We start from the raw sequence: 281,403 nt of genomic DNA, 5'->3' as shown, positions 1-281,403 counted from the left end.
ACCCTCCCCACTCCCACCTACCCACCCCCGGCCCACATGAAGAACGGAGTCCAATTTCAGGAAAGAAATCGGTAGACAAAAAGGCGTGAACTGAGCGATCACAGTGAGAACACACGTTGTCCTGGATTCATTCGTTCCTCACGTATGTACTCAGGAGCTGTCATGTTTACAGACAAAGCACGTAAACACATCAACGAGATGCCCTTGGGTGGCAGCCAGGGGCACAAGGAAAATAAAGCAGCTAATGTGAGAGAGAGAGGCTGGGGTTTGGATTGGGAGAAATGTTTGCTTCCTTCTTTACACTCGTTGCGTTGTCCAAGTTTGACACAGTGAGAATGTCTTCACTTTGTAATCACAACAAAATTATAAAAGGTGCTTTCAGAAGGGGAAAAACCACTCTCCACTTATGGGGAAGTTACTGGAGAAGGAAAATATGCCCCAAGTCAGTGAAAACGTGGGCCGTGGGCTCCTCTTCCTTCCGTCTTCCCCCCTGTGTCCCGTCGTCACCGTGCTGTGCTGCTGATGAACCCGCTGTGCGCAGGGAGCCGCTGTCCTCTGCGGGGGTGTTTATCCTCCTGCCTGTTTAACCAGCGCAAAAGCAGCTCCCTTGGGCCATGATCAAAACATGAGTTCATCGCGTTCGCTTCCCCTGGGACGGCAGCCTGGCCCTGCCTGGATCAGCGTGTCTCCCTCTCCAGGGAATGTACTGAGACCCTAGACTGTGTCTTTGGCTAATCAGCCAGAGGGAGCCCACCTGGGACCCCTGTCCCCTGAACCTTTTCTCAGCTTCCTCAAGTCACCAGCAGTGGGCGGCTTTCAGGAGGCTGTGGGGCCTGCTTTTCAGAGGTGAGAGGAAACCACGGCTAGCCGATCCTCTCTCCAGGGTCAGTCCCCTTACATGGACTTCCCAGGTACCCAAGTTGCCCATTAAATGGGCATCTTGCTGCAGAACTTCGGCACAAACCTCAGAATGGCTTAGCATGTGGAAAGAAGGACTCCAACTTCTTTCCATGTGTGATGGTTTTGAGCTGTATGTACCCAGAAAAACATAAATCAAACCCACTCCTGTGAGTGTGAACCCATTTTAAGTAAGATCTTTTTGATGAAGCTATTTAAGTCTTCAATTGAATCCACTGAAGACTCATTCAGGATGGATTTTAATCCTCTTACTGGAGTCCTTTATGATAGAATGAAATTCAGACAAGAGAAAAAGCCACAGAAGCAAGAAGCTGAAGCAAACCCGAAGGGAAGAGAGAGACCAGTAGATGCCACCGTGTATCTTGCCATGATGACGCCTGGTTTGGACATTTTCTCGGCCTCAAACAGTAAGCTAACACATTCCCACTCTCCAAGCCACCCATTTCATGGTATCTGCTTTAAGTAACCTAAACTAAAACACGGGGGTACCAGAGGCACCGTTTCCAGGATGAACAAGCAGAGGCCAGTGGCTGTGCTCTCCAGCTGGGGCCGGCGGGAGGGCAGGGTTTCCAGCAAAGGGCAGCTGCGGGGCAGGGCTTGAGGCGCCTCTGGGACAGAAGCAGCCGGAAGCATACAGTTCCAGGGCAGGGGGCCAGGAGCGAGAACTGAATCCAAAGCAAAGTTCGGGCAAGAAGTGGAGCCTGTGGAGGTCCCTGGGCTGGTGCAGGGGCAGGAAGCCCGTTCTGGAGATGTGCCCGGTCAGCGCGAGGAGGGAGAGCACCCACGGGCCCCCAGCCCCTCTGACGGCGCCCCGCGCAGCCCACCCACCTTGTGCCACGTTGTGGGTGTCATTTCAGTCAAGGAAGGGCTAGCAAGTTTGGGAGGAGGCAGGTCTGAGGAAAATTGAAAGGGCCGGCTACTTAAAAGCTCTGCAAAGGTCCGGCTACATTGCAAATAGCACTTAGTTGAGCCCTTTTATTATAAAGTGACTGTTCTGTATATTAAAAACAAATTCCTTCTTAAAAGCCTGGAAGAAAAAATCCTCAGATAATAACATCGATTGCTTGGGCTAATGGATTATGGGGATATTTTTCCTCTCTCATACATTCCTATTTTTAAAAATTAAATTATAAATTATAAAAGCAATACAGAAAGAAAGGCTTGGGTGAGGATCCGAAGATACGAGGTATATGGAATAAAACTGAAAGGCTGCCTTCCCCTCCCAGCCCACACCACATGCCATGGGGGAGCACTGATATCAGCCTGGCATGTAAGATTTGTGTTGCTTTTCTATTAAAAATAATAACGTAAAGAATGATTATCCTGTGGCCAGGGAGCACAGAAAGTTCCTGTGGATGGGGGTGGGTCTAGGGAATCTGACAAGGCCGTCTGAGTCGGGGCGAGCCTTGCACCATCAGGAGGTTCTGGAACGTTCTGGAATGCTGGCCCGGCGCCACGGCCCTCAGCTGGCTGCACTCCTTGACCAGCGTCCCCTCTCACCCAGAACACTTCGCTGACAGTCAGCTAAACAAGGGAATCCTTGTTAAACCTTTTCCTTGAGGAACCTAGAATTCAAATCAAATGAACTTCGCAGAAGAAAGCCTTCCATCCAGGGGAAGACAAGCAGAGGCGCTTTGGAGACCCGGGGGCAAACTGAGGCAGGAGTGTGGGCTGGTCAGCCCCTGGCCTCTGGCTCCCAGCTCTGACCTGTGCCTCCCCCTTTGCCCCCAGCAGGCAAGTGCAGGGGGCAGAGGGGGCTTCCGGCTGAGAAGTCGCCTAGGCTGCTGCTCCCTGGAGCCCGGAAGGGAGGAAGGAGTCCAGACTCGCATCCACCGTTCCCCCCGCCCCCCCACAGTCTGGCCTGGGCAGCCTCAGGGCCGCCAGGCTCCAGCCTCCTGGCTCTGGGGGCTGCCCTGTCCCCACTGCCCCAGCACCTTGCTCTCCCTGAGCGCTGCGGGCACCGTGGCGACCTGGGCAGCGCACCGTGGAGAGGCGAGGTGGCTGCCCCTTTCCCTGGCGAGGGGGAGCAGTGGAGCCCGGTGGGGTCTAGACAGCAGCAGCTCCTGAGGCACCTTAAGAATCTGCTCCACTAGAGCTGAAGCCCCGTTTTTAAATTACGGCCAGGAAAAAAAGTGGAGGAAAAAAATGCCCAGCAATGGGAAGATAGATAAGTAAATAAGTAAGCCATGGTTTATACGTATTATACAGCCATTAAAAAAGGATGTTTAGGGGAGCGGATGTAGTTTACTTGGTTGAACCCCTGCTTCCCATGTAGGAGATCCTGGGTTTGATCCCCAGTACCTCCTAAAAACAAACAAATAATAAAAACCAACTCTTTCCGGGAAGTGGATGTATCTCAATGGTCGAGCACCTGCTTCCCATGTCCGAGGTCCTGGGTTCAATCCCTGGTATCTCCTAAAAAAAAAGATGTTTATTCAAAATAATGTCCTTAAGGTTTATCCATGCTGTCTCATCTTGGGTTAACTAATTCAGACACAAAAGGACAAACATTGAATGATCTCACTGATAGGAAATAATTAGAATAAGCAAATTTATTTTTTAAAAAAAGGATATTTAGGGGATGTGGCTCAAGCAATTAAGTGCTTGAACATGGGAAGTCCCAGGTTCAGTTCCTGGTACCTCCTAAAGAAGACAAACAACAAGAAAACAACAACAACAAATAAAACAAACAAAAACTGAGCAGATGGGCAAAGGCAATGAGCGGACAACGAGCAAAACAATAAGCAACAAGCAAAAACAAAAAAGCAGGGAGAGGATGTGGCTCGAGCAGTTGAGCACCTGCCTCCCACATGAGAGGTCCTGGGTTTGCTTCCCAGTGCCTCCTAGAGAAAAAATAGTAGACAGTGAGCAAAACAAACAGAAAACACGAGCAAACAGACAAGGGAGCCATCTGTGAAATAAATAAAAATAAATAAATAAATCTTTTTTTTTAAAAAAGTTTGTAATAACATAAGAAAGTGCTTGAGTCAGCAAATCTAAAGTAGGTTTGGAAGAAAATGCCCCTAAAGGAAGGGCCTGGCCATCCATTCAATTTAGGAAGTCCTGCACACACTGCCCTCTCTGGAAGATGGGTACACTTTGCATATTAAAGGCTCTGAGAAGTCTTAGAGTCAAAAGATCTGTTGGCTTTCTCTGTGAGACACCTAGGTTCAGTGTGCTGTCTGTGTGCGGACAGCGCTCTTTTTTGTAGTGCTCCTTTTCCCTTGTCACCCTGCTTCGTCCCTCTGCTGGGCTGCTGGCTGTGTGTCCAGCAGATGACTGGCTCCCTGCCCTTCCCAAGGCCTCAGGAGCTCCTTGACATGGGGCCTGCATTTCCCACCCCTCCTGTCCCTGGCTTGCCACCCAGTGGCCTGGCACACGGGAGTTTTCAGTAAGAGCCTGAAGTAGAGCCCTTGTTTCCAGTTGAGTTACTGATGATGTGACTTTCCCTCCTTCTTTAAATGACGTAGATCATAGGAAAGGAGCAAACAGGCACCCCCAGCCCCATGATTAACCTACCTGGGCAGGAGCTGGGGGCACTACCTGGCCCTCCTGACAGTGCACTTTCCCACCTGGACCCTGGCCCACACCAGCCGTGGATCTGGTTCTGACCCAGCACCTGCCCCCATTGCACGACTGGGCAGTTGCTTCAGGACTCTTCCTCGGGGCGAGCCTTCCTGATTCCATGGTCTGAGGTGCCCCCATCACGTCCTGTCACGCCCCTTGCTAACCCCATGGGGATCAAGGAGGTATGTGTTTAATCTCTCCAGACACTAGACTATACCTTCCCTGAGGGCAGGCACCAGCTGAGGCTGTCCATCTTAGTATACCCAGCACCCTGCGCAGTGCCCAGCACCGAGTGGGTATTCAACAAACGTCTGTTCAATGAATGAGCCATAACTTGATGCTTCACTACTTCAATTTCTTAGTAACTTGATATTTCATATCTTAAATTAGCCCCTCTGTGAACTAACTTTCTCATCTGTAAAACGGTAGAGTCGAGGAAGGAAATGGAATTAGTTACAGAGAAGCGCTGAGCTCTTAGGTGACATCAAACAACAGGAGTTCCTGTCCCGCTCGTGCAGGTCCTGGTGATCGTGGGAGTGGGGGCTTCGCTTCCCCCCTCATCCGGGACAGGTTGACAGCATCTCTGCCATTGTCAACAAGTGGCTTCCAGGGCTGCCCCGGGCGTTGACATCCACCTGGCAGATGGGCGAGACCGGAAGGATCACGTGGGAGGTTTTGAGGGCCAGGTTTGGAGGTATGACGTCACTTCATCACTTTCAATTGGCTACATTGAATTAGGCCACACCTAACAGCAAGGCACACTGGGAAATGAAAAGGAAAATGGTTTTAATGAAAGCTGGCCAGTTTCTGCCACAGAAACGAATATACTGAGTGGTTTTAGAGCAGGGGTCAGCAAACTACAGCTCATGGGCCAAAGGTAGTCACTACCTGTTTTGGGGAAATAAAGCTGTACAGGAACCCAGCCACACTCATTCATTTCTATGTGCCCGTGGCTGCTTTTGTGCTACAGAGGCACAGTTAAGTTGTTGGCACAGTTAAGTTGTTAACATCCGAGACCAGATGGCCTGCAAAGCCTAAAATATTTATTATGTGGCCCTTTATGGAAAAAAGTTTGCCAACCCCTAGTTTAGAGAATTTCTCAAAAAGTTCTGTTTATGATTACTTCACCTTGGGAGATGAGAAAAGGAGAAAAGTGCCAAGCCTGACAGTGTATGGGAAATACTGTTTCAAAGCAAGAACAAAAGCAGCCTTGGGCTCATCGATAGTGGCTAACTGTAATTAATAATGGTGACGATGATCTCGAGCACAGCGATGATAATGCTGGCTTCAGGTTGTTCATCTTAGCCCTTTATTTTAATAAGGACGATAAAAGCAGTTGAGAGATAAGAAATAAACAGCCCCTTCTGATGGGCAGCTGGCTGAGAGGGGTCGGGCCCTGGCCCTGGAGAGGCAGGCTCCACTCACTGCAGGAACCAGGGAGCACAGATCCTGGCCGCGGGTCGGGCCCCCCGCGCGGGGCTGGTCCTCACCTCCCGTCCACTCCCTGCTCCCGGCTTACCCTCCGGAGTGTCGAATGGCACGATGCCCTCTGCACACACCTTGCGATTCCACACTTCTGGGTTCCCCGGCGAGCGCTCCCCCGTTCTCCAGGGTCGGCTCCTCCGGGGCCTGCCGCCCCGCTCCTCTGAGCTGCTTCCTGCCTGCTCTGTGTACCCCCTGCTTCCGTGGTCTACTCTGCATGTCTCTCTCCCCTCCCAGGCGGTGAGAAACTTGAGAGCCGAGGCAGTGCGTGCCTGCTCATGCCCCTATAACTTGGAAAAACTTTTGGTATAGAGTAATTGTGGCTCGATAATATTTTGAAATAGTCACCGTTTTAATTTTCTTTTTCTGTATTTCCTCAACTCCTCCGTTCCTCCTCTGTTCACGTCCCTTACCGCAGAGTAAGAAAACCCAGCAAAAGCAGGAGATGAGAGGAGTCAGGGCTTGAGTTTCAAAAGCCTGATCTTTCGGGAGACAGAGAAAGAACTAGGGCTTAAGCAAAAGGCTTAGGAGAGCAAGTAAGACGACTCAGAGCAAGCTACCTCCAGCTGCTCTGACGATGAGGAACGAGGACCCGCGGGTGGGTCCCTGGGAAGGGCCCCTGCTCCCCCTCTTTCCCCCAGGTTGACTGGGTGCGGTGGTGGCGGTGGTCCTGAGGGTCCGGACAAAGCAACCTCAGACCAGTTCATAGGATCCGAGAGCAGAGGGTGTCTGATCTCCCTTCTCTGGTTGAGCTGTAGAAAGGAGACCGTGACCCCAGAGGTGACGTGACGTGACGGATCTGGGCAGGTAGCACCTGGAACAGCCTGACAGAGTTTCTGCAGCTCAGCCTGGCAAATGTAGCTCCTTGGCATCCGTTCTCACTTCCTTGCTAATAACACCCTGATTTTATTTGGGGCAGCAATGAGCCCAGCTAAAAGGACTGTATTTCCCATCTTCCTTTGCAACTTGGAGTGGTCATGCAACACGGCTGGGGTGAAAGAATGTAAAGCAGAAATCACTAGATGGGTATCTCAGGAAAGCTCTTTAAAGGGAACCTACCCTGCTTTCACATACCCTTTTTGCTCTTCCCCCTTTCCTCTTTCTCACTACCTGAAATAGCTGGAGCTGTGGCAGCCAATCTGAGGCCATGAGGTAAAATGCATGACAAAAGCCCCAGGCAAGATGATAAAGCAAGAAGACTGAAGGCACCTGGGACATGGATGATGACATCATTGAGCCATCGTGCCTCCCTGGACTGCCTACCTCTAGACTTCTTATTAAATGAAGAAACAATAATGCTTCTTGGTGTACACCAGTTTGAAAGGCCTTTGTTATGCCCAGCCAAACACATTTCCTAATGGATCCAGCGAAGAAGCACCTCAGTTATCCATGAGCGTATGAAAGAGGCAGAGGAGCAGCTCCCTGAGAGCTGGAGCTGAAGGAGGGAGAACCGCAGGTTGACTCAGTGGCAGGACTTCAGCCAATGGAATGAGGAGACCAGGCTGTTGCCACCCCTGGCCTCAACCGTAGCCCCAGGTAAGCCCCGGGAAGGGACAAAGAACTCTTAACTGACTGAGCTTACGCGTCTGCCGCCAGCACAATGGGCACAAAGTAGAAATTAAGTTCACCTTTAGAAAAAAGGAGCTAGTCCTGAGATGTGTGCCTCTACAACAGCCTTCTCCAAACATGTGTTCAGTGGAACTGTTGAGCAGAACCGAGCCCAAGGGCGGGCCGGGACGCCTGTGCCTGCAGGCCTGCCCCCACGTCACGGCCTGCACTGCCTTTCCCAGCCTGCTTTGCGGCCCCCGAGACTGTAGTTTAGAAGAGTCAGATCGTGCAGGGAAAACAATCACTGGAGGAATCTCTCGATGTCCTCTCCTCTCCACCCACCCCCCACCCCACCTCCCACTCCACCCACAAAGGCCGCAGGTGGGGCACCATCCACTCCGCCCCGGCACCCAGAGTCCCACTCCCCTGAAGCCCTGGCCCCACCGCCGCCCCAGCCGGCCCAGCCGGCCCATCCATCATGGTCCATCATGCAGGGCGCACCTCCTTCCCAGCTGGAACCCTCAGGCATTTATTACAAATAACACCGATACCCACCGCTGTGTTTACTGAGCCTGTGCTGTGGGTCAGGACTGTGCTAGACTCTCGTGCAAGACTCAGCGTACCTTAGGTGGCTGTCCCCATCTCACCCAGGAGAAAGTGGAGACAGAGAGGCTGAAGGACTCAGCCTTTGAACTCAGACTGTCCAGGGTCCAGGACAACCTGAAGCAGGTCAAGGCCAGCTCCAGGGGGCTGGGGAGCCCGGTCCTGTTAGGTGGAGCTGGGTGCTGGGAGGCTCCTGGGCCTGCCCTATGCACAGGAGAGCTTGAGATTCAGCTTCCGGGCTGAAGCCCATTAAGCAAAGAGAAGTAAAGCCTGAGGGCGAGGTGGGGCGGCCGGGGGATGCCTCCACTTTCAACCCTCCCTGCTTCCTTCCCTGGATGAATTATTCATCCCCCGGGCCAGGCAGCCGATCAATAATGCAGGAGGCAGAAGCCGCTGCCTTCCAGCTGACCCTCCCAGCTCCCCCAGACAGGTCGCTCCGCAGCCCGCCCCAGGGGGACCGGGTGGCAGGGCCACCGAGAAGGCGGCACAGCTCGTACCTGCTCAGGCCGCACCCACCCCGCCTCTGGAATCCAGTAGCCCCCAGCTCACCAGACTGGGTGCCGGTGCTGCGTGCACCCCAGGAATCTGTCTGCCCTTAGGGGCACCTTTCCTCTGCGGCTTTGCAATCAGCACTCAGGCACCATACACCTGGGCTGGCCCGGGAAGGGGTGCAGGAGCCATCGCAGAGCCCCAGGGTCCTCTCCTGCTCTCCTTCCTCCCGGCCCCCGAGTCTGGGGCGAGTCTCAGGAGCAGCCAGGCCGTGGGTTTGGTTGGACTTCCCGTCTGAGCAGCTCTAAGGCATCCGCTGCGCTTTCCTCCCCCCCGGCAGCTTCCCGCAGGTCCGAGCTGAGGGGGGGCGCCTTGAAGCTCCATGCCCACCCTGACCCCCTGACACCGCCCACCCCCCCACAGGCCACAGCCTCCCTGGCGAACACCCTGGGAGGCGAGGTGCAGGCTGCTTCTGCTGACACCCCAAACTTAGCTGCTGTCTCTCTTGTCCCACTCTTGCTTCTCAGCTTTGCCCAGATTTTCTCCGTTTTTACAATTCTTGTAGTAAGAAGCAAAGAAAAACGATCGTTCGTTTTAGGGGGGGGATAAAGGACCCACTGCAGAAGGCACAGTCCGAGGTGGCCTCCCCCCATGCACACACTTTTCTGAGGCTGCAGCAGCACTGGCCCACCCATCTGAGAGCCTCTGGAACTTTAAAGTATATCCGGTCAGGTGCAGCCTGAGACTGCGTTTCTCACGTGCCCAGGGTGCTGGCTATGCAAATGGTCCAAAGTGAGCTTCTGGAGTCTAGACCAGCGGTTCCCAGCCGACACTGACCATTGGATTGCCTGGGAGAATAAGGTGCAGTGAATCATGCATTTTTTTGGAGTTACCTAGGATTGAACTCAGGACCTCGTACATGGGAAGCAGGAGCTCAACCACGGAGCTACCTCCGCTCCCCAGGAAGCTTTTAAAAATCCAGATGCCCAGGCTGTGCCCCATACCAAGTAAGCCTGATTCCCTAGAGGTGGAACCCAGACATCAGTATCCTGAAAGCTCCCAGGTGCTTCCCATAGGCAGCCAGGATGGAGAATCCTGCTCTGGACCAGCCTTCTCCATGAGGACACTGAGGCCCAGGGAGGACAAGCCTGCTCAAGGTCATGGGTCAGAGAGTGGGGACGCAGGCTAGGGGAGAGCAGAGCCACCTGGAAGCGCCCGGAACCTCCCAGAAGCTGGGATGAGCAGCGGCCAGGCTGTGCCCCCGGGACCTTTCATCAGCACCCTCAGGTTTACAGCTCTCTCTGCTCACCAGGCCCCTCACTCCCACCCACCCCCGAGCCTCCAACATCCCCGGGGCCTGTGCAGAGCAGATTATAATCCCATTTTACAGATGGGTGCAGAGACAGGTGCCCTGTCCGGAAGCCGTCATCTGTCATTGGAAGCCCCCTGCGTGGTGGGAGCTCCAGCGTTTCCTTCACTGATTCTAAGGCACATGCCCCCCTCCTTTCACTCCCCATTTTAAAGCTTCGGAAATTGGTTTGTGCATGACAGCCGATACCAAAAGAAACTTGCTAAACGCTAAGGAGATGCGGGTGTCATCCACCGCGCCTGCGTGAAGGAGGGGCTCGTTCTGAGCGTGGTCAGTCGGGAGCTTTACACCGGCTGCGTTTCATCTAGCTTTTCATCCCCGAGTAATATTTAAAATGCTTCTGGGAAAGATCATGACGAAGCAGCACTGAAACAGAAAGCCGCGTGGAAATAAGCCAGTCCCCTGTTAGCAGTGTGATTACAGGGCACAGAAGTCGCCGGCCCCCTTGGAGGAGCTCGCCGGCTTCCCAAGGCCAGGGAGGCTCCTGCCACCAGGACACGCGTCTTCAAGGATGATCCTGCCCTCGGGTCCTGACTGCAGAACCCGGGCCGAGTCCCCTGGACCCTCCGTAAAGCGGGAGGGTGCCCCATGGAGCCGTCGGGTTAAACGAGATGGTTGGTGTGCAGCGCCGAGCCCTGTGCCTGGCAGAGAGGAAGCACTCCCTCGCCCCGCCCCGCGCACGCGCACCGCCCGGTGACGCTCAGGGCCCAGAGCCGGCCTGACCCGAGGCTCGGGAGGGATGCGTCTTCCTGCGCTGCCCCTGACCTCCTGGGACAGCCGCCCAGGCTGTGGGCGTGACAAGAAGGGCGTGAGTGAAGAAGCACCCGGAGGGATCCGCAGGCTAGGGCAGGTGCAGCCGGGCAGAGGCCCGCCCTGCTCTTGCCCCCTGCTCCACCCCGGACCCACTGGCTCATCCACCTCCCACCCCCCCCAGCAAACTCTCACCTTCCTCCCACTGAGCTTTCCTCTTAGGTCAAAGGCCAACCCTCCGGGAAGTCTGCCCTTGTTCATCTTTGTGTTTCCAAAGGCCAGCACGGGGCCTGGCTCAGTAGTAGGTAGTTAACAGAAGTTGAGGGAAGGAGGTGGGAGTGGCCGGACAGGGAGGCTTTGGGGGATTTTGGGTCTACCCAGGTGATCCCTCTCCTGTCCCTCCATGGGTGGCTAAGCCAGAGCCCTAGGGTCGGAATAGGTACAGTGCGGGGTCCTCTAGGGCAGTTGTTTACTGATTCTCCCACAAACCCTTATGAGCGAGGAACTGAATATTCAGATGAGCAATGACCAGGACCTACCAGCCTCAGCAGCCAGTTCAGGAAGCCAAACCACAATCTCTGTAACAATCCGCCCAAAATAACCAGGACTTGGTTAATAGCCAACAGCTCCCCTAATTTTTGTCCAACTTAAGACCAACCAGAGAAAGCCAAATGCACTCCCCTACCCACTCACAAGAGGCCCTGCTTCTAGTTAGCCCACCTCCCGCTTCCCCTCCAGCAGCATCTGACCAGGGCAAACCCCCAAGCCTGCCCTCTGCTCCGCTGCCTCGCTCTACCGCCGCCTGCTTTTGAGTCTCGGCCAAATGCAAGTGCTGGTGGCTGCCTGCCTTGCCAGGGCCAGCGCGGTACAGATGGCCTCTGCTTGTTCTCCCTGGGATGACCTTCATTTGTTTCCACAGCAGCGTGTAAAACATGCACCTGTGAGCGCAGAGGCCAGGCAGCAGGGCATTCCGGCCTCCGCGTGTCTTTTGTCCCGATCACGAGCTGGGCTGGCCCTCAGTCTCCGCACAGCTCCTCTCGGGATGCTCCCAGCCACGCGGGGAGGCTCATGAGCACTCGCCCCTGTTCAGATTTGGCTAAGCAGCCGCCCCAAGGGGCCTCGCCCATCTGGTCTCTCCCTGATGAACTCTGCCCTGCAGTCTCTCCTCCTGTGACCTGCTGCCCTCCCCCTCCGCTTGCTCCTGATTATGTCGAAGCAGAGCCTCCCAGCAGGCCCCGCCTCGCCCCAGGTGGAATTCCCTCCCTCCCTGCCAGCTGCCCAGCCTGGTGGCTCTGCCTTGGCCCCCAGGTGCCCACCAGCGCCCCCCACCTGAGGCCCCTGCCACCTGCCCCAGCTAAGCAACCCCTGCCTGCTTCGCGCTGCAGCCTGGGAAGTGGATCTCCCTCCCCACCACACTCCTGCTCTCTCACTCCAGCCGTGGACCTTTTCCTTTCGGGGCAGCAAAGCATGGTGGAAAGAAACCAACTCTGGGGTAAGACAGGAGATCAGGCCTGTTCCCCATCTATTAAGTACCTTCTGTGTGCCGGGCATGGTGTGCCCTTGGACACACCATGAACCTCTCTGAGCCTCAGTTTACCAATCTGAACCCAGGGATCAAGATACCAGTAACCCCATAAATCACCACATGGATACACCAATGAACGTGCCAGGCAGACTGCAAGTGTTGATTTCCCGCCCACTTCTCCCCATGCCTGTGATCTTTGTTCAGAGGCAGAAAGAGCTCAGGGCCGATGGGGCAGCCACGCTCTCAGCCAGAAAGGACGAAAGACTCGCGCAGGAGGATGGCTCAAGTTAGCCATGCTGCCCCAGTGTGTCAGCTTCTGGTGCCCAGCCCCCAGCCCTGGGGACCAGCAGGCTGAGTGGATGCCCCCCACCTCCCTCAGTTGGGGTGAGGGTCCCCTTGACCCCAGCAGTACAGACACTCAGGCCCAGGTGAGCGTGTATGTTCAGCTTTATTTCTTTCCATGCCAAGAAATACAGAGGCGTCACCTGGTGGGGGAGGGGGCTGCCTCAAAGGCCCAGGCCAGGTGCTGCTGGGCCCTGCAGCGGGGCCCACAGGGCCGCTTTTCCTTCCAGTTTCAGCGAGGCCTGGGGGTGCCAGGCTGCCTGCGGGCAGGGGCTGCGGGAGGCCCTCCCGCACGGTCTCCTGAGACTTTTCCACCTGGGCCCCAGCCTTCCTCCTGCCCTGTGCCCGCTCTGCTGGAGGGGGCTCTGCTCCCTGCGCACACCTTGGAGGCCCCTGAGCTGCTTCCCGGGACCACTGAGAAACTCAAGCCGCTCTTGCCTGAACGGAAGAAGGTTCCAGCTGTGCCTGCTCCTGGAGGTGACTGCTTTCCCTCTCCCCTTCGCTGCTCCTAAACAGGGCCTTCGAATGTTCTGGGTTTTGTGCGTGAACGAATGTGGACCATGTGAAAGTGCATGGTCATGTCTGTGTGTGCGTGGGCACGGGGACAGGCAAGGCCTGGGTGTGTGTGGCTCCCAGGTGCACAGAGCCCCACCTCTGCCCTCGGTTTCCCCACCTGCTTCGTTTCTCTCTCCCTGGGTGGCTGAGCCTCCCGTCAGCAGTGGTGGTTGGAGCTGGGGACCCCTGGGGCCTGCCGGCAGAATGCCAGCTCAGGACCCCTCCTTCCAGAGCCACTGCCTGAGAAGGGCCCGTTCCACAGACCTCTCTTCTCCCCTGGCCTGCCCTGAGTTCACAAGGGGCAAAAGGACCCCGGACTCATTCTTCCCCGACAAACAGACGCATTTCTGTTTTGGCCCCAAAGCTCCCATGAAGTCAATCCAATGGGCGCCTGCGTCGGGGCTGGGACAGGTGAGCACCTATTCCCCAGGGGGAGTGGCTGGAGGACTGATGCAGGAACGCCAGCTCCAAGGGCTCCGCCAGTGCCCTCCCAGCGGCCGCCTGGAGCCCTGTGCTCACAGGCTCCTTCCCAAGGGCCTCTGAGGGGGTGGGGAGCTGGGCCAAGGGCAGGGGAGCCCACCTCAGGCCAGTGTGGCTGTGACCGGGGACTGGCCTCCCGTGTGGGCAGTGACCCTAGCAGCAGGTGGGGCCTAGGAGGGCAGGAAAAGTGGGCGCATCATTCTCTGAGGATCTGGGGGTTGAAGCCGAGGGGAGGCAGGGGAGCAGAGGCCGCGGGGCCTCTGCCAGTCGGGCTCCGGGGCGAGTCCCTGGGGCCGAGCACCACGGGGGAGGCGCAGAGGCCTGTCGGCCCCTTTAGACGCCCGCAGGTCCTGCCAGTGTCCTGAGTCTGCGACGGAGAGGCCAAGGCACCCAGCCGCTGCCCTCGGGAGCAGGAGAGCATCGACCCAGGACCCCACTCTCCCTCAGACTGGACCTGCCCTTGTCTGAAGACCCCGCAGACCTGGGGAGCAGTAAACCGTCATAAAAGCCCCCCAGCCCATTCGCCCTTCAGCAGCAGGAGCCCCCCTCACAGCCTGGGAGTCCCCGGGGAGCTCCTGCAGCAGTGGGGACGCAAAGCCTCCTCCAGAGAAAGCCTCTGCTGCTCCCGAGGGGGGGAGGCCAGAGCGGGGCACCCAGAGCACCCCAGGGGCTGGAGCCGGGAGCCCGAGCCCCACTGACCCGCTCCAAGAGGGGATCCAAGCTTGGTCCCCAGGCCTGCTCAGGAAGCCCAGGCCCAGGAGAAGTGGGAGGGCGCCGCGGGCTGCAGCGCAGACAGGGAGCCCGAGAGAGACTGCGCTGGGAGCCACGCGGGACCGAGAGCCGGCACAGCGGCTCCTGAGGCCGAGGAGTGTGCGGGGAGGTCCTCCGTCTCACTCCCTCCGCCGCCTTCACGGGCCTGCATTCCTCTCCGTACCTCTTCCCGGGGCAGCAGCACCCAGCAAGCAGCTGGGGGGCACGCGCTGAGCGGCAGGCAGTCTTGAACTTGGGGCGCAGGCTGGGGAGGCAGGGGCTTGTGGCACGAGGCATGCAGATTGTGTCGTCGTCGTCATCCCCCCGCCCCCGCTCAAGAAAAATACAAAAGAAGCAGTCCCAGGCAGGGAGTCCCCTGCTGCTCTCCCCGCAGTAGTTTCTCTTGTTAGTGTCGCTGGTTTCTTCTCATCTGGCAGTTTACGCTACTTGGGAGACCCCAAGAAATTGTGGGCATGAGAAACAAGCTAGAACACTGGGGTCAAAATGCCAGGGAGGGTCCAGAACATGTCCCACATTACCCACTAAGTAAATTTCAATTCCTTCCCCCCTCCCTCCCTTCCTTCCTCTGGGTTTTCCCATTTGATCCAGGATGACAATGGGACAACTTGGGACTTCCTGTCTGAGTTTGTGCTTTCAGAGTCTAGGGCACAGCAGGTGCTTGGCAGTCACTATCCGGAGCTTGGGGAGCTCCAGCCCGTCTTTGTGTGGTATGTGAAGGTGTATGCTCGGAGCTCTCCATCCGCTGGGGCCTGCCTTTGCTAGGACAGCTCTCTGGTTAATTTGAATTCTTCTGAACTGTAAAGAAAAGAGTATTTATGGGGAGTGGATGTGGCTCAAGCAGTTGAGCTCCCACCTACCACACAGGAGGGCCCTGGTTCAGTTTCCAGTCCCTCCTAGAAAAGACAGCAAGCAAGACGGTGAGCTGACATGTCAGGCGGGCTTGGCAAGCTGATGCAACAAGATGACACAACAAGAGACACAGGAGAAAAAACAATGAGACAGCAAAGCCGGGCGTGGAGGTGGCTCAAGAAATTATGGGAAGCGGACATGGCTCAACTGATACAGCATCTGCCTACCATATGGAGAGTCCAGGATTTGATACCCAGGGCCTCCCGGCCCATGTGGTGAGTTGGCCCACACTCAGAGCCACCATGCGCAAGGAGTGCCACGCCATGCATGGGGGTGCCCCATGCACAAGGAGTGCCACGCCATGCATGGGGGTGCTCCATGCACAAGGAGTGCCACGCCATGCATGGGGGTGCCCCATGCGCAAGGAGTGTGCCCTGCAAGGAGAGCCACCCAGCGTAAAAAGAAAACAGATTAGATGCCTCCCTCCCATATCAGAGGTCCCAGGTTCAGTTTCCAGTGCCTCCTAAAGAAACAAGGAAGATGAACAGACACAGCAAGTGCAAACAATGAGGCAGTGGCGAAAGAAATAAATATTTTTTTAAAAGAGAGAAATATCATTTAAAAAAAAACAAACAACAAGCAAAACAAATGAAAAAACCAACTCAGGGGAGTGGATGTGGCTCAGTGGTTGAGCACCCGCATACAAGGTCCCTGGCTCAATCCCTGGCCCCCTGGTACATCCAAAAAAAAAAAAGAGTAGTTACGACAGCACAGCATTCCGAACAATGGGTCCACTGTCATTGAGTCTCTTTTTCTGAGGATCTGGGTTTTTGTTTCCGAATGGGAAATGGTAACGGGTAAGGTATAGGGTTACAACCTCCTTGGTTTGGAGCTCTTGGTAGAACTGAGTCCCTGCCAGTGAGAGGACCACGGCCCCAGTGATTGGTCAGGGGTGGGCATGTGACCCTAACAGGGCCAATCAGAATCAGTTCTGGGACTTTTGCTGTCACCCCTGGGGAAGAGGCATTTTGTCCCCTGCTGTGTTACTAACTCTGGGGAGCTGCTGGTGCCATCTTGCCATCTTAAGAGGAGAGCCTGCCTGGGCATGAAGCCAACAGAGGAACACAGGACTAAGCGTGAGACAGCTTCCTGTTAATATAGTTTGAGCACCTGGATGTGGCCAGGGCTGTAGATACAACAGTCTGTGCTTTAATTTCTTTAGGGAAAGCTAACCAACTCCCTTTGCCAATTTACATTCAGTAGTTGTCACTTGCCACCAAAAGAGTCCTGTCTAATGAGCATCAGCAGCACAAAGGAAACTAAGGCATGGGAAAGTAGTACTGAGGGGTGTGCCCTGGGCTTCTGGGCTCGGGCTCTCATGAAACTGAATGTTTATCAGATGCACTGATGGAGGAAGCTCAGGACAAGTGAGGGTATGGGCTCCGATTCACCAGCCAGAAGGTGGAGGACCTGGACTTTGAACCCAGGCAGCTGATCACACACCTGAGCGCACCCCTCTTGGAAGTGGCCAGGGCCGCCATCCCACGACTGAATCCCAGGCCTCCTTCCCCACGTTGAGAGCTCCGTCTTCTAGACCAGTGCCTCCCAAATTTTAATTAAGGGCCTGGGAATCGTATTAAAATGCAGATACTGATTCAGGAGGTCTTGGGTGTGACCTGTGAGTGTACATTTCCGACAAGGTCCCAGGTGAGGCTGCTGGTCCCTGGACACACTTGGGTAGCAGGGTCTTTAGGGGAGGAGCTTAGGATGGTCATTGCAAGAGAGAAGAGGTGCCTGGGGCCCTCGCAATGCGAGTGTGAAGGGGAAGGAAATGGACGACTCTGACCTGCACGGCCCCTAAGTCGGCACGGGCTTTGGGAGCAGCTGAGCCGCCTTTGAGGATGGCTCCTCTGCTTGCATAACCCCACGGGGCCACGGCGGGCTGCTCGCAGCAGCGCCACCATCTGCCTCAGGAGGGAGGCCGGTGTGTCAAGCCCAGTTTACAAGCAGACTCACGCCCGTTAGCTCAAGGGATGCCCACGGAGGCCTCTTCCGGCCATTTGATAACCCTGAAAGCACCAAGTCTCAGCCAGAGAGCGGCAGCGGCCCGGCCCCCAGGGCTCCAGAGCCGTGCTCCCCGGCCTGTGCTCCTTCCACACCCTTTCCTAGTCCTCCCCTCCAGGCGTAAGACAAATCAGAACAGCCACCCCCTGCGGCTGGTCACTTTTCTGGGGCGAGGGGATGAGGCCGAGGCCCCACCTGCTCTCCCCCTTCCTCCCGCCACCCCTGGTGGCTCCGCTGCGGGCGGCGGGGGCCTCACCTGTGAAGTTGACGGTCACGGCCACGACGATGATGACGATCCCCAGGATGATGAAGGTGATGCTGAGCAGCCGGGCCAGGCGGCCCAGCCTCCGGGCCCCGTCCAGGTCCCCCTGCTGCACGCTCCCTCGTGACTGTGGGGACAGGAAGGCAGAGACCCCTGGAAGCTCGTCCGCCAGCCCAGCAGGCCTCAGCAGCCCTGCAGGAGACCCCCTTGCTGCTCGCTCCACTGCGGCCTACACCCCAGCTGACGCCCAAGGGGAAGAGCTTGTCCTGAGGAAATGGTCCGGACCCGAAATGGCCCAGACATCTTGGGGGGTGCCCAAACCAAGCCTGCTCCTCACCGGCCAGACGCAGCTGGAAGCAGAACCAAGCAACACAAGGCACGTTCTCCCAGGGCAGGTGACGGGGGCAGAGTGGCAGTGGTGGGTGGGACAGTGGACACTGAGGGCCGGGGGTGGGGGGCGAGGCCAGGCCATGCCGAGCTGTCAGGAGCAGCTCACCCCAAAGCTCGATTCCGTGGTTGCGCCGGGATCCTGAGGCAGCCCCTGTGGCTCTTTCTGTGGCCTCCTCTTCCTCTGTCGGCCTCCTCTTGCCACCAGGGAACTCAAAGTCAGTGACCCTCCCTTCCCCCATTTAGCACCTGGAGCACATCCTCCGCCCCAAGAAGCTGAGGAGCGCGTGGGGCTGTGCCGGACGGCTGGGCATCGGGTGTAGCCACTTACAGTGTTTTGGGGGGTCCTCTTTTCTGTTACTGACTCTGCCCCACTACTTATGAGCTCTTCTTTTCTTGGACCTATTTAATCTGGTGAAATCGGATCAGGGAGGAAGAGTCCAAGGATAGAAAAGATCCTGGGAGAGGACCCCGGGTGATGAGGAAGAAGTGTGTCCCACGGCAGGCCTCGGGCCCCCTGCCTGCGGGGCGCAGCGCTCGGCCTGCTGGAGGGGCTAGCCCATGACCTCCCGGCTTGCTCCAGCCCCAGAATTCTGTTTCTTCTCGGACTTCTTGGCCTGGCCCCCGCCTCCCTAGAACTGGCACGGGCAGGAGTTCACCACGGTGTGACTGCTTCTGAGGTCTTGGGCCAGTCATTCAGCTCTTTGGTTTTCTGGTTATTTGAGGCCCTCGAGTTCTGCATGGAAATGTGGTCAGGTACCTTGATGATGACGACGATGATGATGATTTCTTGGGCCCTTACTCTGTGCCAGGCACTTTGCTACACATGTTACCTAAATGATCGCATTTAGCCTCAGAATCATCCCCAGGTTCTGTCTCTTCACCTCTAAGAATTCTAACTGTGCCCCCTCCTGCCCCACCCCGCGGTTCTCTTCCAAGCTACTTCCAGCACAGCGCCACTTGCCGTCACATGGCGACTTTAAATCCGCTTTGTCCCAAACCATGGCTTCCTTCTTCCCGGATCCGCTCCCTGTCTTGTTCCTCCTCCCACTTGCCCAAGCCCCGGTAATTGGCAACATCCTGAGTCCTTCCTCTCAGTCACAGCTCCTCTCCCCACACACCCGCTCATGAGTTTCCTCTTTCGGTCAATTCCTGTTCTGTTCTCCCCCGCATCACCGCTCTGGAAGGTCCCAGGTTCCGAGCTCCCTTCTTCTCCACGCTGCTCTCCACACGACCATTTAACTCCACAGACGCTGATGCCATGCTCTGTGCAAGGTGATCCCAGTTCCTATCCTCGTGGAGCTCACAGCCTGCCGGGGAGCTGACCTCCATGGAGGTCACACAAATAAAGGTAAATTCCAACTGGGGGTAGTATTACAAAGGAGAGGTACGTGGTCCTGAGAGCTATGAAAGGAAAGAGTCGGGGAAGACTTCTCAGAGAAAGGACATTTGAGTTGAGATGTGAAGGATGAGTAAGAATTAAATACATTTTTTAAAAAAGCAGACTAATACTCCAGATAGCAGTGCAAAGGCCCTGTGGTGGGTCTGCATGGCAAATGTGTAGATGCTCAATAAGTAGTTGTTGGCTAATGAAGTAGGAGGGACTGGACGAAGGCCAGCGTGGCTGGGGCTGAGAGAGCAAGGAAGACGAGGCTACAGAGGTGGGCAGGGCTCCACCAACACGAGAAGGAGGCTGGTCTTCATCCCAGAAGCTGTGGGAGCCAGTGAAGGATGCAGAGCCAGGGACAGGGGAATGATGTGATTGCATGCAGGCTGCAGTGTGGGGCTCAGAGGGGAGGCAGAGAGGCAGGGAGGGAGCTATTGCAAAGGTTCAGCAAGATGACGGTGGCCGAGGCTCCTGCTCACTGTCCACGGGAAAAGTCCAAACTCAGGTTAGCTTTACATTTTCTGATTGTATCCTTCACTCTTCCCTTCCACAACTGCTATGCTCCAGCCAATCTGAGCCCGAAGCCCTGTCTCTCCTTTGCCCAGCGCCACCAGGCTGGTCATCTCGGTCACACATGTTCCTGAGAGCCTGAGAGACGCCGTTGAAGGAGATGAACTGGGACTGGTGGATGGAACAGAGCGGCCTGGTTTACATGCACTGTCTGATGTGCACTGCCCTGGGAGCCTCAGTTTTATGATCTGTAAAATGGAGGGGAAATCTCTACTTCCGGGGTAGACGCCTAAATCGTGGCCAGCTATCCCACAAATCCTGCTCGGACACGGCCCTCCTGCTCCTGGGATGGCAGCCTAGAGTGCAGAGAGCACAGGCGTTGGCGTCCCCACCCCAGCTGCGCGGCAGGCAGCTCAGGCAAACCACTGAACCTCTCCAAGCCTCAGCTCTCGCTCCAGGAAATGGGGACAGCAGGCCCATCCCGCAGGACGTCGAACGTGAGGGTCCTGGCCCACCGCCGGCGCTCAGGATGGGCCTTCCTTTCTTTCTGTGAGTCAGCTGCCGGCTTTTCTCCATCCCATCAAGTGGCGTCATCTTCCCATAGACAGAAGGCTGGGCTAATCGCAGTAACGACGGGACTACAGTGAATTAATAGACCAATTGTGATTGCAACCGTGAGGAGAAAAATGAGCTGGGGTTACTCTCGGTGAGGACGCACTGGGGAGGGGGTGAGAGGGCATGAGGGAAGACGCTGGGAGAGTGGCCAGAGGCTGGGCCACCAGAGGAGGGTGACAGCAGAGCTCCTCGGAAGAGCGCTCAGTCCCCCCTGCCAGGTGGGGCCCAGCCCCCCGCCGAGGGGAGCTGACAAGAATCACAGGGACTGGTCAACTGTTAGTCTCTCCACTGGCACCCGACATCGCCTGGCAGCGCAAGGCAGAGGGCGCGCTCCTCCACGCCCCTTCGCGCCCCCTCAGCTCCCACGCCGGTCCCCCGCCGCCCTGTTCACAGATCTGAACCTGCCTCCAGTGAGGGCCCACGTCCTTGCTTCCACTCCGAGGCCCGACACGTGAACGACTCTGGGCCTGGGCACCCAGCAAGCAGAAGGGCCTCTGGGTGCGGGTTAACCCTTCAGTCGCTGAAGAGTGAGGGGGCAGTGGCAGTGGGGGGGGGGGTGACCCCAGGAGCAGGTCAGGGCAGCCGCAGTGGTGGGTGGGAGGCGCTGGGAGGGCTTCGGGGGCCTGAGGCAGCACGTTCCGAATATTTTAAGCCTGGCCTGCGTGCCAGCTGACTGTCGGCCCTGGCTGGGGCTCAGCACATTTGCTGAGTGAACGGACGAATGCTTAAGAGAATGAAAGTATGGCGAAATGTGCTGAGCTTACAGAACATGGGTCAATAATTCGATTGTCAAAACTCCCCCAGAAAGAAAGGGTTGCAGCCACCCTGAATCTCCACAGCTCTCCCACCTGTTGTAGGAGCAGCTCAGAGACTTTCGCCACAACCAGACGGGGCTGCCCACCTCCCCCTGGTGATGTAACGAGGGTGAGACTCCCTTATCCACAAACTGGTTAAAGTGGGAACCGCCTGTCCACCGAGAGTCGCTCTTTCTCCTGACATTGCAGATGTTCATGTAGTATTAATTAGAACAGCCGCCACTTCCACTGAATAAAGCACTACGTCCCAGACTCTGTGCTAAGTGCTTTCACACACACTAGCTCCCTTACGCCTCCCAGCAGCCCAACGAGGTAAATAGTTTTATAACCCATTCTATAAACAAGGAAACTGAAGTCCAGGAAGGAGGTTGAGTGATTGGGACAAGGTCGCACGGGACAGGTGTGTCCACGCTCCTTTTGTCGCTGCTGCTGACCGCAGACCCTGGCTGCCTGGGGCCCGGCTCCCTCGGCGGCAGGGAGGCCCGCGGGCACCGAGAAACATGGGCGTTTCTCAGCCTGGCCTGGGAGCAGAGGGGAGGAAGCCAGCCTTGCTCCGGGCAGCCCAGGAGGCTCACGGGAGGCCGCGGTGCCGAGCAGGACTGGATGCACACACCTGTGGTCACAGCGCCGCAGGTAGAGCTAAGTCAGCGCAGTCTGATGGAGCTAGTGGGGCAGGAAAGAGGGAGGGCACACAGCGGGGCTCCCCACCCCATCAGCAAGACTCTCAGCGGTCACTTAATAGCTATTCCTTTGTAATAGCACCTACTGCGTCCTGGACATTGTTCTCCAGCACCTTGTGTGGCGCCTCTCACCTGCCCCGCCCCCAGCTCTATAATGTAGACGTCGTGCTTACACCCATTTTGCAGATGGGAACACTGGAGAAAAGCTAGGGTCGAGGGACCTGCCCAAGGCCGCTCGATACCCTGTACTTGTGTCTAGCAGGGCACCTCTCCGTGTGTCGTAAGGACCTGTTTACAGGTTGATGTCCCCGCTGGCCTGGAGGCTCCTGGGATTAGCTGTGGTGTCTGGTTTAGCCCCATATCCCCTCACGGCCTGGGGGCCCCTACACTAGGACTCAAGAAGCTTCAAAGGCCCTAGAGATGCCCTGGGGTGGGGTCAGTGGTCTCTCAGGCTTGGGTCCAGTTCCTTTGGACAAAGACACTCCTGTCCAGTCCACGTCCCGGCACCCCCATCAGATTCTACCCACGCTTTCTCCCAGGCTCTGTGTGGCTTCTCTCCCCGCAGCCTGTCTCCCCTCCTGGGGCTTTCTCTGTAACCAAGAGCCGCCGGCTGCACCCCAGGGCCTGGCTCTGATCCCACCCTGACCCACCGAGCACAATGACAGCTCAGGAAGCTGCCTGTGAGCCCCCCCAAGTCCCTCAGACCTCAGGCCACTCCCAATGCCCCCAGAGTCCTGGGCGGAGGAACTGGATTTGATGGAGGTCAGGGAAGGCTCCTCTGGTTGGTGACTGGGCATCAGTGAAAGGGAAATTCAGGACGACATATGGACTTTCTCAGGACAGTGGGGGGTGGAGACCCCAGGAGACAGCTCTGCTCCAGGGTGAGGGGGTGTGGGCGCGGGCAGTAGGTGACTCAGCAGCAGGGCCACCGTAGAGGGAAGCCGAACCGCCGAACCGCCCGTCCTCTAGCCCTGACTTCTAGCTCCTAACCTCATTCTGGAAACCTCTGTACGCCCAGTCTCCTCTCTCTCTCCTGGACCTTAAGCGTCACTTGCCAAGTTCTACCAACATTTTCTGTGGGATCTTCTATCAGCAACTCGACTTAACTAACTTGCTTGGGGGACACCCTAAAGCAATCTATTCACAACCCTGCAGCACCACAGCACGAGAGTGTGAGCAGTGGGAGTCTAGCCCACTGCCCCTCCTTGCCTCCACCAGCCGTGCCCTCTGACAACCATATTTTTCACCCATGGTCCAGGCCTCCTGCCAGGCACACAGACGCGGAAATAAGATCTAGAGGCTCCAGTGAGAACTCCCACTCCAGCGGAGCAGCCTGCAAACTCCCCCTCTCACATGCCCCCGGGGAGAGCCGGGCCCCAGGGCCCTCGGTGTGTGGCAGGGAAGCCGCCGCTGGCTCCTGGAAACCAGAGCTGGCAAAGGCTATTAGAAAGCCCACGTGGCCTGGCATGGGGGGAGGCTGGCCCTGCTCCTGGGAACACGGGACCCTGGGACCCCACGCCGGCGGCCAACTCTGCTGATACGAAGCCCCGCTCAGGGATGACTCCCCAGGACAACCCCTCCCAAAGGCAAGACCCCCAACTCGGCACCCCGAAGCCTCGGGCTGGGACTGGCGCCCTCCCCCCTCCCCGTTTCAGGCCTGTCTTCCCGGCAGGACTTAGCTCCAGGCGCTCCCTGAACTCTCCCCAACAGGGGCACGTGCAAAGCCAACCTGTGAATCCCAGGAGCAGAGAAGAAAGAGCACAGCAAACAGAGGCTCTCCCGGTGCCCGGCCCCTTCTCCAAAGGGAAGCCACGCGCCAGCTGGGAAAGGGCGTCTTCCTCCAAGCCCGCCGCTGCCAGCTCTTCCCTGCAGACCTGAGGCAGGGGGACGGCTGCCACCTCCTGCACCCAGGACCTGTCCCTGGGACAAAGAGCAGTACTTACCATGATAGAGAAGATGAGGGGGATGAGGTTGAGGGGCCAGACGGGGCAGAAGCAAGAGGCGATGGCGAGGATGAGGTAATCTTTGGGGACCTCTCGGTCATGGGCGTAGGAGGCGGTGACGATGGAGGATGCCCGCCTCGAGCTGGCCCGCGAGGAGGACCGGGAGAGCGGGGCCTCCAGGTGCCCCTCGGATATCACCTTGAAGGGCAGGCTGTGGCCATTCTGCTCCAGGTCCAGGGCCCCCGAGAGGGACTTGGACAGCTTCAGTGTCTTGTCATCCTTGCACTCCACCTTGGTGAGAAGCGTCTCCATCTCTGGCAGGTCCAGGGGTGAGGCGGTGCCTGGCTCCCTTGCCAGGGGAAACTGAGTCTCCACGGAGTCGGCCATGTCGACCTGGGCCTTGGGTTGCTCCAGCTCCAGGCTGGGACAAGAGGCCCCAAAGGGACCTCAATGTACCTTCCATCCCCAGCCCAGACTGCGGGCCTAGGGGTGTCACCTAGGGAGCGAAGGCCAGCTGGAGCCTGGGGAGGTGAGAGTGGGCTTCCCAAAGCAAGCCGGGGCTGGAGGCTGGGGCCTGCCCCCTGTGCCCTTTCCTGGGAAGCTGGAGCCTTCCGGTCTGTTCAAGTTTGAGGCCAACTTTGCTGGTTCTGCTGGCGGCACGGATGGGCGGGGAATCAACGGGAAGCTTAGAGAGCAGAGAGCAGAGCTCCTCTTCCAAGTGAGGCTTGGGCTAAGTCAGGGAGGCTGTGTGTGCGCGGGTGTGTGAGTGCAAGCGCCACACGGCCTCCCTCCCCCTCTGCCCCTCCTACCCGCCTCCTCGGAGATGCTTTCCTTTCCAATTCCCCTCTCCCCAGAGAACCTCCCCAGCAGCATTCTGCCTCTGGCCCAGCCCTGCCCAGCTCTGCCCAGCCCAGCCCAGGGGGACCTGAGCCGGGCTTCTGTTTCCCCTGCAGCTCCAGGGCCTGCTCCTTGGGGCTGGTGGCTCTGGGTGGGAAAAAGACAAAGTGGGCCGCGAGGGGTGTGCCTTGGTTCTGCCCCATCGAGCCCTCTTCGTAGGAGCAGCTCATGCTTCCTCCTCTCTGGTGGGTCCCGCTGGGCCCTGGACTATCCGTCCCACCCTGACTCCCACCCCCGGTCCCCGGAGGCTCCGGGAGGGCAGGGACGACGTGTGCGGCGGGTGGTCATCGAGGCTCTCTGCCTGGCCTGGCAGGGGGGACCGCTGACTGGGTTTCCAAGCCGCTCACCAGATGGAGAGGGATGAGGAAGACGGGGTGTAAGGCAGGAGGGGCCCGGCCCCACCCAGGACCCATCAAAGCATCCCTGGTGCTGACGGGCAGGTGGGCAAAGTTCTGCCTGTTGGGGAGCTGCTCAGAGGAGGTGCCAGCTGGGGGGACCTCGGTTCTGCCGCAGCCTGAGGCTCTCTGGCTTTGTTCTCAGGTTGCCTCTCTCTGCATCTCTCTCTATCCTCTATCCTCTGCATCTCGTTCTGTGTCCCTGATCTCTCTCCTTACCTTGTTTTACAAAAGGAGGTTCGAGGGCGTGTGTGTGTTGGAGGGGGTTGTAAATGATTTAACATCCTTGGGTCATGTATGACATGGAATGGGAAGTTAGAAATGAAAGGGCCTCAAAAGTTGTGTAGTTCATAGGTAAGATAAAATTTACCATTTTTACCATTTTTAAATGTGCATTTCTTTGGCATTAATTACATTCACAGTGTTTTGCAACCATCGCCATTATCCATTACTGAAACCTTTTTTCCTAAAGATTTATTTATTTATTTCTCGCCCCTTCCCCCCCCCGCACCCCGGTTGTCTGTTCTCTGTGTCTATTTGCTGCGTCTTCTTTGTCTGCTTCTGTTGTTGTCAGCAGCATGGGAATCTGTGCTTCTTTTTGTTGCATCATTTTGTGTGTCAGCTCTCCGTGTGTGTGGCACCATTCCTGGACAGGCTGCACTTTCTTTCGCGCTGGGCGGCTCTCCTTGCAGGTTACACTCCTTGCACGTGGGCTCCCCTACGCGGGGGACACCCCTGCATGGCAGGGCACTCCTTGCGTGCATCAGCACTGTGGGCCAGCTCTACCTGGGTCAAGGAGGCCCAGGGTTTGAACCGCGGACCTCCCATGTGGTAGACTGACGCCCTAACCACTGGGCCAAGTCCGCCGCCTAAAACCTTTCCATTACCCAAAAAAGGAGCTCTGCCCTGATTAAGCACTGAAGCCCCATCACCTTTAATCTACTTTGTCTCTATGAATTTGCTGATTCCAGATATTTCATTTAAGTGGACTCATACAATGGGTGTCCTCCTGTGTCTGGCCTCTTTCATTTAGCATGTCTTCAGGTTCATCCGTGTTGTGGCATGTATCGAAACTTCGCTCTCTTTGATGGCTGAATAGTGTTCCATTCTATGGAGAGATCACATTTTCTTTATCCATTCATCACTTGAGGCTTGGGTGGCTTCCACCTTTGGGCTATTGTGAATGAGGCCGCTAGAGGTTCTGGGGTACAGATCTCTGCCGGAGCCTCTGTTTTCATCCCTTTGGGGTATGTGTATACACCAAGGACTAAAATGCTGGGTCACAAGGTAATTCTGTTTTACTTTTTAGGAACCGCCAAACTGTTTTCAACTGTGGCTGCAACATTTTACATTCCCATCAGCAATGTGCAAGGGTTCTAATCTCCATATCCTCACTAACACTTGCTATTTTACCTATTTATATATGCAGTCCCAGTCGGTGTGGAGTGGTATTCTCATTGTAGGTTGGATTTGCATCTTCTCAGTGTCTAATGATGTTGAGTATTTTGCATTGTGCTCAGTGGCCATTTCTCTCTCTCCTTTGGGGAAATGTTTCTTCAAGTCCTTTGCTCATTTTTAAAAATTGGGTTATCTTTCTGTTGTTGATTTGTAGGATATTTTCATTTTTGTAAAATCAAAACCTTTGATTTTTTTATTTTACAGATTAGAAAACCAAGGTCCAGAATGGAAAGAGACACCCATTTCAATCTCCAGACACTGATCCCTGGCCCAGGTCTGGGGACTAGTTTGGAGCCAAGTGAGCCACTGTGGCAGAAAGACAGGGCTCTGTTTACACGCTCCCTGGTTTCAGAAGTGCTGTCCAACAAGGTGGGTGCTGTCCAACAAGACAGTGGCGGAGGGGTGTGGCCAGGCAGACCGCGGAGGGAAGGAAGTGGGGAGCGGAGAAGAGCCACGGGCTGGCAAGCAAATTAAGTTTCTGAAATAGTTGGTGGTTTGGGGGCACATTTTTAGTTTTGATAAATTTGGCTATATTAAAATTAAGAATTTTTGCTTGCTAAAGGAAACCCATTGTTTTATCGGGTTTTTTTTGGTTTGTTTTGCTTTTTTTTTTTAAGATTTATTTATTTCCTCCCCCTCCCTTCCTCCCACTCTGCTCTATTTGCTGTCTGTGTTGTCTTCTCTTCTCATTTTCTCTCCTTTAGGATTCAATAGGATTTGATCCTGGCGACCTCTGATGTGGAGAGAGGTTCCCTGTCATCTGCGCCACCTCAGGTCTGGTTTCTGCTGTGTTTCACCTTGACTCTCCCCTTGTCTCTCTTCTGATGTGTCATTGTCTTGCTGCATGACTCACTTGCACGGGGCACTGGCTCACCACGTGGGCACTGGCTTGCCATACAGGCACGCTTTCTTTCTTTTCACCAGAAGGCCCCAGAAATCGAACCCAGGTCCTCCCATATGGTAGGCGGAAGCTACATCACTTGAGCCACATCCGCTTCCCTGTTTTGCTTTTTTTTTTCCAAAATGCAGGCTTCCAGGCCAGGGAGATTGAGGCGGGGAGAACAATTTCCTCCTCCTCTCAGCCTCAGATTATAGCCCCTTCCCCACCAGTGCTGAGTTTCAGAAGTTTCCAGAAATGTGCTACTACCCTTATAAATGGGAACGCTCCTCCAGAAGCAGGCCGGTTGGGTCTCTGAGACCCCTGGACATTCAGTCAGGGTCCAGCTTGGGCAGAATTCCATGTTCCCACCAGAGGAGGCCCCTTGGTAGACTCGGACCTTCCACAGGACCTACTGCTGCTCTGTCCAATTCCATAGGTCCTGGGAGCCACAAGCCACACATGGCCATTGAGCACTTGAAATATGGCTAGTTCAAATGGAGATGAGCGCTAAGAATAAAATACACACCTGGTTCCCACTTCCTGGTGGTCCTGTACCCCAGCCCCTCACCATATGTTTTCATCCCCCCCCACTTTGAGGCTCTTTGCTTGCTGTTTGCTTTCTGTTCCATTCGCCGTGCATTCTTCTGTGTCTGTATTTATTTATTTTATTTATTTATTCCCCGCCACCCCCCGCAGCTTGCTTGCTGTCTGCTCTCTGTGTCCATTCACTGCGCGTTCTGTGTTTTGTTTTGTTTTTGGCTTGTCTCCCTTTTTGTTGCATCACTTTGCTGAGTCAGCACTCCACAGCACTTGCAGGCTAGTGGCTCTCCGCAGCACGTGGGCAAGCCTGCCTTCATAAGGAGGCCCCGGGACACGAACCCAGGGCCTCCCATATGGTAGACGGGAGCCCAATTGATTGAGCCACAGCCGCTTTCCTCACCATATGGTTTTCAGTTCTGTGGATTTAATGAAAACTTGACTGGTTTCTTGGTTAAAAAAAAAAAAGAAAGAAAGAAAAGAATAAAATACACACTGGATTTCCAAGATTAGTACCAAAAAAAAAAAGTATATTAATGCTTTTTTAAAGGCTTACATTTTTTTAAAGATTTATTTTTATTTATTTCTCCACACCCACCTGCCCCATTCTCCCCAGTTGTCTGCTCTCTCTGTCCATTCTCTGTGTGTTCTTCTGTGTCTGCTTATATTCTCAGTAGGCGGCTCTGGGAACCAATCCTGGGAACTTCCAGAGTGGGAGAGAGGTGATTACGCTCTTGCACCACCTCAGCTCAGCTCCCCTGTTCTGCTACATCTTATTTTCTCTCCTCTGTACCTTTTGTTGCGTCATCTTGCTGCGCCAGCTCTCCGCATCAGCCAGCACTCCTGCATGGGGCCCCATTCCCTCGTGGGCCGGCACTCTGCATGGGCCAACTCGCCGCGTAGGACAGCCCGCCTTCACCAGGAAGCCCTGGGCATTGAATCCTGGACCTCCTATATGGTAGATGGGAGCCCAGTTGGTTGTGCCATATCCGTTTCCTTGGAGTACATATTAAAATAATATTTTGGATATATTAGGCTAAATAAAACATTATTAAAGTTAATTTGGGAAGCAGACTTGGCCCAATGGATAGGGTGTCTGCCTACCACATGGGAGGTCCGCGGTTCAAACCCCAGGCCTCCTTGACCCGTGTGGAGCTGGCCCATGCGCAGTGCTGATGCGCGCAGGGAGTGCTGTGCCACGCAGGGGTGTCCCCCCATGTACATGTACGGGAGCCCCACGTGCAAGGAGTGTGTCCGGTAAGGAGAGCTGCCCAGCGTGAAAAGAAAGTGCAGCCTGCCCAGGAATGGCGCTGCCCACACTTCCCGTGCCGCTGACAACAACAGAAACGGACAAAGAAACAAGACGCAGCAAACAGACACCGAGAACAGAAAACCGGGGGAGGGAGTGAAATTAAATAAATAAATAAATCTTTAAAAAAAAAAAGATATTTCAGACTTAAAAATTCAAAGAGAAAGGAAAAATCAAGTGAGTCCCAGCGCGGCCCATGGCAGCCATGTTGACTGAATGGGCAGGTATGCAAGGACTTGGGGACCCAGATTTGCTCTGCACTGTGGGAAGCTAAGTTTGCAGAGCCATTTAATGGCACTGATGGTGGTGATGAATGGGTTGCAGGGATGGGAGCAGGGTGGGGAGGGAACCAGGCGTAGAGGCAGGGAGAAGGGACAGCATGCAGGTGCCAGGGCTAGTGGGCCCCACTGGGCTCCAGTCCGCAGCTGTCCCAGATGGGTTCCCATTTAGGTCTTTTAATGGAGACCCATGCACCTTATTCATCATGCAAATTTGAATGATGAATAAGTTTGGTCTGCACAGTGTTGACTCAACGTGAGTTTTTTAAAAATCGATTTTCACATAAAAATTGGGTTTTCAGACTTAACGTGAAGATCTGGGAAGCCTGGGCCCATTTCCTGTAGAAGAACAAACAGCTGGACCAGCTGCAGCCTGCCTGGCAGGGTCTGACTTGTGGGCCCCGGTCCAGCCACACAAATGTCTCTCTTCCTGCTGCCTGGCTGACTGGCCAAGGCTGCTCTCTAGTGTGCATGCAGAGAACTAAAGAAGGTCACTCCTGGCTTTCTCCCTTCTGCTCTGGGCTGTGTGCACCTGGAAGGGGCAGGTGTACCCCCCAGGCCCCTGGCCCAGCAGTCCTGGCTCACAGTAAAGGCTGGATAAGCGAGAAGAGGATAAAGGTATTAAGTGTGTGTCCAGGGTGTGTCCACGCCCACTCCATTTTCACCTCTGCCCCCAACCCCTGTGCAGTCTGAAGCGTGAAGTATGCTGAGGGCCGGGCAAATGAGAAGAGGACCAAGGCTCAAAGCGGTTCCATGGCTTGCCCAAGGTCACTCGGCTGGCAAGACAAGCGCTTTGGGATCCCTCCCCTGAAGGCACAGATCTGCTCACTGGCAGCCGCGCCACCCCAGGCTGAGCGCTGCCGGGCAAGAACCCTCGGATCCTCTTTCCAACCTGCGCTTGGGAAAGCAGGGCTTGCTGGTCATTTTACCATGTTTCCTGAAAATCTGAGGCCACAGCAAAGACAAGCATCATCCAGGCAAGCCTGTCATAAGATCATAACGATTGACACACAAAACAATGGGCTGAACACCTAACCATCAGACACTGGATGCTACGAATGAATGCTAATGGTCACGGCCACCCTGCGGTGGAATCATTATCCATGGCAGAGGTGAGGAGCTAGCGGCTCAGAGGGGTCGAGGGGCACGACTAGTCACCCAACTAGAAAGTGGCAGAGCAGGGACTGGACCCCAGACTGGTCTACATCTTCCTCCTGCCAGGCAGTGGCACTGCCTCTCGTTGAGAGAAAAGGCTTGTTGGGCAGGGCTGGGGCCAGAGCCGCATGACCCCTCTGGCCCAGAGCTGAAGCCTTCCTGGGGTCTGCGGCAGCCCCCTGTCCTGGCCGTGAACCTGAGAGCTCCAGAGCTCGTGGGCCGGACAGAGGAGGCCAAGGGTGTGGTCAGTGACAGCTCTTGCACCTGCTCTGGGAAACCCTCACTCCCTACAGCTTCGGCAAGGACTCCCATTCTGAGCTGGCTGTGGGTAACCCCTCTCTCCAGCTGGCAAGACCCCCGTTCTCTGAGACCAGAAAGCACTCGCCTTCCCCTGATAGACAGGGTCCTCACACCAGCCAGCAGTGCCTGCTACAGCAGCCCTGTCAGCCTGCCCGAGGCCAGACCCCCACTCAGGGACGTCCCTCTTAGAGGCAGGGGTGCTCTCCATCTCTGAGGGGGGCGGGAGCACCTGGATGTGCCTCGGCCGCCTTGGCCGGAGCCCCTCTCCCTTCACCCTCCTCCCCGTAATCTTTCCTGGATCCCAAGCCTGCCCTCCCCACAGCAGCCCTGGCCGCACTGGCCCCCTCTCCTGGGGAGCACCATCCTCCAGCGCTCAGGGTACAGGCAGGACTCGCTGGAACCCAGGCTCTGGCCCTGCCTCGGCTTTCCCTGCAGCCTCCTGTGCTCCCTGTAGACAGCAGCTCTGCAGGGAGACCCAGAGTGAGGCCGACCACATCGTTAGCCTGCTGCCCGCTCATACCCCCTCTCCAGATTATGTCCTCTCCCACTCCCAGGGGCACAGGGAGCAGTGTCACCTCTGGGTGTCTCTTTCCTTGTGCCCCTCACAGCGCTCAGCCGCACCTGTGGCCTTGCCATGAACCCACGCCCCCAGGTACCTACCTGTGGTTTTAGGCCCTGACTCAGTGTTTTAGAGGGGGCTGCCAGGTCTCGAACCCCCCAGGCCTTCCTGCCACCCTGGGCCACTGGGCCCAGAGGAGCATGGTAGCAGACAGAGGTGACCATGATTCCTTTTTATTTGGCTGCTTCTGAGTGTCTGACCCAGATCAGGGACCTGGGGCAGCTCAAGCAAGGGAAGGAAACCAGGCACCGTGCCCTCCAGCCGCACCAGATGCCCACCCAACTCCCACCAAAAGTCTCCCATTCTCCTAAAGGCAGGAAGAGAAAACAGGGCTCGGGCACAGGAATGCAAAGGCCATTTTCCAGAGAAGTCCAATGAGTCCAAATATCAGAGCCAGGCAGGATCCTGCTCCTTCCTCCCAGCTGCCACCCCCGCTGGCATGTGGGGGTGCCGCCCCAGTCCTGGAGTTTCTTCCACTCTCAAAGCCACCTCCTTTTCTCCTCCGGCCTGGGCCGGGCTGTTCAGTTCTCCTCTGCCCTCGATGGTTTAACAGTTGTCACTTTTGCAGTCATCCTGCTACCCCTCCCAGCCGGGTCTCCCTCTAGTTGTCCCGGGTTCCTTGGTGCCTGGTCAGGAGTGCTGGTAGCCCAGCCCTGAGCCCGCTCGCAGGTAGCTCCGCGGCCAGGGAAGCGGCCCCGCACCGGGAGCCCCAGGACCTCGGCGCCAGCTTCCCCCGAAGGCCTGGGTCAGGTCGGGAGCCTCGGCCGCTGCCCTGGGCCTGGCCAGGTGAATGTGCGGGGAGCATGAGGCGCAGCGCGGCGCAGGTGGCGCCAAGGCGCAGACGGTGTCGCGGCGCGCGAAGCTGGGCCCGGGCGGGCTGGACTCAGCGTCCGCTGGGCCCCCGGCGCGCGCGGCCTGGCCGTGGCACTCCAGGTGTCCGCAGGGCCAGCGGGGCGCGGGGCTGGCGCGCAGGACGAGGGAGAGCGCCGAGATACGGTGGATGGCCCTGCGCAGCGTGGCGATCTTGGAGAGCCTCTTGCCGCCCAGGTCGTGCCGCAGCGCCCGGCGCAGCGCGTTAAAAGCCTCGTTGTAGTCCAGGATGCGCTTGCGCTCCCGCACGTTGGCAGCCATGCGCCGTGCCTTGGACCGCACCGGCCGCGCTCGCTTCCTGCCCGCCGCCTCCTCGGCCTCGGCCAGGCTGCGGGAGGCGCTGTTGTGCCTCAGCACCCCAAAATCCCTCCCGGCCTCCAGGCAAGAGCTCTCCAAGTCCTCCGCGGGGCCGTCGGCCCCCTTCGGGCCCCTGAGGCCTGCTCCTGGCGCGCCTCGGAGCATGGCCTTCTGCCCGGCCCCTGGGCTGGCTCACCGCGCACCCTGCCAGCCTCGGCTCCTCAGGCTGGACCCGGGCCGGCCCTCTCTAGCCGGCCTTTATGGCACCGCGTGGCTCCCCGCCCTCCCCATCCATCTCTCTCCCTCCTCCTGCTTTATTACCTGCCTCCAGGTAAATTGGCGAGGGAGGAACCTAGAGGAAGGAAGCAAGCAAGGAAGGAAGCGTGCAGATTCTTGCAGCTGGGACCAGACCCGCGGTCCCGCCACGCCCAGGGCAGCACTCCAGCCTCCACAGAGAACTCGTTCTGCCTCACTCCAGGCCTTTCTGGGGTGACTGGGTTCCACATTCTTCCTCCTGACCCTAGGTAGAGTGAGTGCCCTCCGGGCCAGGGGGCTGATGATAGGCCTCCAAACGTGTTGTGATGGCCGGCTGGGTGTGTTTCAAGAACCCGGAAATTCTTGTTAAGTCGTGTCGGCAGCTCGGGGAGGAGGGAGGTCACAGAGCTGTCTCTGAGAAAAGCAGGACTGTTCCAGGAGGGCTGATAGGGGCAGATCCTACAGGTGACACAGCTGGGCCCTGCAGGTAAGAAGGACCTTGAGCCCGGGGGTTTACAGCTACCAGTGAGGCTGGGAAGCCTCATTGGGTTTTGAATGGGCCTTACTCTCCCCCACCTCCATTTGGCTCCCCTTCTGCAGGCAGAGCCCAGCTGAGGCAGCAGCAGCGGAAGATGTAAAGGATTGCCTTTTGCCCTCGGCTCCCCTTTGGTACCCATCAGGGCATCTCTAGGGGTCCAGGGCCCCCAGACAGCCCAGTCTTCTGACACGGCATTGCACTGTTACAAACGCAGTGTATCACACCCTCCTTCCCCAGTTTTGAATTTTAATCAGGGTCTCAGAAAAAGAACAAAAGAGTAAGAGCCCTCAGTGATGGAATTTCAGGCATCAGCAGGTGAGTTATTTGAAGCACCTTAAGGTCACTCTCATTCCCGGCCACTATCCAAATAACTCCAAAATGTCAAGACCTGTTGTGGCATCAGCCAGGATGGGTGCTTATCCTTTTTTTCTGAAAAGCATACAAATAGCCCCATTATTTCAAACTGTGAATTTCTTCATGGAGGCAAAGAACAGGGTTCTGGGAAACAGAATATATGCATTTCTTTGTGATTATTTATTTGACAGTCCATCTTGCCCACTAGATTGTAAGCATCTTCAGGACATTTGTATTTCCAAATCTGCAACATACGATAAATGAAAATGAAAGCATCTAGCACGGAAGACTTTTCCCTCTCCATTCACTCCATTTCTCCCTTCCCCACAACACACCCCCACACAAGCACACACATGTACACTTCACACAGGGTTCTGCACACATAAATTGTGAGTCACACGTGATTAAGCACTCATCCAGCTCAAGTGACAGATGTCAGTCTACCCCTCCTGGTCCCAGAGCAGGGGGCAAGGGATCAAACCAAAGCCCAGACAGTCTGGTTCCTGCCCCATGGCCCCCTCTGTCCTTGTTAGTCCCTCAATACCACTCGAGAGAGAGTTGGGTCACTGGCCTGCTCAAGGCAGTGGGGCTCAGGCCTGGCCTAGTCTGTCCAAAAGTTCTGGCCCCTGGACACGAAGAAGGGCCTTTGAGCTCCAGCAGGACCAGGTGAGAATGGCAGTTTCATCCCCTGTCCCCAAAGGCTCCTTTCTAAACAGCCTCCATCCAGGGTGCAGTTGGACACACTGAGCACCTCCTACGAGTAGGAGAGTGGAAATTCCACTGGACTGGGGGTCAGGAGACCTAGTCCTAGTTCTGCCACCAGCTTGCTATGTGACCTCGTGCCAATCACGTCCTCCTCTCTGCACCTCAGTTTCCTTTTCTTTGCAAGGAAGCACATCCTCACTGTGAAAACATGCAGACAGTACCAGCTACACAATTTGCAGGGCCCAGTGTGAAATGAATATGTGGGGCCCCTTTTTCAGAATTATTAAGAATTTTAAGGTGGTGATGGCAGAGCAGTAAGCCAAGCCTAGGGCCCTTCTAGGCACCCCATGCCACTGCCCAGGTCATGAGCCCAGGAAGCCAGCCCTGAGCATAAGACGGTGGCGAGCTGGTAAGAAGCACAAGCTTTGGATCTAAACTCACCTGGGTACCTGATTTTGCCATTTTCAAAGACATGACCTTGGAAAAATCTCAGAGGACTCAATGAGATGGAACCCAGTAGAGCATGGGCCTCAAAAACCCTGCATCTGGTTATCTCGAGGCGACTGTGACCCCTTGCCTGGGTGTGACCATTAACAGGTGCCCCCTCACCTGTGGTGTTCCCCAGAAGCCCATGACCCATGATCAGGAGGAAATCAATGGGCAAATCCAGAGTGCCCCACCCCTGCACCTCCAGGGAAGGACAGAAGTGACCTTCCCCAGGGATCTCTAGGACAGTCACCTGGAGGGGAGAACCTGCCCGGGCCATGCAGGAGCTGAGGGGACCTGCCAGTCAGGTGATAAACACGCTTCAACTGCTTCCAGGGCCTCCCCTTCCTCCAGTGACTCAGCGTTACAAGAACTCTCAGTCCCACTGTGGACAGGACGCTGCTTAGTAATAATTAATAATAACAATAATAATCTTAATAATATTGGCACTGACTTCCATAGAGTACTTATCATTGGGCAGGCATTGTACTAAGTGCTTTCAAAATACATTATCTTAGCCTCACAACATCCTATAAGGAAGGCCCTATTATCACACCCATTTTACAGATTGGAAACTGAGACTCAGGGAGAATTAAATAACTCACCCCAAGTCAAAGAGCTGAGCCATGGCTGAGCCAGGATTTCAGATCAGGCAGTGTGGATCCTATTGAAACACAAAGCTTTTAGCCGCTGAACCTGTGTTCCTGGTTCAGGACCCCCACTCCCTACCCCACTGCCTGTAGCTATTAGTAATCTGCCCTTTGAAACAAAAGCCATTAAAATTTTAAATAATTTCAACCAAATATAAATAAATAATAATAAATAAGTGCTGATATGGTAAAAACCTGGAAAGCATGAGTGGGGAGGTACCCCAAATGGAGAGAGATAAGGAAAAGAGACTCGGGGCTGGAAACCAGGAGAGGGCTGGACCAATCGCCTGCCTGCTGGCGCTGAGATTTGCCACATTGAGTTTCCTTGGCTAATTCTAACTCTGAGCCACCCTAGGTGAACTGATGGATGCTGGGGTCCCAGGGAGAGCGCCCGAGAGCAGAAGTGCCAGGCCCAGTGCCCACCAGCTGCTGCAGGTAAGGGAGGGCCCAGTGAGCCAGGAGTAGCCTGCGGGGATTCAGGATCAGCCTACCACTCCCTGCATATGTCTCCTGGGACCAGCCAGGCCTCTGCCTGCCAGTTTCAGCAGGAAGAGTTCTGGGTTGAGCTCAGGTGGCCTGCGGTGGGGTCACCAGCCTCGGCGGCTTGCTAATCTTTCCTCCTCCATGGAGCCTGCCCTGAGCCCTCCCCCACAGGGCTCCTCTTCTGCATTTCTCAACTCCATCCTAGAGTTTAGCAGATCATCTTGTACTTTTATGTCCATGTAACAGCTTCCTCCACTCGACCAGGAGTGCTGGGTCCACATCTGGGCACTTCTATGTTCCCACTTCCTAGCACAATGCCTGGCGCAGACTAAGGGCAAGGAAATATTTGCTGAATGTGGAGTAAACAGTGCCACCCTGATATTAAGATATGCATGAAATTCTGGAAATTCCACAGTGGTCTCATAGAGCAAGGTGTACATTCAAATCCAGCACTTCCTGAGCACCTACTAAATGCCAAGCCCAGAGCTGCGGGCTTTCCCACAAACATGGGTGTCAATATGAGGAAGACTTCCAGAGGACCGGCATTAAAAGAGAAGCCAGCAACCTTGCAGCCCCAGAAAATGCTTTGGAAGTGCCCGCCCGCCTCCATCGCCTGGAGACAAGTTGGTAGTTGTCATAAAGCAGTGGTTCTCAAAGAGTGGCAGTAGTAGCAAGAGCACCCAGACATTTTCATAGCATTGCAAGTTCTTGGCCCTGTCCTAGATCCATGAATCAAAATCTGCCTTAAAGGCTAAGTGGTCTGAACTCTCAGAAAGATACCCATTTTTTCTTCCAGAATCTGGCATAAATTTTAGCTTGCATAAGAATCACTGTTCGTCGTTATATACATAATGCCTTGTGTACTGCACGTTAGGCGCAGTGTAAAGGTTTTTCGAGGATGATTTTGACCAGACACAATTTTCTTTTGCACATTAACTTTTAGAACATCCCCACCTCTGCCCTGGAAGGAAAATTCAACAGAACCATGGATTCAAAAAGGGGAAACAGAACAGAGAATCGCTAAGGGCACGGGGGAACATGTCTCTGCTGAGCCACCAACACAAAGCCTCACAGGGACATTAAGATGAGGCCAATAAAAGCAAAGAAAATGCACAGATGCCACAAGTCCGCGCGCGGCGACAGCGCGGGCCCCCCCAGGCCCGCTGGGCCGCTGCGCTGCGCGGGGAGCGCGCGGCGCGACTTCAAAGGCCGGCGGCGCGGCGAGCTCCTTCCGCGGCAGCTGCAGCTGCGGCGGGTCCCCCCGGCCCCGCGGCCGCCTCCGCCCACGCCCGGGAGCCCCGCCGCTCGCGCCGGGAGGAGGGGGAGGAGGGGGAGGCGGGGGGCCCGGTGATTTAGGGCCGGGCGGTTCCGCCCGCAGCCGGGAAGGTGCCTATTACCGCCCGGCTGGGCCTGGATTTCAGAGATTTCAGAAATTCCTGCTCTTCCTCCGGCAGTTCCGGCGTCGCTCCCCCGAGGGAGGGCAGGACTCCCACCACGCCGACAAGGCCGGGGCCGGAGCGACGGGCTGTCCGGGGGCGCCCACGGGTGCTGAGACCTCCGCCGGCGCCAGAGGGCCCGCCGTCCCCTCTCAGCAGCCTGCGTTTCCACCTGGAGCCGGGCTTGCTGTCGCGCAATGGCGAGGGCTTCGGGATCGGGCAGATTTGGGCTCAGTTTCAGGGTCTGCCCTTCATTCACTCATTCGTTCATTCGTTCATTCATTCATTCATTTCATTCAACAAGTATTTCTTGAGCGCCTGTGGCTCTAGGCCCTCTGATAGAGCAGTCACAAACCCTTCAGCATGGGTGTTAAACATTCCAGTGGGGAAAGCAAATAATGCAAGTAAGTAAATGGTGTATAGTAAAGAAGCACTATTAGAAGTATATTAGAAGGTGACAAACGCTGTGGAGAAAAATAATACCGGGGGAGACAGAAAGCGTGAGGGGGGCATGGAAAGGGCAGCGGCGCCGTGGAGAAGGCCCACCTGAAAAGGTGACATTTTGACGGAGACAAAGTCACTGTGGCTGTTCTGGAGAAGAGGGAGCGGCATGTGCAAAGAGGGGTGCCTGGCGATTCCAGGAAAGCAAGGCGGGCAGGGTGAGAGGCCGGCTTAGGAGGGGACTTCTAGGCTGCCACCCCGCCTGCCGCTCTCACCTGTCTGCAGATGAGAAGCCATTACATCTTTATTTCCTTCCCCCACTAACCGATCTTTAAAAACAAAAGCGAAAGCCTCGCATTGTCTTCCTCTGTGGGCTGGGTGAGGACCCCTCACCTCCCCCCTCTCGAGGCAAAGTCCCTCTCCTTCCTCCTGCCTTAGTGGACTTCCTCCCAACACAGGGATCTTCATCTTCCAGGGCCACTGTCATGCAGTACCACAGACTGGGTGGCTTAAAACAGCAGAAACTGTGTCGCACGGTTCTGAAAGCTAGCAATCCAAAATCAGCATCACCAGACCGAAATCAAGTGGTTTCCATCCCGTAAGCCTGTGGGGAGAATCCTTCCTTGCCCCTTCTAGCTTCGGTGGGTGCTGGCAATCTTTGGCGTGCATTGGCTTGTAGATGCATATCTCCAATTTTAGCCTTGTATGTTGGAACCCACTCAACCACTGAGCCACATCGGCTCCCCTGAGTTGTTTTTTGTTTGTTTGTTTGTTTGTTTGTTGTTTGTTGCTTTTTAGGAGGCACCTGGGACCAAACCTGGAAACTTCCATATAGGAAGCAGGTGCTCAACTGCTTGAGCCACATCTGCTCTGTCTGCGTCTCTTTTCTTCCTCTTCTAAGGTATCAGTCAAATTGGAGTAAAGGCTCACCCTACCTACTCTAGTATGACTTCATCTTAGCTAAATTATATCTGCAATGACCCTATTTTCAAATGACGTCATTCTGAGATACTGGGGGCTGGAGCTTAAACATATCTTTTGGGGGGACATTATCCATTCCATAACACCAGGTATCCCTGCGTGTGCTGAGGGGGTCGTGCCCTCCTCTTTTCTCCTCACCTGCCTCTACTCCATTTCTTCTGGGGTCCATGCCCCATAAAATGTCCCTCAATTTTTCAGCTTTCCCTCTCCACTGGCTCCTTCCGTGGAAATACAAATGTGCTTAGGTTGCTTGCTCTAAATGTCTTTCTCTGCATCCTGGAATTGATGTCTTCCCTCCTTTTTTTAATCTCCCAGCCCCTTGAAAGAGAAATCAGCACTTCCTGCCTCCACTATCACCCCTCGTAAGTCTGGCTCTTGCCATCCCCTACCTCCCAGTCCACTGAAACCACTTCTTTCATTCATCCCTCTGTGACCTGTGCCAATTAAATTAAACATTTATTGAGCATCTTCTATTGTTTTCCAGGCTCAATGACAGACAAAACTGGCATGGTCTCTACCCTCATGGAGCTTGCCATCTAGTAAAGAAGGCTAGCATGTAAACAAACAATTTCAAAAGCATGAAATAAAAGGATATGCAAGGTTCGGAAGTGGTGCCGAGGATAGGGTAAGAACTTTCCTGAGGGATCAGGAAAGGCTTTACAGCAGAGGCAATTAATGCCTGAACTGGATTTCAGAGGAGTGTGCCCAGAAAACAAGGAGTGGAAGGTTGAGGAAAGAGCATGTGTCGACGCCTGAAGTATAAACCATCATACATGATGAGAAAAAGAGAGTCATTTGACTTTGCCAAACCATGAAATGTGAGACCAGAGAGAGGAGGCTGGGGATTTTCAGGGGTCTTGCAAAAAGGCTTGGTTTTGTCCTGCAGGTAACTGGGTACCATGAAAGGGTATTAAGCTGACAAGTGACATGGTCATATTTGAATGGTAGCTAGAGCTCCTTTGAACAGTGAAGAATGGATCCAAGGCAAACACCAGAGAGGAGGCGACCTGGGCTACACAGGTGGCTCTGAGGGTAGAGAAGAGGGTGTTTCAACACCTGTCTGGAAAGCAGAATTGGCAGGTGATGGTGACCAACTGGCTGATTTATAGCAGATGAGGAAACAGGAGGGGTCATCACTTCCACCTTCTCTTCAGAAACCTGGGGTGTGTGGTTTCTGAGCAACCCCTGGTGATGGGCTCCCTGAATTAGGTAGGGTTCAAGTGTGGGCAGGGAGTCCAGGAGAAGGCCCTCGATGGCCTCTTGACCTCCTCTTCCCGAGGGTTGGTGGTGAATGTCTTCTGCTGCTGGCTCTGCAGCATGGGGACAGCCTTCCTAGCTGAAGGTGGGGGCATCTCTGCAGTGGCGCTCTGGGTGAGAGAGATTCCTGGGGGCTAGAAGAGACAGGAGTCAGGCACTGGACTCCTTGACTTGAATCTGGAGCACATTTTCCAAAGAAACAGTGAGAGTGGAAGGACTGCATTGCCAGGGTCCTCCAGTGTCTTGTGGGGGTCCTGCCACCCAGTTACCTGGAATGACTATGAGTTTCCCAAACTTATTTCTCCAGCCTTTCTTGTCCTGTGAACTACCCCAGAGCTGCCCAATGACTTCTTCCACTTAACTGAACAAAGTTGGATTTTGTTATTATAATCAAGTATCCTAGAGGGTAAGCAGCCATCCTCTTCCCCCTTTCCTACTCCCAAGCTAATCCCTGTACCTGCCACTTACCAACTTTGAGACCTGGGACAGGTGCTTTAACCTCTCTAGGATCGGTTTTCTCATCTGTAAAATGGAGATAATAATGGTAACTGACTACGGGGGAAGCTGAGAGAATTAACTTTCACCATGAACCTGGAACCCTTAGCACGGTGCCTGCAATAGTAAGTTCTTAATAATATTTACTTGTCATTGTTACCCTCTTTCTGGAAGACTTAAAACCCCAGGGGTATTTTCCCTGAGGCTCACACACACATTTGGTCCTCTTCCCTGCCCCACTCCCAGCCCAAAGAGCAACAGCTTTCAATCTAGCACTTTCTGACTGCCTGCTTCCTCTTTGATCTAAAGCCAGAGTATATCTTGGACCTTCTCCTGCACTCACCTCTACCGTGCCTGTACCACACAATAGCAGAATGGTGGTTTGGACTCTGGAATAAGACCATCATTTATTAGCTGTGTAGCCTCAGGCAAGATGCTTAGCCTCTCTTAAATCTCAGTTTCCTTGTCTGTAAAGTGGGATGGGGGGATTGCAATAGTACTGCTTCGTCTGAGTTTTGAGGTTTAAATAAAACAGTGCATGCTGAGCCCTCAACACAGGGCCCCGCTCCTCCTAAGATGGGCTGAGAACATTAACTTTCTCCTTTTCCTGCCCCTTGTCTCCTCTCCCCAGCCAGCCTGGCCTCTGCAGGTGTAAATCATCCAGATAACCAGTGGCAGCCTCCTCCCTCCCACACTGCCACCAAACTCCTCAGCATGTCCACCCACTAATGACCTGGTGATTGTCTTCTCATTAAAGACATGACAAAGAGGCCCCTGTGCTTTGAGCCAAGGTCTAATCAGCTTTAGATCTGCCCCAGGGTCAGGTGGGGGGAGGGGTGCGATCCCAGGTCCCAGGGGTGACTTGATGTGGATGGAGGACTCTGCCACCCCACGCCGGCTGCGCAGGGCCGGGAATTCTCAGTACAGGGCCCGGCTGTTGGAGGGTGGAGCTGAGGGCCATGTGTGGTCTCTAGGAGCCATCTCTACCAGCCTGAGCTTCAGTTTGTTCATCTGTCAAGCAGGAATAACAAATAAGTATACCTACCATGTAGAACTGGTTCCAGGATAAAATGAGATGAGTCAAATGCAAATTTCTAGTGCTTTGTAGGTATCAATAAAGTCAATAAATGGTAGCCATTTTTATAGAAATTATTGTCATTATTATTGTTATTCCTGGGACCCACGTGCCAATTTTTCCAACTCTTTTTGTCTCCAGTGATTTGTAATGCCGCAGCTCTCTAATGTCACCTCCAGCCAGTTTGATTAATTCCTTTCTGGTTGGGCAGTCCCTCCACCTCCTTGCTGATTTGCAGAATTATCTTGGGTGTTCTTGGCTCTTTACACTTCCATGAGAATTCTAGAATCCTTTTGTCTAATTCTATAACTATTCCTCTGTGATTCTTTCAACTCTGCCCTCTTCAGTGTATGTTTCTTTCTCAGGAAGGCTTTCCTCATGGTGGCAAAATGGCTGCAGGAGTTCTAGGATTCACAGGCATATGTCATATGTGCAAAAGGGGAGAGAACCACCCAGCTAAATTGCTCATAAATTCCTGATCCGTAGAAACCATGAACTAATATTGTTGTTTTAAACAAACAAGCTTTGAGGAAATTTGTTTCACAGCAAGAGATAATGAATACAAAAGTTGGATGTCATTCCCCAGCCTTTCCGGCAGTTTCTGAGTTCTCCTGTGCAATGTGATGTGGGCCACTTCCAGGCCTGCCCATAGTAACTTCCGGTGTGCAGTTCCCATGCCTCTTTCCCTTTCTGCTTGCTCAAATGGAGACGACTCCACTACAGCCACGGGAGTCACAAACTGAAGGTGACAGAGCCACATAGGAAGGGAGGTGCCTGGAGAAGAGCTGCCCGGGAAAACCACCTGGCCCGGACCACTCCCACTGGATGATTATGTGAGCAAGCAACTTTTTTGTTTAAGCCACTGAGACTGGGGGATTTATGTACCTAACATCACCTTAACTAATAAACTTCCAAACAGAGCTTTACAGATGATTTTTTTTAAATTTTATTATTTTATTTTATTTTTTTATTTATTCCTCCCGCCCTCATTGTTTTGTGTTCATGGTCTGCTCTCTGTGTCTGCTTGGTGTATTTATTTTTCTCTTTTAGGAGGAACTGGGAACCGAACTTGGGGCCTCCCATGTGGGAAGGAGGTGCCTAATCACTTGAGCCACCTCTGTTCCCTGTTTGTTATGTCTCTTATTGTGTTTCCTCACAGTGTCTCTTGGTTGTGTCATCTCACTGCCTCACCTTGTGTCGGCTCGCTGCTCCAGCCCGTCGCATCAGTTCTCTGTCTTGCTTGTCTTCTTTGGGAGGCACCAGGAACCGAACCTGGAAACCCCCCATGTGGTAGGTGGGAGCGCAGCTGCTTAGGTCACATCTGCTTCCCTACAGATAATTTTTAAAGCACTTCATAAGCTTCATTTTATTTTGATCCTCAAAACTCCTTGAGGTAGGCAGAGTTTCTCTTTTGCCGAAGTGGAGAACTGAGGCTCAGAGAGCTAGATGACAGCAAAGAGGCAGGAATCATCTAGTGGGGGAAAAAATGAAGCGTTGGGGATGGCTGGGCAGGGCTGTAGGTCCTGGATCCACTACTTACTAGCCCATGTAACCTTGGACAAGTCACGTAATTGCTTTTTGCTTTGGTTTCTTCTTCTGCCAAACGGGAACCATAACGGCTAACTTGCGAGGCTGTTTGGGGAAGTTCATGAGCTTATATATGCAAGATTCCTGGCATCGAATAGGTATTCAATAAGTATTTGATGAATGAATTAATAAAGTGTTTAGCACAGCTTGGAGCAGTGAGTCAATAGATGCTAGTGATTGCTATTCGTATGTTTATAATTTATTTAAATATAAAGACATTACAGTTTATGGCTATCAAGATTGTTATTTGAACAAGACCCTCAGAATCTGGGAGCTTCTCTGGTCTCCCGGGCACCCTCCCCTCTAGCTCCCCGAGACTCGGGGGCCGCGGGGCGGGAGATCCGGAGCTCGACGTGGCCTGTAATTACCCCGCCCCGGGGGCGGGCTGAGCCGCGGCCCCGCCCCCTGTCCCGGGGGCTTCCTGCGCCGCCCCCGCGCCGCTCTCCACAAGGGGACGGGAGGGCGGGGAGCCCGGTGGGCGCGGAGATTTATCGCGCTCTGTGAGAAGCAGATTTACGAGCCGAGCCTGGGCCCTGTCGCGGGGCGCGCGGGGCGGAAATCCTGGTGTTGGTCCCGCCGGAAGTGGGGCTGGTGCGGGGGCCGGGGCGCCCCCACCGCCACCTCCAGTTTTGCAGAGTCAGGCTCCGGGTCCTCACTGATTCTTCACGATATCCCCACGGGGATCTTTTGTCCCATTGATCAGATGAGAAAACTAAGTCTCGGAAAGGAGAAGTCGGTTCCCCGACTGCAGAGCGTCGGTCCTGTCTGAGTCCGTCCTCCGTCACTTCCGGGCGGTGGTCTGGGCTTTTGCTCCGCTCTGGCTTAGCATGCCCCCGTGCGAGGAAGGGTCGGGGACGGGCGCAGGGAGGCAGCCCTTTGTCCTAGGTATTGCCCTGCCGGGTTTACAGATGTGGAAACGGGGCCTCCCAGGGGCTAAGCAGCTCATGGAGAGTCACGCAGGTTAGGGCTGGGGGGCAGATGAGGCGGAGGCACGACGGGACGACGCGAGCTCCCCGCCTCCCAGGGACTCCCGGTTTCAGCCAGGAGAGGCGCGTTGGCTGCAGGGATGTGTCCACCGATGAAGAGGCCCCAGGCAGGCCGAGCCAGGTCTCCTCGCGGGAAGATGCCTGACAGCCTCTGGTGAGGTACCAGCCTCCTCTGGTGGGATATGAAACCTGACACAGCCACCCCCACTCCCCTACTCCCCGCCCCTGCCCGGCAGTCAGCAGTGGCCCAGCTCCCCTCAAAACTCACACGGGGAGGACCGAGTGCAGCCCTCGTGTCAGGGACCTCAGGACATCAAAGAAGGATCTTTAGATGAATTTTGAGCCGGAGAGACTCAGGCTCAAATCCAGGCCCCACCTCTGACCATCTGGGTAACCTCAGGCAAGTTACTTAAACTCTCTGAGCCTGTTTCTTCATATGAAAAATTAGAGTTAAAAACACACAGGGGAGAAGCAGATTTGGCTCAACTGATAGAGCATCCACCTACTATATGGGAGGCCCAGGGTTCAAACCCAGGGCCTCCTGACCTGTGTGGTGAGCTGGCCCACTCGCAGTGCTGCTGGGGGCAAGGAGTGCCCTGTGCCACACAGGGGTGCCCCCCCCCCACCGGGGAGCCCCATGCGCAAGCAGAGCCGCCCTGCATGAAAAAAGCACAGCCTGCCCAGGAGTGGCACCACACACACACACAGAACTCATGCAGCAAGATGATGCAACAAAAAGAGACACAGATTCCTGTGCTGCTGACAAGAATAAAAGCAGACACAACACACAGCGAATGGACACAGAGAGCAGACAAGGGGTGGGGGGGAACGGGAGAAAAATAAATAAAAGGCAAAAAAATTTTAAAAAACCACACAGGGTGTGATGAAATATGGAGGGCAAGGTTGGGGTTTTGTTTATTTTTGTTAGAGTGAGTGACAACAGTCTACAACTGGGTGAACGTGGGGTGGAATTTAATAATTTCACAGACTTTGAGAATGTCAGAACTGGAAGAATTCATCTTGGTCCTGGGTTCTGATCCTGAGCTATCTTCAGCTGTGTCTGTTGGGAGGATAGGGTGTGTGTGTGGGGGGGGCGTCTTCCCAAATTCCATTCATCAGTATTTTTGGAGCATCTACTATGTTTTAGGCATTTTTCTAGTCCATGGCAATAAACAAAAGACAAAAACAAAAAAAACACAGTTTACATTCTAGTGGGTGGAGATGGACAAATAAATTAGTAAATTATGTATTGTATGTCTAAAATGGTATATCTGTAGGCTCTTATCAGATTGTCAGGGAAATCCATGACCTAAAAAGTTAAGAATCATTAATCTAGTGCAACTCTCAGAGAGGTGAAGTAACTTGCCCCAAATCATAGGACCAGGCAGGGGCAGTCAGGACTTGAATCAGAATCTCCCACAGCTCTGTGTCCCTCTGTCCACTGCACTGTTTACCCCAAAGGGCAGCTGAGCTCAGGCCCGCCAGGTGCTCTGTGTGTCCTGTGGGCTCCTGTTTTGTTGTTGGCTTCCTCATGGAGCCAAGTGCCAGGGCTCACCTACACCCCACCCAGTCCTGGCACTTCACTCTTAGCAAGGACCCACCCTCTCTGTCTACAATGAAAGCAGAAGTCATGGGGCAGGGGCCTGGGGAGTCCCCAGGTCCAGTCCCTCCCCGCCTTGTAGCACTTCTATGGCCAACTCCCCTTTGCTTTTTTTTTTTTTAAGATTTATTTTTTATTTATTTCTATCCCCCCAGTTGTCTGCTCTCTGTGTCCATTCACTCTGTGTTCTTCTGTGTCTACTTGGATTCTTGTCAGCAGCAAGAGAATCTGTGTCTCTTTTTGTTGGGTCATCTTGCTGCGTCAGCTCTCCATGTGTGCAGCGCCATACCTGGGCAGGCTGCGCTTTCTTTGCGCAGGGTGGCTCTCCTTACAGGGCTCCCCTACATGGGGGACACCCCTGCGTGGCAGGGCACTCCTTGCATGCATCAGCCCTGCAGGTGGGCGAGCTCACCACACAGGTCAGGAGGCCCTGGGTTTGAACCCTGGATCTCCCCTGTGGTAGGCAGATGCTCTATCCATTGAGCCAAATCTCCTTCCATCCCCTTTGCTTTTGTGTCAGAGTAAGAAGCTGCCTTCCCTCTGCCCAGGGCCAGCCCTTTGGCCACTTGGACAAACTCACTCCATCAGTTAATCTTCCACTACCACAAATCAGCTTCCCTGCCCTGGCTCCTTCCTTTCAGCCCAAAAACATGCTGCTGTTTTGTATATTGCTGCTTAACAAATGGCTCCACTTTGTGGCTTAAAACACCACTTGGATTATTTCTCATGATTCTGTGGGTTCATTGGGCAGTTCTCCTGAACCACGCCATGCTGAGTGGGGTCACTCATGTCACTTCATTCATGTGGAAGCTTGTCTGAAGCTGGAATATTCAAGAAAGCTTCTCTCTCCATGTGGGGTCTCATGCTCTGGGGCTCTCCCACATGGGCAGTCTCTCAGGAGGATAGCCTGGACTTCCTGACAGCATGGTCTCTGGGTTCCAAGAGGGAGAAGGAAGAAGCTGCCAGTTCTCTCAAGCACTCAGTTTAGAAGACCCAGAATGTCATTTCTGCCAATTCTGCCGGTCAAAGCAAGTCACGTAGGGATTACACTTCCAAGGGGAGGGAAAACAGACGTCACCTCTTGGTAGGAGGAGTGGCACGTGTATACATGGGTGAGAGGTGTTACTATCTAGTCCCGAATGTAAGAAAACCTTCCCTACATCCTGCTTCACCCTAGAAATCCCTTTGCTACCCCATTCCCCCCACACGCATTCATTCAACCCATAATAATCTGGCTCAGCTCTCTGCACTCCCCTGAAACTGCGCTCACCAGTGACCTCCCAACTAGCTGCTATAATGTCCACCTTCAGTTCTCACCGTCCTTGTTCTACCATGACCTCTGAAATGGCTGGCATGCCCTCCTTCCAGAAACTGGGCCCCTTGCTTTGTGGCATATCCCTTTTTGGGGTTTCTTCTCACTCCTTTTCTGTCTCTTCTATTAGTTCCTCTTTTTCCAACAACCCTTTAAATGTCAAATCCCTATTTCCATAGATAGTATTTGATCCAAAATTTGAAATTTAAAGTTTCTTTTAAAAAAATAATTTAAAATTTCCTTTTAGATGCATAAAAGGGTAGAAAAAGATGAGTTATATCCCTAAGATGTTATTAGGAGTTATTTCTGAGCAATGGAATTATGCTTTCAGCTTTTGTTAGAGGTTTTAGTTTTATCCCGTTATATGTATTTTCTATTTTTCCATAATATAAATAAAATTTAAATACTTATTTTTAATTTAAAAATTAAATGAAATTCCAGTTTTAAAAAACTCTACTTCCAGCTGCAAGCTCTCTCAAAAGTTTCAGACCCATGTTTTTTTTTTAATTCATTTTTTAATATTACATTAAAAAAATATGAGGACCCCATGTACTCCCCACCCCAGACCCATGTTTCTAACTTCCAGAAGATTGTTCTACAGATATCCCAACTGAAATCCAAAATTCTTCTCTCTCTCCCCATCTTGGCGAAACAAGAAAACCTTCATTTACCCAGTTGCTCCAGCCAAATAACCAGGAACCATCCTACACTTATGCCCAATCTGACTGTCCACCTAACTTCTCAGTTTACATCCTGGCGTGCTCTCCAATCTGTCCCCTCCTCTTACCTTCCACTGCCGTTACCTTGTTCAGGCCAAGTGGTAGAGGGATCTCCCAACTGCTCTACTAGTCTCATTGCCTCAGTCTGTCCACCCATCCCCTCTCCCTCCTCCACTCCAGTCTCCACCTAGCTGCCCGGGACACCGCCAATCTCCCCTCCCTGCCATGTGGGCAGTGCCAACTGCAGCCTTTCACCAAGTATGCTCGAAGGATGTTAACTGGTGTGAGGAAGGAAAAAAAAGTCATTAGACAAATTTAGGGAATGCTAGGTGAACAAAAGCAAACAGGATTCTTTGCTGACTCCTTAGATTCACCAGTGTGCTCACAGGCCCAGGAAAGGTCTTCGGCTTTTCCGAATTTCCCTGACACAGGACCCTTTCCCCCCACAGCTTCTCCCAGGAAGGGCGTGCCAGCACACACACCCGTCAGAGGACCGGGAATGGGTTGAAATCAGACAGGCTTGCCGCTTCGCGAGGGGCGCGGCACTTCCGGCTCTGAGATCGCTGAGTAACCTCTTTAACCCGAGACTCCGTTTATTCGTCTGCAAAATGGAGGTGATAATAACGACAACCTCAGAAGTGGCTGTGAGCCTTAAATGAGACCGCGCTTGGAGCGCCCCTGCCGCGGAGGAGGAGCTCAGGCGCGGCGCGCTCTGGTCTGTTCCACCATCTCTTCCTCCAGGAGGTCTCAGGACTGAGGCGAGTCAGAGAAAGTAGCGCTCAGAAGCATAATTACATTCTTTCTTTTCCAAGGTGTTCCTTTGGTCTGTTTCAGAGTTTCTCATCCTTCCCACATGGTTCACTCAGAAAAGAACTTTTTTACTCTTAGCATCGAAGAAGAAAACATTGGGAGATGTAGGCGTGGCGCGTAGGAAAGAGAAAGAAGCTGTTGGGCGGTGTCCCCGCGCCCTCTGCTGGGAGAACGTGGAGCTGCATGGGGAAGTTCCCCTTGGCCTCCGCCTCCGCTCCAGGTTCAGGCCGGCTGTTTGCTCTCTGGGGCTGCCAGCAGCACAAAGGGATGTTTTATTCTCCTCTTATCTGTGAGGTGACAGATGGCTCTTTTCTTACCCTGGCCAGCTTCTTTCTAAACTCCCCTCAGGGCCTCTCATTCTCCACTTCTTACCCCACAATTTTTCCACAGGCCCCTCTCACAGCAGACAACCCACCCACACGTCCTGCCTCACGGAGGAAACATTGAGGCCCTCAGATGTGAACCCTCAACTGCCTGCCCCTAGGCCCATAGAAATACCTCTCTACCCACCTTGGCCTCCTGCCCTCCAGCCTTCTGCAGCTAGCCCCTCTGGCTGGGGCTGCGATGCCCTCCCTTCCCATCTCCTATAGAACCTGGACTTTGTTTCACCAGCGATTCTCTCTCTTTCCAATATTTTAAACGCCTTCCTTTCTTCTTTGGCTTTAGGCACATCATAATTCTATCAAGCCTTGTTCATTGATGTTTATTGCAGCATGTTTAAACAGCAAAAAGTTGAAAACAACCTAAATGTCCATCAGTTGGGGAATGACTGAATGAATGATGGTGTAACCATTATAAGGAATAGCTTGTAGCTCCTCCCACCCACTTTATTTTAATGAGATAGATCGTCACATACATACATGGCAAAATATAATGATTAAGTTCGCAGGCTCCGTAGGCCAGCTGTCTGAGTTCAAAAACTCGTGCTATGGCCTTGATTGAGCAAGTTACTTAATGTCTCTGAGCCTCAGTTTCCTTATCCATAAGATGGTGATTACAAGAGAATCTGTCTTATAGGATTGTTGTGAGGATTAAATAATACATGTAGAGTGCTCAGAACTATGCCTGGCACACGATGAGCTTCAACACTTGCTATTAATAGATATTATTAAGGAAAGAGCTCCCAAACATTGTGCTGAGAGAAAAAAGCAAATTGCAGAAAAATACATAGAGCATTTATTATATGTACACAAAATGTTAGAGCCAATCAAGTCTTTTCCCTATGGAGAAGAAAATTCCCTTTGTCCTACATCCCCTGCCATGCTTCTAGAAGAAATAGTTTCTGTTTATACTTCTTTATCCCAGGGACTGTGGATTGTGGGATAGTAATGATAGGAAAAATAGATTAACATTTATTAATTCAACCCATATGCTAAACTCATTTCATGGGTCCTTTCTTTTATTTTTCCCAAAAAATTTTACAGATAGAGTAAGCGAGCTGAAGGAGGTTAAGTTCAGAGCTAGGAAGCAAGCAAAGGAGCCAGGATGCAAATCTCTTGGAGATTTGGACCCGAAGGGTATCGGGAATGAAAAAAAGAGAAAAGGGGGAAGGAAACAAAGAGCAAGAACGAGCGACAGAAAAAGAACAAGAGAGCTGGGATCAGGGGGTCTGCGAGTAGAGACTCCTCAGACAACTTTATTGTTTACAAGGGGCTCTCTATATACCCCAGTCTATGTGACAACAAGCAGGAACACATAGCCTACATAACAGGAAGCAACATGTAGCCTAAGTGACAGCAAGCAGCAACATGCATTAACTATCAGCATTACCCATAGTCTAAGGAATTTTAAAAAATCTTATCTCAAGGTATGAAGTCTAAGTGTTCTGTTCACTACAAAAGGTATGTGCTCATCTTTTCTTTCAGCCTTTAACAGTTTCATCCCATTTGCGGGGAACTCTTAATTACTGCCTTCCTTAGGTTGCAAGCGTAGCCATGGAGACAGCACTAGCATGGACACAGCACGTCTCTCCTTGTGAGGCCACTGTGCCTCAGTTTCCAACAGAAATCCAAGCAGTTGGAGCTCCCATAATCCTTCACCCAGATTCGCCAACATTTTAAAAAAATATTTATTGTGGTAACATTTATACAACACAAAAAATCCACTTTCATGTGTACAATCCAGTGGTACTAATTACATTCACAATATTGTGCTACCATCATCACTATCCATTATGAAAAATCTTCATCTACACAGAAACTCTGTACTGATTAAGCAAGAACTGTATTCCCTCTACCTGACAGCCTCTGATAACTGCTAATCTATTTCTGTCTCTATGAATTTGCTTATTCTGGGTATTTCATGAGTGAAATCATACCATATTTGTCCTTTTGTGTCTGGCTTATTTCACTCAATAGGATGTCTTCAAGGTCCACCCGTGTCACGTGTATCACAGTTTCATTCCTTTTTATGGCTGAATAATTTTCCATTATATGTATATACCACATTTTGTTTTTTCATTCATCTGTTGAGGGACACAGGTTGCTTCCACCATTTATTGTGAATAATGCCACTATGAACATTGATTCAGATCCTGTTTTCCGTTCTTTGGGTATACACCTAGAAGTGGATTCCTATGGTAGTTCTATGTTTAACTTTCTGAGGAACTGCCGTACACTTTTCTACAATGGCTAAAGCCTTTTACATTCCCACTAGCAATGCATGAGGGTTCCTATTTCTCTGCATCCTTACTAGTGCTTATTTTCCATTTTTTAATAATATCCATCCAAGTGGGTGTGAAGTGGTATCTCACTGTGGTTTTGATTTGCATTTCCCTTATGACTAATGATGTTGAATATCTTTTCATGTGCTTATTGGCCATCCATTTATCTTCTTGAAAGAACTATCTGTTCAAGTCCTTTGCCCATTTTTAAATTAGGTTATGTGGCAGTTTGGTATTGTTTATAAATTCCACAAATAGGTATTGGATTGTGTTTGTAAACTAGTTTCTGTTCCTCTGGGCATATCAGATTGTATTAGGCTCAGAGGTTTCACTTTTACTTTATCAAATCAAGACTAGAGCTTTTATTTGACCATGTCTTTAGGACAGCTTGGTTTGAGTCCCTGCCTACAGCTAGCCTACAGCTGTGGGCTATATAAATGGATGCTCAATCAAAGACAGGGGAGTAAATACATGGAGAAGGAGAACACAGAGAAGCAGATACACAAGTAAAGAGAGAAGGCTCCATTAGACCTGAGAGAGGAGCCAGGAAGAAAGATGAGCCTAATAGTCTACAGCTGACCTTGTGAAGAGACCAGAGCAGCTGAGCCTGGAGAGAAAGAAACCCCAGGGAGAGAGACAAGCCTTATACCAGCCTACAGCTGAGATTGGAAGAAGCTGTGGCCACAGGGCCTTAAGAGAAGGAGGAAGGGGAAAATGGACTTTGGCCCAGTGGTTAGGGCGTCCGTCTACCATATGGGAGGTCCGTGGTTCAAACCCCGGGCCTCCTTGACCCGTGTGGAGCTGGCCATGCGCAGTGCTGATGCGCGCAAGGAGTGCCCTGCCACGCAGGGGTGTCCCCCGCGTGGGGCCCCACGCGCAAGGAGTGCGCCTGTGAGGAGAGCCGCCCAGCGTGAAAAGAAAGAGCAGCCTGCCCAGGAATGGCGCCGCCCACACTTCCCGTGCCGCTGACGACAACAGAAGCGGACAAAGAAACAAGACGCAGCAAATAGACACCAAGAACAGACAACCAGGGGAGGGGGGGAAATTAAATAAATAAATAAATCTTTAAAAAAAAAAAAAAAAAGAGGAGGAAGGCTGAACCCTCGAAGACATCACCCACCATCTTGCTTCAACATGTGGCTGATGACTTTGGGTAAGAAAGTAACTCTTATGGTACCTTGAGTTGGGCTCTTTAGGGCCTTGTGACCGTAAGCTTTTACTCCAAATAAATACCCTTTATAAAAGCCAATAGAGTTCCGGTATTTTGCATCAGTACCCCTTTGGCTGACTAATACAGGTTGTTTGTCTTTTTGTAGTTGAATTGTATGTAGGAGTTCTTTATATATTCTGGATATTATGCCTTTATCAAATATATAATTTCCAAATATTTTCTCCCATTCTTTAGGTTGTCTTTTTACTTTCTTGAAAATGTCCTTTGATGCACAGAGTTTTTTTTATTTTGATGAAGTCCAATTTATCTAATTTTTTCTTTTATTGCTTATGGTTTTGCTGTCATATCTAAGAATCAGTTGCCAAATACAAAGTCCTGAAGATTTTTCCCTATGTTTTCTTTTAGAGCTTTATGGGTTTAGTTCCTATATTTAGATCATTGATCCATTTTGAGTTAATTTTTATATATGGTATAAGGTAAAGGTCCAATTTCATTCTACTGCATATAGATATCCGGTTTCCCCAGCAACATTTGTTGAAGAGGCTATTCTTTCACCACCAGATTCACCAATTTTTAATGTTTTATCTCATTTGCTTTATCATTCATTTTCTCTTTTCTTCATTTTTTTCTGGAAATTTTGAGGAAAAGCCACAGACATCATGCTCCTTTTGCCCTTAAAGACTTCGGTGTGTGCTTCCCAAGAACAAAGACGTTCTCTTTCGTAATCTAATACAAACTGTCAAAATAATCAATATTATTATCTAAACCACAGTCTATATTCAAATTCCATCCAGTTGTCCCCCTAATGTCCTTTTTTTTTAAGATTTAATTTATTTCTCTCCCCTTCTCCGCCCCCCCCCCCAAGTTGTCTGCTCTCTCTGTCCATTCCCTGTGTGTTCTTCTGTGACCTTGTCATTGGCACCAGGAATCTGTGTTTCTTTTTGTTGTGTCAGCTCTCAATGTGTGCGGCACCATTCCTGGGCAGGCTGCACTTTCTTTTGCACTGGGCGGCTCTCCTTACGGGGTGCACTCCTTGCGCGTGAGGCTCCCCTACGGGGGGGAACACCCCTGTGTGGAAGGGCACTCCTTGTGCGCCTCAGCACTGTGCATGGGCCAGCTCCACACGGGTCAAGGAGGCCCGGGGTTTGAACCATGGACCTCCCATGTGGTAGGAGGACGCCCTATCCATTGGGCCAAGTCTGCTTCCCCTTAATGTCTTTTACATAATTTTTTTTCCATCTGGTCCAGGATCTCGTATAGGATAAAGCACTGCATTTAGTTGTCATGTCTCTTTTGTCTCCTTTAATTGAGGACAGCCTTTCTTTGTCAGCCTGTCTTTGTCACAGGCCACTCTCCCAATCTCCACGCCACAGTGGTGAAGCTTAGCACAGGGGAAATGGTGGCTCAACTACGGAAATTCTCAGAGCAATGGTTATTTCAGGTGAGCAAATAAAAACATGTCAAAGACCCATGTGCTAAAGGAAAATAAAATATGCCGCCCATGTGTATGACGATGAGGAGGATGGATATGATCAGAGACATCAACCTACCTCCACGATGGTAGATGTGGGGAAGTTTTGGCTGGTTGGTGAAGCATGCCAAGGCGGGGTGGCCCGCTGGGGGCGCGGGGGGAATCAAGGCTTCATTCGTCTCCAGCAGGGTGGGTGCAGGGCTGCATGGCCACTCTAACGCCCCAGACAGCTGCAGGGTGAAGGAGCCGGGGGAGCCCACGAGAAAGACGGGGTGAAGACCCGTGGAGGAAATGCTGCTCCAAACTGCCCCCTGCAGCCCTCAGGAGCTGGTTCCTGGGCTGAAGATTTCTGATTGATTTTCTGGCTTCCATTCCCCCTTCTCCCACCGGAATGACCTTAACTTTTTGCTGGAGACTCACTGCCCCTTGGCATCTTGCAGTCTAGGCCGGGCAACCCCCTGAAAGGCCTGGAGGACACAGAGGTGGGGAAAAGCATTCCTGACAAAGGGAAAGGCATATGCAAAATGTTATCGTAGAGGCTGTGTACTGTCCTCCTGAGCACGAGGACAGGAATTCAAGGAAGACTGTCTATGGAAGGGGCACCCAAAGTGGCTCTTTAAGGATGAGAAGGGGTTGGCAGGTGGAGAAGGGCAGGGAGGGCACTCCAGATAGAGAACAGCCTAAGCAAAGGCACCAAGCTGTAGAATAGTACAGTGCACTGTGCAGGGTAAAAACTTAGCAGGGCAGTGTTCTGGAATGAAAAGTTCAAGGCCAGGAGCATCAGAAGACGAGGCTACACATCTCATATTCCAGGCCAACCAGTTTGGCCTTTATCCTATGGGATGGTGGGGGTGGGGGGTGGAGGGTTAGGCGTTAAAGACTTTTAAGCAGAGAAGTAAGCTGATCAGATTTTAATTTTAGAAAGAGCACTCTAGAAGTTGTGCTGGGTGTGGTCTAAGAGGAGTGGAGGAGACTGGGCTAGGCAGACTAGAGACAAAGGCACCAGCTGCAGTCCAGGTGAGAGGGAGCGGATAGTGGCGCCCTGAATTAGGAGTGGAGTGGTAGTATGGCTGGAGAAGAGAGAGTAGATCTTTAAAGAGACAGATCTTGGGGCTTGCTTGGATGTAAAGAATGGGGAAAGGGAAAAGTCTAGAATGACCCCAAGGTGTCTGGCTTGAGCAACTTGAGTAGTTAGTGAAGAAATTACCTAAAATAGACAACCCTGGAGGAAAGTAAGTATTGGGAAGAAGAAAAAGAGTTCAGTTTCAGAAAAGTTGAGTTTGGGGTGATTGTGGGACATCCCTGTGGAGAGATTCACAACAAGCAGAGGCATATGCAGGCATGAAGCTCAGTAGAGAGGTTAGAGCTGCAAGACATAGGTTAGATTGTCATCAGCAGATGCTGGTAGCTGTAAAAACCAGAGGAGTTGTGTGAGAAGAGCCGTGGGTGTTGGACAGATCATTAAGAACATTGAAGTAGTAGGTGATGAAGAGGAGTCCCTCAAAGACCTGATAGGGAGCCAATGTGGTTCAAGCTGCTAGTCACATGCCTCCCACATGGGAGGGCCCAATTAGGTTCCACATGCCTTTAAAAATAGATGAGCAAGACAGTGAGCTGATGCGACAGGCTGACGTGATGGGCTGGCCAGTGAGCTGATGCAATGAGGAGACACAAGAAGAGACACAACAAGCAGGGAGTGGATGTGGCTCAAGCAGTTGGGTACCTCCCTCCCATGTGGGAGGTCCTGGGTTCACTTTTCCTTGTCTCATAAAAAAAGAAGATGAGCAGAAAGCACACCAATGGACAGACACAGAGAGCAAACAACACGGTGTGTGTGTGTGGGGGGGGGGTGTAAATAAATAAATAAATCTTTAAAAAACAATGGCTAAAGAAGGCGAGAGAGGTAGGAGGGAAACCACAAGAGATGGTTCGTGGAAACCACTGAGTAGAAAATTTCAAGGAAGCCATGGTCATGAGCCAAAGGCTCTGGAGAAGTCAAGCAAGATGATTAACCAGGGGGGGTCCAGCTGGTTAACAAAGTACTTTCAGGATACAAGGAAGAGACTTGGTTTACCTTAGGACAATGGTTCTCAGACTAGAGAAAGCATCAGAATCACCTGGGGAGCTTAACGCAGCTGGGTCTGTTCCTAGAGTTTCTGATTCAATAAGTCTGGGGTGGGGCCAGAGAAAGGGCATTACTAAGTTCCCAGGAGATGCTGATGCAGCAGTCTGGGTTTAACACTTGGAGAACCACTTCCTTAGGCATTGGGAGGTTAATATAACCATGGGAAGGGAGCAGCGGCAGCAGGGGCATCTTTTCGGCAGTCGTACCATGACTCCGGGACCAGGGAGAACAAGAACAATGCCAGAACCAACGCTGGCATTCCAGACCTGGAGGACACTCTAGTAGAAACACTTGCTCAAAAAGGCAACTGAGGGGAAGCGGACTTGGCCCAGTGGTTAGGGCGTCCGTCTACCACATGGGAGGTCTGCGGTTCAAACCCCGGGCCTCCTTGACCCGTGTGGAGCTGGCCCATGCACAGTGCTGATATGTGCAAGGAGTGCCCTGCCACGCAGTGGTGTTCCCCACATAGGGGAGCCCCACACACAAGGAGTGCGCCCCGTAAGGAGAGCCACCCAGCGTGAAAGAAAGTGCAGCCTGCCCAGGAATGGTGCCGCACACACGGAGAGCTGACACAAGATGACACAACAAAAAGAAACACAGATTCCCATGCCGCTGACAACAACAGAAGCGGACAAAGAAGAACATGCAGCAAATGGACACAGAGAACAGACAACTGGGGGGGGGAAGGGAGGGGGGAGGAGGGGGGAGGGGGAGGGGGGGAGGGGGAGGGGGAGGGGGGGAGGGGGGAGGGGGAGGGGGAGGGGGGAGGGGGAGGGGGGAGGGGGAGGGGGGAGGGGGGAGGGGGGAGGGGGGAGGGGGGAGGGGGGAGGGGGGAGGGGGAGGGGGAGGGGGGAGGGGGAGGGGGGAGGGGGAGGGGGAGGGGGAGGGGGGAGGGGGAAAAACCTGCTCCCACATATAAGACAAGGCTTGGGAGAGAAAACTTGCATTACTCTTACAAAGGGTAATTTGACAAGAGCTATAAAAATGATACGTGTATATTCCCTTGGACCCAGCATTCCCACTTTCAGGAATTTATTCTACAGACAGATCGCACACATGCAAAATGACATCTTCCCCTGTCATCCATGAAAGCATTGTTTTTAAAAGCAAAAGATTGGAATCCACCTAAATACCCATTAATACAGGACTGTTTAAATAAATGTTGGTACATCCATACCATAGAATACTTTAAAAAAGAACGAGGGCTGAACCAACAAGAAATGCTCTCTGAGGCACTTTTTAAGTAAAAAAAAAAGCAAGATGCAGAGCAGGGCATGTGGTATGCTCCCTTTTGTGTAAAGGGAGCGGGGGAATAAAACTATATATTAGTATATACTTGGCACTTACATTAAGAAATTCTTGAAGGCTACACTAAAAATTAATGTGTGGCTCAGAGGCAGAAGTGGGTGGAAATTGGATGATGAACAGGGGTGGGAGATAGGCATTTTACTGAACACTCACTTGTTTTTTAAATATTTGGGCCACATAACAATTTTTAATTATTTTTAAGAATTGAATGCAGTTTCTTGAGTGTCAGTGCCTGGATTTGAGTCTGCTCCTTACCGCAGCTTCGTAACACATGGCAAGTTGATATACTTGCTCAGACTCTGTTTTCCCATCTCTAAAGTGGGGGTGCCAATAGTACCTACATTGTAAGACTGCTGAAAAGATTTATTAAGAGAGCACCTGGCGCTCAGTAAGCACACGTGCGCGCGCACACACACACACCCATCATGGGAGACTGATCATTCTTCTATCCAGCCTATCCATGGTCACTTTGGGCTTGGGCCCCAATCCCTGGACCAATCCCTTGGTGCTAGAACAGGCCAGTCACATAGCATAAGGCGGGGCAAGAACCTTCCCCCTAAAAGCAGCAGCTTTCCTCAGAGAAGGGCTGTGGGTGTGGCAGGCACTTAGAACCTGTTTGGTTTTTGCAGGACAGTTGGTTAGGAAGGGAGGAGAGACAGGGAGAGCCTGGGAGGAAATCAGGAACAAGGGATACAGACCTATTGCTTTAGGGTTGTTGGCAGGATTCATCGGATCACCCCATGTCCAGTGCTTAGAAAAGTGCTGGGTGCATTGTAAGCACTCAGCACGTGGCAGGGGTGAGAAGGATGATGATGATGGCTGTTAGACCGGAGGGTTAGTTGAGGCTGCAGAACAGGTACAGTTGAATGACAGGAAGAAGGATAAAAAAAGGACAGGAATCATGTTCAAGAAGGGGGTTCTTGGGATTTAAGGTGGCAAAATTGGAGCAGTTCTTGGAGACATAACAGCCTAGGCTGGACCCTGGGAGTGTGACATGGATACACCTAGAAGCTCCTTCCTCCTTGAGCTGCCGACAGGTTCAGAGTATCCAACCGCCTTCTTCTCCTGGGATCTCACCCAGGACCCATGCTTCTTGCGCCAGCTCCACAGGAAACCCTTTGCCACTCCCTGGTGCCCTTTCAGAGAGGACCCACCTCTCCTCTCCCATGACTCCAGGAAGGGGCCAGTGCTTGAGCATGAGTGCCCCCGGCTGGCTCGAGCTCGAGCTGCGGGGGAGGTCCCAGAATGCCAGCCTAATTTTAGCTTGGCACAGATGCCCGATTCCCAGTTAAGGGAGGGGAGCGTGGTGGGTAGGAAGCCATCTCGCTTTCATCGTTTATTGTTTTATTAACCACTTAGGATGCCGGATGCAGTGGGCATCTAGTTTCATTGCTAGTTTTCCTTTGCATGTTTCCTTCCCTCTCCTTACTTCAGAAACAACATCCCCCTCTTCCCCCTTCCCCAGGGACAAGAGAGTTTAGGGGGAAAATGAAATTGACCAAGTGACAATGAATGAGGACAAGGAAGGGATAAATATTCCATCCTGCTCCATCAGCAGTGGGAGTGGGTCCAAAAAAACACTTAGCCTCATAAATTGCTCACTTAGCCTCCCTGTAGTGAGTTTGCTCCAAATGGCTTCGAAAACTATTGCTGCTAATCAAAGACAGCAGGCCGGTTCCTGGAAAGGGGCCAGCTCAGGCCCAGCAGGAGTCTGAATTGCTCCTGGATTCATTATCTTTATCTGGTCCAACATTTTAGCGGTAGGTTTTTTGTTTGGTTTCAAAGTGAGATGGTTAGGTCATTATTTGTTAAATTATAGCTTTTAATTAGTGGATCTATTAAAATGAAAAGCCTGAGAGAAGCACACATGCCTTTAAGTTTTTGTTTAGAATTTATAATAATCGCTGTTTGGAAAAGATTAGCTGGGGGAGGGGTGTGTGTTAAAGTCTTTCTTTTAAGAAAATCCTCAAATTATATGCTTTTGGGGGAGGGGACAAGAGGCCACTTCGCCAGAGGGAGACCTCACAGGTGACGTTTTCTGCATGATAACGCCCGCCTAGGGCCCCTGTATTTGCACAAAAAGGGGGAGTCAGGTGTTCGATACTGATGCATGTGGCTTCTCCTCAGCCTGGGCCCAGGACGGGGATGTTGAGGCACCCAAGGCTTAGCGACTTGGCCAGCAGAAAACGTTGCGGACGCCCTGGCTCCAGTTTTGTTTACTCTTCACTCCTTCCTGATTCCTCCGGAAGCTGGAAAGATGGGGGCCCTGGGATCAGCCTTGGTAGATTTTGCCCCTTGGGGACCTGGTTCCTGCTTTTCGGAGAGGAACGAGAACGGACGGGTCTTCTCCAGGTGGGCTCTAAGCGGCCTCGCTCCACCTGCCCGCCCGGCTGGGGCGATGCTGCGCTCGCGGCAGAGCGGCCTGAGTCCTGCAGGGGGCGCAGCGCCGCCTGCCTTGGCGGCTTCGCCGTCCCTCAGGAAACCACACCTCCACCATCTGCGCCAGCCGGTCGCTTTTCTTTCAGTCTCGGTGTTGGTTTTCCCTCTCGGGTTGCAGATAACAATCTCTGCACGTTGGGTCTCCGGCTGTGAGCGGCTGTCAACGCGGGCGCCCCAGCTTTCTTCATCTTTTCACACCTAAGCGGGTATCGCTGCTCGCTGCCCAGGGGCCCGGGCAGCGAGCGGCCACCTGGAGTCTGAGCCATTTCCCCCAGGACTCCCGGCCCTGACGGTCCTCCTTCCCTCTGCTCTGTGCTCCGCAGGCCCCACCGCCCGTCAGTCCCCCGCCAGCCCTTACCACTGCCTCTCTGACTTCCTGTGGCGTTTGGACTTCTCTGGTCAAAAAAATAAAAAACTCCATGAGGGCGCGGGCTGGGTTTGCTCTCTCTGATCTGTTAACCAGCATCCGGCACAGGGCCGGACACAGATACACAATAAGTATTAAATGAATGAATAATTAAATTCGTGTAAACTGTTATTTTAATTATTTCATTCTTTCATGCACTGTGTGTAGTCTTTGCCAGGGAATGGGGAATCAGAGATTTAACCCCACACACACATGCCCCCCACATACGCACAATCACTGCAGTCTGGAGAAAGAGACCGTGAAACTGGACAATTAGAATTTCTAGCTTTCCCTAGTTGTGACCTCCTAACTTCATTTCACTGACAATAGCAGCCAGAGAGAAAACACCAGTCACAGAGGGTGGCGGGGGTGGGGGGGGCATACTGGCTTGACTGAGGGTATCCTTCTAAAATTCAACCCCTTCTTATCTTGGAAGTGAACTTGACTCTCTTTCCCAGGGTTGGAGGGTGCAGGTGGGGACAGGTTTTAATTCAGATATCCACAATCTCCTATTACTTTGAAGCCCTAAATTTCACCTTATATCCCATAAGTCCTATGAAACCAGATCATCTCATAAGGTTAGCTTTGCATCAAGGACTGGGTGATTTTTCCCTTCAGGAGAAAGATGAGGAAACAATCCATTAATAAATAATACCTTGTCCTAAAAAAGTTTGGGGGTTTTGCTCTTCTGTTTTTATTGCTGTTTTGATTTTACTTGAGCATTGTTGGGGATGAAATTATGTCCCCCACAAAAGGCATATTCAGGCGTCAACCCCTAGTCCTGTGTGTGAACCCATTTGTAAATAGGACCCTTGACGATGCTATTGAATTTTGCCATGAGGACACACTGAAGAAACTGCATTTCCAGAGAGATATATCAGGCAGGATTAAAAATATAGACACTTCCAAGGGACTCATGCTAGACCTACCAATGGAGCTTGCTGGTGCCCAGATAGACAGAGGGGCCCCTGGGAATCTCCAGCCCCACTCTTTTATCCAAATGGGTGATTCCAACATGCGCATGACACCACAAGACCAAGTGGATCAAGCCTTCCATCCCAGATTTCAGGACTTCTGATGACCAGAACAGCCCCCAGGGAATCCCCAGCCTCACCCTTTTGTCAATATGGGTGATTCCAGCTATGAACTTGATACCACCGAATCCAGCTGATCCCATACCTGTGGTGAACAGAATGTCCCTTGAGACTCCCCAGCCAGACCCTTTTATCACTGTGGGTGATTCAAGCACACACTTGGTACCTCAGGATCAAGCCAATTCCTCTGTCTGGGGAAGCCTGATGATCATACCTTATTCTCCCATAAACAACATGAAGAGTTGGAGGCTCTACTCAGGGAGACCATGTTTCCAGATAAAACCATCCAGAAGGAACTGGCTTTGAGACTCAACATAGATGAATCAAGAGTGAAGGTTTGGTTCAGGAACTGGGGATTCAAATTGCGGAAAGAGCAGCAACGACAGCAATCATTAAAGAATCCAAGCCAGCTCCTTCCAGCCAAGGAGAATGTGCTCCTTCATCCAGAGCAAGCACCAGTCCTTGTTCTTTTTTTCCTATGGTTTCACATGCCTACAACTCCCTTCTACCTCAGCCATTAGGCACTTCCATCTGGGCATGGGACTGTCTTCCCTGAGAATCCCACAAGTAAACATCCAAATAAAATAGCCACAGTCGCAAAGTCTTGTGGCCACAGTTCCTGCTTTGTTCTCTGATGATTGTGACATATCCCAAATCATGGCATTGTACAGTTTGCCTGATGGTGAGATACCCAGCTCTTCCTTCAGCTGTCTATATCATATCTCTCATCCAAAAGACCTCAGCCAGAAGAACAGGGTGACACTCTCAGCAACCTTGCTGGTCCAGCTATAGGTCTATCTCCAGGGAGAACCTGGTCCAGTATGAGAAGCCAAGGCTTTGATGCCTACTGTGTGAGGTACAGCATGGAATTCCAGTACCCTCCAGTATGGTGGACTATGGATATCTATATCAGAGTACTAATGAATACCAGCCCTTACAGAAGTAGTTTCTTCCCATCTCTTGCACATACCTCTTTTCTTTCCTTTGTCTATTTTTTAAACTCTGACATCTGGGTAAGTGTCACTTTGATTTCCATGAAAATCTCATAAAAACTAGAAATTTTCTAATATAGCTCAGTACCACATAATCAGCCCCCACCAGTCTCCCTGGGGAAAGGCATTCCTGGTCTCTCAAGTGGCCAATGAGACTCTGAAATGTCCTCTTCCAAAATAATATCTTGGGAAGTGGATTTGGCTCAACTGATAGAGCATCTGCCTACCACAGGGGAGTTCCAGGGTTCAAACCCAGGGTCTCCTGACCCATGTGATGAGCTGGCCCACGTGCAGTGCTAATGTGTGCAAGGAGTTCCATGCCACACAGTGGTGTCCCCCGCGTAGGGGAGCCCCACGTGCAAGGAGTGCACCCGGTAAGGAGAGCCTCCCAACGTGAAAAAAAAAAGCACAGCCTGCCCAGGAGTGGCGCTGCACACACAGAGAGCTGACGCAGCAAGATGACGCAACAAAAAGAGACACAGATTCCTGGTGCCACTCACAAGAATGCAAGCGGAACAGAAGTAAGAAACTGGAAGTCAACAGAACCTGGAGGAGAAAGGAGAGTATGTTGCCAGGTGAAAGAAAACCCAAGGAAAGCAAGGCAGCCAGCAGCCAGCCCCAGAATGCCGCAGTCTTCAAGGACAAAGCATTGCCTTTGTGAGGCCTCGGTTTTGTACGTCTAGCCTCAAAGCCATGAGTCAAGAAATTCCTGTTGTTTAAACAAGCCCACTATTTGGTACTTGTTTCAGCAGCTAGGAAACTAAAACAAAAGTATAGATTTGATTCCCCACTTCCCCATCTTGCTTTCATCTTTATTTTGAATTATCATACTTATCCTCAAGAGTAATCAAAATGATGAGGCCCTCTCCCTGCGAAGAGGAATAGCGTAGATAAGAAGCCTAGAAACAGTACTTATTTTCTGATGAGCAAATGTCAAATTTCATAGGAGATTAACTTTGAGGATGGGAGGGAGGGTGATTATATGACCTGAAGCAATGAGACTTATCACCCAAGTTCTGGCAGCAAGGAAGAAAGAGTAAATGTTTGGGAAGTGATTCAATGCACAGATTTTGTTCTATGAAAAAGACTAGAACATGAAATGAGTAAAAGAAAAGGATTTAAGGCTTTACCCTAGCAACAACAAAAACAATTTTGTAAGTAAATCTTCATAATTTAATGGTATTGAAAATATACTAGAACTAAATGTTCATTTTCTGTTTTGTTTTTTTCACCACACAATTGCTCCAGCTACAGCTGTGTGCACTGGTGTGGATCAAATACTGTCTGTCATTTAGATTACACTTCTCCCTTCCATAGCCCCCAGCAAGAGTCCCAATGACTACAATTAAAACCACTGCATTAAATGGTTTTACAGGGGAATTCTGCAAAAAAATTTTTTACCATATTTTCCCTAAAGAGAAGATAGTCCAAGTGCTGTTTAAACTGTTACAGACTAGAAAAAGAAGGAAATTTTTTAAAAACTTTTAAAAATATGAGTACAAGGCTGATCCCAAACCCAGTATAGACTACACTAAAATATAAATATAGATTGTTTCTCACAAATTAATATGAATGCAAAAGCTTATTTGCAAAATTGGTAAGCAGAATATAATGTATTAAAATTAATATATCATGACCAAGTGAGGTTTATGCCAGGAATTCAAGGATGGTTCAATATGTGGAAAACTAAAACTATAACCCAGAACTTCCTCTTCTGGTAGTAATGGGCTAGGTAATTTGGAACAATTATCCCATGAAGAAAAATTTTAAATATGGACAAAATTAACAAAAATATTTTTTAAAGCCAATTAACAAAGGGATCAACTATAGATGAGATCTGGGAGAGGGTGAGAATGGAGATAGGTAAGCAAAGCACTTGGGGTCATTTTTTCCAGGAACATTTTCTGAGAATCTAAGATATGCTTTTGGCAGTCCTATAGGGATAGAGAACAGAAGATGAAATCCAGAGTCCACCAAGGATAGGTATTCTGGTAAACTACTCCATCCCAAAACTTTGAGTTGGGACTCTGAAGTGCTAAGAGTATGGATAACCCTGACATAAACTAGCCTTCCCTCTGGCAGCATCTGGCTTCCAGTGTGGTCCAGAAAATCTCAAGCCTAGGATTTGGTGTAATGAGGTCTAGGATACTTGGAAGAGGCAAAAGAAAATCCCCTCTAGAGGAAGTTAACATCATCCTGGGTCTTGAGTTATTTCTACAAATAAATTTTTTAACTTTTTTATTTGAAATGCTTTCAAACTTAATAGTTACAAAAATAACACAAACTCCATACAGAAAACCCCAACATATCCCTATTCCCCCATATTTCAATTTTTACATTTTGCCATATTTTCCATATCATTTTATCTACCTACCTATCTATCATCTATCATTCATCCATCTTTCTATTTATCAATTCATTTTCTGAACATTTGAATATAGGTTTCACAAATCATGCTCCTTGAATACTTTTAGTACTGCCATGTACTTTTCCTATGAAAAAGGATATTCACTTGTATAACTACTTTAAGTGCAGTTATAAAGTTTACAGTCTATATTCCAGTTATTTTGTATTTCCCAATAATGTCACTTTGAGCCTTTTCCCATGCTAGATCCAATCTAGGATCATGTATTACATTTAATTGTCTCTGTAGTTACTCTTCCTTCTTTTTTTTTATGCTTGTAACATATATGCAACATAAACTCTTCCATTTCAACCCCTCTCAAGCATACCATTCAATGGGATTAATCATTTATACAATATTGCAATACCTTCACCACTTCCCATTACTAAAACTTTCCCATCTCCCCAAACAGAAACCCTATAACCATTATGCATTAACTTTCTATTTCTTCTGCTCCCCACCTCTGGCAACCTGTACTCTAATTTCTATCTCCATGAGCTTGCATATTCTCTCATATTTCCTTTGTAGTTACTGTGAGCTTAAATTTAACACCCTAAATCTATGACAATCTCATTTGCTTTGATACCAATTTAGCTTCAAAAGTATATATAGGGAAGCAGATGTGGCTCAAGTGATAAGACCTCTGCCTACCATATGGGAGGACCCAGGTTCAATCCCTGGGACCTCCTGGTGAAAAAGAAGAGAAGGCGTGCCTGCGCAGTGAGCCAGTGCCCACACAGTGAGCCGAGTGCCTGTGTGGTGAGCCAAGTGCCCACATGAGTGCTCACATGGTGAACCAGTGCCTGCACAATGAACCAATGCCCATGCAAGTAAGTCATGCAGCAAGATGATGACACAACAAAAGAAAATGAAGGGGAGAGTCAAGGTGAAGCACAGCAGAGATCAGGAACCGAGGTGGTGCAATTGACAGGGAACCTCTCTCCACATCAAAGGTCCCTAGGATTGAATCCCTCGGAATCCTAGAGGAGAAAGATGGGAAGACAAAAAAGAGAAATAGATACAGAATATCACACAGCAAATGGACACAGACAGCAAAAACAGCAGGGCAGGGGAGAGAGAGGGGAAAATAAATAAATCTTTAAAAAAGAAAGTATATACAAGCTGTTTCAATACTCCTCCATCCCCCCACCTTAATGTAGTTCTTATACAATTACATATGTATACATTATGAGTCCCAAACCACTGATTCATCATTACATTTTATACATTTGCTTTTTAGATCCTGAAGGAAGTAAAAAGTGGAGTTACAAACCAAAAATACAGTAGTATTAGCATTTATATTTACTCATGTCATTGTCCTTACTGTAAATCTTTATCTCTTCATGCAGCTTTGATCTGTTCTCTATTGCTCTTTCCACTCAACTTGCAGCACTTTCTTTAGCAGCCCTTGTAGGGCTGGTCTAGTGGTGATGAACTCCCATAGCCGTTGTTTCCCTGGGAATGTCTTAATCCCTCCCACATTTTTTTTGAGGTACCAGGGCCAGGGATTGAACCCATGCCTGCTTCCCCTCATATGTGGGAAGTAGGTATTCAATTGTTTGAGCCACATCCACTGCCCCTCCCTCATTTTTTAAAAAATTCATAATATTTAAAATAGTCCTTTATTGTCTTTTTTCCTTTTTTGTTTTTTAAAGATATTTAGATTACATAAAATATAAGGATTTCCATATGCCCCACTCCCCACACTACCCACATTTACCCACATTAACAACATCCTTCATTAGTGTGGTACATTCATTGCAATTGATGAACACGTTTTAGAGCATTGCCACTAAGCATGGATTATAGTTTACATTGTAGTTTACACTCTCTCCCACACAATTCTGTAGGTTATGGCAAGATATATAATGGCCTGTATCTGTCATTGCAATGTCATTCAGAACAATTCCCAAGTCCTGAAAATGCCCGCATAGTACTCCTGTTTTCCCTCTCCTTGACCTCAGAAACTTCAGTGACCACTGACTCCATATCAATGATATAAGTTCCTCCATTGCTAGACTCACAATAAGTCTATAGTACAATACCAGTAAGTCCACTCTAATCCATTGCTCATTCCCTAATCCTGAGGATTCTGGGATGGTGATGCCCACTCCACCTCTAATTGAGAGGGGACTTAAGTCTCATATAACTAATGGATGGGACTTTCTTTCTTTTTTTAAATTATTTATTTTTAAAAATTACATTAAAAAAATATGAGGTCCCATTCAACCCCACCGCCCCCACCCCCCACTCCCCCCACAGCAACACTCTCTCCCATCATCGTGACACATCCATTGCACCTGGTAAGTACATCTCTGAGTATCACTGCACCCCTAGTCAATGGTCCACATCATAGCCCACACTCTCCCACGTTCCATCCAGTGGGCCCTGGGGGGATCTACAATGTCCCATAATTGTCCATGAAGCACCACCCAGGACATCTCCTCATCCCGAAAACGCCTCCACATCTCATCTCTGGATGGGACTTTCTTGCTTGCAGCTGTAGATTCTCTTGGTTCCTTGGTATGGTAGTTGTCCATTATCACCTGATTGTTAGTTGTCCTGGGTAAGTCCAATGAACAGGAGAGTAGGTGTTGCAACTCTGTTGAGGCTCAGGGCTTAGCTGCTACATAGACAGCCCAAAGATTCAAGTCTCTTGGATGTACACCTACCAACTCCAGCAGCAACTATAGGTTCAAATAGAAGGGACAGAAGAGCCATATGTAGGAAAACCACAATTGAGTCCAATTCTGTCACACTGGGAAGCATAAACCCCAAAGTAGGGCCCACTGGCAAGGCACCAAACTGATGAGCTATTTGCCCTGACCATAGTGCCTGGGTGTCTCCAGAGCCCTCAGGAGCCCTACTCTTTGGGGTAGTGTCTAATTTGGCAGTCAATGAGATTCTGCTGAGAGATGCATAAGCATAACCTCTGGAATGACGTCCTGACTCACTTTCAAGTCTCTTAGCCATACAAACTCATTTGTCTTTACCTTTCCACCTTTTGATCAAGGTCTTTATCCAGTTGCATCTCTAGTTGGTGCTTGGTAGTAATCCCTTGGTGCCAGGGAGGCTGATCCCTGGGAGACATGTCCCATGCTGGGGGGGAAGTTATTGTATTTATATGCTGAGTTTGGCTTAGAGAGAGGCCACATTTGAGCAACAAGGAGACTCTCAGGAGCAAACACTTAGGCACCCTCTAACACTAGGCTAAGTTTCAATTTCAAGAGTAAAGGTTCATAAGCACAGTCACCAATATCAAGGGACCATCAACAGACCATCCTTGTTCAATAGCCATTGCCTATATACTTGGGGGATTCTTGCTGTTCCATTAGAGAATGTGGCAGAGCTCCCCATGATGGGAATTTAATACTTGGGGTTATTGTGTGAATCTCCACCCACTGTGACAATGCCCCATGAACATTTGAACACATTTATATGCCTTATATGTATGTCCAAGTGAACCTGCTCCCATGTATCCCCTATCACTGACACCCTGAACAAATGGGTCCTCTCCTGCCACAGTTGTAACTCTCCTGTGATCCAAAATTTCTTCAAAAATGAAGCCAATAAAATAGCCAAATACTATTAATAAGAAAATGAAATAATAATGATAGTTTTTAAAAACAGGAAATAAAATATATAAAAAATGAAAAAATTTAAAATTTGGAATAATAAAAATATAATGAAAAAATATTTAAAAATTTTTTTTGACATTTTGCCCTTCATCACTGTAAGATCTGTTGTCCTGTACATACAGTGGCATTTTCTTCCATTTATTCCCCCAAAGTCTTACTTTTTTCACTTTGTGTTCAAAGAAGTTTTAGGTCACAGCAAAGTCTCGTACAGAATATAGGGGACTCCCATATATCCAACATCCTCCCCCGTTTCCCCCTTCCTTTATTAATAACGTTTCATATGTGGATGGTACATTTGTAACAACTGGTGTACAAATACTGAAACATAGCTACCAACCACGGTCAATGGTTTACATTACGGTTTACATTTTGGACCATACACTTTCATAAATTTTGATGAAACTTAACATGGTCTGTATCCATCATTGCAAGATCAGGTAGAACACTTCCATTGCCCTCAAAATGCCACCTGTTCCATCTATTCTATTCTTCCCTCCCCCTACCCTCTTTTTTGAAAGACAGTTTTGCTGGACACAGAATTTTTGATTGGCAGTTTTTTGCTTTCAGCACTTTAAGTGTGTCATCCCTCTACAGTTTCTGATGAGAAATTGGCACATACTCCTATTGAGGCTTCCTTGTACATGACCTATTGCTTCTCTTTTGTGGTTTTCAGAATTCCCTCTTTATCTTTGGCATTTGATAGGTTGATTATAGCTTGGTGGGTTTATCCTAATTAGGATTCATTGAGCATCTATCTGTGAGGGCTAGTTTACTGTGTCAACTTTGGCTAATGGCAACCAACCGAATGCTGTGGGTACACCTGAGTCTCATCCAATCAGTTGAAGCTTTAAGAACAAAGTCATTGTTTCCTAGAGAAGAAATTATGCCTCAAGACTGCAACCTAGGCGGTGGACTTGGCCCAGTGGTTGGGGTGTCCGTCTACCACATGTGAGGTCCGCGGTTCAAACCCTGGGCCTCCTTGACCCGTGTGGAGCTGGCCCACGTGCAGTGCTGATGTGCGCAAGGAGTGCCCTGCCACGCAGGGGTGTCCCCTGCGCAGGAGAGCCCCACGCACAAGGAGTGCGCCCCGTAGGGAGAGCTGCCCTGCATGAAAGAAAGTGCAGCCTGCCCAGGAATGGTGCCACACACATGGAGAACTGCCACAACAAAATGACGCAACAAAAAGAAACATATTCCTGTGCCGCTGACAACAACAGAAGTGGGCAAAGAAACAAGATGCAGCAAATAGACACAGAGAACAGACAACCGGAGTGGGGGGTAAGGGGAGAGAAATAAATAAATAAATAAATCTTAAAAAAAAAAAAAAAAAGACTGCAACCTAGAAATCCTGCCTGGGTTTTCAGCCTGCCATCCTACCCTATAAATTTAGAACTCAAGATTTCAGGATCAACCATCGCCTGAGCTTCCAGCCTGCCTGCCCACACTACAGATTTTGGACTTGCCAGACCCCAAAATTGTGTGAACCAATTCTTTAAAATAAATCTCAGTATTTATATACATATACCCTATTGGTTTGGGTTCCCTGGAGAACTTTGGCTGTTAAACTCTCTACTATTTATTTCAGCTTTGTTTGTTTATTTATTTGTTTTAGTATCCTCACTAGAGTAGAAGCTACACAAGGGCAGAGATTTTCCCTCCGTTTAATTCATAACTAAATCCCTAGTGCTTAGAATAGTACCTAGCACAGAAAGAGCACTCAATAAAATACTTGTTGAAAAATTGAATTGAATGAGTGGACAGACAGACCAATGGAAAAATAGGAAGTTTTCCCAGCTCATTTAGTATTTCATTCAGATAAAATTCAAAATCACTGGAGGAATAGATTAACCTTTTCAATATGTAGTATTGGACCACTAGGTCACTGTTATATAACAAAATTGGACTTATACATCATACTGCATATCAGGATAAATTCCAACTGGATCAAAGTTTGAAATGAAAAAAAAAGAAACCAGGAAAATAATAGAAAAAAATGAGAATTATTTTATAACTTCATAGTGAGTAAGGCCTTTCTTATATCATAAAATCCAAAAGCCACTTAAAGAAAAAAAAGATTGATAACGTAAGGAAAATCAAACAACAAATGACAAACTTGGAAAAATATTTTCATTTCATACCACAGGCAAAGAGTTAATTCCCCTAATATTTAAAGAGGTTCTACAAATTGAGAAGATAGGCCCACGAGAAAATTGGGCCAAAAATACGAACAGATGGTCCACAGAAAAGAAAATACAAATGACTCTTATTATAAAAAGATGCTCAACCTCAGTCATACTTAAATAAATGCAAATTAAAACTACATTGAGATATCCTTTTTCATTCATTATATAGTAAAAATCCAAAAATTTGATATCCCATTGAGTGCATAAAGGGAACAAGTACGCTGATACATTGCTGGTAGGAGGGTAAACGGACACCCCAAATGGAAGGCAATATGTCAGTAGTTATCGAAATTAAATTTTCTATTTGGAGCACTGGGAATGTTTTGGCAATTGATGGTGGTGATGGTAGCACAATAATGTGAATGTAATTAACAGCACTGAGATACATATATCCAAATATGGTTAAAATGGGGGTAATAGGTTGTATATATGGAACTAGAATAAAGATTGTTTAAAAAATCCATGGAACTGCACAACACAGTGAACCCTAAATTAAACCATGGACAATAGTTAATATTACAATTCTTAAAAATGTGCTTTCAACTATTGTAACAAATGCACCACACCAATGCAAGGTGTTAGTGATAGGGTAGTATATGGGAATCCTGTATTTTATGCATGATTGTGCTATAAACCCTCAATTTCTCTGATAACGAAAAAAAATTTTTAACTAATAGTAATAACTGTAACAAGAAAAAAAATACAAATGAATATACCTTTTGATTCAGAAATCCCATTCTGGTAAAATTTACCTTACACATGTACAAAATGGCATAATACCAGGTTACCCATTACAATTATATAATAGCAAAAGATTAGAAACAAGAAAATGTGCAAAAATAAAGGATTAATTAAATAAATATGGTATTTCCATATGTTGGATCACTATACAGCTATATAAAGAACATACACAGGCGGCGGACTTGGCCCAGTGGTTAGGGCGTCCGTCTACCACATGGGAAGTCCGCGGTTCAAACCCCGGGCCTCCTTGACCCGTGTGGAGCTGGTCATGCGCAGTGCTGATGCACGCAAGGAGTGCCGTGCCACGCAAGGGTGACCCCCGCGTGGGGGAGCCCCACGCGCAAGGAGTGCGCCCGTGAGGAGAGCCGCCCAGCGTGAAAGAAAGTGCAGCCTGCCCAGGAATGGTGCCGCACACACGGAGAGCTGACGCAGCAAGATGACGCAACAAAAAGAAACACAGATTCCTGTGCCGCTGACAACAACAGAAGCAGACAAAGAACACGCAGCGAATAGACACAGAGAACAGACAGTGGGGGGGGGGAGGAAGGGGAGAGAAATAAATAAATAAATAAATCTTTAAAAAAAAACAAGAAGAACATACAGAAACTCCTTGTGTGTTTTATGGAAAGGTCAGCAAAATATATTGCAACAAAAAAGGTAAGGTGCAGAACAATGTGCTATTATTTGAGTAAAAAAGGGGGAGAGGGAAAAAGAACATATATCCATAATATCTTTTTTTTAGGAGGTACCAGGGATTGATCCCAGGACCTCATGCATGGGAAGCAGGCGCTCAACCACTGAGCTACATCTGCTCCCCTTATAGTGTCATGCATATATGTAAAAATATTCTCTGGAAGGATAGCCAAGAAACTGAAACCAGAGGTTACCTGTTGGGGAATATGGGGACCGAGTGCGTAGGGAACAGGTGTGGGAGTAAAATACCTCTTAAGACAGTTTTTCATGTTAGAACAATGTGGATGTCTTATCTATTGCGCCCTGGGGTGTAACTGTCACTGTCAGATGGTCTCGCCTAACCCACCTTTAAAGCCACTGATGGGCCATATTTCCCAGCAACGAGGAGGTGTTGCCCCAACCAGACTCTCTTGTGGCCAAAGGCATTGATTTTTGAATTACCAGCTGGGCTTGGGATGGGGCTGGGTGGTTTCTTAGACAAAATCCTACTTAGATTTCACCCCTAACTTTGGCTTATAACCAACTGAGCTAACCCAGAGCAGTACTCCTCAAAGATCATGGACCAATGTGAAAAAACCTGACTGCAAGGAAAATCTGGAGGAAGGTTAAAATATGAACAATTAAATAATGTAAGATAGCTAAGCACCATGTAGGAATAAATGCAGCCAACCAAAACGGTGAAAGTGGTAACGTGAGGGCGCCCAATAGCCACATGCTTTAATAGTGCACTTTTATCCCCATAAAAGATCCACTGTCGTGTTTGTAGCTCGTGGCAGGCACAGTCTTCATCTAGAGTCCAAGGGATTTCAAAGGATGCCTGGCACCCTCCCGCCCCGGTCCACACAGGAAGGACAGATGGTCTGTGATGTGCACCTGCTGATAAGGGAAATTTTAACCAGAGCCCTATCTCTTAATATCACAGCTTCTTGACACTCAACAAAAGTGACCCCTGGGGACACTAATGTACCCATTGGTTAACAAAGGCTGCAATTTGCTGATTGCCTTTGAGCAGGGGCACCCTAAATGACATAAAAAATGTGCCAGGCATCTCTGAATTAGTGAAATAAGCGCTCTGCCCTGCTCACTTCTGTGCCATTAGCTTTTTCTCACCCTGAAAGGCGAGTGAGTGGCTGTTTTCAAGATTGCTTCCTCTACTTCAAAAAATCTCAAACCCCACTGAGCTTTCTCACTTTCAGACACACTTTGGCAACCGAGAAAGGCCCATTAGCCTCGGGTACCAGGCAGATGGCAGTGTGGAGCTGCCCATCATCTCACGAAAGCCACTGCAAAGAGTGTGTGCAAAAACAGCCTCCTCTGCCTAGAAGGGGAACAATCAGGATGGAGTAGTGAACTCTCGGGAATAGGAGAGCTCTTTGAGGTCCCTTATTCAATGCAGAGCTGGCATTTTTTTTGCCATGCTCTAGTCTCCTTCCAAAGTCACCCTGATTTTTCATGGGGGACGTAAGTCTTCCCTGACTCTCAGTTAGGTGGTTTAGGTACAAACGAACCCACTTCTAATTCCAGGGATGGGTCCTGATTGGCTTAAGACAATATCCCAAACGCTTGACGCAGTGATTGACTTAGGATGGCAGCTTAAGCCAATCAGAGCCATTAGGATGTGAGGAAATGTTTTCTGGGGTTTCTTGGAAAGAAAAATCCCCTTTTTCCCTGGGAGCTACCGGTGAGTGAATATTAGGAAGGATGTATCCTAAGGAGTTCCTGGCAGCCCTCTTGCAACCATGAGTGAGAGCCTACCTGATATTTAAACCAGTGCTGAGGAAGATGAGACAAAAGCTAACAGAGAGAAGTTGGGTCCTGGGCATATTGATTGAATTTAGCTCAATCTGTGCCTGAAGTTAGTCCTATCTCTGAGCTGTTCAGTTATGTGACAGCCAAAAACTAAGCTTCATTTTTAAAGTCAGTTTGAGCTGGGGTTTTGGTTAATTGCAACATAACATCGTCCAGCCAATTCGATTTTCCATAATGAATGCTGCAATAAACATACATCCTCCAGTGAGAGAAAATTGTTAGCTGCTTCCATGACGTTGCTAAGAATTCAGCAGCAGATAAGGGTAGGAGAATGGAGAGCGTGTAAGGAAGAAGGAGGGAGTTTGGTGTCCACCCAGGGATGGGGGAAGTCCTCACTAAAGACCACTGTTCCTTAAGGGCCGTCCCCCCAAATATTTGTGAAGGAAGCCAAAGTTGTCCTGGTCTGATCTCCCTGCTATTCCCATTTCCTATCTATAAAATGAGGATGTTGGATTTGGTGAGCTCCGAGGCCCCTCTAGCTCCAGCATTCTACACTTCTGTAGAAAGAGTTTTGCAGCTTCCCATGCCTGAGTTCAAATCCTGACAGCATCAGCCATGCAACGGTGGTCAAGTTACTTAACTCCTAAGCCTCATTTTCCTCAGCTCTGCAGTAGGGACAATGATCAAGATGTCTACACAGAGTATTTTTTTTGTGTGAGGTCAAATGAGATGCCATCATAGAAAGGTGCTAACGCAGTGCCTGGCAGGTGGTACGTGCTCCATAAACGTTAGCTCTCCCCAACCCATCCTACCGCCTTTCTCTGGAAACGAAGAACACAGGTCAGTCAGCAGCCTAATCTCCTGCCAGGGAGCCAAGTCCAGCCAGGCGCCTGCTTTTGTAAATGAAATTTTATTGGAATACAGCCACACCCTCTCGTTTATGTACTGTCCGTGGCTTCTTTCTATAGCCCACAAAACCAAAAATATTTACTATCTGGCCCTGTGTGGGAAACTCTTCTTGACAAGGCTGTGAACTAGTTGAAGGAGTTTGAAGTATTAGGCAGCAGGTAGGGAAAATATCGGGAAGCTGTGAAGGAACTTCTTGATGCTGGCAGGAAGCATGGGGGGCTGGATGCTTGAAGGTAGTGGCCAGCTTCAGAGGAGAAAATCCCCGTGATGTAGCCATAGGCTGTCCGGGATTTGAACATTCTGTGATGGTTAGATTTGTGTGTCAACTTGGCCGGGTAATGGTGCCCTGTTGTTTGGTCAAGCAAGCACTGGCCTAAATGTTACTGTGAGGATATTTCATGGACTTAAATCATCACTCAGTTGATTGCATCTATGGCTGATTGCATCTACAATCAACTGAGGAGACTGCCATCAATAATGAGAGACACGTCATCTAATAGTTGGAGGCCTTAAAAGGAAAAGTGATAGTTTCAGCAGTGAGAAGAGAGGATTTCCGTCTCTACTTCAGCCAGTCAGCCTCTCCTGGGGAATTCATAGAAAACATGATCGGAGTTCCCACTTTGCAGCCTGCCCTACAGGATTTGGACTTGTGCACCCCCACAGTCACATGAGACGATTTTATAAAACCTCATAATATTTACAGATATCTCCTGCCGTTGGTTCTGTTTCCCTAGAGAACCCTAACACGTCTTCCCCAGCACTGAAGGAGAGGGGCCAGCCTTCCAAAAGGGAGGCGATGCTTCAAGGAAATTAGCAGAGATTTATTATTTTTATTAGTACAAAAAATTAAAATAAAAAGTGAATGCTGCAGTGGAGCTCATGTTCTTTTCTGGAAGAATTTCCTTCTTGCTGGTGCAGTATTTGGGTGGGCATGGCATCCAGAAGGGATTTGACCATGGCATGGCTAGGTAGCCCCAACAATGACCACCTGAAATTTAGCTGGATGCCCCAAGAAGACCTGACCCACTGACCAGAGCTATTTATGCTTTTCTCTGCACACATAACTGCCAGAGCAAATAATGCTCCACAGATTTACATGTTATTTTCTATTGCTACAACCTGTAATAACTCACCGTGACTCTTCACGCAGATCAAGTGCAATTGGCACCGCTCTGAGCTGTATGGTCTTCTCTATGTAAGGTATAATCACTGGTAACTAAGCTTTCTTCCCCAAACGGTAGCATGAGATACACATGCCACTAAACAGTATGGTTTTTTTTCTTAGCCAGACTCACTTTATTGGGGTATATCTTGGGACTCAGTTCTGGACCTGAATGAAAAATCCCTCTGAGTAATTTTTAGCCTTTTCTCTGTGGAGAAGCTCAGCTCTCTGTATCGTGTGTTTTCTTCCCAGAATTCAGGGCTGAGGACCGCCGCTCCTCCCCCCAAACCCCACCCCCCCACCCCCTGCCCCGACCCGGCTGGAGAATAGTGTTGCAAAGCTGGCTGAGTTTCCCGTCACACCTCTCCTTTTCTCTCTCTCGGACACATTTAGACAGGGATACATATAAGGGTGTCAGCTGATGTTTATGGCTACTCTGAGTGTTTTTCATGTGTTAACCTTTCAACCCTTATCACTATCTTATGAATTGGCTAATATTGTGATCCCTGTTTTATAGATGAGGAAACTGAGGCACAAAAGGTTAAGTAACACATACGACACCACGTAAGCTAGTAAGCAGCCAGGGTGATACCCAAGCTCAGGCGCTCTGGCTCATAGCCACCATGTTTGCGCGTCTCTCAAGACATGACACACACGCACACATGCACACACACACTCACACACCTGCCCTGACCTCTGGCAGGTGGCCCTGAGCTGCTGGAGGGAGGTCAGGAGGGCACACCTGGGCTTCTGGAGTGTTGGGAATTGCCTCTCTTGGACTTCAGGATGCCCTTTCCTTCTGGGCTCTGCCCCTGCCCAGGGCGCCTGAGCTTACCTGAAGGCAGGTCGCACCCTCTGTGCGACAGTCACACAGCCTGCCCCGCCCCTAACCCCAGTCCCACCGGGATCCGGGCAGGGCCACTTTAACTCTTCCTACCCTTTGGCACTACCTGTGCTTAGGAGCTAGTTAGCTCACTGGGGGTGAGGACCCTGCCAATGACATCAGAGAGGTTTGCTGGTGTGGTCTGGGACCACCCACCACCAGTGCCACCCAGGAACCCAGCAGGGAGAAAGTGGAGAGCTATAAGGGAAGAATGGCCTCACCTCAACCAGGAACGCCCAGTGCATGGAGATGGAAGGGGTTATGAACCTGGAAGGGACTGCAAATAACTTACTCCAACTTCCCCATTATCCAGGTGAGGAAACTGCGGGCTGGAGAGGTGACGTGGTTTCTGCAGGACACTCGGCTGGCTCAGGGCAGCATGCCCCATGTCCTGCCCCAGCTCCGCTTCCACATCTGTGGTAAAGCACATGGCTGTGACCGGCAGCTGCCTCCAGCACTAGGTGAGGGGGATAGGATTTGGATTTCCTCGCTCCTAGTGTGGTTCTTTTTAGGTCCACTGACACTGGGCAATGACTGATGGTTTTCATTTTGTTTCATTCACGGAATGCCAAAGCCTATAGGACAGTGTTCATGCCCCAGAGGGGTGGTACACAAGATGACTTCAGGGGGTAGCCAAAGATTTTTATAATTTTAAGAGGAATATATTTATGTTAATGTGCACCAGGAATTTTGTAAGTAGATACCAAATCCACTGAAGTTTGGTATGTTTCTATTTGATTGTATAGGAGGAGGCTCAGTAAATAAAAATTAAATTCAGGAAGCGAATGTGACTCAAGCAGTTGAGAGCCTGCTTCCCATATGGGAGGTCCCGGGTTCAGTTCCCAGTGCCTCCTAAAAACAAACAGCGAGCCAACAAATGAAAAACCAAGTCAGGGGAGCCAATGTGGCTCAGCGGTTGAGCGCAGGCTTCCCCCACATGAGGTCCTGGTTTCAATAACCAGCCCCAGTATCTAAAAAAAAAATCAGTAAATAAAGCATGGAGACATGTGGATTGGAAAAAAAAATACTATGCAAAATACTGACGTTTGTGAAATGTTGCTCTGGAGAGTACCAACAATTGGGGGAAGAGGCTTAAACCAGGACTTGCCTATATTGAGAAGACACATCCTCATCCTCAGCCTCATTAATTACCAAAGAAATGCAAAATAAAACTACAAGATACAACTGGAGAGCAGATATGGCTCAAGCAGTTGAGTGCCTGCTTCCCACATACAAGGTCCCAGGTTCAATCTCTGGTACCTCCTAAAAATCAAAAAGGAAAAGATACAATTTTTCATCTTTCAGACTGGTAAAAATTATAAAGTTTGTTCTTACTTCAACATCTGTGTCCATGGACTGTGCTAATTCTGTCTGCGTTATTCTAAATGACAAGCAAATAACTTACAGATTCCAGGAGGCTGTTGTGAGAGAGAGCAAGTCGGTGTATAGAGGATAGGGGCTTGAAGGACACTCAAATGTGAGATTATTGAGATTAAGTAAAAATTCTGCTGTTCTCAATGTTATCAGTTGGACACTTTCCTATGAACTCATGATGTAGTTTATCATATATGTGTGTGTGTCCACTGAAAAGGCCTGTAAATAATGTCCAATCCAATAGAAATGAACACCTCTAGTGCCCTAAATGAAATCTTTAAATGCCATTACCCACTAAAAGGAGAATCCTTGGAGAAATGGTTGTTTTTCTATCTGAAAAGGAAGTATATAAGATAGACCTTGGGAAGTGGACTTGGCCAGTTGTTAGGGCATCCGCCTACCACATGGGAGGTCCGTGGTTCAAACCCCGGGCCTCCTTGACTCGTGTGGAGCTGGCCCATGCACAGTGCTGATGCGCGCAAGGAGTGCCCTGCCACGCAAGGGTGTCCCCCGCGTAGGGGAGCCCCACGCGCAAGGAGTGTGCCCCATAAGGAGAGCCGCCCAGGGCGAAAGGCTGTTCAGTCTGCCCAAGAATGGCGCTGCCCACAGGGAGATCTGACGCAAGATGGCACAGCAAAAAGAAACACAGATTCCCGTGCCGTTGACAACTACAGAAACGGACAAAGAAGAACACACAGCAAATGGACACAGAGAACAGAAAACTGGGGCCGGGGGGAAGGGGAGAGAAATAAATAAAATAAATCTTTGGGGAAACGGACTTGGCCCAGTGGTTAGGGCGTCCGTCTACCACATGGGAGGTCCGCGGTTCTAACCCCGGGCCTCCTTGACCCGTGTGGAGCTGGCCCATGCGCAGTGCTGATGCGCGCAAGGAGTGCCCTGCCACGCAGGGGTGTCCCCCGCATAGGGGAGCCCCACCTGCAAGGAGTGCGCCCTGTAAGGAGAGCCGCCCAGCGCGAAAGAAAGAGCAGCCTGCCCAGGAATGGCGCCGCCCACACTTCCCCTGCCGCTGAGGACAACAGAAGCGGACAAAGAAACAAGACACAGCAAATAGACACAGAGAACAGACAACTGGGGGAGGGGGGGAATTAAATAAATAAATAAATCTTAAAAAAATAAAAATAAAATAAATCTTTAAAAAAAAAAAGAAACAGATTCCTGGTGTCGCTGATAAGGGTAGAAGCAGTCACAGAACACACAGTGAATGGACACAGAGAGCAGACAACTGGGGGGGGGAGGGGAGAGAAATAAATAAAAAAATAAACATAAATATTTTTTAAAAAGATATTAAAAAAAAAGATAGACCTGGAACATCTTGTCAAACCAGAAATCAATCAAGCTATCAAAGACCACTAGATGTCAAAAGTCCTTGAGAGCCAGTTTGAAAAGGCTTCAGTAAGGATATTGACTACAGTGGATTAAAACATGTAAATATATTTAAATCCCAAAATCTATCATTATACTAAAAACAATTCAAAACAAACCAAAATTCATTGATTACCTTTCAAGGATTCTATTAAACCAACTCATTTTTAAAAATTTTAAATGACAGTAAAGCATCAAGCATTTATCATGTGTTCCCTACATGAACTGTATACCTCTGAGTAATCAAATAGTTGACAAGGGAGGTTTCTCTTTATAGACACTTTCCAGCTAGTAAATGAAGAAGGAATGATGGAAAAACACCATTTTGCAATGATCATCAATGTCTGCTAATAAGACAAAGAGAAACACGCTAGACATAGTGTACCTTTGATGAAAGAAATAACTCCACCATCCTCCCAAAATTAAATCTGATCAAGACCCTAGATCTGACTGCCAATTCACAGGAGGAACATGTTAAGTGATACCACAAAGTTACAATCGGCAAAATGCAAGCTGTGGGAAACTGCAAGACAAACAAACAGATTTCTTCAATAAGTAAATTACAAGGACAAATAGAGAGAGAACATATAAATTAAAAAAAGACTTAAGAGATTTATAGACTATAATCTCCGGAATTTTTTGAATCCTGATTCAAATAATCTGCTAATAAAATTATGAGTCAATGGGGAAATGAAAAGACATATTTGATGACATTAAGGATTTATTGTTAATTTATTTGAGGTGTCATCCTGGGGTTGTGGTTATGTTTTTTAAAATTCTTTATTAGAAATGCACACTGAAATGTTTACAGATGCAATGTCCAAAGGAAGTGGAGAAGAGAGTAAGGGAATAGACGAAACAAGATTGGCCATGACTTCAAGCTGGGTGGTAGGCACATGGGGGCTCCTTATAATCTTCCCTCTGTTTTTTTTTTAACAAACTCTTATTTATTTATTTTATTTATTTCTCTCCCCTTCCCCGCCCCTCCCCCATTGTCTGCTCTCTGTGTCCATTCACTATGTGTGTTCTTCTGTGTCCGCTTGTATTTCTGTCAGCGACACCTTCCCTCTACTTATATACGTGAAATTTTCTACAACAACCATTTGTTAAATGTTGACAACCTCCAGTTGTGGCAAAGGGAAATGATCTCTCTAGCATGCTGTTCATGGGAGTCCAAATCGGTGCAGCTTTTTTGGAGGGCAATTTAGCAGTATTTTTTCAAGTGCCAAGGGTACATATCCTTTGACCCAGGAATTCACTTATGGGAATGTAATCTAAAGATATGTTTACAGATATGCAACATTGTTAGTAATAGCAGGAAACACAAAGAACTACAAACTCTAACAATAGTGGATTTTTAAATAGATCATGGAACTCTCTTCAATGGGATGCCATGAAGCTATTAAAAAGAATGAGGAATGGGAAGTGGCTGTGACTCCATCAGTTGGGCTCCTGCCTACCCTTTGAGAGGCCCTGGGTTGGCGTCCTGGGGCCTCCTTGTGAAGGCAGGTTCGCCTGCACACACGGAGCGCCGCCAGGCCCGCAAGCGCTGCAGAGAGCTGACTCAGCAAGGTGACGCAACAACAACAACAACAACAAACAACACAGAAGAGTGCGCAGCAAGTGGACACAGAGAGCAGACAGCAAGCAAGCTGCAAGGGTAGGGGAAATAAAATAAATAAATGCAGAAGAACGCACAGTGAATGGACACAGAGAGCAGACAACACGCAAAAAGCCACAAGGGGGGGAATTAAAAAAAAAAAAGAATGAGGAAGATCCACATATATTGTCATAGAAAGATCACCAAGATCTATCAATGAGATTTTTTAAAAAATAAAGCAAGTTCCAGTTTATTAGGCAGAGCATGCTTCTATTATTTTAAGACAGACAAAACAAAAACTATTCTTAATTCTTTTTTTCCATCCATCTAGTATTTATTAGGCACCTACTGTGTCCTGGGTGCTGTGCTATGTATATGTATAAATGAAAATACACTTTCAAAGCTCCAGATGGGAACCCACCAAGAGAGAAGAGCTGAACTGGGGAAAGACTTTCATTTGTTATTTTATATATTTCTGCATTCTTCAGACTTTCTTTAACAGGCACATATTACTTTTATAATTTAAAAAGTACCCACCCCGGCGGTGGACTTGGCCCAGTGGATAGGGCATCCGTCTACCACATGGGAGGTCCGTGGTTCAAACCCCGGGCCTCCTTGACCCATGTGCAGCTGGCCCATGCGCAGTGCTGATGCGCCCAAGGAGTGCCGTGTCACGCAGGGGTGTCCCCCGCATAGGGGAGCCCCACACGCAAGGAGTGCGCCCCGTAAGGAGAGCCGCCCAGCGTGAAAGAAAGTGCAGCCTGCCCAGGAACGGTGCCGCCCACACGGAGAGTTGACACAGCAAGATGACACAACAAAAAGAGACACAGATTCCCATGTCGCTGACAACAGAAGCAGACAAAGAAGAGGCAGCAAACAGACACAGAGAACAGACAACCAGGGTGGGGGGGGGGAAGGGGAGAGAAATAAAAATAAATAAATAAATCTTTAAAAAACAACAACAAAATGCTATTGCGTTAGTTAAGTGAAAGCGAGGGAGGAGGAAAAGATACTATACTTAAAAAAAAAAGTACCCACCCCATCCTGTTTCACAACTTTAAAGTCTTGTGATTGTTAGACAGCCCCTTAATGTTTATTGATGAAGAAACCTGAGCCAGCCCCGCCCCAATTACTCATTAGCATAAACCTGCTAAACCTGTATACTTTAAAACTATCAGAATTCCTGCAGTTCCTGGAGACAGACTTTCAGCCCTTTAGGCCATCTGTTCTTGCTAAGTGCCGGCAATAAACTTTTTTTCTCTCTGAAACTCCAGTATCTCAGTACATAGGTCAAGAACTCCTTCTGCTCAGTGTCAGTTAGAACACCCAGAGGGAGCCCATGGGCACCTGATAAACACCAAAATGTGAGGCAGCAGCAGATGCAGCTCAAGTGGTAGAGCACCTCCTTCCCATGCAGAAGGTACAGACGAGAAAACCAGCTCTCACTGGGGAGCGGCTGTAGCGCAGTGCTTGAGCGCCTGCTTCTCACGTATGAGGTCCTGGGTTCAAAGCCCTTACCTCCTTCAAAAAGAAAAAGTTAGGTTAAGTGTTGTCCTGGATATGGCAAAGAGCTGTGTGAAATGACAGCTACCCGCGGAAGTGAGGTGGATATTTCAGAGCAAGAAAGCCAAGTCCAGCGCAGTGAGAAATGAGCATTTATTTAGGGGGCTTATGTGGGGTCCCCACCCTCGGTGGTGGGAGGAGCTACAGCATTTTCCAAGCTCGATGCACGTCTGTGCAGGTGGGGAAGGCACGTGAGGGGCCGCAGGGCTTGTAAAGAATGTGATGCTACAAGATTTACTGACCAGTCACCAGTTCACAACCAGACCTGCCTTTTAACTATTTAGGGGTGGAATGTTGCTGCAAGCGGAGGGGAAAGAACTGGAAAGGTTGAGGGAGAAAATACAGTCAGTCATATAATAGTCATCACACAAATCTTACAGTCTTTCCACCACCTCCTCCGCTTGAAGCCGTGAGTGTGGAGCGGGGGATTTGTAAAATGGTGTTACTGCGATACAAGGCTGTACAAGACAAGCAGTGTCTACTAGTCCTTATAGGAGGTCATGGGCTCTGGAAGTTGCCACTGAGGGCGGCTCTTATTTGTAGTCTTTAGCCAATTACTTCAAAGATAATTGGATGACTCCAATTACTCAAAAACAAGGGAAAGGTATACCAGGGAAGACCAGAGCTGCTGGATGCTCACAGGAATCGGCTCGCCCAGCAGTCTGATCATGGGGTGTTGCCACAGTGGCCCCAGTCAAGGAAGACGTTAGAGGAAGCCCTGTGCAGCAGGAGGAGAAGCCTATGGGCATAAGCACAGATGTTCAGTGGGTACCTGGAGCAGGAGGTGAAATAACAGTGGAACTTTCTCCCACAGGCCCCAGGACATTTGCTGAGAGTGGGTGGGATCTGGGCTCACGATACCACACATCCTGACCCTCCATAAAGCAGGCCGTGTGCTAATTGTGTTTCTTTAGGTTCTACTCACCTCACTCTGGCAGTCACTGTTGTGGTGTGTCTTCCGGGCAGCTGACATACTGTCAAGAAGGCTGGCTCCCCCGGCCTGTCGCAGCACCCCTCCGGCCTGTCAACAGGGCCAGCCTGGAGGCAGTGTCCCCTGTGGAGCTGAGGAGTCCAAGCTCCATCCACTGTAAAGCCACAGGAGCCTTCTTCAGCAGCAGCGGGTTTGCCTCCACTTCGGGGGCATGGCCAGGCGATGTGGCAGATACTTTGTTTTAGGGGCCGTAGTAACTGGCCATGCCAATAACTCACATGGAGAGACCCCATGGGCCGTAGCTGAATCTGTCTAAATGCACAAATCTATTTGTCTGCCCCTTAAGGGCATGTTGGTTTTGTGCACTTGCCCACTGCTGTCAGACACCAAACGCGGTCGGAGCTGGAAACAGACCTCACAGTCTTATATCTGATGTACCAGATCAGAATATTTACTGGGTGCCTAGCGTGCCAGCCAGCCGCCACCCCATGGCAGCTCCTCTAAGGCCGTTCTTTTTGTGTAGCCATAGGGCTGCTTCTCCAGAGCCTTTAGAGCTGGCTAACTTTAGCTCTGAGTTCCAGGTGTCACACAGGTTCTTAAAAATTCTGGGAGCTACTAAGTTATGCACAAAGGGTAAAGCATCTCAGGATTTAGAAATAGCGATAAAATCCAAGCCAGGAATAAATGTGGCTGCTGCAAGAGTTCGCAGTCTAGCCCTAATTTCTTTATGAGTATTTTAAATGAAGCTGTGTCTAGAGATCATTATCTACAGACTATAGCAGAAGTTTTGTTTCATTTTATTTTTACACTTTTACCAAAATTTTGTTACTCAATGGGTATTTTACTTCAGATTATAATGAACAACTTCTACATGGTTCACTGAATATTGTAAACAATATTCACAAATAAACTTCAGCAGTACAGGGAAGAAAAGCTATTTTCCCAATTATTAAATGAAATAAATAAATAGAATGGAATCAAGATGATCTTCCCCCTACCTCTACCTTAATATGCATATTGAAGTGGCCTCTGGCAGGTTTCTCTGTATGGAGTTACTTTTCGTTACCAGTATGAACTCACAGATTTCTACCTCACGATGACTTCCTGAAACCAGCCATTTTATTGAAATCCTTCAGTCTAGAAAATGCTTTTACAAACTTCCTACAACCTGTGACTTCCTATAACCATCCGTAACCACATAGACTAGTTACTTCACCCCAAATTTCTCCTTTAAATAAGCTCATTAAATTGCCTTCCGCAACAGAAGAAATTTACTTCCACAAACCCTCTACGTTTCATATCCATTCAGGTCTTGTCCTATTTATACTTCCCCTCCTGAAAATCAGCCATTTTAACTTAAGACAAAGACATGCTCCTTTAAACAAGCTTATCAAAGTTTAGTCAGCATTGACTATAAATTCATTCCCACAAACCTTTTATTTATTTCCTTACCCATTTAAGTCTCATCTCACATCCCTCCCCGTTTGTGCAAAACTAGTCATTTCACTTTAGGACAGAACTACATTCTCTTCCTTAACTTAATTCATTGGACACAAACTTATAATTTTCATCATTTTACAGATCTAATAAATATTATGCTAATGTGTTTAATTAGTCCCTGTATAAACCTAGGGAGATTATACCCAAGTTGAATAAAATTGAAACAATTACAGTTTATGCAAGAAGTGTTTGTTTTTTTTTTCTCTTCCTCCATGAGGGCTAAAAACTCTTTTCCATAATATTCTAAAATTGTGAACAACCTCAGAAGGAAATTGACTATCAGGCTCTGGCATATATATTTTAAATTGTTTAATGTGCTTCAATCATAATTCAGAAAAATCTTTCTAAAGCTTTTTCTTTACTTACCGAAATTGGCCATTAAATTATTACTTTCTTCCCGAGGCTGTTAAAATTTTTTTAAATTGGGGAATTACAGGACAAACTATGCAAAACAAAGCTTATTCTGTAAGATTCTCTGTCTCTATCATTCTTCATTTCCAGGTCTAGTAGACAGTATTCTAAGCTAAACTCACTTTCCCCCCATCTTATCATACCTAGCCCTTCCCCTGTAACTTCCTCATACATTCCCTGCAGTTTTAGTGAGAGCCTTGAATTCAGTCAAGGTTAGAAGGCACTGGGGGTCAGGGTAGGTCCAGGAACCTAGGAAAACCTTTTTTCTTACAATGGTTTCTCTATTCAGATTTCCATATGACCTTTTCATCTTGCTCAGCTTTTCTAATTTGAGGTTCTAGGAGCACTCATTTACATATATATGCATGCTAATTTAATTTTTTAGCAATTTGAATAGAGCCTCTTAGGAATTTTCATTTGTTAATTTGACATTACCATCTGGAGGTATGAAAATATACATTTAACAAACAGACACAAATAGAGAGTTAAACACACAAATAGAAACATAAAACTCACAAATTTGACTCATAATCCTCACTCTTTTGGTAGGGTTTTTCTTCGGGTTTTCCATCATTCCACACCTCCAGTTTTTAGGTCTTTTTAAGATCTCCGCTTTGATCAGTGTTGCCTGCACACACAGTTTGTTCTTAGAAACACTTTTATATTAAAAATTGGAGAAAAAGTTACCGGGGCATTATTTCGTTAACAGGTTTTAGCAAGGCACGTGTATTCAGAAGGCTATGCTTTAACTGTTTTGGTTTTAATGCAGCAGTAAGCCCCCGCTCCAGGCCCTTTTTCATTCCAGGGTTCCGGAGGGCTAGGGCACAGCTGTCCTTGGGGCTTTCTCATTTCTTAAGAATGTCTCCCGTCCCGGGGGTCTCCCCTTTTTGTTCTAACCCTGCTTTAACTTTGGCAGTGCTTTGGCAGTGCCGTCCGCCTTTTTTTTTCTTTTTGGGAAGCACTTCTAATTCATGGTTTCACAACTCAGACAGAGGAGTGGCTAAGACGTCAGAAGGGCACTTAAATCATTTCAACCAGGAATACTTAACAAAGAGAAATATCTTGAAATCATGGGTGTTCTACCGTCTGCCTTTTTTTTTTTTCCCCGTCTGCCTTTTGAACCACCTGCTTTTCTCATCCTAGCCTTTAAGGAAAGCTGAGAGACTCTTCCTCAGCTCCTGCACTACTTCACTTATTCCTTGTAAATTTCAGTTCCCAATTGGGGTTGGAGCTTTTGTATCTCTTTTGAGTCTCCTCTATAGAGTGGGATACATTTTCCCAGTTATATAAACCTAACATGGGGAATGGGGTAAGGATATGTACAAGCTCTTTGTCTATTTTTGGAGATGTTTCCCAGAGTAGAAATTTTGTTGTTCATCCGTCTTGGCCGAATTGACATACAGAATTCTTCTCTACAGATCCATACTCCAGCCATTTTCCTGTTTCAATCTGCAGATTTCTCTTCTTTCTCACACAGTCGGCTGTAGCTGGCCGTACTGCCCCTAACAAAAGGCCAGCCAATGGGGCAGCGCACCTGCCAGCTTTACAAAACTTCACAATCTTTTCTTCTTGCCATATACTCTTCAGTCCTCTTTTTTTTTTTTGGGGGGGGGTGCCATCCCCATACTCACGTGGAGGTCGGCATTTGGGAAACTGCTCCCCACATAGGGCTAGAGGCCACCCCAGGATTTCCCTGTGGATTCCCCACCATTGGCTCACACTTTAGTCTGGCAGATTCTGCTGACCATGCCAATTGTCCCAAGTATGGTGAACAGCTGTGTAAAATGACAGCTTCCCGCCAAACTGGGGTGGATACAGACCAAAGAAAGATTCGGACAGGACAGCTTGGTGAGTAACGAGCATTTACCAGGGGGCTTATGTGCAGTCCTCATCCTCAGCAGTGGGAGGAGAGGCAGCATTTTCCAGGCTTAATCGTCTGTGCTCACGGCAAAACCAGAGGGGTCTTTTCTAATGCATGTCTACGAGCAGATGAGGAAGACATGTGAGGGCAGCAGGACTTTTAAAGAATGTAGTGCTACAAGATTTACTCATCAGTCAGTTCACAACCAGTTTTAGAAACTTGCCCTTTTTTTTTAAGTAAATTTTATTTTAACTTCAAAAAATAAAATAATAGCAGAGTAGGTGTGTAGCTCAGGGTTAAGTGTATGTATGAGGTCCCGGGTTCAATCCCCAGGACCTCCAAAATGTTAAAAAATAAAATAAAATAAAATAAATACAGGCTAAATGCAGCTTAACAAATATGGGAGCATTACTTTTTATTTTCTTTTTTTAAAAAGATTTATTTATTTATTCTTTTTATTTATCCCACCTCCCACCCACCCCCACTCCCCACACCCAGATGGTTCTTTCACCTGTCTACTCATTGTTTGCTCACTTTCTTCAGAATGCATCAAGAACTGAACCCAGAGCCTTCCATGGGGTAGGCTGGCGCCCAACCAGTTGAGCCATATCCAATGCTTCTTTTTTTTTTTTTTTAATGAATGAATGGTTTATGCCTTTTTTTTTTTTTTTAAAGATTTATTTATTTTATTTAATTTTCCCCCCTCCCCTGGTTGTCTGTTCTTGGTGTCTGTTTGCTGCGTCTTGTTTCTTTGTCCGCTTCTGTTGTCGTCAGCGGCACGGAAAGTGTGGGCGGCGCCATTCCTGGGCAGGCTGCACCTTCCCTTCATGCTGGGCGGCTCCTCACGGGCGCACTCCTTGCACGTGGGGCTCCCCTACGCGGGGGACACCCCTGCGTGGCACGGCACTCCCTGCGCGCATCAGCACCGCGCATGGCCAGCTCCACACGGGTCAAGGAGGCCCGGGGCTTGAACCGTGGACCTCCCATGTGGTAGACGGACGCCCCAACCACTGGGCCAAAGTCCGTTTCCCTCCAATGCTTCTTGAAAGCATTACTTTTTAAAAATTCTGTCCAAGTACATTTATTTCATTTAATCCTAAAAACAAACACAATTGTTTCTCCAGTATTCATAAAGATACATAAATGAGCACAGATTGGTTAAATGACATGATCAAGGATTTCTTATTAATGAAGAAAATGAAAGAAAAAAATGCTTACTCATCTTCACGTCTCATAAAACTAAACCCCATGTTCTTTTTTGTTTTATCTTTAGCATTGATATAGCGCCTCCTTTACCTTGGCTACATAAACATTACAATATAACTGTTAACTATAGTCTACAAGTTTCATTAGTTGTATTTTGCCCATGTATCACCATATTGTTATCACCTGGTAGTAGAACATTCTTGTTTTTATATTATTAACTACAATCCGCATCTACCAACAAAATCACTATGTTAATCAGTCCTTAGAGTATCCTCCAGTTGTCTTTCAATTAATACTAACCTCCCTAGACTATCCCTTTCATCCACAACCCCATTTGTAAATCAGTAGTGTTTTTCTCATTCTAATATGCTACCATAAATTCTAGCCATTATCACATATTACAGTTGACCATATTAAACATTCCACTTAAATTCAGTGTCAGCTCTCCTTTCTCAACCCATATTCTGTCTCCTACTAACTTAAACTTTACAGTTTAACTGTATACATTTACTTATTTAGTTAATATCAGTGAGACCAGACAATATTTGTCCTTTTGTGTCTAACACTTCATTCAACATAATGTCCTCAAGGCTCATCCATGTTGTCATGTTTTTCCCCTGTTCATTTCTTTGTACAACTGAATAGTATTTTATCATATGTGTATACCACATTTTGTTTACCCGTTCGTTGGTTGAGTGCACTTAGGTTGTTTCCATCTTTTTAGCTATTGTAAATAATGCTGCTATAAACATTGGTATGCAAATATCTGTTCACATTTTTGCTTTCAGTTCTTCTGACGATATTGCTAGTAGCAGGACTGTGGCTCACAAGGCAGTTCTATATTTAGCTTCCTGAGGAAATTCCAAACCATCTTCCACAGAGGCTGCACCATTTTATACTCTCACCAACAGTAGAGGAGTGTTCCTATTTCTCCATGTCCTCTCTAGTTATTGTAATTTTCTGTTTTTCAAAAAATAATAGTCATTTCATGTGATGTGAGATGACATCTCACTGAGTTTTGATCTGCATTTGCCTAATAGCTGGTGATGTTGAACATCTTTTCATTTGTCTTTGGCCATTTGTTTTTCCACTTCAGAAAAATGTCTATTCAATTCTTTTGCCCATTTTTTAATTGGGTTGCTTGTCGTTTCGTTGTTAAGTTGTATTATCTTGTTATATAACATGGAGATCAATCCCTTATTATACAGTGGTTTCTGGAGATTTTTTCCCATTGAGTTGACTGTCTTTTTACCATATTAAATTGTTTAAAATACAAAAGTGTTTCATTTTGAGGCAGTCCCATTTATCTATTTTTTTGTTGTTGCTTATGCTTTGGGTATAAGAGCCAACACAAGATTGTGAAGATATTTCCTTACATTTTCCTCTAGGCATTTTATGGCTCTCGCTTTTATATTTAGGTCCTTGAATAATTTTGAATTAATTTTTGTGTAAGGTATGAGATAGGGGTCCTCTTTCCTTTACATATGATATCTAGTTTTCCCAGCACCATTTTGTTGAATGGCTGCTCTGACCCAGTTGGGTGGATTTGACAGCCTTGTCAAAAATCATTTGACCATAAATGTGAGGGTCTATTTCCAAACTTTTCATTCGATTTAATAATTGGCTTTTCCAGTTCTGCAAAGAAGGCTACTGGGATTGCGTTGTATCATAGATCCACATTTTAATGGTCAATTGATTTTTGACAAAGTTGCCAAAGTAATTCAGTGGGGAAAATATAGTCTTTCTACTAAATGGTGCTGCAACAACTGTACATCCACATGGAAAATATATATATGATCTCGACCTTTGCTCTGCACCATACACTAAAATGAACTTACAATGGATAATAGACCTAAACATAAGACCCAAAGCTATTAAACTTCTAGAAGAAAACATAAGATAAAATCTTCATGATGTTAAGATAGTCACAGATTTCTTAGTAGGACACAAAAGTGCAAATTATTTAAAAATTAATAATATACACTTTAACTGAATAAAAAATATTCACTGCTCAAAAGTCATAGTTAAAATGAAAAGTCAGGGAAGCAGATGTGGCTCAAGCGATTGGGCTCCTGTCTACCATATGGGAGGTCCAGGGTTCAATTCCTGGGGTCTCCTGGTGAAGGCAAACTGGTCTGCATGGCAAGCTGGCCTGAGCAGAAAGCTGGCGCAGCAAGATGACACCACAAAAAGACACAGAGGAGAGACAATAAGAGAAACAGCAGACCAGGGAGCTGAGGTGGCTCAAGAGACTGAGCCCCTCTCTTCCATTACAGATGGTGCCAGGATCAGTTCCCGGTACCACCTAAAGAGAAGACAAGCAGACACAGAAGAACACACAGTGAATGGACACAGAGAGCAGGTGAGGAGGTGGGGAGAAATAAATAAAATAAATGTTAAAAAAAAAAAAGGAAAAGGCAAGCCATAGACTAGGAGAAAATTTTCTGCAAAATATATATCTGACAAAGGGCTTAAATAAAGAATATAACGAATACCTATGATTCAATTATAAGATGAAGAACTCCATGAAAGATGGACAAAAGATTTGACCAGACACTTCACAAAAGATGATATACAAATGGGCAATGAGCACATGAAAAGATGCTCAAACTACTAGTCATCAGGGATATGCAATTTAAAACCACAGCCAGAAACTACTACACAATCGCTAGAATGGTTAAAATAAAAACCAGACAACAGTAAGTGTTGATGAGTATGTCGAACAACAGAATTCTCATACATTGCTGAGGGTAATGGAAAATGGTACCACCTATTTGGAAAACATTGTGACAAAGGCAAAACTACAGTGCCAGGAATTTTAGAAAACTGTAGTTGTCTGGGGCTGGGAGTCAGGGAAAGGGATTGGTTGCAAAAGGACAAAGAGGAAACTTTTTTTTAGAATTAAAAAATTTTTTTATTGTTCCTCTCCCCCACCCCTGCCCTGCTGCTTTTTTGCTGTCTGTATTCATTCGCTGTGTGATCTTCTGTATCTATTTCTGTTTTTGCCTTCTCTTCTCATCTTTCTCCTTAGGATTCACTAGGATTCGATCCTGGGGACCTCTGACAGGCAGAGAGGTTCCCTGTCAATTGCACCACCTCAGTTCCTGGTCTCTGCTTCACTTTACCTTGATTCTCCCCTTCATCTCTCTTTTGTTGTGTCGTCATCTTGCTGCGTGACTCACTTGCATGGCCACTGGCTCACCGCGTGGGCACTTGGCTTACTGCACAGGTACTCGGCTCACCACGTGGGCACTTGTGCAGGCACTTGGCTCACCACGTGGACAGTTGGCTCACCATGCAGGCAATTGGCTTGCCATGTGGGCATTCGCATGGGCACTCAGCTCACCATGCGGGCACTGGCTCACCACACAGGCATGCTTTCTCTTCTTCTTTTTCACCAGGAGGCCCCAGGGATTGAACCTGGGTCCTCCCATATGGTAGGTGGAAGTCTTATCACTTGAGCCACATCCGCTTCCCCAAAGAGGATACATTGATGGAACTATTCTATATCTTCATTATTGTGGAGATTACACAGCTGTATGCAATTATAAAAATCCATCTATGTACACTTAAAACAAGGGAATTTTATTGTAGTATACTGTACTAAAGCTAAAATTTTAAATACTGGGACGTGGACTTGGCCCAATGGATAGGGCATCGCCTACCACATGGGAGGTCTGTGGTTCAAACCCTGGGCCTCCCTGACCCGTGTGAAGCTGGCTCACACGCAGTGATGATGCGCGCAAGGAGTGCCCTGTCACGCAGGGGTGTCCCCCGTGTAGGGGATGCGCGCAAGGAGTGCACCCCCTAAGGAGAGTCGCCCAGCACGAAAGAAAGTGCAGCCTGCCCAAGAATGGCACTGCACACACGGACAGCTGACACAACAAGATGACACAACAAAAAGAAACACAGATTCCTGGTGCCGCTGATAAGGATAGAAGTGGACGCAGAAGAACACACAGTGAATGAACACAGAGAGCAGACAACTGGGGAGCAGGGGGGAGAGAAATAAATAAAAATAATAAATCTTAAAAAAAAAAAATCTATCCCCAAGATTCTGAGTGAAATGGCATTGGAGAGAGTCCAGGACCAGATATTTTTAATACCTCCCCAGGTTATTCTAATTTGCAGCCAGGAAAACACCTGCATTAGAGGAAGCAAGCCAGGTAGAACAGTTATCATAGGCAAGGGACTTTTCCCCCTATTTATACCTTTACCACTCAAAAATGCAGATCCCACTCCAGCCCAGCTCCTTCCAGGTACCCTCCTGCTCTGGCTACACTCTGCTTCCAGTCTCCTTCTCCATCCAAACTCAGTCCCGTCATACTAACCTCAGATGCAACCTATGAAGAAAGGAGGGCAGCAAGGCAGTTCACATGAACGGTGACTGACTGATTGCCAGGCTTGTATTTCCATAGACGCTGCTTGTTAATCCAAAGGGTGATTTTAAAGGTGGCGTTCCTGGCAGCATGACCTTCAGAGGTGTCTTCCCCCTCCGCCTTTGGGCCATGGTGCTTCTGCTTAAGACGTCATGAAGGCAAGTGGTTATGGCTCAAGCGATTGGGCTCCCATTACTATTGGGAAGTCCAGGGTTTGATTCCCGGGGCTTCCTGGTGAAGGCGAGCTGGCCTGAGCAGCGAGCTGGGCCGAGCAGAGAGCTGGCCCATGTGGAGTGCTGGTCCGAGTGGAGCTCTGGCCTGTGTAGGAGTGCTGGTCCGAGCGGAGAGCTGGAGCGGCAAGATGACTCTACAAATAGAGGCACAGAGAAGAGACAATAAGAGACACAGCAGACTAGGGAGCTGAGGTGGTGCATGAGATTGAGCATCTCTCTCCCACTCTGGAAAGTCCCAGGATCAGTTCCCGGTGCTGCCTAAAGAGAAGACAAGCAGACACAGAAGAACACACGGTGAATGGAAACAGAGAGCAGACAACAGGGGCAGGGGGTAGAAGATGGCATGAAGCCCAAAGAGCCCAGGTGGAGTACTAATCATTCATTCATTCATTCATTCAGCAGACATGTACAGGCACAGACTCTGTTTGGCACCATGTTTGGTACTAGGGCAGTTGGAGGAACGAGAGGTGCTAACAGGCTACTCAAGGAGAGGTGGAGGGAAGCGGACTTGGCCCAGTGGTTAGGGCGTCCGTCTACCATACAGGAGGTCCGTGGTTCAAACCCCGGGCCTCCTTGACCCGTGTGGAGCTGAACCATGCGCAGTGCTGATGCACGCAGGGAGTGCCCTGCCACGCAGGGGTGTCCCCCGCATAGGGGAGCCCCACGCACAAGGAGCGCGCCCCGTAAGGAGAGCAGCCCAGCGCAAAAGAAAGTGCAGCCTGCCCAGGAATGGTGCCGCACACAAGGAGAGCTGACACAACAAGATGATGCAACAAAAAGAAACGCAGATTCCCGTGTCACTGACAACAACAGAAGCAGACAAAAAAAAGAACACGCAGCAAAATGGACACAGAGAACAGATAACTGGGGCAGGAGGGAGGGAAGAGGAGAGAAATAAAATAAAAAATAAATCTCTAAAAAAAAAAAGGAGAGGTGGAATTAATTACCGTGCAAGTCCCTCTTCGGAGTTAGGGCTAACTGGGCCACCTGGTGAAGGGAAGGCTGCAGAGACAAAGTCACCGGTGAGCTGTGGGATAGGGAGAGAGTGACAGATGAAAAAGCGTCTCACCCTTCCCAGGAGAGGGAAGCCTTGCGAAGGAAGGCGTGAGAGACCCAGGAATAACAGGGAGGTGGTGTGGGGTGTCAGAGAGGGGCTGGGGGGCCAGGCAGGGGAAAGAAGAGACTTGGACAAGGACCTGGTGCAGGGTTTTACGAGCGGTCATCCCAGGAAGCGGGTGTGGGGGAGAGGGAGATGAAGAAGGGAAAGCTCCTGGAGGGCTCACTGCTGGATGTTGGTAGGTGTCCACCAGGAGCAACGCAATGGGCTCCCTCCTGCTGGAGACCATCTCGGAACAAGGCCTCAGAACCGCCCTGCAGAGACAGGAGCCTGGGGCATTTATCCACCAACCGCTTTTCCACTGGCCATGAGGTGCCCCTGGGAAGGTTAACCTCCTCTTTGGAAGCTTCCATCTGGGCTGCCCTGGAGAACCTTCTACTTTGAAAAAAATCTCAAGGCAGTGAAGAGTAGTGAGGGTAGGTGAGACCCTGGCAGCCCACAGGAACTGCCCATGGCAGTGGCAGCAGAAATTCATAATAGGACAACGGGAGTAGGCAAGGGACACAAAAGGCAACTGCTATAGAGGATGACTCAGGTTAGAGGGCTGAATGGGTGTAGCCACTGGAAGAAATTCAGGAAATGGGGATGGAAAAGTAGATTGAGGTCAGAAGATCCGTTGGGGGAGGGTCTGATATGCCAGGCTACAACGTTTAAACTTTATTTGCCATGCCCTTACACATAGTAGGTGCTCAGCAATACTGAATGAACTGAATGTCAACGACTTAGGCACCTGGGCCAAGCCCTGCAGAGCAGCTGGGCTTTGGAATCCAGACCAGCTGTGTGAACTTTAACCTCTCTGACCTTCTGTTTCTTCCTCTCTGAAGTGGAGAGAATGATATCCTCTTCACAGGGTAGTTGTGAGGAATTAGAGGAGATGAAAGATGTTAAGGCAGCTAGAAGTGTGGGCTCAATAAGTGTCAGACACCCTATCCCTGGCCCGATGATGACCCAAAACTAAGTAATAAAGCTGAGCCATCTACCCGCTACAGACAAGGCAGGCTGCTCCTGGGATCTGCTTACAGAAGATGTACGCTGGCATTTCCAGCTATATTGGTCCTCATGGAAAAAATTAGTGGTGTCGGGAGCAAATTCCTTGGACCAAAAGGGAGTCATCCCACTGCCTTAATTAAAGGACAGAGTTGAAGCTATCCTCCCAGGGAAATTTCAAATTCAGAAATTGATGCTTATAGTAACTTATTATTTCTTTGTTTTATTTGAGCATTTAAATATGCATGTAAAAACACCTTCCAATCAATAGGCTGTTGAGTGTGGTCGTCTATCCCTGCTGCGCTGCCTTTTCTCTCCTGCTCTGGAATCTTGACAGATGCCAAGATTCTTGTGGACGCGGTTTGAAGAAACGCCCTTGCTCTGGCAGGCTGAGAGCCTCTCAGTAGACAAAAGAGATTGTCGCAGTTCCTGGGTAGTCTCTTCAACATAAGAAGCTAAGGTGGGAGAGAATGCGGGTTGAGGAACTAGGTAAAGGAGTGAGAAAGTCACCCAAATTGGAGGAGACTCAGTGAGTGTATTTTAAAATTTATCCATTCCCCCAAGGCGGTCCAGCACTGACACACACTGTGATGATTCATACTAGTGGCACACCAAATAAAACTTTAAAAACACAGTAAAAGGGACATTGGGAAATTAATAAAGAGAGTCTGGCAAGGACAGAAATTCTGGAATTGAGAAGCTTCTGTGGGAAGCACATCTGCTCCCAGGAAAGAGTGATTCACAACTGGACGTGCCCAGCTGGGCTGGCAAGGTGGGAGTTCACTCATCTGTCTTTCATTCATTCATTTCTTTCAATCAACAGCTATCTCCACATCACACGTTGTAGAAGAAGTAGCAGGAATAAAAAAATATATATAGAAAAGACCCCGTTCGTTCCTGCCCTTGAGGGGTTCTGAGAGTAAGAGAAACAAAAGGCTTCACTAATAACTATAAAAGAAGGTGGGACAAAAAAAAAAAAAAAAAAAAAAAAAGGTGGGACAAGGGCAAAGATAAAGGCATGTCCGAGATCACTGGTGACATAGAGATGAGGGGAAGGGATCAGGAAAAGCCTCTTTTTTTTCTGTTTGTGTCTCTTGTTGTATCAGCTTGCCATGCCTGCGGGTCATGCCAGCTCCCTGTCTTGCTCGGTTTTGTTTATTTTTTTGCTTTTTTTTCCTTTAGGAGGCACTGGGAATTTCTGCTCCCTGCTTTGCTGTGTATCTCTCATTATGTTTTTCTTCTTGTGTCTCTTGTTGCATCATCTTGTTGTGTCAGCTTGCCACGCCTACCCCTCATGCCAGCTTGCTGTCTTCTTTAGGAGGCACAGGAACTGAATCACAGACCTCCCTTGTGGTAGGCAGGAGCTCAGTGGCCTGAGCCACATCTGCTTCCCAGGAAAGGTTTCTTAGAGGTGGAGATCCTTTAGCTGGAGTTCCCCAGGCAGCAATGAGTGTGTGTGTGCGTGTGTGTGAGACAGGAGTTCGAAGGAAGAGGAAGATGCACGCGTAAAGAGCAGGATTTCTCCGTGCACAGGATCAAGTTGGTAAGGGAGGGAGGCAGAGAGCTGGGTGGAGACCTCACTGTCATGCGCAGGAGTCTGGACTCCATCCTGTAGGCAATGGGGAGCCCCTGAGGGCTTGTGAGCAAAAGCCTGGCTCTATCTCATTTGAGGTGAAGAAATCTCTTCCTGGTGGCCTTGTGGAACAGATTGAAAGGGATTGAAAAGTGGGAGCAGGAATGGCCATTTCCACGGTTCGAGTGTGGCCGTTGGCTGGAGGGAGAGGGTGGCTGAGCCTAGCTCCAACCCCCAAGGGCAGCGAAGAATTTCCGAGCCAGCAGTCACTTAGCCTCTTGTATCAGTGGGCATCCTCGAAATGAAGGAAACATGAATCATTGATAAAGACCCTGCCAGGCAAGCACGAGACAATTTATCAGGGCCTCTCTCCGCAGGCAGTGGGACACCACCAAAGACACTGCGGGAGAGGAAAGGGAAAGTGCGGTGCAACCAAATGTGGAGGAAAGCGGGCAGTGGAAGCCCCGGCCCACCCCCCACCGCGCCTCACCAGCTCCTTTCTTTTCCCCTTTGGGGGAGGGGGTGCCTGGAGTGACAAGGAGGAAGTTGAGCAGAGGGACCTTCTGGAGGCCCACTAGAGTCCTCTACTAGGCCTAGGCCTCTCCAGTCATGGTTTAATTCAGCCACTCGGCAGGACCCTCAGCGCTGAAGTCACCAGAGTCTCCAGCGAGCCCCTTGTCGCTGTCACCTTTGCCTGTTCTATTGGCACTGGAGAGAACCCTTAAAGTGACTCAAAACATGGAGGTTTGACTCCAGTTTTGGATGAAACTGCTCTGTGACCTTGGACATGTCAATCCAGGGCGCTTTATAAATCCCCACGGCGAGCAGCCCCGCCGGGTGGCAAGCAGCGCCCGCGGATGCTCGCGCTGGCCGCCGCGCCCCCTCGCCTTTCCCCCACCTTTTCCTTCTCGGGCCAAGGCGCCGCGCTGACTCCGGGATGGCGAGGCTGCGGTGCGGGGCGGCTGCGGGTGCCTGGAGGCCAGGGCGCCCCCGCGCGCTCCCTCGCCCGGCCTCCCGCCTGTCGCGGGCCGCGCGGCCCCGCGCTCGGGTGCAGGGAGCCGGCGCGGGCGGCGCGCGGGGGCGCTGCGCAGGAGGACGCTGCGGGAAAGTGCGAGCCCGGACCGCCGCAGTCAGCTCCGGGTGTCCCCGGCGCCTCGCGGCTGGGCAGCACCGCAGGCCCGCGCGCCTCGGCCCTCTCCCGGCCGCCCGCTGCCCGCTCCGCCCCGCGGCGCGCCCGCGGGGCCCGGCGCCGCCGACTCTCCGTCCCCCGCCGCGGCTGTCCCGGGGCCCGAGCCCACGAGGCGCCCGGCTCCGCGCGTCCCGCCCCGGGCGGGTCCAGGCCCCCGGGCGCCCGCCCCCGCTGCGGGTGGCCGCCTACGTCAGAGAGGCGAAACCCAGAAGAAGCAGAAGGGGGAAAAAAAAGGCACGAGGGCGGAAGGGGAAAAACTTTATTTTTTCTCTTTTTCTTTTCTGGGGCTGAAGTGAAGGGCAGGCGACTGCGCCATCGCGGGCTTCCGGGAGAGCCAGGAGCGACTCCAGTCCGCGGCGGCGCGGAGGACCCGGGCCCGGGTGGCCCGACGGCGCGCCCGGCATGTGGGACCCGCAGGAGTTTGAGCGCCACTGGCAGGCCGAGTTCCCCGGGGAGAAGGCCCCGGTCATGCGGCTGGACTCGGTGCTGGATATGGAGCGCGAGCTGGAGCGCTGCAAACTCAACCAGAAGCGGCTGCAACAGGTGCTGGCGGAGGAGAAGTTCAAAGTCTTCTACCTGCAGGCGGCCCTGGCCGGCGAGAAGCGGGACCCGGGCTCTGGGCACCAGGAGGACGGAGACGGCGGCAGCGGGGGGGCCTCCTCCGAGGAGACGGCGCCGACAGGGTCAGAGCGAGCCCCGCCACCGCGCGCGGACGAGGGCGCAGTGGGTGGTGGCGGAGACTCCCCAGGCCTCCCGCGCCCCGACGCGGAGGTGGCGGCGAAGGCCGAGTCTCCACCCTGCGTGGGCCTGGACCTTCCCACCTTGCCCGGGCGGGCAGGGGAAGGGGGCGCAGTTCTCAGCTTGACCGCCGCCATCCACCAGCAGCTGCTGCAGCCTCGCCTCCTCTTCAGGCTCCGGGAGGACTGTGCGCCCTCCGGCCACGACGGCACGGTTCCCAGCGCCCCTGCAGAGGAGCCGTCCTCGGCGCCTGGCGCGGGCCGGGGCTCCGAGGAGGGCGAGCCGGACGGCTCGGGCGCGGACGATGGGGGCGATAGCAGTGACCACGACTTTGAGATGGTGGATTTGAACGAGAAATTCGTCTTCGGTCACTTGCTCATGGCCCCCTGCCGCTTTGGGACCCGCGATGAGGCCGAGAAGCCCGCGCGGGCGTGCAGCCCCCACCGCTGGATGCATCTGATCCCCGGGGGGCGGCGGCGGCAGCAGCGCGGGAGCCGGGACCTGGAGCCGCTGGAGGCTGAGGGCAAGGACGCGCCGGGTTCGCCCCTGCCTTCCGATGAGCACCCCGGGCGCGGCGCCCGCGAGCATCTGCCCCCCTGGAGGCGCAAGAGGTTTCTGCCGGTGCGAGAGCGGGACTCGCCCTGCCACAGCTCGCCCGAGAGGGGCAGCGACGGCAGCCACAACAGCTCAGACCACGAGGACGTCTCCTCTGCAGGTAGGCGCACCCCTCTAGATCCCTGCCCGGCGCCTCCCCGCCGCCTGCACTCCTCGCTGGCAGACCTTGGTGGGTCCTGCTTAACCTCGGGTGCCTGGGAAGAGAAGTGAGGTTTGTTGACCTGTTGGCCTTGAAGCCACTTGTGGAACTTCAAAAGACAGTGCAAAGTAGTTTTGGGTGAAACCGGCAATGTGCTCAGGGGTGGCAGTGCCAGGGGGGTGGTGGAATGGTGGCCTTCCCAGACCGCCAAAGAATCTCTCGCCTCAGGCCTCAACCCTTCTGCTCTATTGCAACATCGCCTCCCTCCTCCCCCTTCCAGTCAGAGCCCCAGATTGTTTCCTCACACACCAAAGTGGCTCCCCATTTCCCCTCCCCCCACACCCCCCATTCCGTGGTGTAGAAGCCTAGGTCTTCCGTTTAATTTTCTGCATCTCCTGCTCTGGCCAAATCGAACCAGCCTCTCACTCCCGGGAAGGAGCACAATCCTCACTGCCCCCTTGCAGCCTCTCTGCCTTCCTCAAAGGCTGTACAGCATCTGTCAGCTTCCTAGAGGCGGAGCAGAGAGGGAAGGGCTCAGAATCAGCTGGTTTCACCCAGCTGGCACAGTGCCCGGAGATCAGAGCTAGTCCAGGGCCTTCGTTTGATAAAGGAGCAAACTGAAGCGCACCAAGATGAAACGCCTGTGGCGCTGAGCGGAGACACGCGCCCAGGCCTCCTGTCACCGGTTGTTTCCCCCGCGACTGCTCTCTCCTGAGGACAGGGCCTGGCTGCAGTCATCTTTGGTACCTGGCATAGTGCCTTGCATAGTGCTCGATAAATGTTCTTTGAGTGAATGGGTGATTATACTGGATTTCATGTCTCCCAGCCACCTGGCTCCTCATAGGTCAGGGACCCATGGGGCCAAGAGAAAAGGGCAGGAAAGGAAGTGAGGTGGCCTGTGACTGTCCCCTCAGCCACAGGGAAAGCATAAATTGATGGCCGCTTGGGTCAAGCTACTACCAGTAACTTAAGATGCCTTCCTGACCAGTGAGGAGGGGGGGAACCCACTGATGCTGGGATTGTTCCAAAATCTCCATTATTAGATCTTATCTAGGTGAGTTTGCATTTGAATGAAAAACTGTCCACTTTGCTAAAAGCACATTTGGAAGATCCATCAAGTTGTCTGTTTTGATCAATTACACTTATTCATTAGCAGAGATTGGCTTCTTTTCCCATAGGTAATGCACTTACCGCCCATGCTAGTGACATTTTTATGTGCCCCTTTAACTTGGAGGAAGAGTCTGAAAATTTCACGTGGTGCCAAGTTCCAAAGGCCCTCAATGGAGGCCACCTAAGTGGTCCCAGCTCTGCCGAGCGGGCTCCAATCCCATCTCCCCCCAGACCCACATCAGTCACCACCCTACAAGGTGTGCCCAATGCATAGAGTTTCCCCAGGCAGCTTTTTTTCACTTCTGTGAGCTGGCTCTTGTCTCTCTAAGGACATGCTAGCACTTGGGGCACCTTGATGCAAATCAGGAATCTGCCCTCCCTCTGCACCAACAAGTTGTCAAAGATGGGCCTTCTTGGGTAAACCAATGAAAAAGAGCCTCCCTTTCCCCTGGACTCAAGACTTCAGCCAGGGCAGACAGCTGACACTTGCAGCTTTGGCCAGCAGTGCCTCGGCTGTAGTTCTGTCCCCATTCCTGCCCCTTCTGTAGGGCAAGCGTGTGTGGGGAAGCCCTGCACAGCTACATGTGGGGACCCTGCCTTCGGTCTCCAAAACCTGCCATAGTGAGTGAATCATGGGTGGGTGCACACACATACACACGTGTGTACAGTGCCCATGTGCACACACATGCTTCACAAACATAAACACATGCATACATGTATATGTGTGTGAGTGCACAGCCCAGGAGGAAGAGCCTCAGAACACCCAGGGAGACCCTAGAGGGTGGTGACTGGGTAGGGCATACACACTGGGTGGCCACCCATGGAAATCAGCATTATGGGGAGTGATAGCAACATGAGGCCTTCCGTGAACACCCTACTTAAAAATCTCAATATCACCCTCTACATCCTCTCTAGCTCCCTTCCCTACTTAATTTTTCTCGGCAACACCCACTAATCATCCTCTTGGATGCTATGATATTTCATGTGGCTCTTATTCAGCATCTGTTTCTCCCCAGTAAAATGCAAGCTCCACGAGGGCAGGGATTGTTGTCTCTTATTCACTGGCATAGCCCCAAAGCCTAGAAGAGTGCCTAACACACAGTAGGTGTTCCATAAATACTGGCTGAATGAGCCATTTAAAAAAAAAATGTAATGGAATAAAAAACATCAGGGTGCATTATACATGGTATAGTGAGTTTTATTCTATCTAAAAACGTTGTTTTAATTACATATAAATGTGTATATATATATTGGGCTGTGATATAGAATGTAGTTTTTGTGATGGGTTGGTCAAAAAGGTTTGGAAACACTGGCTAAGAGCATGGACTCTGAAGCTAGTCTGCTTGTGTGACCTTAGGAGAAGTTATTTGAGCTTTCTGTGTCTCAGTTTCCTTATCTGTAAAATGGGACTGATAAAAACTTGCTTACATCATAGCCTTGATCTGAGGAATGAATGGGTTAGTTTTTCTACAGGGCTTTGAACGAGTCCAGGCACATGGTAAGAGCTCATTAGAGTTAGCTATCATCATCTCCATCACCACCACTACATGTTGTTTTTCTTTGAGTTGACTCTTCAAAGCTTCCCACTCCCAGATCATTTTGGATCATAGACGGTTTGGGTCTCCATGATGCATGTGCTTTTTCCAGCGTGGCTCTGCCTCTTTCTAGAACCTTCCAGGCCCCAGGGCAGGTCTGGGGCAAAGTGGTCATCTTGGCTCGTGAGGCTCTGGCTGGCTTGGTCCTCATGTTATTTGCCCTCTGCCAGCAATCATATTTATTATCTGTATTCAGAGACCCTCAACCGAGGGTCAGTTTTTCTGGGTAGTCCAGGCTGTGTGCTTTTCCCTGGGTTTCAAGGAGACTTGTGAGGTCTTGTATAAAAAGGCCCCAGAGCAGGTGTTTCCTTCTTTGGAAAAGGACTGTTTTCTCTTCAGTCAGGTCCCCATACCAAGGACACTTATTTAAACCTTCAGTGACATTCGTGAGCTGAGAATGGGGAGGCATCTTAGAAGGTATCTGTCCCAGGCCCTCTCTCACACGTGAGGAGCCTGAGTGACATAGCTGCCTTAGGGTCACACTCCTGTGATCTAAAAGGCACTTTTCGATGGTATCCGAAAGCCTCTTCTTTCCTGGAATTTTTAACAGAGAATGCTAGACATGTAAGTCCAGTGAAAGTCAGTGATGGGGGAAGCAGATGTGGCTCAAGCAGTTGAGCTCCCGCCTCCCACAAGGGAGGTCCCGGGTTTGGTTTCCGGTGCCTCCCGAAAAAACAAAAACGAACATCAAACAAAACAAAAAAGCCAACTCAGGAAAGCCGATGTGGCTCAGTGGTCAAGGGCCAGTTTCCCATATTTGAGGTCCTGGGGTCAATCCCCGGCCCCCAGTACCAAAAAAAAAAAGCGAACAGCAGACCATCTCATTTAGCCTCCCAGCCATCTCAGTGGGTAGAAACCATTAGTCCTATTTTATAGGTGAAGCTGCTACGGCTTAGAGAGGTAAAGCAACTTACCCCCCAGTCACACTATTAGCACATGGTGGAGTCGGTATTAAAATCTGGTCTGTCTGCAAAGTAACATTCTAACCCCCCAGCCTGTCATGCCATCCTCAAGCAGCGGTGGGATTCCAGATTTCTCGACTTGGGAAGCCCTGCCTCTCTAACTTTGGATTCTGCCAGGCTGCCTGACGGAGACTTTTGATTTTTCACCCTCATGGGAAATGCATTTCCTACTTAGGTACTCATGTTACCTAATTCACTTGTTATGTGCTGGGTTTTCTCCCTTTCCCATTAGTGAGTGAGTGATTGTTGCTCCAGGAAGAATTCCTTGTGTTCAGTGGACGTGTCTGCATAATGTTAAGTGTTGAATTTTCAGCCTTAGCTGTGACGGAGTAATTTTTTTCTAATCCTTTGTAAAAAGATTTTTAAAAACTATTTGAAACACAGGAACTGGTGGTTTGCTGTGATTCATTTATAGCCAGAATTGGCATTGCATCACTGTTTGCTTGGCTCTTAAAGCTTGCCTCTCTCTGGCCTGCACCCCAACCACCTTAGTGCCATCTCCACCTCAGGGTCACTGCACTGGCCAGCAAGAGGGTGGTGGGTGGGTTAGTAAAACAGTTCCTTCCTCCAGTAAAAGTAATAAATGCAGCCAAGCCTGAAAACTTTCCTAATCATCTGGTCTGTTTTTCTTCTGGTTAAGAGACTGATCATAAAGCATTTGACTCCGTATTTGGCTCTGGATCTTTATGTTTTAAAGTCTGAATCTTCATACATTTTCTTGGTTTTGAAATAATAGTATACCCACTTTCCTCGCGTGAAAAATGAGTAGCTATCATTATTAGTAATAGTAACTATCCCACCCACCCACCTCACCTTCCGGCTTGCGAGGTTGTAAGGATTGTGTTGGGCAAATGATTACCCTCTCTGCAAAATGGAGCTGATAATAGTAGGACTAATTCGTAGTGTAGTTGTGAAGCTCACATGAGATAGTGTGTGTCAAGTGCGCAGCCCAGGGCTGGGCACGGAACTGTTTCATGAATCTTAGATGGTATTATTATAGTTACTCTTCTAAGTTCAGGAATTTTCAGTTCGCTGAATCAGGTCCCTGCTCGTACTGGCATCTCTTCATGTAATGAAGCTCCCAAGGCCTCTTTTGCTACTTTCTTACCCCCTTCACAGGTGCAGAGGTGTTTTGCTGCTTGCGAGAGTTGAGCTCTCTTGGTCCTTTGTGGCCCCTGGTCCTTCCCCAACTAAGTGCTGACTCCCCTGCCATCTGCAGAGCCGTCACCCGGCTTCTTACTTCCCACTCTGCGCCCAGTACTTTCAGCCAGTGCCCTTTCCTCTCTGTAATTTCTCGTGCTCCTCCTGGCATTTGAGGTGCTCTGCCACCTCCGTGTCCTCATCCCAAAGCTGACCCTTTCCTGAAGAACTGGCTTTTTCTATGGAACCCTGTGTTGGTTACGATTTGGGCTTGTTGTATATTTATCAAAACCCAGACAAGCAGCTTTAAAAGGTGTTTATTTCTCTGTCATGTAAAAGAATTCCGGAGGTGAGTAGTCCAGGGCGAGTCCGGTGACTCTGTGATCAGGCTTCTGTTGACTTTCTGCAAGTTTGCCTCGTGGTCCAAATTCATAGTTCAGGCAAGAAATAGGAGAAAGGGAGGATGGCACAGGGCCAAGCAACAGCTGTTGGTCTGCCTTTTATGACATTTTCCTGGGAGTCCCTCTTGACAATTCTGTTTATATCTTATTAGTTACCTCTAGCTATAAAGGAGGCTGGGAAATATAGTGCTGTAGTTCGACTATAGCCACCTCCAGTACAATAGGGGCTCTATTTCAAGGGAAAATGGAAGAATTGATACTGGGTAGGCAACTAGCAGCCTCTGGCACAAGCTTTTCCAACTACTCCAACCCATCTTGTGGTTCTTAGAGTGAGCCTCGCATCCCCACAATTGTCTTATTATTGTGCCGTCTATTATTTCATTGATCCAAAGAACAAATAACGATTGAACCACTGCTCTGTGCAAGGCACGATGCCTTTTATATGTTTACTGTGAAGCATTGCTCTCAAGCTAAGAGGTTAGCTGGCTCCTTGAGAGCAGGGCCCGTGGCTGATGCTTCTTTTTCTCTCTCACAACAATCTCTTTCACACACATGGCAAGCACCTGCTAAGTACTTGGCTGATTATGGAATAGTCCCAAATGAGAAGCTCAATGAAAAAATGAAGCCCCTGTCTTGGCACTATATGCTAGAAATTTCTGGTTGTATAAGGTTTGTATTTGGTTCATTCTGGTTTTGAGGAACTGACAAGGAGGGTGGGGTCTAAAACATAGGGGCTTTGTTGTACCCACAGGGATCTGTCCAGGTGGGGCAGATTTGGCTATTTTGGAAACTGGACTCTGTTTGTATAGCACCCTGGGATGATGGGCAGAAATCTTTGTTCCCACCCTCCCCACCCCGACTTTCTGTGTAGCTCTGTTTACACAACGTGACTCTCTTGTTATTTCTGCTCCACTAGCTGCAGAGTAGATCTGCAGTCTTTCTGCAGTGAGCGTCTGCTTCAGCCCAGGAAGCATCTGCTCCTTGCTGGAGTCTGCCCGAGACAATACTGCCTGAAAGGAGATTGCCTAGAGCTTATGTCACATCTTGCAGCTGCTGGGAAAATGAATTTTAAAAATTTTATTGGTACTTAAAAGGAAAGGAACTAGCATATATTTGGCATCTACTGCATGCAAGGCACTGCACTGTGTTGCCTATTTTATCACATTTAATGTTCAGAACTGCCCTGCGAAGTGAGGCTCTGACTACTTAACATACAAGTGTGAGTTCACTGAGTGCTAACTGGTAGGGTTACAATTGGTTGATTTTTAAAATGGAGATATAATTCACGTTCTAGAAAATTCACCCTTTTAAAGAGTATATTCATGGTTCTTAGTATTTTCACAAAGTTGGGCCACCATTGCTGCTCTAATTCCAGGTTATTTTCATCAGGTGGGATATTTTTGAGTCTAGGCCTCTCTACTACCATGCCCATTCGATTTTCTAATTTGCCCCATGCAGTGATTTAAAATAGCTGACCAGGGGAGTGGATGTGGCTCAAGCAATTGAGCCTGTGCTTATCACATGGGAGGTTCCAGGTTCGATTCCCGGAGTCTCCTAAAAACAAACAAACAACAAACAAACAAATGAAAAAACCAACTTGGGTGCCATTGTGGCTCAGGTTGAGTGCTAGCTTCCTGCATACAAAGTCTCGGGCTTACCCCCAGCCCTGGTACCATTAAAAATAAGTAAGTAAGTAAACAAATACAACTAGCTAAGCTGATTTGGGGCACGTCAGGGCTGGTTTGGACGAGGTGTGTACGTGAAAGGGCCTTCAGCGCCATTGGTGGTTCTCCCATCACTGTGCTGCTCCAGGTCCCCCTTTGACTTGCTTGGGGGTGGGGGGCGGGGGCTGGCCTTAATTCCTCTGGACCCCAACCCACCCTGTGAACTCTTTAAGCAGCAAATGTTTTAGGCCAGCTGTGATCTGGCCCCACCCTATCTGCCCCCTACTCCGGGCATATGACTTTAATTCCAGCATTAACGAACTGCTTGTAGTTTTCAAACACACCTCATGCACTCTCTTCTGCACACACTATTCCCTCTCTCTGGGATGCCCCACTTGCCCATATGACAAACTCCTGTTAACCCTTCAGGTCTCGGTAGGCGGCTTCCTCCTCCGTGAAGCCTTCCTAGGTAGACTTAGGGGCTAGATCTCAATTAGGGGTGCGTTGAGCTGCAAATAACAGAAAACCCCACCACGATGGCCACCCAGAGATGCCCATGTCCGAATCCCCAGAAACTTTGAAAACGTGACCTCAGATGGCAAAACGGACTTTGCAGTGTGCTTATGAGATGGGGAGTCTCCTGGATCATGCAGGTGGCCCCAGTGTTATCACAAGGGTCTTAAAAGTGGAAGAGGGAAGGAGGAGAGGCGGTCACAGCGCTGTCATGTGAGAAGGACTCGACAGCTGTCACTGGCTGGGAAGATGGGGGGGGCCGTGGACCAAGGCGTGGGGGCAGCCTCTAGAAGCTGGAACAGGCAAGGAAACGGTTCTCCCCTGGAAGCTCCAGAAGGGACACTGCCTTCCTGACATTTCCATTTTAGTTGAGAGAGACCTATTTCGGACTTCTGACCTACAGAACAGTTAGGTCATAAATCTGTTGTTTTTTTATTTCATTTTTATTTTTTAAATAAAATGTTATTGAAGTATATCATTCACACATTAACATACATAAACAATAAGCATATAGTAAAAGTTGTGAACTTACTAAACAAACATGCATATCACCGTACATGGCTCCCATATGTCACCCCCCCACCAACACTGTGCATTGTTGTGAAACATTCGTTACCACTATGAAAGAGCATCGTCAAAATATTACTACTAACTATAGACTCTAGCTTACATTTGGTATATTTTTCCCCCAACCCACCCAGTTTTTAGCACCTCGCGAGAGAACCTTCCTATATTTGTCCTGTTAACCACAGTCCATTTTCCACCACGGGAGTCACTGTGTTATACAGCCCCATGTTTGTTGATTTTTCAAAGATTTATTTTTTAAATTTATTTCTCTCCCCCCCCATTTGTCTGCTCTTTCTGTCCATTCACTGTGTGTTCTTCTGTGACCGCTTCTATCCTTATCAGCGGCACAGGAATCTATGTTTCTTTTTGTTACATCATCTTGTTGTGTCAGCTCTCCGTGTGTGTGGCGCCATTCCTGGGCAGGCTGCACTTTCTTTTGCGCTGGGCATTTCTCCTTACGGGGCGCACTCCTTGCGCGTGGGGCTCCCCTACGCGGGGGACACCCCTGCATGGCACAGCCCTCCTCTCCTTGTGCGCATCAGCACTGCGCATGGGCCAGCTCCACACGGGTCAAGGAGGCCCGGGGTTTGAATCGCAGACCTTCCGTGTGGTAGGCAGACGCCCTAACCACTGGGCCAAATCTGCTTCCCTGGCCCCATGTTTTATACAATCCATTCAAAGTGGCTCTCATTTTCACCACAGAGTTGGCTGTCTTCACCTCAGTCAATTTTAGAACGTTTTCATTACTCCAAAAGGAAAAAATTCCATACCCCCTTTTATTCCCCATAGTTGTCTCTTAGAATTAATATAATATCTTCTTTGCCATTGTTGCAAAAATGGTACAATATTACTGTTAACTATTGCCCATAAGTTATATTAGTTATAATTTTCCTGTGTATCAACGTATTTGTAACACTTTGTAAAAGAAGAACATTCTTAATATTTATACCATTAACCACAAGCTCCATCCTGTGTTGTTTGAAGACACTAAGTTTGTGGTAATTTGTCTTGCTTATTCTCTCATGGTTTAAAAAGAAAAAGAAAATAAGAAACCTGCTCAATCACCAGGTATGTGCTGGTATTTCAGAGAAAGAAGAGTAAAGGGCTGAAATGGGTGTGCCGGCTGTTTGTCCTTCTTAAAAAACTTTTCCAGAAGCCCCACCTAGTGACTTCTATTTCTATGCTCCTGGTCAGGACTGGGCTACGTGGCCATCTTAGCTGCAAGGAGGGCAATCAGGAATTTTAGCTCTTCAGCCTCTTCAGGAAGGTATATTTAGGGAGAAGGGGACAATGAATGGCTTTTAGAAAACCAGTCCTGTGTCTACCCCTTGACCTTTCCCTGAACTTTGTACTGTCTTAAAAATGTGTTTGCCTCACTATTTCCCCACTGAACTTTAAGCCTGTTTTTTTTTTAATTAATTTTTTAAATTTTTAATGAAGTTTTAGATTACACAAATGTTACATAAAATATATAGGGGTTTTCCATATGCCCAACTCCCCCTGACACACATTTTCCCACATTAACAAAATCCTTCATTAGTGTGGTACATTTGTTACAATTGATGAACACATAATTGAAGCATTACTACTAACCATGGACTATAGTTTACATTATAGTTTACATTCTGTCCTGCCCAATTTTGTAGGTTATGACAATATATAATGGCCTGTATCCATCATTGCAATGATATGCAGGACAATTCCAATGTCCTGAAAATGCCGCCTTATTACACCTATTTTTCCCTCTCCCATCCCTCAGAACCTCTTGTGGCCACTGCATTTATATCAATGATAAAAGTTTTTCCATTGCTAGAATAATAAGTCTGTAGTAGAATAGTAATAAATCTCCTTTAGTCCATTGTTCATTCCTGAATCTTGAGGATTTGTGGATGGTGATGGCCATTAGCAGGGGGCAAGATGGATGATTCTATCTTGCTTGCAGTTGCAGATACTCTCCATTCCTTGGGATGGGCATCGTCCATCATCGTCCTTTTGTTTGTTGTCAGAGTCTCTGCTCACGTGTAGAGAGGTGGGCCGGCCTCCCTTCTCTGTACCTCTAGAGCACCTGAAATTCAGGATACCTTCCTTACAGGAACTTTTATTTACTGTCTCAGCCATGAGGTTTCTACTAAAGAGTGGCTACTGGCAGATCCTGGGGTCCTGCAACAAGGGGAGGCAAAATGGCTGCCTTTCGTTCGGGTCTCTGCCTTCTCTTCTGCGTTGCTTTCTCTGAGTTCAGGAGTGGCGATCAAGCACATGGCATGGCTCACCTCTTCTGCTTTGAGCTGCTCCCTGGGTCTAGCCTCTCAGGGCCTCTTTTTTGTGTCTCTGAGCTCTCTAAGTCTGTTTTAGTTTCCCAGGCTGCTTAAAGCAAATGCCACGAAATGGTTCAGCTTGAACAATGGGAATTTATTAGCCTACAGTTTTGAGGCTGAGAAAATGTCCAAATCAAGGCAGCATCAAGGCGATGCTTTCTTTCTGAAGACCAGCTGCCGGCGAGCCTTGGCTCCTCTGTCAGGTGACAAGGCACACGGCAGTGTCTGCTGGTCTCCCCCTTCTCTTCTGGGTCTCATTGATTTCAGCCTCTTCCTTCCATGGCCTTCTCTCTTTCTGTATTCATTCCATTTATAAAGTCTCCAGTAAAGGATTAAGACCCATCCTGAATAAGGTGGGTCACATCTTACCTTATCAAAAGGTCCTACTTACAATAGGTCCACACCCACAGGAATGGATGAAACTTAAGGACATGTTTTTCTGGGGTTACAAACAGCTTCAAACCACCACAAAGCGCTTGGGGTGTTTGGTATTGGAGGGCCCTACCTCCTTTAATTCTCTTTGTTGGACAAATAAGAGAATGTATGTTTTAAGGTGAGGGTTTTGTGGGATTTGGAATACATGGGCAGAATTTTGGTCTCTAAACATTAGAGGTCTTTTTATTGTTTTTTATTTTTTTGAACTAGTAGGAGTGATTGATGAACCACGCTCTAGAGCTGCCAATTCTCAAGGGCTCATGATGACTTTTTCTTTCTGAAGCCTTTTTCAAACTTCACATGCTCTCCAGGAGATTTTGATGTGCACTCCTAGCTTACCACCAAGTCCGCCTGCCACCGGCTGGGAATTCATGCCATGCTGTGCCCTTCTTCCTGGTGGGAATGTGTTGTTTCCTGAAGGTGGGCAATGCAGAAAAAGCTGATCCTCCAAACCTGGCCAAATAGGCCCTCCCCAACTAAGGGAGACCTGTACGGGTCATGAGGACCATAAACCAAATCTTCTGGTCCCCCCTTGCTGTCTGCACACAAGGTAGATAGGATTCCTCTCCCGACTCCCTTGTAATTGGATGGGGCCATTTGCCAAGTTCTGGCCAGTTATCTGAATGGAGGTGATGTATGCAGCCTCTGTACCAGAGCATCTAATGCTGCTGTGAGGCCCTCGGAGCTCTGCTGCTGCACCCAGGGCTCAAGGTGGTGGCTGCTCTGTCCTCCTGGCTCCAGGAGGGAGGCCTGTGTGGAGTTGAGCTCCCAGGCAGCCCTCAATGGACAAATAATGTGAGTGCGAAATAAACATTTATATTGAGCCACCAAATTTTGAGTGCTTTTTGTTACCACAGCATTACCTACTTTATTCTGATTTACACAGATTTACTGATATTTCATGCAGAAGAATGACTCTTCTGAGCCTCAGAAATCAAGATATTTTCCCCAAACCCTTGAAATTCCTTGCTTACTAAGTGCAAGTGGTAGTCATAGCTGTTTGTGGGTTTATGTGAGGGGGTGGACCTCAAAAAAGGGACAATGTCAGAAATGGCTAAATTGTTTCATTTGGTGATATCCTGACACACAACTACCCATGGCAACTAAAAATCAGGACCCAACGATGAAACTGGACACACATATCAATCTTGATGTTTGTGCAAAGCACCCTGTCAAGACAGTACTGCATGGTCCATTGCTCGAGGTGTATATAACAAAATCAGCAATTACTACCAGTGCAGTGGATACTAGAATTAAAAAGCATAGGCTTTCGGCTTGGGGGAGGCCAGGGTGCAGCTTTCTTGGTCGACCTGCATCTGGGTTCATCCAACACCAGCTGTCTCCGCCATGCCCCCCAAGTTCAACCCCAACGAGATAGAAGACATGTACCTGAGGTGCACCAGTGGAGAAGTCGGTGACACGTCTGTTCTGGCCCTCAAGATCAGCCCCCCTCGGTCTGTCTCCAAAAAAGGTTGGTGATGAGATTGCCAAGGCAAATGGTGACTGGAAAGGTCTAAGGATTACAGTGAAGCTGACCATTCAGATTGAGGGGGTCCCTTCTGCCTCTGCCCTGATCATCAAGGCCCTTGAGGAACCACCCAGAGACGGAAGAAACAGAAAAACATTAAGCACAGTGGAAATACCACTTCTGATGAGATCGTCAATATTACCCGGCAGATGCGGCACTGAGCCTTAGCCAGAGAACTTTCTGGAACCATTACAAAGATTCTGGGGACTGCCCAGTCTGTGGGCTGCAATTCAGGTGGCCGCCGCCCTCATGACATCATAGATGGCATCAGCAGTGGTGCAGTGGGATGCCCAGATGGTTAAGAACTACAAAGGAAAACATTTCAATAAAGGATCATTTGACAGCCAAAAAAAAAAATAGCGTAGAAACCTATTTTGTCCTTTATGTCATTGATCTAGGAGTATATAAACTCTGTTTTTGAGGCTGGAAGGCCTAAATATCTGCTTGTCCATCTCTCTGAGAAATATGATTTCTCTGGGGATTTTGCATATTTGGAATGTGCAGGATACTCAGAAAAGTTCCAGAAGTACCATCAATTTGTAATTTGGGAACACTGGACTATGCATGAGATAATTTTGCCAGGTGAAGAACAGTAGTCTTTACGCTCTCTCTTTTTTAAAAAAATCTTTGCAGTCTGCTCTAGCACCTCTTAAATCCTTACAGAAAGGAAAGGAAAGGAGAGGGGAGGGGAGGGGAGGGAAGAGGGATGGAAAAGAGAGATGGGGGAGAAAGGGAGGGAAAGAGGGAGAGGGGAAGAAGGGAGGGAGAAAGGAAGTCGGAAAGAAAGAAAAAGGAAGTGAGGGAGGGAGGAGGGAGGAAAGAGAGAAAAAGAAAGAAAAGAAGGGAGGGAGGGAGGAAGGAAGGAAGTCACAGAACAAAAATTGGGGATCAGTTAAATTATGGTACATCCACAAGATCACAAGATGGAAAACCATGCTCTATGGTAATAGAGCAATTAATGCCCTGAGAAAATGTTTTTTTTTTTAAGATTTATTTTTCATTTATTTCTCTCCCTTTCCTCACCTGCCCCCCAGTTGTCTGCTTTCTGTGTCCATTTGCTGTGTGTTCTTCTGTGTCCGCTTGTACTCTTGTCAACGGCACTGGGAATCTGTGTCTTGTTTTGTTGTGTCATCTTGCTGTGTCAGTTCTCCATGTGTGCGGCGCCACTCCTGGGCAGGCTGCACTTTTATTGCGCTGGGCGGCTCTCCTTACGGGGCACACTCCTTGCACGTGGGGCTCCCCTACTCAGGGAACACCCCTGCGCGCTATGGCAATCCTTGTGTGTATCAGTACGGTGCGTGGGCCAACTCATCACACAGGTCAGGAGGCCCTGGGTTTGAACCTTGGACCTCCCACATGGTAGGCAGATGCCCTATCCATTGGGCCAAATCTGCTTCCCTGAGAAAATGTTTTGATATATTATTAAGAGAAAATATGTCCAGCTTGGTTCTGTTGTGTTTCCAAGCCATATGCATATACGCGTGTATGCAAAGAGGGCAGATGGTAGGTGAGAACAGCCACTACCTCTCGGAGGTAAGATTGTGGGTGGTTGTCATTATTTTCTTCATGCTTTTCTGTTTTTAATATATTTCATTATTGAAAATGCATTCAGGGAAGCAGATGTGGCTCACATGATAGAGCTTCCCCCTACCATATGGGAGGACCTGGGTTCGATCTCTGGGGCCTCCTGGTGAGAAAGAAGAAGCGAAAGTGTGTCTGTGCGGTGAGCCAGTGCCCACGTGAGTGCCCGCGTGGTGAGCCAGTGCCCCACACAAGTGAGCGTGTGGCAAGAAGATGAGGCATCAGAAAGAGAGACAAGGGGAGAGTCAAGGTGAAGCACAGCAGAGACCAGGAACTGAGGTGGCGCAATTGACAGGGAACCTCTCTCCCCATCAGAGGTCTCCAGGATCAAATCCTGGCAAATTCTAGAGGAGAGAAAATGAGAAGAGAAGATAACACAGACAGTAAGAACAGTAGGGCAAGAGGAGGGGAAGGAGGAGATTAAATAAATAAATCTTTTTTTTTTTTTTAATGCATTCAGAGAAGAACTGTTACTTCCAAAAGAAACCAGTCACCTACCTGAACAATTCACTTACCAGCCACTCAGAGGAGCGGTGGGAGGGGAGCATTGTCGTTACTGGAGTAGTAGTAGTAATAGTAATAGTAATAGTAACAGTTAACATCTGAGGGCCTATGATATGCCAGGCATTATTCTAAACACTTTATGGGGATTCTCACACTTAATTCCTACGGTAACCTGGGAGAGAGGTACTTTTATTAATCTTGTGCTTCAGATAAAGAAACTGAAGCCCAGAGAGGTTTGCTGGCTTGCCCGAGGTTACCCAGCTAGTGAGTGGCAGAGCTGGGTATAAATTCAGGCCATCCTTCCTCTCAACATAAATACCGTAGACAAATAAATCAGTCTCCAAGTTTCCCCTTTACCTTTTCGTTTACAAAAATATTTTAGGTGGGAAAGGTGAGAGATTGGCACTGTATCTTTCCTGGGTCAAAGACCTCTTTGAAAATTTGATGAAGCTATGGACTCTCCTCCCAAATGCACTTACTCATAGAATTAATTTCTTTTAGTTATTTGTTTATTCATTTATAAAATACATATTCAAAGTAAAATTTAAAATAATAAGAAAGGACAAGCAAAATCCACCCTCCCCACATCCTGTCTCCATTCCCACCTCTGGACAGGTTACCCCTGTTTGACACCTTACATATCTTCCAGAAATTTTCCATCCATGCATGAGCATACATAGGTGATTGTTTTGTATACAAATCATGCAATGCATATTGTTCTGCCACTTGCTTTTATTTAACAATATTTCCTGCACACCTTTAATATCCAGATGAATGTACAACCTTGTTTAGTGGCTGCATGGTATCCCATCCTAATTACCGTAATTTATATAACTAGGCTGCTATTAGCATACATTTAAACGTTTCATATCTTTTAATGTTACAAATGATGGAATGTATCACCTACGTGCTGGTGACTCAATTATAACATTTTGGATAGAATTTCAAGCGGTTCACATCCATCAAGGTACTTCCGTCCTGCTGTCTCCTAGATTGGAGAAGATTGCTCCCTGGGTTCTGGACCGGGCTGGATGCCTAACTGGGCACACACCTGGGCTCAGCCAGCACGTTTATTAGGTGTCGTACATGTATCCCACACATACTGCCCTGAATTCTCAGTGTGGTCCCAGGGGGCTGTTATTCCCATTCTACACGCCCACGTCTGGCGACATGGAGCCACTGGCCCAGTCACACAGCTAATAAAGGACAGAGCCACGCTGGAGCCCTGCTCTTTCTGAGGCCAAGTTTGTGCTCCGTCTACTCCATCTCACCATTAACTCCAGCCTCTGGGGTTAAAATAAGGGAATCGGACTAGTTGGTTTTCCCGCCCTAAGTTTTATGAACCCTGGTAGGTTAGTTTAGATGGGTCTCTGTGTCATGTAATAGTTAAGAGCCTGGATTTGAATCAACAGAATCTGGGTTTGGATGCCGGCTGTGGCCCCCTTGTATGCACCGTTAACTAAAGTACTCGCCTCTTTATGAGCCTATTTTCTTATCTTACCTAGTTTTTGTGAAGATTAAATGAAATAATATATCGCAAACATGTAGCACGGGGTCTGCCATACATAGTATGCTCTGCAAAATGCAAATAGCCATGAGTATGATGGTCCAAAGCATTCCCTTTAGGACCGTATCGCCTGGGTTTGAATCCCAGCTGTGCCACTTCACTGCTGTGTGACCTTGAGCAAGTTCCTTAACCTTTTTTATGTCTCAGTTTCCACATCTGTAGACTGGAGGTGGTATGATAATAATATGATAACTGCACTTAATTAAGCTGGCATGAAAAGAGGTCAGCGCATATCAAAGCCCTTAGGATGGCGCCTGGCACATAAGAAGCATGTGTTGGCTAATTTCGTTTTTATTATCATCATCACCATCATTAGTTTGGTCGTGTGCGTTGCCGAGATAGACTGTAAGGGTGGCAATGGTTTCTTGCTCTTCTTGTTGTCTCGTCATACTGAAAGCTGAGGCTTCCTGAAATCAATCAGTTGAATAATCCAAGAGCTGGAGCAGGGGCGCATCCAATTACAGAAGCCTCCCAGCTGCAGCCCGGGAGGAAGGTGAGGCTCCTGGGGCTGGGGTCCTGTTACCGAGGAAGCCGAGCTTTGGATGCAGCTGCCTTGCCTTCAGTTTGGCTGCGTAATTGCGCCTTTCCGTTTTATTTTAAAGCATCTTGAGGAATTCAGAGCCCACTCCCGCTGGCAGCGAGTGGAGTCGGGTCTCTAATGAGCCTGGCTGACTCCTACAGCCCACTGAGGCCGGGCAGGGAGCACAACCCCAGGCCCGTGCCGGCGTCCTCAGGCTCCCTTTGAGCACAGGCCAGTCGTGGGACTTCATTAAGGGGCTGCCTGGGCACCCCCAGGCTCCCACTGCCTGTCATTGTCTCAGAAGGGCACGGCGTTCCCAGACGGGCTCGTTGGTAACCTTTGTGGGCCGGCAGGGAGGAAACAGAATTATTCATAGTTATTCAAATCAGGGGGCCTGAAGGAGCTGCGTTTGCCATGGCAGCTCCTCTCCTGGCCAGCAGTCTCAGCTCCTTGGAACATGGCAGGTTTATTCTTGGCTGTAACAAATGTCAACATTTCAGGTAAATTTCTTTCCGATCCATCCAACAGCGAATGCAGTCGTTTGCGCTGGGCAAGCTTGCTTCCCAGGGTCACGCCTCGCCCAGGCTCCTGCCCTCCTGTGGTCTTGCCTTCCTCATCCTCTGCTTGCAGCGGGCATTAAAAAACAAAAAGTAAAGAAGACATGCTTGCCTTTTTTTTTTTTTAATAAGGTGGTACCAGGGATCAAACCTGCGACCTCATGTGGGGAAGGCAGGCGCTCAACCACTGTGCTACAGCCACTCCCCAAGGATTCAGGTTTTTGTTGTTGTTTTAGAAGGTATCAGGGATTGAACTCGCAACCTCATATGTAGAGAGGGAGGCACTCAACCATTGAGCTACATCCACTTCCCACACTTGCTTTTTAAGCCAGCCTAGAGGTGACACCCATTTCTTCCGCTCCAATTCCGTTGGCAAGGACTTGGCACATGACCCCTCTTGGAGGCAGGGGACCTGGTCAGTGCAGCCCCGCCTGCCCAGCGGCTTCGCCGCAGCGTCTCCTCTGGGGACGGAGTGGGGCAGGGATCTCTGGTGGAGGCTTAGCTGTCTTTGCCACCACATCTTATTAACCCCCAAATCACCATCTCCCCAGGCCTGTTTTCTTGTTGCTACTTTAGCCTGTGAACTGTTTCCAGGGGTGACTGCTTTGATTTTGGTTTTGTTTGTTTGCATGGGGAGATAATTTAAAAAAACCACTTTATTGTTCATTTCATGTTTTAAATTCTTATATATCATAAAAGCATGATTTAAGATATCAAAATTAGATTTAGACAATATTATTTCCTCTGAATTTTTTTTTTGGAGAGAAATACAACTTGGCCGTCACGCTGACGTACATTGAAATAGCTGCCAAATTAGGAAAAAGATATTTACCATCAGAATTTTGATATTCATATCTTAAACCCCTCCTTTTTAAATTCCTTTAAATTGCTACAAGATTAACTGTAGACATTTAACATTTAACCTCTTTAAGGTAGGACATTTAAACTTATAAAGCAAGAATTTACATATTTTGCTATGTCCCCAATGTAGCAGTTATTCAGGGGAAAATACGTATATATAGGCATAATACAATAAAATATACTAGTCTTATAGATTCAGAAAATTGACGGAAGCAAAAATGAATTTTCAGTTTAGAATGGAGGGTCCTAATCTTTGGGCTTAAGCGGGGGATCTTATGCTGCATTTCACAGCTTTTCAAAATAGCGTGTCTCAGGCTGCCTTGTTATTAACCATTTTGCTTCTTTGAGCCACAGGCCTGTCATCTTCGGAGGAGTGCGATCAGTGTGGGGTTATGATGGTAGCCGTGCGATTTGCGCACAGTGAGAAGCTGGCACAAAAGAACTCCTGGTAAATTAGGACAATGGCCTTCTGCAACCTCAAGTCAGACTAAATAACGTCTGCTCAGTCACCCAAGACAGGGTCACCGTTCTGCTCTAGAGGCCCCTTAGCTTGTTATTTGGATCCCCAAATTATAGTCTTTACGTGACACAAACGCAGGCTCAGTGTTTGGGAGGAAAACCCAAAATCTGCAGTTTCATGTGGGGCCTCTTCCTGGTCCCATTTCCCAGCCCAAGCTGACGCTCACCCCAAGCACATTCCAAATCAAGAGGTTTCAGAAATGGGGAAGTAGAAATGGCCAGTTTTCCCTTGGTTCTGGGCTGCAGTTTATTTAGTGTCTTGGAGAAAGATCTGCGATGGGCCAATCCGTGGGCCTGCGCTTGTGTTCAGGTGGGTTGACTCTACCAGCTGAGTACTCAAGGACTGGCTGGGGGATTTCACACTCCCTTGTTGGTTAGCAAAAGGGTAGAAATCTCTTCTGAGTCCAGAATCCCATTCCCAGAGCCGGCTCGTCCCCTAGTACCTTTCTTTATACCTCAGTTTAACATCTGCCTCTTATTGTGGGCATTTAGATGTTACCCCCTTCCCCATGAGGCTCGCTGAAGGCTGGGACTGGCTGATGGTGGTTTAGGGTGCATGTCCTGGAGCCAGACTGCCTGGGTTTAAACCCCTGTTCAACCCTTTTCTAGCTTTAGGTCTGAGACGCTATCTCACCTCTATGCCTCGGTTTTCTCATCTGTAAAATGGGTGTGTTAGTAGCATTTACCTCCTGGAATGTTGCGAGGATTAAATGAAGTCATCCACGTTAAGCGTGTAGCGGCGTGCCTGGCACTTGGCGGGCACTCAGTAATGATGGCTCTTATTACTAGTCGCCTCTGCTTTCCTTGTGGGTCAGCCACAGTGCCTTAGGTATCCTATCTCTTTGATAAATGTTCACTGATTTACCTGAAAGAATGATTGAGGAAATTTCTAAACGATTATTCTTCTACTTCCGGAATAATCTAGAAAAACAAAACAAAACAACTGATTGCAAGTCAGAATCTTCTGAGGGAACATTGTAAATGACAGATTCTGGGACCCCAGCCCCACAGAAGCAGAATCCCAGAGGGTCTGGGCAACAAGGTGCTCCGCAGCCAGCCCAGCACCCGGGAGCTGGGCAAGCCTGCCAAGTGCTGGGTGTAAGGTGGGCAGTTTAAATAGACCCCTTTCTGCCTAGAGAGCCCCAAAGGTTGACATCATAAGGAAGCAAATTTTTTTAAAACCCCACTTTACTTAAGAACTTAAGGTGTTTCTAAGCAAACAGGGAGGGAAAAGCCCTTTTGAGTTTCCGGGTGAGTAGATAAGGAGTTGCCAGAGTTGAAGTAACCCTTTTGGCTTAGGAGCGGGAAGACGGAGAGGAAGCCAGCGAAAGGTGACCTTTGGCTCGAGAGCAAACACAACAGCAGAGAGCGGAGTGGTTCTTGGGCCATAGTACAGAGAAATCCTTTGAGATCTGCTATTTCAAAAATCCGTTGTGGTTGCTGCCTTCAGATAATCATCATGGTGTTTGCCGGTGTCGGACTGGGGCTCGAGCTCCAGGGAAGGAAGGCCCCTGGGTGGGTTCAGATCTTTCTACCCAGGTGACAGTCAATGGCCCAGAGTCCCCACACCGTTGGGCTGAGCTGCTACCTCTCCGAATTCCATTCCTCTCTGCCTCCACTTTCTCCTACTCTCAGAGTTCAGCCTTCATTAGTTTTAATGGCGGTGGCAGGAGAAATGTGTGTGTGTGTGTGCTTTCTTTGGGAGCAGAGATCACCGAGGAGTTAAGACCATAGCTTTGCCACAATCCTTGAATTTGCTGAGTTTGTAAATAGTAAGACAACCCTGCTGGTCGTTGATAAACTGAACTCTTTCCGGTATTTTCAAAAAGTCACTGTGGAGAGCATATATTACTTACACCCTCCAAACTGATCAATGAAAAAGGTCAACCAAATACCTATCCTGTAATTCTCAATGTTTATGGACTATCTAAATCACTGAGTATTAGAAGGTTAAAAGAGAAGAGTGTGGATTATTAAACATCACCCACTTTAAAGCAGCCTTATATGCCTGATTTTATGACCATGAGGGATAAATTCCAGGCTACCATAAACTCCTTCTATCCAGGAGAAAGAGGTGCAGGTGCCATTAAAGCAGACTTTATTGTCACCTGAATTATGCCAGGAGAAATGTCTCAGAACTCTCCTCCAAGAGCCTTCAGTCTAACTATGGAGCTGTGCGAGTAAACAGGCATTTACTGTGAAAGTGTATGTCCAACAGAGACCCATGCTAAGGGTTTGTCATCTTTAACTTGGTTGCAAGACACAAAGTAGGCCTTTAAAAACTGTTGGCAACCCAGTGCGTGGTTTACTTTATTCCCTGGGTTCTCTATATAAACAGTTTTCAAAATATGATTGGGTTAAGAACAATTTGTTATAAAAATTCTGTTTGCAAATTAAACTGTAAAAGTATCCAGAGACTCAAAAAGCAATGATTTGTGATAATTTGATAGGAAGAAGTGACATGTTTTATGCCCAGAGCCCTATTCATCTAAGGAAATCTCATATACAATAATTGAATTCATTAACATGAATCTGGAGTATTCACACCATTGTAGCATGGCAGCATATTTTCTTTCATTTTTGACCCCAGATGTCCTTAAGCTCAGTTGTTTGCTCTCTGGTTTTCATTCTTTAGCAAAGCCCTGAAGAAAAAATTTGAAAGTGAGGTCTTCCGGAAATCATGTATGGCAGAGACGATGGGAACAAGAAAGTTGAGCTTTTTGCCACTGAGAAACTTTAGCATTCAGTTAATATAATTCCATTCCCAATAAATGGGTATTCTTTTCAGACAACCATTCTCAAGTATACCTTAAAGGAATGTCTTGTCATTCAAAGTATTTATGATCATTATAGACTTCATAGGATTGACAGAAAGTACTCAAAAAGGAGTGCGAGTAAAGGAAATGACTGAAGTACTAAACCCAGTAAAAACTTCTGTAAGTGGGACTAAATATGACTCACATTCCTTATTGACTTAAAGCATTTGTTATGAAGAATGAAGTGCAGGGATAATGATACATTCCCACTTGGTCAACCTGGGACCGGCTTCATTCTCTTAGTATATTCAGCAATGACTCAAGCACTGGGCTGCTGCCATTCCCTGGTTGCCATTTTTTAATTGTCATGAGCCAAACATTACTTCTGTATGATTGATCCATTTATTTTAAGGGCTGCCTTTAATTTTCATCTTTCCTTTCTTGCTGCTACTCATTTATACCTACAGTCATGAGAAAACAAAATCTGGCCACATTTTTGGTAGAAAGAGTTCACATTAAAAGTGAACATTGTGATTTTTTTCTGATTGGCAAAAGAATTTGGCCTGGAATAATGCCACCAGAGACTGCGTGGAAATTACCCTTTCTAAGGTGCCATCCTTATGAGCCAAGAACTTATTGTCTAAAATTGAAATTTCAACTTGAGGGAATAACATGTAATATAACTTGAAATAAAGTAACCATATGAAGAAGATAACTATTATAACTGATTACATTATGAATGGGGTAAATTTGTTAAATGAGTAACTTTGATAAAGTTTTCTTGCACAGGCAAAATATTAATCACTAGATTTCTACATAGTGATCTGCTTTTACTTTGTAATTTTTAGCCCTCAAAAGATTTTTTTTTCTTTGTAAAAATAAAGTCCATCCTTACACTTAATAACAACAACAACAACAAACTGTTGGCAACCACTGCTGATGAAACTATTAATACCTTTTCAAACACCAGATGGTAACACCCTTTGGTGGCCCATCAGGAGGTGCACAGGTGATGGCACCTGCTCCACCGTCCTGCGTGCAGATGCTTTGCATTTTTTATTTCTTCAGCTCCAAGGCCCACACTCCTTCCAGCAGAAAGTGCAGCAGCTTTCTCTTGAAGCTATCCCTTTCAGAGTCACAACGGGGGCAGTGGTCAGCACAGTGATACCCACATTGGCAGAGAATTCATGTCTCATTAGCAGCAGGGATTTCTCACTGTCACAGGTGTGGCGGTCAGATTGGTCCTGCACAGCTCAGTAGATGACCTGATACATGAGCCCGCACAGGCCGCCGTTGTTCTTGGAGAGAGGAAGATGCCAATCCTTTAGTACTAATTTCCACTGAGGACATCTCACACGTGGGAGTCCTGAGTTGCCACTCCTGATATCCACTTCCTTCATATCACTGAAAGAGCTGCCTCCCGGGTGTCAGCCTGCTCAGGAAGGCCGTGCAGGACAAATTCTAGCATCCACCACGAGTTCCTGTCCATCCCCAGACCCATCTGGGGGACTGGCGGCTTCTCTTTTTAAACCCACAGTACTCGGCAGGTCTGCTTATACCCTCTTTCCTGGACAGTAGCAGCAAGGCCATCTTTGATGTCAGCGACTCCACGGTGGACCTTCTAAGAGAGGCTCCTGGGAAATTACAAGGTTGTAAGGTCTGCGATTCCAGGAGCACTTTTGGCAATTTTCTTGCTAGAGAAGAGGAAAATCTGACAATATGGTCACTGGCAGAGTATCCCAGTTTTTGCTATTACAAACAATACTGTGGGAAGCGGATGTGGTTCAAGCAATTGGGCTCCCGTCTACCATATAGGAGGTCCACGGTTTGATGCCCAGGGCCTCCTGGTGAAGGCAAGCTGGCCCACATGGAGTGCTGGTCCAAGTGGAGTGCTGGCCCATGCAGAAAGCTGGTGCAGCAATATGATGCAACAAAAATAAACACAGAGGAGAGAAAATAAGGGCGAGGGCAGACCAGGGAGCTGAGGTGGCACAAGGGAATGACCATCTCTCTCCCACTCCGGAAGATCTTGGGAATGGTTCCCGGAGCCGCCTAATGAGAACACAAGCAGACACAGAAGAACACACAGCGAATGGACACAGAGAGCAGAAAATGGAGGGAGGGGGGAGAAATAAATAAATACATCTTTAAAAAACAAAACAAAAATACTGCAATGAAGAACCACATGTAATACATGATCCAGGTACACACATTCAAATATTTCTCTAGAGAATATCTGGACACAGAATCACAAAGTTTAAAAATATGTGCATTTTAAATATGAATTCATATTGTCAAATATCTTCCAAAAAAGCTGTTCTAGTTTACATCTGCACCACACTTTTTAAGAGAATCCATTGATACTCTCACAACATTGGCTAGTTTTCATTTGTGCCAATCTAATGGTCACAAAATGGCATTGTATATACATATGATCCTGAAGGACAAACAAGGTTATGTTTGTGTGTTCTTTAGCTACTGGTGTTTCTTCTTCTCTGTAATATCCTTTGCCCACCTTTTAGATTTAAAATGAACATGCTTAATGCTTCCCCATTGAATCATATGCTAATTATAGATTTGCTTAATCATGTTAAGGACATTTCATTTTCTTTTGATTTCTAGCTTCCAGGAGTATTTTTTCTGCCCTTTTTAATCAGGAATGGATGTTAACTTTTTTCCCAGTCATTTTTTATTTTTTATTTTTTAAATTTTATTTAAATTTTGGGACTTGTTAACTTTTAACAAATGTTTTCCCTAGGTATATAGAGATGATCATATACTTTTTTTCTTCCTTAGTCTAATAATACAATGAGATACATAAATAGATTTTCTAATGCTAAGCTAGGTTTATATTCCTGGGATAGCCCCTATCTGGCCATGATATACAGGGCCATAGGCTGCTCAATTGTGCACTAAACAACCCATACACGTGGCAGCAAGCTGTGCCATTTACAACCTGTACAACTGTGCATAGTGGCCCTGAGTTGTACTATTTTTAAAAAATTGCTAGATTCAATGTTAATTGCAATTAAGGGAAGCGGACTTGGCCCAGTGGTTAGGGCGTCTGTCTACCACATGGGAGGTCTGCGGTTCAAACCCTGGGCCTCCTTGACCCGTGTGGAGCTGGCCCATGCACAGTGCTGACGTGCACAAGGAGTGCCCTGCTACGCAGGGGTGTCCCCCACGTAGGGAGCCCCACGCGCAAAGAGTGCACCCCGTAAGGAGAGCCTCCCAGTGTGAAAGAAAGTGCAGCCTGCCTAAGAATGGCGCCACCCACACGAGAGCTGACACAAGATGACACAACAAAAGTAAACACAGATTCCCGTGCCGCTGATAACAACAGAAGTGGACAAAGAAGACGCAGCAAATAGACACAGAGAACAGACAACTGGGGGGTGGAGGGATGGGAGAGAAATAAATAAATAAATCTTTTTAAAAAATGTTAATTGCAATTAAGATTCATTGCATACATGTTTTTTTTTTTTAAAGATTTTTTATTTATTTCTCTTCCCTTCCACCGCCCCCCTGCCCCAGGTTGTCTGCTCTTTGTGTCCATTTACTGTGTGTTCTTCTGTGTCTGCTTGTATTCTTGTCAGTGGCACCCGAAATCTGTGTCTCGTTTTGTTGCACCATCTTGCTGCGTCAGCTCTCCGTGTGTATGGCGCCATTCTTGGGTAGATTGCATTTTTTTCGTGCTGGGCAGCTCTCCTTATGGGGTGCACTCCTTGCACATGGGGCTCCCCTATGTGGGGGACACCCCTGCTAGGCAGGGCACTCCTTGCACGCATCAGCACTGTGCATGGGCCAGCTCGTCAGACGGGTCAGGAGGCCCTGGGTTTGAACCTTGGACCTCCCATGTGGTAAGCAGACATCCTAACCATTAGGACGAATCCTCTTCCCCATCCATGTTCTTAGGAAAAACTGACCTACAGTTGTCTTTCCTTTTGCCGGCCTTATCCAGTTTTAGTGTCAGGATTATACAGTGTCATGAGATTAGCTGGCTAGCTTCCCATCTGTTTCTATGCCCTGAATCAGTTTATATATAAACACGGGCATTTTCTGTTTGTAAAGGCTTGGAAGTCTTTGCCTTTATAACCAGCTGCACTGGCAACAGTGTTATCCTTGGTGTATTATGGGCTGTGATTTCTTCCTTCAGTCTCACCCCATCTGCCCCCATCTTTCAAGAATTCTTTTGAATTCCTGGTCCTTGAGAAGAGCCTGCCTCATTTTCCCGAGGTCGTGTGTGTTTTTATATATATATATATATATATAATTTCTAGGAAATTGGGTTAAGAGGAAGAGATATATGGCAAGTCTATTATAATGATGTAATAATAATAAAATATCTTCATGTACTCAGTCTTCCACCTTCCACCAGAAGCCCCAAATGAAAATTAAGCTAGAATGAAGATCTCAAACTTTTAGGAACTCAGCATCTAAGAGTCTACCCTGAAGCAGGTCCTGTACTAAGTACCTGTAACACATTAATACATTTTCCGTGTAAAAGAGTCAAACAGTACTTAATAACTTGGAGTAAAACATACCAGTTCCTGTCTCCTCTTCTCAGAAGGAACCTGCAGCCAGTAGTTGCTTGTATATTGTTTATGCACACTTACAGCAAGTACTCGTATCTAATTCGTGCATTGTGCCATTTCTTCTCGCAGCAACCATAAGAGATCAGTATTTTTAACCCATTTCAAGGATGAGAAAAGTGAGGCCTAGAAAGTTTGGGTACCGTTATCAGTTTGAACTCATTTTTCTCATTTTTCAAAGAGCCAATGCCTATTTTTTCAGGAGACCTAGGCATCACTCTTGAAAAAAATAAAGGAATGAGCCTTGCTCGGTGGAGTATTCCTTACTAACCCAGAATGGCCTGAGCGAGTCCCGAGGAAGGCTTGGGTGGAGCTGAGAAACCCGCCTTCTCTGCTCGCTACCTGCCTTTCAGCAGCTGTCCTTTCAGCGTCCTGGGTGGGGCAAGTCTTCGCCTGATCATCTTAATTCCAGGTGATCTCCTGGATTTCAGAGCTTCCTTTTTTGTTGGGGCGTTCTAAGCCCTATGAAAAGGTATCTCTCAATGCCGCCAGGTGAAGTTTGCAGGTGCTAGCGTTTCTGACCGTCTGCTTGGGGGCCTCGGGGGGTAATCAGGAGACCCTGGCGGGGCTTCTGCGGGGAGGGGCTGCGGGAGGAGCCGGGAGCGAGTGAGCGCGCCGCGCGCCTCGGGTACGCGGTCCTGTGCTCTCGGGCTCCTCTTTGATCCAGGAGTTTTCCCAGTGGTCCGGGCAACAGCTCGCGTCGGGCAGCATTCACCGAGGCCAGGAAACGGAAACCCTTTGAGCTATTTGTTTATTTTAAAGCCAGAACAAAGGGTTGGAGCTGGTTTCCCCTCCGTGCCGGTGCCTCCCGAAACGCCGGCCGCTTCCTGCTGGTCCCTTGGAGGAGGCGCGGCGGGCCCGGACGCACGCGCGCGCCCTGGCCAGTCCCTTCCCCACGGCGTTGGGGGAGCCTGGTCCGAGCCGAGCGTGCCGTCGGGCCCGCGGAGACTGCGGCCGCTGCCTTCCTGCGCCGGGCGGGGAAACCAGGCCCCGGGCCGGGAATTCATTTGCATCGCAATAAGTGCGCAAACCTCAGAAACCCCGGCCGCCGCCCCCGCAGGGCCGAGCTGCAGCGGACCGCGACGGCGGCTGCCGAGCCGCGGGGTTAGGCCTGCGCGCAGGCGGAGGCGGCGCGGGCTGCCCGCGAGCTGCGCACACGCGCTCCATTGCGCTTGAACTGCCGCAGCGCCCGCCGCGCGACAGGCGCCCGCGGCCCGCCCCCCGCCTGCGGGGGCGCCCCCGGGGTCGGCAGCCCCAGGTGGGGGGCCCTCGCCGGCCTCAGCGGTTCTCACGAACTAGGGGAGAACCGTGGGGGGCGGGCGGGCAGCGCCGGCTCTCCCGCGTCCTCAGGCGGCTGACGCCTCTCCTGGAAAGGACGGGGCCGCCCTCCTTCCCGCCCGCCGTCCGCGCCGCGGTGTTGCTAAGCCCCGAGCTGGGCAGCCTGTCGTCTGCGTCTGCGGACGAGGAATGGGTGATCTGAATCATGCCGATCATCGAAGTTCATGCCACGTGTACCAAGGGCTACTAGGGGAGACGTGCAGAGGGCGCGCCGTGGCCCGGGGAAGTGCCCCCAGGTGTGAGCGTGGTCGTGCCGGGCACGTATGTGAAGAATATATGAGAAGGCAGCAAGGAAACCCACTGGATTTGCCATTTAGACCGAGTGGTCAGGGGAGATGGTGTAGCTTAGTGGTTGAGCGCAGGCTTCCTACACACAAGGTCCCAGGTTCAATCCCCAGCCCCAGTACATTAAAAAAAAACAAAAGAACAAAAAACGAATGATCACACTGAAGTCCAAGATGAGTAACAGAGACTGACGTGAGAAATAGTCTTAACACCAGGTATGGGACTCTAGTGTAGCTGGGGTCTCTTACTATAAAGAGGCCTTTCTGGATAGCAGCATGTCCCTGTCGTGATACTCAGATGTTCCTAAAGTTATTTGTATATATAGTGTGTATAGACACAAATTTCCAATTTTAAGGAAAAAAAAATTCTTGGTCCAACATTTTTAATTAGTGTTGACTCTGAATAATCCAAGGTTTGTCATTTTAATGTAACTATTACCCATATATCATTTTTTTATTTGAACACTCCTTAATACAGTCTGCAGACTCTACTGTGATGTCCTAGAGAAAGTTCAGTTTATTGGGAAAGTTTATACTGCACTCTACTTTTCAGCTTTCCTCGTCCTTGAACTCTCTCAAGGACCTTTAGCAAACTAGAGATTCCTGCCTCTTTCACAAAACAACCCTGAATTTAGGATGAGGGGATTATGTCTTTCTAGATGTATCTTCTTTTTCTTATTCTAGATGCTATGGAATAGCAAAGTGTGGAGGGGACACACTTAGAAGGAACTGGGTGACTGTTTTTAAAATGCTAATGCTTTAACTCTGCAAAGATCATGAGACACCCACAGAAAACAAAGGGTGTGGTTTGGCTTTGGTGACCTCAGCACAGCTCACCATAGCTCTTCCCTGGGGTTGCTGTCATGTTTTCAGAGGGCCTATCCCACTTGCTCCCTTGTTGGTTTGTTTCATTGTGGTAACATATATAAAACACATTTCTCATTTTAGTCATTTTTAAGTGTACAATTCAGTGGCATTTGCTGCATTTGCAATTTAGTGCAACCATCACCACCATCTATTACACTACTAAAACTTTTAGGTCACCCTAAACAGAAACTCTATACCCAATAAACAACAGTGCCCCATTACCCTTCCCCTCCCCGGTAACCTCCAGTCTACTTTCTGTCTCCATGCATTTTCACTTTGCCTCGTTTTTATCCCCAGGAGAGAAGTGTAAAGAGTGTTTTTGCAAAGCTCAGCCAATGTAATAACTGCCAGCATTGCTTCGAAGTAGCAGGTACTCCGCTGGCTGCCACAGCCAGCGCTCATTTAATCCTCTCAGCCATCACAGCTGAGGAAGTTACCATTATTAGTATTATTTTCCATTGTCAAAATGAAAGAAACGCAGGTTCACAGGGGTTAAGTGTCACTTACGGACACCAGATCTTGAACTCGTCAGTTCTCTCAGAACCTACATCTTGACCTTAACCGTTATGCCCTGCACAGTCCAGAAACTGGCCCTATGAAGCTATTGCTGATGTGAATGGCTTTGAGAGAGAGGGTGTTACATGCAGAAGACTGAAGCCCCTGGCAGCAGTGCCCAGGGGATTAGCAGGTGCCACTGGGCACCTGGATGGAAGGATGGGCCAGCCCAGGCAGCGAGCATTAGAGAAAAACAGCTCCTGGGTTGGCAGTTCTGCTTTTGCAAAAGTAGCTATCAGTCTGCACCTTGGCACCTGCCAGCTCCTGAGCTGGGAAACAGGAACCTTTTGACAAGATTGGCTTAATCGGATGTCTGGCCCAAGCCCTAGCATTCTCCTCTGGGCTATCGATTCTGCTTTATGAGAAGCGTGCCCTAAGTCCCACTGCCTGAGTGAGCAGGTGAATTCACCTGGACATTACCTCCTCTTGCTTGCTCGGAGGGCCAGATTGTTGCCGAGGGAGGAGGTTTCCCTGAGATTATCTGGGGTGGGTGGGAGTGCCTACCTGTAAAGCCTGAAGGCACCCTTGGAGGGTTTGCTGGAAGTAGAAGGTCATCTCTCCCCAGCCCTCTCCCAGAGGCAGGAATGAGTGCGCCTGGAACAGGTCTCGGCCTCGGGGCAGCTGCATAGTTCCTGGGGCAGTGGGATTCCCCATCCCCCTCACCGGCTAACACACCTGTTGAATGTTTACCCCAATGTCCTATGCAAATACTGTTGCTTCCTACATGTGCCACGGTGCAGAAACGTTTGGAAAGCACTTCCCCTCCTGTTGTCCTGAGACTGGGGTGGCAAACCCAGCCCTCCACTCGCCCCGTTCCTGTCAGGGATTGGGCTTTGGCAGGGAATCCAAACCCAACTTTCTCATTTCAGTTCTGCCAAGCACCTCTCTCCCCTTTTTCTCTTCATTTTCCTTTGCTGAAGGGCTGGGGTCACTCATCCATTGCCCCCCACTCTGCCGCAGATGGGTAGCCCTGGCCTACCCCAAGATTTCCATATAACTATGCAAAGACCCTGATGGTGTGCATGCCAAAAAAGGGCTGGAGGAAACATAGTAAAATAAAGTGCTAAGTGGGTGCTTGCATTTATGGGTCACTTTTTAGTGTCTAAAACACTTTTTATTGTGGCTTTATTGCTTTTATAACAGTATCTGGAATGAACTTATGGTGAAAAACAAAACCCAACAGCCTATATACTGTACATCTTCCATGCAGTCTTTGGATGACACATGAAATGCATACAAAGGAGCAGATGACAGGGTGCTAGTTGCGGTGTGGCTTTGGAGCCAGCAGTTGGGGTGTTTGTAGCAGGACCTTTGCATGGTCCATCTTCCCGACCTCCTGTAGATCTGGAGAGAAGTTTTGTTTTCCAGAATGGGGTGTCTGTGACCCTGTTCACTCCTAACTCAAGTTTCCACCCTTCACCAGCTCTGCCCGGAAGACCAAGGGTCTAGGTGGGAGACAGTGCATTGCACTTGAATTAGGCCCCCTAGCTTGCAGGGTGAGCTGGCGGGGTGGGTGGGAAGTAAGCTCGGCCACAAAGCAGAACCTCTTCCTTTCTGGTTCTGAAAAGAAGCTCTGCCTTGGATAATGAGCTCACTTGTGCTAATGTCACGGGTAGTGGTCTTGGCAGGAAGGCAGTGTTCCCTGTTAGCCTGGAAAGGAATGTGGTCTGCTTGCGTGTCCAGTCCCGCGTGTGGGAAGGCAGCAGGAAACCGGGTGCCCCAGAGGCCAGAGCTTCCTCATCTGTGTTTAGCAGCGGTAGGAGGCAAATGGGATTACTTTTACAAAAAGCAACCTTTTACCACCAAACAAAACAGCCCAGTGCTCCCTCAGGGAGAAGGCAACAAAGCTCACCCTCAGTGTGGAGGCTCTGGCTGGCCAGGTACAGCACCCGCACAGGCGCTCATCTCCATATCCCCAGCATGGCTTTGATCTGACAGTCAGTAGGTCCCATGACAGCATGGGATCAAGGATCCAAGGGACAGAGAGGTTCAGGTGCCCGGGTCCAACTGACTGGTAGAAGAGGTGCCAGGCCCTTCCTGGACTGTGTGGAGTGGTTGCTCCCGCCTTCCACTGGGGGCTATCTAGCATGGATGGAGCCCACGGTTGGTGCCACCTGCAAAAAGAACTGCACTCTGAGGAAATGGAAAACCAATTCAGAATCTCAGTTATGCTTGTGTTGCTTTCTCCTCCGGGTGCTCCCAAGTCCCCTGAGAGATAGCGGGTGGGGAACTGCCATCCAAGGCTCTGGGGACCAATCTGGGGTCCAGGAAAGGGGTCTTCTCCCAGGACCCTTCCCCCTTCTGCTGGGACATGTGGCTCCCCTCATGTGATGTGCTTGTGGCTCTCAGGAGGAAAGAAACTTGCACAATTTGACAGAAATAGGAACCTGGAAAATAACTCGGTGGGGCATGAACGGGGTTGGGCAATGAGTTGTCTGGAAGACTTTGAGCTGTGAGATGGGGTTTAGAGTGAGGAACCAGAGGAAACCAGGTTTCATCGGAGTCCTAGCCAAGGTCTGAAGAGACGCCTTAGAACTGGAGACTGCAGGAGGATCAGGAGACAAAGAGATAGCTTGGGGCTGAGCCTGGACGAGTGGGTGGGGACAGAGGCTTGAAATCATTCAGTAAGATGCTGAGGCTACTGCAGCTCTGGGCGAGGGGAACCCAGCCACCCCCTCCCTAGCCTGAGGTCCCACCCCAGAGCTTGAGATGAGGACCTTGATTCCTAGGGGCTCTGACACTAAAGTGCTCCTTACAATACTCAGCTGAGCCTGGGCTGGACAGGGCCGGGGTGGCCTCCGAGAGGCGCCCCAAGGTTAGATAAACCTTGCAGCACTAGGAAGCGCTTGTGCCCAGCTGGCGCTGCCAGAGAACCAAAATTCCTTGGAGTCTGCCCTTGCTCTTTGAGGTGCTGTGGGAAGGTTTCTCAGAAGTGTGGGGTCCTTCCCTGGGAAAGTGAATGTCTGTGCCTTACAGTGGTGTTGTCTTCCTCGAGGGCTCTAAACCTTTGCAGAGCACTGAACAGAGAATTTTCCAGAAAGTGCTGGGGAATACTCGTGTTCTTTAAGCTCAGGACAGCAGAGACATGGAAATTTGGGAAGGGGCTTGGGTGAGGCAGACCTAGAACTGATGTCCCAGTTTTCTCTGGTGTTCCCCTGAGAGGTTAGCTAAGCCTTCTGTGCTTTTACATACTGCCGGGGATGCTACAGGGGCAGGCCTCATGCCCAGAGAGTAGGCGGAAGACCCCAGAGCTAGACTGCTGTTGAGGCAAAGAGGGTGAAAATGCGTCTCTGTGTCTTCTTTGCGACTTTTCCTGGGGAGTAGCTTTTACGAGCACTGCTGATAAATTCCTATTAGCTTTAGGTGCCGGGGTGCCTGGCTTGCCCTCCAACTTGGCCTCGTCACCAGTGAACATCAGAGGGGGCGTCTGGTGAGCTTCGTGGCTGGGGAAGAGACCCAGTTTCCTGGTGGTTGTGAGTTTAGGCTCTAGACCTGCCAGACCTGAGTGTGAACTTGGGTGTGAACCTGGCCTCACCACTTACTAGAAACCTGCCCTTGGGCCTCTTCTATGAAGTGGGGAAAGTGGCCACGCCTTCCTCAAAGAGTATTAAATGTCAGGCAGAGAGGACTTATTACAGTGCCCAGCACATAAAGGGTGAAGCAAGGGACACATTGGCTGCAGGGCTTCCAATAGTTGGGTGCCTTCGCCCACAAACTCACAGGGAGGGGAGACAGGTCCTAAGCCCTGTGTGTTAACAGGAAGGGGTATCCCAGGAAACCTTCTTTATAAAAACCTAAGAAAAGCTGCAAATGCTGTTTTGTACCTGAATGCACGCTGAGATGACACATTGTGTCAGCGACAGTCTTGGTATTTTCCACCAGTCCCTGAAAGAACCTTGTCCTCCAGGCATCCAGGCCACTTCCCCCCACCAAGTCCCATTTTTGCCTCTGTGCCACTGTTTCTTCTTTTCCTTCCACCCAGAAAGTCCTACCCCCACACACACCATTTTTGCCAGCAAATTACTAGGCATCCTCCAGGCCCCAGGACAAATGCCACTTCCTCCTAGAATCTGTAGCCATCAGCTCAGTTTGAGGAAGTGGTGATATGACTTAACGTCCAGACTTCTGCCTGGCTCCACAGGCACTGCCTGGCCACTTGGTGATTTCCGGGCATGTCTCAAATCCACTATCCAAAGCATCCTGGCAGAGGAACCGTCTTCTAGAGGGCTCAGGGACTAGTCAATGAGCCAGTGAATAACTATTCTAGCCTTAAAAACCCACTGCACTTCCTGGAATATCGGGGAACTGAGATTTCCTCCTCCCTTATCAGCTCCTGCCTTGTCCTCTTATCTTGCAAGGAATCAGAGACAGGACAACCTACATCCCTTCATGCCAAGGGGAGGAAACCAAGGCCCAGAGAGGAATGGGAGTTCCTCAAGGTCACACAGCAAGTTAGTAGCAGAGCGAGGACCTGGATTCGGGGTGGTCCTCAGTTCGGTGCTCTTTTCTTTGTGGTGGAGAGAGGCAGTAGAGTGGACCGGGGCTAAGCTGAGGGTTCTGGATCCGTCAGGGGTTGTTGTGATTATTAAACAATTTAATAAATGCAACAATCATTCGTTCAGCACTGGCATGGTGTTTGTTGCTGTCGTCCTTGTTGTTATTCCTCTGCCCTCCATGGATAGCCACTTCCCCCCCTACCAGATCCCCCGGTTTCATGGGACAGACGAATCCCCAGAGCATTCAGTGCACCAGAGCCCCTGTACCAGGCAGCGGGAGAAGCCGGCAGGACCATCTAGGGCCATTTTCGGGGCCATCACAAACCCAAGGCCCAACAAACAGGACCTTGACTGAAAATTGGGCGTTTCACTTGTCTCTTGAGTTTCGGTGAAGGGAAAATGAAAAGTAACCTGCTTCCCCTTTTCTGGATGCCCAGAAGACTGGTGCTGTGCCCTCTGGGCTCTTATGCCTGCTCCGTGGCTGCCGTGGTTCAGTGCAAGCCACAGCCACAGAGGGTCCACTCAAGACTTGTCTGTCAGTCTGTCCACCTGTCAGGCAGTCTAAAGAGTCTCCCAAGCTCAGTTCTTGGGGATGCAGGGGACCCAAAGTCAGTTTCCATCTCATGTCTCCCATCATTGAACTGAAAGCAAGATTTCCCGTCTGTCTGGTTGGAGGGTCCGATGTGAGAGGTACAGCGAAGCCACTGGGAGCAGCTCCAGCCCGCAGCGCCCTGGGAAGAGGAGCTCAGCACCGCTGCAGCCAGCAGCATCTTAGGCTCTCAGCATTTCCACCCTCGAGCATTAGGAGGAGGGACAGGGCAGGCATGCGCCCTGGGGCTGCTTTTTGCCAGGGAAGAGCTACACTTTGCCTCCTTCCTCTAAAAACAAATTGACTGTAAACTTGGGACAGGCCTAGAAGAAGGACTCAGAACTGAGACCCAAGTTCCCTTGGTGGGTTGAACCATTTCTGGGTTTCTATTCCATTTCCATGTTGAAGTCTGATTGGGTGAAAAAGAGTGCAGCATGGAGTGCTGGCTGCATAGCAAGGGAGCCTGAGCCTTTGGGAATTTTTAGTTGGTGTTTGGTGAGAGCAGTTAGAGAATTAACTGGAGCAGCAATTCTCCTGCCCCAGATCCTATTCTAGGGTCCTCTTGTTTCTTCTGAATCTCTCCAGAGAGTGTGGCCATTCTAGACATGACATTTCCAACCAGCCCAGACAATTCTTTTTTCCATTTGGTGGAGCTGGACTGGAAGGAGCATCTCTACTCCCTTATTCCTGGCTCCCTGTAACCAAGAGCAAGCTCGATTATTCATTCGTTCGTTCCTTTGCACAGTCATTTACTGAAGGCAGTATTTGTGCAAGGTGCTGGGTTTATGGTGGTGATCAGGAAAGGTGAGCTTCCTACCCTCTCCGAGTTCTCAGTCTAGGAGAGGAGATGGAACTGAATGATTTACAAGAGCACTGTGTATTCTGAAGGAGGGAAGTACATATACTTCCCTGGTCTGGGAGTTAGGGAGAACTTCCTGGAAGTGATACATGCTAAGATGAGGAGGGTAAGAAGGAGATACCCCAGGCGAGTGGGGGCAGAGCAGTTTAAACAGACGTCAGCTTGTCAGAAGTCCGGAGGCAGGAAAAAGCAGGATCCACTGGGTGAATTAAAAGAGAGCGGATGAGGCCAGATGTCTTCGGAGAGTCGCCAAGGTGTCGTGTTTCAGCTGTGCTGGAATGGAACTCGGTGCTCCTCCCGCCCGCCAGCTGCTCCCATTGAGCCCTGGGCCACCTCCTCAGAGCACCCTTGCCACCCCAAGGCCCTCTGCTGCTCCTCAGCTGCACCATGATGACCAGGTCCCCGTCGCAGAGGGTCCAGAACCACCACAGGCCTCGGAGGCCACCACCGACTGCCAGGTCAACCAGGGGCTCTGTGCCTCTTCCGCCAGCTGTCCATGTCTCGCTAGTTTGACCGTGACGATGTGGCTTGGAAGAGCTTTGCCAAATATTTTCTTCACCCATCTCATGAGTACAGGGACATGCTGAGGAACTGAGGAAGTTGCAGAACCAAAGAGGCCACATCATCCCTCAGGACACCAAGAAACCAGAACCCGAGGACGGGGAGGGTGGGCTGGATGCACTGGCGTGTGCGTGACACTTGGAAAAAGGGATGAATCAGTCACCAAGCTGCACAAACTGGCCACGGACAAAACTGACCCCTTCATTGCCTGAATGAGCAGTGAAATCCTTCTAAGAGCTGGGTGGCTACGTGACCTGCACGAGATGGAATCTGGTTGGGAAGAGTACCTCTCTGACAAGCACACCCTGGGAAAGGGTGATGAGAGTCAGCCTTGGGCTGGCTTCCCCGTAGCCTTGGGGCTGACCTCTGTGGTCATCACATCAGAACATGCACGACGGGTTTACCTTTACTTTTTGTATAAGTTGTGTCAATATCCACCAAGGTTTTCATTTGTACCAGTCCTTCAGCTAAAGTAATTTGGTATCCCTCTCCCCACCCTACCCCTAAAAAGCGGAGGAGAGAACGGCAGGGGGAGGACTGCCAGATAAAGCTGAGAAAGGGTGGAGGGTCCAGGCTACAAGGCCTTATAAGGCCTCGGAGAGGACAGGGTCTTCAGCCCAACCACGGTGGGAAGCTAGGGATAGGTCTTAGCAAAAGAGAAGTGACATGTCCGATTTGTTTGGAAAGTAGCCTCTGGTTACGGTGGGATGCTGGGAGAATTATTCCTTTAATTGACTTTTGGGTCTGTGATGCTGGCCTCATGAGCTAGGACCCCTCAAGCCACCAAGCTCAAATAGGACCACACTGCAGCTTCCGCTGGCCACCACGGCCAGACGCTTGTCCCATGTCCTGGTTTCTCATGTCTTCCCTTGTTCGTGAGTTCATGGCACTGAGCTGACCGGCATAGGACAGGGTACAAAGAGCTTAGGGAAGGGGAAACTAGGGGTCCCAGGGTTTTGTGATCAGAACCTGAATGTGCCTTACATAATCAGTGTACATTCTGGGACAGAGAACAGGGACGGGTGGAGTCTTCCAGGTAGGCAGGCAGGATGGCCCCTCGCCTGGGGAGCCGGAGGGTGGGTTGCTGGTCTGTGACCTCTTTCCGGAGGCTGTCTGCTACTTGCTACCTCCACTGGCCTGCCAGCCTGTCTACCTCTCCCCGCCTAGCATAATAACGACCTGAGGCAGGCTGGAGGCAGGTCTGTGCGCAGCCTACTGGGGAGGGACTGCTGGGGGCGGGCACGGTGCCCCTTGTGAAGGTGTCCCGGATCAGACCACCCCCTCTCCCCACCCCTGAGTCTCTAAAGGTGGAATTAATTAGGGTGAGCACGAAAGGCAGCCCTGATGGGGGAAAGGAGAACAGAGGGGCGTGAGCTTGCCAAGGAGCCATCCTCGATCCACCCCCCTCCCCCAACCAAGTGACGTTCTCCCCACTCCTGGCACTGGGGATTGGCATTCTTTGGGACAATCTGCACATTGCAGGGTCCCTCAGGCTAGCAGCACTCCCTAGCCACTGTGACAACTTCAAATGCTGTCACACATTTTCAAATACTGTCCTCGCTAGTTGGGAATGCTGCCCCAGTGTTTATGGGGACAGGGCGTGTACAGCTGCACTTCAGATCCCCACAGCTGGCCAGCAGGGAGAATGGGCGAACCGCCCCATTAGGGAGTATCTTAAAGAAGGTGTTGTCCAGTGAGCTGATCATTCTCTCTAGGCCACTCTTGGGGGCTCTTGCTGTCTCCTGACCCCAAATGGCATTCCTCCTTGACTTTCCTGGCCTCAGCGCCCATGATGCCAACCTGCAGCCCTGAGCAGGACCTGCTGGGCGACACTTGAGATTTTCATGCGGGCTTTCTCAGGCCACTTGGCTGGAACAAGGGCAGGGCGGCACGGATGCCTCTGGAGGCTGAGGCACTGCTCTCTCGGGCCACCAGATGGCACTCTGGAGCCCCACTCTCTGCCGCAGGCCGGGTGGCGGCAGGAGTTGACTGCAGAGGGAACTTGCTTCAAAAAGAGGCCTGGCTCTTAAAGAGACACGGCAACACACCGGCAAACTTGAACAATAACCACAACGCAGGCTCCACGGATGACAAGCACTACCAGCCGGGCTCCGATTCTCCACTCTCCTTGCCTTTCTGGATGTTAAGCTGTCATCTTCTGGAGCCAGTCCCCTGGACAGCCTGCCCTCAGCCCCTGCAGCCACTCGTGGACCTGGCAGGGCCTGGCCGGTGGCGTCAGAGCTCCTGGCAGAGCAGAGCAGGGCTGCGATGCGTCTGCAGAACTCTGGCTGAAAGGCCAGGAGCACGGCCGGCTTCAGAGGAAAGGTGACGGCAGGCGCGCAGAGGACCTGCCTGTGAGCCTGACCTAGCTGGACGCGCCCCCGCTTCCTTTGGAGCTGATAAATTTGGAGCTACTGAAATCTATCTCTGGGCCTTGGGGGCTTGGCAAATCCTTCTGCCTCCTCTTCTGCTGGCATCTTTCCAGATACTGATGGGGACTCCTTGGTAAGTCACCCAGGAAGGGGGCTCCAGACCCTGTAGTCGAGGCCTCTGACTGACCCTCCAGGAAAACTCTCACGTGGACCCCCGGGTGGTGTGACCTGGGTGATGCCAGAGGAGGGCTGCTTCAGCTGGGGCTTGGGCACAAGACCCTCGTGGAATTGTAGCTTGTTGTATAATCTAAGGCTTGAAGGCGGCCACTCTGCCTGGCGGGATGTGGCCCCTGGCCGTGGGCCCTGGGAAAGGGCGGTGTATGTGGGGTGAGTGCCACCGCCGCGGGGACCTGGCATCGCCATGCTCGCTCCTGACAGTGGAGCCGAGGGGGGCAGCCAGCGGGTCAGTGCAGTTCTCCAGGGACCTGGTCTACATCTTACCAGGGCTGTAGATCTTCCCCAAGACTCGCGCCAACACAAAACTTTAGTAGAGAAATGAAATTGGGAAGGGTTTTGAGGTCATCTCTGCCGCCTGCAGGGTCCTACTGTCCGCTGGAAAAGCGAGGAGGCTGGGAAGAGGCAGGTAGGAAGAGGACAAGAGGACACTACTGTTGGGCAGAACCAGGGAGGCAGGGGCAAGGAGGGTGAGTCTTAGTGCAGTAAATGACCTCTCCTCTACCCACATCGCCCCAGGGTCTGATAAGAAGCAAAAGTCTGTGGGCTGATAGAAGGCCTGGATCTACCTGATCCAGCTGGATGCTCTCCTTCTGCAGACCTGGAACCTGGAAACCCAGGCCAGAAAGGTTCAAGACCAGCCCGGGCGTCGAGGTGGGGGCTGGAGTTGGGGAGACCGCCATGCAATGACAGTTATCTCCAGGGACTTCTACCAGGTTGTGGGAGATGCTGGTTTTTAGGTGTATGTGTGCTTTTGTTTTTTTGGAGTCAGTTCTCTTTTGACTTAATCATTAGTGGCCCTGGGAGTTACTGGAGCAAAACCGTTTGGCACTCCTCCGATAGCTCCGATTTCTTTCTCCCTGAGTTTAAGTTCATTCTGCTTATTCAGTATGTTGACTCATTGCAGGCCATATAGAGATTACACATCTGGGCTCTGGCTCCAGACTCTCTGGGTTCATTTCCAAGTGTTACACCTGCCAACTGGGCCAGTGGCTCAACCTTTCTGTGCCTCAGTTTCTTCTTCTGTGAAATGGAGATAGTAGTGGTCCCTATTGCATTGCTTTATTGTGAGGATTAAATGAGCTGATCTAGGAAAACCACATAGAATAGTGCCCGGCACTTAAGAAGCAGTCCATAAGGGGAGAGAAATAAAATAGATCTTAAAAAAAAAAAAAAAAAGAAGCAGCCCATAATGTTAGCTGTTATTAAGTTCATTGTTCAACATGCATTATTCAGTGCCAGTCTGCTGGGCTTTTGGCAGAAGGCTGGTCTGGAGGCACGGTGTGGTGATAGCTGCTTTGGAGGCCTACCTGAGCCTTAGTCAACCACCGGTGAAAAAGATGGAGTCCAGCCTTTAAAGAGCTGACCTGCCAGAGAGAGGCACACTCGGGTTTTAAAAGAAAAAATTGAATGTGGAGGGCCCCACCTCCCTCACCACCTGTGCATCCAGCCTCTGCATACACTGGTGCAGAGTGGGGCAAAATGAATGGATTTCCTTTTTGGCCTCAGTGACCTCTGGGTGATTCGGGAAGCAGAGATTCCCAGGCCTTCCCTCTGTTTGCAGCAGAGCTGAGTTGCTAATGGTGAGGAGGGAAAAGATGTGGAAAACCCAATATGGGTTCCAAGCACACTCATCCTTTTTCCATTCTGGTCAAGTGGCTGGTAGAAGCAGGAGTTGCTTATTGGAGAGGCAGCTGGTAGCAAACCCCTGAGAATGAAGGTCAGGGCTACTGACCTTCAGAATGGGATGCATCTCCTTCCCACTTAATTCCTCATCAACCAGCCCTCTGCTCCTGGCAGTGCTACCTGCCCCTAAATCCCGGTGCTGAGGCGGGTCATGGCGGTGGTGGGGAGCCAGGTAAGGCCTGCTTGCGCAGGCGGGAAGGCCTGGGAAGGTGGAGGGTGTTGGCCCAGTGGGCTGGACAGAGAAGGGGTTAGTGGCAGCTTGGAGGAGGCAGTGGACGGGTGCTGATTCAGTGCCCTGAGGTGCAGGGGGCAGGTTTGCACTTCGCTGAATCAGGGCAGACTGTCCTTGCGAAAACCTCCCTGCTGTTCTGACAGACTGGGGTTGATGGCATCTCCTGTGTCAAAAGGCAGATGAACATGATTCCTTAACTCCTTGCTTCCTGGGTGTTGGTCTCCACACCCTCCGCTCTGCCCCCAGGGCCAGGAATCTGGAGGCTTCTGTTCTGGTCCCAAATCACCGTGCTGTTCAATGACCCACACACCTGTTTTGAGTGCCCAAGTTAGAGTCAGGCCTTGTGGTGTGACCACAGACTGGAGAACATCCTATCAAGGCACGGAGGGATTCTTGAAGTAACTGCACTTTCTTGAAACAGCTATGTCCTGGACAGGTATGTGGAGACAGGAGAGCGAAGGATTGCCTGGAAAGTGCCTGTGACCTTTGCTACCCTGCTTTCACCTGTCCAGCCGACCGTGGAGGCAGCATGCAATGGCAACTAAGCATGGGCAGACTGCCGGGGTTCAAATCCCAGCCCCCCACTTCCTGACTGGGTGGCTGCCTCGGCTCTCAGTGCCTCAGTTTGCTCATCTGGCTAATCCTCGTAAACAACGTGCTACCATCCGACCAGCCAGGTGCACAGGAGACCTTTGCTTTTGGTTATTGTAAGGGCTTCCCCTCAGAGCCTCTAGGATTTGTCTTTCTTTCCCCTGTAATGTCTTCTGGAGTGGGAGGCTGAGGACAGGCTTGGACAGAATTTAGGGAAAGAGCAAACTGTGGCAGCGCTAAGGAGAGCAACTGCAACATTTTTGCTTGAAAAAAATTGCTGAAAATAGTTTGTTCAAGCCTTTGTAGATAAAAATGTAAAATGTATGCAAATGTATGTGACTCACGCAGAAACCAGCATCTGAGGCCTCACAGTCAGTCAGCACCCGGATGTGGCCCTCAGGAAGATCCCCGTGCAATGGAGAAGGAGCCCAGGCGGCAGTGGTGGCGGAGGCTGGGGTGGAGGCAGCAGTGCTGCTGCTTCCTAGCCGGGTCACCCCTGCGGCCCTCCGGTGATGGCCGCTCATGCCCGGTTCCACCTCTCGCCTGGGTCCTGTGCCTTCAGAGAGTTCCTGGTGGGAAGAAGAGAGGTCCCTGGGCCCTCTCTGCCCCTCCATTCTCACCGTCCTCCGCCTGCTTCCTCCCAGAGCCCATTCGCTCCTGCTCCCACCCCGGCTCTATTTCTGGACTGCCTCATTGGAGATGTACGCCCCCCTCCTTGCCAAACTCCAGGTGCCTGCCTGGCTCTCCCAATCTTGTGTGCGAGTCAGGGACGGGTGGGAGGGTGACAGCTGAGCAAGAAGGGAGGTGCAAAAGACAGAGCCTGAGCCTGGAGGGCTGGGCGGGGGTGGGGGGGAGCCCAATTGGACGGCAGGGTAGGGCCGCTGTGGACTCCGGGTTGCAAATGCCCTGCTGCAACCAGCCAGCCACGCAGGCTTTCTGCACCCCGGAGGACCTTCCCCTGCCCCTCCAGGGGCTTGCTCTGATGGCTGTGAGCTGGCGGTCACCGTCTCCCCTTGGGCAGCTCTGGCCTTCGAGCTTGTAAGCCGCTGCCCAGGCAGCTTAAGGGACTGGGCACAGGCGTGGTTGAGAGTCTGCTTCTCCCCTGAAGAAGCACTGGCTCTGGGGTGGCCTAGAATGTTGAGGTGTCCCCCATCCCGCCCCATGGCTCTGCGGGTGCTGACAACGCCACCCTCCATGCAGGCCACGGTGAGCTGCACCTCTTGGGCACCCATGCAGGCTTCGTCCCTAAGCTGCTGGGGGGGCATGGGGAGGAAATCTCGCCGTTCTCTTATCTGTTATACTATCTGATGAAACCAGCTTGCTGAGCCCTGTTTCCCTGGGGGCCCCGCTGCCTCCCCTTCCCTTGTGTTCAGCCCCAGTTGCCCTGGACCACCCTAGACGGACTCCTCACCATCCCCCATCCTCACCCCCACCCCAGAGCCCTGGCCCAGGCATACTACAGGACTTGGCACCAAGGCCCCCAACCTCTTCACTGATCTTGGGGTATCTTCCTTAGAGGGAGTTTTGTTTCTGAAGGTTCTGGTCTCTGAGGCATCTTGACTGCCCACTCCCCTCTCCTTGTAGGTGACTCTGCATACATAAACTGCCTGGCCTGTGCTTGGGACCTCCAGGGAAGCTGCCGGAAGGTCCTGGAGCCTCTTCTGTATCCCAGTTTGTCCTCCTGCCCAAGAGAAGCAGGCCCAGGAGATTTTCCTTCCGGCACAGTCCCTGGCCCTCACCACCTTTCTCCAGCTGCCCCCTGGCGCTGCCCTGCCTTAGGTCAAGGGTGTTTAAATAGAGGCTGGGAAGGCTGGAGTCCCAGGGCTGCCACGCCTTCCCCCAGGCGCAGGCCATTAACCCTGTCAGCGCCGCCCCCCAGGCTTGCCTAGGGGAGGGGCCTGGCAGCCTCACCAGCCCCTAAAACTGCGCTTAGAGATCCCGGGGTGGCAGGTGATGTCACCCCTGCGGGCCCATAGGTCTCCCCGCGGCACCAATCTGCGGGTTGCCAGAAATCTAGTGAGCCCAGCGAGGCAAGGAGAGGGAGCCGGGCCGGCGCCGCCGCCCGCAGACCCCCACGGGACCCCTCCTCCAGCACCAGCTGGAGCTCCTCTTGCCGGGCGTCCGTGGGGGCCCCGGCTGCTCCCCGCACCGCGCTCCCCCCAGGTCCGGAGGCGTGCTGCGGCGCGTGAGCGGGCACGCGGCGGAGCCTCGCGCCGATTGGCCGCGGCCCCCGGCCCCCGCCCCTGGAGCGCGGCGCAGCCCCCGGGAAGTTGCTAGTTGGCGGGCGGGCTGAGCGGGCGCCGCGCGCGGATCCGCAGCGGGGCCGGCCGCGGCTGCAGTGGCCGCCAGGGTTCCCGGGGGCGCTCGCCTCCCCGCGCCCGCGCTGCCCTCCGCGCCCCGCCGCGCCGGCTCGCTCCTCCCTGCTACCTGTTTCCCCGCGTGCCCCCGGCGCTCGGGAACTTCGCCTCCGGGGCTGGCAGCCCCTCGCGGCTCCCCGCCGGCCCGCCCGCCGCTCGCCCGCGCCCTTCCTCCTTTGTTGTGCGATGAGGGTCGGGTTTCCGATCTGACCCAGCCGCCGCCGCCCGGAGCCGCGGGCATGGAGCCGCTCAGCCACCGCGGCCTGGCGCGCCTCTCCTGGATCGACACCCTCTACAGCAGTAAGTGTGCGCCCCCGAGGGCGGGAACCCGCGGCCGGCGCGGGCTGGGGTGCTGGCGCGGCCGGCCAGGTGCCCCGCGGAACGCGAGGCGGGAGCGCAGGAGCGGTGCGGAGCCGGTGCGGGGCCGGTGCGGGGCCCTCCCCAGCCGCCGCAGACGGGTCCGCAGAGCGGACTTCCAGGGAGTCGGGAGAGGGGGCACGCTAATCGACGGGGCCGGGAGAGCTGTCACCCCTTCCCACCTGTTGTGTAACCCAGCACACCCCACCTCCATAGAAAAGAGGGGAGAGCCCTTTTTCGGGGGCTGCCTCGGCTCTCCAACTGGCTGCGCCCACTGTCCCCACCGAAGCAGAAAGGCCATTTTGAGAAAAGTCCTTGATGCCCGAGTTTGCCACCTCGGGGACGTCCTGAGGCCGTTGTGCGTTGCGGGGTGGGGGTGGGATCGGCGGGAAGGAAGACTGTAGGTGCACATCTCCAAGGGGCCGTTTGGGTGAAGGAGCTGAAAATCTCGGGCTCAGCAGTGTTTCCTGCCAGCCTCCCCCCACACCACCACCCTCACACCCCTCCAGAAAAAAAAAAAAAAAAAAACAAGCTCGGATTCTCCGCCCCCTCGCTCCCAAAGCTGCCTGGATCATGTGATTGCCTCTGCACTGCCGCTGGGGATGTCTAACTGATCGCTGGTAAATCCTGGGGCTTGGGCTGAGCTGTGAGCCACTTCCCTTCCCACCCCCCCCCCCCCACCTCGCTCGGGTGGCGAGAAAGGCACTGTCCTTCGCTCCACCCCTCCCTCGAGACAGTTGCCCAGGCACTTTTGGTGAGGTAGGAGGGAGGTCCTACTGGAGCCTGGGGTCGATAGTAAGCGGACTGCTCCCTGGCAGAGCCATTTGAGTGGGACCTCACCCTCTCACCGCCTGGTCCCCTGGAGCCCCGAGGCAGGGGTCGGGGGAAGCGGTGGAGCCAGAGTCTGGGTCAGCCTGGCTCCAGCTCCTCGGTTATAGTCCTCTGGGTGGGCAGGGGGACAAGATGATGCCTTGAACCCTGAGTCCTTGCCCTGGAGCCTCTGTAGTAGCCAGCATCCAGCCCTGACTTCTGCACCCCCTTGGGTCCCCAGCATTCTCAGGCCTCCTCTCCTTCCCCTTTACCTTCTGCCTCCCTTCTCCTTCCCCCAGGAGTTCTCCTGATGGTGCATTCTGCTTTGGTTTTTCAACATCAAAGGGGCAAAGCCAGATCCCCTGGGCATCTGTCCTGCATCAAGCCCAGCCGTTCCATCTGCTCCTCTCCTGGCAGAGGCCAGCACCGTTGGGTGAAGGTCAGGGCCCATGGCTGTGTTTGTGTGTGCACGTGTTTCTGTGTGAATGGGGCCACACATCTGTTCAGAGCCCCGCTGCAGATCAGCTCCTGAGCCTGAGCAGGGATTAGTGAGCTTGCAGCGGTGCTCCTGCAAATAGCCGTCGTAACAATGCCTCATATTCACGTGCTGTTTATGTTCCTGAATATTTCTGGCTCTTCGCAAAACCCAGTACTGTTTCCCTATTTTCCAAAGTCTTATGGAAACCTGTCTTTTGCTTTCTCTCTATTGTCCTGAAAAAAACTCCCTGGCCTGATCATTTCCAAGTTTTCCTGTCTCCCCCTTACCACCCCCTCCTGCAGCAGAAGCAAGGTTGCCTGAAGCTGCCTTGGAAATTCCCAACGAGAAGGAAGGTGGGACAAGAAAAGAGAATTTAGCCAAGGGCCTCTTTGGCAGTGCCCACTCACCAGCCCTGACTCAGGCAGGCTGGCACCTTAGTTGTCTACCCTGCTGCTGCCCTGGTCCCTGGGCTCCTGGGGCATCCTGGAAGGTGGGCTGGGAGTGGGGGAGGCACTGCCTTGGCAGCAGTGTGAAAAGTCCCTGCCTCCCTCTCCAAAATGGCTTATTTGCGAGCCAGAGGATGAGGCTTCCTGGGGAGGTGCTGTGCAGTCATGTTTGGGCTGTTAGCCATGAAGTTTCCTCTTGACAGGAGCCTAAATTAAAACAAATACCCGGGCTGTCATTTGCCTGGCAGCATGGTTTTGTGCTCCCAGAGGAAGTCCCTCTGCTTCTCAGGAAGCTGTCTGCTCACAGTCCTGGGGTGGCAAGTCTCCACAAAAGCCAGATCCATCAGGAATTGTCAAGAGGGTTGACCCAGTGCACAGGTGGCTGGTGGGACTTCTTAGCAATGTGAGTGACCCAGGAGCAGAGGCTCCTCCTAATTGTTGCTCTTGGTCACTGTAATAATAGCATCTCCTGAGTGCCTACTATGTGCCAGGCATTTTCCATCCATCCTCTCCAAACCTTACAACTCTTCAAGATAGGAGGTCTCCTCTTCATTATAAATTCAGAGAGAGAGAGAGACTCAGTAAACTTGGATCATTTACCCTAGGTCTCATAACTGTGACAGCTGGAATTCAGATTGTACTCTAGGACAAAGAGGAGGACTCCACGTGTTTCTTGGATATGCCTGAGCATATTTAAGGCCTTGGAACATCATGAAATGGGGACATCTATCTCTTTGGTCCCCTGCCCCAGAGCTGTCCCTGAAATGGTCCTGCAGGGTAAGTGGCCTGAATGACTCAGACCCTGTCCACAGAGTCCCTGTGTTTCTTGCGGGAACTAGGGGCTGGTCCTGGAGCCAAGGCAGGGCCAGCTGAAGCTCTGCCTGAGCCCACTGGGGTCCCTAATTCTCTCTTGCTCAGGTGCCAGGCTGCCAATCAGCCCCCACCCCCATGCTTTTTGCCCTGGAGATGTCAGTTCATTCTTTCTGGCTTCAGCTGCTGTGCTAGGAGGAGCATGCCCACGTCCATTGCAGGCTTGGTGAGGGGTGGGCTGCAGATCTCTCTCCCCTCCTGTAGAAGTCCTGATGCCCTGATTCAAGGAGATGGATAAGGGTGGCAGTTCCCAGTGTGATCTGGGACTAGTTATCTGGAGTTGATAAGCTGCAGTGGTAGGTAAGGGTGCTGGCCATGCCACATTCCTGCCTCATCCCACTCATTTTCCTATATTAGCAGACTAATGCCAGCCTCCCCCATTCAAAGCCTTGCCTAGATTCCTTCTCTGCTTCTCCGGGCCTGGTCTGATTCTCTCTGTAGGGCTGTTTTCTTATCTTCTTCCCTTATCTCCTCCATGTCTTTCACTCCCCACTCTTTCCACTAAACATTTACCATCTTCTCTTTGTTTTCTTCTCTGCCACGGGGGATCAGGTTGGATTAAATTAAGTTCTGCAGTGTAACCCCCAAATGGAAGGAGCTCTGAAACTTTCTCTGCCCCTTTGAGGGGAGACAGCTCCCCATCCAGGTCTGGATTGAGTCCTCTGTGTGACCCAGGTGGCACCTCTTCAAGTGGGAAGTCTTTAAATATGTGCCTGGCGGCTGCTTTGTGGGCTCTTCCTTTGCCATTTTGCCTCTTTTCTGTCCTAAGCAATTCAGCTCTGGCCCCAAACATATCTACCCTACTGAACCAAGCAAAAGCCTGCAGTTATTTGGACCTCATAGAAGGTGGAACATGACCATCTGTTGTTACTAGAACTGCCTTTTGGAGCTCACTTCTCTTACCTCAGGCAGGCAGCTTATTAACTCTTCTCTGAACCACAGACAGTGTTCCAAAGAGTCTTGTTTCCAAGGGCTATTTCAGACTCTTGTAGATACGTTCATGCCCCTCATAAACTCCGTGCTCCATCCAAGGGCTGGAAAAGCATTTGGGGCTGTGGGGTTACAAGCCCATCTCCAGATGATCATGAGCCTGCCTCAGTTTACAGTCTTATTCCTACAGTAGCCACGCCACGGCCAAGCTGCTGGCCTGACAGACTGTGGGTTTGACAGCAGTTCTCAGGTGGCATCACCTTGCCCCTGATGCACTAGGAAGCACCTGCAGGTGGATGCTTTCTTGTTCTCTCAATAGCCACAGTAATTTATTCCTTCTTGTCAACACTTGTCCATAACTGGCATGGCTGCTGGAGTCTCAGGTGGGGCTGGCAGAAGCATTAAGTCATCTACTCAGAGAAACAGAATTTTTTATTGTTGTGATTGCTGCTATTATTGTTCTTTGGGAAAATAAATGACAGGAACACGCGTGGAGTATTAGCTACTGTTCAGTGAGTAGAAGGTGGAGATAGTGAGAACAATCCATTCTGCCTTCCTCTTGGGGGCAGGATGGAAGACTGAGGCTGTTGTCAGAGGGAGGTTTGTTTTCTGGGGCAATTCTGGTACCTTTCCTGTGCACCCTCCTCTGTACAGTGAAGCTATAATGTCTCTCACGAGTGCCATGTGGATAAGGTAGTTTATGTTTATAAAATGCTTTGACGGGGAGGAGCTCTATTGACCTGCTCAGCTGTCCAGCTCCTCGTGGTCCTTATGCTTGAACAAGGATGCCTGAAAGTCTTGCAGGTGAGTTTGGAAGGGGCTGGGAATGTGGTGAGAGGACTGGTGGGAAAGGAGTGTTGGATCAGCTCATGTGCTTGGGAGTGCCAAGCCCAGTGCCGCATGGATAATAAGCCCTGGGTACTTTTTAGTTACATAATAGAGTATGAAAGAGAGAAGAAAACTTCTGGGTTCTTGGCTCCTTTACTCCTTACTCCACTAGAAATCCCAGAAACCCATTAACTAGCTCATTCACAAGTTTCCTGGTGTGTGGATCTGGTAATTGTAGTAGCTCCTAATGGAGCGGAGACCCCCAGGGGAGGCCCGCAGGTTTCTAGGGCTTGCGATTGGAAGACTTCACTCCCAGTGTTTGCGCTGCAGCTCTTCTGCTCAGCCAGAGCCTTTTGGGGCTCACCAGGCGCTGGCAGCTTCAGGACAACTCTGGGTCCTTTGCCTCCCACCAGGCCTCTGGCTGTGGAAGACCAAGGCCAAGGTGATCCACCGGGGGGAGGGGAACACCCACCACATTCTACCAGGGGGTCCTGGCGCTTTCCTCCGAGCGGCTGACTGTACCAGTGGGACAGGTCCCTCAGCTTACCTGTCTCTAGGGCTAGGATGGAGAGCGCTGTTTTGACTTGGGGCCTTGGCCTGCCCCACTTGCATTTCTTTGGGCACGCTGTGGTCAGTTGGAGCCCTGGATGCCCCGGCTGGCAGCTGGAGTGTTGTGTTGGTCCCTGTGGCTGGGTGAGAGCCCTGTCCAGACCTGCGAGCGGGGAAGAGGGGACAAATCTGGGCAGCAGACCACAGAATGCACCCCGCTGTGGGGGCCAGGGGTAGATGCCCGGCCCTGGTCCCAGGTCAACTGAAGAAGGCATTTGGCAAAAAACCCTTTGAGGTGGGGCCAGCTGGTACTTTGACCACTTACAAATGGGTAGCCAGTTCTCTGTCTCCAGATTCAGACCTTATTTGGTCCTTTTTCTCAGTTCTCCTTCTGCCCCTTCCTTTCCTGCTCTACACCAGAACAAAAGACAAATACAGGTTTCCTGGCATAACAGAAGGTGATAGGGTCAGCCTGGCGGTAGGAGGTGGGGACAATAGGGGGGGTTCTGCGACGATCTCATTGGCCAGGTGCTGTTCCCCTCTTCCTTCTCTGCCTGCTCGCTACCTCTGCTGCCGTCATGTCCCTCGGACGGTAGATGGACATGGCCGATGTGGGGAGGGATTTTGCTGAAGGCAAGCAAGGTCTCAGAAGGGTTAGACGGCTGGGGTCCCCTGTTGGGCCAATGTCAATGGCCACTACACGGCATGGCCATTGACCTCGGTGGAGCTGGTACTGTCAGTGGAGCTGGTGCTGCCTAGAAAAGCCCAGTATTGACTAGGGATCTGTGGGTTTACTCAGGGCTTTTGGGGAAAGATGTGGCCATAATTACCTTCACAGGAATGAAGGGCTGATCCCATTAGTGTGCTGGGCTAACCCCTTCCTCCAGGGCATTGCCTCCTGGGCCACAGCGAGTTTATGGAGACCAAAGATGCTGTGTGATTAAACCCGGCTAGTTCCCTGCTGGGGCACATCCCCTCCCCGCAGCAGCAGTCCTGTTCAGCTCCGGTTACCCTGGCCTTACTAGCCTGTAGGCCATCGTTTGGAGCGAGTTTCTCCCTTGAAGCCCCAGTCTTAGGAGAAAGGCCCCTCTCTGAGACTTTCGGGGGTCAGGGTGGCTGTGTGCCCCCTGGAGGGTCCAGTGGAGCCCTGTTGGGGGCAAGTGTCTGGGTCCTGCAGAGTGTGCAAACCCCACTCTAGGGTCTCTCAAAACCGCTGGACCCGATGAAAAGGAAACCCGTCGATCCTGCAGAGCTCATAGGAACTCGGGTTTCCATTTGTCCTTGGAAGAATGGGAGAAAACTTAACATGTAACCAGTCTTACTCTGTGCCAGATGCTGTACTGGTTACCATATCATAACAACCCAAGGAGGGTACTTGCTATCATCCCTGTTTCACACGTGAGAAAGCTGAGGCCACCAGAGCTTAAGTCATTGCCCATCCCAAGTTTAAGCAGAATCTGATCTCAGATCTCAGTCCAGCCCATTTGGCTTCCATGGCAATAACGATTGCAGCCAGCACTGATTGAGCACCTGCTATGTGTCAACACTCTGCTGGGTACTTCATAGGTAATTAGTGCCAATCTCAGCAGTCCTGTCTCTCTTATAGGGTGGAAACTGGGACTTGGGGAAGTTGAGTGATTAATGCATGGTCATAGTGCTGGAGTGCAAGCCAGGAATTGAATCCAAGGTCACATTGGCCCTGAACTGTCCCCTTCTCCACTGCCCCCCCTTGCCTTTCACAGCGGTGGCAGCAAAGGCCCCTCCCTTGGCAGCTGGTATCTCAGCTTGACTGACCTGGCTCGTCTCTAGTTTAGAATAACACTGTGAAGACTCCGTCTCAGTCCCCTCTGCGGTCGGCAAGTGCCCTCTAAGTGCTCACCAGCTGGGTTCCCTCTTCCCTGGGGAGGGTCCCAAAGCATGCACTTGGGGGCCCATATCTCAGCATTATCTTGTCTCTGTGGTTATGGGCAAGAAGAGCTAATTGTTAATAAACAAGCAAACAAATAAATAAAGGAGGAGGGGAGAGAATAGACTTCGGGGTCGGGTGACAGTGAGGACCCAGTTTCCAGAGCAGCACAGGACCAGGGGCAAGGAAGTGGAGATGGGGAGGAGAGAGGATTTGGCAGAGCCCAAGCGTGCTGGCCCTGCTCTCGGGCCTTTTTGAATTCACCTCCACGGTTTCAAAAGGAAAAGAAAGAGAGTCCTCAGCCATAAATCAGGCCACTGAACACCGAGGTCCTTTGCCGAGGCCCAGATCCGCTGCTGGGTTGGGACTCACCCACCCACGCCGCAGCATGTTAATGACGGGGTGTGGGGGATGCAGAGCCTCCAGCCCGCTCCCCACACCCACGAAGGTCCCCGACCCCAGAGAGCACCCTGCTGAGAGGTCAGACCCTAGAGAGCACCCTGCTGAGAGGTCAGACCTCGGGCTGCCACCTCGCAGAACTCACCCCATCCCCTTGGCTGGGGCCAGAAAGAGCTGAACACTGGAGGGTTCCTTGCACCACGTGAGCCTGAGGAGTTTTGGATGGGAATGAAATTCTTCCCTGCGCTGAGAACTAAAGAAGGAAGGTAAAGGTGACAGGAGGGGAGCACTCGCCCTCAGTGGCAGCTTACCTCCTTCGCTGAGTCTGGGCTTTTTTAGGAACCGCTGCTTGGTTGGGTTTAGGGACCCTTTCAGTTCCTGACTGTAAGGTACCAGGTGGGGGGTTTCACAGCTCCTCACCCCTCTCCTCCCACCTCTGACCCTGCTGCCCAGCCTCTGCGGTGCCGGAATCAGAAATCGTGTGCCTTGTCAGCCAGTACACACGCACAGCAGAAGTTTCATGAAACAGCACTTGCCTCTTCTATTGCATTTATAGTGAACATGTATTTTTATGCCCTTCTAATCCATTCCATTTTATTCCAGTCTGTTTACAAAAAAAAAAGTGCTGGCCATGACCTACTGCATTCATTTCATGACCTGCAATATGAAAAACGCTGGACCAGGCAATCTCAAAGGGCTCTTATTAACTCTAGGAAATAGCAATTTACCAAACTTTAGTCGTTTATATACCACTGATGCAATTTTTGCCGTACTCACGCACTTTTGCTATCATAGACTTAATGGTTTTTCTTCCGATTGACCTGTTTAAAAATATAAAATTTGTAAGGAAACTAATGGAAAACCTGTATCGCTCGCAATAAATAAAAAGTGACCAAATAAATGCAGTGAAAACTAAACACTGCTATTAGATTCTTGTTATACACTGCTGCTCCTGGAAGGGTGGAAGCCTGAACCCCTGTTTCTTTGTTTAAGAGGAAGTTAGAGGATACCGGAATGTTAAAGGCATGCTAGGACCAAACAGACTTTCTTCTTCAGTGGTAGGAAAGACTGAAAGGAATCAAAGAAGGGAAACATTTTCTCAGCATGTGATTGAGCATAATTTAATGCAGTGCGACAAGCAAGCAGCTGCTAATCAAAGGAATCTGGGGCCTCCTGTTTTAGTGTCCTCTCCTTCCATCTACATAAAGTTCAGGTCCCCAGATTTCCAAGGGTGGAGGAGATGGTGGTTTTCTCTTAGGATCAAATACACTAGAGCAGCTTCTCTAGCCTAATGTGCATTTGAATCACCTGGGGATCCAGTTGAAATGCAGATTCTCATTCCATATGTCTGGGATTCTGCTTTTCCAGCAAGTATCTGGGAGATACCAGCTCGGCTGCTGGTGAATTTCCCAGGCCATGTCCGTGTTTGTTACCCTTTAGGTAGCAAGGCTCCAGGGTCCACTCAGGGGACTGACCATGGACTCTGAACCAAGGCAGACCTTCCTATAACTCCAGATTCTGGCAGGTGAAAGGCAACTCCTGACACATCTCTCTTTTGAGCCTATTTCCCAATTAAAATAAAAATGGGCACCAGACTGGAACGAACTAGTGTTCTCACATTCATGATCTCATTTCATCTTCAAGCCCACCTATGCAAGACTGACCCTCATTTTAAGGTTGAGAGAGAGTGGCCTCTTCTGGTGACGTCTGACATGGGGCACACCGGGTCTCCTCTGCCCTCCCCTGCCCGCCCCCCTCCTGACTGATGGGAGCTCAGGCATCTGGTCTTTTGCGAGCACCTCTGTCCAGACAGATCCCACGCCCTCCCTGCCGCCCTCCTCCCCTGAAGGGCCAACCGTGGTGTTAATGGAGCAGAATGCCTGGGTTGTTAATTTTCTAGCGCCTCATTGAGAGGGCTAATGAGAGATGAGAGACCAGCTGGCGTATCCCCCACCCCCCGGCTCCGTGGAAGGGCCGCCTTCCCAGGATTTAGGCCGCAAGCGTTTTGCGGACCCGGGGCAGCTCCTGGCCAACATGCCCCGCTTTGGGAGATCTGGTTGGCGCCCACCTGGATGGACCAGTGTGTGTCACGTGTCATCTTTAGGTTCAGAACCTTTACAGGACAAACGTAGGTGCAGGTTCCATCTCCTATGACCTGGAAAGATGGGGTGGGACCCAAATTTGATGTCAGAAGAGATGCTTCTGGTCTCGGGACCCTGTTGTCGCCCCAAACCTCCCCCCAACCTGAGACACCACTCCAACTTGCTGTGCCACACGTAACCCCTTTTCAGCAGAACCTTCCTTGCCCGGAAGAAACCTTCCGAGGAGGATTTACCCACCACATATGATCCAAACTGCCGCCAAGACCCCCCGTGCCTGGTGACCCTCTCATTAGCCATTCTGATTTCCTAGCACCCCAGCACAACCTATTACCCTGCTTTAGCCAGCGAGGCCCCTCGCCACCCTGCAGCAGCTCTCTGTGGGCTGGTGAACTGCCCAACTTCAAGGCTCAGCTCAGGGACCACCACCTCCAGGAAGCCTTCCTTACCTGCTGGGTTAGAGCTTGCCTCCCTGAGGTCTCTCGGTTCAGATCCCTGCTTGCTTGGGGCCACGATTTGGCACTCTCTTATCTATTGCTCTATTGCTTTTACCTGTTTTGTGTTTCCTGCTTGTGGTCTTTTCTCCTCTAACAGACTTTAAACTCCTTAGAGGCGTGAAGGAGAATAACAAGGGCTGACTTTCATAGGGTGCCAGACACTGCCCCCGGCACTTTACAAACAATATCCCCTTTAATCCCGGCTGCCCTGTGAGGTCCTAACTATTTCTATCCTGATTTCCTGGGTGAGGAAACTTTTTTTCAAAACTAGAGAAGTTAAACTGCCCTCCTAAGGTTCCACAGCCTTCCACGGGCAAAGCCGGCGCCTGCCTCTTTATCCGTCTGGGAGCCTGGACCTGTGCTCTTGTGGGCCCTGCATTTCTAGCAAGCCCCAGGCGATGCCCACTGCTCCTGAGGGCCATGACCACAGGACGTAGGCTCCTGCTCCATCCATCCCCTCTGTCGTCCTCCTCCGTCCTCCCTCACCCACCACCGGTCCAGCACCCCCTCCGGTAGGATAAGGCCGTAGCACAGCATGGAGCTTTCATCTCCAGCCTCCTCCTGGCGCCCCTCCACACTCGAGTCCTCCAGCCACCCTGCATTCATCACAGGCCCCCAGACACACCATGCCTCTTCCCGCCTTGGTACCCCTGCCTTACTTGTCCAGGGTTGGAGAAGCCTGAACGTCCCCTCCGTGGGAAGTCCCAGTGGGGAGTGGGTAGCCCAGATGCCTGGCTCTGAAAGAAGGCCTCCAGAGGTTTCGGGGACCCTTCCTGGCCCTAAGGTCAGCCGTGGGCCCTGGCCTAGCAGAGGCGTGAGTCAGGTGACTCGATTATCCTGCTTTGAACTCTAGCCTAGCCGTTCCTTGCCACCTTCGAGTAAAAATAGAGCTGAGAATGACTGAAGTGAGATCCCGCCTTGGAGAGGGGGCTGAGGCCCTCCTGGGGGGAGTGTGCGAGGCCATCCTGCTCCAGCTCTGGGAGGAGCCTCTGAGAATCTGGGGTGGGGTGGGGGCTGCTGCTGGGGCCCAAGGGCTGGCGCCCTGCACACAGAGGCCAGCCTGGCCGCCTCTGCTCTTCTGCCAGAGATGCGCTCATGTCCAAGTTTGCTCTCGGGAGCGGATGTGGCTCAAGCAGTTGAGCACCTGCTTTCCACATGGGAGATCCCGGGTTCCGTCCCTGGTGCCTCCTAAAAACAAAAAACAACCATGGAACAAATGAAAAAACCAACTCAGGGGAGTCGGTGTGGCTCAGTGGTAGAGTGCTGACTTCCCACATACTAGGTCCCAATTTCAATACCTGAAAAAAAAAAAAAAAAGTTTCCTCTGTGGAAATGTTTCAGCACCTCCCGGGGGCGCTTCCTGGGTCCTCTCCCCGGCTTCTGGCCTCCAGCTTCATTCAGGTCCCAGCCCCCAGGCCCTTGAAGGTCAAGGACATGGAGACCTACGGAGATGGTTTCACAAGGCAGGTGACAGCAGCATGCTTGCATGGAGAGAGGACTCAGCCCGGCGAGAGGGCTTAGCCGGCGAGAGTGCAGGCGGGGTTCTGTCTTCCTGCTCGCCTCCTGACTGTTGTGGAGACACTGGCCACATGCCAGCCCGTCTCCAGGTGCCAGCATCCCTGACGCATTCCTGAGCGTTTCCTGTGCTACAAGGCGAGGTGGAAAGTGACATCCCCCACAGGCCCCAGGTGGGCTCCAGGCCTGACTGAGGCCACCGGCTGCAAATCCTTGATCCTGGTCCATTCCAGACTAACCAGTTTGCAGAGAGTTGTGCCATGATGTGCTGCCCGCCTTCTTGAGAATGTTTCCCCTTTATACAATGAATGCATGCCATTTTTGAGCATTAGAAAAAGACATAAAAATAGAAGAAAGAAAATCCAGGTCCCATTGACCCACGCCTGAGAAGAGCCTCCTCCCGGCTGCTCTTTGCCGCTTGGGATCTGGCCATGCGGCCTCCTGTGTCTTCCCAGCACAGGTGAAGCAGGAAACCTTGAACAGCCTGATGTCCAGCAGCAAACCCAATGCTTGTGCCAAGGGGGATGAAAGGGAAAGAGGGTCAGAGCCAACAGATGGCAGCAGCCCCTCCTCTTCCTCCTCAAAGCCTCGGCTGACTCCTTGAGACAGGGAGCGTCAGGTGAGTGCCAGGCCCGCCCTCCCAGCCTCATCCCCTCATCCGGGAGCAGCAGGTGTGCAGGTGCCCTTTGTTTTAAGGGGCGGCCTTGGTTTCATTCCCAGCTTGTGACCAGAGGCCGCAGTTTCCGGAGTGTTCATGTGAGCAACACTAGGGCCCTGCTTGGCCCGAAGCCCGGATTCTAAGTCCCCCCACCTCCTTCCCCACCACAGGCCTCCCACAGGCCCAGTTTCTCAGCACTGTGGTCTTTTCCCATTTTCCTAAGGTTAACTCAGGTTAATTCAAAGAGAAATCTGAGACCCCAAAGCTTTGCCTGTAGTTGCTGCTACCAGCTCCTTCCAGTCCTCTCCCATCTTCCTTTTCTGCCTGCGCCCTCTGCCACGCCCCCAGGGAGGCCTCAGGGGCCCTGCAGTGGCTGCAGAGAGCCCTGGTTTATCCATCAGGAGGTAAAGAGTCCCCCGCCTGGGCACTCCTGCTGCCTGAGTCGGGTCCAACAGGAAGCAGACGGCACACCCAAACTGGGGAATTGGGGGGAGCTTAGTAAAGGGACCAGAATGTGGGCAGGGCTGGGGCGGTTCCAGGCCTGGGGACAGAGCCGCTGTGTGCACAGGGCTTCCTGGTGCAGCTGAATCTCCAGTGCAGGTGCAAGCCTAGGTGACCAAGGGGAGGGCGCGCGCGTTTGTGTGCGCGTGTGTGTGTGCGCGCGTGTGTGTGTGTGTGTGATAAATAGCCCTCCCTCTCCTCTCCTGCTGGGACAGAAAGCAGGGTGGGGAAGCAGGGAGAATGGGCCCGGAGGGGCACGCCCCAGGCCCCTGGTCTCCGCTCATGATGTGTGGGTAGCGGAAAGAAATGGCAAGGCCTGGATTTGAACCTCACAGCCCCCACCCCCGGTAATGTCTGTGCAGTGTTGGGCAAGTCACGCAGTGTGCCTCTCAGCAGTGCAGTGAAATGTACCTCCTAGGGCTGGTTTGGCATTCTGGGGACAATGGGTGCTGGTGGCTATTAGCTGCCAGCTTGCGGGGTGGAGTTAGAGGGACTAGCGAGGCATCCTCAGCCCAGTTGTAACAATAGTTACTTCTGGATGAGAGAGGTGACTTCGGGATGGGTGGGGCTTTTTGGAAAACCCAAGACAGGTGCTGGGCAGAAGGTGAAATTGGGGCCACTGTACTTCTGTCTGAGTCCCCAGCCCCTGTCTGAGAAGGAGTGTGCTGTAGGCAGTGGGGCTGCCACCTGCTCTGGCTTCTGCTCATCCACAGCCTTGCCTGGAGGCTGACAGGGTGTAGAGCCGCAGCTCCACCGAGAGGAGAGGCGCAGTGTCACCGCCTTGGGGGCTTCCCAGAAAGCTGAAGCTTCGGCTTCGGTAAAAGTTTGATCATTTGCAGTGGAACACCCCTAAAGTGAACCGAACCCATCCTTCCCTGCTTTCTTAAACAGAGAACAGGTGCGCTCTAGTGCCCGGCTAGGGGCCGTGCAGGGCCAGGGACTGGCTGTGTCACCTGCTCCGTCTCCCCAGCCCTGGGAAGCACTCACTGCCCTCCCGCTGCTGCGTGAGCTCAGCTCGGGAGGGCAGGAGTTTTGTGCATGTTGCTCTCTGCTGTACCCCCTGCCATGGTGCGTGGAACCCAAGAAAGATTTGTTGCGGGAGTGAGGCCGCTGGACTGGAGCAGAGGCTCTCCCGAGAGCCAGGGTGACCTGGCCTGAGTCCTGATGCCTCGAGGTCATTGCATCTTTGAGCCTTGGTGTCGTCACCTGTAAATTACAGGTATAATTCATACTTACCGTGCGATCGGGGAGCTGACATTTGGCTAAAGTCATTATGTGGAGCCCGGAGGCCGCCTGGCCCAGAAGAGGCGCCCATTAGCGGTGATTCCTGCAGGTCACGCCCCACGTGACCGGAGGCCCAGTGCACGCAGCCCCCCCTCTCTGTTCTGGGAGGTGCTCACGTCCTCCCCTGGGGCTCCCCGTCTCTAGGCAGAGCCTGCCCTGTTCCCTCCGCTCCGTCCTGAGGGACCTGCTCTCTGGATAGCCCTCCCAGCGGCAGCACTGCTGGGGGCTCGCGGCTGGGGCAGCTTCCCCGCTGAGTCCAGGCCCTGGAGGGGCTCCCCTGAGGCCTGGGTCCCCAGTTCGCCCCCCTCAGCCTCTTTAACTCGAGGCTGAGGACATGGAAGCAGCATCTCCTATCAGTGGTGAAAATCCCCTGACCTTTCTCGAGTGCTTGCTGTGTACAGGGCCCGCTTGCTGAATTCCCTTGGCCTTAGCCGGCGGCTGGAGGAGTGTTTCTGTCATCGGTTCCCTCTGGAACCCTGTGTATTTTATTTTGATGCTTTAAACACATTCCTCAGGAAGGGTCCTTCGGCTTCACCAGACTGCCGGGGGCCTGTGCCCAAAAGAGCAAAGTGTGCCCGGAGGACCGCGCACCCAGCGCCCTCACCGGGGGCAGGAGGCCTGGGCTCTTGCTCCACGCAGCCCCTCCTGGCTGTGCCCTCCCTGGGCGAGTGCTCAGGGCCCTCATCTGTAAAACGTGAGTGCCGGTCTCTCCTACACGGTTTTCTCTAGTTCATATGTGAAGTAGGTTGCATGTGCGAAAGACCACAGGAAACGCCTAGGTCTGTCTAAAGAAGAATCACTAGCCAGATACCCATTTGCCTCGCCCTCACCGCGCCCACCACCCCCGGTGACCGCGCAGCCGCTGTCTTGAATTTGAATTTCGGGTTGATGGTTCCCTCTTTCCTAGCATGGTGCTACAGGAGTTTCTATTCCTAAGTAATGTAACTAAACAAGTTGTATTGAGTCGGAGTGTAAGTATTTTTCTGTGACTTGCTTTTTTTTTTTTTTTTTTTTTGCATAAAATGATGTTTTTCGAGATCTGTGAGCTGTGGAGAATTCCATTATAGGAAAAGCTTTGGCTTGTTTAGTAGTATTAATGTGTCTCCTATGTTTTTGGACAAAGCCCATGTTAAGAAAATCGTTTCACACCGTAACACGGCGCGGTACGTGAATACATATGCGTGAAACAAGGCTTCCCACGGCACGCTGGCCCTCAGCAGGTGAGGCGTGCCTTCCCAATCCGTTCTGCCAGGCGACCTGCCGAGCCGATGCTCTGATCCGCCAAGGGGTCGAGCTGCAGGTGGGAGTCACACAGGGCTGCAGGCTCTCCAGCGAGCATGCGGGTCTGTGGCCCGTGGGTCCGTCCCGGCGCCCGGGCCTCGGCCCTGCTGCTCCCGAGGCCGTCCGCCCACACACCCAGACTCCTGGTTCTCTCCTGCCCCAGTTGTTGGCTTCTCCCTGCTGCTTCTGGGCCACGCTCTGGCCATGGCCTTGCCCTTGGAGTTGCCCCGTGTCCAGGGCTGTGGCTGAGGCCAGCCCCCTGGGCATTTAGAACTGTGAGCGCCGCCGCGTTAGTGGTTTCGTCGGGTGGTAAGAGAAAGGGTAGTAGTGTCTGGGGCCAGAACGCCTGCATTCTAGGACTGGCCACTCAGGCACTGTGGCCTCTGTCTCAGTTTCCTCATTTGTAAAATGGGAAGAGTAATAGTAACTAGCGCGGAGCCTGACCTTGCCTTCTACCTGGTTATCCAGCCAGGACTCAGGAGATGGCCTTTTTTGTTGAAGAAGTTTATTTTCACACAGGACACCCCCAGGACACCGTTACCCCAAAGGAAGGGAGCGGCCCCCTGGCCCCAGGTTCCCTCTCGGCAAGGGTGTGGCCCTCAGATCTGCCACACTCACGAGCCGGCTACCGGGGCCTGCGCTCTCCCCGCACAACCTTCTGGAAGGCTCGCCTTCCCTCTGGTGGAGGCTGGTGGGGATGGGTGCCTTAATTTGGGTCCCCACAGGGTTCCTTGAAGTCGAACATTTGGGTCATTTGGGCACAAGACGTCATGCCCCAGATTGGGCCCCTTTTCCCTCTGCCCCCTGACGCCCGCTGTAGCTTGTCACTCACCTCGCCCACCCCACTCTGTTCCAGACGTGGGTGCAGCAAGGAGGCGATGGGACGGGCTATCCCCAGGCCACTGCTGCCCCCACCTGCCCTGGGCCCCTTCTCTCCCCCACCCTCCACACCTGGTCTCCGCTCAGCAGCCCCTCCCAGACATGGCAGGCTTCCTCAGCCCCAAGTCAAGTCTCACTGCTGCTTAAAATCCTTCCGTTTGGGATTGTGAAATGGTCTAGCCACTTTGGAAAGGAGTTTGGCGATAAAAAGTTGAACATGGATTACCATGCGACTCAGCCATGCCCATCCTGGGGGACCCCAAGAGGACTGAAAACATCTGTCCACGGAGGGCGGGTGTTGCTTAGTGGTTGAGCACCTGCTTCCCATGTACGAGGTTGTGGCCATTTGATATTATTGATAATTCCCAAAGAAATACTGATTATGTTTGTAAACTGGTTTGCTCCTCCGGGCAAGTGATATACCCTTAGATTGATTTGAATTCAGAGGTTTCACTTTTACTTGATTAAATTTTGATTAGGGCTTTGATTGGGCCACGTCTTATAGACGTTGAGTCCCCTGCCCTTAGTGGGTGGGGACTCACAGAGAAGACAACAAGGCACAGGAATTAGTTGAGTTTTGAAATTGGCACCCTGGGAGGTAAACACAGAGAAGCAGATACGTGAGAAGGCTTATTAGACACGGCAGAGGAAGAGACGAGCATTCGCCTGGTAGTCTACAGCTGGCCTTGTGAAGTGAGCAGAGCAGCTGAGCCCAGAGAGAAACGAGCCCTGGGAGAGAGACGAGACCTATCCCAGCCTACAGCGGATACTGGGAGAAGCTGGGACCACGGAGCCTTAAGAGGAAGAGGAAGCCTGAGCCCTGGCAGACGTCAGCAGCCACCTTGCTCCAACACGTGGCAGCAGACTTTGGTGAGGGAAGTAACTTATGCTGTAGGGCCTTGTGACTGTAAGCTTCTAGTCCAAATAAATACCCTTTATAAAAGCCAATAGATTCCAGTACTTTGCATCAGTACCCCTTTGGCTGACTAATACAGAAGTCCTAGGTTTAATCCCCGGTAGCTCCTGAAAAAAAAAAGAAAGAAAGAAAAAAGAAAACCTTGTGCTAAGTGAAATAAACCAGACACAAAGGATCACGTATTGTATTATTCCATTTTTATGAAATGTCCAGAATAGGCAAATCCATAGAGACAGAAAGTAGATTCCTGACCGCCAGGAGCAGTGAGCAGGAGAGAATGGGGCATGACTGCTAACGGGTATGGAGTTTCTTTGTGGGGTAGTGAAAATGTTTTAGAATTGATTGTCATGATGCATGTGAAGTTGATTTAGTATATTCACAACTCTGTGAATATATTAAAGTCTACTGAATTGTATACTTTAAAAGGGTGGATTTTATGGTATATGAATTATATCTCAGTAAGATTGTTTATTTATAAAAATAAAAACAAAACCCCTTCCATGTCTCCCTGCTGCCCGCCCCCCCAGGAGTCCTGCTGTTCAGCGTGGCGGTGGCCTGGGCCCGCTGGCTCCTGCAGCCGTGTCGCCCGCCCCCTCCCCTTGCAAGATTCTGTGCCGCTGCAAGTCTCCTTCCCTTTTGCCTGCCTGATAAAGACCTTCCAGCCCAGTTCACTGTCATCTCCTTTAAGCAAGCCCCCTGCCCCCGCCAGAATGCTGATGCTCGAGGGCCTGTAACAGTTCAGAGCACAGGCTCCGGAGCAGGCTGCCCTGGGTGTGCTCTCAGCCCCACCGCCTACCAGCTGTGATCTTGGGCTCGTTACCCAGCCTCTTCGTGCCTCAGTTTCCTCATCTGTGAAATGGTGGCTCTAGGAGTTTCTACAGTACATCTGTTGATTATCTGTCCCACCAGGTGGTAAGACCTCACGGGGGCAGAGGCTGTGTCTGCTTTGCCTGCCGTTTATGCCCCTATTGCCTGGCACGGCGCCTGGCACATAGTAGGTGCACAATGCTATCTGTCATTTGAAATGATGGGAAGCCACCTTCAGCTCCAATGCCTTGCCTTCCTCACCTGTCCGCTCCCCTCAGCACTAGGGGCTCCCGCAGGACTTGTTGCCGGGACATCCCACAAGCTGAACCCCATCTCCCGAGTGGCCCCTGCAGTTAATCACTTCCCGCATCTGTGGGGGTGACCGCTGGGAGGGCCTGATGAGGCTGCGGTGCCTGGCGCGGGGGAGGCGCTCTCCCTCTCCACCAGCACGTCCCACCTGGGCACCGCGCTCCCGGCAGGCCTCCAGCAGGGGCACGGTCCCAGGGCAGGGCCTGTTTGCACAGAGGCCCTGCTGCTGATTGGGCGCAGGGCAGGTAGGAGGGTGCAGGGAGGGGGTGGAAGCGGCTGCAGGGGTGGAGGAGGGAGCAGGCCTGCCGGAGGGGAGATTCCTGGCACTAGAGGCATCTTCGCCAGGACAGCAGCCTTGGGAGGGAGATCCTTGCACCCATGGGTAGGCGCCGGGGACTCGAGAGGGACGCCGGCGTGGCCAGGCTCTCCTCTGGGCGTGGCTTCCTCCCCCATGGCCTTAGTGTGTGTCTGGGGGCAGGGGGAGTGGGTGGCACGACCCCCTCCATTCCGAGGGCTTGTTTCATGAGGTTGGGGGTCGTGCACACCTTAAGCGGCGGCGGTGGCTCTTGGCTGGTGTGTCCTCTGTGGACTGTTGTCACACCTTGACAGCAACCAGTGACTCCCCAGGGCAGCCAGAGACTGCTGTGGGGTGGGATGGAGAGCTGGGAGAGTGGGACTCGATGGTATTCTGGGGCATTTTAGCTTGCAGGGGAGTTCTGAGACTTTGTGGGTGCTTTAATGCAACACAGATGCGCGGAGAATTGGAAAACTGCACCTGTTGAATTCTTTGGAGCTGGGCTGCCTGTGGGCTGAGGAGCCGGCGAGCTCGCTGGTGGGGCCACGTGGTAGCAGAGAGGCCCACAGCACAGTCTGTCTCCCCCTCCCCCAGATTCCCAAGGCTTTGTGGATGAATCTTCCAGAAGTGCCAGCCGCTGCCTGCCAGTCCGTTGGGACGATGGGGAGAAAGGTCCATTGCCGCCCCCCCCCAGGACCCGCATCCCTCACACCCGGCCCTCAGCAGAACTGGGAGGGAGAGCAGAGGTTGGTGTAGGACGCGTGCCCGTCTCCTCCCTCTCCGTTTGTTCTCCCCCACTCACTGGGTGGGAACAGAACCGGGAGAGTGGAGTCGGAGTTGCTCGCTGCCCGAGAATTGCGAATTGCGTCAGCCCCGCCTGGCAGGCTGGAGTGGGAGCCTGTTACTATGGTGACCACCGGGCTTCAAACCAGTGAGAAGGTTGCTTTAGTCGAAGGGTGTGGTTTCCTCGCCTCCTCGTGCTGCCGCCTGCAGGTCTGCTGGGCCCGCGTTCCCAGCCCTTCCTCGGGGAGGTGTGCCACCTGCTTAGGTGGGCGTGATGGGGCAGCTCTCCGGAGGCCGAGTGCGCATTGCCAGGGGTGGCGTGCGTGACCGAGGAACCCAGCGGCCACGCCAAGCCCACTCGGAGCCCTTGGTATCCAGCTCCTCTCTTGGCCCTTCAGCCTAGCACTTGACCAAATAAACCAGATTCTGGAGGAAGAGAAGGAACCAGAGTGGGGCCCTCACCTGGAACAGAGGCTGTCCTGAACCGCCGAGTACAGCCTGCCCAGTAGCCGCCTGGCACAGCGTCCTTTTGCTTAAGATAACAGACCCCTTGGCTGGGCCAGCACAGTCCTCGGCGCAGATCCCTTCTCTCTCGCCTGCAGTGGAAAGGAGGTTCAAACCCTCCTTGAACCCCTGCCATGTGTCCAGCACCCAGAGACAGCGCCACGTCGTTTTATGATTTCCTAACCTCTACCCCGGGGAGCACGTGGTGCTGTCCCCGCTTTGCAGAGGGGCAAACGCAGAGACCTAAAGACTTGCAGAGACTTGCCCAGGGGATTAAACCTCAGTCCTTGGGCTCTGTGCCCCCAAATCGGGAGCCCTTGGGATGTCTCCAGAAGCACCTGCACGTGCTCTGGTGGAATGGCCACGCCGGCCCCTTCTTAGGGGAAACACAGCTTCTGTGCGGGGAACGTTGCCTGAGGCTACTTCTGATTTCCGAAGGGGAAGGGTGAAAGGTGAGGGGGTGTTGAGGTGTAGCCTGTGGACAGGAAGCCCAGGCAGCAGCTGGGGAGGCCAGGGCGGGGCACTGGCCAAGTCTGGGCTTGGTACGTAGACTGAGCTGGGGGTCTCCGCCGGGGGTCTTCTGGGGCTTAGGACTGTCGCGTGAGTTTTCAGCAAAGAGAGGTTCAGGGAACTGGTCCAACGTAGACAACATTAGAACCAGGGAGAACTGGGGCCTCTGCCAGAGCCCGGTTCTCGTAAGATGAGACTCACTGAGCTTCACGGGGCGTGGTAATAGCTGGGATGGGACTCACAGGTGGAAGCACTCTTCTCAGCACTTACTGTGTATTTATTCATTTCATCCTCACTGGAATCCTCTGGCTCTGGGTACTATCCCATTTTGAAGATGAGGAAACAGAGGCACAGAGAGGTTAAGTGACTTGTCCAAGATCACACAGCCGGAATTGAACTGGTATTCAAGCGCGGGCAGTCTGGCTCCGGGGCACATACTCCTTATGTTCTACTCTCTCCACTCTTAACTTCTGGAGAGGTGATGGCGAGTTAGCCTGCGTGACCCACCACGAGGGCGTGCGTGTGTGTGTGTACGCACACACATCACCCGATACACCGGAGTGGGCGGCAGGGCTCGCCACTGCCCTTGTGAGCCGCTGTGTGTTGATGGCTGGGACTCTGCGTTTGCACGAGGTGGGGCAACCTGTGCCCGTGCGCAGGGGCCCTCCCTTTGGCCCTCCCTGCCTTGCCTGGCGGCCGGCGTGGCTCCCAGGAGGCCGGGTGCTCTGCCACCCCGGGCTTAGAGGCGGAGGGTGCTGCGTGAGCCTGGATGGCTGGCCTCGCCGCTGGCCCAGGCGCCCAGGAGGGAGCTCAGATCTGGGCTGAGGGTGGATGGAGGCCAGGGCAGGAGCAGGCAGTGACAGCAGGAGCACCGCGCGAGGATGCGCGGGCCCTTGGGCCTCTCTCCGTGCTTGGGCCACCTGTGCGCTGCCTGCACGAGATGCAGCGACGTCATGCCCCTGAGAAGACACCGGCCAAGCTGGGTTTCCTTTGGTGTCTTTCCCAAGGCCAGGACTTCAGGAAGAGATAGTAACATCAGTGACGCCAGTAACAGCCACTGGGATTCCTTGCACGTGCTAGGCACGGGTGCGAGGGCTTTACTTGAACTAGCTCATTTAGGCATGACAAAAGCGCTGACAAAGAGATATATTATTAATATCATTGTTTTAAATATGAGAAAACTAAGGCACAGTGAGGTTAAGTGACTCACCCAAGGTCACACAGCTGACTCTGGGATTTGAATTCGAGTAGGCTGGCTCCAGAGCCAGGGCTAGTCAAGCACTGTATACACTACTGCTTGTTCTCATGGGTCTTAGAGGAAACCTCCAGGCCCTGCAACCCCCCTCTTGCCCCCAATTTAGAATTTTGCTTTCTTTTTAGTGGGAGACTGGGGTGTGCCCCCTTGCCTGCCCACAGGTCTCGGGTGTGGGGTGTGGCCAGGCCCTGCTTTGGGGGCTCGTCTCTCCCCTCATGGGCACATGTCTGGGCATGGAAGGACCTTTTCCAGGTGCTCTCCAGGAGCAGAGGTAACTGGCCTGGAGTCATTGCTCTCGGCCTTGTCCCGCCAGCCAGGCTGCTGCGGGTGGTCCCGGCACAGACACCTGGGGCAGGGCCGGTCCCACTGGCCATCTGGGCCCTGGGCCTGTCTCTCCCGGCCCGGCCCCTCTGTCCTGGGGTCTACAGCACCCGGCCCAGCCCACCCCTCCTTGTGAGGGCCAGGCTGAGACATACTTTCCTTTCTCCCCTCCTTCCCCGGCAGCCCCTGAGCTTGGTTCTTGGAAGAGGCTCTCTTCCTGTGGGCGGTGAGGCTGGCTTCCCTCCCTGCCGGGTGGGAAGATGGAGCGGCTGTGGAGCTGGGTGGGGGGCTTGGGAGGCGGGAGGGACCCAAAGGCAGAGCCGGAGAAGGTGGCGGCCTGGGAGTTTTGTTTCCGGCCGTGACCCCTGGGGTGGCTCTGCCCAGTCCAGCCACTTTGCCTGTTGGCACTGGTTGGGGGCGGGGCAGGTTGAAAACCCAGATGGATGCCAGGTGCTGCCTGGAGGGGGAAGGAGTATTGGAGTTGGGGCTGGGCATTGCCTGGCCGCCCCTGCCCGGTGCTGGGCCGAGCCTGCCCTGGAGGGCACCTGTTGGTAACTGTGCAGGCTGACCCCACTGTGCATCCGCCCGCTGGCCTCCGCTCATCCCCATGAGAGGGACCCCCCCACTCTGGGTTTGCTCTGCAGGTCAGCAGTGCGCCGTGCTTGGGGCTCGACCTGGGGTGACCCTTGACTGCGCCCAGGAGGGCCGTGGGCCACCAAGTGGGGGGGAGGCTTGACCTCGGAGCCGCCCCTCCCCACCGCCCCCCCCCCCAGAAGAGGAGCTGGTCCCCGACTCTCTCCCGACCAGGAAGGGGGTGGTGGTGGTTTACGGTGAGGCTGGCTGGGGTGGTGTCAGCTCTTCCACAGGAAGCCTCCTGGAGACGGGGCATGGCTGGCCGGCCTCGGGGCGGAACTGGGGTGTGCTGGGGTTGGCTGGTTCTGCTGTGGAAGCCAATCAATCCTGAAATCTCCATGACAACCCAGCCAGGCTTGCTGCTGGCAGAAGGCAGCGGCCTCGCCCTCTCTGTGGTCCTTTGGGATCCACCTGAAGGAGGCAGCACCTCCGAGGTCACTGCAGCGGGGGAAGAGGGAAATGGACGGTCAGGCCGGATTTTCACGGCCTCAGCCCGGACAGGGCGCGTGTGATGTCCAGGTACATTTTCCCCGCCGCCGGCACTGATTGAATGGCCCTGCCCGGCTGCAAAGGCTTGGGAAGTTTAGTTCTCGGTGTGCCTGGCAGGAGGGGAGACCAGGACATGGTTGAGTCCCAGCAATGCTGACCACGCAGGGGCAACAGGCTTATGCGAAGGAGGCCCTGGAGAGCCTGCTCTGGAGCCGTGGGGTCGTGGTATTGTGGCAGGTGGCCGTGCCCTCCAGGGTGCTGTGGGGATGTGTGTGTCCCTGACCTCAGAAGTGGCAGAATCGTCATCCTCGTTGTCATCGTCACCATCGCCTTCATGCGCTCGTCACCGTGCTGAGCTAGCTGTGCACATCACCTCCTGGAATCCTCTCAGTGACCCACTAATCCCATTTTGCGTGTGACCAGCCACGCCTCGGGGAGGGTGGAGAGCTTGCCCGGGGCCGCGCACCCCTAGCCACGGGCTGTGTTGGCCAGTTGGTCTGGGCGCCTGTGCCGCTGGCGAGGCCCCAAGGCTGAGCCGTGGGAGGTGGTGGGGCCCCAAGGAGGCGCATGTGCTGTGAGTGTGCAGAGGTGTGGGGATGTGTGAGTGTGTGCATGCATGTGCAAGGGGGAGTGTCTTGGCCGGCCCTTGCGCTGAGGGCCGGGAGCCGGGAGCCTGGAGCCACTGGCTCTGGGACTGGAGGGAGCCCCGGGTCGGGGTCAGGGCCCTCGATTGGCCCTGGGTGCTGCGGATCGGCCAGGCGGTTCCCAGAGTCTGACTAACTCTCGGTCTTGCGTGATGTCTCATCTCCATCTTCCCCTGAACGCCATTTAATTTTTCATAAATACCCTGAGGACTCAGGAAACCAGAGACGGGAGAGGGGCTGGAGGAGGCCCTCGGAGCGGGCGGTAAGAGTGGGCGGTAAGTGCAGTCGTGTTTGGAGGCCCCGCCTAACGTCCCTTCATCCCCCATGCGGGCCTTCGGGGCTGCTCCCGTGCTGCCGTGCTGCCGCTTGGCTCGCTGGGGCTGAGCAGCGGTTTCCACCAGCTGGGGGGAGGAGGGCAGCGGAGCAGAGGCTTCCTCAACTGACTGACCGTAACTGCTGTCAAGCCTCCAGGGTCAGAGGGGAGGCGGGAGGCAGGCTGAAGCTGTTGACTCTAGATTGGAAGTCCCGTAGGATTTGTCAGCGTGACCTCCTGGCCCCCAGCCCCTAAATGATTGAATTGGCTCTTACGGGGACGGGTTAGCCAGCAATTATCAAGCGTTAATTGCATTATTATCCGCCTGGGTGCCACGGATAATACTGAGTAGAGCCAGGGGGGCCGTTCCTGATCTCCAGACGCCTGCCACCTAGCGGGGAAGCCAGAACGTACAGACACCCAGATGAGAAACTTAATTTGTGGATCCAAAAAAGTTATTTGGGGGGGGATGGTTCTGATTGACCAAATACTTTACTGTTTCTGAATTCCCTTTTCTGTTTGGCGTCTCTCGTTACTCTTCAGAGCAGCCCTATGAAATGAGCCAAATGAGCTGTGCCACCCCCATTTCACAGATGAAGAAGTAGAGGCTCGATAGAATGAGCACTTGCTGGAAGTCTTGTTGCCCTGGCCTGGGGTGTGGCTCGTCCCCCCCCTCGGTGGCTGATGGGCTGCTGGAGATGGAGCTGGCGGTGCTGGGCCAGCTGGGCCTGGCACGAAATAACTTAGGCCCTGTCTGTTGAAGGAATAACTGCCTTTCCTCCAGTGAGGAAAGCCCCCCTGCCTGGGTGGGGGATTCGGTCAAAATTTAAAAAGCAATGGATTTGGTTCAAAGAGCAGACTTCAGGTTGTGGCTCAGTTATTTATTAGTTGGATGGCCTTCAGCAAGACCCAGAAGCCTCAGTTTTCCCCTGCGTAAAATGGGGAAAGTATTTAGCTCTCTGACAACCTCCTTAGGTTGGGGAGATAAAATGGGATGGGAGCCGTAGGCGTTCTGTGCCAACACTTTTCATCTGTGACTGAGCCTGGAGAGCGAGGCGGCCGCTCTCCCGCCTCTGCCCAAGGGCCCTGTGCGCCCTCCTCTCTGCCCCCTGCTCTTGGGGACCAAGCCCTAAAGAATCCTTTGTTTCGGGCTTTGGAGGCCGCGGCTTCTCTCGGCAGCCTCAGTTCTCTGTGTGGCTCCCCAAGGGAGCTTGGAGGAGGTGGATGATCGCCTAGCATCTCCATGGCAACCAGAGAGACGCCAGTTTGAGGGGTATGAGGGGGGAGGGGGCTTGAGTCTGTTCCCAGGCGCAGAGGCGGAGCCAGACCCCAGAACTGCGGCTCCGCCTCCCCGGCTCCCTCCAGGAGAGAGCTGTCCCCGCGCCTCCGCCCTCCTTCCACTGGCCACTTGGCCGGGTCGGTGCCCCTGCTCCAGGCCGTCCTTTGGTCCAAGGCGCTGCTGCAGGCTGAGGCTGGGGGCGCGGCAGGAATGGGACAGGGGCTGCCCAGGGGACCCCTCTTGGAATAAAGTGCTGCCTCCTCCTCTCTTCCCAGGCCAAGCCCACGGTCCCTCGAGACGTGGTGCAAGCCCTGCCTCTTACAAGTAACCCTGCCCGCTCCGGCTGAACTTACCGTCTCGTACCTCCTCAGCGGGCTGTCTGAGCGTTAGGTTTTTGGGGTTTGAAGAGTGGTGACCTCTGAGTCCTTGCCTCGAACTGGAGTTTCTCAACCAGACTATATATTACGCTCACTTGTAACCATCCTGATGCCAGCCGTACCCCTGGCAACCCCAGGGTGCAGACAAGGTTGGAACCTGTGTCCTAAAATTTAAATTAGAGAAGTTGTGGGTTTATAGAGCAATCATGCATAAATACAGCATTCCCATACACCACCCACCACCAACACCTTGCGTTAGTATGGAACGTTTGTTACAATTAATGATAGCACATTTTTATAATTGTACCGTTAATTAAAGTCTATGGTTTAAGTTAGGGTTCCCTGTTTGTATAGTGTAGTTCCATGGATTTTTAAAAAAATTTTTATTCTGTTACCCTGTAGATAACCTAACATTTCCTTTTGATCCCATTCAGATACATATTTCCATGCTGTTAACTGCCTTCAGTGTTGTGCCAGCTTCACCACCATCCATTACCTAAACATTTCCATCATTCCAAACAGGAATCCTGGTCATTTTAAGCCTTAAACTTCCAATTCCCTACCCCCACCCTGTCCCCTGGTAACCTCAGATTCTGACTCTATGAGTTTGCTTATTCTGATTGTTTCAAATCAGTAAGCTCAGACAATGTTTGTCCTTTTTTGTCTGGCTTATTTCACTCGACATGATGTCTCCAAGGTTCATCCATGTTGTCACATGTACCAAGACTCAATTCCTTTTTACAGCTGAATAGTATTTCGCTGTATATATATATATATATATATATATATATCACGGTTTATTTATCCACTCAGTGGCTGATGGACCCCTGGGTTGCTTCCATCTTTTGGCAGTTGTGAATATTGCCGCTGTGAACATCAGTGTGCAGATGTCTGTTCGAGCCCCTGCTTTCAGTTCTTTTGGGCCTGTACCTAGAAGTGGGACTGTGGGGTCATGTTGTAGTTCTGTACTTAGCTTTCTGTAGTTCACAAAGCCTGCACCTTTTTACGCTCCCACCAGCAGTGAATGTGTGTTCCTCTTTCTCTGCATCTTTGTTTTGTTTTTTAATAGCAGCCATTCTGGTAGAGGTGCTAAACCGGTTTTATTTTTGTTGTTATTTTAAGGACTAGGAGACCCCTGAGGACAGTACTCAAGAAGGAGCCCCAGGCAGAAGCGATAATAGCTGCAGTTTACGTGCCCAAGGGCACATGGCTATCGAGTGGTGGCACTGGGATTAGAACCTGCGCCCCACTCCACAGCCTGTGCCTGGACAGCTGTGCCGGCCTGGCTCCCACCCAGCAGAGAGCAGGGCCACTGAGATGGGGCAGCCTTTCCATGGGAAACACTCTGGCCCCAGGACGGGTTACCTGGGTGCCGTGCCCAGAGGGGCTCCAGTGCTCTCAGCTGGGGCAGCGGGGGGCCGCCTGGGCCTGAGGTGCTCCCCCCGCTCCCCCACGGCCCCATCCACAGCTCCATCCTCCACTTCCTTCCTGGACTCGGCCCCAGCCTCCTCCGCCCTCCTGCTCGGGGCACCTAGCACCCAGCATGTGCCTGCCTCAGCACCGTGACACCCTTCCCCTGCCTCAGCCTGGTGTGTCCACTTCTGGCGGCTCTGCTGTGCCCGCGGTCGTCGTGTGGGAGCAACGGCTCCGTGCGGAGGGGCTTGAGCCCTTTTCTGTGCGAGGGCTGCTGTCACACAGAAATCGACTCTCTGGGGTGAGCCGCCTGGGCGCCGTCCCCCGCCCGTCTCCTCCAAGAGGGCTCTGGCTTTAGCCCCCTCTGGGCCTTCTCTGGGTTTCTCCTTGGGAAGCCAGGCCTCCTGGAAGAGAAACCCTCTCCCGCCACCGTGTTTTCCCCACTGCCCGCCCACCCGTCCTCTCGCCACCACCTGGCCCCTGCTCTGCCTGAGCCCCTGAGCGTGCCCCGGGGCCCTCTAGCTCCTGAACCCAGGGCCCTTTCCCCTTTGTCAGCCGGCACTCTGCACAGCATCTCCCTCCCACGGCTTCTGCGACGCTCTCTTCTCTGTCCTCCCTAAAGTCCTGCGGCTTCTGCTCGGTCTCCAGCGGCTTCTCTGCTCTGCCTACCTCTTCATCAGGCCTCGGCCCAGCCCTCCTCCTCCTCCGCCCACGCCCCTGCCTGTGTGTTGCCCTCTTCTAGTTCCCGGGGGTAGCGAAGGCTCACTGGGGTCGGTGGCCTTAAGTCTCCCACGTCTGAATAGACTAGAAGTGACAAGGCGAAGCCTGGCTCTTTTCACCATCGAGAAAGATGTCAGGGTGCCCACCCTGCCCAACCTAAGTGAACCATTCAGCAGATATTTAATGCATACCTACTATGTGCTAGGCTCTATGCCAAATGCCCAGGATACAGCAGTAGGCAAAACAGGCAAAAATTGATGACCTTCTGGAATTTATTCTAGTCCCTACCCCTACCAACAGCAAACAATGAAATAACACCTGGTGGCTTATCTAATAGATTAGCAAGTGACAAGTGCTAAGGAAGGATATAAAACCAGGTAAGGGAGCGCAGCGGGGATGGGGACAAGTTTTAATTTCAGATGGAGTCCAGGTAGGCCTCTTTGGAAGTAGCTCCCGGCACAGATTGAAGAGCTGAGCAGGCGGCCACTAGGGTGTCTGGTCGTGGGCTGCCAGCAGGGCGGCGCTCTCCACGAGAGCTGAGGTGCAGCACCCCGAGGGCGAGGTGGAGTGAGGGGTGTGGGGGGGAGGCTGGAGGAGGTGGGGTGTGGTTTGTGGAGGGCTGGGCGTGGCGAGGGCCCCAGGGCTCTGGAAGGACTGGCTCCCAGCTGGAGCCTGGAGGGCTTCGGGCAGAGCAGTGGCATAGCCTTGTGCTTAAATGGATCACACTGCTGGTGGGATATTCCCAGGGGGCCGCCAGAAGCAGAGACCAGGCAGGAGCAGCGGCCTTGAAGCAGGGAGTCAGCAGCGGGTGGCAGCGAGGGTAAGGAGAAGCCCAGCTGAGGCCGGCCGTGGTCCGGAGGGGCAACCACCCGGAATTCCTGATGGCTGGAGGTGGGGTGTGAAGGAGAGAGAGGCCCCGAGGTGATGCGGAGCCCCGGGGGGGTGGGGGGGGGGGGGGGGGGGGGGGGGGGGCGGGGCCGCTGGAGCTGAGACGGGGTGGCGGCTTTGGGGAGAATCGGGACTCTGGTTCACCTGTGCCGTAGGGGGTTCCTGCTGGTGGTCCCAAGCCCAGAGCGCGGAGAGAGGGCTGGGTGCCCACACAGCTTGGCGTCAGCATGGAGGAGGCGTACAGCCGAGCCACTGGGACAAAGCAGAGCCGGGAGGGAGGACGGGAACCGCGGAGGAGCGGAGGGGGAACGAGAATGAGGCCAGGAAGCCAAGCCCATGTTGGCGGTGGGCCGGGCCAGCCTCCAGCTTTTTTTTTTTAAGCAGTTTTATTGAGAAATATTCACGTACCTTACCACCTGTTCCAAGTGTACAATGGCTTAGTATATCACAGTGCTGGGTATTCACCACCACAACGAATTTAGAACAATTTCATTACTCCCAAAAGGAAAACGCCACACCCCTTAGCAGCCACCTCTCAATCCCTCTGTCCTTTCCCAGCCCTACATAACCACCAATCTAGTTCCAAATTTATAATTGGTTTATGTTTACATTTTGTATAAATGGAATCATATAATATGTAATACTTGGTGTCTGGTTTCTTTCACTTAGCATAATGTTTTTGTTTTGCTTTTTGCCTGGCATTAACGTCTTGTAACACTAACGTACATAACATTTGTTCAGTTTCAAAGAAAAACAGTCTTATTTATGCAATATTACCCGTCCTCATATTTCGTGAGGTTTTCCTCTGCTCTACAGTCCCATGTCACATTTTTCCGCTCTCCTGGTAGTAATATCCATGCCTTAGAGTTTTTCCTTTTAACCACTGCCACACCCATACACTCGCACTGCTCGGCACCAACGTTAGGTTGTGCTTTCACCTTTTCTACTCATTTCTAAAGATTAACAAACATCCTTTTTACCAATTCTGCCCGAGTTACCCTCAGCTTCCCGTTCTCTAACTGCATAATCCTCCTCTGGAAGGCTGCTGATGAATCGAGCTGGCAAGGCCTGGGACTGATGGTGCCTTCAGCTGGGTGACTGCAGTGGGCGCACCTCCCTCGGTGCCCGGCGTGGGGCCTGACCCGCCTCCGCAGGGCGCTGGGTGGAGGGGCAGGATGCGCCTGAGTGCTGGTGCGCTTGGTTTCGGCCAGGCCCCACGTCTTACTATAACACGTCGAGGAGATGCGGGTGTCCTCTCAAGTGCAGTGGACACTGCTCATCGCTGTTGCAGGTGGGACGGCTGGTTTTTACATCTGTCACGTCATCCCTGTACCTCCTGCCGGTCCAAAGGCATGCTCTGAAACCGGCGGTATCCTGAGGGGTGACAGCAGAATTTCTGTTTGATTCCTGACCGGACCTGCCAGGGCCCGTGGGGCTCCCGGCTCTGTGTGTCTCTCCAGCGGCCCGGGGCCTCCGGGGGTGGCCTCGCCTCCGGTCAATCCAGACTTGTCTAAGACCGGCCTCGGGGTCTGCTCCCCAGGGTCCACCTCCCCTTTCTGCCCACTGCTCTTCGGGCCTCCAGGCCAGAGGACCCCTCCTTGGCTACGGTGTCCTTCCTCTCCCTCCTTTGCCACCCTGCCACCCTGGACATCCCACAGGAAGACGGTTTGCCCAACTCCCAGTCATCCTACGGCCGCCGGCCGCTGGGTTTCCCTAAAGCCACTGGCCGCTTCAGCTGCTAGAGGAACGCTCTGGCTTCCGGGTTTCTAGGTTCTTGGCTTCATCGCAAGAAAGAATTCAGAGGTGAGCCAGTTAATGAGGCCCATGGAAAGAGTTTATTAAACAAGAGAAGAGACAGGGCGCACCCCAGATGTGGGTGCGGGCGTGCTGCAGGGCGAGACGCTGCGGCCCCGGGTGCTCTTCCCCTGCTCCCCCCCCCTCCCCCGTGCTGGGGGAGGGACCCAGCTGCTTGCTGTCCTCTCCCGTCAGTCAGCTTCCAAGGGACCAACGGGGAGCCCTTCCTGTTCGGAGATACCCGGGGCTGATTTTGAGCCCAGGAGTTTCACGTGGGACCTCGTGTCTGGGAAGGCTCTTGGGGGGCTGTTGGCTTCAGCTTTGTTCTCAAGTAGCTGCCTCCCCTCGGGGGAGTTCTGGCAGGGTCTCAGGCCGTGCTCTGGCCAGTGGCCTTCCCTGTTCCCTAGACTCACCTGCCTCAGCCCGGGTGTCCCCATTAGCAGGAGAGCAGGGCCCCCACACTCGGCCTCAGCGGCACCCCCCTATCCCTCGGCGCCTAGAACTGCCTGGTTCCTGGGGCGCTGCTCCCCTTGCAGAAGGGCCCCCACCTCCTCCTCTGCATGTCCCCCCTCCTCCCCCTCCCCCCTCCCCCTCCCTGCCTCCATCTCCCCCTCCCCCTCCACCATCCCCTCCCCTCCCCCTCCCTTCCCCTCCCCCTCCTCCTGACGCCTCTCTCAGAGGCCAGCAAACTCCTTTGACAGATCAATCTTCCACGCACGCGCCCTGGGGAGCAGCGTGCCCTCAGCCGGTCCCCTCTGGGCAGCTGCTCCCCGTCTCAGGGTGATGGGCACACGTCCCGGGTCAGGCTGCTTGTGCTCATCTGGCTTTCCACTAAGCAGCCATGAAGCCTTGAGCACGTAGCTTATCCCCTCAGACTTCATTTCCTCAGCTGTACACGAGGGGCGTAACGACACGCCACTCTTTGTTTTTAAATGTTGGGAAACTTTTTAAAGTGTCCCACGCTTCGGTATATAGATTAATGACCTTTTCTATAGATCTGTCTGTGTAGCCACCACCCAGATCAAGGTATGATCGTTTCCAGCTCCCCAGAAAGTTCCCTCGGCCCTTCCTGGCCCCGCCGCCTTGACTGCTGTCGCGGGTGCCCGTCGCTGCCCGTTCGTTCTGCCTGGTTTGGATCTTCGTGTACTGACTGATACGCGCAGTCGTGGAGCACGTGCTCTCGTGCCTGGCGTCTTTGGCTCAACACAGGGCTCGCGAGCTTTGTCCGTGGAAGGGCTGCTTTGAGGATGAAATGCAGGGGCACACAGCCCGGGGGCTGGTACCCCCGAGGGACGGCCCGGAGGGCGGAACGGGCCTGGCCGCTGCTCGCCCTCCGGACGCAGCATGTGGCGCCCAGCGGCCCTCTCAAGGCTGGTGCAGCTTCCGTGGGAATGACGGTGAAGGCTGGGAGGGCCAGCCTGGACTTCCCGGCTGTGCTCCCAGTGTCCCCCCAACCCCCAAAGTCAGGGCCAGCTCAGTAGGTGAAGTTGTCACCTACCTGGGCCTTTGGACCACCCTGCTTAGCTTTGTCCTGCCCCCGCAGGCTCTTCAAGTGTCTAGAAGGGGGTGGAAGAGCTCCCAGACTTTCCCCTGCATCCATTTTGGGTGTGGGGGTGCCAGGGCATAATCTGGGCTGTCCACTTGTCGTTGCCCAGGACAGGCTCCGGTGCAGGGTGGAAGCACTCCCTCCTCGTGCCTCCAGCCCTCTGGTATCTCTTCTCCCCCTTTTGCCTCCGGGAGCCTAAGGTGGCAGAAACGAGGGCCATCTGGGTCTGCACTCATCGCACCAGAGTCAGCTCCCTGCACTGCTCGAGAAAAGCAGGCCCTGGGCCTCCGTGGTCCTTCTGTCCCTGCTTGGTTTGTAGCCTGTCATTTGGCCACCCCAGGACACAGGCTCCAGTATGGGCTTAGAATAGGCAATGCCGCGTCACATGTGGTCCCTCCTGGGTGACTCCAGGAGATCCAGGGGCCCCAGGAGGTCCCAGGCCTCCCGCCTGCTTTATTACGTGTGTGGTATGCAGTTAGCATGTCTGGCAGTGAGCTGCCTGTCAAGCCCCCACCGTGGATAGCAGGCTGGATTAGCTGTCCCCTCGGAGTCCTGCTTAACCCTCAGCACTGCTCCCGAGGCCCTCGGTGAGCTGTGCTGTGCCCCGCTCGGCAGTGCTCCTGCCACCTCGCCCTCCTGCTAACTCATGTTCTAGCCACGCCTGGCTATTTATAGTCCCCGAAGGGGCCCTGCTGCTGCACACTTGGTGCCTTTGCCAAGCCTCTCCGCGTTGCCTAGAACTCCGCTCCTGCCCCCCCATCTGCCTGGCAAGCACCCACACATCTTTCAAGATTCAATTAATAGTATTAATAATAGCAGCTAAGATTTACTGGGTGCTTACTATGTGCTAAGTGCTTTACATGCATTACCCGATTTAATTTTCACAGCAGCCCTGGGCGCTCAGTATTTTTGTCATGCCCCTTCCACTTTCATTCATTTAACCAGTGTCTGTTCAGAGGTGGCTGCACTCTGCTGAGGCACAGAGATTAGGAAGCGATGGAGCCTGGGCTTGAACCCAGGCTGTGTGATCCCGGGGTCCTTGCTCTTAGCTAAGTGATAAATGCCTCCCTTTGAATGTCACCGAAGCCCTTCCAGCCGTCTCTTCATCTCTTCTGTTGCCTGCTTCCTCCTCTCTACTGTACTGTGCCTGTGAGGTGCTTCTGTCACAGCACCTAGGATGTTTTAATGCTTATTCTGCCTTCCTCTAGAGGGCTATAAGGGCATCACTTAGGAATTTTAAGTACAGAAAACCCAGCATATAAGAGCTTATATTTCTCAGTTAGCAAGAAGTGAAGTGAGCTACTGGTAATGTGGTTCAGTAGCTCAACATCATTAGGGGAATGTCTATGTTCTTGCGTGTCCTTTTCCTCATGGTTGCAAGAAGGCTACTGTTGCTGCAGTCATCACATCTGAGTTCAGCACAAGAAGTCCCTTTTTATCATCAAAGTAATGACCTTGCCAGAGACCCCAGCATACTTCATTGTATCTCATTAGCCAGAACTATGTTGAATGACCAGTCCTAGTTGTAAGAGGCAGAGAAAGTATATATCATACCTGGGACTGGGCTCATTGCCACCTCATATAAAACCAGGGTAATGTAAGCAGGGGGAGAGAGAGTCTGTACTGTGTAGGAGACAATCAGTGTCTTCTAGAATCTTAGAGAGCAGGGACCATGTATTGGATTCTTCCTAATTCCTGGAATCTGAATGCTCTAAAATTGTTCTGGATTGTAGCCTTCCAAGCTTTATTCTGTGCACATACAGACATTTTTTTTTTTTTCAAACATGGTATCATATTGTACAGACAATTATTAATCCCCTTTTTTGCTTCATTAGGTGTGCATCATCCATATAATTTTCTATGGCCCTTGTAGTAGTCTATCTTATAGAAATACCATAATTTACTCAACCAATCCCCTGTCAGTTGTTTTTAATGTTTAAGTTGTTTTTAATATTTCACAATCATCAACAGTCCTGTGATTGATAACTTTATTCTTATGTACATTTATAATTAATTTCTTAAGACAAACTCTTAGATTATACTGGGTTCAAAGCCATATTGACTTAAAACATTTTTTAAACTCTTCAGTGTTTTTTTTTTTCGTGTCCAAGTTTGTGATTTTTTTTCAAAAAGGCTACTTAAGGGGTGGCTGTGCAGTGTGTTGTTTCACTGTCTGTTCACTCTCCCTTTTTAGTTCTTCAGTGTGGGTATCCACATGCTCTAGAATATGAAGAGACCTCAGTTCCGCCTCTTCAACAATCTTCTAGCCATTGTACCAAGGGGAGACCTAGGCAAGGGACACAAAGATATTTACTCTTCTTGGCCATTCATACTCTCAGGCATAACAATTGATACTATTTTTTTAGGAGGTACCAGGGATTGAACCCGGGTACAACTCTGGGTGCTTTTTCCTTTTAATTCCTTGCTGATTTAATAGGAAAAGTATTTTTTTTTGTTTTTTTAAAAGACAGTTTGCATTTTCTTGCTTATAAGTGAGGTTAACATTTCTTTTCCATATGTACATTGGACATTTGTCTTTAAAACTTTTTCTCTTCATTTCCTTTACTCATTCAAACAATAGAGAGATTAAGCTTTGTCTCATTGGTTTATAAAAGTGCTTTGCATATTCAGGTATTGTCATAATATGAGGGAGTCGGGGAAGGCACAGGGAAGGTGGCATCTGAGCTGGGTTTGAAGACTCAGTAGGAATTCACTAGGTGGATAAGGGAAGGGAGGGTGTTCCAGGAATGGGAACAGCCTTTGCCAAGGTCAGGGCAGCAGAATATGACCCAGGAAAGCTGAGGAGTTTGGGTTGTCCCCTTGAAATGAATGTGGAACTGTTGAATTTTGAACGGAGGAGCGACACGATCAGATTTGCACTCGGTTCTGCATTCTGAAGAGGGGCTGTTGGAAGTGTCCTCACAAGAGTTGGCAAGGGTGGGGGGAAGAGAAGCATTAGGGAAAGTTCAGGGAGTTGAGCAGGAAGAGGGAGGGCCCTGGAATGACTCCCACGTTTGGGCTGGAGCGCTCGGGTGCATTAGCTTCAGAGAGAAGGTTGGGCTCCAGGTTCCCCAGGGCCACCTGGTGCAGATGTCCAGAGAACGAGCGGACAGGCCGTCTGCACCAGGCCTCTCCCCGAGTGTGAAGAAGGTTTGGGAGGAGGAGCAGAGTAGAGATGGCAGAAGCTTGGGGACACCAATTTTTCCCCTTCGTTTTATTATGAAAACTTTCGAACATACAGGTACAGTGAATACCCATTTACCTGCCATCTAGAGCCTACAATTGCCATTTCACTCTACCTGCTTTATCACGTATCTACCCATTTGCCCGTCCCTCGGTCCCCTCTCAGTCCATCTTATTCTTTATGTGTTTCAGAGTAAGTTTGAAACATCCGTGCACTTAACCTCAGCACGGCAGGGTGCACACATCGTTAGCTTGAGTTCAGTAGTAGGGAAACGCACAAATCTGAAGTGTAACATTTGATGAATTTTTTTCATTTTAAAAAGAATTTATTAAAGTACATTATTCATAAGCAGTAAGTGTATAGTAAGACTTGTGAACTTGCAGAACAAACACGCGTAACGTCATGCAGACTCCCATGCATCACCCCACCACAGACACCTTATGTTGTTTCGAAACCTTTGTAACAAATTGTGGAAGAGCAGGTCAGAGTAGTACTACTAACCGTAGTCCACACCGTACATTTGTTGTGTTCTTCCCCCAAACCACCCTATTATTATTTTGTTATTGTTGTTGTTCATAAACCATATAATTTATCTAAGGTGTACAATCAATGGCATTTGGTATAATCGCTGAGCTGTGTATTCATCACTTCAATCAATATTAGAGCATTTTCATTACTTAAAAAAAAAGAGAAGAAAAAAACCCAAAAAAAACAACCACTATCATACCACGTGTTAGTGCTACTCATTACAAATGCTATGACGTGCTTTCACCATTTCTATTCATTTTCAAACAACTTTTTACCAATTCTACACAGAGTAAACTTCAGCTTTTCATTCTCTAACAGCATTCTATTCTCTGGTGACTTACACTCTAGCTATTAAGTCCATGAGTTTATTCATTAGATTTAATTCATAATAGTTAAATACACTTTTTGTCCTATTGTGTCTGGCTTGCTTCACTCAACATAACGTCCTCCAGGTTCGTCCATGTTGTCGTAAGCTTCACAGCTTCTTCTAGCAGCTGAGTAATATTCCATCATGTGTATATAACACAGTTTATCCATTTGTCAGGTGATGGGCATCTTTTGGCAATTATGAATAATGTCGCTGTGAACATCAGTGTGCAGACATCTGTATGGGTCACTGTTATCAGATCTGGGCATATACGTAGCAGTGGTATCGCCAGGTCACACGGCAGATCTGTATCTGACTTCCTTAGGAACCGCCAAGCAGCCCTCCACGGTGGTCGCGCCGTTCTGTATCATCACCAGCAGTGAATAAGTGTTCCTATCTCTCCACATCCTCTCTAACAGTTGTAGTTTTCTGTTTTGTTAATAGTAGCCGTGCCAGTAGATGAGAAATGATATTTCATTGTAGCTTTGCTTTGCGTTTTCCTACTAGCCGGTGACGTTGAACATTTTTTTCATGTGTTTTTTTTGCCATCTGTATTTCATTTGCGGAATTTTGACCAGTGTATACACCTGTGTGACCTAAAGCTCTCTCGAGGTGCAGACATTTCCATCATCACTCCAGAACGTTCCGGCCTGCCCCTTCCCGTCAATCTCTGCTCCCGCCCCGCCTCCGGAGGCAACCACTATTTTGTTTTTGTTTTTGTTTTTTTCAACCATAGATTAGTTTTGTCTGTTCTAGAACTTCACATAAATAGAATCATACAGGATGTCCTCTTTTGTGTCTGGCTTCTTTTACTCAGCATAATGTCAGTGTGGTTCATTTGCATAGTTGTATGCATCAGTAGTTCATTCTTTTTATTGCTGTGCTGTATTTCATTGTATGGAACAGGAACAGCAGTTTTTAAGAGGTGGGCAGAGAAAGAGGATCCCACCAAAGAGCCTGAGAAGGAACAGCGAAGGCAATAGGAGAAGCCCCCAGACGGGATGTCAGGGCTGCCACCTGGATCAGTTAAAATTAGGTTTATCTGCATATAACAAAAAAACTCTAAATAATAGTGGTTTAAATAATAAAGGAATTTCTTTTTATCTCATGCAGGAGTCTTCCAGAGATAGAAAATCCTGGGGTAGTTTGGTGTTTTTGTGGTGTTTATAGGGGTCCAAGCTTTCTGGCTCAGCCATCTTCAGTGCTGGCTTCTATTTTCTTCATGGTTCAGTGTGGGCTGCTGGAGCTCCAGCCATCCCATCTGCTTTCCAGTCCAGCAAAAGGAAGAGAAAACATGAAGAGGGGAGGGTGTGTACCTTTCAGCTAAATCATTCTCTAAAAGTAGCCTGTCTCAAAGTTCTCCACATAACTGCTTATCACCTCATTGGTCAGAGCTTGGTCACATGACCCACTCTGCTGGGAAAAGTGGTGTTTTAACCGGGTACTGGGTGTCAGCACCCTCCTGTGCCTTTCTTTGGAGACCTGGTGGCCAATCCGCCATCCGCTCAGCCTTCCCATCGGGGCTTTTCGTAGGCCGGTGACTGCCTGGCTGGCTTCCATCCTCCTGGCTCCCCGGGCTCCTTCTTTCTCCGAGGGTTGGGTCGTCTTGTTTTGTATCCCTTCCCTGGCCGGGCTCTCCGGAGCCTCGGGCTGATTCCTTGGTGCTCAAGGTTTTGGGGGGGGGGGTGGCGTGAAGGGCACGTGTCCACTGCGGGCTCCAGCCCCGCAGCCAGGAGCACCTGCAGAGAGTGCTGTGCACCTTCCCGCCGTGCAGGGAGCCCCTGGGCCTCGCCCCGTCCTGGCCCCCCTCCCCTCGGCGCCCCCCCTCCAGTCTGGCCAGCCTCGCCTGCCCCAGGGACTGCAGAAGGACCCTCCTGGGTGGCCAGTGATTGAGGGAAAGATAGAATTGGGTTCAGATCCTGTCTGTGACCTCAGGTAAATCTCTCTGAGACTCGATGACCTTGTCTGTACAAGGGGGGTGTTCAGAATTGCCCCCCGGGGACACGGTGAGGTTGAGGGCAGCGAAGAGGCGAGGTGGGCCCTGGAGAGGCGAGGTGGGCCCTGGAGAGGTGAGGTGGGCCCATGGTTTATTGCCCTGATAAGGCTGAACTGTGCACAGTGGGAGGGAAGGGTGGTGGGCCCCGGGCCCTTCTTATCGTCCCTGCTCCCCCTGCTCCTTGGAGACGTCTCAGGAGCGAGGGTTCCAGCGCCCGTCTGCCAGCAGGTGAAGGGATACACGGTGTGGGACGGCCACACGAGGAAACCCTCCACCGCTGTGAAAAGGGAGGCAGTTCTGCCGCATCCGACAGCGTGGATGCACCTTGCGGACCTCGTGTTGAGTGAAATAAGCCAGACACAAAAGGACAAGTACTGTACGAGTCCACTTCCATGGAATACCTAGAGTGCACAGGTTCATAGAGACAGCGAGGCTGGGGGAGGGGTGGAAAAGGTGCTGCTTAGCGGGAAATGGACAGTGGCGATGGCGGCACGACATTGTCGATGTAATTAATACCGCTGGTTTGTAGAGTTGGAAGTGGTTAAAACGGGACGCTTAGGTTGCAAAAATGTTGCCAAAATAAGCATTTTATTTTATTTTATTCTTTTTTTTGTCTTTATTTTTTTAATATTACATTAAAAAAATATGAGGTCCCCATATACCCCCAGCCCCCTCACCCCACTCCTCCCCCCATAACAACAATCTCCTCCATCATCATGAGACATTCATTGCACTTGGTGAATACATCTCTGAGCACCGCTGCACCTCATGGTCAATGGTCCACATCATAGCCCTCACTCTCCCACAGTCCACCCAGTGGGCCATGGGAGGACATACAATGTCCGGAAACTGTCCCTGCAGCACCACCCAGGACAGCTCCAACCCCCGAAAATGCCCCCACATCACCTCTTCCTCCCACTCCCTACCCCCAGCAGCCACCATGGCCACTTTCTCCACACCAATGCCACATTTTCTTCAATTACTAATCAGAAAATAAGCATTTTAAAAACAAGGAAAGAAAAGAAGCTACCATCTACCCCCACTCGGTGAGCCGTGCATCCGCCTGAGAGCAGGGCAAGGAGCAGAGTGACCCGGGGAGACCCCAGGACTGGCATTGGCCGCTGGGTAAGGGGTGTTCAGTACTCAGCGAGTGCGTGGCGGCGTTAGATGGGCCCAAGCCCTGGCTTGGGCTGGGCGAGAAGCACAGGGCGATCAGGGCTGTGACCTTGGCCTTGGTCAGCATCCGGCGGAGCCAGGCTCCTGCTGGGCTTCTCCTGCCACACCTGACCTGTCGGTGTGGCCTGGGCCCACCGCGCTCCTGGGCCCACCGCGCTCCTGGGCGCACCGCTCTCCTGGGCGCACCGCTCTCCTGGGCCCACCGCGCTCCTGGGCGCACCGCTCTCCTGGGCGCACCGCTCTCCTGGGCCCTCCGCTCTCCTGGGCCCACTGCGCTCCTGGGCGCACCGCTCTCCTGGGCGCACCGCTCTCCTGGGCCCTCCACTCTCCTGGGCGCACCGCTCTCCTGCCCCCCCCCCACCCCGCTCTCCTGGGCCCCCCCGCTCTCCTGGTCCCACCGCTCTCCTGGGCGCACCGCTCTCCTGGGCCCCCCGCTCTCCTGGTCCCACCGCTCTCCTGGGCGCACCGCTCTCCTGGGCCCTCCGCTCTCCTGGGCCCCCCGCTCTCCTGGGCCCACCGCGCTCCTGGGCCCACCACGCTCCTGGGCCCTCCGCTCTCCTGGGCCCCCCCCGCTCTCCTGGGCCCTCCGCTCTCCTGGGCCCCCCGCTCTCCTGGGCCCTCCGCTCTCCTGGGCCCTCCGCTCTCCTGGGCCCACCTCTCTCCTGGGCGCACCGCGCTCCTGGGCCCACCGCTGTCCTGGGCCCTCCGCTCTCCTGGGCCCACCTCTCTCCTGGGCCCACTGCGCTCCTGGGCGCTCCGCTCTCCTGGGCGCTCCGCTCTCCTGGGCCCTCCGCTCTCCTGGGCCCACCTCTTTCCTGGGCGCACCGCGCTCCTGGGCCCACCGCTGTCCTGGGCCCTCCGCTCTCCTGGGCCCACCTCTCTCCTGGGCCCTCCGCGCTCCTGGGCCCTCCGCTCTCCTGGGCCCTCTCCTCTCCTGGGCCCTCTGCTCTCCTGGGCGCACCGTTCTCCTGGGCCCCCCACTCTCCTGGGCGCACCGCTCTCCTGGGCCCCCGCTCTTCTGGGTCCTCTGCTCTCCTGGGCCCTCTGCTCTCCTGGGCGCACCGTTCTCCTGGGCCCCCCACTCTCCTGGGCGCATCGCTCTCCTGGGCCCCCGCTCTCCTGGGTGCACCATTCTCCTGGGCCCCCCGCGCTCCTGGGCCCCCTGCGCTCCTGGGCCCTCCGCTCTCCTGGGCGTACTGCTCTCCTGAGCCCACCGCTCTCCTTCTCCAGGCTTTGACTCCAGACATAAGGGCAGTCTGGAGCTTCCAGGAGGGGAGATGGCAGCTGACATGATGTCTCAACACCTTGTACGGCCCGTGGGGGGCAGGTCTCCCCAAGCAGCTGGGTGCTCTGGCAGTTCCAGGCTTGGGTACACAGGGCACCACTGCCCCTCTTCCTCCTGCCTCTGGAAATACCAGGGACGGCCCGGCCCCTGCCAGCCCCAGCCGTAGGCCCCGTCCCAGCACTGGGGCAGCACCGGGGCCTGTGGTTCTCCCCATGTCTGTCTGTCTTGGGTTGAAAAGTAGCCCATGTTCCCTGACAGCCTAATGGGGTGTGAGCACAGGGCCTGGCAGAGGAAGTCTGCGGGAGCAGGTGTGCTGTGCTAGGGGAAGCTCTCGGCTGCCAAAGGGCCAGATTGGTCTAGCGTGACAGTGGCCGGGCGCCCTGCTGACCCGCTGACACCGTTCTCAGGCCGCCGGCCGCCTGGGGGCGGGCGAGCTGTGCCAGCGGAGGAGCCAGGGCCCTGCGGTGCGCTTGGCTCTCCGGGCCTGGCACCAGCCTCAGGCCCGAGGCCGCAGGCATTCCAGCGCTCATTCACGGAGAGCCTGCTGCGCGTCAGCGCGGGGAGCCGGGTGCCCCACCTCGCCCTGGGCCCAGGGAGGACACCCTGGAGGAAGCGACGTCCCAGCAGGCGGTGGCACGGCAGACAGCGTGTGTGTAAGGCGGCCCGGCAGCCCCTTCGCCGCACTGGGCAAGTTCCCAAGTTGCCTGGTCCAGCGCCTTGCACCCAGAAGGTACTCAGGGAGCATTTAGCAAATGTGGGTGGCCTCTGGGCCGACCAGTGGTGGGAGATGGCCAGTGCCCACCAGGGCTGTCTCGGGGCCCAGGGCCTGTGACCACTGCGTCCAGCGCCCGGCGCGGCTCCCCCCGGGCTCCAGATGCCCTGCTGGCCCTTACCCACTTCTCAGTGACAGGTGAGTGGGTGGTGGTCCCAGCCCCCCTGGAAACAGCACCGCCATGCTGGGGGCGGTGGGAGGGTCACTGCACTTCTGTGTCTGTAGGAGAGACCCCCTCTGGTGGGGCCTGACGGGGGGCTCCGCGAGGCCACCCCTTAAGCCCTTTCAGCGCGAGGCCCCAGGTGCCCCCCCACTTGTCCCCTCCCCGCCCCCGCGCGCCCAGCCTGCACCCCGGGCTGGGGGTATCAGCGTGTGGCTCTGGAAACGCGCGGTGCTGGCAGGGCCGAGGGGTTTACCAGCAGCTCGCCTTCCCTGCCGCCTTTTCTTCCCTCCTTCTCCGAAGGAAGCCTACATTGAAATTATAGAAATAACTGCTGGCTTTTGAGGCATCTGCTGTTCCGCCGTGTCCCTGCCAGCCCTCGGCGCCGCCTCCTCGCCCACGCGCCGCCCGCCTCGGCCCGGCACGTCCTGCGCAGGGCCCGGCTCGGAGGGTCCAGGGCTCCCCCGGGGTGCAGTTTCTCCACCCGCTCCCCCGAAACCTGCTCTGGCCCCCAAGAGGGCTTGGGCTCAGTGCACACATGGCACCCGAGGAGGAGGGGCTCAGGAAGTGACATCGCTCGGCCCGCCCCCACCTCCTTATTCCCTATAAAAAGCAAAATGGTGACTCAGAGAGCAGAGTTGGAAGCGGCCTGCCTCCCGCTCCCGCTGTTAATTTTGAGACTTGGAATTAGGCAGGAGGCACGGGAAGCGGCAGCTCGAACGACGCGACTGACAGGCTATTAAGCGGGTGGCGCCGGCGGAGCTGCTCCTCCCCGACTCCCAGCAGCCCGGGAGCGTGCCGAGAGCCGGGCGCCCGCCAGCGCCCCTGCCCCCCGCGAGGCCGAGCCCCGCGTGGCCCCTGCCCGGGCCGGCCGTGGATGCCGCGGCCGGGGCCATGGCTGCCGGGGGCCGCCGCCGGCGCCCGCTGCGCTACCAGTCCCTGGCCGCCCTCGTGGAGGACTCTCAGTGGCCTTTCTTGTTCCTTGTCTCAGACTTCAGCTACGGGGCAGACGACTTCGACGGAGAGGGGCATGAGGAGCAGAAGGGACCCCCGGAGGGCTCGGAGACCATGCCGTACATCGACGAGTCGCCCACCATGTCGCCCCAGCTCAGCGCCCGCGGCCAGGGCGGCGGGGATGGCATCTCCCCCACCCCACCCGAGGGGCTGGCACCTGGGGTAGGTACCTCTGCTGTTCCTTCTGGGCTTTGGGAGGGGAGGCTCCTGGGAGGGGGTAGGAAGGGACGGGTGTGGCGGACTGGCCGCTGCTGGGAGGCTGTCTGGGTGCCCTCGGCTGGTCCTGCGCCCCTCCGCCCCCCCCCCCCGCTGCCCTCTCTGACCCCCGCGCCTGTCTGCCCCCTGCGCCAGCCTTCTGTTGCCCCAGGCCTCCCGGCCACCCTCCCACGGGCTCTTCTGCCAGTGGCTGCGTATGTGATCTGTGGGCTGTGAGGCACAGATGCTGGCCCTGGAGAAGCCAGGGCTGGCCTCGGCGCTCCCTGTGGGGTGGGATGAGCTGCTTCTGGAGAATTCCCTGAGACCCAGGGCCCATCCGTCCTCCTCTGTTGGCCGTAGAAGAAAATTTAACCCTGATGGCTCCAGAGAGAAGCATGACATAAGGAACACTAAGTGTGTGCGCCTAGCAGGCCGCGGGGCGGAGGCCCGTGCGGGGCTTGCAGTCCTGGGGAGCGGAGCTTGCCCCTGGCGACGGGGGCTCTGTCAGGGCTCGTGCATGTGGTTCTGAGACACATGAGAGAGATAGATTCCTGAGGGCTGTTTTTCTGGAGCTGGGGAGAAGAACCAAAGCCGTCCTTTGGTGGTTTGTGTGTTTGGCGGGGGGACGGAGTTCCGGCGCTCAGTCCTGCTTGGTAGGTGTCCAGGTGTATTTTCTGGAGGTCCCCCTTCTTCCCTCCAGTACCTCCAGAGAAGCAGTCTGTGGGGTGCTGTGAGAATCTTTTCCCTTCTAGGGGGCCTAGCACCCCGCTTCCCAGCTGGGAGCTTGCCTGGACCCTGCCATTCTCGAGAACCCCTGCTTCCTTCTCTCCCCAGCCTCCTGGCCACCCTCCACCCCTCTGCAGAGCTCTCACCCCCTCTTCACACACCGGGGTGGCAGATGATGGCTGTTATAGCCTTTGGCAACAAGGGCCTTGGCAACGGGCTTCCCACTTGAGGGAAGCCACTGTGTTGCCATGGCAACAGAGGCAGCACGTAGCAGCTGTGAGGCAGTACAAGTTTGGGAAGGGATGGTGGGGGGCAGGCGGGAGGTGGTGGGGATAGGTGAGGATGTTGGTCAGGTTCAGCTCCCCCAGAGCCAGCATTCGGGGTGCTGCCCTCGTCCTCCTAAGCAGGGCTGGCCAGTCAGAGATGCCACCTTGGACCTGCTGGGGCAGGTGTGGCTCCTGCTGGAGAGACCGACTGGGGAAAGGAGGAGAAAGCGCCTGTCCCCATTTCTGTCTTTAGGTCTCAGACCACAAGAGGGCTCTGATACTGGGCGAGGCGGCTGCTATCCCCTGGGAGCAGGTAGGGGAGGATTTGCTGAAGAATCACGACCCATGGCCAGGAGTGCCGGCTGAGGGGTGAAAACGGGGCAGATGGAGCCGTTTGCTGAAGAGTAAAGGGTCTTGGCCATTTCCGTCTCCTCTCTCTGCCTTCCTTCTTGCTTCCTGTCCCCCTTTCCTTCAGGCCAGGCACCCCTGTCACATGACCACCTTGCTGGCATGCTCATCCATCGATTTTTAGATTCCCAGGTGCTTTCTCCAGTGAACTGGGGAGCCTTGTGGCTTCACAGTGGCTCACGAGAGCATAACTCCGTTTAAGGGCTTTAAAATCTAGAGACCCTAAGAGTGGTTTAATCTACTACAGTGCCCGAGGACCCCAGGATTGACCTCTATACCGTTGGCTGGAAGCCCTGCAGGAACTGTGGGTGGGGTGCACATTTATCCAACTGGGGGTCCTAGTGAAGCTTTGGGCCCGCTGCACCCCCTGCCCGCTTCCCGCTTCCCTCCTGGGGACGCGTTTCTGCCCTTTTTGCTGCATCTCTGGTCCCACCTAGTGGCCCCCTCAAGTATTGCCGTGTTCTTTGGGGTGTCTGGAGAGCTGACGCCCCTTCCTGATGGTTGGGGGCTGTTTTGGTAGAAAGGGCAAGGTTTCTTCTCCTTGGCTCTCCTCATGCGGCCAGGCAGGACCCCTCCCTTGCCAGGCTTCCTGTTGGGACCTTAGGAACAAAGGGAATTTTTGGACCAAATCAGGCGATTGTTCTAGTTATTCAGATATCTGCTCCTGGCAAGGCCTGGCAGCTGGGCCTTCCACACCCAGACGGGCCACCAGCTTTCACCCAGAAGCCCAAGGTTTGGTCTTACCCGCCCAGCAGCCCAGAGCCTGGAAAGAGCTTAAGCTCTGAGTAGATGAAAATCTCCTGCTTTCTGGCTGTTGTATGTGGTGGGTCAGGGGTCGTGACCCCTCTGTACCTGTTTGCTCGTCTCTATCTAGGACTGATGAGTGGCTGCAGGTGGAGGGCGGGCTGTAGCAGAGGGCCTGTCTCACTGACATGCTCAGCCACCGGTGGTCGAGGCCCACAAAATGTTTGTCATCAGCTTTCAGAGGGGTGGGGCAAAGAGCATTGCAAGGACCCAGTCTAGTAACTGTTTGCTGGGTCACGAATACAGCTGCTTTAGCACCTTCCTCTCTGGGGTTGGATTGGTCTTGCCAGCCCGGTCGCCCCAGATGAAGCCAGAATCTGTGGTGTTGGCCTGGGGGCACACGTTCCCAAGCCCCTCTAAAGCCTTGCTCTGCCGCTCTCATCTTAGTCTGTGTCCCAGAGAGGTGCAGCCCATAGAAGTCTCGGGGTGAGACCTGAAGCCAGGGGCAAGGCCCTGCTGGCCCCGCGAGGTAGGTGCCGTAGCCATCTTCATCTTCATTCTTCATTTAGAGGAAATTGAGGCTCAGAGAGGTAACGCAATTTGCCCAAGATCATGCAGTCAGTAGGGCCAGAGCACTGGGGTCCTCCTGTCACTAGAACCTGCGGTGCACTGCCAAGCCTCGCCCAGTCACCTCCCTGGTGAAGCCCTGGCAGCCCGTCGGGGACCGCTTCGCCATTAGGGAACGTCACCCCATTCCTATGGGCAGGTCTGCCCTGCTCGGTCAGGGGCCCTGGAGAGCGGTGACCTGCGCCCTGCCATCTCTGTGGCTCCCAGAGCAGCTCCCCAGCTCAGAGCCAAATGGGGGCTCCCCTGGTGTCTAGGGGGTCGAGCCACGTAGGGTTGGGATGGCCGGGAGGTGGCGGCAGATGCAGTCTCAGGGCCTGTAGCTGCAAAGACTTGCTGGCTCCTGCTCTGCTCCTTGGTCCCTTCTAAAGGCTCGGGGCTTGGGACTTGAGGTTGCAAAGCAAAGGGTTTGCTCCTGGGTGGACGGAGAGGCCACGTGGGGAGCGGGGAGCATCCGGGACTGCGCCCCATTCCGCTGCCTTCCGATCGTGCGAGGCAGGGTGGGGCGGGTCTGCGGATTCCCAGCACCCGTACACCGCTCCCCGGAGACACCGCTCAGGCTGCCAACCGCCTGGTCTCGCAGCCTTGCTCCATGCTGCTCCCCTTCCTGGGTCCTTGGTTCTCGCTGCAAAGGAAAGCAGCCTCAGTGGCTCCTCCCCCCGCGCTTCACTGCCACTTGCCACCAAAGCCATAGAGGGAGCACCCCCAGTCTGTAGCTGGAGAAACCTAAGGGTGTTTCTGTCCTGCCTCACCACCCCCAGCCCAGCAGACGGGGGCCCTGGTTGGGACCTCAGCCCCTGTCCCCTCCGCAGGCCTGGCCATCCCGCTTTCACGCCAGGCTCCTCCGGCCCACCCCTCCGTGCGGTCGGCCCTCGTCAGCTGGAGCCGGCTCGCCCTCTGGCTCTCACGCCCTGCCTGGGAGCCCCTCGCCCTGCTGGTGTGCTGGGGTCGGAGTTCACGAGTGTATTTTACACCTGCCAGTAAGGCCGCTCGCGAGGTGTCATCTATTCCATAATGTTTGCTGCTCCTCAAGTCCCGGAGATGTGGCGGCGAGCCGCGGGGGACCCGTTCTGTGACCTCGAGGCTCCGGAGTCCTGTGGGGGCTCCGGGGGACAGACTGACCCAGATGGGCACCCCATCGGGTGTTCAGTTGCCGCAAGAGCCATTAAGAGTGTCCTCGCACTCGCGTGTGCGAGGATTTCCACCCCACGGAAGCGAGCCGGCCTGCGGCTGCAGAGGCGGGGGCTCTGGGGTGCCTCGCCTTGCCGGCTCTCACCACGCTGCCACCTCGTTTGTCCACTAGTGGGTGCTAGCGAGGCCACAATGCCTCCTTTCACACAGGAGGTGCCCTCCTTGGCCTTCCCAGCGGGGTCACGGACCAGCTGCTTCTCTCTGGGGGAGCCACTCAGAGCGCTCACCCCCCAGCCTGTGTGCGGAAAGAAAGGAAAGGATAGAAACCCTTCCACAGCACATAGTGCCAGGCACGGTGTGACTTTCGACTCGTTTAGTCCTCACCACCACCTGGTGAGGTGGGCACCGTTACTGTTCCATTTTACAGATGTGGAAACCAAGGCACAGAGAGGTCACAGAGCCCGCCTAAGGTCACAGAGCTAGTGAGTGGTGGGGTGCTCGTCACCCCTGCTCTCTGCTGCGTTTCCAGAACATGAGTTTCAGCATCCTCGTTTTCCCTCTTTCTGGCTGGGTGACTTTGAGCAACCCGTTGAGCTCAGTCCCCTCCACTGTGAATGGGGACAAATATCTCCTATCGGGAAGGGCTGCTGTGAGGACTGAGGGACATGAACAACTGTGAAAACACAGCTGTGTCACACAGAGAACCCACTCCCGAGGCGACAGACAAATTGGAATCTCATATAGAAAGTGCACCCCGGTTTTCTTGTGGGCCCCTAGCTCCAGCCACTTGGACTGTCTCCTCCCTGTTCTAGTCCCAGCGGTCATATCTCAGCTCCCATAGTGCACCTGCTGGGTGAAGATGGCTCCAGAGCACTGCCGACACATGGAACTCAGAGGGAAGAGGGAGGCGTGCAGAGGGGAGCCCCGCTGCTCGGGGAGAGGTCTAGGCTTGCCAAGACCCGCCTTCCACCTCCCATCCCACTTTGAGAGTTTCTGCCAAAAGCACTGAGCCCACCGGCTGGTCCCCGGGGTTATGGAGCTGAGGAATGGGGAAATGCCGGAAAATACAGATGAAGTGGCGCCTGGCCTGCTGTGTTCCCCGCTGGTAATTGCACACCGCCCCTCCCGGCTTGCAACCAGGTTTCTGCTTCTGGGGTGTTTCTAGAGCAGGGCTTCTCAGCCTCGGCACTACTGAGCCTTGGAACCAGGCGATTCCAGGCAGTGGGGCGCTGTTCATTGTGGGGTGTTTAGCAGCCTCGCTGGTCTAGAGGGCGCGTGCAAGGGAGTTTGCTAGAACGGTAGTTCTCATCGGGGGCGGGGAGGATCTTGTCCCCAGGAGCCGTGGGGCATTTGCTAAGTGGTAAAAAGTGGGTGCTCAGGAAACATTTGTTCTGGGCACTGTGGGGAATTAACATGAACAAGGTATGGCAATTGGATATTATTTATGCATTCCGAAAAGAGACATGATGTTTATAAACTGGTCTGTTCCTCTGGGCAGGATACTCTTTGATTTAAATTCAGAGGCTTTGGGAAACGGACTTTGGCCCAGTGGTTAGGGCGTCCGTCTACCACATGGGAGGTCCGCGGTTCAAGCCCCGGGCCTCCTTGACCCGTGTGGAGCTGGCCCATGCGCAGTGCTGATGCGCGCAAGGAGTGCCGTGCTACACAAGGGTGTCCCCCGCGTAGGGGAACCCCACGCGCAAGGAGTGCACCCATAAGGAGAGCCGCCCAGCGTGAAGGAGGGAGCAGCCTGCCGAGGAATAGCGCCGCCCACACTTCCCGTGCCGCTGACAACAACAGAAGCGGACAAAGAAACAAGACGCAGCAAAAAGACACAGAAAACAGACAACCGGGGGAGGGGAGGGGAATTAAATAAATAAATATAAATCTTTAAAAAAAAAAAAAAATTCAGAGGCTTTAAGTTTACTTGATTAAATCAAGATTAGGGCTTTGATTCGACCATATCATTAGGACGTGCAGGGTTGAGTCCCCGCCCCCTTGGTGGGCTGATAATAGAGATATACAGAAGTAGGTACATAGAAGATACAGAGGAAGAGAGCTCCCTAGACACGCCAGAGGTTCCTGCAGCTCTGGGAAGAGAGATGAGCCATGTGCCTGAGGGTGTACAGCTGACCCTGTGAAGTGAACAGAAGAGCTGAACCCAGAAAGAAACGAGCCCCAGGAAGAGAGACCCTGCACCAGCCTGCAGCTGAGATGGGAAGAAGCCAGACCTTGAGAGAGGGAGGGAGGCTGGACCCTCGCAGACATCACCCACCATCGTACTTCAACACTTGGCAACAGACATTTGGTGAGGAAGTACCTCTTATGGTACCTTGAGTTGGACTCTTTAGGGCCAAGCTTTTACCCCAAATAAATACTCTTTATAAAAACCAACAGATTTTTGGTGCTTGCATCAGCACCCCTTTGGCTGACTACTACAAAGGGGTTGCCCCCCCCCATGCCCACACACACACCCCATCTGTTTCCAGCCCAGCTGTGACAATGGCCTTGAGGGATGGACAGCCTCCCAAGGAGGGAGTCACATGTCCACAGGTGGGGGAAATCGGGCAGGACCATGGAGACAGTGGCCTCAGAGAGTGGGTGGTCTTCTACCACTGGACAGGACGGACATTCTAGGGAAGGGGCTGTGAAAGTAACAGGACATGGAAAAGTCCCAGGAGGTTTGAGCGACGGTGAATGGTCTGGTGTGGCTGGGGTCTTGGGTTCATTGGAAGAAGTGGGAGGTGAGGCTGGGAGTGGTTTCGGTCTCCCCCTTCTGGTCCACCCCACCCCCATGGCCAAAGAAGAAGAGGAGGAACAGCTGGTGCCCAGTGAAGGCAACATGTGCCAGCTTGGCCCTACACAGACCAGCCGATTTGGTCTTCCCAGCAACCCCAGGGCTGGTTCTGGGATCACCCCCGTTGAATAGATGAGGAAACTGAGGTACAAGGAGTTTAAATGATTTGCCCATGGTCACACAGCTGGCAAGAGGCAGAGCTAGGATTCAAACCCAGAATCTGGGATTGGAGGGGGGCATTGTTTTGGTTTGTTTTACTATATAAATAGTGTGGTGTACTGGCTTATACCCAGTGCTTATTTACTTTGCGTAATTGAACTCAACATACGATATTCTGAGTGACTTCCACTGTAATGGAAGGGAAGGCCCAGGGAGGAGCTGGTTTACTAGGAGTTTTACACGTCTGGTTCCATCTGCGGTCGTGGTGACTCCTGCCTGCCCTGGCATCGACACCCTGGGCGTCATTCTCATTGCCCAGAATCTACTGAGCTCCAGAAAATCTTCATGGAGATGGGGCTTGAGCTTCTTTCAGCCAAGGAAGTAGGGACGGCCAGGAATAGGCCAGGCGGAGGGGAAGGGGCTACAAGCTGAGGACACTGCACTAGCAAAGCCCTGCAGGGGCCTGCGCCCGGCTCCTTCAGCGGACAGCGAGAAGCAGAGCTTGTTGTAGGGCTGTGGGCAGTTTGAGGGGTTGAGTCATCAGCAGAGGCCCTTGTTTGGGCTGACTTGGTGGCTTCCTGCTGGGTACAGAGTGAGCAACGTTTTAGAAAGAGCAATCTGATGTCAGCCAGAGGCCTGCCTTGAAGAGTGGTCATGCCACTCCCTGCTGAAAACCCCACGATGCCTCTTCCTTTTGCCCTTGTGGTCAGACTCACACCCTAAGCAGAACTTTTCAGGCCCTGCCTGCCTGATCCCTTGGTCCCTGCCTACTGCCTCTCTGCCTCGTTACCAGCCCCCAGCTAGAATGTGAGAACCACGAGAGAGTGATTCTGTCGGTTTTGCAACAAAACTTGCTCGGTGTAGTCCCCAGTGCCTGGCACATAGTAGGCATTCAGTAAAGGTTGGCTGGGGAATGAATGGTCACTTGCTGCCCTCCAGCCAGGCTGAACTCATGCCCTACCACAGTCATCCCTGTCCGCCCCCCGGCGCCCACCAGCACGGTGAGCTGTTCATTTTGAGGTCTTAGTTTTGTTGTTACCCCCTCAAGAGCCTTCCGGGGCTCCGCCTCTGCTGGATCAGACGCACCTGTCTCGTGCTTCCAGCGCTCGCTCCACTTTGCAATCGTAGCACTTGCTGCACTTCTTTTTTTAACTTCTTTATTTTCCCTGATGACATCACCAAAACTATATTTATAGAAACATATATAACACAGAAAGTGAAAGTCTCCCTCAGTCCCATCCTACAGAGAGAACCTCTGTTTCTCATTTTTTCCATTTGTTTTATAAGTATTAAAGGGATTGTCCTCCCCATACTGTTAATTTGTTTTTACTATTTTACTTAATAAGTCTTAGACATCTTTCATGGCAGTATTTAAATATCGACCTCATTCTTCTTTTTGACCGTATATAGTATTTCATTTTATGGATGAACCATAATTCATTTAGCCTATCCCCTTCCGATGGGCCTTGGGTGGTTTTCTGTCACTGGTATAGACATTACTGCAGTGAACATCTCTGTAGGAGTATCTTGGTGCCCTTGTGGAAATGTTTTTGCAGAAAAAAATCTCTTAAAGTGGAATTGCTGGGTCAGAGGGTGTGAACAATTAAACATCACAATAGGTATTTCCATTCCAGAAGAGCTGTACCTCAGCCCCATAGTTGTGCGACTGTGCCCCTCCCCACAGCCACCCCTGCCCTGCCACTGCCTTGGCTCACAATAGCCAGCTTGCCCCAGAGACCACCAGCTCTGGGAAGGCAGACAGTGCCCGCTGTTAGTGAATGGTACCACAATGTCTGGTGCCACCCAACCCTTGTTGATTGGGTGGCTACGGACATGATGGGGTGGAGAATGAGCCTGAGAGACAGCCGATGGGTTTAAAGGCAGTAAATATCGGGATCTTTGAACGTGTGGGCTTAGCAGGTGTCAGGCACCTCTTTGGCATCTCATGGACCCCGGGGGAGTCCATGGCCCTTTCTCTCCCTGGTGGGTTCCAGCCCACATCTCTGGGGTCTTCTCCTGCCCTTTTTCTCCTCTCTCTTCCAGCCATGCCTCCTGGGGCTCCTCAGGAACTTTTTTACTTCAGGCCTTCCTCCCTCCACGTCAGCTCTCCCCTCTGCCTGGGAAATCCCTCCTCTTTGCCCAGACTCATGCTCATCCCCCAAGATGCTGCTCAGAAGCCACCTCTCCTTGAAGCTCTTCCTCTCAGGTGGGGTTAGTGCCTTTCCTCTGTTCCCACAGTGGTTGGAGAATAAGAACACAGCCTTCACCCCCTTGTAGATGGGGTGTGCTCTAAGTGGCAACGGCCGTGTCTCGCTAATTTGTGTGTCTGCAGTCCTGGGCCCAGAGGTAAGACACCGAAGTCCTTCTCTCGGTATGAACGAATGATCAAACAGATACATGGGCAGACAACATCAGGGGTGAAGGTGAGATGTTATTGCAATTGTGTCTTTGTAGGGTGCTGCAAAATTGGTTAGGGTGATGGCTCTGGAAAAGGAAAAGAAGGAAGAGCCAAAGGGGCTTGGTGAAAGGGAGGTGGGGCCCGAGGGAAGGAAGAGTCACAAGATGGCGGCCGTGCCAAGAGAAGTGCAGAAGCCAGAGGCGAGGCCGGCTGAGGGAGGAGGAAGCCTCGACTGGTTTCATATAAGTTGAGTTGAGAGGGGTGAGGAGGTCCAGCTGACAGTGCCGGTGTCAGACCTGGAGCCGAGCAGGAGGTGGCAGTGGGGTGGTATCATTGGCCTGGACATGGCAGCTCATAGTTCGAGAAGGGATGAGTTCTCCAAGGGTAGAGAGGAGAGGGCTGCGGCCTGGGTCTGGGGTGGGTGACCCCACCTTTACAGGAGGCTAGAGAAGGCAGGGCCAGCCGAGGAGAACAAGGAGCGGTCACGGCCGTGGGGCCTGACGGATTTGAGAAAGTCTCGGCGCAGAGGTCGAGGAGGAGAGGGAGGCCTCTGGCTTTGGAACACACAGCGGTTTTGGGCCTTTGCAGTGGGCTGCATCTGTGGAGAGGGGCGCCCGGGTCCAGACTGAAGCAGGCGGCGTTGGAGGAGACCGGGAGGAAGCTCGGCCCTGGGCGTGGATGCACACAGCTGGCTCGGGGCATGTGTTGGGGAAAGGGAGGGAGCACTGTGGGGACTTGTGAGTCACTTCCCCTCCGCTGGGAGGACTGCGGACCTCTGAGTGGAGCTGTGTGCCTGATGGAGGGGGCTTCTGGGCCTGCTTACTCACTGGAATTTCCAGCAGACGCGGGTGAGGTGGGGGTGGAGGTGCCTCCATGGCTGGGGGCAGCCTCGGCGGGGTTTCGGGATTTGGGGGAGAAGTGGATTCTGATCCCACCATGCTGGGTGGGGGGTGGAAGTGGACTTGGGGGTGCCTCTGGGAGACTTCTGAGGGAGCCTCGTGCTCCCATGGGTGGGGAAGGGGGCCCTGCGGGGTCCAGCACCTCTCCCACGCTGCCTGCTATTCTGACCCGTGCACTTGGAGCCTGCAGGCGGGAGACAGAACCTGGCACGGGACCTGAGCTGCTGCACTTGTGTCTGGGGAGGGCCAGTCCCGGTTGTTCCCAAGCCCTGGGAACAGCCTCGCCCGCTCAGACCAAATGAGGCCTTGTGGCTGAAAGGGCCCTTCAGATGTGCCCCTGCTATTTATAACCCAGCCAGGACAGGGGCAGGGAAAGCCAGGGCCTAGAGGGAGAGGGTAGGGTGTCGGAGGTCCTGCCAGCCTGAGGGCCCATGGTGCCCACCCCCATTTCCTCAGCCCGTATTTCAGCTTAGAGGAGCCTGTCTGTTGGGAGGGCAGGTTCTCTGCTGCCAAGAGAATGGCAGGAGCCTCACCCAGGGCTCCAAGCTTCCACAGACTTTGGGGGGCCAGGATCAGAAATCTCATATCCATTCTTCGCCCTTCCCTCCCCTTCTCAGTTTGGAGGCTCAGTGAGGGACCCTGTCCTCAGCCAAGGGACCCAGTGGAGGGGAGAGGGCACCTGGTCAACCCTCCTTTGGAAATAGCCTGCACCGTTTGGCTCTTCTTTGTGTGGCCATAAAATTGCCACCGGACGAGATGTGAAAGACACATAAAGGAGGCCAGGCGTAGACACAAAAGGTTTCGATGGCTGGCCAGGGACCCTGTATCATTAGGAGCCACACTGGCTGGTCCTGGCAACCATGTGGTAGGAATACAGATAAAGGAGAAAGAACTGTGATCTGGAAGCACCAGGAAGATTTCAGGGGACTTTCTGGCTGGAGGCGAGGTTGGGAGGCTGGTGGGAGATGGGGATTAGGCAGAGTGAGGCTGGAGCTTCAGAGCTCACCACCCATCCTGAATTTGGACTTGATATCTATACCTGGTTGGTGACATTTGTCATACAAATTAATGGAAAGTGATGGCTTGGTAGAGTGTGAAGCTAAATTTGACTCCCAAGATGTTAGATCCAATAAGGAAATGGGACAGAGGGACATTCAGAGAACCCCCTGAAATACACACACACACCTCCTAGCCTTCCCTCAGAAACAACCAGCTGCAAGGCAGTGAACCTGGCCTGTGGGCTTAATTCAGTGCACAAATGTGTTTCATTTGGTCCGCACCATGTTTTAAAAAGATGTAAAATCTTTGCCATCATTTTAAATTATAGTTTTTAAAATTGAGGTTTAATTTACATACAGTGAAATATATTATGTGTATACTTTGGTGAGGTTTTTTTAGATTCATTTATTTACTTTTTCTTTTTTATCCCCCCTCCCCCAAAAGGTTCTCTCATCTGTTTACTCACTGTTTGCTCGCCTTCCCCGGGAGGCACCGGGAACCAAACCCAGGTCCTCCCACATGGGAGGCAAGTGCCCAACGGCCTGAGCCACACCCGCTCTGTGGCGTCGGCTGGCTTGTGGCCTCTGCTCATTTAGGCATCTGCTTGTGGCAGTGGTGTGGTGGCATGCCGTCTAGCTGATTGCAGAGGCACCTAGCTGGTTGCAGTGGGTGTGGTGTCTAGCTCTTTGTGGTGTCCTAGCTCATGAAGGCATGTTTTGCTCACATTCTCCAGGAGGCACAGGACCCGAACCCGGGACCTCCCATGTGGTAGGCAGGTGTAAAACTGGTTGAACCACATCCGCTCCCCTGCCATCCATTTTAAAATTGGGAGATTTTATCTAAAAAGATTTCCAGCCGAACAGCCCAAGATGGGGCAGCCTTGAGCCTGCATTCCATTGGGCACGTCCGCTGGAGCTCGCCCAGTCCCTACCTGGCTCGCCTTCATGGCTGGATCCTGAGCTGTGAAAGAGCTTTTCCTGGGAGCTGCCTCTGAACGCTGGTGAGAACCTGGTGAGAGGGTGTGTATGTGGGTGTCAGGGATCAGGCCCTGGGACCTGAATGTGCTCCTCACCCTCTGGGTGAATTTAGCCCCTCTGAAGTGGCGGAGGGAAGCAGGCTGGGAGCAGGGCGGTGGGGATGCTGCCGCTGGCTCCTGTGCCCTGTCCTTGCCCGGCTGGCCGAGTTCCCAGGACGTGGTGTGGGGGAGCAGCATCCCAGGAGGGTGTGTCCACGCCAGGCCGTGGGCGGTGTCCAGGTGGGGGGCAGGTGGGGACCTCTCCTTAACAAAGCTGCCTTCATCCCATCTGGTGGAGACGGAAACTGTGGTTTCTCACCAGGCCTTGGCCTCCCCTCCAGGGCCTAGGTGTGGAGTCCGTGGCAGAGGTGAGAAGGGGCTCAGGCTCGCAAGGGCGCCCAGGGGACTCTGGCCCCACTCGAGTCTCTGGGGTTGGCCCAGAGAAGCGGCCCCTCCCCTGGCGGCCGCGTCTGCTCGGGTGAGGGGCTGTAAATAAGGCTGTCTCGGCGAGGCGGACCTCCCCCTGCGCGCGGCCCGGCTGCGGCCTCCTCCCTCCCACCCTCCGCTCTCCAGAAGCCTCCGCCAGCCGGCATGCCCGGTGACCACAGAGAGGGAACGGCCCCACCTCGCAAGTCAAGACGTGCATTTCCTGTGTATTAATAGCAAACGCACAGCTCCGAGTCCAGAAAGGGCGGGATCTGTGGGGCCGGGGCGGGCGGCGGCGGGGCGCTCGCGCGGGAGCCGGGGGAGCCGGCGGGAGCCAGAGGGCCCGGGCGCGGCGCTGCCGCGGGGCCTCCCCGCCCGCGTCCCGGCAGCGCCCGCACCAGGAAGGGGCCACGCGGCCGCGGACGGGGTTTCCTTTTCCTCCGCCCGGCGCGCGTCCATCTCCAGTGACAGCCCTGCAGTTTCGGCGGCGGCGGCGGCGATCCTCGCCGAGAGCTGCCCTGCAGGACCCGCTTCCCCTTTCTCGGGGTGGGGACGCGCGGGAGGCGGGCCCGGCGCCCCGGGCGCACCGGAGGGCCGGAGAGCGCGGCAGGAGAAGGTTCCTGATGGAGCCTTTCACCGGGAGCCGGCGGCCAGGTGCCAGGACCGAGCCCGGGGAGGCCCGCGCGCTGGTGGTGTAGGCCTGCCCTGCCAGCGCTTCCCCCCCTCCCGGCCCGCTGCGGCGGCGGCGGCGGCGGCTGCTGCGTGGACCCTGCTTCCTGTTTGCCCTCCACGGCTCCGGCTGCCATGGAAGAGGAAGAGGAGGCAATAGGCTTTCTGGACAAGGTTCTAGAGGATGAAGATGTGTTTCTCCTGGAGGAGTGTGAGCTGGGAACCCCGACCAGCCCCGGCTCAGGGTCCCCCTTCCTGCTGGCCGTGAAGGTGGGAGCCTGACACGCCCTGGATGCTTGCTGGGGAGGGGGCAGGGCCGGCCGCGCCGACTGCGGAAGCTGTGTGCGGGCAGAAATGGCCGATTCGTGCGCAGACCTCGTGCCGAGCAGAAGCACCTCACCCGGTTTGCGCCGGGTGCCGCAGGCCTGCGAGGGGAGGCCGGGGCTGGGCTCTCCGGCAGCTGTTCCTCCGGGAGAGGTGCCGGGCCAGCCTCCCCCTGGACCAGTTGTCCTCAGGGGGCGTGGCTCCTGGCGTCCCCCAGGCCAGCTGTGCTGGGGACTTTCTATGGCAGTGACATGAGTCACCTGGTGTAAGCCTGCTGCCCCCGGAGGAGCTGGCTGACTTGAAACCAGGAGGCAGTAATTCATGTTTCCATGGCAACACTGGAAGAAGTGTGGGCTAGGGGGGCACCCTCTTCCCAGGCAGGGGACTGGGTGCATCTGGGCCAGGACAAGAGACCCTTCAGAGAGGTCGGGAGCCTCGAAGGAGGATGGGATCAGCTGAAGAGGGGGTGGTAACAGCTGGCCTCGAGGACCCAGGTGGGTAGGCACTTTTCCCAGGGTGGGCATAGGCAGGAGGCATCTGCTGGACCCCAGCCCACCCACTCAGGGGCTGCTGGCATCCTCGGCAGCAGTGCCCCTGCCCTGTCACAGCAGTTGCATGGCGAGGGAAAGCGGGAGGGCCGTGTTGTATCAATCCCCTTCCTGAGCCTGGCTCAGTGGAGACCGTTCTTCCTTTCTCCCACTCCTTTGCCCACTTCTGGGAGTTCTAACTTTAGCCTGGCGCTCAGCTCCTCGCTGTTCTGTGACTGCAGGGGAGAGCCGGCGAGGTCGTAGGGCAAGGAGTTCGTGGGCTGCAAAGCAGGCTGCCTAGCAGGGAGTGAGCACCCCACGGGGCCTGTGTGCCCCCGCGTGGTGCACCCTGGAGGGCATGGTGCACCGCACAGGCCGGGGCAGGAGGCTGGCCCTGCCCCTCTCTGGACCTGCGGTCCTTCACTGGAATCACAGTCCTGCCCGCACCACAGCATGGCTCTGAGGAGGAGCTAGTGGTGGTAAAAATAGACTGCAGACCCTGCAGACCGAGTGGTAGATGGCGGCTGATAGTGCAGACTCTGGGTGGAGCCGGGCCGCAGGCTTGGGTGGGAGCAGAGAGGAGCTGAAATGGGAGGCTCCACCCCTTGTTCTCCCATCTGGTGCTCATTCAACCCACTGGGGGTAAGTCACGTTTCTTACTGGGCCCATGAAGGCCCCCACACTTGGGGCCTCACAAGTCGACCAGCCAGGGACGAGATGGAGAAAAGCCTGACTGTGAACCAGGAGAGCTGGCTGGGAGCTGAGGCATGGGTGGGCTGGGGGGTGCGTGGGGTTCTAATGGACCTTCTCCTCCCCAGCCTGGCTGCGGGCACTGCTTCTCGGGGGTCCGTGCACGTGCTGCCTTACTCTGGATTCTGGCTGTATTTCGTTCTACTTAGAACCCTAAACATCTGCTGCCTGAATTTTGTCCTTTTCTCCTTGAGGGCAGGGACCATGTTGTGTTCACTGCTGGACACTGCACAGTGCCTGCTGGGTGGTTGGTGTCCAGTGAGAATTTGTGGAGTGACAGGCTCAGTGGGACCCACCAAGAAAGTGCCAAGTCCCTGGCCCTGTACCATCTCAGAGATGTTCTAAGGAAGCAGCACAGGATGCCCTAAAAGCACTGCTCCTCCCCAGGGGTGCCTGGGATGGAATCTCCCTCTCTGCCTTGCTGCCACTGTGTTCTTGGACTTGTCTCCAGCATGGGGATGCAGCCTCCCCTGAGTGTTTCCCTCAACTGGCCTGTCTGAACGTCTCTAGAATGCCCCCCTCTCTGCCAGGCTTGGCCAGCTCTAGAGGGAGAAGACAAGCACGGTGGCTGTGGAGAGATGGGAAGAAAGTTCATTTGTTCATTCAGCACGCACTGTCCACTCAGAGCACTCCGCCTGACCCTGAGGAGGAGGCGACGATGAACCAGGCGTGATCCTTTCTCACAAAAGGTTCACAGTTCAGCTGCAAGGGGTCAAGTACACAGATAATAGGACTGTACTGAGAGTATGCGGGCCATGGGAAGAACGCTGAAAAAGTGGTGTCAAAGTCAGAGGAGCAAAGAAAGACCAGTTCCGGTAGAATCAGGGCTGCACTGGGAGCACATGTGTACATATGTGTGTCTGGTCAAGGGGCATTTCTGGAAGCTACACTCCTGTGCTGGGCGGTGGAAGGTCCTGGCACACGCCTGTGTGTAGACTCTTCCTGGCAGCTGATCGGAATCCCAGGCGATTCTCTCTTTGCTATTACTTTACTTCAGAGGTACTTACCTTAAGCAATAGTTGCGTTCTTGAGCATGTGTCCAAATGCCAGTCCTATCTATAGATCAATCCTGTCTTCAGTGTGACATCAGAGATGCTTTATCACACTGTGGGGGCAGATGCGAAATTGGCAGTGGTTTCCCCCAGACCCATAGCTGGAGTTTGCTGCTTCTCTCAACCCAGCTTCCCTTTGAGGAGTTAACAATCTCTAAACTAATAATAATGAGGATGCTAATAATATCACCTCCCATCTCTAACTTGATGTGTACTTTCCAAAAATCCTTCACACAGTTTATTAAAAAGTATGTAGGACTAACAGGAGCCTTATAGGAGCTGCTATTAAAGGAACTCAGTTGTCAGGAATAAAAATTCCTTTTGTAATGCAAATTAACGCTTCTGTGCTCCTTTGGGTGGTTGTGGTTTCACCTGCTGAGGTCTCTACTGCCTCCTCATGCCTGTGTGTGCCACTTGTGTGTGTCACACAGTGTGGGCCATGTGTGTTTTGAAGGATGACTTTAGGGGGCACTTAGATATGTATTTTGTATTTTGGTAGGTCGGTGTATAGTTTAATGTATATTAGAAAAAAATGAGTTATATGTTGTTCTTATGATTTCAGCTATAATGCTTGGGATAAAGCTATACTTTAAAAAATTTGGTTGATGTAAAGAAAAATAGTAAGCAAATAATAGTGGCGGTGGTACATGTGTATGGCAAAATTGCAAAGTAGGGTATGAATGACTGAAGTTTGGAAACACTGCGGGGACCCTGTGGGGTATGCCTCCAGTTCCAGACAGCAGGGAGCCCTGTAATCTGGGGGTCCCCGGTTCAGAAGAGTGGGGCAGCTTGAATATGGTCTGTGTCCCTAGCAGCTGCCCCTGACCTGTCTGCTCTAAATTCCACTGAGGAGGTAGCTGGGTAGAGGAAAGAATTCTGGGTGTCCCTGCATTGTCTTGGTTCATAGAGGGTCCAGCTGTCCTGAGGCTGATGCTTGACATGGGTGCAGCCCCCAGGGCCCCTGTGGCACCCATCCGAGCAGGTCCCCGAGTGTGGCCCATGGGCTGTCTCAGACTCTTGCCACTTGACCCAAGACTTTGAATTGCATCCAGAGAGCTGGCCCTGCCTGTCCGGCCGTTGCTGTTGGCTTGGAGGAGATCGAGGGTCCTGAAGAGATTGTGTCTTGGCTTGGCCTAGAACCGATCATTTGGAGGCTTTATTTAGCCTCTGGATTCTGTAGAACCCCAGGCCCGAGCTGACTAAGCCTTACCTGTAGGTCGGCAGCCCCTCCCGACGTGTCCTGGTGGCTTTGATTTTTGGGGCCTCAAACGGACAGACTTTCAGCCTGGCGGATTGTGTAAAATGCTGGGAACACGAGCCCGCCACCAGTGTTTTGTAAGCTCTGCTTGGGGAGGAAGTGCAGCCAGCGTCGCCCGGAGGGCAGCTTCCCTGTGCTGGGGCACTGCGGGCAGCAGAGCAAAGGCCCTGGAAGGCCCGGACCCTGTAGAGAAGGAGGCAGCTTGCCCAGTGGAGCTGGCAGTGTGGGCACCACTGCAGACTTCCTTGGGGGCAGAGACTGTCCCCTTCACCTTTGTATTCCCAGTGTCTGGCATTGAGTGGGGAATGAATGAATGAACGAACCAACGAACAAATATATGCATTTTGAGTCTTGGTTTTTTAAAGACAAAAATAGCTCCACAAGGATTGAAGAAATATGTGTTTCCAGACAATTTTAAACCAGGAACACGTGGAACCTGAGCAAAGCGAAGAAAAGACGGAAGGGAATTTTGGTGGAAACTGTGCAACAGGCCTCCTGTTAGTCCAATGTGCAGGGTTTATTTCCACAGCATATGCGCCCCGTCACCTCTACCCCCCTCCCCTCCAAAACTTGAGAGCGATTGTGGCTGAGTGGGGACTTTTTTTTGGGGGTGGGGGTGGAGAGGGACTCTTTATTGCCTTTTGGGGGTGGGACTTCCTGAACTGTCCTCAAGACCAATCTTCCAAGGCTGGATTATGGGTGGGAGTCTCTTGAGGGGGGAGGGTCTTGCTGAAATGGGCTGGCCAGGGGCTGAGGGGGTCGCTGCTGGGGTGGGTAAGGCTTGGCAAGGCTGGGTCTGCCAGTTATCAGTTCCTAGTCCAGCCACCCCTCCGGGCTCCGGGCCCCGGGGAATTAAGCTCATAGTGTGCCCCCAGGGATTTCCCTTAGAGGGTGTTTGCCAGGCCCCAGGCAGATCCTTGGTGGCCAGCAACAGAATGGGAGTGGGGTACCAGAGGGGACCCTGCTCTGAGCTCTGATCTTGTTTCTGGGAGGGAGTACTGCCTGCCATGTGGACAGCTGAAGACAGACGGCTGTTTCCACTCTCTGTGCCTCAGTTTCCTGTAAACACGGGATAATAAGAGCACCTACCAGATAGTGAGGTTCGAGTGAGCTAATCCATGTAAAGCCCTTAGAACAGTGAGGCCATCAACATTGTCCTTCCCCGTTGTGATAGCACATTGGCCCTGTGCTACGTGTAATATTATGTAGAAATCAAGCCTGGACTTTCACTAACATCTGTCTATTGGTTAAAAATTATAATCCTCATCATTGATTCAGTTGATTCATTTGATGTTTTGAAAATTCCAGTAATTATTTTTGCAAAGAATATGAATACCACATAGTACATTGGTTTTATCTGCTTTAAAAAAAAGTCTTTGGTTCACTTGGTAAGGGAAAAAAGGAAAAAAGATATATATGTATATCCTTCCCTAAAATATAGTGTTGCTATCACTCTCCTATTGCTGCTGAAACAAATGACCACAAACACTGTGGCTTAAAACAATTTATTTGCTTGTAGTTCTGGGGTTCAGATGTCTAAAATGGGTCACTGGGACTGCATTCCTCTGAAAGTTCTAGGGGAGACTATTTCCTTGCCTTCTCCAGACTCAGGAGCAGCCTGTATCCCTTGGTTGCTGGCCCCTTCCTGCATCTTAAAGCCAGAAGTGTCACATCTTCCAGTCCCCCCTCTGTTTCACTTTTCTCTGACTCGCCCTCTCGCCTTCCTCTAATAAGGACCTTGTGATCACGTTGGGCCCACCCTACTAATCCAGGACAATCCCCCTCTCAAAACCCTTAACTCAGTCACATCGGGGAAGTGCCTCTTGCCCTATAAGGCAACATACAGGTTTTGGGGGTTAGGATGTGGACATGTTGGAGGGTATTTTCCTGTCTGCCGCAGGGTCCAGTAGCAGTTCAGAGACTTTGGGGGCCGCAGCCTCCAGCATGCTGCACAAACTGGGTTGCTGCAGCAGAGTCCGCCCATCACCAGGGCTGAGGCAGGGATTCTGCTGGCTGGTGTGGTCCAGGGAGGCTAGCTGGTGGTGAGACTTCAGCAGTGCGTTTGGGGAGAGGTAGGACTTGGGCGAAGAGCGTGGCTGCGAGAGAACCTTGGAAGCAGCAGGAATAGTGAGAACCAAAGTTCCTTCTGGAATGGTGGGAGACGGAGGGATCTGATGGCAGGAGGAGATTGGAAGGGCAGGGATGCCCTAGGGACCGCTGAGCATCTGTTACGTAAAGGATATGCTGGGCCCATAGAATTTATTGCCGCTTATGACCACAGATTTACTTTTTTAAAAAATGTCTTTTTTTCCCGATGATAAGCCACACAAGAGCTGGGACGTATTGGCTGCTCGTTTCCCTTGTATCTCCAGGGCCTAGTCGGCATTCGGTAGCACTTGTGGAGTGAATAAATAAATGAAGGGATGACGTAATCGAATGCTATTTGCAGAATGATAGTAAGTCCTTGACGAGCATCAGGTATAAGGCAGTGTGCTCAGCAGTGTGGACAGGAGGGAGGCTGGAGAGAGGTCAGTTAGGAGAGTGGGGTGCTGTGGGCCTCGACTGTAGCAGGGGTGGGAAAGGGTCAGTGGCAGGGGTTATCAAGGAACTGAATTGAGAAAGGGGGCGGGGAGATGGAAGAGGGGGCAGGGTGACTCTTGGATCCTGGGTGACAGGGAGAGGTATGTGTTGTTTTTTAACTCGGGAAACCTGGTGATCGCTTTCTCTGTGCCAGGCAGGTACCGTGCTAATTGACGGGCGTGAGCTCTGGCACAGAGGGGCAGGAGTTCTGGAGGGAGGAGGAGGCCAATTTGGGCCTATGCCTTAGACAGTGAGGAGGGGAGCAGGGAGTAAGGTCGAGGCCCCATGGCTGGCACCTTCTACTGTGGCACTGGGCCCCTGGGGATAGGAAGAACCAGTGGGAAGTGGAGCTAGAAGGCCACCGGGCTGGGCCTCCATGCTCACTGCCCCCCCTTCCATCTACCCCACTCCTCTCAGCTCATCCTGTGTCCCCCGCTGTCCCCTCCCACATCACTGTGCCCTGCCCAGGTATGACTCTGATGTTTCTTCTTGACTGTCAGTGTCCCTCCATTAAACTGGTCCTGTATTATCCTGCTCACTATTGTAGGGTTGTGTAGATTGACGGGTGGATGGAGAGCAAATAAAGAAAAAGGGATGGGAGAGAAACCAACAAGATGTTGGCAGGAATGTGGGTGATTATTTTTCCTTTTATATTTCTGTATTTCCCAAATTTTTCTGTCAGAGCATATCTTGCTTTTATCCCCTACAAAAATAAGTGTTAGTTAAAAGAAGAGAAAAAAAGACCAGGCGGGATTTTGGCTCCTTTCTCACGGGCTGTGGGCTTTCTGGTTTGCTTTGCTGCAGGTGGAAGCAGGGAAAGGCCTGGAGATGCGGAAGCTGGTTCTCTCGGGCTTCCTGGCCAGTGAAGAGATCTACATTAACCAGCTGGAGGCCCTGTTGCTGGTGAGTGTGAGTGCTGGGCCCCCCTGGTCTCCTTGTCGGGCACGGTGGAGCTCTAAGGCTGCGTCTGGAGCCGGAGAGGAGGCACTGCCCTGCTTCCACCTTGGCCTCGGGGAGCTGGGGCCACTACCCGGAAGGACCCGGGCCCCCTGGCCCCGACTCTGACCCTCCGCTGGGAAGACAGGTTGGAGTGGCAGGTGTGGCGGCACGGCACCACCCCTCCTGCACGCCGTGCCCGGGGCAGTCTGCCTGTCGCCCTGGCCGCCACGCTTTTGTCATCCCTGGTCCAAGCCCTCTCTCCTCCCTGGGGGAGGGAACCATCCCAAGGCTCCATATCGGGACATGGGAGGTGGCAGGCGGTCTGTGTCCTTTCGAGAAGCCCCACGGGTCTGAGGCGGTGGGTCAACCCTCTGTAACCCTCTGTAAAGGTGCCTCGGTTTCTTCCTCCGTAAGATGGAGGCAAAGGAACCTGTTCTTTAAAGTCCTCACGGTTGTTGTGAGAAGCAAATTGGGTGGTGAATATTAAAGTGCTTTCAAAAGATAAAAGTACTGCACGGCTCTAAGTTGTGCTTGCCTTTGAAGAAAGTGCTTATTAGATGCGTCTGGATATTATGCAGTGATTGAGCCATATAAAGTTCTTTCCCTCTGGGTGTTTTGCAGTCTGAGACATAAGGTGATATCAGAGAGGGGAATTAAGAAATGTAGGTGTAGATCAGTAGAAACTCATTCTCACACAAAAATCGGGGGTTGAGAGACACGTTTACATACTTGCTGGGATGGAAGATGGAACCATTCCTCCCCCAACCGCCCCCCTCCCTCCCCAGGTCCCAGGGGTCTTGGAGTTTATTAGGCAGGGAACGTGCGGACGCCGTGTGAGAATCGGGGCTGAGTTTGGGTTAGAGCCGCATCAGGAGTTTGTTAGGATGCACAGTAATGTTTTCCAAGTGGGGGACCCTGGCAGCGCGTGGGGGCCAGAACCGAAGCAAGGCTTTAGCTCTGCCCTAATGGTCGGCGCTCTGCCCTGTTTTCAAACTGCGAGTCGCAGCCCATTAGTGGGTTGTGAAATCAGTGCAGTGGGTTGAGTCAGCATTTTTAAACAAATGAAAAAGAAAGTATCAGTGTGCATCACACAAAGTAAGGAAAGAGTCCTATTTCATGAAACTTTTGTTTTGGTGTGCGTGCTGGGGGGTGGCATGCGTGGTTGGCCACGGTGTTTCTCACGTGGGTTGTGGGTTTGAAAGCCTCTGGCTGAGGGCAAGCCGTGCACCAACTCCGTGAGCCACCGTGTCCTCGTCTGGAAAAGAGCCTAATACTGTTTTGCCTCCTGCCTTCCTCGTGGCGTTAAGAGGAGAGGGCGATCCTCTCTGTTCCCAGCCCCGTGCCAGGTACTTAAGCTCGAATGTCAGCTGAAGGCAGGAAGGAGGCAGGCGTTCCTGAAATACGCCTCGCACACCGCGAAGGGGTGCGCCAGAGTAGGGGCTCGTGGCTGTCATCATTAATCAGATGCGGATTTGAGAAGAGTTTAAACAATGGAACCAGACTGCCTGGTTTTGAATCCCGCGCAACCACTTACTAACTCTAACTTCAGCAGATTAGTGAACCTTTCCTGCCTCAATTTTTCCATCTGCAAACCGAGAGTAGAAAATCGTTCTTTCCTCGTGAGCGTGTTAAGATTAAACGAGTTATTCTACGCACGCTCAGCCTGACACATAGGAAGTGCTCAGAAAGTATCAGCTGCTGTTATTTTCAGCAGTGCTGGGAGATGAGGCAGGTTAGGGCTTATTTGCCTCTGTCCACACACCCTTTCCCTGCAGCTGGGGGGAGGCGGTTGTCCTCTGGAGGAGAATTCCCCTGTGGCTTCTGATTTACTTTCTCATCTCGCCTTTGGGCCTAATTTCAATTTCCCTTTGTTCTGGCAAAGATGGTAGCATGCCTTGCCTTTTTAACAGCTTGTGATCCAAAGACAGTATGGAAGCTGGAGCCCCTTCCCCTCCCCTGGTTGGTTCTTTATTGAGCAGTGAGTGGCCTGGGGGGGTGGGGACCAGCTAGGAGGCAAGTCTGTGGCTGCCGAGGCTCAGGAAGAGGGGGCGGGACCCTCCAGAAGATCTGGAGATAAGGGCTCAAGCCCTCCTTCCTCTTCTTTGGAGCTGGGAGCTGCCTATCTCAGCTGCCGGTGAGTTTAGCCCTGTGCCCTGCAGGTAGTCGGACCAGGGGCCAGAGGAGATCTGTCCTCTCGGGGCTTGCCTCCCCCTCCCGCCCCAGCCCGGTGGGGCAGCTCTGCTCCTAAGGTGTTTGACTGTTCTCAGCCTAACACTTCCTGGTATGCAAGGGCTGGGTGTGTACCTAAGGCTGTGTATACAACTGGAGGGCAGACAGGGCCACCACACCCCAGTCTCTTTTCCTGCCCCAGTGCTGCGGGGTTGATCTTCTGGAACCCTGCAGCTCGCTGGTGGGCTCAGGTTACAAGTGAAACTGCCCTGGGAATCTGGACGAGATGGGATGGAGGAAGGGAGATGAAACCAATGCTTGTAGTTCTGCATCTCCCAGGCGCGGGGAGGAGAAGGAATCTGCTCTCCAGGCATCCCGCCTGCCCGCCCCTCTTAGACTCTCACTTTGGCTGTTTGCTTTGAGTCTCAGGCTCCGTGGCTGTAAAACGGGTTAATGATGCCTCCTTCCCTGGGCTCTGGTGAGATGATATTTTAGCCAACCTTCCTCTCGGCCTCCAGGCCTTCTTGGGTAGGAGGTGGAGGAAGTGGGCAGGCTGCTTTCGAAAGGCGAGTCGCTGGAGGACAGGGCAGGCAACTGGCTGCCTTTAGTCCCAGGGTATGGTCCTTGGGAGGCTGGGAAGTCGGGACCGGGGCTGGCACCCAGGCCTCCGGGGATTCCTTCTTCCGATTCCCCCCCCCCCATGAAATGGAGGGACAACCCTTGCGCTCCGCAGCAGGATTCCGTGGGGGCGTCAAGGTGACCAGCCTGATTGACCATGGCAGAGAACAAGGTCAAACTCTGGGCTTGCCCTTCCTCCCTCCCTCAGGCCCCAGAGGCCAAGAGCAGGGCTTCGCCTCCCAGGTTTCAGCCGGCCAGAGGCACAGCCCCAGCCCCGGCTCCTTGCCCCAAGCAAAACTGGGTAGGAGAGCCCAAGTCGCTGACCCTGTCCTGAGAACTGCGTGACGCCCCAGTCCCGGCCCGTGCACATGACCGGCAGCTGGCGAGTGTCCTTTCTTCCTCTTTCATAGACAGAGTGGGAAATTTAGGGGGAAGCAGAGCAGTCGTGTCTTAGTGGAGGCGGGAGATGAGGGCCTTCCCAGCGGCTTCTGAGAAATGCTACCCCTTCGCCTTCCCGGGGCTTTTCCTTTCTTGTCTCCTTTTTTCTCCCTTCTTGGGGCCTGGGGTTTGGTCTGGACTCTGGTTACCTGGGCCTCTGCAGTGGATCCTGAGTCAAGATAAAAGGATAAACTCCATGGCGTTGCTCCCGAGGATGAGATCTGAGTCCTTGCCAGACGACGGCTGGGAACCCGTGAAGCTGAGCAGGTGCCCGCCGGGCGTTGGGAGGACAGTGTCCCCGGTGCCCTCTGGGCACCCCTGCTCCCCTGCCTGGCATGCTTGCACAGCCCCCACCCCTCCACCTGCTCAGACTTTCCTGCCTCTGAAGCCCCCCAAGCTGCGCCAGCACAACCTCAGGACCCCTTGGTTATTTTCAGTCCAAGTGGTATAATGTTTTATTTCACATTGTCCATCAAGTGTTTCAGTTGTGTAGATCCACTTTACCAGATGGGTTGTAAAGTTCTCCAGGGCAGGGAGTGTGAGTCATAAACATAACCTGGACGGAAAGCTGGGTCCCCTCGCTCCCTTGCTTAACACCCTCCGGTGCCTTCCTGGTCCCTCGACAGGTTTGAAAGCCACGCCCACGCCGCCCCTCTCCTGCCCCTCACCCTCTCCTGCCCCTCGCCTGCTCCTGCCCCTTGTCCCTCGCCCCGCTCCTCCCTCTCACCCCTCGCCCTCGCCTGCCCTGCGCCCACTGCACAGCAGGTACACTGGTGATCCTCCAGCTCCCCCTCCCACCAAGCCTGCCCCCTCCTCAGCACAGGCCTCCAGGAGGCTGCCCGCAGACTCCTGGCCCCCATGCGTCCATGCCAGGGCACGTGTCCCCTCCCTGGAGAGCCGGGCCTGCCACCCAGGCTCCCAAGGACTCCCCTTCTCCACTTTCTGCATGACTATGTGTAATCACTTTTCTTTGTATCTTGTGTTTTGTGGGTCTCCTTTACTAACCTGGAAGCTCCATGGGAGGAGTCGTGTATTATACACCACTGAATACCCCAGGTCTGGTCTCACATGGGGTGCTTGGTACATTATTTGTAGGGTGAATGGTAATAATAGTAGCAGCTGGCATCGACTGATTCCTGAAGAGGTGATATTATCCACGGTTTACAGATGAGGCTGCCGAGGCACAGAGCTATTAGGCGGTGGAGTTGGGGTTCAGACCCCCGCGCCTGGCCATCACACTTCCCTAGCAAGGACTAGACACTGAGGGTCAGTTGGTTTAAGCTCTGGCGGGTGAGAAGCAGGACTTCTGCTTTTTACTGCTTTCATCGTGTCTGGACTTTTTAGGGCTCGGGACAAGGGAACTGGAAGTCGGAGCATGGTCTGGGTATTTGAGATGCGACTTCCTCTCGTGGACAGACTTGGGCTCTGGCATCATCAGAGGTGGGCAGGTGGGAGGGTGGAGTGAGGCCGGGCTGGGAGTGGGCTGCTGCGGTCACCGTGCAGAGGGGCCAGTGATGTCCCCTCCGGTCCAGCAGCTGCAGAAGTCGAGTCGTCCATTCTCCACTAGAATGCGTCTCACCACCTCATTCTCGGAGACAGTGGGGGACACTCTAGTGAGCCCCACATGCCTCCCAGAATGTTGTCCTCACTGCCCCTGAATCTCTGAAGTCCAAGGCCTCTTTCTTGGAGGAGGGACGTTAGCCACATCTGTCTGCGCGAGGCCTCTTCTGACGGCAGGTTTCCAGCCCTGCCCGCTGGAGGGCTGCGCAGTTCAGCCTGGGTATCTTTGGGGGCTTTGCAACTTTGGGAAGTCAGCGAGCCTCCTTGGCTTTCCACGTCAGTTCCTTGTTTCAACTATGAATTTTTAATAGAATTTTTTATTCATTGTAGATAATTTAGAAATATAGAAAAACACATGGAGGGAAATGAATCCCCACCCCATTATCCTGAAAGTCCTGCTGTCAGGCATGAAGGGGATGGCTTCAGCTCCAGCCAGAAGTGGGGGATGGCCCTCAGTCACTGTCTGCCACTTCACCCTCTCCCCTTGCAGAACTTGGAGCATCTTAATATACACAACCAGGGATGACAGACAGATTTCAACTTGTAGGTCAACTCTGACTAATAGCCCATGATTATTTTTTTTTTAAGATTTATGTTATTTATTTCTCCCTTGCTATCTGCTCTCTGTTTGTCTTCTTTAGGAGGCACCAGGAACCAAACCCAGGACCTCCCATGTGGGAGGGAGGCACCTGATCACTTGAGCCACCTCTGCTCTCTACTTGTTTTGTCTCTCATTGTGTTTCCTCACTGTGTCTTTTTTTTCCTCTCCATTCCCCCCACCCCCCAGTTGTCTCTTCTCTGTGTCCATTCACTGGGTGTTCTTCTGTGCCCACTTATTTTCTTGTCACCGGCACCCAGAATCTGTGTTTCCGTTTGTTGCGTCGTCTTGCTGCGTCAGCTCTCCGTGTGTGTGGCACCAGTCCTGGGCAGGCTGCACTTTTTTCCTGCTGTGCAGCTCTCCTTATGGGGAGCCCTCCTTGTGCATGGGGCTCCCCTATGTGGGGCTCCCCTGTGTGGCAGGGCACTCCTTGCACGCATCAGCACTGCACATGGGCAAGCTCACCACATGGGTCAGGAGGCCCGAGGTTTGAACTGTGGACCTCCCATGTGGTAGGCAGACGCCCTATCCATTGGGCCAAATCCACTTCCCCTCACTGTCTCTTCAGTGCATCATCGCACTGCATCATCTTGTTGTATCTCATCTTGTTGCATCAGCTTGCCACACCAACCCATCCTGTCAGCTTGCTGTCTTGCTCATCTTTAGGAGGCACTGGGAACTAAAAACTAAACCCTGGACCTCCCATGTGGTAGGTGGACACCCAACTGCTTGAGCCACATCCACTTCCCAAATATCCCATAATTGAGAAAGAGTCTGAGGGTACCACCAGCCTTTGTGAGAAAGCAATTGTGTGATCGTTTAGCAATGTCTGCCAGGGGTGTAGGAGGTAGAAAGGTGGCGTGTGTGCTACCTGCTCGTGCTTCCTCTGCTTGGTGATGGGAACACAGAATATCAGTGACACTGAGGCTGCTCTTGGGTCTCTTTGAAATTTAGAAAAGGACCCACTGAGGAGTTGAGATCCTACCCAACCTTCCACCCCACTTGTAGTGTGACGAGGGAGCTATGACTCAGGGCATGAGGCCATCATGGAAGAAAGACATGGATCCTGTTAAACGGACAAGTGAGTTGGCTGGGGGCCAGGTCCTGTAGAATTCAGATGAGGGGAATGGACCCTGGTAGCACCCTTTGGTTGCTGGGCCAGGCTTCCTCTTCTTGCAGTATCGTGTGGCTTGTTGCAACCTGTGACAGCAGCCCTGTGCTACAAACCGCAGTCCAGGTCCCTGCCCTCAGCGACCTTCTTTAGCGCTAATCGGTGCCGCAATGTGCCCTGGGCCTGTGGCGCTCTGCTGTCTTTGCCCCTCACCTCTGCTCTTCCTTCCTTCCCCTCAACCAGCCCATGAAACCCTTGAAGGCCACGGCTACCACCTCGCAGCCCGTGCTCACCATCCAGCAGATCGAGACCATCTTCTACAAGATCCAGGACATCTACGAGATCCACAAGGAGTTCTACGACAACCTCTGCCCCAAGGTGCAGCAGTGGGACAGCCAGGTCACCATGGGCCACCTCTTCCAGAAGCTGGTGAGTCCCTCTCCAGGGCCTCAGGAGAGCTGCCGGGGGTGGGAGGGGGCCTGGGAGAGCCCCGGCCAGCCCCAGCCCTCGTGTGTCCTGGCCTCCTTGAAGGCCCGGGTCATTTCTGAGTCCTGGCAGAGAGCCTGGGCATGGGTCCTTTGGGGGGGCCTGGAGCCGGGGCCTGGAGGGCAGCGCACACCTGCGGCTGTGTCTCAAGAGCCCTGTTTCTCAAGGCCGGCAGTGCCCGAGCGCTGAGCACAGCTTCTGGAGCCAGGGCTCGGGGGGGTTGAGGCCTGGCTCTGCCACCGGTTAAATCTGTGACTTTGGGCAACTGGCCCAACCTCTCCGTGACTCAGGTTCTTCAGCGGTAAAAACGAGGGTGATGTTAGTGTTTGCATCATTGGATTGTTCTGAGGATTAAATGAGAGAATACCTGAAAAGTGCCGGGAACAGGGCCTGGCAGGTAGTAAATGCTCAGTGGAGTTTGCTGCTGCCACTGCTGTGGTCCCAGCCCCTGTTATTATAGTTAGGAAGAGGCACCCAGGAAGCGGGGCTGCAGGGGAGCTACACACTTCTGGTTCTAGCAACCCCAGAGCTTCGCCCTGTTCAGGGATGGTGAGCCCCCATTCGGGGTTTCAGCCTGGTCCCAGGAGCCTGAGCTGACTGGCCCGGGGTGGGGGTGGGGGTGGCCTCTCAGTCCCCAGGAGGGTGGAAGGGACCATCGTAGGGGTGCCAGGGCTGGGAGCCTGGCGCAGAGTGGAGCGGCCGGCCCCGTCTGCCTTCATCTTTTGGACCCTGCCGTCACCAGGGCCCCTGATTGTGTTCTCAGCTCCCCAGGTCTGGTCATGACTTTGCCACCCCACTCCCCACCCCCAGCATCTTGACCTGGTGTCTAAGGCCCCCGAGCCGCAGGCTTGGGAGGCCTGGGTGGAGCCGGGGCAGGCCGGGCATCTGGAAGCAGTTTATTTTTAGCTGAGCCTCCGGATATTTGATTATTCATTACCGAGGGCAGAGAATTAGCATCTCTGCTATTTGTTTTATGAGATCACCCCAGAACCAAGCTGCTGTTTCCAAGCAACCTCCACTTCTCCCGTTAATGGTCCTGGCAGGCAGGCCTCGGGCCCTACAGCCAGGGTGCCCTGTGAGCTGGCCGGGACCCCTGCACACACACCTTCCAGCCCAGGGGCTCCTGCTCTTGAGACTCCCTCCGGCGATGGGATGGGAGGACAGTGTCCTGGGCATCTAGGCTTTTTCCTTCCCATCGAAAGAGGGCCAGGGAAAGCCCTTTCCTGGAAGAAGGCCGTCAGCGACTTCTGCTTTGGTTGAGGAAGCATCTACCGTAGCTCTCCCCGGAATAGGGAACAGACCTCCCCTGTTCTTTGTGGAAAGTCTGGTCACCTCTCCCTGGCCTTGGCTTCTCCCCGGCCTCCCGGTCCACACTGTCCTCTCTGACTCCCCTCGGCCCTTCCTGAAGGGGGCTCTGCCTCGCCCCAGAGGCTCCAGGCCCAGCTGGTGGCACAGCACGCCCCTCCCCAGCCTCTGTCTTTGAGGGTGACAAGGGTGACGCAGAAAGCAGAGGGGTCTGGTGGGGCGGAGGCGCGGCCCGCCTTCCCCAGCGCCGGAATGGGAAGCAGAGGCCCCTGAGGGAGCCGTGCTGAAGGGGAGAGAAATAAATAAATAAAACAAATGTTTAACAGAAGGAAATTTAAGACAAAAAAATCTAGAGAATAAGGTAGCAAACAGCTGCATACTTACTTCCCAGAATTTACACATTTTAAGTTCTGGATATAAATGGCAAAATTTATCTTTTATCATGGGTTTCTGTATATAACACACACGTACATGTAACATACATATATCAAGAAAATTGCCATTTTAGCCATGTTTAAGTGTACAGTTCAGTGGCATTAATTATATTTACAAAGTTGTGTGAGCATCACCACCATCTATTACCAAAACTTTTTCAACACCCCAAATAGAAACTGTATCCTTTAAGCAATTAATCCCTCCCCTTAGCGCCTGATAACTGCTAATCCGGTCTCTGTTTCTTAAATTTGCTATTTCGTGTATATGGGACCTTACAATAATTGTCCTTCATCTAGCTGCTTTTATTTAGCATAGTATTTTCAAGGTTTATCCATGTGCTAGTATGCGGCCGAACTTTGTTGTTTTTTATGGCTGAATACTATTCCATTGCGTGTGTCCACCTCATTCTGTGGATCCGTTCATCTGTTGATAGACACTTGGGTTGTTTCCGCCTTTTGACTATTGTGAATGATGCTGCTAAGAACAGTGGTGTACAAGTGTCTGCTTGAGTTCCTGCTTTCAGTTCTTTGGAGTATATGCTTAGGAATGGAATATAGTAAAACTTTTCTTTAATCAAGGAACTGGAGCATTACAGATGAAGGGGAAGTTTCCCACTCCCTTTGCTTTTCTGCCACCCTTCTGTCCTCCCTAGCAGCAGCTGCTGGAATGAATTTTGGTGCATTGCCTTCCTTTTTTTTTTTTTTTAAGATTTTATTTGTTTATTTTTTCCTCTCCCCTTCTCCCCCCCTCGCCCCGCCCCAGTTATCTGTTCTGTGTCTATTTGCTGCGTGTTCTTCTTTGTCCACTTCTGTTGTTGTCAGCAGCACGGGAATCTGTGTTCTTTTTGTTGCGTCATCTTGTTGTGTCAGCTCTCTGTGTGTGCGGCACCATTCCTGGGCAGGCTGCCCTTTCTTTCACGCTGGGCGGCTCTCCTTATGGGTCACGCTCTTTGTGCATGGGGCTCCCCTACGCGGGGGACACCCCTGAGTGACACAGCACTCCTTGTGCACATCAGCACTGCACGTGGGCCAGCTCCACACGGGTCAAGGAGGCCCGGGGTTTGAACCGCGGACCTCCCATGTGGTAGATGGATGCCCTAACAGCTGGGCCAAGTCTGCTTCCCTGCATTGCCTTCTTGGGCTACAGTTTGCATTCTTACTACTTATCTTCTTTTTTTTCCTTCCTCACTACTTATCTATGTTTCTCTTTATGGCTATGTATACATGCACTTTAAAAATGTATACATGTATCATTTTATTTATTTTGTAGCTCATTCAACATTTGTTTTATTTGTTGGTGTTGCTAAGCATAGCTGTAGTTCATTCATTTTATTAAATTTTATTTATTTATCTATTTCTCTCCCCTTCCCTGTCCCCCTAGTTGTCTGCTCTCTGTGTCCATTTGCTTTGTGTTCTTCTGTGGGAATCTGTGTCTCTTTTTTTGTTGCATCATCTTACTGTGTCAGCTCTCCATGTGTGTGCAGTACCATTCCTGGGCAGGCTGCACTTTCTTTCATGCTGGGCGGCTCTGCTTATAACAGAGTGCACTCTTGTGTATGGGGCTCCCCTATGTGGGGACACCCCTGCATGGCATGGCACTACTTGCACACATCAGCACTGCGCATGGGCCAGCTCCAGGGTCAGGAGGCCCTGGGTTTGAACCTTAGACCTCCCATGTGGTAGAAGGATGCCCTTATCCATTGAGCCAAACCCACTTCCCTAGTTGATCCATTTTAACTGCTGGATGCCTGGTTTTCATTCCTGGTGAGCATTTGTCTTTCTTCTATGGGAAAGAGTGAGGTAGTGAACACTCCCTGTTTGCATCTCCTTAGGCACACATGCAAGGTTCTCTAGAGCAGCTTTGTCCAATAGAGCTATCATGTGTGCCACCTGAGTAATTTAAAGTTTTCTTGTAGTCACATTTTTTTAAAAAAGATTTATTTATTTATTTATTTCTCTCCCCTTCCATCCTCCCACCCCCTGTTGTCTGCTCTCTGTGTCTAATCGCTGTGTGTTCTTCTGTGTCCGTTTGTACCCTTGGTGGCACTGGGAAACCACGTCTCTTTTTTGTTGCATCATCTTGCTGCATCACCTCTCTGTGTGCCGCGTCTCTCCTGGGCGGGCTGTGATTTTTTCATGCAGGGCAGCTTTCCTTGCAGGGCACACTCCTTGCACGTGGTGCATGGCACTCCTTGCGCATAGCAGCTCTGTGCATGGGCCAGCTCACCACACGGATCAGGAGGCCCTGGGTATTGAACCCTGGGCCCCGAACCCTGGGCCCCTCCCATATGGTAGGCAGATGCTCTACCAGTTGAGCCACGTCTGCTTCCCTGTAGCCACATTTTTTAATGTAAAAATAAACAGGTGAAATTAATGTTCAGTGTTTTCTATAGCTTGAGAAGTCTGAAATAGTCTCATTTTGATATGTAATTGATGGTTTTTTAAAAGAATGAATGAGATTAATTTACATTCTCTTTTTTTTTTTTTTAAAGATTTATTTTTATTTATTTAATTCCCCTCCCCCGGTTGTCTATTTTTTTTTTTCTGTGTCTTTGGCTGCGTCTTGTTTCTTTGTCCGCTTCTGTTGTCTTCAGCGGCACGGGAAGTGTGGGCGGCGCCATTCCTCGGCAGGCTGCTCCCTCCTTCGCGCTGGGCGGCTCTCCTTATGGGTGCACTCCTTGCACGTGGGGCTCCCCTACGCGGGGGACACCCCTGTGTAGCAGGGCACTCGTTGCGCGCATCAGCACTGCGCATGGGCCAGCTCCACACGGGTCAAGGAGGCCCGGGGCTTGAACCGTGGACCTCCCATGTGGTAGACGGACGCCCTAACCACTGGGCCAAAGTCCGTTTCCTACATTCTCTTTTACATATTAAGCCTGTGTAGTTCAGTGTGCATTTTCAGCTTTCAGCACCTTTCCCTTTGGGTCAGCCACATTTCAGATGCTCAGTAGCCACATGTGGCCAGCGGCTGCTGGGTTGGACTGCACAGTTCTAGGGCTTGTATGTAAAAGTGAATTTGCTCAGCTGTAGTCTGTGCATATTTTCAATTTTATTTGCTCTCCAAATGATTATATTAATTTACGCCTCTACAAGAAATCTATAAGAGGGGAACGGATGCCGCTCAGTGGTTGAGCACCTGCTTCCCCTGTATGAGGTCCCGGGTTGAATCCCTGGTCCCTCCTAAATATATAAATAAATTACATAAAGTTGCCTCCTTACAAAAATACCAGGTGTAAACCCCACATTAAAAAAAAAGTCTCAGGAAACGGACTTTGGCCCAGTGGTTAGGGCGTCCGTCTACCACATGGGAGGTCCGCGGTTCAAACCCCGGGCCTCCTTGACCCGTGTGGAGCTGGCCATGTGCAGTGCTGATGCGCACAAGGAGTGCCGTGCCAAGCAAGGGTGTCCCCCGCGTGGGGGAGCCCCACGCGCAAGGAGTGCGCCCGTGAGGAGAGCCGCCCAGCGTGAAAGAAAGTGCAGCCTGCCGAGGAATGGCGCCGCCCACACTTCCCCTGCCGCTGACGACAACAGAATCGGACAAAGAAACGAGACGCAGCAAACAGACACCAAGAACAGACAACCAGGGGAGGGGGGGGAAATAAAATAAATAAATAAATCTTTAAAAAAAAAAAAAAGTCTGCAAGAGTTCATATCCTTTCACATTCTTGCCAAGCCTCGATATCGTTAGACTTTTACATTTTGGCTATTCTGATGGGTGTGAAATGGTCTCATTGTGGTTTTAATTCCAGTTTCCACCCTTTGCTCCCTTAAGATGAAATGCACATGCCCAGAACAGAACAGGCTTTCCATAACTATTTGAGGAATTGAATTAATGAGCCTCAGTTTCTCCTTTTGAGAGAGGGACGGCGGGATCTGTGCTGCCGGCCAGAGGAGGCGAGGCTCCGTGTGCCCGTGGGTCTGAGCGCTGAGGCCGAGGGAAGTGGGGACGGTGCCTTTAAATGCTGCATGGGAGGTGGGGGCAGAGCCGGCCACATGTGCCCACCCGCGCCCCTGACTCTCTGTCTCCCCCCCCCCTCCGCAGGACTCCAGCTAATTCCAAGATGTGAAAGAGGTGTGAGGCCGCCACGATGCTAAATAAAACCAAATGCTAGATGAGTTGTATTTCTAGGAAGCCAACAAAGGCCTACCCTGCCCCCCTTCCCACTACCCCCTCGTTAACCTTATTGGCTGAGCTGGTTTCCATGGAAACTGTCAAGTTCAAAGGGATACTGTAGTATGTACATCCCTGCCTTTCCCCTCTGTTCCCAGAGCACCCTTTGGAGCTGTAAGAGATGCTGCGCTCTCTGGGAGCGCCGGTTCCGCTTTCATCCATTCATTAATCCTCTCTGTCCTGTGCCCACCCCCCTCCGTTCTGTCTCCTCCCTGCAGGCCAGCCAGCTAGGCGTGTACAAAGCGTTTGTGGATAACTATAAAGTCGCTCTGGAGACAGCTGAGAAGTGCAGCCAGTCTAACAACCAGTTCCAGAAGATCTCAGAGGTGGGTGGCTCCCTGCACAGCCACGCCAGAGACCCTGGGCTCCGGGACTGCTCGGAGCCTGCCGGCCTTCGGGCCTCTCCTCCCCTGCTCGCCAGGAGGGAGCTGGTTCTCCCGATGGGGACACGGCCTGGCTTCCACGCACCTGAAGTTACCCTCCTCTCTGCCTCTTGATATAAGAACACTGATTTGTTTGATTAGTTACAATTCTATTTTAGACTGGAGCCAAGAACAGGGGACCAAATAAAAACATCTCCCATGGCATGGGGACCTCAAGCGCATCACTTGCCTTCTCTTGGCCCTTGTTTCCTCTTCTGTAGAATGAGGTGTGGGGTCTAGTCCAGCTTATCCCAAACTTGCTTGTAAGAATGCCAGGGTGGGGTGGGGGGAGCACCTGTTAAAATGCAAATTGCCAGGGACCTTCCCAGGAGCTCTGAGTCAGAAGGTAGAAGGTTGAGGTGGGGCCCGGGAGTTATTTGAAACCATCTGCCCACGTGATTTTTATGATCTGGAAAGGTTGAGGAATCTGTATGAGGTGGTCTTTTAAGATTCCTGCCAACTCTTAGGATTCTGGAATCCCACGCAGAAAGAGGGCAGGGGTCACTGAAGCAGAGGAGAGCTAGGCTCTCTGGGAAGGTGCCTGGCCCAGGTGGGGCGTAGCTGTCCCTCCCTGCTCCTCTGCAGGGCAGGGGTGTGGCGCCATCCGCCAGGGAGATTCCTCTGCAGGAAGCGGCGAGGTGGGGGGGGGGGGGTGCGCTCCACAGTCCTTCAGGAGCCCAGCCCAGCTCACCCCTTTTTCCCAGAAGAGCTCAGGGACACGACACCCCCAGGCCACCTTGGGGCAAGAGGACCTCTGGTCCTGGGGAGGGGGACATCCTCGTGCAGTTTGGGGAGTTCTGCCTTCAGGGCCCCCCTTGGCCCTTTGCCCTCCCCACCTCTGCTCTGACGCTGGAGAAGCTGGTGAGGTGCAGGAGAGTTTTCCCGAGACTGCTGAAGTTAAAGTGAGGCCCCAGTTTGGAGTCAGCCGAGAGGGGCAGCACGAGAGTTGAAGAGACAGAGATCAAATGTCAGCTTGAGGGGAATGGATGTAGCTCAGGGATTGAGCGCCTGGTTCCCATGTATGAGGTACTGGGTTCAATACCTGGTACCTCCTTAAAAGAAGAAAAAAATAAGTCAGTTTTATTACTAGTAAAAGCCGGATTGGGAAATTTGGGATTAGATTGGTAGCCACATTGGACTTGGCAACAGGAACTGTATTGAGTCCCAGACCTCCCAGTGGGGCTCTAACCCCAGGCGTGGGGTCGGGGTGGGGTCTGAGTCCAGGTGCTCCCAGATCCATGGATCAGATGAGTCACCACCTCCGAGTGGAAGGACGGGGTGAGGGTGGAACCATGAGGCTTCCCCTCTTGGGTCCCTGCCCACCCTGGGGACCAGGAAACTGGGTCCCTGGCCAGCGTTCAGAGTGGCCCTCCAAAGGCCACCCGGCTGCCCAGGGTCATATGTGGTCCAGAGAATGTGGGGTCTCCTCTTGGCCCGGACTCACAGCCTGGTCGCTGTGCACGGACAGAAACCCCTGCCCAGCACCCCTTCCCGCAGCCTGCTGGCTCCCAAGTGCAGGCCGGGCCTGTGGCCTTCTGCCAGGTGGCTTCTCCCGACTCCGTGCTGACGCTGGCGCTTCCTGCTGGTGCTGCCACTTAATTACTGCAATTAGGCCCTCCTCTGCAGCAGGAGTGATGTCATACCTCTGGGCTGCTGGGGGGGGGGGGTTGGGGAAACATTCCCTAAAGCTGGAATCCAGGTACCAGCCGGAGTCGCAGCCCAGAGAAGCTGAGTAGCCCACCCCACCGCCGCCCGCACAAGCCCGTGCTCGTCTCGGGGGTTCCTCCGTCTCGAAACAGCTTAAGGCAGGAGTAGGAAGTGTGGCGCTCCCTCTGTCCTGGCATTTCCCCCCTCCAGGCGGGCAGGCCGTGTCACCGGGGTACCTGACCTTGGCCTCCCCTCGCCCCCTGCCGTCCCGCCGGCACCCCCACTTGAGGCTCTGCATTCACCCTGCCAAGTGGAGATCGTATTCCAGCTCCTCTCGCAGGCCACCCTAGGCCTGTCAGCAAGGGCTGGGCTGGAGCCTCTCTGGAAAGGCAGAGAAAAGAGGTTTGGCTCAGATCAGCCGTCCTTAGTCTGTTTCCAGCCCCCACGACCGGGTCCCTTCGTGTGGGATCCCTAGGGGGGTGTTAGCTGTCCGTGCCTTGCAGTTTCCTCTCTGATGCCCAGTACAGGTCCTGGGGGGGGGAGGTTGGCAGCACCCCTGCCCCAGGACCACCCCCTCCCACCTTCCCCTGTGTCCAGGACCGCTCACTCGCCCCTTGCCTCCAGAGCTGCTCGTGCCCAAGCGTCACCTGGTAGACCTGCCTGCCCTGGGCCGATGTGTGTGGACCCCTAAGTAGTGGCCGCTGGGGGCGTGCCCTGCTCTTGTCACCCGCTGCTCATTTTTTGGAAGGCCCTTGGAGTTGCCAGGTTAGGGGAGTGCTTAGGGGGTGGGTCAGAGGAGCCCCCTCACTGCAGGCCTCCCTACCACCCCATGCTCCCTGGGGCCCTCCGTGCCCCGCGCCCGCTGCTGGGATGCGCGTGGCCCCAGGAGACCCGAGGGCTGAGGGCCCAGCGGACCCGTAGGTGGCGAGCCGAGTGGGGCCGTGTCCACTCGTCTCCTTTGTCTCTCCCCGTGTTTCCGGCGCTGGTTTCAGAGCCAGGGCGGAGGGGAGGGGGCAGCGGCCAGGGAGTGATTCCTTTTTTCCCTTTAACAGGAGCTCAAAGTAAAGGGCCCCAAGGACTCGAAGGACAGCCACACGTCCGTCACCATGGAAGGTACGTCACCATGGAAGGTACGGGGCCGGGCTGGGTGGCGGCCACCTTCCTTTGTCTGTCTTTGTGGAGTAAAGGCTGTGGGGGGCGCTCCCCGGGCACGTGTGCGAGGGCGCGAGCGTGCGCGTGTGTACGCAGCGACTCCAGCCTCCCGTGTCCCCAGGCAGCCGGCCAGCTACAAACGTGCCAGCGCGCGCCTCGGGATGCCAGCGCGCTCCCCGCTCCCCTCCCCCGCCGCCCGCCGCTCCCCTCGCGCCTCCCCTCCCCTCCCCTCCCCCTCGCTGGAGGAGCGCTCGGAAGCGGCTGCTGGGTTCCGGAGGCTGTGCAGCAGCCGGCAAGGTGGCCGAGTGGCCGGGCCGCTGATGGGAGCTGCGGAGCGGGGAGCGATGGCCGCCCGCTCCTGCCGCGGGGACCGAGGCTGCCATGGAAATTCTCCTCATCGTTCGCTTCTGCTGTAACTGCACCTATGGTAACCCAGGCCCCCCGCTCGGGAGGTGGTGTGCTTTTCCCGCCTCTGGGGGCCGGCTGGAGTGGGCTTACCTGGGGCTACCAAGGTTTCAGGGGGCAGCAGGGCGGGGAGGGGTGGCAGGTGGTCAGCGCCGCACCTCTGGCCGTCCCAGCCAGCCTCCACCTGGAGCGGAGGAGCCTGGGGGCTGCGCAGGGCTGGGCAGCCGCGGGGTGCAAGGACCGGGCTAGGAGCGTTCAGGTGCCCCGAGGATCCGTGGGCAATTGGCGGGTTTGCTGGAGAGGCTTTGGGCAACTTCCTGGAGAGCCCGTACGGGAAGAGCGTGACAAGGCTGTACCTACGGGCACAGCCACTCCGCCGCCGGAGGGGGTCAGCGGTGGCCCGCCGGAGAGTGGGAGAGTGATGTGGTTTGACCGGCGGCGCCTTGACGGAGGGGTTGGCAGCTGGGCTGCAGGGAAAGAAGTTGGGGTCTCTTTGTTTCCAGAGAGGCGAGGAGGCTGAGCGCGCAGGGTATTGTGTGTGCAGGCTGCACACGCTGCCTTGGCGGCAGCCTCTCATCTCAGCTCGGCAGCCGTGGGAGAACATGGGTGCGGTTGGGAGAGCGGGGAGGAGCAGGGTTGATCCGAGGAGGTTTGTTTCTGGCCACCCGAGACCCTGAGCTGCCACGAGAGAAGCTGCGGTCTTGGTGGGCAGCGATGCCAGCGGCAGAGGGGGTGTGGCAGGCTCCTGCTTCCTGAAGGTCACACGCCCACCGTTCCAGAAGGCACCAGAGCGTCCTCTCCACTGCTCCCTCGGCTTGAGCCAGGCCGTGGCTGATAGGAGGCTGGCCCGGCCTGGGCAGGGTGGTGCTGGGAGCTACTGGGTCCCGCTCTCTGAAGCCAGAAGTGCCCTAGGGGTGACCCGAGCTGCCTTTGGCAGGGACATGGGGGAGGGGGTGCCAGTGCTCCCTTCCAGCCAGCTGCCCGGGGCCCATGTGCACTGGCACAGCAAGTGGCTGGTCTCAAAGGGCCTGCCAGTCCCTCCCACCAGGCGTTTTGTCTCTGCACCCTTCTCCGTCATTTTGCTCTCATATCTCCGTGGTAACCTGGAGCTCCTTGTCGAAGGCTGAATTGAGGGAGGTGGCAGTTTGCTGGGGGAGAGAGGGTGCGGATTCCTGGGCTCTGTCCCAGAGGCCACTGTGCTGGAGTTGTCCCCTTCACCTTCCCAGACTGTCTGAGTCTAAGACCCCCTCCCAGAGGAGATAACCCTTGCGCTCCCAGCTGGACGGCTGCAGGAGCTCAAGTGACTGCGCGGAAGCTGTCCTGGCTTCCCACCCCCCAGCCCAGATTCCAACAGGCTGGGGTCAAGAGGATGCTGAACTGGAAATTGGCCAGTTTGAAGATGAGAGGGGAAGTGCTCTTTTTTGAGCTGGCCTGGGAGTCAGTTGGTCAAGTCTCAACTCTGCCTCGCTAGAAAGGAAACAGGGTCTGCCCTCTGCTTCCTTTTCCCTCCCCGAGGCCTGGGACCTGGAGGCTGGGGGTTCTCTGGTCCCTGCGTCGCTGGGTTGAAGTCAGCTTCGGAGTGGAGAGGGAGGAGCGCGCGGGCTCGCGGGTGCGCTGGGTGCAATCCTGGCCTTCCGAGGGGTGCTAGCTCTAAGGGTCCCTCTGTGACTGTGCCTGGAGCTGGCCCCGGAGTCCCTGCCTCAGGAGTTATTTGCTGAGCACCCGCTCTGCAGGGCTCCCCCTGAAGGGCTGTGGGGTGCTCAGTGGGGAGTCGGCAGTCAGAGGGGGCTCAGGCTGGTCACAAGAGCAGCCTGGAGAGGACAGCTGACCCGCGCCTAGGATCGCCCTGAGGGTCCAGCTGGCCCACGCCTAGGATCGCCCAGAGGGTCCAGCTGGCCCACGCCTAGGATAACCCTGAGGGTCCCGGGTGTTTTCAGGAACGCCCTCCCCTCCCAGGAGACCTTGGCGTGGGTGAGCTGACTTACCGTCAGAAGCCAGGCACTGCTTTCAGCTGTGTGGTTGTGAGCGTAACTGCTCTGTGCCCATCTTCGTCTATAAAATGAGATAGCGATAATTTTTTTTTTTTTAAGTCAAAAGAGATAATGCGTGAGGAGCAGTTAACTTCTGCCATTGGGCATAGAGTAAGTACCTGGTAAACCTTACCTTGCTACATTGTTGATGAGCTGCAGGGCAGGGTGCTGGAGAAGGAAAGGCTTCCTGGAGGAGGGGGAGAAACATTGAGTTGGTCAATGATGGGCCCCCCGGGGGCGCGGAACAGCACGAGGAGGAGTGACACAGGCACAGTGACACAGTGACACAGGCAGCCGAGCCAGAGCCATGGGGCGGGCATGGGGGGAGGGCTTGTGGGGGAGGGCAGGACCCTTTACCCTGAATTCTTGTAGGGGCCGCGGGGAGCCCCGAGACTGGAGTCGCTCTTCCTCCCTGGTCCCCCTAAATGTGCGTGTGGCTGTCAGGCTGGGCCCCCCCCCGCTTCTCCTCCTCCCCAAGGCTCAGGCTGCGGGACTCACTCCTGGGCCCCGCAGGTGACTCCGAGTGACTCCGGGCATATTAATAACGCCCTGAAACCCAACCCGCCACTCGGCAGACCTCTGGCATTAGTCAGAAGCTCTTCTCTGCCTCCTGGGACCCGAGAGGGAAGGAGGGAGCTGGCAGTGCGGTGTCAGCTCTCCCGGGGCCGGCGCTCCAGGGCCCACCCTGGCAGGTGTCTGCTGCACTCGCGCTTTTCTCTCGGGTCTCTGGTGTGCTCTGGGTGTAATTCCCACCCCCCAGACGGGCTGAGCCACAGATGGATGCCTCAAACACCCTCAGAAATGAGCCCCTCTGGGCTGGTGACTGGCTCAGCCCTCGATGTCCTCGGACATCCCACACCTCCCATGGTCTCTAGAAGTTGCTGAATGAGAAAGGGCTGCAAAGTCACGCACGGGAAGCGTGATTGCACACAGCAGTGTTTTCAACCCTTGCTGCACGTTGGGATCAGCAGGGACGCGTGGAAAGTGCTGGTCTCAGGTCCTGCTCCTCAGACACTTGAACTTCGTTGATGGCCTTTTGGGGAGGGGCAGGTGCCTGTGTCTTTTAAGGGCTCCCCCAGGGATTCTAACGGGCAGCCAAGTAGAGACTCCAGATGAGGCCACTGGCACCTGCTGAGAACTGTGTCCTCTCTGTGGCCAGCGAATTGTTCCCTGAGTGTCAAGCACGGGCTATTTATATCTAGGGCTTTGGGGGACTCTCTGGCTTGGGGGCTGGCTAGGGTGTGACCATCGGCTCTGGGGACCCAGTCCCGAGTCCTCCTTCCCCGCCAGCCCCCGGCCTCTTGGCAGCGCTGTCCCGGAGGCCAGAGGTCCCGACCCAGTGGAAAGAGGTGCCCCGTGCAGGGCTGTGGACGCGCCCAGGCTGGGGAGGCCAGGCCCGGCGGCTGGCAGGAAAGGGTGTTGGGGAGCATTGGACTGCCAGCTGCCGCCGTCACCTGGCCCTGCTGAATCCCGCAGTCCAGAGCTGGTGTCTGGGTCGCAGAGGGGCGTGGTGAATGGGGTCCGTTCACGGGGGCTCCCACAGGCCAGGCTCGGTCTGAATTTTCTCGAGAAACCTTTGCCCCGTCATGCTTCCGCTTGCTTGGGAGTGGAGCCTTTCCATGGAGACCAGGCCTGCGTCCCTGGCCCCTGCCTGTGCCCTTCCGGGGGCGTTGAGGGAGTGGAAAGGGGTCTTCCCGATGAGCTGAGGCAGAAGGAAGCACACTGTTCCCAGGCCTTGGGCAGGAGGATGAGCAGGGCCAGGCCTGGGGGAGCTGCACTCCTTTGAGAGCAGCATGTCTCGCTCTCTCTTTTTTAGCGGTTCCGGGGATTGAACCCGGAACCTCATGCATGCGAGGCAGGTGCTCAACCACTGAGCTCCACCTGCTCCACAAGCGTGTCTCCTTCCCCCATTCTGGGGTCCCGAGTGTGCTCCCAGAGCTCTGCTGGACTCCGTGGGGACGTGTGTAGGTAGACCCGTGTGATTCGGGGCGGGGGGGCAGGGGCCTATCTGCAGCATCGCTGTGAGCCCAGGCAGGCTGGGGGTGGCCTGAGGGACAGCCCTCGAAGAAACTGTGTCTGGTGGGAGATGGAGGACGAGGCAGGGGTGGCAGCGGGCCTGGGGTGCCAGGGCTGCGAGTCCATCTGTTCCCGGTCATCTGGCCTGCCCTGGGGGTGAGCATGCAGGTGGTGGGGGCTGCGGAGCCCGCTCGGCTCCCTGCACGTGGAGTGCACGTCGGGGGTCCAGGCAGGGACAGGCGAGGCGGGTGGTGGGAGACACAGCTGACGGCCGAGGTCTCACTGCTGCTTGTGTCTCATTCCCCCCTTCGCTCTCCTTCGCCCCCACCCCCAGCTCTGCTCTACAAGCCCATTGACCGGGTCACCCGGAGCACCCTCGTCCTACACGTGAGTGTCCAGACCCCCTGGCGGCCAGGGCGGGCTCGAGAATCTGGGGGAAGACTGGGCGCAGGGTGGGAGGACACTGGAGTCTCGGAGAACGGCCCATGTGGGGAGTGGGGCAGAGTCCCCGGGCCCTGCCTGTGCCTGCCTGGCCAGCAGTCACCATGCCAGTGGGGCCAGGGCCTGAATACAGCGTGGCTACCAAGCTTGACATTGGGCCAAATGCTTCCTCGGAGAAGGCACTTCCTGCCTCCCATTCCCGCCTCTTGGCCTGCTCTGCCCTTGGAGCAGCTGTGGGGGGACAGCCGGGGGTTTGGCCAGCTGCTGGGTGAGATGAGGCTCCACCTGGCTCCCACCAGGGGGAGGAGACGGCTGCAGCAGGAAGGACAGAGGCCCCCCACGTGCCTCCTGCTGCTCCGACCCTGCGTTTTGGTTCCGCTTGTGCGGGCAAGAGCAGGTTGGAGCGTGGGTCCCTGGCCGACCCCTCGCCCCACTCTCACCTCGTTGAGCCCCAGCACCCTCCCCCGACCCACCCGCTGCCCCCCCAGGACCTGCTGAAGCACACCCCTGTGGACCACCCCGACTACCCGCTGCTACAGGATGCCCTCCGCATCTCCCAGAACTTCCTGTCCAGCATCAACGAGGACATCGACCCCCGCCGGACTGCGGTCACAACCCCCAAGGGTGAGGTACGCTTGGGATCCAGCGCAGCCTCGCACCCAGGACCGGACGGAGGCGCGGGCGGTGGGCCGGGCCAGTGTCCCTGCTCTCGCTCGGGCATGGGCATCGCTGCCCTGGGCCCTTGTCCTCCAGCCCTCATTACCTGTGGCGTTTCAGGCCCTGGTGCAGGAGCTTTACGTCCAGTGTCTTGTTACTCCTCATAGTAATCCCGGGAGGCAGAAGAGGAAGCTGAGGCCTGGAGAGGGTCAGAGACTGGCTCAGGGTCTCGGGGCCGTGGTGGCTGAATCGGGGTCCTTGCCTGCACTGTCTGCAAGCCCCATGTGTTGCCCACCATGCCAGGGAAGCCAGGGGCACTGGGTGCCTCATTCTTGAGTGCAGACACCCTTCTCTGGCCGGGATGGTATCCTTGGGTGTCCTCTGGAAGATCCTGGCTCAGTCTGAGCTGGGGAGAGCCCCCAGGCTGCTTCCGCAGCAAGCAAGGCTGGGACTAGAGGCGGCTGCGGCCCCCAGGTTGCTGGAATGTCCCGGAGGGTGCCTCCATGGGGCACAGCAGCTCCAGTTCCCTGGGGACCCTTCTCGGTGGAAGGGTGAGGGGATACCCTGGTGAGGAGATGCAATTTGAACACTCCAAGGGACAGTTGTCCAAGTGGGTCAGCAGCCGGGCCCTGCCCAGCGGAGGGAACGAGGCGGCATTTAGGAGTGAAGGCTGACTGGGTTTATGGTCCTTTGTTACATTTATGAGGCCCCAGCCTCCTGGGGAGGGAAGCAATGAGAGGCAGCGTCTGGAAAGTGACTAATGGGCCAGAGAGAGCTGTCTCTGCCTGGTCCCCAGTGCTGGTTTACAACCCGCTGGAATGTCACCAGCTTGTTTAACTCTGGGAATATCTAAAAAATCTCCAGCGGGCTTAGAGCTCCATCAGTTTCAGGTCATCTTACTTGTGTGCCTTCAGTATGCTCACCTCCGTGTTGCAGAACTTGTGGGTCCATGGCATGTAGCACACACAGGGGAGGCGGGGATGGCTTGTGACAGCTCCAGGGAAGCCCGCTGGCTCCAGGGGTGGTGGGGAGGGAGCTCTGGATGTCCCATGCGAAGCAAAGTGCCCCGACCACGAGGAGCCCAGGCTCAGGGCAGCTGCAGGTCCCCCAGATGCTGCCACGGCCCCACGGAGGGCAGCCCTGAGTCCATCCCCGTGGGGGTGGTGGATGATCTGCTCAGAAGTAGCATAAAACCAGGCCTCAGTGGAACTGCAGGTCTGGAGTGGGCTGAGATGGGGCCAGCTCTTTAGGCTCAGCTGTGTTGTTTCCAGTAAGGTCCCTGAGTGTGTGGGTGGGGGCAGGATAGGCTCTGTCCAGGTGGGAGCTGTGAGAGCTGCAGGAGAGCGTAAAGCTTCTGTTTATTGATCGCCTATTCTGTGCCAGACACGAACGATGTGTTTTCCATATGCCATCTCGATGAATCCTACCTTATAGGCAGGTAGCATTGTCCCCTTTTACAGATGGTGAATCTGGGACTCAGAGAGGTCAGGGCATTGCCTGAGAGTGCAGCTGGGAAGTGGCAGAGCCTGGGTTCAAACCCAGGCCTGGGTGACCCCAAAGCCAGTGCTCTTGACCCCCGGGCAATACGGCCCCTCCCTCCAGCCCTCCCCAGCTGCATGGTGTTCCCCAAATCCCAGTGCAGGCTGAGCCCTGGGCTGCCCCCGCTCTGAGCAGGCTGGGGTGGGTGTGCCCATCCCCCTCAGACACGGCAGCTGGTGAAGGACGGCTTCCTGGTGGAGGTGTCGGAGAGCTCGCGGAAGCTGCGGCACGTCTTCCTCTTTACAGATGTCCTACTGTGCGCCAAGCTGAAGAAGACATCGGCGGGGTGAGTGCGTGGGAGCCCAGGCTGCGAGGGGGAGAACCAGGCCCCTTGTGGAGCCCCTCAGCCACCCGGGGCAATCTGCATTGTTTTTTCCTTTTTAAAAATATATTAATTATTTTACAGTATAGCTTTTTCCCTCAACTAGATCATGTTTTAATGATAAAGATACTACAACCACATTACAGAAAAACATCACCCCTTGAACATAAGCACCCATCTCTTGCTGCCATATTTCCTTCCAGTTTTTTAGTGTTCTTAGGTTTTTCATACAGTTGTAATCAGAGTGAATACCTAATTTTATGCTTTGCCTTTTCCATTTCACGTCATAAGCATTTTCCCTATTGCTGCCTAATGTTCATAATCACCATTTTACTTTACTGCATGATACTGCAAATAGATATGCCATAATTTACTTAAGCATTCTCCTTTTATTAGACATTTCTACATTTTTGCTAATTGCAATTCAGAGAATATTTGTTAAATCCACTGCTACCATTTATTGTTTATCCCATGCCAGGTGCCATGACAAATGCTTCGAATGCATTATTTCTAATCTTCCCAGCAATTCCACACAGCAGATATTATTACCCCCATCATATAGATGAGTGAGAAGCCTTAGAGACGTTCAATAAGATGCCCGCAGCCATACAGCTAGAAGTGGAGGAGATGGGATTTGAACCCTAACCTGGCTTGAAAGCTCCCTTTCACCTCCATCTCTGCACCAAGTGCTGTGAGCCCAATCTGTGCCCTGAGCATAAAAGCTTACCCAGTATTCATTTACACATCCTGCCACCTACATTTACTTCTCATCTATTCCATGCTGAGCACACTATTTTACAGTTGAAGGGGAGACAAACAGACAAGTCATGCGCTCAGTGTAACACTAAGGGACTGGAATGAGAGGTACAGTCCCAAGTCCTGGGGGACATCAGAGAAAGAGAGGCTGCCATGAACTGCAGTAAAGGGGATGACTCCCTGGAACTGCGTGGGATTTGAGATAGGTCTGGAGTAGACATAGCAATAATAAGCACACATGCCTCACCTTCAGTCTTTGGCCCATGACAGACATTATTAATCAACCATGACACTCTTTCCTGCTAGGCTGGAATGTGGCTTTATGATCCTCAGTACAGACCCCATGTGACTGACCTCTATTGATCAGAGCTGGTATTCAGAATAACCTCTGTCTTCCATCTCTTGCCTTAAGTTGATGACTATGAGTTAAGTATGGGCACGGTAGAAGGAAAACTAGGGTGTGGGAGGTGGAATAGGATAGCACGACCCTTCACTCATGCTGAAGCCCAGGTGGTGTGGGATGCTCATGGACGGTCTTACTGGGTCAGAAGACTGGCAAGGCCAAGGGCCAGAACCATCCCTGACTTATCCAGAACCTGCCTGATGCTCTACCTCAGGATAAATTCAGGCCAGAGGATCCGGCCCGTCTCTGAATTCCAACAGCACCTGCCCTCCAGCCCACATGACCTAGTTGCTGATCATTATGGTTTCCTCTGATACTCCACGTGTGTACCTCCTGATCGGGCTCTGCAAGCATAAGGGCCGTTCTCACCTGTGACGAGCTCCAGGCACATCCCTTTCGGTTGGCTTCTTGGTTTAGGGCCTTGGAATAGAGGCTTGAACAGCCGAGTTTCCTCGGCTCACGTCTCCCTCCGGCTTGTTGCAGGAAGCACCAGCAATATGATTGCAAATGGTACATCCCCCTGGCCGACCTCGTGTTCCCGTCTCCCGAGGAGTCTGAGGCCAGTCCTCAGGTGCACCCCTTCCCAGACCATGAGCTGGAGGATATGAAAATGAAGATCTCTGCCCTCAAGAGTGAAATTCAGAAGGAGGTGAGTAGAGCCTGCCATTTGAGCCCAGGGCAGGGAAGTCAGGGCATTTTCACTGCATTTCTTCAAGTCGGGTTTGCCAGGGAGGTGGAAGGAGTAGAAGCTGCAAGCTTGGGGGTCTGATGTGGGAGGCCTCCGTGTGCATGTGCTGAGGAGGAAACCCTGCTCATGGCATACTAGCACTGAGCAAAGGGAGAGAGGGCGAGGAGGGCCGTGCTCGGAATCTGGGGGGCTTAACTATGGCACTGCAGAAAAGGGGAACAAGAGGAAAAGGCAGAGAGTATGCGAGAGAAAAGGTCCTGGGAAGCCTCTCAGAGACTGACTGATCAAGTAGGCCAATAAATAAGGAGAGAGGGGACTTGCATATCATACTTAACACACTTGACCTAAAAATACCTAGAAGCTTGCTCTCTGAAAGGGAACTGACATTCTTGTCAAACACAGAACCTTAACAAATGTTTATCGTGTAGCAAGCCACAAAGGAATTCTCCAATTGTTTCCAAAGAATGATAGCGTCCAGGCCATGTTCACAGACCACTGTGCGATGAAGTGAGACATCAACAGCTAGAATACAGTTAGCTATACACCTGGAAAGTTAAAATTATCAAGTGAAAGAGGAGATCAAAACTGCAAACTGGAACAGCATGGAAATGAGAGTGCTACATATCAGAATCCATGAGATGTAGCCAAAGCTCTACATAGAGGAAAATAGCCTTAATTCATATATTCAAAAATATGGGGAAAGTACCCCAAGAGGAGCCCTCCCCATGCGTGGAAGGAAAGGCAGGGAGCGGCTTGGCTGGCCTGGGTCTCTCTTACTGAGTCTTAGGCCTCACCTCCCCTGGGAAGCCTTCCTGGACAGCCGTCCCCCAAGTCTGGGCTGGGGACCCTTTCCCTGGGCTCCCAGTTTAAGACAGTTGTCTCTGGCTTTGGTTTAATTGTTCCAGTAGTGCTCACGCCTTTGAAGGGGTCCCCACCCCCATCCCTGATTAATAGTTTGGGGTGCATTCTTTCAGATGCCTGTGCTTATATGGGGGTGTATGTGTTTGTGTGTGTGTGTATATACGCTTTATTTAAAAAAACAAGAGTGAACTACATGCACTTTTTTACAATGTAGTCTTTTACTTAATAGAGTACCTTCAGGCTCTCTGGAGCGCTTGGATTTTTTTTTTTTTTTTTTTTTTTGACAGCTGCATCACGCCCCGTTGCTTGACTGCACACTCCTTTTTTTCAGTGTTTCTTTAGTTTCTGGTTCCTTACCCCTAAACAACAAGTCGGCAGTAAACATGACTATGCTCATATGTCTCTGTGGTAGACTCCCTGTAAGTGGGGTGATGGGGGCAAAGGGTCCGGGCATTTAACTGCCGGATTAACCTCTGAAAGCATTGCATTCGTTCCCCCAGCCGCCAATAAGAGTAACTGCTCCCCTACCCCACACGGCGCTGCCCGTGGGCAGTTGTTAAAGGCTTGCCAGGCTAGTGGGTAAAAAATGCTATGGAAACAGATTCTAACTGAGCAGCTCAAAGGTGGCTGGGAACTAGACTTGGGGGATAATGGGTGTTAATGAGAGGGAGGGGACCTTTATAAAGTAACTATAGACTTGGAAAATTGGCGGAGAAGGGTGTGCTGGCAGAGAGGGAGTAGCTTGTTAGAGGACGGGGAATAGGCCGTGAGGCCAGGGGGGTAGGGGCCAGGCCGGGCGGGGGGTGCCAGGCTGGGGATGGAGGAGTGTGCCTCGCCCAGGAGGTGGGACTTTATGCCAGCAGGTTTCCGAGGTACTTTAGTGGGGGGATGTCGTGCTTCGAGCCGGCCTGGGCGAAGGGGAGCCTGAGTGGGAGGAGACTCATTTGTGCCCTCTGCCCTCTGCAGAAAGCCAACAAAGGGCAGAGCCGGGCCATCGAGCGCCTGAAAAAGAAGATGTTTGAGAATGAATTCTTGCTGCTGCTCAATTCCCCCACAATCCCGTTTCGGATCCACAATCGGAATGGGAAGGTAGGGAAGGGTGGGCTGGGACAGACAGCCCCCCTCCCTTGGTCCAGGACTGCCCAGTCTCTAATCCATGGGAATCAGGGATTTAGACCCTCACTTTCCAAGGAGGCTGCCATGGCTCCAGCACAGGACTCCCTCTCCCTCCACTTCTTGGGGTGGTGCCCGTGTCCTCTGCTGGCCATTCTGGCACTGCCACTCTCGTCACCTGGCTTTCCAGGAAAAGAGGCCCCCTTCCCTGCTGCCCTTCTCCAAGCCTAGGGGTGACTGGTAGTGAGAAGAGCCATGTCAGGGATCCCAGAATATCCTTAGTCTGATCATGGTCATCCCACTGAATTCTCATTTCCTCCCTTCAGAGCTACCTGTTCCTCCTGTCCTCAGACTACGAGAGGTCAGAGTGGAGAGAAGCAATTCAGAAACTACAGAAGAAAGGTAAGTCCCACCTCGCGCTGTACCATCCTGATGCTACCTACGGCAGCGACGGGCCTGTCACGTTCCCAAGCGTTTTCATGCCCAGGATCGCCTCTTCTGCCCTCACAGTCACCCTATGAGGTGCCAGGGCAGGTGGCACTTAATTGATGTTCCTGATGATTGAGGCCCAAAGAATTTAGGTGATTTGCTTATGGCATGTGGTGAATTTCTAATAAGACTGGACTCAGAGCCTAGGGTTGTCAGTCCCGCTCTCTCACTTGCTCTCGCGCTCTCTCTCATATACACACACGAGCCTCTTCAGTTAGATTCTCCCTCTTACCTTCTGAGCGCTCCGTCACTGTCCCCGTGGAATCGCCCACATGTCTTTCCCTCCCTCCTCAAGGCCCCGCTGCCCTAGAACCAGGCTGTTCCCCCACAGCAGGCCCCAAGGAAGAGCAGCAGGCCTGCTATTCCCGCCCCCTCTCGGTTCCTCCTGCAGATCTCCAGGCCTTTGTCCTGAGCTCGGTGGAGCTCCAGGTGCTCACGGGGTCCTGCTTCAAACTTAGGACTGTACACAACATTCCTGTCACCAGCAATAAGGACGGTAAGAGCCAGCGCTTGGGGCTGCCCCAGCCAGCAGGTCCAGGTCCCCAGGGCATTCCTGGGCCCTTCCACGGGGCCGGTCACCTGGCTGCCAGCGGTGGGTCCCTGCTCGAAGGCGCCGGGACTGCTCCATTTCCAGGCTCACAGAGCTTGACTCTGGGTCGCCCTCCCCAAGGGCTTTGGGCACCCAGATGGCCCCAGCTCCTCCCGGGCACCCCCTGGCTTAGAAGCTGGCACGTGGCTGCACCGGGGTCCTGCTGTTCTGTGCTGGTGAGGTAGTCAGGTGACGGAGCACAAGGCTGCAGCACGGGCGGGCGGTGCGCGTGGGACGGGTGGGGAGTAAGGCCACAGGTTGCCAGAAACCAGGTCTTGGGAGGCTTTGAGCGCCCAGCGAGGGGGTTGGAGCCCACGCTGTAAGCCCAGGGCCTGTGGGAGGTTGGGGGTGGTGGGGAGGTCTGTAACTGGGCCAGAGTGAGTGGGTTCTGGCTGCCCGTGGTTGTGGTGAGGCGCCTGCTCTGTGGAAGGAAGGGACCTTGAAGGAAGCGCTCCCCGGCATCTGGGGGTCATCCAGGCCCCCCTGGGCCCCAGGCAGGGGGCAGAGCTGATCCTTCTCTCTCCTTGAGCACAGTGACTTGAATTGGTTAATTTTCACCTTGAAAGGCTAGACCGAGAGGGGCGACCTGCGGTGGGCAGGATTCAGAGCGTCCCCCGGAAGTTTCCAAATCCCTGGCCCAGGAGGGCGCTTGGGGTGGCCCCGCGGCTGTGGAGCGGGGGAGGGGCTCCTGCACCCCCTGGGGCCCGGAACTTTAGAGGAAGCGCGGGCTTCGGAAACTCTTCCGTCCGGCCACCAGGTGGTGCTGTCAGCCCGGGGCTCGGCTGCCACCGCCGTCTTTCCTGCCTCTCACTCCCCTGGGCCTTTCTCTCTTGCAGACGACGAGTCTCCAGGACTCTATGGCTTCCTCCACGTCATCGTCCACTCTGCCAAGGGGTTTAAACAGTCAGCCAGTAAGTGCCCCCGCCCTCCAGCCTTGGGAGAGGTTCCATAGGACGTCGTTCCTTTTTAACAGAAAGTCCCCAAGTTCCTGTTGGGTGTGGCCTCCACCTCCCACCTGCTCTGGCCCGCCCAGGCTGGGGTCCTGCTGCTGTGCCTCAAAGGGTGGTTCCTCTAGGCTGGGGCTGGTTCCTGCCCGTTGGCTCCAAGGCCTGCTCTCCTCCCAGCCTCTTCCAGCCCCAGGTGTCTGCAACTGTGGAGCTGGAAAAACTTGGCCTCCAGACCCACACCTGCCAGTTACAAGCTGTGTGACCTTGAGCATGTTGCTTAACCTCTCTGAGCCCCAGGTTCTTCTTCATAAAAGTCAGTCACACTTGTGAATACTCACCTGAAAGCGGGCTAAAATGTGGCAGTGTGTGCAATGCCACATGCGCCCCCTCTTTTCTCCTTTATCATCACCTATTAAATTTGTGCCGTTTTTGCCATTTCAAAATACACCTTTTTGCTAATTTTTATCCACATAGGAATTTGTGGGAAAGTTAGACAGTTAATTTCTACCCATTTGCCAGATGAGCAGACTGAGTCACAGAAAGATGAAAGGACTTGATATCACACAGGATCAGAAACCCAGGGCTCCTGACTCCTCCAGCCTGTCCTTCCCCCTCCCTCCTCTTCCTCTGTGGCAGGAGAGGTCCGCCCCTTGCCCCTCCCCCCTGCAGGGCGCTGAGCAGAGGGTATGCCCCTGGCCACACACGGTCATCGATGAGCCTCCGTTTTATCCCCTGCGCTCCCCCGAGCCCTGCAGGAGGAGCCACTCACACCAAACCCGCCCCTCCTGCCCCGTCTCTCAGCCACGCTGACCGGCTCCCGACCCGGCGGAGGCTGGAGGCTGGAGGCTGTGGGCCTCGCACCCCCGACCTGCCGGCCTGCGCCCCGTATGCTGGCGTGCCGTGTTACCCAGCTGTGTCGCCCTGCGTGGAGCCAGCTCCAGGCTCCCCTCGCCCTCTGAGGGAAGCCCCTCTGAGGGAAGGCAGCCCAGGGCCCGGCCGGGGCGTCGTGGGGCTGGCGACTCTGGGTCGCGGTGTCGGCGGCGGCCCGAGCCTTGCGTCCACCCCTGGCCTCTGCCCCTCCCGCCTCGGCTCACTGCAGAGGGACGCCGTGGAGCCTCAAAGAGCACCCCCCGCCTGCCGCCGCCACCCTGGGATTCAACCTGGGTGGCTCCCCGGAGGCTGGGGGGGGCTGCGACCTCGTCCCTTAGGTCTGAGGGCGCAGGGGAGAAGGTCTTCAGCCGTAAGGGCCGTGGTTTGAGGTGGAAGCGCTGGGGACAGCCGCCCGCGACCACTAGCCGGATCCCGGGTGGCGGTGAAGCGGCGTTCCCTCACGCCACGGGTACCTTCTGCGTGCCGAGCCCTGTTCTCGGCCCCGAGGATGCCCGAGTGGATGAGGGAGCCCGGCTTTTGCCCTCACAGTGTTTAATGTTGTGGTGGACGGAAGAGAGACAACAAACCCGGAGAGGAAAGGGCGTTTCAGTCAAAGCATAGATCCATAGAGAAAACAAACAAGAACCCGGCGGAGCTTGTGGAATGTGGGGGGGGGGGAGGCATTGTGGTCATCCCAGCAGTGGGGGGTCCTCCAGGCACCCAGAATGGGAGGGTTGCTGGCCCCTCCCGTGGCCCCAGCTCCCATGCTCTGGGGACGCGAAGACCTGGAGACGAGGGAAGGCAAGTCACGGCCCTAAGGAGGGAGGGTCAGCGTGGCCCGGGGCGGGAGGAGGGGGCCGAGCGAGGTGGGCACGGCCAGGACAGGGCAGAGGAGAAGGAAGGGCCGAGCGTCCAGTGCGCGGGGCCGAGGAGCGAGGCGCACCTGCGGCGATGGTGGGAAGGACGGGCGTCCTGTCGCGCTCCGAGCCTCTCGGGCCTCACTGGGCCCTTGCCTGCCTGTCCCTCCTGCAGACCTGTACTGCACCCTGGAGGTGGATTCCTTCGGCTATTTTGTCAGCAAAGCCAAAACCAGGGTGTTCCGGGACACGACGGAGCCCAAGTGGGACGAGGTGAGCGCAGGGGCCCTGAGTGCGTCACCCGCCCTCCGGTCCCTCTCCTGCCTCGCATCCTTGTGCTGGGGTGGGGGGGGGGCTCTGGGCCCTCACTCCTCGTCACCCGCTTCTGAGCTCAGTGTCCTTGGCGGCCGGTGCCAGGCAGGCTCAGCTCAGGCCGGCGCAGAGGTCTGGAGGCCGTGGGGAGCGCCTCCTCGTCCTGTCATGGGGCGCTCGCCGGCTTCCCTCCCCGCGGGCAGAGCCGAGGCCCAGCTTTGGAGGCTCAGGGCCCTTGGGCCCGTCTCTCCCCAGGAATTCGAGATCGAGCTGGAGGGCTCTCAGTGCCTGAGGATCCTGTGCTATGAGAAGTGCTACGACAAGACCAAGGTCAACAAGGACAACAACGAGATTGTGGACAAGATCACGGGCAAAGGGCAGGTCCAGGTGAGGCTTTAGGCGCATCCAGGCACCGAGGCGGGCTGGGGAGCTGGCGGGCCGTGGTGCGGGTTGAGAAGGAGTCCTTCCCGGCCAAGGGGCTTGGCCTTTGGTGGCTTTGGTTCAAGGCTGGCTGGAGGGAAGTTCCCCAAGGTGCTGCTTCTCCCCTGCTGGAGGTGGCACCTCATTCCAGGCCCAGGGCTCCCATGCCTGGCTCAGGTGGATCCCACCCCCCACACACACAGGATGGACTGGGAGGGTGACAGCTACCTTGCGTTCACATGTCTGTTGGTGACTTTTTCCTGGAACGCTGTGTTGAGAAGGATTCTGAGGCTGCGTACACTAGCAGGAGGGAAGAGTGCTGCATCTGATTAGCAGTGTCTGCCATAGGCTTGGGGATGGGAGCGAGGCACATGCTCTGAGCTTTGCCATTTGTCTGAGAGGGGTTAGTGCATGACCCACTGCTGAGATTGCTGGACTTGACTCACCTGTGTCGGCAGTTCACTGGCTTAAGGTGGGTTCTCTGGGTGTCGGCGGAGGCTGACACTCAGGTTAAGAGCACAGCTGCGTCTGCTGCGTTTCTTGGCGCCCTGCAAATGTATGGGGTGGGGTGGCGCTGGGCTTGCAGCCTGTTTCTAGAACATGCTGCCGGTTTGGAAAGTGGCTGCTCTTGTTTTCCTGTCGGGAGGGCACGGGCTTGGGGTGGCGTTTGGCTCGGAACCACAGCCTCTTGTGCTTATGGCAAGAGTGGTCCGGTCGGGAGGCCGAGGCAGTGGGGGGTGGGATTCGCTGACTGAGAAATCAAGGGAAGCAATAACTGGCCCCTGCTGGGATTGAACCGTGGGCGTTAGGTGTCCCAAGCTTCCTTGCCATCGCCCTGGACGTGCAGGCTGCGGGGCCCCCCAAACAGGTGCTCGTTGCAGAAAGCGTTTCCTCCGCGATGCGTCGCTGAGGCCGCGGAGCTCGGTACCTGGCTCTTGACGGGGTGTCCTCTGTGGCCTCGTCCCTTCGGACCCTGTGTGGCCCTCTTGCTCCCCGCGCAGTCTCAGGCTCGTGTGTGAACAGAGAAGACGGTCCTGTTCAGGGGTGGGGCATGGCCACCTGCCGCATGTCACCCCATGTCCCTGAGCACGTCCCTCCTGACACTGTGGGACCTGCACCCTGCTCCTCGGCGCTGTCGCCAGGGAGACGGTGCTGCTAGGCAACCGCAAGCCGTTCCTCCATTATTTAGGAAATGGAGCTGGTGAGAAAGGGCTCTCTAAGTTCAGTCGCTGGCATCTCCTTTCTGTGGGGATGGGAGCCCCATCTCCACATCTGGGTCGGGGCTCTGGACTGGGGTCCACTCAGCCCAGGAGGCGCCCAGCCAGGGGACGTGACGGATGCCATGCTCCCTGTGCCATTGGGTGGCTGTGGCATGGAAGGCGTTAAAGGGGTTGTTGGGGAAGCCAGCTTGGTGGCACCGTGGGCTCCAGGCCCGTAGACTGCAGGGAGCAGGAGCCGGCCACTCTCCCCACCTAGAGGCAGCCCTGTCGCGTCCCTCCTCCCGCCGGTCAGCGCACACGCCGTAAGCCGCTGCCTCGTGGAGACGCGGCAGATGGAGGCACTGGGGGCAGGGGAGGAGGCCAGGTCATGTTTGGCAGAGCGGAGAGCACCGCCTGGTGGGGAAGACGTGTCTGTGGTTGAGCTTCGAGGAATGTTGCCGGCCTGGGAGTTGGCGTTAAAAGAAACACAAGCCTTCCTGCCACCAGCTGACCGGGCCTGAGAGCGGACAGCTAGGGTCAGTCCTCCTGACGGCCTTGACGCTCTCCCGCTCCCAAAGGCACAGCCCCATGCGCTCAGCTGTGCACCCAAATGACCAGCCTTCCTGTGGGCGGGGGGCAGGGAGCGTGTAAAGTCCTGCTCGTAAAGGGACCCCCGCGGCTGGCCGGGCGGGTGGAGAGCACGCAGAGAGCAGGGCGCAGGGTCAGGCCCCGCACTGCTCCCACTCTCTCTCCCACCCCCTTTCCTGCCCCGTGTCCACGGAGGGGACTGGCCGGCGCTCAGACACATGATCCTGCTTTCCTTCAGTGGGCACCGGGCGGGGAGCTGAAGGTGGCCCGTGGTGGGGCCAAGTCCTTGGGCAAGTTCAGGAGGCTGCAGGAAAGACTCCCACTGCCCCCCCCTCCCGCTCAGCCCAGGAACCGGGGGGCAGGACCCCGTCTCGTGAGCGCCAGGCGTTTGTGCCCGTGATGCGCCTCCCTCCTGGGTTTGCCCGATCTGGCAGTGGCAGGGACAGGGAGGGTCAGCACTCAGTGACAGGCGGATGGCCCTGCTCCCCACCGTGTGCCCAGCACTGGTGTTCTCGGAAGCCCGTTCCTCAATGCCAGGTCAGATAAGCACCGCAACAGCTCTGCGAGGAGAACGACAGCCGTTTCCTCCCCGTTTTACAGAGGACAGTGAGGCGCTGCCAGAGGACCTTGGTCAGGGAGCCTCCCGGCCTGGGCGACTGGTGACCTAGAGGAGGAGCCAGCGAAGGTCCCGCCCCAGACGAGGAGAGTTCCCTGTGGGCTGGAGTCGGGGAGCTTCAAGGAGGTGGGAAGAGGGTTTGGGCACACTGGCTAGTGGTTTTTTTGTTTGTTTTTAAATTCCAAAAGCAGTGTTTATATTAGAAAGGAAATTGCAGTAATAGTGAAAAGCACTGAATCATCATCGCGAACCATTCTACCCTGCTCCTCTGAAACAGCCGTTTTACTTGCTGCCTTCCTCAGGGAAACACGGTTTAGAATTTGAGTCATAGCGTAGATTTTGTATTTTTCCAATTTTCATGTAAAGTTATTGTAACACCCCCGTCCTTTTCTCTCCCAGGGCTGTGGGTAGCCTTTATAATTACCTTTTATTTTTATTTTTCTATATGTTGTCAGAAGTACTCCGTAGTCTTATACCATAACTCATTCCCCGGGTGGCGGTGCCGTAATTGCCGCTGAAGGCCCCGTGTTTTCCTAGCCCGGGTGGGCAGGCTCGGTCAGCAGAGGGGAGCGGGGCTGGCATTCCCGGGGGAGGCCGAAGGTGCAGGGAGTGTCCCAGGAAATAAGGGAGCAGGGAGGGCCAGCGGGAGGGAGGCCCAGGGGCTCCGCGTGTTCTAGGCCAGAAGGGACCCCAGAGGGCGTTCGGTATAATTCTGTTCCTGCAAGAAGGAAACAGACCAGAAAGCACGAGTGCCGTGGCCACATGCACACGGCCTACTAGTGACCATGAAGGGCTCAAAATTGGGGTTCAGCTGCTGGACAAACAGGTGGATGAAAATGCCCCTAGATGGGGGTGTGGCTTGGATGCCGGCCTGTGGCTCTCGGGGGTCTTGTCCTTTGTCACTGAAAATTCAGCACAGGAGCCCACCAGCTTGGTCCGTTTCTCCTCTGTAGGCTCAGGAATGCGCTTCTCCTTCAGCCTCAGGGGCGCTACCTCCACCTTCTCCTTCACCACCTGCCCCTCTGACAGGAGCACCCCCAAAACCTGCAGAGGGCTCCCCACGGAGGCCGCCTGGACTTCCTGGCCCCCAGAGGGCTCCCGCTTGTTTATCCCACTCTATTTCCAAGCGCGCTATTCCAGGCTGCAGGTGCTGTCCCAGCTGGGGCCTGCCCTTGGCCGAGTAGCGTGTTCCCAAGGCCTGGCCCTTCCTGGCAGGCAAGGGCCCCACAACTCAGCACCTGTCCCTCACCGTGGCCTGCAGGGGGCGCCACGTGGCAGGCTCAGCACTGGGAGAGAAAGCAGACGAGGATTGAAGGTGGAGGGGCTTTGAAGCCAGACAGCCATGGGGGTCAGAGCCCAGCTTCCGCCACTCGTTATTTGGCAGAACGGGGTGAGTTTCGTTTACCTCTCGGAGCCCCAGTTTCCTCACCTGTAAAATGGGCTCTAATGAGGACTGAATGTGAAAGTACGTGAAGCCCCCGGGCCCAGTGTAGTCAGTGCTCGGCCAGTGGTGACGGCCACCCTTGGTCCCGAGCCGCCAGGTCCAGGGGCCCCATCCTCTGCCTTCCCACTGGGATTCTGAGTGTCCCTTTTCTAGAAGCCCGAGCACACTGTCACCTGTGTTTGGGCCTCTGGCCAGCTCTGAAGTCAGACCCGGCTTTGATGAACCAATCAGGGGCAGGGACGGCAAGGCTGGGGCCCTCCCTGCCTGCCACCCTGAGGGTCCCTTGCCCGGGGGCCTAGAGACGGAATTGCAGTGACCCCAGGGCCAAGCAGCACGGCCGACCCGGGGAGCAGCTTGGCGTGGGGCCCTCACACCGAGTGCAGAGTAAATGAGGAGGAGCCCGGGCACAAGGGCCCTTTGTCAGCTGGGAGCTGCTTCTGGTTTCAATTACTCTGCAAAGTATGCGGAAACTCGGAGTGAGGGTGGGTCAGGAGCCTGCTGGGGCAAGAGTCAAGGGCTCTCCCACCCCAGTTCCCTCCATCTGACCCTGGAGAGGTCTGTTGTCCCCATCTGACCCTGCCCGAGGGTCGAGCGTGGACGTTGGCCGAGTTGACAGGGCGCCCCTCCCAGCGCAGGCCTGCTCTGGTTCTTCACAGCTGGTGCCAGGAGGGTGCCTGGGCCCCTCCCTGGGCTGGACAAGTGTTCTGACACATAGGCAGTGCATGAGCCCTCTCACCTCTTGTTTGTCCTGCCGGCCTGGTTCATGGGACACACTGGCTGCGGCTGCCCCTGACCCCGGGGGAGGCCTTGTTTTGCCTGGGTCGGAGGACAGGGTGGGCTGCCGTGAGAAAGCCTCGCTGGCGGGCTGGCTGCAGAGCTTTCTGCTTTCAGTGCCCACCCTGGCCCCCAGCCTCGCAGCCTAGGGACCCTGGAGGGGCCAGAACATGGCTTTCCCACTTGTCCCCTGGAAGAGGGACCTGCCCGCAGCCAGGGCCAGTCTGCTTCTGCAGCCAATGCTTTATGTCCCCTCTGCCTGCTGCTATCAGAGCAGGCTCATGTGGGGCTCTCCCCTTAGCTCCCGTCTGCACCGCGGCACCAGTCCCAGCGGTCCGTGGGTGAGCACCAGGAGCCGTTGTCCTGCCCCGACCCAGGCCTGCAGTGGGCCCGTTTGCTCTCCGGCATCCCACCTGCTGTCAGTTCTCAGGCAGGCATAGCTGCCTCAGGTGGACTTAGAGAGCGGGCTGCAGGAAGCTCGCCTCGGCTGCGGAGAGGCCAGGGCAGGATCCTGCATGGTCCAGAAGCTTCTCCAAATGTGCAGTGCAGACCTCTCTTCCCAGCCTCCTCCGTCTCCCAGGCGCTCCCGGTCTCGGGAGCCTGGACTGCGCCCGGGGGATTCTGGAGGCAGGAAGCAGAGGGAGGCTTGAGGCTTTTTGAGTCTCCCTGTCTGTGCCTCCTCCCCCTTGGGGAATGCGCCTTGGCAGGCAGCCTTGGTGCCTGCACCCCCAGGACCACCTCCAGGCGCTGGGGAACAAGCCGAGAGGCTGGTCCAGGCGGCTTCGGGAACTGATTGGTTCAGGGCCTGAGAGCACCCCGCTTCTCAACAAACCACAGGGGGGGTGCCCTCCACTTCAGATCTGGAATTGGGGGCCCCCAGACCCAGAAGCAAAATCCCTGGGTGTGGTCCCCGATGCACCCCTTAGTAGCTGGGTGACCGTGGGTGACCCCCCGAGCGCCATCCTCCGTAGCCTGTGTGGGTGGTCAGTGAGCTCATGGAGGTGGAAGCAGCTGGCACACAGCCTGTTCTCAGCGGGCGGCTCATCTCCCTGCGGCTGAGGCTGCTAATTCATCCTCATAGGAGTCCAAAAATCTGGTCCCTGGGGTGGTACCACTTAAAAAAAAAAAAAAGACCAAAAAAAAAACCTTTGAGGAAAAAGAATTGCCAGGGAACTCCCTGAATTAGGACTGGCCTGGATGTGAATGCTGATAAGGGGACACTTTCAGTCGTGTCCCGCCCACCCCCCTCGAGCAGGCAGCCCAGCCTTTGCCGGCAGGAGGGGCATGGGTGGCAGGAGGGGCATGGGTGGAGGCGGCACCCCGTGGGGCTGGACAGGAAGGGCTGGCGGCACCTGCTCGTGCCCTTGGAGGCAGACCTCAGAGCGAGTTCAGGGCCAAGTGACCCAGCTGAGTGGAACCTACACCCAGCAAAACGGAGGCCAGAGCTTCCCAAAGCAGAGAGAGACGTGGAGACGGGGCTTGAGTTCCCGATCCAGGGCTCTGACCGGAAGTTTCCTTAAAAAGCCTCTCACGTCCGTGGCCCCCACCCCCCACCCCGAGGGAGGCGAAGGCCAGTGACGTGGTCAGGAGAAACGGCAGTTCTCACGAGAACCATCGGTCGGGTCTGCTCTGAGCCACCCACAGAACTTAAAGACTGGGCCCGTCACCACCCGGCCTGTCCCCTTGCACAGGGGCTCGGGGACTTCCGATTCTGCCCTGGAGAGCTAGGGGATTCCCTGGAAGGACGTCAGGAGCCCCCAAGGCAGGGGACAGTGGACAAAGGAAGTGCGAGAAAGTTGGGAAGCCTCTTCCCACCCCAGCCAGGGTGCCTCTGCTACTTTTGTCTGATATTGGTGGCCAGGGGACTTTGGCATAACATTTCATTAGGATATAAAGGGGTCGTCAGTTTTTAAAAAACCCAAAAGAACAGAAGACCACTTACCTGGCCCCTGCTCCTGATTGACAGGTGTGGAGACTGGGCTCGGGGAGAGAAGGTGGCTTGCTGCGTTCACAGTGACCAGGCAGGGCTCAAGCCCAGGTTCCCTGGCTCCCACGGGCTTCCTTCTGTTCACTTTGAGCTCAGAGTTGGGTGGAAGGAAATTCATTAATAATAGAAAAGGAGAATGGAGGCTCAGTAGACCCTGACCTACTTTCAGACTTAACTCTCCTACCTGGGGCTGTTACGTCTTCAGCATGCCGCCTGAGAGGCCCCGTGGGCCCCGGGCCCACCCCTGGGGCCTGAGGCCCACTGGCTGTGCCAGGAGACCCCAGCCCCACCACCCACCTTCCCGCAATGAGCAGGCAAGCAACCAAGGATCCAGGCATGAGTCCTGGCCCTGAGTTGAGTCCCGAGCTAGGGAAGGAGTGGATGGACGTGTGGTGGGGGCTGGCTGCCCATTCTCTCCCTGGGTGGGTTTTGTTTTAGTTAAGCAGGATGTTCCCAAAGGCTTAAGTGGATTTTCCACCCTTTGCTCCGTGACCAAATGTGCCGTGAGAATAACTAAGGGTTGCCAGGGACATGCTGTCAGGGCAGTTCTCTGGCAGTGGGCAAGCTCTTGGGCCATGCACCTAGTGCCCCTAAGCACCGTCTTGCAACACTCGTCCCAGTGTGGCCAGGCAAAGTGGGGAAGGAAGCGTGTGGGAAATAGCACGTTTGGACCGTCCTGTAGCCCCAGCTAGCCTTTGGGGAGATGGCAGGTTAGCAGCAGACCTGGTGCGGGCTTGGTCTGGGCTGTGAAACAACTAGTTTTTGACCCTGGCTGCCCCCTTGCACCATGCACGTTCTAACCCTAGAGCCCACCCCGGAGCCCCCCGCCCTGGGCATCCAGCCACCAGTAGCCACTTACCTATAAACAATCGAAGTTCGAGAGCACAGAGAGCTGCAGCCCATGCACAGCTGTTTAGCAGGCAGCGACCTGACCCCCGGGAGCCCTGGGGTCTCAAGCCTGGACTTCCAGGGCCTCAGCTGCTGTCCCCCTACCTCCTCAGCGGTGAGGGCTCAGTCTGGCCAAGTGCCGCGTTAGAGACCGTGAGCTGTTCAGGGGCTCTCTGCCCTGCTCGTAGTAGGTGTTGAATGAATGAATGAATGAAAATGTAGTTTTTAGGCTCCACTCTGCCACTGGAGCTTGGTGATCCTGAACAAGGCATCCTCGTCTCGAGTCTAATGCTAGTCTTGAACACACCAGATATTCAGAAAATATTGGATGGATGGATAGAAAAACATGAATGGGCCTCAGCGTCTCCTTCTGGGGAGAAGTCTGTCCTTCCAGGCTACAGGTTTGGGTTAGGATAGAGAAGGAAGAAGACAAAGCATGCTTCAGGAGTGCAGGGACTACAGAAGCACAACCAGGAGGCCGCCCCTCAGCGCTCCTGCGAGGTGCCCCCCCCCCGCCCCGATGTGTCTGGGCCCCTGTGCTCTGCCCATCTGCTCTGGGGCCGCCTCGCCCCGAGCATCTTGTCTCACGCACTGCCCCCTCAGGGCCCTCCCCACACTGTCCTCCTGGGCCCAGAAGGATGCCCTGGGCACATCCCTCCCAGCTCCTCATCCCCAGCTGTCCCCAGCCCTGGCACCCGGGCTGTCTGGGTGGCCTGTTGAGGCTCTCCCCTCCCCGCGCGCTCCCTGCCTTGCTCCAGCTGGCTGCTCAGGAAGCCCCTTCCCCGGCTTAGAGGTGTAGGCCCCTCAGGACAGGGTCGGGGAGTTGGGGCTAGTCCGGGCTCCGGCGGGAAAAACTAGGTCATGCCACGGAGGCGACAGCCTCACCCCCGAGTTCTAGGACAGAACTTCCTCCTCGTGTTCACAGGCCGGCTGATCTGCCTGGAAGCTGTCCCTACCCCCTGCTGTCACCCAGGCAGCAGCGGTGGCTGTTCCTGCCTCGGCCGCCCACATGTCTCAGGCTGTGGATTATTCCCTGTTGACCTTTTTTCAGTGCTGCTGCTGCAGATCTGCTCTCACCTGATTTTACCTCGGTCACAGCCGTGCCGGGGGCAGCCCACCCCTTCCCAAAGCAGAGGCTGGGTCCTGCTCGCATCTCCCCTGGGACAGCCCCCCTCGTTCCTCCGGCAGAGAGTCCAGGCAGGAGGTGAGGGAGGACGGGGCAGTCCTCAAGGACCGTTTTCGGTCCCGACGACGGTGACATCTGTTCGTGTGTGTGCCTTACCACCCAGGCTCTGTTTATCCAGAGAGGGGCCCTTGGCTGTCCTCAGGGCTGAGTCCTGCCAGGGGCGGCTGCGGGACAGAGGCAGGGAGGGGGGATGGGTCCCTGCCTGGGCAGCCTGGGCATCACCCATCCGGCGGAGGTGAGGGGGTGCCTGGTGGGCGGGGGACCCGCAGTCGGGCTGCCGCTCTGAAGGAACTGGCTGGGGGAGTTTGTTTTGCACACAGCCTTCTCCACCCTGCTCTTCGACTGTCGATTCCGGGAAGAATGAGTCAGGCTTGGGGAAGAGAAAGCCAATCTGTGCCATTGCTGGAGAGAACCCCCTGTCCACAGAGAGGAAGGGAGAGATGAGCATCTCCAGGGAAGAGCCCCCCGGCCGGGCTGCCCATCTGCCGAGGCGCTCGTGTCACCATGGAGACCGTGGGCTGTCTTTCATCCAATCAGATCTTGTTTTACCCAGACGAGTGTTGAGCCTGGGGTTCCTCACACAGCAAGCCTAGGGCCACGGGGGACAGGGGTGCTGGCGCGCTTCGCACAGCCTTCCCCAAACTGCACCCTGCGGCGGGTGCCCAGGTAGAGAGAAGGGAACCTTAGGAAGCCGGCGTGGGGCCGGTTCTGCAGTTAGCCCAGCTGTGCCAAGCAGCGACCGTGTGCCTGCAGCGGGTCAGCATGCTGAGCAGTGATCAGGCGCCTGACCGGCGTGTTACACAACCAGCCAGTTGCTCTTCTGCCCAGGGGATGCAGAGTAAAGTGGGGCCCGGCTGGGGTGGGTGGCCTCTTCCCCACACCAACCCTTCTTCTTCCAGGATTCCTCTGGCTAGAACTTTTCTCTCCTTCCTCTCGACTCTCGTGGTATCTTATCTATGCTGTTTTTATGGCAGAAGACTGGGTTTCTTGAGGGCAAAGACGGTGCCTTATCCAATCATATATGGTGGATGGTGTATGATGCACAGTAGTGCACAGTTGATAGGTGCCAAATGCACGAGTGAGGTCCCCTCCTCGAGTCTCCTCTCCTCTCTCGGGCTGTCAGCTTTGTGCAGCGCAGGCTTTTGATTTACCTCTAATGCCTCAGCACCTGCCCCAGCGTCAGGCACACAGCCACGCCCTCGGTCAGTGCCTCTTGAATGACTTGAATGGAATGAAAAAATGAAGACTGAGGGGGATGAGTGAAGACTTCCTGGAGGAAGGGGACTTGGTGGCAGCCACAGAGAAGGAGCTGCCTGGTGCTGTGGGGGGCTGGAGATTGTACCCATATGCCCTGGGGAAGGCAGGTGAGGGATGGGTCGGGAAGGGTGGCTCAGGTCTCAGCTGGGCAGGGGACATGGGAATGTCTCTGCATCTGTGGGTCTCTCCCTTCCCCCATCTGGGGTGCTAGAAGCTCTTACAGCTCAGCCCTGGTTCAGCTGCAGTGGCTTTGGGCAGCTTCAACTCAGACCAACGTGCCTCTATGGGGCCTTGGTAGCCCACAACACAGCCCCGTCAGCCCTCTGCAGAAGGGGTGCAGAGTGGGGAACCCTGGAAGAGAGGGGTGGCCCAGCTGCCCTGTGGGCTGCCCTGGACCCAGGCCCTGGTCATAGCCCAGCAGGGCCCTGCTTCCACCAGCAAGGCAGAAAGCCATTCAGGGCCAGCTCCCACCATACCGGGACGTCACAGTGGTGGGGACCATGGCGTCAGAGCCTCTCAGTAGCTGCGTGACTTTGGGCAAGTTGCTCAACTTCTCTGCATCCTTTCCTGAGTTTCCTCAAATGGGAAATGGAAATGCTAGAACTTACTTCACAAAGTCATGGGAGGATTGAGTCAGTCTACATGGAGGTGAGCACAGTGCCTGTCTGAGAGTAAGCTCTCAATGAAGCCACCCATTTCTCAGCCAACACTGAGGGCCCTGCTGCAAAGCCCCGAGGCCTGTGGGAGCATTCTGGATGCTGAGGGCTGGTCTCTGTGCCCTGATCCATCTGCCACAGAAATATCTTGACCCAGCTCTTTTTCCAGAATCCAGAGGATCCTATGCACCTTCAGGAAGGCATAGTGGTTGTGAGTGCTTTGAGGGAAAGCTTCTGCTCGCCAGCTGTGTGACCCCAGAAAAGAACGTCCTCCCTGAGCTCTGCTCTCACATCTGTAAAACATGAGCTACTGGTAATAACAACCTCCCAGAAGTTGTGGCACTTAAAGGCCATCAGATAAATAGCTCCTTGCCTGGGATGTGGCCCACGGTTGGCGGTGAAAACCACGGCCTCCTTCCCACCGCGTGCTGGCTCTGCAGTGGGGCGACATCTTGGATTGCCCTGCGTTTCGTGTCCCCGAACCATTTGGGGCTCAGGCCTTTCTCCTTCCTCTGAGCACCGTGACTCTAACTTGTATGGTTAACTTGTGAAATCATTCACTTCTCCCTCTTGGGTTAGAGAGTCGAGGGTCAAAGATAAGTTCTTTCTTCTCTCTCTCAAGGCGCCTGACTCAGACCTGTGGCCGATTGCCCTCGTCCAGGGGCACCCTGGCTTTCTACCCCGGCAGCAGATGCCTTTTGGGGGGTTCTTTTGTCTGAGGTGTGCAGGGCCATGGTTAAGAGCGATCATGTGGGCAGCCCCTCTTGCTGGACACCCAAGCCAGTGTCATCCTTGGCTTTTGCACGTGTTCCCGGGAAGGGCCCCCAGGGGCCTGACTCCTGCCCACTAGGGGTCTTCCCTGTTCTTTACATTTCCCACAGGAGGAGCTTTGTGCCTGGCTCTGTCACCATATTGGCACTGGGGGGGCCCCTGAGTGGGGAGTCCAGTAGAAGTCAGTGCCCCAGAACTTGGAAGTACAGGGACTCCAGGGTGGCGGGAGGAGGGCAGCGGCTCCTGCCCCTGCGCCCTGGCCCCGGTGACCCTCTTGTCTCAAAAAGCCCCTGCCGCCAGGCCGCAGTACTTGGAGCAGCCTGGTGGTGAAGGGGTTAAGGCAGGGACTAGAGAGGAAGGAACTGGGTTGTGTTTAGCTGCTTGTCCAACTTTATTTAGTAAGGACTGGAGGGAGGGACGCGTTTCGGTGAAGGGGCGCCCCAGCTGGCTAAGAGTTAAAACCGGGAGGTTGGGTTTTTTGGAGGGGCAGCCCCCAGCGCCTCCTTTGAGTCACTTCCTTCGGTGGGGGCGGGGGCGCTCCCCGCACGGCTGCCTGCAGCCGGCTGTGGCGCACGCACTCGGGGTCCCGCGAGCCGCGGACCCGCGCAGGAGAGAACCGGGCCGGGCGCCCGGGCCGCCGGGGGGCGCTCAGCGGGACCCTCCTCCCGGGCGCGCCGCGGGCTGCCGCCTCGCGGGAGGGGAGGAGAAACCAGAGCCTGGCACCATGCGCTGCCCGGCGCGGCTCGAGTAACAGTTCCAGGCAGGGGCTCCGCGGGGCCGAGCGCGCCCGCACGGCTCTCTCCCGCGCGCCGGCTCCCGCCGAGCCCCGGCAGTCCGCGCGGAGCGCGCTTCGCCCACCCGCCCTGGACCGGGGGCCCGCGGCTCTCGCCGGCATGACCGACGTCCTGCCCCAGCCGGACTGCAGCCCGAAGGCGGTGTGCGAGCCCCTGGAGCGCTGCTGCCTGGATGGGCTGGAAGAGCCGGGAAGCAAGCGGCCGTCCAACACCGGAGCCCGCCTCTGGGGCCGGGTGCGCAGCAAGCTGCTCCGCCAGAAGGTGCCAGCGGGGACCGGAGGGCTGGGGGAGCTGGGGGTGGGGGCCTGCTCCGACCCGCTGACCCTCCCTGCCGAGCTCTCTCCTCTAAGCCCTGTTGCATCTCCTCTAGTCCTGGGACAGAGGCCAGGTGTGCGTGTGTGTATCTGTCTGTCTGTCTGTCTGTCCAGGTGGGGGGGTAGGAGCAGGCCTGTTGGAAATGACCTTAATTGACTGAATGCTGCTTGCTATCCTCACCCCTGACCCTACTGCTCCTTCTGCCGCTGCCTCTCTCTCAGGAAAAGGAAAGCTGTGTCCTGAGGGAGTACGGCCTGGGTCCTTTCTGAGTCTGGGCTGTCAGGAGTGTGAACAGACTTGAGTCTGTGCCCCCCGGGGCCAGCTCAGACCCAACCCCTGCCTCCAGCGGGCACTGTGGCTGCTTGGGCACCCTCCGCCCTGTGAGGTGTCTTTGTGTGGGGTCGTGCGGAGGTCGTGGTGCTGCTGAGCCGGGGGGCTTGCCGGTTGCCTCTTTAGCAACCACCCAGATGACTGCGGGTGCAGTGCCTGTTGGGCACCAGGCAACTCAGTGTGCCAGGGGCTTCCTGACCCAGCGGGCAGCTCAGACCAAGCAGCACCAGTGCAGTCCTGCCTGCAGCCCCAGACCTTGGTGGGATTCAAAACTGAGCTACAAGTGGACTGTCCTGCAGCTGGGCAGGCTGCCTCAAAGCTGGCTTCGGGCCCTGGAATTGGGCACCCAAGGAGGAGCCAGACCCAGTGCCCAGCACACAGTGAGTGCTTGATAACTCTGCAGACCAGAAGAACTCTCTGAATAAGGTGCTCCAGGTGCCTATCCTGGCTGCCAGGGCTGTGCCCATCCTTCAAGGTAGCGATCAGAGAAGCTCCCCTTGGTTAGTGTCTATGGCAGTTTGGAATTCGCATGCCCTCCTGGAACTCAGAAGGGGACCCTCCTCTGAGCCAGCCCTTACTGCCAGCCAGCTTAGAGGCTCCTGGAACCTGCCAAGAGGAAGCAAGAGGAAATGTTCTTGGGCCCGTTGGCCCTTTGTTTAGTTGTATCTCCTGCCAGTGGGGCATTCTTGACTTCCCGAGGTGACATCAGTCCTGGAAAGTGCTGGGCAGGGCAGCAACTTGAGCTGTCCTGCACTGGCCCCTGTGTCACCTTCAGCCTCTCTGGGGACCAGACTAGCAGAGTCTCTCCATGCTGAGGCAGCTGTCTGCGCCCAGCAGTGCGGAGCTGCCACCCACCCCATCTCCCCCACTGCTCACTGTGGCCAGTCGACAGCCAGCCCAAAGCTCAACATCCATGTTGGCAAGAAACTGACCCAGCAGGTTTCTGGCGCAGTGCTCGCCAAACAGAGCACTTCTGGTTTACCTGCCCCTTTGAAAGTAGGGGGAAGTTTTTAAACCCCAAAACCCCAGACTTTCAGATCTTCTTTCCATGTGCCTTTGTGGCTGACAAAACCAAGAAGCCGCTTTAGGAAATCTTCAGCTGGTTTTGCATACATGCCGCAGCTGTATCCAAGTGTCCTGTCTGGTGGCGCTACTCAGGTCAGGAGTGGCCCCCCAGCCAGGTGCTGGGCTGCTGCTCCGGTTGGCATCAGTACAGCTGCAGGGAGGCTCTGGCGCTGGTATGTGCTGTGTGCAGGTGATTCGGTCCCCAAGAGCAGGCTGCGTGTCAGTGTGACAGATGAGGGTCTGCAGGGTGGGTGACAGAGGGATGTTTCGGCTGCTGAGCAAGCAGGTGGCCTTGCAGAGCCCACCTTTGGCTCTGCAAGTGGCAGGCTCACTGCCCACTTCCTCGCAAGCTCATGCTGTCCAGGGCTGAGGGTGGCTGGGATACCAGGCAGCAGTTTCGGTGGGGTGGGGGAAGGGTGCCAGCCAGGTGGGAGGGGTGACATCATTAGCTCCTCATTAATTTTGCCCTACGGGTTTGACTTAAGCAAAGCTGTGGCTGCCAGAGATACCTGTGGCCCATCTGCTCCCATTTAACTAAAGATTCAGAAAAGGTTGGGCGGTGTGTGTGTATGTGTGTGACTCATCTGGGGACCCCATGCTGGGGCTGCAGAGTCTGTTCACATGGAAAATTTCCAAGATCAAAACTGAGACGTTGAAATACCTGTGGGGCCTTTGGCCTCTGCAGTCTCCTTGCTGGAGGAATGGGGACACAGGGGCCGCCTGTGTTTCTTCTTTGGTCCCAGAGGGGCTACGGTTGGGTTGGCTTGCCCTGGGGAAGGTTTTCCTTCTGGCCTCTGACTCGCACTTGGTTTGTTGTGCAGGAATTTAGCAGAGGAGACACGTGGCATCTGGGTTTGTGGGTTCTGCCAGGCCTCCGGACGTCAAACTTTGCATTTTTACTTTCCTTTCCCATTTTTTGCCTCCAATTACACTCAAGTAGACCAGGCTGGGTGCCCTGCTCTCCCTCCCTTCCTGCGTGCTTCTGGATGTTCAGCTCCTCAAATTATAAGGCCACACTTTGGAGTGGGAGGGGCCGAAGGAGGAATCCCTCTGCCAGCCCCGTGGTGCATCCAGAGGCTTTAGTTGCTCCCTTGTGGGAGCCCCAGAGAGGCTATCGGGCCCCAGTTCAAGCCAGTCCAGGAGCGTCTGTCTGGTGGGGAGATCGAGGCTCCTACTGCAGCCACACACCCAAGGCACAGCTGCTCCTGACCCAGACCAGGCCAGATTGTGGCAGACGCAGGCCGAACTTCAGGGTCCTGAGGAGCGGGGAGAGCTGAGGAAGCAGCTGCCACTTGGGTCTGAGAGCCCCCTCCCTCCCAGGAGCGCCTCTCAAAAAAGCAGGAGAACGGCGAGACACGGAGGTGTGTCCTGCCGAGCCGCAGAGTGCCCAGCCTCTTCTGTGACCGGCTGTGCCCCATCCTCCTCCTAGAGAGGGTCGGAGTATTGCGAGGGAGACAGGACACGTGCCCCCTTTGGGCCACTTGTCTGGGGAACCTTCAGGCTCAGGAGGGTCCCTTTTCTTGCCAGCTTGAATGCCACCACAGGCAGCTCCAACCCCTCCCAGGTCCCGTCATCTGACTTGAAAATCCTTCCTAACAGCGCCAGGTATGCCAACCAGGCACCCGGCCCCACAGAGCCGCTCAGCCACTCGCTGGCCGGGGGACAAGGCACAGATGTGTTTTGGGCTCAGTTGCTTTATTTCATAATCTGGCTTTGGGTATCCAGGAAAAATCTTGAAGTCTTATGCAATAGAAATCTCTCCAGGCCCTGGCTGCCGCCACTTGGCCCTGCCCGCTCCCCGTCCTCTGCCTGCCCTCCTCCTTCCTCGCTAGAGGGTCTTCACTGTCCACACTGAATGACCCTCGGCTGCAGGGAAGGGACAGCAGTGCCATCCTCTTGGGCTGGATGCCCCTGCGACCTCCTGTTTCCTCCTGGGTCTCAGTCTGGACCAGGTCAGATGGGGAGGGGTGACTCCTTTGCATCCCTGCAGCCACCGTGCTTCCCGCAGCACCTCCCCTCTGCCTCGAGCAGCCCGGAGGTCCCTTCCTGCTGGGGCCACAAGGCTGGTTTCCCGGTCTCCAGAGCTCCTGCCTCCATCAGCTGGCTCTCTAGAGGCCTGTTTGATGCCACAGAGCAGACGTCCTCAACTTTGAGGCTCTGATGAAGGTTGTGAAGCCCCGTCCAGACACAGAGCCACCCATAGGCACCAACTCTGCTATTTCAGAGAGGGTCATGGACCCCAAGGTAGGACGTCTAAGTGAACTTGGCAAGGTGCTGCTTGGCACTTCTGGCTGGCTGGCCTGCTGTGCAAGGCTTGTGTCCCCACTCTGGGGTAGCCCTGGGCCAGGGGGAGCTGAGGCTGCCTACCAAAGTGGTTCCTGAAAGGCCAGCGCTGCCCAAGGCCAGTGCTGCGGGAGCAGCCAGAGGGAGGCCCCAGGCCAGGCGAGCGAGCCGACAGTTTGGAAAGAGCCCAGAAACGTCTGCAGGTGCTGGTTGGGAGTGCTACCCGGCATTGGTCATGAGCACCGGTCAGGAAGGGCCCAGCCCTCGGCCAAGGGGCCTCGCGGGCTGCCCGGCTGACGGGAGCTGGTCAGCAGGTGCGATTCTGGCTTCCTCTCCACTGCCAAGCCACACCGTGGGCAGGAAGGGCGTTTTCCTTCTGACGGCTCCCCAGCGCTCTAAAGCAGGGGTGCTTAACAAGGGGCCCATGAGCTTGAATTGAAATTCCAAAACACATTATTCTTGTGGGCACGTGTTGGTGCGGGTGTGATGTATTTATTAAATAACACACAGTATACAGTGGACTTAGTAAGGGGTCCGTGGTTTCTCCTGACTGGCAGAGGGGCCCATGGAACCAAAAAGGTTAAGAAGCCCTGCTCTACAGGAACACGCAGCCCCCCACACCCAGGACCTGCCTCCCCAACCAGGAGAAAGCCAGCCGTGGTCCTGGGTCTCGGCGAACCTTAGCCTACAGCCCCATGGCCCTCGGTCCCCCAGGATGGGCTGCAGAGGTGGGGAGCGGCTGGGGGAGCGGTCCTTGGGATTCTTCTGCAGAGGGATTGCCCCCCGCCACGCTTCAGCTGGGAGAGAGTGGACCTTGCTGGGAACTAGCTCCTGAGCCAGGACCATCTGTAACCTGGACAGTGACCCTGGCCTGGGGCTGGGAAGAGCCAGAGCAGCAGCCTCCACAGCTCCCTTCCCAACGAGCTCCTCCTGGCACCCCCACCCTCAGGCTGCGGCGGTATAGGGTACCACAGAGGCCAGGGCACTGGGCTGGTGGGCATCAGGCGCTGCATTTTTCTAGTCCAGCGTCTACTGTTTTAACTTGCTGTGTGACCTTGGGCAAATCTCTTCGCATCTCTGGTCCTCTGGCATCAGTACAATGAGGGAACTGAACTGGATGATCTCCTAGATCCAGTTCATATGATGATCTTGGCCATGTCTCAAGATTCCTGTTCCTCAGCCCTCAGCTCTCAGCACGCTGGGAAGTCTGGCTGGGAGAGACCACGGGGCTGCCCCTGGGCCAGGGCCAGCCACTCACGGAGCCCTAGAGAAGGGAGGCGCGCGGGAACGTGGGGCTCCCGGACCCTGCCCTGCGGACCCTGGCGGGAAGGCACTGCTGGCCCCAGCCCCACAGCCCAGTTCGTTCCTTTGCTCCATAAAGGTTGGTGGGGTACCCTCTGTGAGCTGGGTGCTTGGCACTGGGGGTCCAAAGGGGCCAGACAAAAAACAGTTGGGTGTTGGAATTAGAGAGTAGTGGGGAGAGGCCTTGCCTCGAGGCATCGTTTTTGAGCTGAGCTTTAGCTGGTAAGGATTCAGCCCTGAGAAGGCTGGGGACAGCACGCTGCAGCAGAGGAACTGGCAAAGGGAAGCCCTAAGGCAGGGGCACCTGGGTGTGTTCAGGTGCAGGCGGAAGGCCGTGGGGAGTGGCAGGAGACGGCGCTGGACGAGGGAGACAGAGGCCAGATGGCCTGTGGCCTTGTGGGTCGTGCTGAGAAGGTGGGCTTTCCGTCTGCACGGTGAGAGGCCGCTGGGGAACTTGAGCACTTTTCTGGGGTGACGGTCCGTTCTGAGCAGCAGGCATTGTTCTCAGCCCTCGAACACGCCGGGTGATGTCATCCTTTGATGGCCTATGCGGTAAGTGCTATTATTATCCACCCCACTTTATAAATGAGGAGCCAGAGGCTTGGAGAGTCACCCAGCCTCCCAACCCCAGCCACCGGGCCACCTTGCCTTTGTGTGGCTCCCGAGGAGGAGGCCCAGAGCCCACTCTGGCCCTGAGGCTGCTGCTTGGTTGTCTGGGTGTTGGGGCTGTGGGGGTCAGGGTGCTATTGGGGGCAGTGTGTGTGTGACCCCGCCTAGCGGGCTATGCACAGAGGAAATGGGCATCCAGCCACTTTTTTTTTTTTTTTTTTTTTTTTAAAGATTTATTTATTTATTTAATTTCCCCCCCTCCCCTGGTTGTCTGTTCTTGGTGTCTATTTGTTGCGTCTTGTTTCTTTGTCTGCTTTTGTTTCTTTGTCCGCTTCTGTTGTCGTCAGCGGCACGGGACGTGTGGGCGGCGCCATTCCTGGGCAGGCTGCTCTTTCTTTTCACGCTGGGCGGCTTTCCTCACGGGCGCACTCCTTGCGGGTGGGGGCTCCCCCACGCGGGGGACACCCTTGCGCGGCACGGCACTCCCTGCGCGCATCAGCACTGCGCATGGCCAGCTCCACACGGGTCGAGGAGGCCCGGGGTTTGAACCGCGGACCTCCCATATGGTAGACGGACGCCCTAACCACTGGGCCAAAGTCCGTTTCCCTCCAGCCACTTTTGATGCTGTCTAGTGACCGTGAGCCTCAGACCGGATCAGGGCCTGGGGCCTCCCAGGACCCGGACAGGTGCCCAGAAAGGGTCCCCAGCCTGGGCAGAGAGGGTAGGGTCCGTTTTGGGGAAAGACTTAAATTTTTACCAAACCGCTCCAAGTCCAGAGGGAGGCTGCTGAGCCCAGGGTGGTCTCAAAGGCCCTGGCCTCCTGGCCTCCCCTGGCAGCCAGTGTGGAGTTTCCTGGTCAGGTCCCCAGATGGCCTCTCGCCTCGGACTTTTGACTCCTCCCTTTGGCTGTCTGTGTTGCTTTGGCCCTGGCCAGTGCCTTTTCCCAAGAGCGAGTCACTGCCTTTGCCCCTGCTGCCCTAGTGCCCCCAGCATGGCCCTGGGCTGGGCAGGGCCAACTCACTGGCTGTAGTTTGAGGCCTGGCCTTGGGTGGTCTCCAGGCCAATGGGGCAGGGAGGGCAGGGCAGGTGGGCTGGCTCTGAGATTCAGGGACCTGGGGATCTGGGAGGGATGTGCCCGGTCTTGAGGGCCTCTGGAGCAGCCCAGGTTTCAGTTCTGTCCCCTTCTCCTCCAAGGACAGCTGCACCCAGCCCACGGGCTAAAAGTGGTGGGCGCAGACGGGGCCTCTGGAATGTGGAGTGTGGGGAAGGCAGGTTGCAGTGGGTGCCGGGAGGCTAACCTGGCTTCAATAAAAGCCTCATTCAGGGCTGCTCAACCCCTTCCATATGTGGGCCTCCGGCAACTTCAAAGTTCCTGGGAGGGGGAGGGGAGGCAAGCCGAGGAGGGGGAGCCTCCTCGTGTGCCTTGGAATGGAAAGCCAGGCCTGGCCCGTGGCTGTCCTGGGAGTGGGGCAGGAAAACCTTGCTGCAGGACATCCTAAGGGCAGCCCTGGCCGGCCCGGCGGTGCCAACGCCGCAGGCGGGGCTGCAGGAGCAGAGCTGGCGCGGCCTTACGTTGGCGGTCGGGACCTGGGGAAGGTGGGGTGGCAGTTGGGGGGCCTGATGCTGGGCTCCCCTAACCCAGCAGCTGAGCCCTGGCCGCCCCCTCCCTCCCCGCACTGCCTCACTCTCCGTTTTCTCTCGGGGCCGCCACGTTGACGGAATCCTCCAGTACCCTTGCCGGGGGAGGAGAGACGGGGTCCTGGCAGCTCCCCGAGCCCCGCTTGCCAGCCCCGCCACGCCTCTCACGCCTGTGGTCTGTCCCAATGACAGGCTGGCTCTGGCATCCCACGGGGACCAGCCCTGAGCCTGCGGCCACACTTGGTGGGGGAGGGCAGGGGACCGCCACGGTGGCCGCTGGCCTGGGAGCCACAGGAAATGTTTCCACCGCCAGGCACGACCCCTGGCCCAGGGCCTGGTCTCCATGGCGCAGCGCTCGGTGCCTGGCGCGAGTGTCGGGGACACGCCGTGCATCCCCACCTTGCAAGGAGCTCCCATTCAAAGCTGGTTTTATGGAAGCCCCGACGCGCCTGTCCTGCACCCGAGGTGACAGCTTCGGCAGGCTGGGTTCCTGCCCTTGCTAAAGCGAACTCCGGGCTTCGAGGGAAGGCCACCCGCCATCCCAGGACGGGGCCCGACGCCAGGCCCGGGCTGAGGATGCCAAGGGTAGAGCCGGGCCTGGAGGGAAAGGCTGGGCGGAGCCTGGACCCCAGCGGGCCACGGAGGCCAGGGATGGAGCCTGGGAGGCGGGGCTCATGGGGCCACCCCTTCCCTGGGTGGGTGGAGGGGCTTCCGCGGCTCCGGCCCCCAGAGGTGGGGCCGAGAGGCTGTGGGGGTCTGGAGGCCTGGGAGCCCTGGGCCAGCTCCCCTGTTCCATCCCAAAGCAACGCTGGCGGGAGGCTGCTTTGTGCTGCTGCTCCCCTCCCGAGCTGCCCCCCGCAGGGCCGGCCGCTGTAGAGTAAAGCAGCCTGTGCGGGGGCTTGAGGGAAGAGGAGGCAGAGGCAGTCCCCCGAAGATGCTCAGGCTGTGTTTTAGAGAGTGTGGTGTAGAGGGGAGTCGAGTCAGAAGGGCTGGGTTTGCGCTGGGCTCTTGTCACCTGCTGGGGACCAGGAACGGGGATCGTGGCGTCGAGGGGCCCAGACCCACTGGGTACCTCCCAAACGCCAAGCTCCGGGAGACCCGTGAAGCGCCCTCGCGCCAGAGGCAAGGAGCAGTACGGGTGACCTGCCCCCGGGGCTTCCTGAAACCAGAGTGGTCCCCACCATCCAGACTGGACCCGGGCGTGCACAGAGCCTCGGCCCTGCCCTTGGTCCTCACCTCCTCCAGCCTGCCCACCGGGCGGCTGCGGACTTCCTGTCCCAAAGGCGAGGCCACTGAGGCCCAGCTCCTCAGCCACCCGCCTGGACTCTCACTGCAGAGTACGCTCCGCCGGTGTCCTCCCACATGAGATGTGGGATTCCCAGCAGGGAAGGGGATTCTGCAGCCAGGGGACCTGGCCCCCTCACTGGGGCCAGCCCCAGAGCTCCCCCTCTTCTCAGTGGGAGAAGTCTGAAGGCATGGCCATGCGCTGACCCAGTCCAAGTGCCAAGAGCTGCTCTCAGCGGCTGCGCGTGGCCCGGGTGTACCTAGCTGCTCCGGTGTGCTTTGGGCCCTTGTGTGTGTCTCCTGCCCGGGTCCCAGCTTGGGGTGACCCTGCTGCATGTAGGTATTAACTGTGGTGTGGAGGAGACTCCCTCTGTGTCCCCCCCAGCCTGGCCCTCCACGAGCCCCCGTCGGCCTCCCCCAGGTGGCCTGATCCGCGCCCCCGTCCCCGGTACCTGCTCCCTGGCCTGTGAGTGGCACCTGCCTGCTGGACTGGAGGGTGAGCTGTCAGGCGTGCCCCCTGCACCAGCATCCCAGGGCTGGCCCCTCCACCCCCGGCACTAATCTAATCAGGAAATAGCCTAGTCCACATTTCCCAGGGGTTATAAATAGCCATGGCAATTCAGGCAACATCATTTCTCAGGAAAATGTGCCCGTGTCCCTCCACTCCTCACCCTCCCTGTTCTGTATTTAAATGACATCCTGAAATAGACTTGGTTTCTGGAGGCTGCTGGCCTCCTGGGAGACAGAGCTTCATTTTCAGGGTGCTGGGGGGGTGGGCAGGCCTCCCGGAGCGGGGGATCAGGGTTACACCCTAGCGGGGACCAGGACGATAGCAGGGGCGCGGCACACAGTAGAGCCAAAAGGCTGCTCTTCCTCCCGGCCGTGCTTTGGAAAGGCCAGCGCGTGTGACACAGCAGCCAGTGGTGCCCGGCGGGCTGTGGAGAGAGAGGAATTGAGTGTAGAAGGGAGGCAGAGGGGAAGAGGATTCCTGTGGCTTGGGGTTAGCCGGGAAGACTCTCCATAGGAGGCAGAGGTAGTGCTGGGCCTTAGCGTCAGGATTTGCTTTTCCTGTCTCAGATGCTTCCAGGGAAATGTGGGGTTGCTACTCGTGGGGAACAGAAGACACCAGGGCGGCCTGCCGGCCCCAGGGCCAGCCCCCGGCCAGGAGCCCCAGCGAGGCTCCTTCCTAAGTAAATAACAGTGGCCGCAGCCCCGGGTGTTGCTGGGAGGTGCAGGCGCCAGGCTGGGTACTTGACACGTTATCTTGCAGTTTTAGCAGAGCCAGGGAGTCGGAGGGGGACTTGATTTTGTCTCCGGGCTGTCACTTCCTAAACGTGTGGCCCTGGACAGCTTCTTTATTCTCCATAAGCCTCAGGGCTTGTTAAGATGATGACTTGAGATGCCGAACCAGAAGAGTTTGTCATTGTGTCTGAGCACTAGGAAATGCTGAGAACGCGGCAGTCGCTGTTATAAGTTGTCCTAACAACCCTGTGGGTAGGTGTGGGCACCGCCAAGGGGAAGGTGAGCTTGCCCAAACTGACACTGGTGGGTGGAAGAGGGGACACCTGGATCCAGGGTGGTCTGACTCCCAGCTCTCCCCTACTCAGCTCTGTGTCCAGACCCTGCTCCAGGACTCGGGGCCCCTGGGCTCAGTCCGCGGTGGCTGCCCAGAGTGCCCGGCTCACGCGGGTGCCCGCAGAGGCCTGCTTTAAGGGATGGTCACTCCAGAATATGTCTCCCAAGTAGCATCTGCCTCGGTAGACAGCGTTTGCGAGCTCCCCACTCCATGTCCGGCCCTGTGTGACCACTGCTGGGGGCCAGAGCCAAGCCAGGGGCTAGCGGCCAGGTGTCCAAGAAGGAACTACAAGACACCCAGTGAAGATCTGGGACAAAATGAAGTTTAGGAGGGAGGGAAAGTCTCAGGAAAGTGAGGCCAAAGTTGGGGCTTCCTTCAACATCCAGGAAAACATTCGGCCTCAGAGCCTTCTGGAATCGACAGACCGGGGCCACAGCCTGGCCTTCCTCCTGGGGGCGCCCACACCTACCCATAGTTGTTACGACAACTTACAACAGCAACTGCCGTGTTCTGAGCATTTCCTAGTGCTCAAACGCAATGACAATCGGCAGCCCCCTGGAGCCTGGGCACCCGCTCTGCAGGCCACCAGAGTCCGTGGCTGGCTGGTGGCTCCTCTGGTGGCTCCTGCACCCTTCCCCGGTGTGTTTGAGGGGCTGGTGGGCATAAGGATGCTCAGTTCTCTCTATACCCTCTGCCTGTGTCCTCTTCTCTGGGAAGGGAACTCACTGCTGCAGCCTGGGCAGAGCTGGCCTAGATGCAGGGCCCAGACCCCTCAGAGACTTGGGTGCCCTCTCTCCAGCGGGCTGCGTGGGTGGTAGATTGCACAGGAAGGAAACTCGCTGGCCCCGTAGGACGGCACGGGGCCCATCCCCGCTGGGCTGACCCACATCTGGTTCTTCCTCTGAGGCCACTGTGGCTTGTTAGAAAGTGGTGTTCAAACTGATGTGCAGCCCTCTGGGGGTACACTGAGACTCTCCAAGGGGTACGAGGGCAGGGAGAGTTTTAAGGGAGTCCCTTTGCAGGTCTTCAGCTACCCGAGGTGCTGTTGGCAAAAACTGATCTGCCTGAGGACGGGCCTTTAGCTATCGCTTCTCTCCCTCTACAGAGGAAAAGGCTCAAGGCTCACTGGGGTACTGGGACCTCCTGGCTGCGAAACAGAGGGGCCATTTGAAATGTTGGCATAGGTGTTGAGAAAGTAAATGAGGGGGGTGGGAGGGTATATGGGGACCTCATATTTTTTTTAATGTAACATTAAAAAAATGAAGGAAAAAAAAAGTAAATGACTCTAGTCAGATGGTTTCCAGCTCTTTGTTTCCCACAAAACTGATGGGGAACCTGATTGTCAGCTGAAAGATCATTTAAAATAATGTGAAAGACATAGAAAAAAAATTTTATTGTAACATATATACAACATTAACATTTTAACCACTTTCAGGTACATAATTCCATAGTGTTTCTTACATTCACAGCGCTGAGCTACCATCATCATCCATTACCCACACTTTTCATCACCTCAAGCAGAAACTGCACCCATTAAGCAGTAACTCCCCATTCCCCAACCCCACCCTGGTAGCCTGTAATCTACTTTTCTCTGTGAATTTGCATATTCTATTTATTTCATGTAAGTGAGATCATACATTTGTCCTTATATATCTGGCTTATTTCACTCAACATGATGTCTTCAAGATTTCAAACAACTTTTGATAAAAGGTGTATATATAATTTAAGGCAAATAATGTGGAAGGAGTTTAAAGAATTGTACAGCTTAGCTGTAATAAAACTTCTTAACCATTTCTACTTATGTGAATAAGACTTTTCATCTCTTTTATCTTTAAAAACAAAAAAGTATGAACAGAAGTGATGCTAAACCCTGTTTAGCAAAAAATATTCATATGGATCTATGAAAACGTTATATCCATCTTATTAAGAGATGCATTTCCAATAAAATATTACTTTGCTGCTTTTACTATTTATTAAAAATTGTATTGGTTTATTCTGTAATTGCACACTGAAAATCATTTTAGTAGCTAATCAGGAATATGTTTTGAATCCTTGGAGTCTTGTGGTCTCAGGAAATTTAAAATTTCAATTTATACATATATTTTTGTTGAGGCAATTGTAATAGGATGGTAAATAAAAGACTTAAAAAGATATACTAGGGCAACATTTTGGGGGGAGAATTGGAATAGAAATATAAATTTAAGGAGAAACAGGAACGATGGGAATTTCTGCAAGGGAAAGAAGAGCTTGTTCTTGTATTTTTTAAATGGATGATGGTGGGTATCAAATCACTATGGTATGTAGATTGAATATCCTTAGAAAGATGATGTAACAGTTTTATTTTAAGATGTCAATACTTACATTATCCTGGAAATGATATTTTAACTTGCCAGGGAAATGTTCAGATGTCAACTTAAAAAATGTGCCAGAGAGTGCATAGTTTTTCAAAGCTGCTCTGTGGGCGTGCAAGCAAAACAGTCTGACGGCCCCTGAGTTAGAGAAACCGCAGTCCATACAGTCCTGGGCGAGGGGTGCCCGACCGCCCCGTGGTCCCCTTGTCGGGGCTCCAGCCTTGCTGTGGGGGCCTCCCCTGAAGTGTTTGCTCACTCAGGGGCCACCTGCTTAACCCAGGTTATTTCATCGCAACCTCACAACAATCTACAAGGCAGATTCAGTTCCTGGCTGCATTTTATAGGTGAAAAAAAACTGAGGCTTAGGTTAAAACTGGCCAACGATCACACAGCGGGAAGAGACACAGCCGGAATGCAAGCCCGGGCAGGCTGACTCCTGAGAGCAGGCTCTGAACCTTCACCTTGTGGTCCACACCTCCACGCACCTAGCACCATGCCAGGAACCCTCCTGGCATCTCCAGTTCTGTTGGCCGCACTAGGTGCTTGCCTTTTGTGAACCTCAGTTTCTGCTTCTGTAAAATGGGAAGATGATGCTGGGTTCCCAGGGTGGCAGTCAGGAGGCAAGGAGGGGTGGTGGTGAAAGTGCCTGAGAGGGAGTGCCCTACACCCAGCAGAGGGGGCCTGGGGGGGGGGCAGGTGAGCACCCCACCTCACCAGGGCAGGTGGTGCTGGGGGCTGCGGCCCTCTGAAGGGTGGGTTTTGAGATAAGCAGCAGCCCGGCCTCTTGCTGACCATTAGCCCGCACGGTGGGACTGGACTTGTGAGCAGCTGCTGACCAGCAGGGAGGCTCTGGCTTGACCCTTGAGCTGCCATCTCTCTCTCGCTCACATTCTCTTTCTTTCTCTGCAGTTGGACCCACAAACTGTCGAAACCAAGAACTGGCACACGGATGTGATTGAGATGAATGGGGTGAGCCTGGAGAGGCAGGAGATGTCTGCTGTGGGTGGACAGCCCTGCCCCTGCCCCTGCGCCCCTCGGCTGGCCCCTCCTCCCTCTCCTTGGCCCGCACTTCCCGCTCCCGTCTGCAGGCATTTTAGGGAACCCTGGGTGCCAGAGGTAGCCCTTGGTCTGCAGCCCTGGGGATGGGACCCGTATGTTTTGGGGGTGCTTCTCTGGCACTCATGCCCTGGGGACTTATGCCTGCCAGATCAAAGTGGAATTCTCCATGAAGTTCACCAGCCGAGATATGAGCCTCAAGAGGACCCCCTCCAAAAAGCAGACTGGCGTCTTTGGTGTGAAGATCAGCGTGGTGACAAAGTAGGTGCTGCGTCTGGGGGTCCCCACCGGCCCTGCCTTCCAGCCCTCTCTGCCCGTGCCCAGCACCTCCTCGATCACCCTCCAGTTCATTCGTCACATATGGCCAGCAAGGGGACAAAAGTGGCCACCGAGGTGTGTGGCTTCTGTAATGCTTTAGAAATCAAGGAGCCAACTTTAAAGCACGGACGCTTTTCAGGGAAAACCCCACACCGCCAGCTGCTTGCCATAACTGGGAAGATTTGACCACTGCAGGGCCGTATTTTGGCCTGGCAGCAATGGGCTGGGATCCCCGGGGTGGCTGTCCCTCTGGAAGGGGTATGTGTCCTCCAGTTCATCAGTTCGCCACCCCTCCCCGACCATCCCCTTCACCTCCAGGACCTGACCCACTCTCCAGGCCCCCAGAAGCATTTGAATCTGAGACCCCTGCTGTAGGAGGGCTCCTTTCCCAGAGCCTGGGGCGTCTCTCTCAACTCTCTCCCACCTGTGCCCTTTCCCTGGCTCTTAGCACCCCTTTACCTTGCTCTCAGCCTTTTCCTTCTCCTTCCCCCTGATTATTTCAGAGCCTAGAGCTCCCCAAGGCCAAGGTATGTCCCAGGGTGGGGGAGCTACAATATGGCTGCATCGGGAGACCCCTCACCTTCCCCCACCCCACCCCAGGCGGGAGCGCTCCAAGGTGCCCTACATCGTCCGGCAGTGCGTGGAGGAGGTGGAGAAGAGAGGCATCGAGGAGGTTGGCATCTACCGGATATCAGGGGTGGCCACGGACATCCAGGCGCTGAAGGCCGTCTTTGACGCCAGTGAGTCCGGGGGCCCAGTCGGGGCCGCGGCGGGAGGAGGTGCCCCAGCAGGCTCGCAGGGCCGGTAGGAGAGCTCAGTGGGACCAGGGGGCCTTCCCCGTGGAGAAGCCCGGACTGGTTGATGGCAAAGGGGCTTCAGTCTGTGGCCTTTGGTCCAATGTGGCCTTTTCTCATGTAATCCCCCTCCCCACCAGATAAGGACACTGAGGCTCAGGGGGCCAAGTCACTTGCCCAGAATTACCCAGCTTGTAGGTGCTGAGGCTGGATTTAAACTCAGATCTTTGAGTCCACCCACAGTCCACATTCCTGGCTTCCTTGCTAATTCCTGGGTGCCTAGGAGGCTAGAGGGAAATTAAAGAGCTTTGAGCCTGGGCTTGCAGCTCAGACTCCCTCCTGGCTGTCTCCAGGGTCTTGAGTGCCCTTTGCGAGGGTCAGTTCTGCTTCTAGCTGGGGGGGTGGGGGGGGTGGCTGACCTTTCTGGTTTCTTCTCTGTCTACCCCCACACCTCCTGCTGGTGTTCAGGCTGCAGAGCACTGAGCACCCTGGAGTCAGGAAACCTGGGTTGGTGACGATTCTGTTGGGAGCCGAGAGCAGGGAGTGGCTGGTGGCTCTGGTGGGTGTCCCTCGGCAGCTCCCGAGCAGACATGGTAGGGGATCCTGGGACAGGGACAGGACAGGGGCTGGGGACATGCTGGCACATGGCTCCTCTGTGTGGGCTGGGAGCTGAGGCTTTGCTAGAACATGATTTTGGATGTGAAAAATGTGAGGGCCCTCCAGAGAAAGGGTTGGCAGTGGGGAGATTCCCGTCAGGAGGGTGCCTGCCACGTGGTGGAGATGTGGATGATGAAATTGGGCTCCCCTCCACCCTCCCCCACCCCCCACTGAGCCGAGTCACAGGCAGCCTTGGGAATCACCTGCATCCTGACTTTCTGGGGAGACCAGAACTCAAGACTGAATGGGTGGGGGTGCTCCTGGCCAGCTGGGTGGATGTGCCGAAGAGGTGGCCGGGGGCCGCCTGCCCAGCTGGGGGCTAACGAGAGGGAGGGGTGACCGGGTGGCAGGTGTGGGCGCCTGACTGTGTGTTGCCCTGCAGACAACAAGGACATCCTGCTGATGCTGAGCGACATGGACATCAACGCCATCGCCGGCACCCTCAAGCTCTACTTCCGGGAGCTGCCTGAGCCCCTGCTCACAGATCGGCTTTACCCCGCCTTCATGGAGGGCATCGGTGAGACCCCCAGGCATCCTAGGGGGAGTGGGGCTGAGCCCCCCTGACCAGCAGAAGAAGGAGGGAAGACAGCCGCGGCTGCCCTTGCTCCCTGATCCTCCCGGCATACCAGGGCCATGTGGCCTAGTGCCCAGAGGGCGAAGTGTGGCCTCTAGCACCCGCTCCAGAGCCCAGACCCTCTCCCCTCACTGTGCCTACGGGTTTCCCTCTGTGCTTCCTACTTGGATGCTGACTTCCTTGCTTGGAACACCGGCGTCCAAGGAAAACTGCCCTGAGGTGGGTGGGCAGGGGCCCACACCCCAGAGCCTGGTTAGAGGGAGCGGGCCCCTGAGCTGGCTTGTGCTGAGCCTTCCAGAAGGCCCTGTCTCAGCTCCTCAGCTGAGCGCCTGCTCCCCCCACCTGAGCCAAATCCAGGCCCAGGCACATCCCTCCTGGAGGAGAACAGGGCTTCAGCCATGGGGAGTGAGGAGCCCCGTGGAAGGCCGCTCACGCCCGTGTTCCAGAATCAGAGGCAGTCAGGGGAGAAAGTCGTCACCGCATTGGCAGCGTGCGCACCTGTGTCTTAAACATAGCCTTAAAGACCCGGGATGGGGACTGACCTGGCGGAAAGGCCCCTGAGGGAAGGAAGCCCCCCCCCAGCCCACCAGGCAGCCCTCTGGCTGATGTCCAACGTGCCAGGTCCTCCCTGGAGGCTCTGCCCCCCCAAGCCCCTGGCATCCTGGGCCCTCCCTCAGGGTCCCACAGCCTCACGACCATGGGGGCTCTGGAAAGGGCTGTGGACCCCCCACACCCCAGGAGCCGTGCTCCACTCTGGCCCCTTCTCTCCCCTCAGCCCTGTCAGACCCTGCTGCCAAGGAAAACTGCATGATGCACCTACTCCGCTCCCTGCCCGACCCCAACCTCATCACCTTCCTCTTCCTGCTGGAACACTTGAAAAGGTAACAGGGCCCTGGGGGGCAACTCAGAGAGGGGCCCGCCCCGGGGGAGCAGGGTCTTCAGAGCTGGAGCTGGCAGAGTGGATAGGTCTTGCCATGGACCCTCCTCCTCTCCTCTTGCCCATGGGCTCTCCTAGCAGGGCTGTCCATAGCAGGGTGAGAGTTTGCATTTCAAATTCTCACACTCAGATTCTTCTCTTTTGAGAAACATTTGGGTTCTGACAGCTCCCTCAAATAGTCGCCCTAGAGCGCTTAGAGTGGCAGGGCTGGAGCCAAGGACTGGAGTCGGGTTCCCTCAGGGGGTTCCACCCTCTCAATGGGTCATTCAGTCAACTTAATTTTTTTTTTTAATGAAATAGCATCGGTGCACTGCAGGCAGTAAGCGTGAGTGGTGCTGGTTGTTGGATTACGCGTAGTTGTGTACTGGGTTACAGTGTGTTTGTTACTGTGAATCATGGTCAAAAAAGTTTGCAACCCACTGGTCTAGAGCCACACCTCATTTTTCAGATAGGGAAACAGAGTCCCCAAGACAGCAGAAGCTTCCTTGGGTTAGCAGTAGGTCTGTCCCTAGAACCCACATCTCTCAAATCTTAAACTAAGGCCCTTCTCTCACCCCTGCCACTCCCTGCCTACCCCCTACACACACGGTAAGTCAAAGCTAGAGCCGCTAAAGCCGAAGCCTGCAGCAAGGCTCCCGGGTACGAGTAGCCCTGGAGACGCCGCATCCCTCACTTTTGAGCCCAGGACTGGGCATGAGTGAGGAAGTCCCTGGGTGTCCCTTGACAACCTACTTACCCACCAGGACCAGAGAACCCCCAAGAGGGGCTGTGAGGAGGAGAGGAGGCCGCTCTCGAGGAGCTCAGCCACCAAGCCCTCAGGCTGGGGGTTCAGCCAGGCCAGCTCAGAGGGGAGCAGAGTCCTGGGAGCGGCTGGGCCTGCTATCTTGTTTTTCCCGTTATGAGACACTTTTCCCACTGGCTGGGCCAGGACCGAACCCCTAACCAAATCCCAAATAGTTTGGCAAGCATTGGGGGGGGGGGGGGGAGGGAAAGAGGGTGACACACAGATGGAGTGGGAAAGGAAAATTCATTAGGTTTTCCACCCTGGGAACTGGGCACAGTCTGTTCCCACATCTGGGCCCCTGGCCGGGGTGTGTGTGTGTGTGTATGTGTGTGTGCGCGCGTGTGCACACACTGGGCCAGCAGGCCACACAGCTGCCTCCTGGCATGGCCATGTTTATCTGCCTGTTTCCAAAGCAGTCGGGGTGCAGCGTGGCTCCCGCCTGCAGGCAGCACAGTGGGGAGTGGGGTGAGGGGCTCTGCTCAGGGCTGGGGTTCGCAGTCCCAGAACCACTTCCTAGGACTGGGGGAGGCCCAGAGCCTCTCTGGTAAGTTCACTGTACTGGGCCCACCTGGGCCCCAGCCTCAGAGGGCAGCTCTTGCCTGTGGCTCCACTATCCAGTATCTGGCCTAAGAGAAGGGAGTGGGCTCCAAAGGGGATCAACTCAGGTCCCATAGGCTGACCCTTCAGGAAAGGTCCAGGACGGCCCCTGGGCTCCAGCCGGGGCTGGGATTGCTCCTGCCGCATCACTGCAGGTGGAGCCTCAGGGCTAGTTAGCACCAGCTGCCCGAGCCCAAGCCCTCCCTAACTGTCTTGCCCCTGCCCTGCCATGAGGACTCTTCCTCCAGGCTACTGTCCCCAGCTTGGTGATGGCTAAGTGGCAGAGTGGTTAAGGCATGGAATCTGGAGGCATGCCTGGTTCAAAGTCCTCCGTGTGACCTGGGGCCACCTCACTTAACCGGTGTACGTCAGTCTCCACTTGTAAAAAGGGGATGATAGTAACAAGGCTGCCTTGAAGAGAGTTAAGGGGAGAGCTCTCCGCATACTAATATGATGATCTTCGAGGAGCCTGAAGGCCCTTCTTTCTTTCCAGTTGCCTTCAGGAGCTGGGGATATGTTAGGGGAATGTTCTGGGACCTAGCTAGGGTCCCCGTCCCTGGCTCAGGGAGCTGAGGGGCTGCTTTCTTCTCTCGCTCCCCTCTTTTCAGGGTTGCTGAAAAGGAACCTATCAACAAAATGTCCCTTCACAATCTGGCTACTGTGTTTGGCCCCACGTTACTGAGACCCTCAGAGGTGGAGAGCAAAGCACACCTCACGTCAGCTGCAGACATCTGGTCCCACGATGTCATGGCACAGGTACCGCCAGCCCTGCCTGGCCTGGGGTGCACAGGGGTGAGCCAAGCCCTCCCTTAGGGGTGGCGAGGGAACAGCTTAGAGACCCCCACCCCACCCCAGGGCAGCTGGGTTAATAGTCTGTAGGACGTCACCAGGGGTAGGGCCGTGGACAGTGCTGTCCCTCCCAGACCAGAAGCCTGGAGAATGCTTGCCTCAGGTGCTGACGGCCTTCCCAGGAGGGCCTCGGCCTCAGAAAGCAAACCCAGGAGTAGAGGAAACATCTGGGGGCCTCACGCGTGGACGCTCTGGGATTGCTTCTGGAGCCAGGACGCTTCCTGGGATCCCTCCAGGACTGAACAGGGGTCAGTCTGGGGCAGGGCTGCCAAGGCAAAGCCAAGCTCAGAATCAGGTGGGGGCTGAGGCTTGGACGGCTGCACCCGGCTCCCCCGCCCTGTGCCCTGCAGTGCCCTCTACAGCTGCAGTTACATAAACACACTGGGCTTCCGAGGAAGAGGAGGTGGCCTGAGCCAGCCTTGGGTGGAGAGGTGGGGGGCAGGGGTCAACACAGACTTGCCCGCAGTCCAGGGATGTTTTCTTCTCAGTGGATCAGAGGAGAAGGGCTAAGAGGACGAGACCCCCAGGCTCAGTTTCCCCTGTTTCCCCACAGGTCCAGGTCCTCCTCTACTACCTGCAGCACCCTCCCATTTCCTTCGCAGAACTGAAACGGAACACACTGTACTTCTCCACGGATGTGTAGCCTGAGGCAGGAGCAGCTGTAGGGGGTGGCCAGAGCCAGCCTCTCCAGCCTGGGGGCCCAACACAGACTTGAAAGACTGCAATAGAAAAATCCCAAACCCAGCAGGCCAGATGACAAAGGAAGCAGATTTCCAAGAACTGGAATATGTGCGTCTTTTATGCCACCTTGTACAAAGCCAGCCGATCCAGCCCCAGCCCTCGCCGCCATCCCCCGGCTCCTGCCCTCTGTATCTCTAGTTGTGTCTAATGCTCCGTGCTGTTCAGCAATTGTTTTATGTATATTTGTCATGCAGAAAAGGTAGTGACCAGCCCCGTCTGGGCGCAGACAGCTTGCTTTGTTCTTTCATTTCCTCCCAACACTTTCTTTCCTTATGAGTCCAGTGCAAGGGCTTTCATTTTGCTCTGTGTAACTGCTGCCAGCTTATCCTCTCTTGGCCCTGCTCCCAGACTGCAGTCTCCTGGCAGCCTCCCCTTGGTTTTCCGCCACCCACTCCTCCCTCTCGGCCTGCCCGCATGCATGCACAGCCTCAGTTTTCACTCCATCACCTCAGAAGTTCTGAAGCGGCTCTGGCAGGGATGGTAGGCCTGCCGCTGCCGCTGCCGCCCCAGCCTTCTTCTAGCTCTCCGCCTGTGGAAGCACACTGCTTTGCCTTGCAGCCTGTGCAAATGTTGGACAAGGAGACAGAATCACACCTATCCCCAGCACAGAGCTGGAGAGCTGATTTCAGGAAGTTTCCATTTGAGACGCTCCACTTCTGGGGTTTATCCAGTGTGTCTCCAGCCTACCAGTGAGGCATCTTTGACTGTTTTTACTTCTACTGCTTTTCATTTCTTTTTCCCTGGTGTTCTATTTCCTTTGAGTGTAAAGATTTAGAAGTGACCTGCTATCGAGATAGCAAGAGGGTCAGGAAGGAATCGGGGGGTGGGGGGGGCAGCGCAGGGGGAGTCAGGTTGAACAGTCAGAAGCAGCTCTTGGTAGCAAGGAGTTGTAGTGGCTTTTCTAGTGGAGCACTTCCTGGAGGGCAAGTGATACGGCTGAAGCAGGTGTACAGAACCCGGCATGCTCCATACAGGAGGCAGGGCCTTCACCTGGCACCTCTTGTACCTCACGGTACTTTTGCCTTAGCTTTTACACATTCTCCACAGCCAAGCACTGCCACGGGGCAGCCCTCACTGCCACGTGAGCCCAAGAGCCTTGAAAGGAAGGCACAGTCCAGCCACAGTCAGCTGTCAGTGCCGCCCCCTCTGCAGCCAGCTCCTAGAGGCAGCCTTCTGGTGAACTCTGGGAAATCCCAGAGGGAGTGAAAGATGAGGAAGCACGGGCACCTGCCTCCCTTGGGACTGGGTTTTGCTAGGGCCTGCTTGTTGTTCTGAGTAGGGGATCCGCAGGTTCAAAACCAACTCAGTTCTGGAAAGGAGTAGCTGTGTCCCCAAGGTCAGTTTTCTGTCTGAGCAGTGGCTGCCAGCCTTGGCAGTTAGGCTGGGAGGGCAGAGGCTCCCTGACAGCAGGGACTTGAGCTACAGCATGCAGCAACCTGGCTCTCCTGTGAGGGGGCGGGGAGGTTCTAGGCCCTCAGGATTGGGAGAATAGCTGCCACACCTTGTACTCAGGGCCATGTCTTGAAGAAGGGTTTGCCAGCCCCAAAGCTGTAGTGCTTGCTCCGGAAGAGGCAGGGCCCTTTCTGATCAGTGTTTACGCCTGTTGCCCACATGCTGGGCAGAACGGTACACATTTTGTGCACATCCAAGGGAAGAGATGCCTAAGGGGAGGGAAATGCTGATTACCCAGCTGCCCGTTAGCAGCTCAGCAGGGAGCCCTGCTCCCAGGAACGAGAGAGCAAGGTGAAGGGGCACCACTTTGGTCTAAAGACCCCGGTGCCTATTCCTGGGGTCTTCTCGGCACTCAGGAGTTGGTATGTGGCATGGGAGGCTCTTGCTTCCAAAGCGATGGACAGTAATGAACTGGTGGCTATTACAACCCCAAATGGGTGCCTCCCACCTCCCAAATACCAATGGAAAAAGAGAAGGAAATGTTTGCTTCTCAGCATCAGGTAGCTTCTGCAGCCCCCAAGCTTGCTCAGGCAATGTGAGTATAGGGGGAAGGCTGGGAGGGCTGAGAAATGCAAAAGGCTCCTAATATTTATAAATTCCACCCCCACAGTGGGGAGGGGTGGGTACTAGACCTGGATGAAGCTGCACCAAGGAAACGCCCCAAGGGTTCTCCTGAGACAGGGACTGTGTAGCCCAGAACCGCCTAGCTGCTGTGCCCAGCAGGGCAGGCTGTGCCAACAGGAGCCCAGCACAGGCCACGGGGATCCCAGCTGTGCCTGTCCTTGCCAGGCCGTGGCTGAGGGCTGCCAGGAGTTTTGGCTGACACAGGTAGGATGGGACCCCTTCATTAATATTTGACTTTAATAAGTTGGTAAGGATATTTTTTTTTGTCTACGTTCTGTTTAAACTTATGTAGATTATTATAAATTGATGTAAACCATGTGAGAGGAAAATATTAATAAAAAATACAAAGTCCCAACATTTGCACAAAACTCAGCCCTGTGGTATGGATGTTTGTGTTCTCAGTAGTCCAGGGAAGACCACCAATCTAAATATTTAACACTCCCAGCTGTGAGCTTCCAGGAATTTATTTACCTAGTTGGCTCCCCTCGAGCCTGCCCTTTGGCCTACAGGGAATGGGGCAGAATGTTGGGGAGGGGACCGTCCCCTCTCCTCAGGTGAACCAGGCTTCTGCTCTCACCTCCAGCATCTCAAAGTATAAATGCCACCCTGCCCCCACCCCCAGCACCCGGCCATCACTATGCCTCAGAGATGGCAGGAAGCTGTCCACTGAAGAGGCTGCTTCCTTTATGTTTACGCCTTCCTCGGAAGTGGCAGGCTTCTGGTGCAGCCTTTTGGTTTCATTTCTGATTGCAGAAGTTGGATCCCAGAGGGCCCTGCCTGCCTTTAGGAAAGCCAACGGGGTTAACGAGGGTCCCACTGGCCTAGGCCATTGGACACTGTTTATTCTGGAGATCAGGAACAGATGTCTCTGAAAACCGGTGTTTGGTTTATGAGCTCATACTGGCTCCGTGGATATCTGAAACAGGAAACTATTCATCTTCTCTCTTGATTGAATAGTCAATGTGGACAATGCTCAGTTTATTGAACTGATGGCTACTGACAGCCCCAGGACTTTTCTTTCACAAGGCAGTAGTGAGGGGCAGCACTTCTTGTATTTGGTTTTTCAGGGTGCTCGATCCCACGTGCTAGACTGGCTAGTAAAAGATCCTGGCAGCCTAGCATTTTGATAGGCATCAGGTAGGAGTAACTGACCACCTCTGCTCTCCAGGTGCTTATAGGTAATTTATTTAGAGACAGTATAGGAAATACTCAGAGTCGTAGGGATGCTCCCAACAGCCTAGCAGTGGGAAGCTCATGCCTGTGAGACTGGGACGGATATTACATACAATTCACCATAGAAGGACATGAGCCCTGTGTGCTGGCTCACATTCCAAAGTCAACAGCGGACATGGCTGGAGGGAGGTGTTACCAGCTGTGTTTGACATCATCACTCACATACAAATACAAGCTTGGCATGCCTGGACATTTAAGCTGACTTTTGAATTCTGGTTAAGGGTGGGTGGGCTAGGAAATAGCAGATAAGGGGGAAGAAAGCAATGGAAGAAAAGGCAGAGGAATTACTGTACAGCAGAAAAAAGGAGAGCCATTACAATGGGCTGAAGGTGGCCAAAATTTTAGGGCCTCCAGGAAAGCTCAAAGGAAGCACCAGTGGTGGATACCAATCATAAAAGGCTATTTTCTGCCTGTGTCGCAACTGGGCTGAGCTACTGGTGTCAGAAAAGGGCCACTGGGTCAAGTAAAAAACACTTAATATTTCAAAACAAAAAACACTGGTACCAGAGAACAAGGGTGAACAGCACCCCACAACATCTGCTCTCAGCCAAAGCTGCTGTGATCCAATCACCAGGACAAAGCAGAGTCCTTCAGCATGTGTCCTTGAGCCGGCCTGGCCCTGTTGTCAGGTCATGAAACCAACACGTGGTTCGGCAACCTACAGGCACAGCCACCAGCCAGCCTACTGGAGGGTTCGATAGAAGAGGCCAGGAGGACTTACACATGGAATTTCAGCGCATCCTAAAGAGTGACTAGACTGGGCTCTTGGGGGCACAGGCGCTGGGCAATCTGGCTGAGTGTAACAGTATTCTACAAACCCTAGAATCTAACATGCCCATACTTCTCAGGGGCACTCTTTCCCTTCTTTCAGTATCCAATCTTTGGACTTTAGAATTGTGGATCAGTATCCAATCTTTGGATTTTAGAATTGTGGAATGTGAAAATTAAAAAAAAAAAAACACAAAACCAATCCTTTAAATTGTAATATAAAAATACATATAAACAAGTATGGCAGAATATTAAACAATGACACAATTGGTTGGATGGCATGAATTTACTTTGCCCTGCCCAGATATGCAAGATGGACGGCACAGAGTTCCAAGGTAGAACACCTTCCTGGGTGCGGGCAGAGAACATTGGCGCCTCTGTCCCCACAGTACCAAACAACCCAGAGCAGCAGCTGTAGTCAGGACTGAACCTCTGGGGAGCCTGATTCCTAAAAGGCAACACATTATCTCCTGATCCTGCGCTAACAAGAGACTCTGGCCGTAGCACCTCCCCCGTAAAGCTCTGGCTATCATCCAGGCACAGCAGCACAGAGTGGGGCTCAGAAAGCTGGAGACAGATCCCAGCCAGGCAGCTCCCTCACACCACCAACAGAAAGAGGGAAAACAAATGTCTTCAGTCTGTCAAGCAAGTGCCCTGGGGTGGTGCACAAACTTCTCCACAGAACAGCTCTGACAGTGAGCTGGTGTCAGCCTTCCCCACAGAGATATTCTCACCGTAGGTAATAATCGATTGCAGCAGAGAATGCAGCAAAACCTCCACAACCAATGACTCCAGCCTTCAAGCCAGCTGTAAAACAAACAAATCACTTCTTACTCGTGGTGACAGATGTTGGTCGGGCTATAGTCATGAAAATTTGCACAACCACAGCTGCAAGGAAACCAACTTAAGTGTTCTAAATCATTGCACTTACACTGATCTTCAATGAGACCACATGTAATATCTAATCCAGCTTGCTTTATCTAACTACACATTCGTTTGACTTTTCTTATCCCAAGAATTAGTATCTCCAGTTTCATGGGAATGGCCCCTTACAAGCAGTAATCTGGTTAAGAGAACCAGCCCTTGGAATCAAATGAAAGCATATGGTCTTTTACCCTGATTTGTTTGTTTTATAAATTCCTGGGAAGGTGATCAAAGTAGTCCTGGAGGGAGCTCAAAGAGGCCCTGACAAAGCTGAGAGATGGGAAGACCAAAGGAGAAGTTACTCTGTAAATCATAAAGAGCTGTTTGAGAGCCAAAAGCAGGTTTTAATGATAAATCATCCTCACTCTCAGATGATGAGAAAGTGCTTTTTGCTCTGGGTAAGCAAGTGGTGCAGCAATGGATACTTCTACGGAAAGCCAAGTCATTGAATCCCAACACTACAAACCCTTGATACACATGTTAACAGGGAGAACTGGCAGGAAATTGGTCTGTTTCTTTGTTTACAGTTGATAATCTTAACATTTCTAGAACACCTGTATGTGGCTTTCAATGTGTAGAAGTTAGAAATAGCCAACCACAAAAAGATATTACCAGAGTAGCTTATACACAAAATTAAAACAATTGTACAGCATTATTAAGAAAAATGTTTCAGTATTTGAAATGCATGCAGCTGAAAGCAAAGCAGACGCTGGGTGTACAAACGGCCGATACAAGGCTGAAGGGGACCGAGCTATGCTTCCCTAATACCCTGGATGGCAACCCACGCCAGTGAGTACTTTTTGTGAGGAAGTCTTCTTCCTGTGCTCTCTATATTCAATATGACAGCAGCTCTTTTTGACTACGGTAGATCTGTATCAGTGCTTCTCAACTGGGGGTGATTTTGCCCCCCAGAGGACATTTGGCAATGTCTGGCTACACTTTTGGTTCTCACAACTGAAAGGTTGTCACTGGCATCTGGTAGGCTGAGACCAGGGATGTTACTAAACACCCCACAATGCACAGTAAAGATTTATGCCATCCGAAACGTCAGCAGTGCCAAGGAGGTTCTGAGAAACCCTGTTCTAGATACCAGCAAGCTTCCAAAATTGAGCTAACACAAAAGCAAACATGATTTATTTGTTGGAAGGAAAGAATATCAAGTGTTCAATATGCCTTGGGCTGTCCCTGGAACACTTATATGTGTGGAAATGTCAACTTCAGCATGTTAGCCGAGGCTACAGAGCAAAACCATTCAAGATTTGTTTACTAACCTCTGAAACCAATGGCTCCTCCGGTGATGCAACCACTAATGACACTGTTCTTCCAATCTGATTTTCCCCGGTACTGTGGGTTGAGAAGGGCAGCTGAGAGCCAGGCAAGATTAAGGAAAAACACACAGGGTTGCTGGCTTGCTAAGTTAGTCCCTCCCCAAGAAAAGCTAATCTTTTTTCCTCTTTCCAAAGTAAAGGTCCTAAAACTTGGATGTGTTCATAGATGCTTCCTGCAGGTGGCAGCAGAGCACTAAAACCAAGCATAGCATTTGAGAAGGGATAAAATTATTTCTCAGGTTGCCCCAATAAGACTTGTATTTAAAATCATTAACCAACTTCTAGTCTACAAAAAAATTTAAAAATAGTGCCAAATAACGAATAAAAAGTACAAATAATAATAATAACACAAGGGAGCGGATGTGGCTCAAGTAGATGAGCACCTGCTTCCCACATGGGAGCTACCAGGTTTGGTTCCCAGTACTTCCTAAAAACAAACAAGCAAACAAATGAAAAAAAAACAAAACAAATAAACAAACAACTCGGGAGCTGCTGTGGCTCAGTGACTGAGTGCCAGCTTCCCACATATAAGGTCCCAGGTTCTATCCCCAGCCCTGGTACCTGAAAAAAAAAAAAGCCCATATCATAAACTCACACTGAAAAAATGTTTCTACTAGGGACTATTTAACAGAAGCTCAACCTGGCAAGTATCTGATGTTTTTGATCTGCTTCTTAATAACAACATTAGAGCCTTTCTCTTTAAGTCATGAGATGGCAGTAGGCAAGCATTTGTCAGAGGGCAAAGACACTTACAGATTCTACCAGACACTCAGTGCAAGAAAACATGGCACCCACAATGGCAAAGTTCTTGGCATAGGACATTCCTCTCTGCCCCATGTCTTTAAGAACTTCTTTTGCAGTTGGTGTCCGATAGGGATCCTTAGGGTCAAAGCCCACATTGGTATCAATGCCAGCAGTGAACACTCCAAACGCACCTCCCAAGACGAATCCTGAAAAAAAATCCACACACACACACAGATGAGGATTTCTTTGACATCTTTTCTGTATTACTGTAATAAGGTCATACTCCAAGACAACCTTTCGAGTGGCTACCATGAAGCATTACTGACACTTCTCCCTATTCCGTGGCTTCCACATTACAGACCCGGGGTCCATCTTCATGACAGTTTCTTTTGTCTTTTTTTTTAGGTACAAGGGCTGGGGATTGAACCCCGGACTTCGTATGTGGGAAGCAGGCACTGAATCACTGAGCTACACTGGCTCCCCAGAGTTGATATTTTCATTTATTTGTTCGTTTTGTTGTTAGGAGGTAACAGGGAGCAAACCCAGGAACTTATATATGGGAGGCAGACTCTCAATCACTTGAGCTACATCTGCTCCCCTGCCTCATCTTGACTGTCTTCCTATCATTTCCTAACATGCCTCACGATTCAGTCTTTAACCCTCTGTTCTCTCTCTACATGCTCTCTTACATGTAACTCAGCCATCCTCAAGTTTAGCTACCAACTTCTGTAAATAACTCTTGACAATGGTCACATTCATAATGATCATTTGGTATGGTCATTGCCTCATTCACTCCTCAAAAGAATCCCAGGGTTTAGGTACTATCATTCTCTCTTTTCTACAGATGAAGAAACTAAGCTCAGAGAGGTTAAGTAACCTCCTTAAGGTCACACAGCTACCAAATGGCAGATCTCCACATCTGAGCCTGCTGGGCATTTCCATCTTATCACTGCAAGATGATGTTCAGTGAAATCATGGGTACCCACTCTCCAGACTTTTCTGCTTAAGGCTCCTTCTTTCCAGTTACCCCAGTTCCAAACCTCAGGAGCATAGCCAACTGCTTCTTTGCTTCCCCGTACAACCAGTCAACAAAAGAAGCAAAGTCTTTTTTCCTAGTTTTTCAAATATGTCCATCCCTCTGCGTCCAGTTATCCTTCTAATCACTTTAAAGTCACTTTAAAGGACCATAGAGCTTCAGTCTAGCAAACTTCCTAGATTGCCTCCCTATCCACAAACGTTTTTCACCACACTCCATCCTGAGTCATCATGCTCGTTACCACTTGTTATCCCCCTATTTAAAAAATATCAATTACTGCCCTAAAGTAATAAGCTCAAATCTTCTACATTACCCCCAATTTAAAATGACGTTTTTCTTCGTCTACCTGTATTTCCTCAATCCTTCAAGATACAGTTCCAGTCTCATTCCTTCTTGTGGCCTTCCCCAACCAAAAAAGATCTCTCTCTTCCTTCTACTTCAACATCTGCACACTCACTTTATTAGTTCCTTACATACCTTCCATTCTCAATGAGATTTAGACTCATCTGCAAATGTGGACAAATGCTTTACCTTGCACAAGAGGAACACTGCATTCTCAAATCCTCACAAGGTTAAAAAAAAAAAAAAAGGCCCGTGCAGACCCGCCTTGGTCACCACGGTCAAGTCACTCTGGCCTTTTCTGTTTCTCAACCCTCAGGCCAGTCCCTGCATTAGGGACCGTGGCACTTGCGGTTCCTATCTCTGCAGCATTCTTCCCACTATATGTATTAAATTGTAAGCTTTACGAACCCAAGAACCTTGTCTCTTTTACCCTGTATCGCCACCGTCTGGCACGTGATAGTTGCTCAGTGATAACACAAGTGAATTACTTAAGTAAATGAATGAATGAATGAATAAAATAAACTATTTAATAACCTCCAGGCCCAGCCTGGTTTATCGGTACCGATTCTCTCATCCAATTTCCACAAGGGAAAGCTAACTGCAGCGACAGGAGAGGCGTTGTCACTGAACGGACCAGGAGTGCGGTCAAGGTCGAAATCCAGAGGTCCTTCGCCTCCTAGGCGCGTGGTCTTGCTGGCAGCGACCTCCCAAAGGCCCCGCTCGCCTCGCCTCACCTCCCACGCAGGCCAGCGCTGCTTTGAAGGCGCAGCTTTCCATCGCCTTCTCAATCATCTTCTGCTCTTCACTCTTAGCCGGACTCGGGATCCCGCCCAGGGCACCCGGTTCCAGGAGCCGGGGCTGACGCCTGTCACCCACGAGGTATTGCAGAAGGAGGCTATACTGCAGCGGGGCTTCGGCGGAAGCCGCCGCCTCCGGCGCGGACGCCCCGACATTGGAGGCTCCGACGTTGGAGGCAGCCGCTGACATGACTGCCGGCGCCCACGCAACTCTCGCGTCGTTCTTCCCGCAGCAGATTCTACAAGGGTCACGTCGGGTTCCCGAGCGCCTAGCCACCGCCCTACAACAGCAGATTCGCCACATCGAGGAAACAGCGGAAACAAAAGTCCGTTCGCGCACAGCCAGCGAAAGACCTATCAAGTTTCCCAAAAGCCTCTTGTGAAAACCGAATCAGGGTTGTGCAGCATTCCCAGAAGTTCGGACAAGCAAGACACAGATTCCAGAGGTTCGGACAAGCAAGACACAGATTCACCAGCAAGTACTCTTCGGGACTGCGCGCGGTGCGTATCGGGATTTGCAGTTCTAACCGGAACATGTAATTATAGGTCCCAGGAAGCCTCGCGCGGGCGCGCGCGCCTCGGCCTCCTCGGAAGCCGCTGATAGGCGGGCGGTTGCGCGGCCAGGAGGCTGCCCCGAGCTCGGTGGTCGGCGGGGGTCCCGGGCGTCTCGCCGCTGCCCTTCCGAGCTTAGTAATTGGGTGGGGTAGGGGAGGCATGTCCTACAGTCCTTGCAGGCGTTGTGAGATCTAAGTGACTGAAGGTGCTTTTTAAATAAACGTGAAAGCATGGCGTAGATGTAGTTTTGTTCACTAGTTCAACTTTTGAGGAGAACGAAGGGGCCAAGGATAGAAACAAATCCCTTAGTGAAGCTAGTCAGGCGTGTGAAAAATCAGGGACTATGCTAGTAAGTGGATGCGACTGAGACCCAAGGGAGAGCGCAGGCAAGGCCGTGCCCGCTACCCCAGCGAGTTGATGTGGAGCTAGTGTTGCCACAAGAAGCCAAACTTATATTAGGTCGAACCAATTCCAGTGTTTACCAGTTTGTAAATGCAGTATCTAAAAGAAAAAAGAGAGTACTAGATAAAAGAACCCAGAAAAAATTTTTGCAAGAGTTTTATGGTATCAAAATCGATCCCAAACTATAGTATTGATCCAGACTAATGATTTGGTCAGATGTTTCAGTTAAGAACATAAGTTAAGAATAGACTTCTGTCTAGAAGGTGGTGAGCTTGGCGGCATAGGCAGAAAGATGCTTCTTTAGTAACCAAAGTTCTCTATGCTGCCAAGAATAAAGAGCACATGATTCACTCTTCTTCAGCTTCCACTGAAAGAGCTATTCCTAAGGTCCCTGATGACTTCCTAGTTGCCAAATCTAATTCAGATCTCATTTTACAGACTTCTCAGCTGCATTTGACACTGTTGGCTACACCCCACTTCTTGGAAGTTTCTTCACAGTTTTGGTGATTTCCCTCTTCATTAGTTTCCTAGGGATGCATAACAAATTACCACAAACTCAGAGCCTTCTGATTCTTCCTTCACAGCTCTGAAGGCCAGATGTCTAAAATCAAGGGGTTGGCAAGGCCCTGCTACTTCCAAAGCCTCTAGGGGAGAACCTCTCATGCCTCTTCCAGCTTCTAATGGTTCCAGGCACTCCTGGCCTGTGACAGCTTAACTCCAATCTCTGCCTCTGTCTTCACGTGGCCTTCTTTGTGTGTCTGTGTCCTCTCCTCTTCTTGTAACGACACCAGTCACTGGATTAATGGCCTATCCTAAATCCAGGATGATATCATTTTGAGATCCTTGACTAACTACATCTGCAAAGACCCTTTTCCAAATAGGGTCACATTCTGAGATGAACATGAATTTGGGGAGGCACTGTTCAACCCACTACACCTGTATCTTAGTTTTGCTCTAGCCCCTCCAGTTGCTCCTTCTCCTCAGACTTCTTTCCAGGTACCCTGCCTGACCTTTTTTTTTTCTTGAAAGATTTATTTATTTATTCCCACCCCCCTACCCCACCCTGTTGTTTTGTGCTTGCTGTCTGC

The 281,403-nt window shown here is 53.1% G+C and overlaps 4 protein-coding genes, 2 long non-coding RNA genes and 1 pseudogene across 13 annotated transcripts; 4 read left to right on the top strand and 3 right to left on the bottom strand.

Moving 5' to 3' along the window:
* Positions 1 to 12,680: 12,680 nt before the first annotated feature.
* On the bottom strand, positions 12,681 to 24,649 carry TRARG1 (trafficking regulator of GLUT4 (SLC2A4) 1). Its single transcript, XM_023586167.3, has 3 exons — positions 23,912 to 24,649; positions 17,569 to 17,701; positions 12,681 to 15,194 (listed from the first exon to the last, which is right to left on the bottom strand). The coding sequence occupies exons 1-3, from the start codon at positions 24,296 to 24,298 to the stop codon at positions 15,175 to 15,177; spliced, it is 540 nt and encodes a 179-aa protein (XP_023441935.2). The 5' UTR covers positions 24,299 to 24,649; the 3' UTR covers positions 12,681 to 15,174.
* Positions 18,954 to 21,540, top strand: LOC139437139 (uncharacterized). The gene is made up of 2 exons (XR_011646820.1): positions 18,954 to 19,312; positions 19,916 to 21,540. It is a non-coding gene; the product is annotated as an uncharacterized lncRNA (long non-coding RNA).
* Positions 24,650 to 31,902: 7,253 nt separating the features above from the next.
* BHLHA9 (basic helix-loop-helix family member a9) lies at positions 31,903 to 33,488 on the bottom strand. Its single transcript, XM_004483804.4, has one exon. It carries the CDS (start codon positions 33,069 to 33,071, stop codon positions 32,370 to 32,372), a length of 702 nt encoding a protein of 233 aa, XP_004483861.2. The 5' UTR covers positions 33,072 to 33,488; the 3' UTR covers positions 31,903 to 32,369.
* A 10,916-nt stretch (positions 33,489 to 44,404) lies between these two features.
* LOC111761994 (uncharacterized) lies at positions 44,405 to 52,982 on the top strand. The gene is made up of 2 exons (XR_009182373.1): positions 44,405 to 44,789; positions 48,716 to 52,982. It is a non-coding gene; the product is annotated as an uncharacterized lncRNA (long non-coding RNA).
* Positions 52,983 to 98,605: 45,623 nt separating this feature from the next.
* ABR (ABR activator of RhoGEF and GTPase) lies at positions 98,606 to 272,554 on the top strand. 7 transcript variants are annotated; one of them, XM_058283795.1, is made up of 24 exons: positions 143,562 to 143,590; positions 144,080 to 144,219; positions 185,156 to 185,340; positions 205,930 to 206,028; positions 212,802 to 212,987; positions 219,173 to 219,280; positions 222,076 to 222,136; positions 226,961 to 227,013; positions 227,556 to 227,696; positions 229,428 to 229,549; positions 231,228 to 231,393; positions 233,260 to 233,382; positions 233,733 to 233,808; positions 234,287 to 234,391; positions 235,321 to 235,395; positions 237,334 to 237,431; positions 237,726 to 237,857; positions 263,713 to 263,772; positions 264,011 to 264,120; positions 264,778 to 264,917; positions 266,011 to 266,145; positions 266,978 to 267,083; positions 269,129 to 269,276; positions 269,923 to 272,554. In XM_058283795.1, the coding sequence occupies exons 3-24, from the start codon at positions 185,233 to 185,235 to the stop codon at positions 270,010 to 270,012; spliced, it is 2,442 nt and encodes an 813-aa protein (XP_058139778.1). In that variant the 5' UTR covers positions 143,562 to 143,590; positions 144,080 to 144,219; positions 185,156 to 185,232; the 3' UTR covers positions 270,013 to 272,554. The 7 variants fall into 7 exon arrangements, with proteins under 7 accessions (XP_058139775.1, XP_071066549.1, XP_071066550.1 ...); XM_058283792.1 differs by lacking the exons at positions 143,562 to 143,590; positions 144,080 to 144,219 and adding an exon at positions 98,606 to 99,866; XM_071210449.1 differs by lacking the exons at positions 143,562 to 143,590; positions 144,080 to 144,219 and adding an exon at positions 137,078 to 137,646.
* LOC105745229 (large ribosomal subunit protein uL11-like) lies at positions 111,955 to 112,475 on the top strand (annotated as a pseudogene).
* Positions 272,555 to 273,355: 801 nt separating the features above from the next.
* On the bottom strand, positions 273,356 to 279,868 carry TIMM22 (translocase of inner mitochondrial membrane 22). 2 transcript variants are annotated; one of them, XM_058283796.2, is made up of 4 exons: positions 279,296 to 279,868; positions 277,193 to 277,389; positions 276,383 to 276,475; positions 273,356 to 274,994 (listed from the first exon to the last, which is right to left on the bottom strand). In XM_058283796.2, exons 1-4 carry the CDS (start codon positions 279,660 to 279,662, stop codon positions 274,986 to 274,988), a joined length of 666 nt encoding a protein of 221 aa, XP_058139779.1. In that variant the 5' UTR covers positions 279,663 to 279,868; the 3' UTR covers positions 273,356 to 274,985. The 2 variants fall into 2 exon arrangements, with proteins under 2 accessions (XP_058139779.1, XP_004483856.1); XM_004483799.5 differs by having other exon boundaries at positions 276,383 to 276,455.
* Positions 279,869 to 281,403: the final 1,535 nt, after the last annotated feature.

This window comes from Dasypus novemcinctus, chromosome 21 (assembly GCF_030445035.2).
Source record: "Dasypus novemcinctus isolate mDasNov1 chromosome 21, mDasNov1.1.hap2, whole genome shotgun sequence".
Taxonomy (NCBI): Eukaryota; Metazoa; Chordata; class Mammalia; order Cingulata; family Dasypodidae; genus Dasypus; species Dasypus novemcinctus.
This window is presented reverse-complemented; position numbering and strand designations above follow the sequence as displayed.

Bases quoted from the DNA above. Each gene is read 5' to 3' on its own strand.
- TRARG1 (XM_023586167.3), bottom strand. From the start codon at position 24,298: ATGGCCGACTCCGTGGAGACTCAGTTTCCCCTGGCAAGGGAGCCAGGC. The intron at 17,702-23,911 runs GTAAGTACTGCT...CTGTCCCCACAG, and splicing joins CCCTCATCTTCTCTATCATG to TCACGAGGGAGCGTGCAGCA. The intron at 15,195-17,568 runs GTGAGGCCCCCG...TTTTCTTTACAG, and splicing joins CGTGACCGTCAACTTCACAG to TTCAGAAGAATTCAAATTAA.
- BHLHA9 (XM_004483804.4), bottom strand. From the start codon at position 33,071: ATGCTCCGAGGCGCGCCAGGAGCAGGCCTCAGGGGCCCGAAGGGGGCC.
- ABR (XM_058283792.1), top strand. From the start codon at position 98,816: ATGTGGGACCCGCAGGAGTTTGAGCGCCACTGGCAGGCCGAGTTCCCC. The intron at 233,809-234,286 runs GTAAGTCCCACC...TTCCTCCTGCAG, and splicing joins TCAGAAACTACAGAAGAAAG to ATCTCCAGGCCTTTGTCCTG. The intron at 266,146-266,977 runs GTGAGACCCCCA...CTCTCCCCTCAG, and splicing joins CGCCTTCATGGAGGGCATCG to CCCTGTCAGACCCTGCTGCC.
- TIMM22 (XM_004483799.5), bottom strand. From the start codon at position 279,662: ATGTGGCGAATCTGCTGTTGTAGGGCGGTGGCTAGGCGCTCGGGAACC. The intron at 277,390-279,295 runs GTGAGGCGAGGC...ATTTTTTTTCAG, and splicing joins AGCGCTGGCCTGCGTGGGAG to GATTCGTCTTGGGAGGTGCG. The intron at 276,456-277,192 runs GTAAGTGTCTTT...CTCAACCCACAG, and splicing joins CTGAGTGTCTGGTAGAATCT to TACCGGGGAAAATCAGATTG.